This window comes from Apodemus sylvaticus, chromosome 10, assembly GCF_947179515.1.
Source record: "Apodemus sylvaticus chromosome 10, mApoSyl1.1, whole genome shotgun sequence".
Classification (NCBI taxonomy): Eukaryota; Metazoa; Chordata; class Mammalia; order Rodentia; family Muridae; genus Apodemus; species Apodemus sylvaticus.
Genome location: NC_067481.1, coordinates 51,791,169 through 52,076,296, shown reverse-complemented (window position 1 = coordinate 52,076,296; position 285,128 = coordinate 51,791,169). Strand labels below are relative to the sequence as shown.

Here is a 285,128-nt window from a genome sequence, read left to right as displayed (position 1 = left end):
GCTCTTACAGAGCACTTTCTACCTCCAAGGTGTATTCCCAGGATCAGCGCATTTAAGTTTCCCAGAATTAGGAGAAAGGAATTACTATTCCTATTGTCAGACTAGACGCTGAGGCACAAAAAAATATTACTAAGATTACAGTAGCAATTGACGGGCCACTAAGTTCCACTGCCTCCTGTCAATGAAGGGCCATTCTCATTTATTTGGAAGATCCTTGAAAAAAGAAAACATACACACACATACACACACACACACGCGCGCGCGCGCAAAACCCCCTCAAACTCAGGGAGAAAAGGCTCAAAGGGGTAAAGCACTTGCCATGGAGGTAAAGGACATGAGTTTGAGTCCCCTGGATCTATATAAAGTTGTAGCTGTAATCCTGGCTATCCTACAAGAGAGGAAGTATAAACAGAAGAGAGCTCTTGCACTAATGGCAAATGAGATCCTGTCTCAAACAAGGTAGAAGGTAAAGACCTATCTCTCTCTCTCACACACACACACACACACACACACACTCCGCTCTGGGAAGCATCCCATGTCCAGTTTGTACAGTGCTGGGGATTAAACCCAAAGCTTAGGGTGTGCTGGACAATCACTCTATTCCCAAGCTATGTCCCAGCTCTTGATTTGGCTTTTCAATTGTTTTCATTTTTCCAGATTAACTTGCCTCCCTATCCATGCTATCCCCAGTAGAGGCTCATAACCTTGGACAGTCTGTCTACATACAAAGTTTGTTGGTGGGGGGAGGGTTAGTTTGGTTTGTTAAACAGAGTTTACAAGTTCAAGATGTGCAAGCACTTATTACCCCATCAGTGTGAGCACATCACATGAATTCACACTTCTGGGCTTTGTACATGCCGTCCCCACCACCTGTAACAGAATCAGCTTTTCCTCCATCATTAGGTCAGCCTGGTGTGCCTTGCAGATCCTACTCATCCTTCAAAACTTAGCTCAGACATCACCTCCCCTGGGAAGCCCTTGTCACTTTCCCCTTACATGGAAATGAGTCGCTTATTTGTGCTATCCCCACAGCGTCGTGAGCATGCCTGGACCTCCACACTTCTCTCACTCTGCTAACACTCCTTGGTGTTTTGTTGGAGACAGGATCTTGCTCCATAGTCCAGGATGACTGGGAGTCACTGTGTAGCCTAGGCTAGCTTTGAGCTTAGCATTTATTTAGTTTTAGCTTTTGAGGCTGCCTCAGCCCCCTGAGACCTGGGATTACAGAAATATGCCACTACAGATGGCTTTTCACTGTGCAGAAATTGGGTACTGTTCTGTGACCCTAGATGATGTCATCTTCACAGGTGTGGGGTGTGTCCTGGGTTCACCAGCGAACAACTTACATCTGCCGAAGTACCTGATACGGTACAGTAAAAGCAACGAAAGTTTGTTGAATTGAGTTTGATTTCTACCTGGCAGGTAACAAGTCTTCCTTTCTAACCCCTCACAGAGAACACGTGATTGTATTATTTCCCCACTTTGGGAAGCCCTGCTCACCACACCACAACGCTGTACATCTGGGTCCTTTGATGGATGAAGACGGTGAAGTGACCCAGCCCCAAGAACAGAGCTGCTGGGCCACTCTGCCAGATGTGTGCCTGCGACGTGTTTTCTGGTGGCTGGGAGACAGGGACAGGTCCAGAGCTGCCCTGGTCTGCAGAAAGTGGAACCAGATCATGTACTCAGCTGACCTCTGGCGATACAGGACCATCACGTTCAGTGGAAGGCCATCCAGGGTACACGCATCTGAATTTGAGTCAGCACTCTGGTACGTGAAGAAATTTGGCCGATACCTGGAACACCTGGAAATCAAGTTCCTGAACCCTTACAATGCGGTCTTGACCAAGAAGTTCCAGGTCACCATGCGAGGCCTCCTGTCGTGCCTGGGCAAGAGTAACAACCGCCTGCGATCGCTCTCCATCCAGCACCTGGAGCTGGATCGGCTGGTCTGGAGAAACAGCATTAGGGGTTCACTCATCAAGAGCCTGAGTTTTTTCTTAAAGAAAATGGGCAAACACCTGGACCATCTCAGCCTGAAAGGAGCCCGGCTGACGGTGGAACAAGGCTGCCACATCCTCAACTCCCTGAGCTACATGCGGAATGAGAACGTGGCCTCAGAGCTCAACATTGAAGACTTCTTCAGCCATCACCTGGCTGTCTACGGCAGCTCCCAGTTCAACAAGGCCATGGCCACATTCCACAACTTGACATTCCTAACACTCAACTACAACTGTATCTCCGACGAGCTGCTGGAGACCTTGTGCGAGAACAACGCCGGCACACTCCGGACCATGAACATTAAGTGCCATGTTCATGACCCTCACGGTCAGGTAGTCTGGGGTATGTCCTGGGCCAAGCTGGCCAGGCAGGCCAGCAACCTGAAGGTGAACTTCTTCTTTGAGCGGGTGATGAAATATGAACGCCTGGCCCGGATCTTGCTGCAGGAGATTCCAGTCAGGAGCATTAGCCTGAGGAGCTGCTATTTCAGTGACCCAGACTGGTCCATGAGGCCTACTCTGACAGACCTCCTTCCGACCTTCCGGAACACTCTGCAGGTGAGTGGCAAGTCTGACCCCCAGGAGACTATGAGGAGCTCTTGTCACCGGAAAGCCTGTCTGGGCTGGGCTTCTATGTTCTCCCTTCATTCTTTGTCAAAGTTCTAGATGTTACTAAGTGTAGTGGCTGTTCCTGGTTGTCAACTTGAATATGTCAAGTTTCTGACCTGAATCTTGGCATGGAGATCTTGAAGCATAGTGGCTATGAATCCCAGAAGATTAAGACAGGGAGAGCTCTGAGTTTAAGGTCATCTGGGATTAAAGGAATAGTAGTACATGCCTTTGATCTGGATCACAACTTCTGCTGGAGACCTACAGAAGGACATTGGAAGAAGGAAGATTGACTCTCTTCTTCACCTGCTTCCTTGTGGCACTGAGCAACTGCTAGATCCTTGGACTTCCATCCACAGCTGCTGCTGACCATTGTTGGGGAGTTGGACTACAGACTGTAAGCCATCGACAAATTCCCTTACTATATAGAGACTACCCATAAGAGTCATACTGTGACTCTAGAGAACCCGGACTAATACTGGGTTGGTACTGGGAATGGTTGTAGAGGAGCAGAAGTATAAGGATGAATCTTAAAAAATCTGGTGTGGGTTTGATAATTCACCAGCACCTTCAACTACTGAAACCTCTCCAGTCTCCCTCCTGGGAGCTCTGAAAATATTGAAGACTCGTGGATGAAACTATATTTCAAGCTTAAAGAAGCTAATGCCTTTGATTATCTTGATGAATTAGGTGATTCAGGTGTACAAAACTTTCTAGAAGATGGGGGAAAAATCAGAGAATGATTTTGCTAGCTGGTTGCTCTTAGCATCTCAGGGGATAAAAGCGGTGAAGAGAATTGTATAATAAAATCGAACAGCTCCAGATGCAAGTAAACAATCTAAAAGTTGCTAAGTGTGTCCTTGAAGAAAATCTTCTCTCCAGACTTCTGTAAATAGTAGGGGGATTTGTCGATGACTTACAGTCTTTAGTTCAAGTCCCCAACAATGGTAGCAGCAGTTGTGGATGGAAGTCCAAGGATCTAGCAGCAGTTGCTCAGTCCCACAAGACAAGCAGGTGAAGAAGAGAGTCAAAGGCATGTACCACCATGCCTTTAATCCCAGATGACCTTGAACTCAGAGCTCTCCCTGTCTTAATCTTCTGGGATTCATAGCCACTCTGCCTCAAGATCTCCATGCCAAGATCCAGGTCAGAAACTTGTATCTCTTAGCTTCCAGATTAGGATCACAGGTGAGCCTTCCAATTCTGGATTGTGGTTCATTCCAGACATAGTCAAGTTGACCACCAAGAATAGCCACTACACTAAGCAAGTTCTCAAGCCTTCCACACACTGTCAAGACCACAGCAGATGAGAAAACCATGGTACGCTGGCTGCCTGTCAACCAACAAAAGTTCCCTTATCCTTAGTGTAGATCTTTGACACCTGAGCCAGGAGAAGCCTTGCTGGGGACAAATGGCTCCCCACCTTCCCACTGGCTCACAGCAGTACACAGGTGGCCTGTAGTTCCTGTGATCAGTACATAGCACAGGACGGGAAGAAATGTCCCCTGGGCTGTCCCAGCACCTCTGTCCCCTATCCCCAACCTCCTGTGCTCTTCTAGAAGTTAACATTCGAGTTCAACAATAATCACGAGTCTCTAGATGAGCAGCTGCACCTCCTCATCCTGGCCTGTCGGAAGCTGTTTTACTTCAAAATCTGGGCTTTCCTGGACGTTAAGTTTGTGGAGCGGATCCTGAAGAGCCAGGAGGAAGGGCAGTGCTCCCTGCGCACACTGAAGGTAAGGACTCTCAGCTGTTGGCATTGGGTGATGCAGAGACATCTAGACCTGGCACTTTTGCTCTGATGCCCATTGCAAAGTGGGACAGGCACTGCCCCTGGATTTGTCCATGGGAGATGACCAGTCCCCCACACAGGATCTGGCAGTCTCTTCTGCTCTGTCTCCTCTGAGTTTTACATCATTAATCTAGCCAACCCTACATCTTTACTGAAGATGTATAGGGTTTTTGTTGTTGTTATTCTCTAAACATAACATCTGCATTATAGCTAGCATTATAAGCAATCGAGAGATAATCTGCAGACACTGTTCCATTTTACGTACAGGACTCAAACATCCATGCATGCATGCATGCATCTTGGTATCCAAAGGGGGCCCTGGCATCAATCCCTTGCAGATGCCAAGGGAAATTTGCTTGGGGTTTTTCTGATTTTGTATGTATAGATGCATGTGGACAGTTGTCAGATTCTAAGTGATGTAGTCACTGTGTGTGTGTGTGTGTGTGTGTGTGTGTGTGTGTGTGCATGCATGTGTGTTTCTTTATTGGCACAGGTGAGAATTTATACAAACCGATACGAGACAAATGAAGAGGACAGGACCCTACGGGAAATTTACAGGAAATACAGAAAGCTGATCGATTCAGAACTTAACTATTTTGTCATCGCCTACCCCATGATGTAAAGAGTGCTCTCCAGAGGAAGACATCTAGATGCACTTTGAACCTGAAAACCTGGTTCTCAGTGAATTACCTTTGGGGCTCCCATGCCCTCATCCCCTTTTCTTCTCTCTCCTTTAACCAGTTCTACACTATCATAACCAGCCTTGCAAAGGCTGGACTGGTGGTGATGGTGAGGCCCCGAGCATCTTTAAAGTGCTATCTTTACCAACATACCGGTTGGCTTCTTTTTGTCATTTGGTGTAGTTTTTTTGTTGGTGGTAGTTTGGGTTTTTGTTTTGTTTTGTTCTTTTGTTTGTTTGTTTAAATTGGGCATCCCACTCAGTTACAGAGCAAACTCAAAGTTTGCTAAGGGAGTCTGACCTCTGCTCACCTGGACAGGTGTGACCAGCCAGTGAGCAAACCTTCTACCAACCAACTTTACCCATTTAGAAATGGTTTGTACTGAGGTGGTGATAACACACACCTTTAATCCCAGCACATGGAAGGCAGAGGAAAGTGGATCTCTGAGTTTGAGGTCAGCCTGGTCTATGGAGCAAGTTCCAGGACAGCCAGGGCTACACAGAGAAACACTGTCTTGAAAAGCAAAATAATGACACAAAAATGCTTTGTATCCTGACTGACCTTCACGTCAGAACCCCTGACCTTGAGGTTGCCTGGGTCTGATCACACATAATCAAACCCATCAGTATTTCCTTGGATGAAGTGGGACCCTTCCCATTCTCAGAAGGAGCCACTCAGGGATGGATCTGCCCACAGAGGGAACTCGGGTGCTGGGTTATCAGCCCTGTGAAAGACTCCTGCCCCAATCTGGCCAGAACCTCCTTTAAGTTTTCTGTCCAGGTGACAATCGTGTCCAGCCTGCTGTGAACACTCAGTCCTCAGACTTGAGGACAGATTAGAGGTAGCCATTTTACATTCATGTTTCTAAAAAATCTGTAATGTAGTATGACCTAATGCTATGTAAATAGGAGAAAACCACAAAACTATATTTAGAATTATATCTATCATATAAAACACATCTAAAGACAAGTTTAAAGCTTGAAAGATATAACAGAAATTGATTGGGGGAGAATTTTGGTGGGTATTTTTGTCTTTATGTTTTCCTTTATTTTTCTACTTTTTTACAGTGACCTGACCATGTCATTTTTAGTAATTAAGAACACAATCTAGTATGTCTCTGATCATGAGTGACCACTGGATTCTTCTGGTCCTTTGATTTCTTTGCTTCTTCTTTTTTAAGATCAACTCTAAAGCGTTTGATAATTCTCCTTCTTCCTCTCCCTTCCCTGCTCACCATCCCCTTGTAAGTCCCTCCAGTCTCCTTTCTTTAACATCATGTGTCCTTTGATCCCAACCTACCCTTCATCCCCGTGCTCACACATCCTCCCTTAGCTGTCTTAACTCTCTCTTCGTCTCCTTTCTAGTACCTTAAGTTTACCCACATTTATCTAATTTGCATATACTCATGTATACATTACAGGCACATGAGAGCATGTGGCTTCAGTCTTTCAGAATTTGAGTGACCTTGGTTAATATTATACTTTCCAGATTAATTTCCTGCAAATGTCATAGCTTTGGTTTTCATTACAGTACTGGCTAGTTTTATGTCAATCTAACAAAAAGCTAGAACCATCAGAGAGGAAGGAGCCTCAGTTGAGAAAATGCCTCCATAAAATCTGGCTGTAAGGCGGTTTCTTAATTGGTGATTGATGGGGGAGAACCTAGCATATTGTGGGTGGTTTCATCCTGGGCTGGTGGTGGTCCTAGGTTCTACAAGAAAGCAGGCTGAGCAAGCCATGAGGAGCAAGCCAGTAAGCAATACCCCTCCATGACCTCTTCATTGGCTCCTGCCTCCGGGTTCCCAGCCTGTTTGAGTTCCTGTCCTGACTTCCTTTGATGATGGACTGGTATGTGGAATTGTGAGCAAAATAAATCCTTTCCTAAGTTGTTTTTGATCATGTGTTTTATCACAGTAGTAGTAACCCTAACTAAGACAGCCACATTTTCATCATCCATTCATCTGCTGATGGGCATAGAAATGGGCTCTGTCGCCCGGATATCATGAGTAACGCAGCAATGAGCACTGGACATACGAGTGTCTCTGTGGAAGGACGTTGAGTCATCTGGACTTATGCCCAGAAGCAGTACAGCTGGGTCACATGGTAGTTTTATTTTTGATTTTTTGAGAAACCTCCATACTAATTTCCATAATGGCAAACTAGTTTGTATTCCCCACCAGTATTGAGTAAGGGTTCCCCTGTCCCCAGCATCTTGCCAGCATCTGTTGTCGGATTTCTTGATGACAGACAGTCTGGCTGGGATGAGGCGTTATCCCAAAGTAGTTTTAATTTGCATCTCCCTAATTGCTAGAGGTATTGAACACTTAAAAAAAAATACTTATTGTCCATTTGCATTTCTTCTTTTGGAAACTTTTTCATTGGCCCATTTGTCTATCCCTTTGAGACTTTTGTGCACAAAGTTGTGTTCTGCTCTCCTTTCCCGCAGCTATGGGTGGCTACAGTACGCAATTTCCTCATTGGGAGGCTCATTTGAGTCCATGTTTTCCCCTCGTCTTTCTTTTGGTAAGACATATTTATGCTTGTCAGATCTTTGTTGAAGTTTACAGCTAACTTTTTCCCAAAGCACTTTCAAAGCACAACCATACTGTATAGGACTATCCTTAGAAGATGCTGACTGGTAGACACAGTTAATGTTTACCTGCCATTCAGAAAAATAAAAAATCGTACTGGTGAAGGCAGAGGGGCTCCAACCTGTAGGAGGCTCTGACGGGAAATGACACTTTGTGGCGTCATAACATGATAACGTTGGAATGGGTTGGAGAGCAAGCCAGCCCTGGTGGCTCTGGGCTCAGAGAAGACCTCACCTAGAATCCTGACCACCTGGCAGACAGGCCTAACAGTTACTTGTAATGTGAACCAGTTACTTTCCTCCCAAACACCATCTAAGCCAGTGGTCCTCAACCTTCCCAGTGTTGTGACCCTTTAATAGTTCCTCATGCTGTGATATTCCCAAGTGCATATGTTATGGCTGTGGTGGCCTCTGGCCATAAAATTATTTCTTTGCTACTCATAACTACAATTTTTCTCATGTTATGAATCATAATTTAAATATCTGATAGGCAGGTGGTCTTAGGTGATTCCTTTAAAAGAGTCATTAGAGCCCCAGAGGGGTCACCACCCACTGGTTGAGAAGCACTAATATAAGCATAAATGACTTCAGCATTACACAGTGTGTAGGCATGAATACATTCTTATGAACATGTTTTATACAAAAGATTATATTCATCTTACAGGTCTGTTCACTCAGTCACATCTGGCTGGATAGTAGATACTCTAACTTCCATGCCTGCTTCTACATTGTCCTGGTACCACATCTCAAACCATATCACCCCCAAAGGCCTCCAGAGTCAATGAAAGTGAGAAATATATGCAACAATGTGTTGTAATTGCTAAAAAACAATTCTCAATTCATGGGCCCCTTGAAAAAATGGTCTCACCAGATCCCTCAACCACAAAGAGAGCTACTGCAAAAACATTCTGGCCCCCCTGAAAATGGAAACAGACTCAAGATCAGGAGAACCATGGGAAAATGCAGAGCCAGACATATTCCCAAGTGCATGTTTTTAAGTGAGTATCTTTTTTTCTTTTGGGGGAGGGGGGCTTGGGGGGGAGTTGGGTTTTTTTGAGATAAGAGTTTCTCTGTGTAGCCCTGGCTGTCCTGGAACTCACTCTGTAGACCAGGCTGGCCTCAAACTCAGAAATCCCGCCTCTGCCTCCCCAAGTGCTGGGATTAAAGGTGTGTACCACCACTGCCTGGTTTGTGAGTATTTTGTTTTTTGGTTTTTTTGAGACAGGGTTTCTCTGTATAACCCTGGCTATCCTGGAAACTCAGTCTGTAGACCAGGCTGCTCTGGAACTTAGAAATCTGCCTGCCTCTGCCTCCCAAGTACTGGGATTAAAGGAGTGCGCCACCACTGCCCGGCATGGATATTTTTTTTTCTACAAACTTTAATAAGCATCTATTAAAACACTACAAAAATAATTATTATCACAATAGCAGAGATTGCTTTTGAAAATACTGACCTCTCACATACCTGAGCATAAGCACCCACAAGAGGCCTGAGGAGGAGCAAAGCTGTTTATCCTGTCTTACGGACGACTGAAGATTGCTAACAGGCACAAAGACCACAGTCACCCTCTAGTTACTCTGGTGGTGTGGGACAGGCTTCAGGAGATTGCTTCAGGAGAAAAGTGAGAAATCACAGAACACAAAAACCATCGGAAAGGGTTTTTTCCCCATTAAAAAATATAAAGTGAGACAACTATTCTAAAAGAGACCTCATATCAATTTTTTTTCTGTTTAAACAGACTTCTCAGGTTAAACAAATATAATACATGAACCTAGCTCATAGATTTTTCAGTAAACACTCACTTTTGCATTTAATCAATGAGGAAATAGACTCATATAAAGAAAGGTGTCCTGAGGCCCAGAGTCACCAGTTTGTTGGTGACAGACTCAAGACCATAGTTTTCAGATTTAAAGCCCAGATCTCTGTCTTCCAGTTAAGCAATAAAATAGGAAGGATCCATCCCTGTCCCTTCCCCCAACACAGCTCATGATGGCCAGACAACAGAGTGCATCTGTGAAGAGTGAATTCACACGGTTCCACACCACACACACACACACACACACACACACCCCACAACTCCAGAAAGGAGAGAATGACTAAGTCACTTAGAAAATGCTGGAAGGGTCAAATCTAGTCCACCTCCACACCAATGCTCTTCCACACTAATGCTCTCCCACACCAGTGCTCTCCCACACCAGTGCTCTCCCACACCAGTGCTCTCCCACACCAGTGCTCTCCCACACCAGTGCTCTCCCACAGAATTCCCCTCCCAGAGCAATGCTCTTTCATAGCAATGAAAGATTTGAAAACCATTATTCTGTCATTTAACTAATGAAATCAATGGAAACTTCTGTGGTGCTTGGTATAGCTTAGAAATGCTGCATAAGATATAAAACACTGTTGAGCAATCGTTGGAATATCAGGGCTGGAGAGATGCCTCAGCAGTTGAGAGCACTGTTTTTTCCAGAGAACCTGGGTTTAATTCCCAGAGCCTAACATTGCAGCCCTGACCCATGCATGGTTCCTACATGGTAACTTCAGTTCCAGAGCATCTGGTGCCATCTTCTGGCCTCCTTAAGTGCCAGGCACACATGTGGTACACAGATGTGCATTCAAGCAAAACATCCACCTGCATTTAAAAAAAAATAGAACATATTTATTACAGGGGCTGAAGATTGGGAGAGGGGAGTTAGGGACACTTATTCCATGAGCAGCCGTGGTCTAAACCAGTAGAGACAGTTTTACATGCTGGAATGTACGTTAAAGGCTTGACATTAAAACCCTGTCCAGTGGTGCCTGGAGAACAGTGCTTCTCCCTATAACCTGCCTCCCTATCCCAAGCCTGCCTCTCTTCAGGTTATCCTGTCCCTCATATCTCTAGCCAGTGGAGTCCCAGTGTGAGCAATTCATGCTCTTCTCCAAAGTTTTGTGATTAGAATGTTCTTAGCTTGGACTGGAATGTAGTTCAGTGCTAAAGCGCTTGCTTAGTTTGCATGAGATCCTGGGAAACCAAACCAAACCATTAACCCAGGAATGGCAGTGAACTGTTATCCCAGCATTCAAGAGGCTGGAACAGGATGGCTTCATGAGTTCAAGGCCACACTTGAGTTATAGTTTCCAAAACAAACACAAAAAAGTTCTTAGCACCAAGTCCAGTGGGCTTTTTTTCCAGCTGCATTTTAGCCCTGATGCCAGCAGCTGCAGGAACGTGCCCCAGAATCTGTTCCTTCACCTGTGGCATCTGTAACTGCCCAACAGTCTCAAAGACCTTTGGTTTAAGCAATGAAACACAGGTCCAATACTCTGAGTAAGATCAAAGATACAACTGTATCTTTATATTTTGCTGCTTTGTTACATTCTTTTCTTCTTTAGCTGACTCCTGACCCCCAGCGTTCATGGAGCAGAGTCCGTATGCACAGTATGTGACAGCCGTAGGACACAGAGTACTGCCCTGTCCCTATTTCTCGTTCTTCAAACAAATATCCAATCAGTTGCTACAGTCCACCAGCATCTCACCATCTCCCTTTATCCTAGAAGATCATACAATACTTATCTATCTTCTTTAACCATATTTCAGGACCCACTGCTCAACCTCCATTTTCCCCCACCTCTCCCAGCCTCTCAAAATTTCTATTACACTCCCTTTTTCTTTAAGACCAGCTTTTCTGGCTTTCATATTTAAATGAGAACATGCAATATTTATCTTTCTCTGGTTTCTTTCATGTGGTGGCTTGAATATGCTGGCCCATGAGAAGTGGCACTATGAGGAGGTGTGGCCTTGGAGTGGGTGTGGCCTTGTTGGAGGAAGTACTTCACTGTGGGGGTGGGTTTTAAGGTGTTATAATTAAGCTCCACCCAGGACAGAAGAGCAGGTCTCCTTTTTGCCTTCGGAACAAGATGTAGAACTCTCAGCTCCTCCAGTGCTATGTCTGCCTGGACACTGCCATGCTTCCCGCCATGATGATGACAATGGACTGAACCTCAGAAACCTGCAAGCCGGCCCCAATTAAATGTCCTTTATAAGAGCTGCCTTGATCGTGGTGTCTCTTCACAGCAATGGAAACCCAATTTTTGCCAATAATTATGATGCTTTTAGAATGATGAATGTTGCTGTTTCAGGGGGGAAAGGTCACCAACAATAACTCAAAAGAAGCAAGACTACATAAATCATATGCAAATATGCAGATATATGGTATACATAGATGACATGACAGAAGGAGTGGTTAGAGGGGAAAGGGGCCAGCAGGAGCAGGGAGGGACAGGAGGACAGTGAGGGATGAAAGAACAAAATATAATGAGATGTGTGCATGGAAAAAATGTGATCAGGAACCCATTGTTTTGTATACCAACAACAACAGAAAACTTTAAAACCAAATTTTCCCCAAACCATCTGCCCTGTGCAACTTCCTGGGGGTAGTGCCTAAAAAAAAAACCAATATAATCAAGCTGACGTGTGTTTTTCTACATTTACAAAAGCACATATTTTGAAAGCTTAATCTCTCTCTCTTTCTGTCTCTCTCTCTCTCTCTCTCTCTCTCTCTCACACACACACACACACACACACACACACAGCCCTAAATGTTCAGGGGATATAAAGTTCTTGAGAATGTGAGTATTTGCTCATTGTGAATCCCCAGTGCCAAGCTAGAATCAGAAGCAACCCTAACTGTTCCTGAATGAATAAAATAAGGTCTGAATTGGAGATTATTCCGGCTTAGTTTACAGTAAACAACTGTATTCACGGTGCTTTGTTCTGAGCTACCTTCCTGGGCATTTAGACAAATGCACCATTTAAAGCAGCTGTTCCAAGCACAGAGCTCATGAGCTGATATGACACCGGATTTAATTTAGACGAGTGTTCTGTAGGATTCCAGCAAGGGCTGGTAATATAAGAAAGGCAAGAAGACACCTCACATATCTCCTCGGCAGTCTGTCACACGGACTCAGCGTCCCGTTTCGTACACGAGAGAAGTAAAGCCAGATGCACAGGAGACCCGCCTCCCACCCCATGAGAAGTTACTGGGCAGTCAAGATGATGAAAACCAGAGGTGACCCCAAGGCTGCATGCTCTGTCAGCCAGCACCATCCCTAGGGAATGTATCCAATCCCTCCTCTCCCTCTGTCCACATCAGAACTTGCAGGGTGCCCACAAGCCTGTCAATGGCTGCCTGTGGCTGAAAAATAAAAACCACTGCATAGAAATTCAGACTCAGAAAAGCAGACCAATGCTGAATACTCAAGAGGCTCCTGTGGAAAGAAAATTCTCTCCAAGTAAATGTCCATCATCTGGATAATGAAGTGACATCAGTAGTAGTAATCCCTAGTTACGCTGACCATTGAATGACTAAGAAAAAGCTTCATGTCTTGCTTTGAACATCCTTGAAGACCCTAAGTGTGAAAAGCAAGCTTCCAGCCAAAGCTTCTTCAGTGAGTCTATTTTTTTTGGACACTCTCTGCAGCACTGTGTGTCTAGGGTCTTGCTAAACCAAGGTTCCAGAGATCAGCCTCCCCTGAGCTAGCTAAATCCCTCAGTAGTCCCGATTATTCATTATTTTTTCATTATTATTACTATTGTTATTGTCATTTTATTGTTGTTCAGAGTTATGTTCAATGCTTGACCCTCCCAGCACGATCAGGCAGCCAGGGCTCCTTCCGCTCCAGCTCTCGCTGGCTTGCTGCTCTCTGCTGTGACCTCCCTCCTCCTGGCCATCTCTGCAACCCACCTCCCAGATACCACAAGAGAATGTGATCTGAGCAGAAGATAAACAAACAGTATTGCACTCTTAGTGGCCACTTCTCCCTTTCCCTAGAAACAAGGGGTGAACCAGAAAGACAAGTCTCCATTTTTGGCTGTTGAGGACACTAAAACTAAATTCCCCCAGTTCCATACCTCTACCTTCCATAGCAGGTAGTAGATGGCATAGAAAGAAATAAGAGGCCAGAGAGGCAGAGAAGCTGGCCTGGCCTCTAGACCCACCCACAACCTCTGATTGGCTTAAGCTCATCACTCCAGGGAGAGCAAGCTGGAGACCCCACTTATCTCTCTACCTACCTTCCAAAACCCCCACCCCTGGTCAACCCTGCCCAGACCATGACTCTCACCAGGACCTGGCTTGAACTTTACTGTGGCCTACACAATTTGACCCTAGTCCTTCTAGATCTTGGTTTATATCCCATTGCCCCTTTCTCTAGATGTTTGTTTACTAGGAAATCTAGAGACTTCCCTCAGGCACTCACAAAATGCCAAATTCATAATTGCCTTTCCCAGTTCCATAGTCAGCCCATCTGAAAGCCTTTCTCTGACCAACCAACTGTATCTCCTCTTCCATCACAGCACTTTCCCCTGCCTGAAATGGCCTTTTTAGATACTGTCTGCCTCGGGGTTGAGTTGCAAAGGACAAGGTGCTTCATCTTGTTCATCTCTGATATCAGCACTCAGCATAGAGTCTGAGTTTGAAATAGCCCAGCTAATGTTTTTTTGTGGGAATGAATAAGCAAGTGACCCCACCCACAATCCTTTTGTTAGCTTTCTGTTACAATAATACCTGACTTTATCAACTTACACAAAGAAAAGGGTTGTGTTGGCTTGCCAAACAGTCCATGAGTCGACTGTCTTCTACTGGATGAGACAGCATATGGGGTCAGACAGCATATGGGATTGTTTGTCTCAAGATCAGGAAACAAAAGAGAGCCAGGCAGGAGCAGAGCACACCTTTAATCCCAGCACTTGGGAGACAGAGGCAGAAGAATCTCTGAGTTCAAAGCCAGCCTGGTCTACAGAGTGATTTCCAGTATAGTCAGGGCTACACATAGAATCCCTATCTCAAAGAAAAAAATTTAAAAATTAAAAAATAAAAAGCAATGAAGGAAGGAAGGAAGGAAGGAAGGAAGGAAGGAAGGAAGGAAGGAAGGAAGGAAGGAAAAAGCAGGGGAAATCTGGGTCACACAATCCTTTCCAGGGCCCACCCCCCCCCCCCCAGTGACTTAAAGACCTCCCACTAAACTCTACCTCTGTAGAGTATTTCTAACACTTCCCAATAGTGGGATCAAGCCCTTTAACTCATGAGTCTTTGAGAAATAATCAAGATACAACCTATATTTCCTGCTGGCTAGCCTTCATGGTACCAGAAAGTACTATGAAGGTGGATAGAGGAAAATTATCTCCAACAGTCTGGTTTTTTTTAAATACAATTTTTAAAGATTGTTTATTTGTTTGTTTGTTTGTTTGTTTGTTTGTTTGAGAAAGGGTTTCTCTGTGTAATCCTGGCTGTCCTGGAACTCACTCTGTAGACCAGGCTGGCCTCAAACTCAGAAATACACCTGCCTCTGTTTCCCAAGTGTTGGGATTACAGGCGTGTGCCACCATTGCCCGGCTTGTTTATTTATTTCATGTATGTGAGTACACTGTCGCTGTCTTCAGACACACCAGAAGACATTGGGTTCCCATTACAGACGGTTGTGAGCCACCATGTGGTTGCTGGGAAGAGCAGTCAGTGCTCTTAACCACCGAGCCATCTCTCTAGCCCTCCAACAGTCTTAATCGGCTATGTTCCTATATGTTACACTGCCAGAGAGACAGACAACATGTGCCCGCTGGTACGAGAGGGGTAAGTCTGTTATGGAGCTAACCAATTGTTCTCTGATTGTATTAGTGGCCTGTTCCACTGGTGGAAGTCACAGCTAGTGCTATAAAACTGGTCAAAATTCTGTGGCTTAGATGTCACAGGCCCTATTAGGGAAACTATCTTGGTTATTTTTCTGAGTGATGTGCCCATCAAATTGCCTTCTGGATAATTATGTTCATGTCTGTAGATGAGTGCTACTGTTAGCTTTGGTCAGAGAAACTTCTCTTTGGAAATGCAACAGTACAGAGACTCAGAACTAGTCAAACTGCTAAGAATAAATGACTCAAAACCTGAGCCCTACATGAGATCTCTGAATCTCCCCCTCCAAGGCTCAGGAATGTCATGGAAGAGGAACTGAGAAGAATGTAAGAGCCTGTGGATGGGCTGGATGTTGTGGCGCACTCTTCTGGGCATGAGGTGGCTATTGCACCCTGAAACTCAGGGCAGCTTTGATTACACACGATGCAAGTTTATTGTTACCTTGTAACAGAAGAGGAGAGGAGCTCATTAGCCCCGCCCACTCTGAGGACCCATGGAAAGCAGCATTTTCTTCAGTAGTTTAGCCACTACTAAATTTAAAAACCCGTCATGTTTCTGTAAGCCACACTAATAAAACTCACTGAGTCACCAGAGGAGGGAGGAGGGGACAGTTGGGAAGGTGTACTGGCTGATTTTATGTGTCAACTTGACACAGACTGGAGGTATCACACAAAAAAGGAGCTTCAGTGGGGAAGTGCCTCCATGAGATCCAGCTGTGGGGCATTTTATCAGTTGTTGATCAAGGGGGGAGGGCCCCTTGTAGGTGGTGCCATCCCTGGGCTGGTGCTCTTGGGTTCTATAAGAGAGCAAGCCGAGCAAGCCAGGGGGAGCAAGCCAGTAAGAAACATCCCTCCATGGCCTCTGCATCAGCTCCTGCTTCCTGACCTGCTTCAGTTCCAGTCCTGACTTCCTTTGGTGATGAACAGCAGTATGGAAGTGTAAGCTGAATAAACCCTTTCCTCCTCAACTTGCTTCTTGGTCATGTTTGTGCAGGAATGGAAACCCTAAGACAGGAAGAGAAACAAGATCAGTGGGAGAAGGAAGAGAGGTGGGACAAGTGTGTTCTAAATACATTATCAAGGGGCCGGCGGGATTGTTCAGATGGTAAAGGTGCTTACCACACAAGCCTGATAGCCTGAGTTCAGTCCCTTGAATCTATGAAAAGATAGAAGAAGAAAAATGAGTCTATAAAGTTGTCCTGTGTATAAATCTCTCACACACACCACATATCAAACATACACACACATACACATACACATACACATATACACACATACATCACACTCACCACATATCAAACATGCATATATATACACATACACATCACACACACCACACACACACAATATATCAAACATATACACATATATACACATACATGTCACACACATCACACACCACATATCAAACATATACACACATATACACATACACATCACATACACATCACACACACAACACATTTCAAACAGACACACATTTATACACATACATGTCACACACACATCACACACCACATATCAAACATATACACATACACATCACACATATCAAACATATACACACATACATATTACACACAACACATATCAAACATACACACATATACACATACATATCACACACATCACACACACACGCACAACACATCAAACATTCACACACATATACACATACACATATACACACACAACACATGTACATACTGCCCATACATACATAAATTTAAATGTTGTTTGGTTTTGTTTTTTGCATTCTAATCCTACATTTATTCAACACAGTCCTTTCATGCTACACAAGTAGAAACATAACCTTATTGAAAATGCTACAAAGTTATAAAATTCAAAACAAATTTTATTATAGTACTGACTGTACAATAAAAGCAAAAAGAGGCAATGTCCGTGAATGAAGAACCGAAGAAAGCACTGGGCCAGCATGAGCTTCCTCTCAAGGAGCCTTCAGACCCAACTACAGATGGATGGACAAACAGCTCCCTCCCCTGGGCTTCAAGACTGTCAAGGAGAGTTCTCCTAATCTTTAATTTAAAAAAACAAAACAAAGCAAAACAATGCATGCCAACATTTATAAAGGAATTTTGATTGAAAAATTGGGGCTAGGGACACTGATTTCAGGATCTGATGGCCCAAGACCCGACCTGCCACCAACAATCCTGCAGGCTTGTTGCAGGCTGCAGGACCTCGGGCAGGTAGTGGTGCTCCTGTTGCAGGCTCCTCCGCATTTGTGGTGTTTAGAAAGTGCATCCTGAAGAGTAAGGAGCTCTCCAGAGGAAATGACCCTGCCTCCCTTCTTGGCACCCACACTTCCATCCTGTGCCAAGCCTGGGGATTCCCATCTGGACAGCGGGGAAGTTGAATGAGCCCTCTGGTGGCCTCTCTCACCAGACAGTCTGCCTCAGCCCCAGGAATCTCCCTCCAAACTTGACCAATATGGCTTCAGCACTATTGCCCCATACTCTTTAGCTTCTCAAATATTTCTGGGTTGGTTTTAGGATCCACGCTTCACATCTGAGATGGGGTGATCAGAGTAGCCGCACCCCCAGCTAAGGACGAACAGACTCAGCTGTGCTCTAAGCACCGAGGCTGAAGCTGGTTGGCTGCTGGCTTGCTTTAGAGCTCCCATTAGTACGCCTGTGCTTCTTCTGACCTTTCCTTATGGCTTCTGGAGGCTACGGCAGCCTTGTACATAGATACTGCCAATGTCAAGGCAGGGGAGGGGGTGTGAAGAGAAGGCTTTTCCAGAATCCCCAGCCAGCTTCTTCTGTTGCCCCCTGGGTCAGAACTGAGTCTCACAGAGCCACGGCCTACAAGAGGGAAAACCCGTTTTGTTCACAGATCAAGGGAAACCTGTGAGTAAACATGACCGCTGCATTAGTCAGCCAACAATGGGATCTGTCTCCTCCATCTCAGCGCTCTGTGTGCGGCTGATCATCCAGAGCCGGGAGGTATTGCGTACGGTGGAGTGAGTGTGCCAAGCTGCAGTCAAGTGCAACAAGATTTGAAGTGATTAGAAAGCCCACAAACCAACCAGCGCACAGAATGGCGTTTGTAATTAATTCCCTTAACAGTTTCCCTCTGCGTCAGAAAAGTTAAGTCACTGATTGTAGCTCCTCCGTACAAAAGACCTGGTCTTCCCTCACCTGGGGCCTGTGGTTACTCCTTTCCAAACTTCAGGCAAATTTAAACGTAGCGAGTTTTGGGAAACAGACTCGGCAGGATTAAGATATTAAGGCCTCAGGCCACTCCCCATGATTAAGGTATTAAAGTCTCAGGTTGGATCTGGAAACTTTAAACTCAGACTCTAACTCTGAGACCTGAGTCACAAAGAGCCAATGACCAACCATGCCACACTGTGTCCACACAGCGTCACTCCTTGCTGCGAAATTCTGCTACGGTTGTGAAGGGCCAGCAGCCTGAGTTTGAATCCTATGTTAGTGCCCTCCCCGGTCTCAGTTTTCCCACCTATAAAATGGAAATCACAGACTGCACTACCATACACATCAAGTATGTCTCAGTGTTAGGGGCCACATTTGCAACACTATACGTATAAGCCTATCATACACCCCACTTGGTTTGGATTTGAGATTGTAAAATTCTTCCTAAGGACCTCAAAACGCCCGACTCTTCGATAGTCTAGTAATAGATTCAGCCCTTCCCAACCCTTTGACTTTGTGTATGTTTTACCACTGTGTGGAATGTCCCCTCCATTTCCACCAAGTTACATCTATTTATCAAGATCACACCCGAGTGGCCTTACCACCAAGCCAGCCACCCTCCCCCCACCACCCCCAGTCAGGCAGCCATGAAAACTCACTAGGAGTCAATGATAGGGGGACAGGGTCAGCATGAGGGGACTGAGAGTCTCTCAGAACCCAGGGACTTCAGAAAATGCCTGGAGCTGAGGACAAGGAGCCGTAGCGGTGGGGGCATGGCCTGATCTCGTCACTTTTCTTGGTGCACTGCCTGCCACTTTTCTCTCTCATCATTAACTGGCTTTCTGTTTCCAGTTCACATAACAGACAACAGCTGTCATCCACGCTCCAGAACCTCTACCCAAAAGAGCAGCCAGATGGAACGGAGGCTTTCTTTCCCAAGTCCAAATTCCTCAGGAGAGGGGCTTCTTGACCCAGCCTTCATTAGCAGCCACTCACAGCCCAGTCAACTGTGGTGGGAAGAAAAGAGGAGAGAGGCCGGGGGGCTGCTGGGTCAGGTGGAGGAGGAAGAGACTCCCTGCAGCGGGGAACAGAGTGAGATGATCCACTGCTGTTTCCACGGAGCCTGCTTCAGATAAGCAGCAATGCCCCATACTGTGTGATCTCAGCAGGCCGTTCACCGTGGTCCCTTCAACACATATTGGTTAATGTCTTAAACGGAAAAAAAAAAAAAAGATAGAAATTTCTAGAAGCTTCAACTAAGAAAGAGCATTTACAGAAAAGGCTGGTGTTGAACTCTGTATAAGAGGGTCGGAGCAGCTCGCTTCCCTCCAGAGTTCTTTGGGTGCTCCCCACCTCGATGTGTTTCCGTTTCACACTCCCGATTCCTAAGATACAGGCGATGAACAGCTTAGCTCTGGGGAGGGCAGACTTTACCACACGGATGTGACTGAGCCAGCCGCCTTCTGTGCGCACTGCATGGTTCTGGGAGCTGGAAAGTGACCTCAGGGGCAGTTGTCTGGAGACTTGGGGGCCAGGGAGGGGAGAGACATGAGTTATGAAGCTCTCTTCTCCTGCTCCTCTCTAAACCTCTATGTTTAAGAATAAACATTTAGAGCCGAGTGGTGGATGCACTCGGGAGGCAGAGACAGGTGAATCTCTGAGTTCAAATCCAGCCTAGTCTACAGAGCAAGTTCCAGGATGGCCAGGACTACACAGAGAAACCCTGCCCCAAAACAAAACAACAAAAACTAGATACATGAAATGTTAAGGCCTGGTAACTGCCGCCTGTCTAGCCCACCATTTTATGCTGTTGCTAAGAACATGCCCCAGTTGTCTGCATATTCTGTTAGGTTCTGTGCTCTGGTGAAAGCAATCACATTGCCGATCAGTTAGAACTTCTTTGTAGAGTTAGTCACAATAAGCTTGGACCCAAACACAGCACTCAGCAGCACTTCCTGCACCTGTGTATGACTTTTATGATTTTTTTTCTTTTATAAGCTGCCCCTGGGATGGACCCCAACATAAGAGAGACACCTGCACCAATATAAGAAGACATTTGGAATAAGATTTCCCTTTTGAGTAGGTGTCAAGTACAGTTTTAAGTTCCCAAGACCTCCTTGGAGACTGATGTCCTACTTGGCAGAAAGAGTCGTGCACATGAGTGATTGACATCCTGGATGGTAAATGAACGTTAGACAAGGCAAGTTCCTGTCACAGTTGAATACCCCAATCAATGGGAACAGGATAAATGTACAACAAAGACATGTTCCTAAGGAAATGTCTTATCCCTAAATCCTGATTGGTGGAATAACTTGGCACAGAAGTTTGTGGATTTCAGGTTTAAAACTCTATCAATCCCTGTCAGCTCTCAAGTCTGGTCTGCAGCCCTGATCGATCACTCCTGGGACAAATGCTCGATAAACCATCCCTGTGGGACTGAGATTGAAGTTCCTGTGGTTTGTGGAGTGATGCCTGGATCCCAACATGAAAGTTGAGTGTGAATTTCAAATAGATCTTTCTGGATGTGAGCGAGATCTGGCTGCAACATCTGTCACGCCAGTGATTGCGAGGGTTGATTCGGCTGAGCCAGGCAAGTGTCCCCTCCCTTCCTCCCTCACAACTTCATGCTCATCACAACCTTCCCTGAATACTGAAGGGCCAGTCTTCAGGTAGCTATACTTCCCTGCTAGAACCCCCAAACAAGCTGTCAAACAGGCCTTTCAGATGTGTGTGCTCAGCTTACGGGTCTTTCTCTGGATGCTGAAGTGACAGGCATGAGACAGCACACAGCTCGCCACTGCTTTTACATTGATTTAATTGACATTAAGTTTCATGTCCTTGTTTTCACCATATTCACCTTCGAGGTTGCTTCCTAGCACACAGACAGCTCTAATTGCCCATTTCCAGTAGTAGTGCAAAGTAAATGCACTGCCTGTAAAATGAACGTGTATGAAAATGTTCCATGGCTGGGTTAAAACTCAAGACCTTGGCACCGAATGCCTCTTGGACTGAAAGGGTCAGCCATTTGGTGAGTTCCAGGACAGCCAAGGTCACACAGAGGAGCACAGTCTCCAAAAATAACAACAAACAAAAAAGTTAAGAGCAAACATTTATTTCTCACACTTTGGGAAAATTTGAACTGCAAGGTGAAGGAGCCTGTGGCGTGTGTGCAGATGATGAAAGCCCATTTTGAATTCATGGGGCGTGTCTAAAGAAGCAGCAAGCTCTTCGTGCACTTCTAAAGCCGCTAATCCCGTACAGGAAATCTCTGCCCCTGTGTTCAGCTCAACCTGTCACCTCCCAAAGCACCCACTTCCTACCCTGTTCCACTCCCTGCTGTGCTAACTGAACCATAAAAAGGTGAAACTTTAATACTCTGTTTCCTTCGTATTAATTATGGACAAGTTCAATTTTAGTTCTATTTAACAAAAGTTCAAGTTTAAATGACACCTGACTTAAAGGATAGCATCTAAAATTTTTATTGCCTACAAATAATGTTTATTTTTTTTATGTAGTACCTCACTATGTAGCCCAGGCTGGCCTTAGACTCACTATGTAGCCCAGGCTGGCTGTGGACTCCTGAACTTCCTGCCTCTACCTCACAAGATACATCCCACTGTCCCTGTCAAGAATAAGGCTTATGTTATTATGAAAAGATGTCTGGTTTGAATGGGTAGCGAGGACTGCAGCAGGTGAACTTGGTACTTACCAAGATTTTGACAGCCGTGGGCTAATGCAGTTGCCCTCTGTAAAATGGACCAGAACAACTTTCTTGGTGAAATGTCCTCATTCCAGGTGAGTGCCACCAAGTAGGTGAACAAAGACAAATTTGCCCTCCTGAAATTGTGGTGACCTGGATTTCATATTTATATATGGAGAAATGGTCTCTGCCACAGTGGAAATAATGTTCCCCACAATGCCTTCCCAGAATTGCATTGAGTGACCTTTTTTATCAGATGGCCTGGGTTTTATCTCTCTTTACAGATGAGGAAACTGAGGCTCAGGAAGCTGTGGGATGTGTTCTGGGTCTCCACAGGCTGATGGATAGATCTGCTCTGAGCTGTATCTAATGCAGCACCTGGCACTAAACAAATTCAGAGCCTGGGATGATTTTTCTAGATTGTTGCTGCCCATTTCCTAAAATGTTGTTGTAGGGCCCCACCCCTGTGTTGAGTTGGCAGAAGTTCTGAGGTCTGCCCTCGCTTGGAAAAGAAGATAGTTTTGCCCTTCCAGACCAGAGCAGCAGAGCGCCCACAGACTGTCCAGTGGGTCCTGGGGCAGGGAGTTCCCACCTTACTCAGGGTGTGAGAAGGCATCCATGGGGGTGGTGTTCTGACCCTGAGTGGTTGAGTCCCAGAACACAAATACGCATCAGGGCTCTGAAAGGGTCCTTCCATTTCAACTTAGCCACGTGCTGGTACCAGAGAATAAACACCCAGCTCCTAAACTCCTGGGAGTTGGGTCTGTATCCTGAGACAGCTTCATGCCCCCAGGAAGTGCCCCAGATCTGGGAAGTGTCACAGATGGAAAGGTTTCTAGGCTCTCTACTCAATCCTCTCAGTCTACGGTGGCCCTAAGAGGGAGAGACAGACACATTCCTGGCAGGGTCAGGACTAGAATCCAGGTCTCCTGGTTTTCTGGCTGGTACGGGATGCTCACCACCTATTGTCCACTAGGTGTCAGGATTCCAAAGGTTAACATGGAGAGCAGAGGCAGCTGCTGTGACTACAGACAGCCAAAGCTGAGAGAAATGGCGGCCATGTGGAAAGTTGCTTGATCAGACCTCTCAGGAGTGTAATCGTTACAGTAATGGTGTAGCAATGTGGAGCGTGGGTGAAACACACAATTGGAGGAAAACAATTATTTTAAAAACTGAGACTATTTCTGTGCAGTTGGAATTGTGGCAATATGGGGGTTGTGTTCCAAGTGGCTTGTAGTTATTGAAAATTTACTTCCTTTTGAGACAGGCTGAGCATGGGGCCCTAAACACAAGCTGTGTGTGTGTGTGTGTGTGTGTGTGTGTGTGTGTGTGTGTGTGTGAGAGAGAGAGAGAGAGACAGAGAGAGAGAGAGAGAGAGAGAGAAAGAGAGAGAGAGAGAGAGAGAGAGCCCATGCAGGCATATAGAGGTCAACATCAGAGTTCTTCCTCTATTGCTGTCTACCTTGTTTTGTTTTGTTTTGTTTTTTAAGATTTATTTTATGTATGTGAGTACACTGTCACTGTCTTCAGACACACCAGAAGAGGGCATCAGATCTCATTATAGACAGTTGTGAGCCACCATGTGGTTGCTGGGATTTGAACTCAGGACCTCTGAAAGAACAGTCAGTGCTCTTAACCTCTGAGCCATCTCTCCAGTCTCCACCTTGGTTTTTTTGTTTTGTTTTGTTTTGTTTGTTGTTGTTGTTGTTGTTTGTTTAGTTTGGTTTGGTTTTTTGGTTTTGTTTTTGTTTTGTTTTTGTTTTTGTTTTGTTTGTTTGTTTTTTGGATTTGGTTTTTTTTTTTTTTTCCGAGACAGGGTTTCTCTGTAAAGCCCTGGCTGTCCTGCAACCCACTCTGTAGACCAGGCTGGCCTTGAACTCAGAAATCCGCCTGCCTCTTTCTCCCAGAGTGCTGGGATTACAGGCATGCACCACCACTGCCCAGCTGTTTTTTGTTTTGTTTTTTTTTTGTTTTGTTTTTTTTAAGATGGAGTCTCTGGCTGAATCTGGAGCTCACTGGTATGGCTAGACAGACTGTCCAGTGTCAGAATCCTCCTGTCTCTGTCTCCCAGCACTGGGATTACACATGCCACTGTGTAAAGATTTTTCATATGGGTGTTTGGGATCCAAATTCAAGTCCTTATACCCACACTGTACCCACTGAGCTGTCTTCCCAACCCCTCCCAATACCTAGTCTCTATAAAGAATTATTTTGTATTACATGCACACACACCAGTTGTGTGTTTGGGGCAGGGATGGGGAGGGAGAAGTGGCCATGGAGCAAGGGCAGAAGTAGAATACAACTTGTGGGAGTCAAACTCAGGTCTTCAAGCTTGGCTGCGAGTGCCTGTACCCCTTGAGCCATCTTGCCTACCCCTAGACCCCTTTATTTATTCAAATCTGTACCATGAATTTGAATCTATAGCATGAATTAAATTTTTTATTACTGCTAATTGTTTTTAAAATAAAAATGCAACAAAATAGAAACATGCAGTGACTACTAAATAGTCTAGAATCAAACACAAAACTATTTTGAGTTTTCAGAAAGGAAAAATTTAAAGAGTAAGACTTGCTGCCACCACATGGGGGAGCTGAAGGATGCAGGCTGGGCAGAGACCTGCCTTCCTAACCCAGGCCGGGCTGCTGTCTTTCCCAGCTGTCAATCAGAAACTGCAGCTTAGTGTAGAATCCTACAGCAAACACATGTGACCGCTGCTTTCAGAACCTTCTCCTGGCCTTTGAGCCAGGGGCATTTCCTTTCTGACTTCACAGACACAAGCAATTCTGCTTTCTGCTGCTCCTCCCTGCCCACTAGATATAACTTTAAACAAGTGAGAGTCCCCTTGGCCCTATCCTATCTTCTAGCAACCTTCTCTTTCATCTGATTCTGTGACACTTGCATGGACTTGCGATGACCTGCCAGGAGGTGGGAGGGGGCATCTAAGCTTCCTAGGGTAAATGGATTGCATCCTATTCTGTGAGAAAGAAATCCCAGCCCCAACTTGCAAGTGGAATGGCTCTCTAAAAGCTCCATCCCCTGGCCCCAAGACCTCTGTGATCCCTATGGCTGGTGCTGACCCACAGCATTAAATTGTGAAATATCTACCTCATCAACAACCACGGTAGAACAGAACCTTGTCCCCAAGTCACAGACCCTAACAGGCCTGAGATGTCCTGCCAAGAGGCTGCGGCAGGCTGCCCAAAGTTCCGCCCACCTGAAATGAGAGTCCTGTGCCACTCTTGTCTTATGACTTGCAGTTTAATAAGACTCTGAATGGCGCCTGTCAGCAGATGGCCTCTGCGCGGATGCCCCCCTCCCAGGACCCATGGTCATCGCCGTCTCGGGGCGGGATGGACTTCCTCATCTCCATACACAGCACCTGGTCGATATAGATGGTGTTCTCCTTAACCTGGATTTCCTCCTGCAGCGCCAGCTGCCTGCGGTACAGAGCCTTCAGCTGCGTCTGAGCCTGGGCCAAGGTTTCCTTTAATCTGGGAGAAGAAGAGCATGACGGATAATCATGAGCTCTGCATCCTTTGTTTCGGGGAGAGGGGTGCCCTGGAGGCGGGGGACTCGCTTGGACATTCAGTCAAACTGATGGTCTCATTTCCCTTGCTTCCCTAGGCAGTGCCTTCTGGCTGCTGGCTGCAGCCAGGCTTATGAGACACATTGGTAGGAGTAGCGGTATACACCTGTCATACTAGCACTCAAGGGATGGGTGGTGATAGAAAAGCCAGCCTGGGCTCATAGCAAGTTCAAGGTCACCCCCAAGCTATTTAGCAAGAACTGGTCTCAAAGCAAGAGTTGGGGGGATCTTGCTCAGTGGCTGAGCTCTTGCATAGCAGAGCCCATGCCCTGGGCTTTATTTTTCAGCACTGAAAAAGAAAAGCCAACATTTAAAAAGGCAGATAGTCTGTACTGGCTGGCTTTGTGTGTCAACTTGACACAGGCTGGAGTTATCACAGAGAGAGGAGCTTCAGTTGGGGAAGTGCCTCTATGAGATCCAACTGTGGGGCATTTTCATTTAGTGATCAGGAGGGGAGGGCCCCTTGTGGGTGGTGCCATCCCTGGGCTGGTAGTCTTGGGTTCTATAAGAGAGCAGGCTGAGCAAGCCAGAGGAAGCAAGCCAGTAAGAAACATCCCTCCATGGCCTCTGCATCAGCTCCTGCTTCCTGACCTGCTTGAGTTCCAGTCCTGACTTCCTTTAGTGATGAACAGCAGCGTGGAAGTGTAAGCTGAATAAACCCTTTCCTCCCCAACTTGCTTCTTGGTCGTGATGTTTGTGCAGGAATAGAAACCCTGACTAAGACATAGTCCCTAAACATCTGGATTTGGACATTGTAACAAAATGTCTTGGCATTGAGCTCTGCTTCATGAATGCCAGCTGCTTTGGTCAGAGTCAGCAGACCTGGCATCTAGGAAGGCATCCTTCCCACGTTACAGGGCCAGCAGCACCTTCGCTGTGCCCCCACACTGCAATTTACGCTGCAGGCTGAAGTCACGCCCCGGTGGGGGCCGGCCCACCTGGCTACGTTGTGGTGGATCTCCTGAAGCTCCTTGATCAGCCGATACTGCGCGACATCTCGACACAGCTCCACGTTCGGCCGGTGCGTCCTGGTCTCCAGGCGCGTGTGTGCTACCTTAGCCGGCCCTTCTTGCTGTGTGATGGCATTTTCAAGAACCACAATGTTTTTTTCCTGGGAAGAGATTTCTTCCATAACCTGACGGAAAGAATTGGAGTAGGTGAGGCTTCGCTGTGCTATTTGGAAATCCAACGGCACGGACAGAGCCATCTTGGGGAGCAAGTTTCAATACAAACTTTGTAAGGGACACAAATGCTCAAACCAAAGCACAGTGTTCACATCCTATTAAAACAAGAAACTGGACTTGGGTGTTGCATGCTGAGGGCCCAGTGGAGCTTTCTGTGTTTGCGGATTAGAGACTGTTGTGCAGTGACACGGAAGACACTGAATATCAACACTCTGCACTGGCATCGTTAGACCGAGTGCCAACCACAGCACGCTCGGCCCCCAGGAGAGCCATGATGGAACCGTGAGGAGGGGCTCGGCACTGCGGGGTCTCCAAGTGAAAGCGAGGCTGCGGGCAAGCCATTCACTGAGCGGCCAAGCCAGAAGCCATTCCCTGCTAATTGCATTATGAAGATGGTGGCAGCTAACGAACAGAAGCCCGGTCAAGATTACTCAGTATGCAAAACAGTTGCTCTAAAATAGTCCAAGGACTGGAGTTAAACCAATCATCGCTTTTTTAAGAAACAAATTACCAATTTGGTGTGGTTTTCTTTCTTTGAGTGATTGGGCATTCTGATACTGTTCAGTATTGTTTATTAGAGAAGTCTGTGCTGAGTTATAAGTGACTGAGCAGTTAACTTCTATGGAGACATCAGTGGTTCTCAACCTTCTTTCTACAGCTGCAACCTTTTAATATAGGTCCTGCTATGGTGACACCCCCAACCATAAATTATATTCTTGCAACTCCATAACTATAATTTTGCTACTGGAATTTTTGGAGATAGAGGTTTGCTAAAGGGGTCATGACACCGGGCATGGTGGCACACGCCTATAATCCCAGCACTTGGGAGGCAGAGGCAGGAGGATTTCTGAGTTGGAGGCCAGCCTGGTCTACAGAGTGAGTTCCGGGACAGCCAGGACTACACAGAGAAACTCTGTATCAAAGAAAAAGAAAAAGAAAAAAGAAAAACAAAAAAAAAAACAAAAAACAAAGGGGTCATGACCCCCACAGGTTGGGAACCACTGTTCTACATGAAATGACTGTTTTCAAAAAATTGAGAAATAGGCTGAGGTTCATTGGGAAAGCACTTGCTAGCCAGCATGAGGACCTAAAGTCAGATCCAAAGCACCCCCATAAAAGCTGGGCGCAGTGTTGTACTTCTATAACCCCAAGAATGTGACATGGTCTCAGAGATAGAGGGTTCCCTGGAGCTCACTGGCCGGCCAGCCAGGCTGACCAAACTGGCAAGCTCAGAGAGAGACCCTGCCTCAAAAACATAAGGGAAAGAGCAATAGAGGAAGGTATCTCTCATTAACTTCTGGACACACATACACACACACACACACTGCTAAAGTGTTGTAGCACAAATACATGTTGAGCAAAAATGGGCTGGGCTGAAAAAATTTACGGAGCCTATGAAAATGCAGGTTATTTAAAGTCTAAAGTTAGACACTCTACTATTCATTAACAAGTACTGGGTAGAGCGGAGACGCTAGCTCCGTTGAAGTGCCCACATACAAGTACAAGGAACTGAGTTCGAATGCCCCGTCACCCACCTGTGTAAAAGCCAGGTGTGGCAGGGCACATGAGTGACCCCAGTGCTAGGGTGAGAGGTCATAGAGAAGAGGACCCATGCCCAGAGCTTGCTAGTCAGTGGTTCACTGAGAGACTTTTGTCTCAAAAAGTAAGGTGGGAAGGAGACACTCAAAGTCAACCTCTGGCCCCTGCATGTGCACACACATACATACATACACAGTAATTTTTAAGTATACTTTGCCAAACGCGTTTGGTGTGGTGCTGGACTGACTTCATGACCCCCACCCCACCCCTCCATCCCGTGCACGTCATTAGCTCTCAGACCCGACACCATGCTGTGTCATAGGAACAGCAGCTCATTGGGTCTGGGTGCTCCACAGTTCACCAGTTCGGTGGCTCCGCCATGCTTATCTTTTCTTGTGGTTTGTGTTTAGCCCAGGGCTAGGACTGGAATTGTTTTGCCTAAGAAGCAGCAGCCTCAACTGTTGCCAACAAGTGCTGTATGTCTTTTGGAAATTAGTTTTCGATGCAGACTGAAAAATCTTCCTCCTTGAACCTGGCCTAAAATTTTGAGTCAAGACAGCCTGAGGCACACAGCTTAGGATGCAGCCACCTGGCTTGGAGCTGGTGACAAGCTGCTCCCCACACCTCAGCGCTGCAGCAGTTAGTCCAGAAGGACGACTTCCTTCCTGCACAGATTTGCAAACGTCATTGTTAACCTCCCAGCAGTGGGTTCTGTCCTCAAAGCAAGCCAAAAGAAACATCCAGATTTCAGAATTCACTCACAGCAGTGAAGGAAGGAGCGTCTACCTCACCCTCAGCTAGAAGGGATTTACATGCGAAGAGGCAAATATCAGGGAATCATCTGACAGCTGTCCACCAGTGCTTCCCGAAAAACGAGAACAGCCAATTAAAATCACTTGCTTCGACATTTTGTCATCAGCGGGCAGTACAACTCTGAGTGAAATTATATTTTTAAATGAATTATGTAATAGTTCGCTATGAATTGGCATTGGCATATGAATTTATAGGAAACCCTAAGTTTGCACCAGAACAAAGCAAGATCCTACCTCCTCACAACAGAATTCCTCTCTTCTTGTAAGTAGAGACCACTGTTTAAAAACTTTATTGTTGTGATTATTTTTATTATTGCTGAATTTTTCCAAAAATGAAGACTTTTTGGAAATGTGATGTCTTCCTTGTTGCAGAAATACTGACATAATACCACTGCCTGGTGCCTCTTGGCCTGTAATGCCTACAATATTCACTATTTGATTCTCTTATAGGAGAGTATTTGCTGATCTGTGCATGTGACTATTTTCACCGCTGTATTACTTCATCACAAAGCTTTCAGAGCAAAGACCACTGAGACAACAGTGGTCTCGTCGCAGACAGATGGAGAGCTGGGGGTCACCCTTCCCACTTGCCGAGTCTCCTCCTGACGAGGGAGCCCTCTGTCAGATGAAAGCCAGCTGGGTGCCTTCCTCAGGGGGCCTAAGTCCAAAGCTGCCAAATGGGCTGTGGGGCCCCAGAGTCACTTGAAGTCCACGCTCACTTATTCGTCTGTCCACAGAACTTTACCCACGCTCAGCTGGCTGTGTCTGTATTAGAACCCAAAGTTTGAGACTCTAGAAACAGAAACATGGTTTCCCACAACTCTCAATGCCTCTGACCTTGAGCCACGCATCTATAGAATACTAAGAGACTGCATATGTTGAGAGTTTTGTTTCGTAACCCAGGGTCTCACTATGTATCCAAGGCTGGCCGGGATCCTGCTGTGAAGACTAAGCTGCCCTCAAACTCACAGATCTCTCTGTCTGTCTCTACCTCCCAAGTACTATGACTAATGGCATATGCTACCACACAGGGTCCTGTATGCATTAGATTATTAGATTTTTAAAGGTGTGTGGGGCTTGCAGGGCATGTGTGTATGTGTGGGCTCACATGAGCGTGCGTGGGGGGGGGTATGTGAGTATGCATGAGTGTGCATGTGTATGCCTATGGGGGTATGTGTTTATGTATGCACGTGTGTGAGCACAAATGTTGGTGTGCCTGTGCATGTGTGTTGGGCATGTGTATACAGGTGCACATACCCATGTGCACATGTGTGGAGGCCAGAGGTCAGTGCTGAGCACCCTCCCCTATTGTTCCCCACCTTCTTTTTTAAAGCAGGGGTCTCTTGGTGAATCTCACTACCTCGGCTAGACTAGCTGGCCGGAAGCCCTCTGGAGCCACCTGTCTCCAACCCCACACCCCAACTGCCCCGCCAGCAGCATCCATCGTAGTGTGTGCCTCCACGCCCCGCCTTTAACACGGATGCTGGGATCCAAGCTCAGGATCCCCCTTACGCTTGCCCCTCAAGCACACTTCACCCACATAGTCACTTCCCCAGCCCCACAAACATAAAACATAAAATACAAAGTACATGCTAAGAATATGAAAAACGTGTTAAAATAATTTTATATTGAAAGTAAATTAAAATGTTATAAAGCCAATTTCACATACTTCTTTTAACTGTCTTAGAAGATGCTACTAGATGTAGGTGAAGCCAGTGGCAGCAGTGGCGCACACCTGTAATCCCAGCACTCAGTAGACAGAGGCAGGTGGATCTCTGAGTCTGAGGCCAGCCAGGTCTACAGACAAGTTCCAAGTCAGCCGTGGCTTCACAGAAAATCCCTATCCTAAAAGGAGGAGGAGGAGCCGGGCGGTGGTGGCGCACGCCTGTAATCCCAGCACTCTGGGAGGCAGATGCAGGAGGATTTCTGAGTTCGAGACCAGCCTGGTCTACAGAGTGAGTTCCAGGACAGCCAGGGCTACACAGAGAAACCCTGTCACAAAAAAACCAAATCCCAAAATCCACACAAAAAAAAAAAAAAAAAGGAGGAGGAAGAGGAGGAGGAAGGAGAGGAGGAGGAAGAAGAAGAGGAGGAGGAGGACCATTATAGGTTACAGACAAGACTGGCACTTTATTCCCATACCCACCCCCAGCCATGGCTGCTTTGAAGCCTCAGAGTCTCTCAGTCACAGAAGCTCTGTCATGAGCCCCATGTTACAGCTGGGGCAAGGGGTGCAGAGAGCTTGAGGGACGCATTTAAGCCCTTCAGCTCAGTGCTACAAGATTGGAATATGGGTCTCCATCTTCCAAGTTCAAAATGCAGCCCTCTCCCCTCAGACTCTACTCTTCCACGTCTCTGAGCCTGGGCCATGGTGCTCCAGGCCCAAGTCCTGAAGTAAGGAGAGTGTGTGAGGTTCGGCTCCTGTGGGTGTGTAGGGTTCGGCTCCTGTGGGTGTGTGGGGTTCGGCTCCTGTGGGCTCTGATGGTTACATTGTCTATGACTCTACCAGCTCTTTGTTAAACAGGGAGTCTGAGACTGAACCGACCACAGAAGGAATACTTATACCATGGGAATCTGCAAGTTCTACATCTCAGAGATTTTTTATTTTTGACTTCCAGAAGCCATTTGCCAGTGTACCACTATGAAGCCATCAGGGACAGTTGACCAGAGAGCCAGAGGTAGATTTGGACACACTGGGTGCTTCCTCATGTATGAGTTCAGGGCCCTTCTCTTCATGTCACATGAGGAAGATCTAAGGCCGTGACCAGATCCCAGCCTCCATTCTCCCACCCCTGGGCTCTGTCTCCTTGCAGATGGGTTTTCTGCAGAGTGTGTGTAAACAGAGGCCCGGCACACACAGACATTTATGCTTCCACAGTAAGACCTCATGAATACAGTGTGTCCCCTGGGACCTCACCTTGGCCAGATGGTCAGCCAGCTTGTTCCTAGCATCCTTGGTCTCCTTCAGCCCATTTACGAATGCCGTGTCTACCACTTCGCACTGTCTGCGCAGGTCATTGGCTGTCTGGGACAGGATTTGGTCCACCAGGGTCTTCAGAGCCATTGAATTGTTCAGCTGCTTGTCTGCCTTCTCCACATTGGCATTGGAGAAGTCGAGCCAGTCCTCCAGACTCACTGAGCTGAAACACAAGTTTCTCACTCATTCATCGGGGCTGGGGTGGCCAAGGAAACTCCTGAGAATTACTGGAAACTAAGCTACTCCACCCCACAAGTACCTGGGATGTTTTTCCACCACCGACCAGAAACAACATAGGGGTAGTATCTTTGGAAACCTCCCATGTCTAAGCTAGACATTGGGCCGTTAAAGACATAACCTCATTTCATCCCCAGGAAGCCTCCTAAGCTACTTTTATGATCCCAACTTCACAGAGAAAACTGATCTCACAGAAATAAATGAACTTAGTCACAGATCACACAGCTGGAGACAATCAGCGGCAACCCAACACAAGCACATAACAATAGATGTAGCCTAGCTCACCGAGTAAGAGGAAGCCAGGAGCTAAACAGGATTGCTGGTTTGATGAGGAAATGCTAACTGTGGTGGTTTCACAGGAATAGACTCCTGTGTTTGAATGCTTGGCCCATAGGGAGTGGCACTACTAGGAGGTGTGGCCTTACTGGAGTGGGTGTGGCCTTGTTGGAGGAAGTGTGTCATTGTGGAGGAGGGCTTTGAGGTTTTATATATGCTCAAGCCACACCAGTGTGGCACATAGTCCCCTTCTGCTGCCTGGGGACCAAGATGTAGAACTCTCGGATCCTTCTCCTGCCCCGTGTCTGCGTGGACGCTGCCATGCTTCCCACCAAGATGATAAGGGACTGAACCTTAATTACATCAAAGCTTTGTCCCAAAGAAAAGGAGGGGGAGGAGGAGGGGTCAGAACAGTTCTATGGTAGCTGGTAGAGGGTGTTAGGGTGGTTTTTGTTTGTTTGTTTGGTTTGGTTTTGGTTTTGGTTTGTTTTTTGTTTGTTTGTTTTTGAGACAGGGTTTCTCTGTGTAGCCCTGGCTGTCCTGGAACTCACTCTGTAGACCAGGCTGGCCTCGAACTCAGAAACCCGCCTGCTTCTACTTCCCAAATGCTGGGATTACAGGCGTGCGCCACCACCGCCCGGCATATTAGTGTCTTTTCCCCTCCATGCCTGGGGACTCTCCACTTGGTGACTAGAGGCAGCTTCTGTCCCCAGAGCTCCACGTCTCTCCCTTGCCTAGAGGATGAAAACAAACTTGCCAACTTGTTTCTCACAAGTCCTGAGATGCCAGTTCTGAGACAGGAATATTAAAGTGCACTGTAGCTTCTCTTAGATTCCCCCCCCCCTCCCGCCACCCTTCTCCCTCTTTCTCTTCCGTCACTTGGGATGAGAGAAGCCAGCTTCCATGTCATGAAACTGTCCTTGGAGAAGTTCACTGAGCTGGGAACTGAGGCCTGCATCATCACATGGGTTATTCTGGAAGCCAGCCCCTCCTCCCCACACCAAGCCTTCAGATGGCTGCAGCCCAGCCTCGGTTTGTCTTCTACCCGAGGACACCTTGAGCCAGGTCCCCAGCCAAACACTGCCTGGCCTCTCAACACACCCAAGATCATGAGATATCCTTGATCATTACTATTCTGAGAGGCTAAGTTTGGGGTACATTATCTTTCTACTTTGTTATACTTTAAAAAGGTACTAATATAAGAGATGGCTCAGTGGTTAAGAGCACGGGCTGTTCTTCCAAAGCCCCAGGGTTCAATTCCATCACCCACATGGCTGCTCACAACTGTCTGTAACTCCAGTTCCAGGGATTCCAACACCCTCTCACAGACATACATGTAAGCAAAACACCAATACACATAAAATAAAATTTTAAAAAGTATAAAAAATGATACTAATACAATAATGATCATTGAAGTATGTATTTAATATTTGCTGTATGTATTTTATGTATGTGTTTAATTTTTAAAAATCAAGTATGAATAAGTTAGCTCTGTGATATAAAACTAGCTGAAAATGCAAGCTAAGAGTCCAGTGGGATAACTTCGGCAGGTAAAACTGCCTGCCACCCAGCCTGCCCACCTGAGTGTGTCCCCAGGGCCCACATGGAAGAAGGAAAGAGCCAACTCCCACCAGGTGTCCTCTGACACAAGTTTATCCACCCATCCACACACAAACATAAATGAATGTTTTTTTTTAATTAAAAAATACAAATCAGTGTGTGGAGAGAGATGGCTCAGTGGTGAAGAGTACTGACTGCTCTTCCAGAGGTCCTGAATTCAATTCCCAGCAACCACATGGTGGCTCACAACCACCTGTAATGAGATCTGATGCCCTCTTCCTTCTAACAAGCAGGTGTACATGCAGACAGAGAGCACGCATACATAAAAATAAATAAAATGAGAACAAGTGATTATTTTTTTAAAAAAAATACAAACTAGATGTTACACAAAAGGTACATACATATTTTTGCAAACTAAACAAAATAGACCTGAGTGTTGGATGTGCATGTGTTTGCGTGGGCCATGAGTTAACTAATTATCTTGGGAAAGGACAGATGTGGGCCTTATTAACTCACTGGTCACTATAGTTCTGATAACCTTCCACTTATTAAACTATAAATAGATGAAGGAATGCACTGCAAGTCTTTGGACATATTGTGCCAGTCTTTCTTAAAAGTGCGAGAAGGCTCTGGACTGCTCAGCAGACGTCTTGCCCCAAGCCTCCTGGCTCTGAGGGGTTCTAGGCTGCTTCCCCTGGCCCTGTCAGACTGATAGGACCCGGGATCTTCCCAGCGGCAGGACCCGACTTACTTGGGCTCGATTCTCACCACATTCTCAGAATATTTGATATCTGGTGAGTTATTGTTGAGTGAGAAGCAGACGTCGTCGATAGTTATGGCCGTGAACTTATCCTTCAAATCCTTTTCCAGATTGTACTTGGCAGAGCGGTTCAGCCTGAAGGAAGAGGGCAAAGCGGGTTTCTCCCTCGGAAAGCCCCGGTGACACCACAGGATCATGGGAGACCCTGGAAAACGCAGCTGAAACTCCGCCCTTTTCAGCTCCCACTTCCACGTTGCCAGTTGATGCTTAGAGACCAAGCCGCGATTGAAATGCTCTCTGCAAAACTAGACTGAGCAATCAGAGTGGCCGCAAAGGGTCCCAGTGAGTCACCTTGGTGAGATGGTACCACTATCCTCCCGCCACCAGTGGGTACCCGCGGAGGAGGCAGGAATCCGGCCTCCACACACCGGTGTTCCACCAGGGGGCGCAGAGCGTCTGTGGGATGCGATGAACAGGTTTCCCCTGTCTCGGGTGGGGTCTGCCCGTACCTGATCTGTTCTGTTGACTCCTCCACAGTGCGCTTAAGCAGGTTCATGACTCCGTGGATGATATCGGCCTCCTTCTGCAGCTCCTGCTCCACCACATCGTGCACCAGATCGATGCCCACGCGCTTCTCCCTGGCAGGGAGGGGCAGGCGCGGAGCACACTACTTGGTGCCTGTGCCTCTTCGAAATATCCAGAGGTGTGCAGAAACCTGGCCTGAAAATCCCCACATGAACATCCCCGCCCTTTAATTTGTTTGTATCGCCGGCTGATCTCCTGCCTCAGCCTCAGCCTCAACCTCCGCCTCAGCCCCTGAGCGCTGGGACTTCAAAGCACGTCCCACTTGCTGCCTCCTGCTCAGTTCGGCCATTGCTCTGAAGCCTTCTTTCTCCCTTCACTCTTACTCATTAGAAACAACTGTCTTTTGACCTAGAATTTCAAAGACAGGTATTTCTTTCCTTAGTCTTAGTCATGTTTTTAGACAAGAAATTGAATCCAGAAGGGAAAAAAAAGTTCTGTTACTAATAATACTGCTATTCCAATATTGATATTACTCACACTACTGATCCCCCGCCCTGTGACAGGCACTGTGCTATTTTGTCTTGTTTTTAATGTAAATATTCCCTTGGGGGATGGAATCCAGCCCCTGGATCATACTAGCCAACTGCTCTACCACCGAATCCCAGCCCCTCCAACCCAACTTTTAAAATGCATATGGGAGAACTAAGTCTCACTCTATGTCTGTCACACACTGAGCGTACACAGCCTTCGCACCAGCACACTTCACCATCCCCAGAACCACCTCACAGCCAGGTATTTTGTTATTTCCACTCTACTTGCTAGTACTAGGGTTCGGGGGTGGGGGAATCCCCTAGCCACTTGCTGTGGGGCCTGAGATGCATTATGTACATCTGTCTTGATGGGCCCTTCTGTAAATTGGGATAGCTATTAGTACTAGCTATAGTGTGCCAAGTGAGCAGTGCTACACGCGCGCGCACACACACACACACACACGCACACATGCACACACGCACACACCCTCTGCATTATGGTTAGCCTCAAGCTTAGAAGCACCCTGAGGAGTTGGGGAGGAGGGCTGTCACTGCCCTTACCTTCAAGTGCTCTCCAAATCTATCTGGGGATCAGTACCTGCTGCACAGGGTCAGGGCTAAGGTTGTGGGAACCGGGCTTTCTACTGAGAAACAGTACCATGTACTTGAGAACCTTCAGAGGACTCAGCCTCCTCCCTTTCATGGGCATGAGATAAAAGCCTGGAGAGTTCATTCAGTTATGACAAACTCTGCTAAGCTAAGGACCTCAAACTTTACCTTGAGCTGTTCAGATACAAGGTTGTAATTACAAGTTTTAAGTTCGGGGTGACCTGTGAAACTCAAGATTTGGACACGTTCACTCCAGAGCCAGTGTGGGACTGGGAATACAGCTCAGCCCAATGCTTGCCTAGCGCTCTTGAAGCTCTGGGCCTGATCCCTCAGGGTTCCATGTAAACCAGACATGCAGATACACGCCAGTCTCACCAACACTGGGAAGGTGCAGGCAAAGTCATCCTCAGCTAGTGAATGTGAGGCCAGCCTGGGCTACAAAAGCCTCTATCTCAAAAATTAAAAAGGTCAGTACGGACAATATGCTGTACTGGAAAGGGCTCTGCCGGAGCAAGAGTACCCACCAGAGACGAGCACAGAGAGATGGCACTGAGTGGGAGGTTGAGGCAGGGAGGCAGGGGGGCAGGGAGATTTGGAGTTCTAGACTTTCTTAGTTGCATGTTAAGTTGTTCTAGGCCAGCCTGGGCTACATAGTGAGACTTCCAAAACAAAAGAACAAAAAAGTCAGACTTATCAGTTTATCATGACTCTCCAAGTAGACTAAGAAATGGGTCTGGAAATTGGCATTCTCTTGCCAGACAAGAGAACAGTAGAGGAGAAGAGAGAAAGGAAAGGGGAAGGGGAAGGGGAAGGGGAAGGGGAAGGGGAGGAGAAGAATCCTAATCCTGGGTTTACAGAGGGTGCCCATCCTCTCCCTAGACAGCAGGGTGCTCTGTGCGGCTAAACAGGCTTCTGCCTCCCTGTAGCTATCATATCCATCTCACCATCTCCCCTGGAAATGGAACCCCTGACACTTTAGCTGAGCATGTGGGTGCTGTCAACTAAAGACAACCATTTCCTAGCTTCTACTGGTATAGTCACGTGACTGTGTTCTAGCCAATGGGATGCAAGTACAAAGAAATGACAATGCCAAACCCTACCCACTATTACTTGCTGGGGACAGACTGCCTAGAGCTTAGGCCGCCGTCTCAAATCACGAGGTAGCCTAGAGATCAACACCTGTGTTCTGTGAGGCGACAAAACAAAAAGCCTAACACACTAATACAAAAAAACACTGATACTACAGCGCTCCATGCCAATAGGACCTGGCCGTTTCTAGACTACTTCAAAGTGATGGGGAAGGGACTGGAGGGAGAGCTCAGCAGTGAAAAGCACAGCTGCTTCTCCAGAAACCCTGGGTTCAATTCCCAGCACCCACATGATGGTTAAAAAATGTCTGTAACTCCAGTTCTAAGGGGATCTAGCGCCTCCTTCTGGACTCCCCTGGCACTCCACACACCTGATACATAATGCATGTGCATACAATAAAAATAAATCTCAAAACACCAAGTGACCAGAAAAGAAACTATTTTAAGATTAATGTAATTTTGTAATTCTTTGACACAGAACACTGAGCCCTAACATATTTTTAGTTAAAGGACAGCGGAGTTTAGACAGACACCACAGATAAGCAAGGTCTCCCTCAGCTCGGCCCCACCTGCTAGGTGCCCAGGCACAGTCGCCTGCAGCAGGCCAGTTACCTGTAGGCCAGGCACTTCTCTGTGATGTGCAGGGGCTCCTTGAAACTCTCCAAGGATCTCTCCAGGCGAATCTTGTATGTGAGCAGATCATCTGTCTGGTAGACGAGTTGTTCAAGCTTGTCATCTAATTCCTTCTTCCAGAACTTGACCTCCTCGAGTCTCTGCTCTGAGGCACACAGAGAAGTCACATCAGGGTTTGTCTGCTCCCTAGAGGAGGCGACTGTGTGTGTGTGTGTGTGTGTGTGTGTGGTAGTGGTGGTGGTGCCGGGGATTGAACTCAGGTCCCTAGCTTGCTCATAGCTGAGCCCCACTACAAGCCTAGATAACTTTTCAAGACCTTTGTGACACTACCTGAGATTTTCTCTTTCCTTGGCACTGTGCACCACCACCGCCACCATCTTTTGGATACAGAGTCTCACTGTATAGCCCTGGAACTGGCTATGTAGACCAGTGTGGCCTAGAACTCACAGACATCCACCTGCCTCTGCCTCCTGTGCGTTCGGATTAAAGACATACTTCACCACAACCAGCCTTTGTGACATTTTTATACATGCTGATCAGGAAGGGTGAGCAATGCAGCTCAGGCGGGAAAGAACTTGTGTCAGGTGCAGGCGGCCTCCTCAGTTCAACTTCCAGCACCCAACAAACTGAGAACGCTGGCACAAGGCTGTGGTCCCAAGCACTCGGGAGGTAGAGGCAGAAGAACCAGAAATTCAAGGTTCTCTCTCTCTCCCCCTCCCCCCTCTCTCCTACATAGTAAGTACAAACCAGCCTGGGCTACTTTGAGACCCTGTCTCAAAAAAAATGTGTGTGTGTGTGTGTGAGTGTGTGTGTGTAAAAAATGTTTATTAGCAAAAGGGAAGGGAGATTTTTTTTTCTTACACTCAAAATAGTATTAATAACTCTAAATTTTAGTTCTTCAACTACCCTCTATTTTAAATAACTTATTCATTCATTCACTCATTCACTCATTCTTTCATTCATTCATGATGCGGTTTTGCTCTGTAGCCCAGGCTGACTTTGAACTTTCCTTCCTCTTGTCTCAGCCTGAGTGCTAGAATTCCAGGAGTTCACCACCTGGCTGATAACTCCTTTATTTTTTTAAGATTTATTATAATGTTTTAATTGTGGTTGTGTGTGTGCTTATCTGTGTGTCTGTAAGTCTGTATGTCTGTGTGTATGTATGTCTGTTTGTCTGTGTCTGTTTCTTTGTACATGAGTTCTGGTGTCTGCAGAGGCCAGAGGGAGTCTGACCACCCCTGAGCTGGAGTCCTAAGTGGTTGGGCAGCACCTGACACGGTTCTAGGAACTGAACTTGGGTCCTCGGCAAGAGCGTTGTGTACTCTTAACTATGGGCTGTTGCTGTAATCCTGTAACCTTTAAAGTGTACTGAAGATATAAATGTGTTGTTTGGAAAGTCAAACAGCATGACCAGCCGGTGAGTCTCCGATCCCTCCTTCCTGGCCTCTTGGCTTAGAGCATTGACTTCAGCACTCCCACTCTCTCGTGCTTGCTTTGTTTGTTTGTGTTTGTTTTTGGTTTTGTGCTTCAGGGCTGAGTCTTGAACCTAGGCTCTGTAGCATGCTAGGCAGGCTCTGCAAGGCTGAGCTGTGCTCTTCACCCTGGATTGCTTTTAACCAGCTCAAAAGAGCAACCTCCTGGTCCTTCCGTCTCTCAGTGTATGTGCATCAACATTTTATGAAATACCAACGACAGTCTACTTACATTAAATGAATATATAACATTTTTTACACGAGTCCAACAGCATGTTTTAGTAAATTTCTCAAATAAGTTTCCTTTTTGACATGATTATAATTGCATCATTGCTTCATTTTTATTTTTTTTTTGATTAAGCCAAAATTGTAAGTTTGTTTCTTTGTTTACGCAGTATCTCACTCTAATTTGGGCTGATCTTAATCTCTTCTTTCTTTCTTTCTCTCTCTCTCTCTCTCTCTCTCTTTCTCTCTTTCTTGCTTTCTTTCTTTCTTTTTGGTTTTCCAAGACAGGGTTTCTCTTTGTAGTTCTGGCTGCCCTGGAACTCATTCTGCAGACCAAGCTGGTCTCGAACTCACGGAGATGTGCGTCTGCCTCTGCCTCCTGGGTGCTGGGATAACGTGCATCACCAACTCCTGGCTCATGGCCTTGAATTTTTAATCCTCAGCTTCTCTGGCACTGGGATTATGAGGTACGCCACCACACCTGACTAAAGGCAAATTTATTTAAGCAGTACAAATAAATACAAGATAGCTGATTATAAAAGCAAGCTGCATACAAGCTAATGAATCAGAATGAGTAGCTTCACATTTGAATCTTAAACTAATGAGGTACTGATTGTGTAATTATCAATTTTCTCTCCCTAAAATCACATTAGCATGTGTATTTGTGTGTGTTGTATCATGCTGTGTATATGAGTGTGAGAGACAGACAGACAGAGACACAGAAACTGGCTCTCTTACTAAAATTGGTGGCCAGCAAGCCCTAATGATTCTCCTTTCTCTACCCCTCCCCCCCACACACACAGTGCTGGCTTTATAAGCACTGCTTGGCATTTTATGTGGGTTCTGGGGATCTGAACCCATGTCCTGTGTTTGCACAGCAAGCAATCTTACACAATGAATCATCTCCCCAGGCCAAATGACATCTTTTTTGGAGATTAGATTGTGCATATCTGAGTTATAGGAAACATACAGATAGTAAAATGGTTACTATAGCAACCACTGCATGGGCAGAGAAATGACTGGGGGGTGGGGGTGCGGGTGGGGTAGGAGCACTTGCTACTCTTGTAAAGAACCAGAGTTCAGATCCCAGACTCTCGGAACCGCCTGGCACTCCAGCTCTGAGGATCTGATGCCTCCCTCTGGACTCCACAGGCATCTGCACTCACATGTGCGTGCACAGGCACAAGTAACACATAAAAGAACAAATTTCTAAAAGTAACCTCTTCACTTTATCTATATTAATTACTAATGCTTCTTCAAACTTTCTGATAGAATAGCCCACATCCTGTCAATCAATCCCAAGAGGTCAAGTGACCTACTGATTGATAATGGTTCTCTTCTAGGAATCTCTCTCTCTCTCTCTCTCTCTCTCTCTCTCTCTCTCTCTCTCTCTCTCTCTCTCTCTCTCTCTCTCTCTCTCGGCTTCTTTGCCTCCTGCTGTGACCAGGTGACCTGCTCTGTACCACTGCCTCAGTCTATCACCCTTTGGTCTTGCTTACAGGGGACCCGCTGTGCATTTCTCAGGTGCTGGAGTCCCAGTTCCTGAGTCATGTGTTTTCCTCCTCCCAGATTCATCCCTTCAACGCACAGGCACACACCCTGCAGGAACATGCTGAGACACGCATGCATAGGAGCTGAAACCTTGGAAAAGCTGCACGCCTGTGCACGGCTTTCTTCAACCCCAGCCACTGGTGCTGTGTGGTACTCAGCTGTGTACTGGTTTGTAGCCTGTAAATGCCTTTCCATTCTGGTTTCTGATGCCTCTCTGCTTCCTTCTGGCTTTCAGAGTTTGTGTGGACAAGAATGAGATGATTCTGGTCCCCTATTCTTCATATGTGAACTCCCTGCTGCTTCTCTGGGGGCTCATGAATTCCTCCATTTTCCTTGTACTCTGAAACCTCACACTTGAGGTTAATCTTGTCACTGTGCCAGATGACAGCATCACCTTGCTCCATAGGGGAAAAGCATTCTTTTTTCTCCTCTTCTCTATTGTTGATCTTGAATCCCCAGCAGTCCCTGAACTTCCCAGACTGAGCCTTTGGTGGTTTGTCTATCTTTTCTCTTCTCTCTCTCTCTCCCTCTCTCTCTCTCTCTCTCTCTCTCTCTTCAATTTTAACTTCAATGCTTCTTCTTTTGATGTTTAACTTTTTCCTGCTTTCCTAGTTTTCATTCCCAAGGCTCTTTGCCCCCACCCCCACCCCAGTCTCTTTCTCAAGGCTACAGCGTCTTCCTGCAGTCTGGAGGATCTGCTCATTGCCAGATGTACTGTCTCCTCGGTTTCCATGTTCGTTTGTGTGTTCTATGCTGGAAATCTCCTTCAGGTGTTAGCAGATATCACGTTGAAATGCTGCTTGGAAGCTCTGTCTGTGGGGACAGCTCTGTCTGTGGGGACAGCTTTGTCCGTGGGGATAGTGCTTCCCCAATGGAATGTTCTTTGAATGGAGCAAGGGAGCAGGGCCTGGGCGTTTATTTCCCTGGAGATTCCCAAACATGCATATATGCAGGTCCTTCTTTTTAAGACAGTTAATTCCTCCATAGAAAGATTTTCTAATACCTCATCAGGTGGGGAACATGTCAAAGCCAAGGCACCAATGTCCTGTAACCTCTGTTCCGAGTCATTTGACCTCAGGCATTCTGCTAGCAGTGAGGGCGAGCTGGAATGGAGATGGGGCTCTTTGTAAAGATTTTTCCACACATCTTGCTTCCAGCTCATCTTGAATCTCCAGCTTTAGCAATAGCTGGATGCACACCACCTTTGTGTATTTCAAGTTTTCTGTAGCATGAGTCCATTTGCCCAGCGTCCTCGGTCCACGCCTACTGTCCATAGTCCCCGTGTGTGGCTGCTTTTGACTTTCCAGTATGTCATGTCCATCACTTGGCTACTGCTGCTCCATCCCTACCCATCTTTTTCCTTGGGAGAAAGCTTTTAAGAATCTCTTGCTGCTGTTTGGCTGGAATTTTGTAAGAATGCCCGGCATCCAGGGCACACATCTGTTACATAAAGCGGAGTCTCCCTGCTCCGAAACTGGCCTCCAACCCACCCACCACGCATCTTTTACTGCCCTTCTAGGCCTGTTATCTCAGAAGCCAACATTTCAAGCACATTTTCCATTCTCCTTTCAAGCCTCCTCTGGGCTTAGACAAGCGCCATACAATAGAAGCCACCCTCACCTGCAAAGCCCTCACTTCCTGATTTCAGGACCTTGACACCTTCCCTCAGCACAGCTGCCTTCCATCAGTACACAAGCGCATGACTCCCGACTCGCTTCCTCCCAACCTCTCATCGGCAAAGTACTGGACCATCCAACTCAAAGGTCTCCCTCAGGCGTGGCACGGCTGTGTCCCACTCGCCTCCCACACTCACCTGGCATCACTGCCCCTGGTTCTACTCTGCGTCAACTCCTGCATCCTGCCTTTGTCGCCTTATCCTTGGCTTCTGTTGTGAAGATTCATGTGCAAATTATTGCTGTACACCTTCTCTTCATTCTTACTTCCATTAATTACCTCAGCCCAGAATAACGTTAGTGGTCTTTGGAGATTTTATCCCTCTCTTATACTAGAATATGTATGTCTTCGTCAGCTTTATCTTGGAACCATCCTGCACAATACTGGGCGTAGTCAAGGATCGCAGTCAATGGAAGGGCAGATCCTGGATGCACTCGCCGAGCTAAGGAGCCATACAGGCAAGTTTTGAGGAACACAGATGTATTACTCTCGGGATATATTTATTTTGGGGTGCTTAAAGCAATATAGGTGAAAACATATGGCACTCAGGGTGGCTTCCATGAAAGAATTCAGATGAGACCATTTCTATCTGGAAAACAGAGGATCGTGATGCAATTTCTCATCAGAGGAGAAAGCACAGAAAGGACTGGGGCTGGCAAGATAGCTCATCGATCGAGAGCTCTGGCTGCTCCTGCAAAGGACCTGGGCCTGGTTCCCAGCACCCACATGGTATCTCACAGATGCCAGTTACCCCAGATCCCGGGCACCTAATACCCTCTTCTGACTTCTGAGGCTTCTTGCACACACTTGATATACATAAACTCACTCAAATGCACATAACAATAAAAAATAAATCTTTTAAAAGAAAGAGGACCAAGAACATAAGGAATCCCAGTAAGAGATGAATGGAAAGAGAAGGATCAACAATCATGAAGAAACAGCCAGAAAGAAAGCAAAAGAACGAGGTGAGATGCACACCCTGACTTCCTGTCCTGGAGAACGGCCAAAAGGAATGAAAACTAAGTGCTCCGTGGACAGGAAAGTCGGATGTCATTGAATAAGAACTAAGTGCTTTGTGCCTGGCGTCTGACCGTGGTTTATGGCTCAGACCCAGCCCAGGCCTCTATGTGTTAGATTCGTCTCTAATTTCAGAGGGAAATTCTGCAAGGGAAGACATCAGTCTGGTGTGTACATATAGCATCAACACCAGCACAGGAGCTTTTAAGTTATCTTACTTTGTCATTGAAAATGCATCTTTAGTAAAGTATACATATTACAAAGTGTAAGAAGCAATGGTAAGGACCAGGTACTTGACTCAAGAGACAACATCAGCAGCATCCAGAAGGTCCCACCTGACCTCTCATTCCCTGGCACATTTCCTCATTCGCCATTGTTGAGTTCTCATGGTCTAAAAATGAAATAAGTGGCATGTGCCCACTTGTGGGTGTCGTTGTTATTGTCATTTGCTGTTTGTTTTTCTGAACACCTTCCTAGGTTCCCGAGAATCCTCTGTGGTGCTGCATCCAGCTGCAGACCCGCCTGGCTCCTTGCTGCAGTGGGGAGGTACTGTAGATTTTTGTCTTTTTTTCTTTTTAAGCTACATGTGTGGGTTCTTCGTGGGTTCCTCTTTTTTACCTGTCTCCTAACAGTGCCTTCTCTGGCTCAGCTCAGCATCCCTGGATCATCTGTCACTGTCTTCTCTTCTCAGTCCGCTAGCCCAGGTCACTTCCAACTGTCTCCTCTTGTCTCTGCTCAATCCCTCTCTTCTCTGGCCCCCACTCAATCTTCTCTCCTCCACAACCAACTGGCTTCTCTGACCCTACTCCCCTGTTCCCAGGACCTCTCCCACTCTCCCCTCTCTCAGCCTCTGCGGGCTTTTTATACCCCTCCTGTTTCTGGAAGACCAAGAGGCAACTGACACTGAAGGTCATAGAGTCAAGCAAGTCAACAGAACTAAGCAGAGTCAATGCTTAGTCAATGCAGGTAGAACTTACCTGCTAAGCATTCCCCAGGAGTTGGTTGATTAGCTATTGGGGGTCCTTTAAAGGGCCAGGCACACAAAATAAATCATACTGCAAGGTACTGTTTACCCACTCTGCTATTGGTGAAGCCTGCAGCATAGATCCTTAGTTAAACAGACGCTAGGTTTTATAAGTTGCATGATGTGCACTCGTAAAAGCAATTGTATCACTCTGTCCTCCCACCAGCATGAGATCTGCTTCCTCCCCAATACCTGGCACTCTTCCTTTATTCTTCCCCTCTTTCTTACTAGCCATCCTGGTGGGTGTATGATGTCCTTTTGGTCATCGTTCCTTCCTATAATCCCAGGACTCAGAAGGCTGAGGCAGGAGGATTGCTGTGAGTTCAAGGGTAGCCCAGTCTACAGAGTGAAAAATTGTCTAAAAAAATGAAAAGTCAGCCAGGCAGTGGTGGCACACTCCTGTAATCCCAGCACTCTGGGAGGAAGAGGCAGGCGGATTTCTGAGTTCAAGGCCAGCCTGGTCTACAGAGTGAGTTCCAGGACAGCCAGGGCTACACAGAGAAACCCTGTCTCGAAAAAACCAAATCCAAAAAAACAAAAAAAAAAAACCAAAACAAAAAAACAAAACAAAAAAATGAAAAGCCCTCCTCTGAAAGTGTAAAGGTTTTACCTTTCCCATCTAGATGCCCATCTTGCCTAGATTTGCTTTTGTGGGTGTGTGATGAGGTAGAGGCTGGGGTGGAGCTATTCCTTCAAGCCAGCCAGCCCTCCTCCTTTTTAGAAGCAGCTTTGCCAGTTTCACAAGGAAGCCTGGTGAGGCTTTTTATTGATACTGTATTGAATCTATAAATCAATTTTAGCATTAAAAATCCGGTTAACAGTCACGCCATGGGTTGATTGAAATACTGGACTCTTCTATCTGCTGACTTCCACACCTTGCTTTTATTTAAGACCTCTTTGACTGTAGCAGTAACGGCCGTAGTTTTCAGTGGAGAACTTGTACAGTCTTCTGTTAGCTTTGCCCCGAGGTACTCTGTGCGCTTTGCTCTGCATGTATCAGTGCTGGCATAGATGTAGAGCCTAACAAGCATGCACTCCATCACTGGTCTGCACCCCGACCCTTGCGTTTATTGTTTATTGTTGTTACTGGTGTTGTTTGCATGCATACACGGTGCGTGCAGGCGGAGGTCAGAGGACAGGGTTATAAGGTTGGTTCTTTCCTTCCACTTTTGCCTGAGTTCTGGGGATCAAGCTCAGCCCCTTGATGCTTTTTATTTGTTTATTTGTTGTTGTTGTTGTTTTGTTCTGTGTTTTGAGACAAAGTCTTTCAATATGGCCCTGGTTATCCTAGAACTCACTGTTTAGAACAGGCTGGTCTTGAACTTAACTTTTTTTTTAATGCCATTGTAAACACCTAGCTTTTAATTACTCAGTGAATCCATGACATTAAGATTCCTATTTTGAAGACCAGTCCTCATTGCCCCCTCTTGTCTCACCCTCACCCCTTTGTCACCTCCCTGCCCATTAGACATCCAAGTTCATGCCTCTGGCTTGTACATTTTAAGTGTTTGGCTGATCACCGTCCGTTTAATTTTACATTTATTGTTTTAATGTGTTTCTTTTAGATCCCCATGCTTTATATGCTGTTTCTCAGCATGAAATTGTTAAGACTTAATTGTTCCTCCTGTGACACCCAGCTCGAGTGTTTATGCTAAGAAGCTTGTCCAGTTCTCCAGCGCCTGCCCCACCCCCAGCTGAGCTCTCTCCACTCAGCACACATCTGACTCTATGTTGGTAAGTGACCATTGTATCTTTCTCCTTTCAAGGGGGGGACCCATGAAAGTGCATTCTCTGCTCGTCCCCTGTAGTGGTTCCAATGTGTGGTCCATATATGCTATCAATGATTGGGAATCAAGTGGATAAATGAATGATAGAAGGCTGGAAATCAGATGTGTTATTCTATCTGCCTTGTGGGGTTGGTCTTAGACACAGAACCTGCAGAATGAACATTGTCTGCCCACGCCCATTACTTCATAAATGACACATTGCCGCAGTGAACAGAACGTTATAGCTAGCCCCCCAATAGCTTCATCAGGATTAGGTCATGTCCATACTAAGTAAGCATGTTGTCTTACCAAGTTTCTTGTTCACATCACTCTGAGACTTCCTGGTGGTCTTCTCAATTTCTTCCACAAGCCTCTGGCTCTCTGCCACCAGGCGTTCAGATCGGGACCTTTGGGCCTCTGCTCTGTGGTACTGGTTTTTGTTAGCAATATACCACTCCGCGGGGAGGAACTTGGGTGGAGATTGCAGTAGTTTGGCCATTTAGGATTTCCAAAGTCCTGATCAAATACAGACCATTTCCCATTAGATGAAGGCGACAGTTTCTGCCATCATTGCTGTCATCAATTTGTGACACTCATACTGAAGCTTGCACAAATCGTCATCTGGAGCAAGCTCCCAGCCGCAAGCATAGCCAGCTCCCAGATCAAGAAGCAGTGTTACCAGCATGCCAACCCCTTTTCTAGTCTCTAGTTGCCACTCCCAGCCACACAAGGTGGCCACCAACCCCATCTTTAGTGCTACATGTACTTTCCTTTGCTTTTTAACCATACATAGTATATTCTTTAGCACCTGGTAGCTTTTGCTTAACATTGCGCTCATAACAGTGGTCTTACTGCTTATAATGTGGCTTATCCATTCTCATTGCTACGTAATGTACCAGGTGACTATATAAAAATCATTCTTGTTCTATTGTTTATGAATATGTGGACTATTCTCATTTAGGGCTATCACAAGAATACTATTAATATTCTCCTGTGCATCTTTTGGAGATGTGGAGTTCTCATTGCACTCAGTGAATCATAGAAGAGTGCTCGGACTAGTCTTATGCAAACTTGACATGAGCTAGAGTTATCTGAAAGGAGGGAACCTTGCTTTAGAAAATGGTTCCATGAGACATGGCTGTGTGACAGTTTCTTTACTAGTGATGGATAGGGATGGCCCAGCCCATTGTGGGTGGTGCTAATCCTGAGCTGATGGTCCTGGGTTCTGCAAGAAAGCAGATTGATCTGGGCAGTGGTGGTGGTATGCCTTTAATCCCAGCACTAGGAAGGCAGAGGCAAGTGGATCTCTGTGAGTTTGAGACCAGCCTGATCTACACAGTGAGTTCCAGAACAGCTAGGGCTACACAGAGAAACCCTGCTTGGAGAAAGAAGAAAGGAAGGAAGGAAGGAAGGAAGGAAGGAAGGAAGGAAGGAAGGAAGGAAGGAAGGAAGGGCAAGAAAGAGAGAAAGAGAGAGAAAGAAAGAAAGAGAAATAAAGAAAGAGAAAGAAAGAGAGGGAAAGAAAGAAAAAGAGAGAGAAAGAGAGAAAGGGAAGAAAGAGAAAGAAAAAGAAAAAAGAAAGAGAAAAGGAAGAAAGAAAGAGAGAAAGGGAAGAAAGAGAAAGAAAGAAAGAAAGAAAGAAAGAAAGAAAAAGAAAAAAGAGAAAGGGAAGAAAGAGAAAGAAAAAGAAAAAAGAGAAAAAAGGAAGAAAGAGAAAGAGAGAAAGGGAAGAAAGAAAGAAAGAAAGAAAGAAAGAGAAAAAAGAAAGAAAGGAAAGAAAGAAAGAGAAAGAAAGAACAAAAGAAAGAAGAGAAGGAAAGAAGGGAAGAAAGGAAGGAAGGAAGGAAGGAAGAACAAAAGAAAGAAAGAAGAGAAGGAAGGAAAGAAGGGAAGGAAGGAAGGAAGGAAGGAAGGAAGAGGGGGAGGAAGGAAAGGAAGGAAGGGAAGAAAGGAAGGAAAGAAAGAAAAAGAAAGAAGGGAAGAAAGGAAGGAAAGAAAAGGAAGGGAAGAGAGAAAGAGAGGGGAGGGAAGGAAGCGGAGCAAGCCATGATGAGCAAACCGGTAAGCGCGCCCTTCCCCTTCGTGCCCTCTGCATTAGCTCCTGCCTCTAGATCCCTGCCCTGTTTAGTTCCTATCCTGACTCCCTTCAGTGATGAACAAGCAATATGAAAGTGTAAGCCAAATAAGCCCTTTCCTCTCCAACTTGCTTTTTGATCATGGTGTCTTGTCTCAGCAATGGAAACCCTAAGACAAATACATGAACCCAGACATGTTGTGTAAGAAACGAACAGGTGTGTAAGCCAGCATCTGGGCATTGTGACTAGGGATAAAGAAGAGGAACGTGGGACAAGGCAGCCTCCGGAGACAGACACGGAAAATAAAATATGATCCCCTGGCTCTGAATGACCATCACATCTGCCGTCCATAGGCAAAGCTGAACTCTGGGAGACTTCCGCTCTGGACCCTACAACCCTAGCCCTCACCCTAGGGGCCTCTGAAGCTGTCACAACCAAGGATGGATTCAATCTTGACTAGGCTGAGCCCCAGGCCCCATGTAACCCCCTCAGCCACTCCTGAGCTCCCCAGTTCATTCCCTTCTATGGTGTCTCCCGAGTCTGTCTCAGCGTGACTCCCTGAGGTGTGACTTTGGACAAGCGTGAATAGTCTCGGATAAGGGACGGGACCTATATCAGGGCTAAGGGCTGATACAAAAGACACACCGCTGTGGGCAGGGAGAAGGGATAGGTGAGGTGGATCGGGGCTCACTTACCTCAGTACAACGAAGAACACAAGCTTCTGTAGGGCACTCCTGACCCCAACTGGAGCTCCTGGTTCTGGGAGAACCAGGAGGAAAAACTGCGGTCTCTATGGCAACCGGACCCAACGCTGCCCTAGTTAGAAGACTGCGCAAGCGCAAGCACGAAAGTGCGAGCATGGCGCTAAAGGTTGACCGGAGCAAACGAAGAAAGTGGGTGGTCCGAGGTCTGATCCAGCCCGGGGGCGGAAAAAAACCCGACAAAACACGGAGCAGGAGATTGGGTCACTCAGGGTTCCCGGCCCCAGAGTCTCTGATTCTACAGTTGTACTGCGGGTCGGTCTCAGCGCTGTCCTGAGCTATAGATGGCCCGGGACCATCGAGCTACAAACACTGTGTTCCGCGTGTGGTTGCTGCTCCAAACCTGGCGAGAAGGATCTGCAAACCCAGCGATACACAAGGTGCATGAGTAGCTCCAAACAGGGGTAGTAGGCAGGAACGGGTTTTCAGCCAGGATCTTCTCCCAAGGCGTAAAACCCACCAAGCAATGAACTTTTCCTCAGTTAAGATCGCACTGCTAAGTAATTTTGAAACTGTTGTGGATTGGGCTAAAATTATGCTTTCGGGACTCCAGCCATTCGGTGCCAAGGTCATAGGTTTAACATAGCCATACACCATCTTCAAACATGTTCATTTTACAGGCAGAAGGTTTATTTAAAAAAAACAAAAACAAAAACAAAACAAACAAATAAACAAAACTTTGCATTACTACTGGAAATAGGAAATTAGAGCTATCTGTGTGGTAGAAAGCTATCATAAAGGTGAATACAATGAAACAAAGGCATAAAATTTAAAACAATGTAAAGGCAGCATAAGGGACTGGAGAGATGGCTCAGTGGTTAAGAGCACTGACTGCTCTTCCAGAGGTCCTGAGTTCAATTCCCAGCAACCACATGGTGGCTCACAACCATCTGTAATGGGATCCGATGCCTTCATCTGGTGTGCATGAAAACAGAGCAATCCTAGCCATAAAATAAATGCATAAACAAATCTCAGAAAGAAAGAGAAAGAAAGAAAGAAAGGAAGGAAGGAAGGAAGGAAGGAAGGAAGGAAGGAAGAAAGAGAGAGAGAGAGAGAGAGAGAGAGAGAGAGAGAGAGAGAGAGAGAGAGAGAAAGAAAGAAAGAAAGAAAGAAAGAAAGAAAGAAAGAAAGAAAGAAAGAAAGAGAGAAAGAAAGAAAGAGAGAAAGAAAGAAGCAAGCAGTGCTGAGCTGGGTGTATCATCAGCTTATCCCTGTCACCTCAGCATGCCAGAAAAAGGCCCGTAAGCTGAGGACTCAAATCTGAAAGACCTATTAGAAATCAGTGCTCACGCTCATGTATATATATATTCTTAATTCTGGTAGTAATATTAATTAATATCTAAGCAGGCAAGGTGGCTCAGCAAGTAAAAGTGTTTCTCCAGAAGGAAAGAACTAACTGCTACAAGTTATCCTCTGACCTACACACACACACACACACACACACACACACACACACACATACACACACACAGACATAGACACACAGACACACAGAGAGAGACACCTCACACACATACAGGGGAGAAGAAAGGGTGGAAGACAGAGGAAGACATCAATAATAATAATAATATTAATAATGTAAAACTGAAAAGGTTTCTTTGCTAAAATGATAGTAACAAAAACAGGGTTGTGGGGAGCAGAACATTGATTTGATATCCAGATTTCCTGCTATCTCTAATTCCAAGACACCATCATTCCTTTCTCTCCGGGTGAGTGAGCTGAGATGCGCGCCTGTATCTGTGAGTATTCAAACCCTCCACCACTAGCAACTTGGCACTCCCTGCCCCCACCCCCACGACTTGTTGGAAATGCATATTCCTGAGCCCTGCCCAGGCCTACTGTATCTGAAAGCTTCTGTTAGCCCTACCTTGTGAAGTTAGCAAGCTCCCCTCCCCACCCCAAGGTGTGTCTGAGGCCCAAGTTCTGGGAGGGAATCTCCAGGGCTCAGAATGTTGGAGTCCCCCATGGTCTTGTTCAAAGCCTATACTGCTAACAAGGGGACATTGTTTTTCTGTTAGAAAAAGTTCTGCCAGGCGGTGGTGGCGCACGCCTTTAATCCCAGCACTTGGGAGGCAGAGGCAGGTGGATTTCTGAGTTCGAGGCCAGCCTGGTCTACAGAGTGAGTCCAGGACAGCCAGGTCTACACAGAGAAACCCTGTCTCAAAAAAAAAAAAAAAAAGAAAGAAAAAAGAAAGGAAGAAAGAAAAAGTTCTTTTCAGTCCTGGGAGCAGCCATATTGAATTCTGTCAGAAATAAAAACGAGGGAAGAAAATTAAGGCTTAAAAAGTCATCATTTTACTCTGCCAACTTACTGAGAAGAGAAAGCTGTCAGTCCCGTGTCCACAGTCTCACAGGCACGTTGGCACTGGGCCAGGAGCAGACCTCTCGTCTCCTCATGTTCAAGGAAAACTTCAAAACAGTCGACTGCATCAGTCTAGTGGGAAACACTGGCGTGGCTTTTGAGCAGCCTTTAAATAATGTAAGTCTATCGAGTGACTGCACCAGAGCCACCGGGGTCTGCTGCTCAGCGATTGCCTAGCCCTGCATCTGGATGAAGATGAGGAAACATTCCTGAGCTAAGGAGATGGCTTCATGGATAAAGTACTTACCATACAAGCATGAATGAGGACCTCAGTTCAGATCCCTGAGCCCACGTAAGTCCAAGGAAGGCATAGACGTAGGCCTGCAATTCCAACTCTTCAAAAGAAAAGATGGAGGAGGATCTCCAGAGCAAGCTGTGTGGCTAGACTAGCTCAGTCAGCAAGTTCTGAGTTCAGCTGAGCCTCTGCCTCCACGAAGGAAGAGACCAGATATCAACTTCAGGTCTGCACGTGCATACATGCACACACTCTATCACACATGAACACACACACACACAGAGGCAATGGCAAGAGTGTGCTCCTAGTTTTCTTTCCTTTCACTCTGTACCCCTGAATTCCTAAATAATCCTCTCAATCCAAAAGGAAAATAAGAAATCAGAATGGTTTTCCTTGTATGCTAAGGCAGCTGAGGTGGTTCCGAGTGTCCACTAGAGTCTATGACGATGTGAAACACTTGCTTCCCAAACACTAGGCTAAGTATTTCTCAACTCTTGGTTCTTCACACATTTTATAACTTGAGTCAGTGCTGGAAAGTGGAGGGGGCCTTTTCAAATTTGCTCAATAGACCAGTATTAGACCTGACCGTTCGCCCTCCTTCGAAGAGAGGTGATTTGCCTTTGACTCCAAGAGTAGTCATGGTTATTTATTGTTCTTACTTGAGCTTTGTTTCTGAAAAATCTTGAGTAAGAGACTTCAAAGTGACATCAGCCTGAAGCAGCAGCAGACAGACTGGAACAGGACCATGCACAGTTAAGGTGACTAAGCGACTTGCTGGTAGAGGGATGGTGCTAGCAAGAATGGTGGCAGTTAGAGGGAGGGGCTTATCTCATGGTCAGGGCAAAGCGGCTTTCATCCAAGCTGCAGCATACATGATTTAAACTAACATCAAAACGTCTAAGCAGGTTCTTGTTGACAGGGTCAGCCACAGAGCGTTCCACGCCATGCTATCTCAGAGTACTGAACAGCTAGGTAGGAAAACGGGCCAGGGATGCTCTGGGACAATGACCAAAGGACAATCACTCTCAGGCTGCATCCCTAAACTTACAAGGAATAAGAAAGAGTCTTATTTGCTTGGTTTACTTTATGGTCAGCTATAGTTTTTCAAGTATTTCAGTGTACAAATGGAATTTGAATGTGATAGAGTTGGGGGTATATGTAGTTCAGAAAACAGTTCCCTGATCTGGAAGCTTGGGGTCCCTGTCACAAACTACATTTTCTCCCTGAGTAGAGTATTAATTGTGAGAGCAACCATACTATGCAAATGTTGTGCTAACATTTGCAATAGCGTTGTAATAACGTCAGCCCCTCCAATAACTGCTAGAGGAAAAACAAACAAGGATATGTTTTATGCTCAGATTTTAACTAATAAAGTTAAGAATGGGGGGGAAAAGAGTGAGGAAGAAGTGTGAAGGATCAGACCAGATTTTAAAAGCAAAGAACTGAAGAGATAATGTAGCCGGGAGGGAATGTTGGGATACTGTTATGGTCCACAGATTTTCGAGATTATTAAACCTATGCAATTATTAATTGAGAAGGCAAACTATGAGGATGTATGGATGAGAGAAAGAAAAGACACAGTAATAAGAAGCAGGTAGTGAACCTGGAAAGTGCCTCAGCAGTTAAGAGCACTGGCTGTTCATTTAGAAGATCCAGGTTCTATTCCCAGCACCCACACAGTGACTCACAACTGTCTGCAACTCCAGTACTAGGGGATCTGAAACTCTCTTCAGGCCTCCACAGGCACCGCACACATGTGGTGCTCAGACATACATACGGGCCAAATACCCATACACATAAAAAAAAAAACAAACTTTAAAAATCAAATAAGATAAGGAAGGCAGTGTGTGAGATGGGGTTGAGTAGAGAGAGGAATGTGACACAGTAAACTGAGTAAAGAAAAGCAGTGACAGACTGCTGAGCCACACACAAAGAAGAGCAAACCCAGCAGGACACAGGCATGCAGAGCGAAAGTCAATAGGAAATAAAGATAATACTTGGGAGGGATGGCCTCCTCGGCTGGGCTGAGGCAAGGCCACGTTCCTCTGCCTCCGGCCGGCTTCGCAGGGTGCTGCTGAGAGTCTCACCTTATTTCCTGAGACAGGTCTGTCACTGAACCTGGAGCTCTTAACCGCTGAGCCAGCTCTCCAGCCCAAGGCAAAGAACTTTCCTTTCTACAGAGGAGGAGGAAAGAAAAGAAAGGCAAAGTGTTCCTTCTAAGGCCCATGGTAGTGGTGACGGTGCAAGCTGTGCTGTTAATCCCAGCACTTGGGAAGCAGAGGCAGGCAGATCTGTGAGTCTGAGGCCAGCCTGGTCTACAGAGCAAGTTCCAGGACAGCCAGGGCTATACAGAGAAACCCTGTCTTGGGGGTAGGGGGAGATTTCTTCTGAAATGAATCCACCTTTTATTAGTCATAGGGAACTATATCACATACAGTCAATATATTATTATTTTATATAATCCTATAAATCTAATTATTAGATTAAATATATTGATTAATAAATCAATAAAATTAATGTGTTGAATCTAATAATTGATAAATAAATTAGTAAATCATTATACTCACTGAACATTGCCTTAGAGAAGGTAGTTAGGCCAACATTGACAAGAGTAGCTGGCATAAATTAGACAACTTGTAATGTTTTGAAATTAATGAACCAATTTCAACACACATGCACACACACACACACACACACACACACACACACGCCCACACACAAAAACCGTTAAGCAACTCTATTTGGGGACTTTTAAAGACTTTTTTTTTTTTTTGAGACAAAGTTTCTCTGTGTAGCCCTGGCTGTCCAGTAACTGGATCTGTAAACCAGGCTGGCCTTGAACTTAGAGATCTGCCTGCCTCTGCCTTCTGAGTGCTGGTATTGAAAACATGGCCACCACCTCCAGGCATGTGTAATGTGTGTGTGTGTGCCTGCATGACCTTACATGCACGATGATTGGGAAGGTACCCTTGGAGGCCAAAAGAGAACATCAGAGATCCTGTAGAACTGGAGTTACAAGCAATTCTGAACTGCTTAATGTGGGTCCTGGAAATGGACCCCAAGACCTCTGCAAAAGTAGTAAGTGATCTTAAGCACTGAACCGTCTCTCCAACCCATTTTTTTGTTTTGTCGTTTTTTGAAATAAAGTCTTGTTATGCTTCCTTGACTGGCCTGGAGCTTTCGATGTATATCAGGGTGGTCTTGAACTCAGGGAGATCCACCTGCTTCTACCTTCAAGTACTAGGTTTTCAGGTATGTGCTACCACACCAGCATCTGGGCTGTATTTTTTAATGCAGATACCTGAATCTTCCAGAAAAAGAAAACTTGAGAGCTTTTACACCCCCCTTGAAGAATTTTTCTTCACATAAAGATGTTTGTGTCTAATGATTCTTTAAAAAAAATTCCACATGAAAAAGTGTGTCTGGAGATAGAACTGTCCTCATTCTTTATGAAGAAATTCTCTCTGGCACATCGACAAGATCCAAAGACTGGGTTTCTAACAGATCAAGGTAGTAGTGAATTCTAGTGTGAATCAGCCTCTCCTGCAGAGGGTGAACCACAGCATGGTCTTTAGAGTTGTGAAAGGTATTTTTAAATCAGAATTTAATAGTAAAGATTACATACTAATTACTGCCAGTCATCTTAAACTATAATTACAGAAGCACTAGCTGAGTAAATCAGGACTGTTTGTGATGTTCTATTTTAAAGTACTGCTCGGGATGTTGAACACATGCTCTTAGTAAATACTTGTCTCCTGGCACTCACGTGGGACAGGCAGTCTGTGGTCCAGACCATGGAAAATACAAATATGCATCTTCTTGTGCTATTTGGCACTGTCTCGTGTCTCCTGACAGCACTGAAGGACCTGCTGCTGAACCTTGGCAGCATCTCTCTGAAAGGAAGCTGGAGATCTGCATCCCAGCCCCAGACCCCACTGCACACCTGCCCAGTCAAGCCCGGAACACGGGGCCTTGCTCTCTCCCTTCCTGTGGCCTCTCTTCCCTTGGGTTTCCCTTTGCAGCAGGGAGCAGAACATGAGTCTAAGGTTGTCTTTGCACTTAGACCCATTTCCTTCGCTGATGGGATTCAAGAATGGTGTTTTGTGCTGTGACTGAGTGCCTGGTGAATAGATCCCTTGTGTTCTAGAAGAATCACAGTGCCTGGTTGCTCATCGACACTGTTGGCCCTGGCAGCCCTGAGGGGAAACCAGCTTGGGTTTCAGCCTCAGGGATTAACATCTCAGAGGCACATAAAGCTGCCTGAAAGTCAGGATGAAGCAGGGTAGCGGTGCATTGGGCCGTTTGTATGGTTAGCTTGTTTTTTGCCATTTATGGGGCACAGCAGCCGAAGCTGATAAAGTACAAACAGCCAGAAAGCAGAGCCCACTGAGAGAGGCTTCCCTGGAGAGTGGAAGCCTCTGCCCCTCCCAGAGTCCCCTCCACATGTGGGATCCTGGAGAAGGAAGTTTATCTCCTTCCCTCGGTGACTGGGGAACCTGGAGATTATTTCAGTAAAAGGAGAAACCATATAATTTGTTGGTATTAATGTTAATGTGATGTTAGCATGTCTGGAAGCTTCACACATGCAAAGTCAAAGCCAGACATGAATCCTAGCACTTAAGAGGCTAAATAAAGCAGGAGAATCCCAAGTTCAAGACCTGCCTGGACTACATAGCAAGGTCCCATCCAGTCTAAACTACATAGTGATACTTGTCTTAAAAAATAAATCAGTGAATCAAGACCTTTGCACACACTCTCTCTCTCACTCGCTCGCTCTTGCTTTCCCCCACCTCTCTCTCTCTCTCTCTCTCTCTCTCTCACACACACACACACACACACACACACACACACACACACACACTTTAGCAAATAGCACTTAGACTCAAGCCAGGGGAAGTTTTTATATCTTTTTCACAGAAGGCATTGTTACAAAGTAACTAGTCATAGGGAAAGGGATAGAAACCATAGGCATACTGGGGGAAAACATGGAAGACAAGAGATCTGTCATTTGGTTTTGTTTATGCAGACACATCTCAGGATGGCTTACTTCCCTGCACCAGCAGGAAGAGTTCTGACTGGCTGGTCAGGAGAAATCCTCCTGTTATCCAGCAGAGAAGAGAGCCTTAGAAGTTAGCTGTACTACCGCTCCTCCCCAGTTTGTGGCTCGAACGGCGAGGGTGGACCCTGATTGTCTTCTGAAACTTCAGTGCATCCAGCTTGAGAAGGCAGGACTTGCCCAAAGGGATGTTCAGGGGACATTTTTGTTGGTGCTAACAGTAACTCTTAGAGAGGCTGCTCTCTTCACTCCTACACTACTGGGGAAATGTGTGACCTTGCAGGAAACAGACCAGGCACCCACCAGATGGAAGAGCTACTTCTGAAAGAACAGAACATTAGTGACATTCAGACCTCATAGTTCAAGAGGCTGAAAATGAAATCATTTTTTGAAATTTATTTATTATTATATGTTAAGTATGTTGTAGCTGCCTTTAGACACACCAGAAAAGGGCGTCAGATCTCATTACAGATGGTTGTGAGCCACCATGTGGTTGCTGGGTCTTGAACTCAGGACCTTTGAAAGAGCAGTCAGTGCTCTTAACCACAGAGCCACCTCTCATTTTTAAATCAAGATCATTTTTAAAGAGTCGATATGTAGCAAAGCTGTGTCTCCCAACGAGCCTGATAATATGAATAACAAATAATGAATAGAATCCTAGTCATTCACACACTCCCTCATTATACTTCCTCATTCGTCTCCAGCAGTCAAATGTGAAGAGAGCAGCCCCTCCAAGGGTTACTGTAAGCACCAACAAAAATGCCCCCAAACCATCCTCTTGGGCCAAGCTAGCTTCTTTCCAGCTGGATGTGCTAATTAACATCCAGAAGAGAATGAGGGGACATGACACCTCTTCCAAATGCAAAGAAATCCCTATGATTCACTAGAGGGCAGTATGGTGACTAGTTTCTATTCCCCTTTCAGGAGCACGGAGGAAGGAAATTTGTAATCAGTATTTTTGTGATGAGAGCCACTCTGAGAAAAACAAGCATCAAATACCATCCTAACTACAACAGGTGTCTCGATGTGATCTGAAACTAGACGGTTCAGGAATGGTTTCTACGTCTCTACGATGGGTTTTTAAAAAGCAAGCTGCCAGCCTCTGAAGGCAGGCCAGCTGTATTTGCTTGTTGCTCTGTTGCTATGCAGTGTAGTAGAAGCTATAAACAAAATGAAGATCATATTTCCTTTGCCTCAGCCGTTGGAAGAGCTTCCCACACGTAGGGTGCATCACCTCCTGGGGTGCCTGGAGCTCCAAGGTTTGCAGGGGGGGTAAAGTGGGAAAGAGGGCGGCGGTGGTCAGCTTTCTTGAACTCTGCACAGGACCAGTTACTTCGTCAATCCTCAGGACAGCTCAGTGGGTTTAATTGTTATTAGTCTTCATTTGACAGATGAGGAAACTGAGCCCCTAGAGGACTGACTGCTGGCCCACTGGACACAGAGATCTTTGGTGGCAGGGTTAAGATTTTAAACTGGTCTGTTGGGAGCTGAAGAAATGACTCAGCAGTGAAGAGCACATACTATTCTTACAAAATACCAGAATTTAATTTCAGTATTCCATATCAAGAGTTACCAGTCTCCTGAAACTCCAACTCCTAGAGGATCCAGTGACCCCTCTGGTCTCCGTGGACACCTGCACTCGTGTGCACATGCCCCGCCCCCTGCACACACACACACAATGTTTAATAATTTTTTTTTAAACCAGCAGGATGAAGCCAGGTGTGGTGGCTCATGCCTTTGATCATAGCACTCAGGAGGCAGAGGCAGGCAGATGTCTTGAGTTTGAAGCCAGCATAGTCTATATAGTGAGTTCCAGGGCAGCCAGAGAGCTACATGGAAAAACCCTGTCTGGAGGGGGAGGGGAAGAATGGGGAGCCTGGCTGGATAAACTGTAGATATTTTTAGGCAATTAATAACAAAGACAGAATAGCCCAGTTAACTTTGTTACAAGTTATAGAGGATTTACCCTTGTAAAAAGATGCGCTGAGATGACTAGGAGAAAAATTTAAGGGGGGAAATTTTGAAAGGACACTAACTAATGAATTAAAAAGAGACAGGTTCCAGTCGAGCAGTGGGAACATTACAGGTGAAGCTTAAGCCAATTAGCAAGTGAAACAATGTAATAGAGGCCAACACCCTGTGAGGACAGACTTCCTCCTTCACTACAGAATCCTCAGAGCCCTGAGCTCACCTGGACTCCCAAAAACAAACAACAAAAGCAAAGCAAACAAACAGAAAACAGCTCTGCAAAAGGCTGCTTCTGGCCTCAGGGCTGAGTCTAGGATACACAGAATTTTGCCCAAGTTCCCAGAGTTCTTATGTTCATCCCAGGATTTTAAGAAGCATTACAATTACTGTCACTAGAAGAATCAGATGCCAGGTGCTATGCAAAGTAATTCATTTGGATTAGTTCGAGACAATTCTATGTAGTGGGTGCAGTGTCTATCCCTGGGAGTGTCATGGGTTGACCCATCTCCTGTGGGCTTTGCCATGGAAGGCATGTGCAGACTTGAGTGGGAAGGTATATCTTGCCCATCCTTCTTTGAGCAACACAGTCTGTTTTTAAAATGCAACTCTGCCGGAGTTAGCCTGGTGGGCTACTCACTGTCTGGTATCCTCCTAGAACCCTGACAAGTGGCAAATAAAGGCGTGAAGGAAATATGAGCCCATGAGAGAACAAATGAGGGATGAGTCTGGCCTGACACTCCAGTTCACGCTGCTTGGTTATCAGTACCCAGTGAACATCCCTGAAAGTATATATACAAGTACGCATTGTGTGAACTGAGATGGCTGTTTTTATTTATTTGGGAATACACATACACACACACACACATACACACACACACACATTTGTAAAAAACAAAAAGAGGCCATGAATTTGAGATGGGAAAGGTTGGAGGGGAGAAATGAAACAGGTAAATGATGTAATGATATTGTCATCTCAAAAAGTGTTTAAAAAAAGAAAAAGAAAAAGAAAAAGAGAAAAGAAAAGCCAATTTTCAACCCTGGGTTTGGTTCTTAATGTTCCCCCACAAAGACTGATTTATGGCACTGATGAGAAGCACGAGACCCGTAGAAGGTGGGATTTAATGGAAGAAAATAAAATAGGTCACTGGAAACAAGCTGCTTGCAGGTGATATTAAAACCCTAGCCCCTCTTCCCCCCCTCCCCCTCTCTCCCCCTCCCTCTCCCTCTCCTTCCCCCCCCCTCTCCTCTCTCTCCCCCTGCCATCACTTCACTCTCCCATGCACCTTTACCAGGCATCCCCATCATAGAACACTGTATCACCCTTCCCCCCATGCACTGCTGTCAGAACACACTGTATTGCTCCAGATCCAAAGTAGCAAGGCCCAATGGCCACAGACTGAAACCTTTGATACAGTGAACCAAAATAAACCTTTGCTCATTATAAGTGATTGTCTCCAGTACTTTGTCACAATAACAGAGATTAACACAGTGGCAACATTTCCCAGTGGAGATGTTACTATTGGAAATGAGTGAGTGTTTCAGGATGGGGGCTCTCCTATTTTGGAATATTTTCCTTGACTTGTTAACTAAAAATCCCTAATCTGAATTTCTAAATTATGAAATGCTCCAATGTCAGAATCACTTTAAGTGTCACAGGGGCTCTAATGCCAGATTTAAGACTTCCAGGTTAGGGATATTCGACTTGTTACAACTGAAGAAAGATGAAAATAAGGAACTACCCCCCCAAAAAATCCAGTTTCCAAATAAAAATATTTTTATAAAGAGCAGAGGAAAAAACAAAGGAAATTATAATAAAAACACCATTATTATATAGTAATTCCACCAGAGAACACACATAGACACTCTTAAAGGTAAGTAGAAAGTCTGTGCTGCCAGCCAGTGAATTCGCACAGGCTGGCACTTGTCCAAATCACATAGCCCGGATCCTCACTGCCCTGTGTATTTCATGCACAAAACCACATCTTGATTGATACACTTGATTAGTAAGAATACTTAGTGAGAAGCAGAACTACAGAAGGCAAAGGTGAAGATGGTATATTTAGGGACTTCCTTGGATCCTGGAACGATGGACTAGGTCTGGACTAGGTCTTTGATGGATTAGGTCCTTGTTCCCATTTTGATAGCTGCGGGGTCTGTGTGCTGGGGGTGGGGGGTGTCTGATCAGAATGGGACCTCCAACAAGGCATCCCTTGTGCTGAGGCCTAAAGGCCTGTTAAAGTGTCATTCATTTCCCCAAACCTAAAAAAACAAAAACCCCAAACACCTACAGATTGAAAGGCCCCACTATGTGTCTGGCATATCTAAATGGAGACTCAAATAAAGGCCAAGAGGCATCAGCAGAAACGTCAGAGTACTCAGAATGAAGAAAGGATTTTAAAGCACCCAGAGAAACTGAGGATACAAACAACCGAGTGGCACTGCACTTTTCCGTGGACACACAGGAGTTAGAAATGTATCCTTTCAAGAAACTCAAGTGTGAAAATGATTTCAAGCTTAGAATCCTTTTAGCCAAATGATCAGTGTAACGAAGGTGAAGTGCCCACCTGTGGCAGAGTGCCAAGCACAGGTGTCTTCTAACATAGTATGAAGAAGGAAGGTATGTTCAGGAAGCTGGGAAGCTGGCTCAGTGGTTAATGGAAATTGCTGAAGACCTAGGTTGTTTCCCAGCACCAAGGTCAGGCAGCTCACCAGTGCTGGAAACTCTGTTTCCAGGGGGATCTGGTGCCTCTCTCTGGCCTCACAGGTACTGCATGCCCATGGTACACATACAAATAAGCACATACACATAATAATAAATAAAAATTAATGAACAAAAATGTTAACTGGGGGATTGGTGGCACATGCCTGTAATCCCAGCACTCTAGGAGGCAGAAACAAGCTGATTTTTGAGTTCGAGGCCAGCCCGGTCTACAGAGTGAGCTCCAGGACAGCCAGGGCTACACAAAGAAACCCTGTCTCGAAGAAACCAAATAAAAACAAAAACCAAAATAAATAAATAAATAAACAAAAATGTTCTCACGGACGGGCACCAACAGAAGGAGAACGTAAACTAAGAAAGATTCGATGGATTGAGGATTTCTGAGCTATCACACCAAAGAGCACTGAACTCCTAGGATGACAGCCAAGTAACCAACCAGTCCAGAGGGGCTAGAAGATAGCAAATGCCAGGAGGGAAGCACCCAAGGGATACAAGAAAATGACCTGTTTGAGATATAGAAAGTCGTATCAAGAGATGTTTCAATATCCTGGGGATAGAATGAGCAACTGACAATAGATTTCTAGGTAATTTGTTAAGGCAATAAATAATGCGGGAAGTACAGGCTGAGATTTACTCATACATAGGACCTAATGAAACAAGCCTAATGCATTGAAAGACTGTCAAGGGGGAGAGGCTGGGATAACTGGGGAGGGGAGATGAGGCAGTAAAGACAGAGATCTGACAGGCCAGATGTGGAGGCCTTGCAGACATTTTCTCTGAGACAGGCGTTGCTGCAGTTGTGTGCAGAGACTAATGTATCTAACTCACCTGTTAGCAGACTGGCCATTCCTGGTGTGTTTAGAATGAACTCTGAGAGAGGCTGAGATGCAGCAGGCTGCTAATGCAATTAGATGAAAGGCGGTAACGTTACCTCCATTGGTGATGGCCGCCATGGACTAGCCAGCATCAGAGGGAGTGCTAGCATTAGAACGAGTGAAAACAGTCGACTGTCGATTGACCTTAAAGCCAAACCAGAGTTCTTCTTAACAAATCGAATGAGGGAAGAGTATGAATGAAATGGAGACATGAGGGAGGGTATGAAAGAAAGAAACCACAGATGGTATGAGCAAAAAGAACGGTGCCACCCCAGTCAAGTGCAATGGAAAGCCTTGGCTAGACCTGCTGCTCCTGTTAGCTGTGGATGAACCAGTCAAAACTGGCTGGCATGTAATGGAATAAGTGATGGCGGCTGGTGCCAGTGGTCATGCCGGATGATGGAGTTCAGCTAGGCACGTGTCAGAGGAAGTGGGGCTGGGTCCCCTCAGAGCCTTTCTCAATCCCATGCATGCCTGGTGCCTCCACCAGGGAGTCGAGAGCCAAAGGAAGGCCAGGCTCCTGGAGCATCTCTGTGTCTTTGTGTGATTTCCACTATCACATGTCCAGTGTGATGGCTTCCAGAGAACCAGACTTCTTCCCATTGGCTGGGAACTCCACACCTTTTTTGATCTGGTGCCCATCAGAACAGCACTACTTCAGTGAGATTCTGTCCCTCAGAATCCAGTGGCTCTGTTGAACAGAGGGGACCAGATTCCCCCTCCAGATGGAGAGCAGGCACAGAATATGTGCATGTGTTTTTAAACCAGCAGCAGCAGGTTTGGGGACGAAGATAAGAGTTCAGTCATAGGACATTTTGCAAACTCAGGATAAAGCAAACACTATGGAGTGAACCAGTGATAGGACCACACTGTGGAGAGCTGAAGGGAAGGAAGTGATGGGGTTACAGTGTAGCAGAGCCAAGTTCTCATCTCCTCCCACAGCAGGAAACCAATGGGTGATTACAAAGGAAAAACTGAAAAACACCAATAAAACAACATCAGCTGGACACACGATTAACTACAAAGGGAAACACATAGAAAAGGCCCGTCTAAGACCAAGATGGAGAAGGTGAAGTAAAGAGAATAAATTGATATTGTTTGGTGTCTTCTGATACTATTTGACTTCATCTATGCTCATTGTAACTTTGATAAAAGAACCGTTTACTTTGTTTTATGTGTACGGGTGTTTTACCTACATGTACATATGTATGCCTGGTGCCCAAGGGAGGTCAGAAAGGGGTCGGAAGGAGTTACAGGTGGTTGAGAACCACTGTATGGGTGCTGGGAATTGAACCCCGGGCCTCTGGAAAAGCAGCCAGTGCTCTTAACCCCTGAGACTTCTCTCCAGCACCCAAATAATTAGTTTTTGAAAGGATGTAAATTTTGTCCATGCATTGATGCTGTAGTAAGGTGAGAGTTTTAGGGACTGAGCACAAGGCATGTGTGAGGCCTTGGACTTCATTCCCAGCACTAGGGGGAAAAGTATAAGGGGAAAAGGTGCCCAGCCCATTGGACCGGTGTAATTTTTGGAGACAGCCTAGCTTGGCCTCCTTTCACTCTGTACTTGCTTTGGCATCTCTGGCCTGGAAGAGGTCTCAGAACACAGGAGGCCACCCTGCACACACCAGGCACCCAATAACCTTGTGTTCTCCCAGTGAGGATCACTGCCTTTCCAAGCCCCTGAGCAACACCTCCAGCCAGTCCTGGAGGCTGGCCAGCAGGACTGAGGCTTAGCCTGGTTAGGCAGGCTGAGGCTCATCATAAAGAGGAAGGAACATTGTCTCCATGAGTTTACACCCCCATTAGAAGCTGAGGAAGAGATCAGAAGCCTGGTCTCCTGGTTTAGGGTTTTATGGTTCTTCTACAACCAAAATGGTGGCTGTCATCACCAGCGGGACAGGCCAGGAGGGCTGGCGAGGGTGATGTTTGGGAAGGGAAATATAGCCTTCTAATTTCAGTGTTCTGTTTTTCCTGAATAAAAACACACCTGTCCTGAAATCCAGAGCACCAAAAAGACACTTGATCCTGCAGGGATGATGGCCGCTGGCTGAAAATACCCCCGTTTCCCTGAGTCACCCTCTCCAAGCAGCACAAGCCTGCTGGATAAAGTAACAGACAGAGCCAGCAGATGTCCTGGCGGAATGAAAGGCCTTGGCTGAGGGGGCAAGTGGGCGGGGCTAAGGGAGCAAGTGGGTGGGATCGGAGCAGAGCCTAGAGTTTTTCTCTGGCCCCTGCCTAGAGAACCAGATGCTAGTGGGGGGGGGGGGTAGCCTGGGAGGGCAGACGTGATTATCCCATTAACCCTTTACAGACCAGGAACCACACCACCGAGCCAACTCACTCTCTGATTTGTAGTTAGCTGTACCCCAAATCCTGTTCTAGTTCTGACAACGCCCATTTAAAGTGACTTGACAAAGCCCATTTAAAGTGACTTCGGTGGCCTAGCAAATGGTGTTTCACTGTTGCCAGGTCTTATCAGACGATAGTGCAGGCCGCGGGATCCACTAAGCAGACTCGGAACAAACTGCTTTTTCAAGGCCCCAGTGGGCAGACATGAGCAAAGTCCATGCCCTCTCCACACACTGTGGACTCTACAGAATGAGGCGCCATCCACGGGGCAGGGGTTCCAGGTGTGCTCTGAGTCTGTCATGTGACCCAGCTTGTTTACTGAGCGAGGCAATGTTCTGTTCATAAGAAATTACTGGAGCTAACGAGATGGCTCAGGGGTGGAAAGCAGGACCTTGGTTCAATTCCCAGCACCCACACAACAGCTCACGATCATCTGTAACTCCAGTCTCTGGGGTCTGATGCCATTTTCTGGTCTCCTCAGACACTACAGGCAAGTGCTGCATGGGCATACAGTCAGGCAAACACTCAAAAAATTTAAGAAAAAGAAAAAAGGAAAGAAAAGGAAAGGAAAGGAAAGAAAGAAAGAAAGGAAGGAAGGAAGGAAGGAAGGAAGGAAGGAAGGAAGGAAGAAAGAAAGAAAGAAAGAAAGAAAGAAAGAAAGAAAGAAAGAAAGAAAGAAAGAAAGAAAGAAAGAAAGAAAGAAAGAAAGAAAGAAAGAGGAAGGAAGGAACGGAAGTCCATTCTATGGTTCCCTAAGGCGTGTGGGGTCTGTTTTCTGGCAGGCTGTAGTGGCTTTCAGAAAGGTCTCTTACCAGGCTTCTGTTCTAAACTGAATTTTGATTCTCATTCCCTCATCCAACCTCATAATTATGATTGATGGGAGCAGTTCTATGGTGACACTAATTGTGCCTCCTGTCCACAGCGGTGATGCTGCACTTTGGAGCTGAAATCTGAACCACTTAGCCAGCGGGGCTTGTGCTCAAGCACTCAGCAGCTAAGTCACAGCTACTCAGCTTCAACTCCACTCACGGACATTTGCCACAATCACTCTGATCCCAGGAACATCTCAAAACCCTCCGGCGGTTGGGAAGGAAGCAATATTGAACAAGACGGTCACACAGAAAAGAAACTAGGTGGCACCTGATCAGTTCTGAAAATGAGCATTTAACTTTCAGAAATACCAGCTGGGTTCTGAGATGGTCAAAACACCTCATTCATTCACCCTTCCTCCTGCTCTTGCCTGGCGCCCCACAATCAGCAGAGGGGAAAAAATGGCCGAGGGGAAACACTGGCCATCTGTTACCCTCGGGTTAGAGAACTAAGAAAGGACAGGTCTTGACACCAAGCCTGATGACATAAATTAGATCCCCAGGACCCACACTGGAGGAGGAAAGAACATCTCCTACAAGCCGTCCTCTGACCTCCAGATGAGCTCAGTCACACATGTGAACACACAGAGAGAGAGAGAGAGAGAGAGAGAGAGAGAGAGAGAGAGAGAGAGAGAGAAAGAGAGAGAGGAATGAATGAATGAATGAATGAGTGAGTGAGTGAGTGAGTGAGTGAATGAATGAATGAAAAGTACTTAAGAGGCCAGCAAGATTGCCCAGTGGGTAAAGGCAGCTACTGAGGCTTGATGACCTTGAATTCCCAGTACCCACAAGGTAGAAGACTGACTCCTTTGGGCTGTCCTCTGGCCTCCACATCTACACTGTAGTACATACACAGACACACATGTTCAAACACAAATAAATGTCTTTTTACATTTTTATTGTTTTACATAAATGAGTGTAAAAAGTGTCAGATCTCCTTGAGTCATGATGTGGGTTCTGGGAAATAAACCTGAATCCTCTAGAATAGGGCTAGTGATCTTGACTACTGAGCCATTTCTCCAGCCTCTTGTGTTTTGTTTTAAGACATGATCTCTCTATGTAGTCCTGCCTGTTCTGGAACTCACTACATAGACCAGACTGGCCTCAAACTCACAGAGATCCTTCTGTCTCTGCCTCCAAAGTGTTAGGATTAAAGGGGAATACCACCATACCTTGCCTAACTATAATTTTTTAAAATAAGTGTAATTTTTAAAATTTGAGGAAAAAAAACCTTAGATACCCTTGTTAGACTTTTTGGAAAACTGGCCACATTGTGCCCTAGAGAAGCTTCAAGTCCTGGAATAAAACAAAGCCCATGGCACCTAGAAACAAGTGAGAGAGATATCAACGAAGACCTTCCCTAGGATAAGATGTTTAGACAGCCCTGAAGTGGGAGGGTTGAAGAGAGGGGGTGGGTGGGAGTTGGGGATTGGAGACTTCTGGCTTAGTGAAAGGACTTTCAACACCCTGCTAAAGAATTCCTTACCTCCAGGACAATGGACATCTTATCTAGTGGAGATGATGCACAGATTAGCATCTTGAGATCATTTTTGATGATATTGATACGGATGAGCAGGTAATGGCGCTAACAACCTAAATTCAATCCCAAGGACCCACCTGGTGGAAAGACACAAGGGACTCCCACAAGCTGACCTCTAACCTTCTCCATATACGAGTTGAAGTGTGAGTGCCCCATCCCAAATATAGGTTAAAATAAATAAACAGATAGATAAAAGATAGATGATAGATAGATAGATAGATAGATAGATAGATAGATAGACAGGCAGGCAGACAGACAGACAGACAGACAGACAGATAAGATCACTCACTGTAACCCTAACACAAACCAGGGGTCAAGGTCAAAGAGCAGGAGACCAAGTGGAGATAATTGTTCTCCAGTCTGAGGGGTGGTATGGGGTCAGATCAGGTGACAAGCAGTGTCTTATTTGGCTTTCTGTTGCTGTGATAAAACACTAACCAAAAGCAGGTTGAGTGAGGAGAGGATTATTTATTTGGCTTACAGTTTACATTGTATCACTCAAGAAAGGCAAGGCAAGAACTCAAGGTGGGAATGTGGGGGCTGCAACCAGAGCAGAGATCAGGGAGGAATGCCTGCTTCCACACTCACACTTTCTAAGGTAGCCCAGACCGACCTGCCTGGGACTGGAACACCCAGAGTGGGCAGGGGGCAGGGCCTTCCCTCATCTACCAGCAATCAGAAAAATGCTCCCCAAGACATGCCCACAGGCCAATGGGGTAATCCCTCAGTTGAACTCCTTCCCAGGTGACTCCAGGTTTGTATCAAGCTAACCAAAGCTAACTAGGCTAGGGCAGGCAGCATAGAGGGGAGGAGCTGAGCTCAAGAAGTATAGAACTTTCCAAATACAGAAGAGCCTTGAATATCAAAACTTTGGACAAAAGTAAATGCTTCATTTAAAAAACAAACAAACCCCTCAAATATCGCATATACATGAATGCTGTGTTTCAGATGGGAAACAAGGATCTAAGGTGCATATTTTACATACCAAAGCAGACAGGGCCACCAGGTTTTCCCAGCGCTCCTCAGTCTCTCTAGTTGGCATGCCCTGACCCTAACCCTGAACTTTTCAGGGGCTACCCTTCTCCCAGATGCTCTTCCCTATATAATTCAGGCATTTGGTCTGTCTGTTCCCCCCCCCCCATCACTCTATACACCTTCTCTTTTTCTCTTTTCCCTCCCTTCTGTTTCTCTCCCCATGGCTACTTCCCTGTCCTCATTCATAGGACCAGCAAACTCGCCCAATAAACCTGCACATATACGTGTGTGTGTGTGTGTGTGTGTGTGTGTGTGCTGGAGAGATGGCTCAGTGGTTAAGAGCACTGGCTCTTCCAGAAGAAGACCTGGGTTCAATTCCAAGCACCCACATGGCAGCTCACACACACACACACACACACACACACACACACACACACACACACTTACTTAGTCTGGCTTCGACTGGCTCACTTTTACCAGCAGAGAAATAACAATAAAAACACACAGAGAGAAATACAAATGACTATGCTGAACCACCCATTAGCAGCAGGCCTGGAAGCAGCCACCACAGAAGGGAACAGACTCTACACTACTGGTGAGTTACTGTCAAAACAGTCCAACCCCTGTGGAAAGGAATTTGACGACGTCTAACAAACTGCTCAATTTTAGAAGCTAACCTGAAGGCTTCTCCCACCAACACAAATCAACAAATGCAGGAGGCTGCTCAGCTCAGAACTGTGTCTGCTAGAGCACTGGAGGCAGGGGCTGGAGAAATGACTCAGTGGTTTCAGTGGTTAAGAGCACATGCTGCTCTTCCAGAGGACCCGGGCTCGTGTACCCAGCACCCACATGATGGCTTGCAACTGTAACTCCAGTTCCTGGAGGTCTGGTGCCTTCTTCTTGTCTCTGTAAACATGCATGTGGTACACAGACATAACGCCATACCAAAAAACCAGGAATCTCTGAGACGAAGGGCTCTTTTCTCCTCCAAGCCATCCCTGCTGTGATATGCTGTCTCCCTATAGACCCACAAACAATAGTGGGCCACCAGCTGTGAGCATTAGCCATGGGCTAAAACCTCCAAAACCATGAGCAAAGCAATCCCTTTCACTTTATAAGTTGATTTCTCTCTGACAAATACAACTATAGGAATTCAGTTGTCGGAGCTGGAGATGGCTCTGTGTTTAAGAGCACGTTCCCAACACCCATGTCAGCAAGCTCACAACTGCCTATAACTCAGGCTCCATGGGATCCAGTGACCTGACCTGGTTGGCTAGGCAGCCACTCTAATGAGCATATGCTCACATGCAGATACATGCTTATACACACAATTAAAAATAAAACAGACCAGTCATACCTCAGTGATCTTGGGGGGTTGAATCTGTTCTCTTTGGATCCTCAAAACCCACAGAACCGTAATTCCTTACATAAAATGGGGTAGTATATGCCTATGACCTAAGTACACCCCATATACTTTATCTCTAGATTCCTCAAACTACCTATATCATGTTAAGCCTATGCAATAGTTATATCATATTGTTCAGCAAACAGCAAGGAAAAAAAAGCTCAAATGTGTCTGATACAGATGGAATTTGAAAAACTATTTTCCACTCATGTTTGTTTAAATACATGGATGTCGGTTTCACCGGTGTGGCCAACTGTATGTACTGTGCTGCTTCTTAATAAAGTGAAAGAAAGCAAGGAAGAAAGCAAGGAAGGGAGGGAGGGAGGGAAGGAGGGAGGGAGGGAGGGAGAAGAAGAGAGAACAGAAAGACCCAGAAAGAATAAGCCAGAGAACAGGCGAGGGTGGAAACAGAGGGAGGAATGTGAACACAGTACTCCTGATAGACTTAGACCTTGAAGGGAGTAAAGAACTTACACAAACACAAAATAAATGATAGAGGCAATCTATCAGCAGAATAAATAAACACAAATGAACTTAACTGCACACCAAGCTCATGACTTCCAAGAGAAAGAAAAGTAAGTTTTGAATCCCTATCCAGGAACCTTAAGTAAATAGTCTAAGGGAGTCCAGAGGCTGCAAAGAAGCCTCAGACTTCACACAGTAGGTGTGTTGTCAGCAGTCTATCTGTTTAAAAGTTCTGACACTAAACCAGGTGTGTTGGTGCAGACCTATACATGGGAGACTAGGGTAGGAAGACCGTGAGTTCAAGTCTTGCCTGGGCTACCAAACAAGTTGAAAACCAGCCTGGGTCATTTATCAAGACCCTATCTCAAAGTTTAAAACAATTTCAAACCACTGAGAAGGTTCAGAGGGTAAGGGTGCCTGCCACCACACCTGGTGACCCGAATTCGATCCCTAAAACAGTGGAAGGAGAGCCAAGCCTTGCAAGTCGTCCTCTGACCCTCCACATGTGTGCTGTGGCTGGTTGCAGGCACATGTGCATGAGCACATACACACATACATAAACTTAAATGTAAAATATAAAGACATTTTTAAAGGGCTTAGTAAGAGAGTATTTATCTAAGAAGTATAGGCCTGCCCTAGGCCCCATACTCCACTACCACTAAGTAAAAATTCTGATACCATTGTTGCATATTATAACAAATTCATAAATATATTAAAACTTGGGGGAATTCAATCTAGAAATAAAACAGTAAACAGAATAAAATACAGATGAAGTCCGCGGTATTGGGTGCTGCTGCCAGTGGTTCACAACGCTTGAAGCTTCTTCATGTACGAAGTCCTAGCTCTATTCTCCCTCCCAAAAGCATGAAACCCAGCAGGAACCATTGCACCTAAGTGCAATCACTAGTACAATCACCCAGCACAAGACACTAGGACTACTTGATGAAGTGGCTGGTCCCAGGGAGGGGACAAGGACAGAGGCAGCCTGAAACACCTTAGAATAGCTCATAGAGTCGAGAGGGCATGGCGAGAGCACAAGAGCTGTCTTCTCTCACTGGACAAACTTCGGACATGTTTAAGCTTCCAAAAAATTGACTATAAAAGAATACAACACAGTGAATGAAAAATAAACCCACATGACCAGCAGCATGGCTCTCCTGCAAAGGAAGGCTCTTTCTGTGTGAGCCTGATGGCCTGAACCCTGGAACTCACATAAAGACGGGAGAGAGCCAACGCTACAAAGTTGACCTCTGACCTCCACATGTATGTCACAACTCACATGCAAACACCCTCATACTAATAAAAATAAGCACATTAGAAAAAGTGCAGAATTTTTAAATCATAATTTTCAACCCCAAGTATTAACTATAGACTCAGGCAAATAATCAAAACTAAAGGTTCAGGGTGAAAGGTTTTGGAGAGATGGTACAAGGTCTCAGACCCACAGGGTCAGAGCTCTAGTCAGAGTAGAAAGGGTGCAGCAAGGCATGGCACATCCAAGAGAACAGGCAGCAGACAAATCCACCAGGGCTGTGCCTCATGTGCTGCCACAGAAATACCCGAGGTCTGTATAGTACTGGTGTCCAACATGGTCACCTAAATCCATTTGATCTGGAGGAAACAGACAAATACAGTGTGGACAGTCTGCAGGGCAACAGTCTGGAGCTGTACAAAAGAGTCCAATGAACCCCCTCATGGTGTCACATAACTTTAATCCCAGCACTCTGAGTTCTAAACTAGCCAGGGTTACATAATGAGAATGTATGGGGGCGGGGAGGGGGAAAGGATATAATCCAGATTAAAAGTAACTACACACTTACCACCAATGCATTGTGTACCCTCTATATGGATCCTGGAAATTCAGACACCCATAGGTGCATGTGGGCATAGGAATAACTGGAGAAGTTGTCACATTCAAAGACAGAGTGTTGGGCTGTAGAGATGGCTCAGTGGTTAAGAGCATTATTTTTTTTTTCTTAAATCATGTCTGAGAGGAAGGGTAGTCAGAGGAAAGCGATGGGAATCAGTTCTCTCCTTCCACCATGTGAGTCTCAGGAACCAAAGGCAGGCTGTCAGGCTTGGCAGCGCACCTCTACCCACTGAGCTAAGACGGCGTACATGAAGAGGCTTCAAGCGTTGTGACTGTGGCAGACACACCCAATACCATGGGCTCCATCTGTATTTTATTCTGTTTACTGCTCCTTCTCCAGGATCCAAGTATTTGTAACTCCAGTCCCATAGACGGCAACACTCCATGCATATGTGAGAACACACACACACACACACACACACACACACACACACACACACACACACACACGAAGGTAAAAACACCCTTCTACATAAAATAGAAAAATTAAAAAAATAAAGTTGGGATGCTTGAGATTGGAGAGATGGCCCAGCATTAAGAATGCTTACTAGAGGGGCTAGGAAAGGGGAAATCATTTGAAATGTAAATAAAAAATATATCGAATAAAAAAATGCAAAAAAAAAAGGATTAAAAAATAAAAAAATTGAAAAAAAAAAAGAAACCTGGATCCAGGAAAAAAAAAAAAAAAGAATGCTTACTAGAGCTGGGCGGTGGTGGTGCACACCTTTAATCCCAGCACAGAGGCAGAGGCAGATGGATTTCTGAGTTCAAGGCCAGCCTGGTCTACAGAGTGAGTTCCAGGACAGCCAGGTCGATACAGAGAAACCTTGTCTCGAGAAAACAAAACAAAAAACCAAAAATAAAACAAAACAAGAATGCTTACTAGTCTACCAGAAGACCTGAGTTCAAATCCCTGGACCCATACCATGTGGCTTACAACCAAGGGATCCTATCCTCTTCTGGCCTCCAGAGACCATCATACACATGCATGTAAACATAACTAAAAATAAGATTTCTTAAATTAAAAGGAAACCTTTGTTTTTTGTTTTTTTAAGATTTATTTATTTATTATATGTAAGTACACTGTAGCTATCTTCAGATACACCAGAAGAGGGCATCAGATCTCATTACAGATGGTTGTGAGCCACCATGTGGTTGCTGCGATTTGAACTCAGGACCTTCAGAAGAGCAGCCAGTGCTCTTAACCACTGAGACATCCCTCCATCCCGAAACCGTTTTTTGTTTTATTTTATTTCTTTTTAAAAAAGTAAAAATGCAATAAAAGAAATTCTGGGGGTATCAGTATCCCTGACCTCAAGCAATACTACAGAGCAATAGTGTTAAAAACTGCATGGTATTGGTACAAAGTGACAGGCAGGTGGATCAATGGAACAGGATTGAAGATCCAGAAATGAACCCACTCACCTATGGCCATTTGATCCTCGACAAAGGGACTTGAAACATCCAATGGAAAAAAGATAGCCTTTTCAACAAATGGTGCTGGTTCAACTGGAGGTCAGCATGCAGAAGAATGGGAATTGATCCATCCTTGTTTCCTTGTACTAAGCTCAACTCCAAATGGATCAAGGACCTCCACATAAAGCCAGACACTCTGAAGCTAATAGAAAAGAAACTGGGGAAGACCCTTGAGGACATCGGTACAGGGGGAAAGTTTCTGAACAGATCACCAATAGCATATGCTCTAAGATCAAGAATTGACAAATGGGACCTCATAAAATTACAAAGTTTCTGTAAGGCAAAGGACACCATCAAAAGGACAAATCAGCAACCAACAAATTGGGAAAAGATCTTCACCAACCCTACATCAGATAGAGGGCTAATATATCCAATATATATAAAGAACTCAAGAAGTTAAGACTTCAGAAAACTAAAAAACCCTATTAAAAAATGGAGTACAGAGTTAAACAAAGAATTTTCACCTGAAGAACTTCGTATGGCGGAGAAGCATCTTAAAAAATGCTCAACTTCATTAGTCATTAAGGAAATGCAAATCAAAACAACCCTGAGATTTCACTTCACACCAGTCAGAATGGCTAAGATTAAAAATTCAGGAGACAGCAGATGTTGGCGAGGAGGTAGAGAAAGAGGAACACTCCTCCACTGCTGGTGGGGTTGCAAATTGGTACAACCACTCTGGAAATCAGTCTGGCGGTTCCTCCGAAAACTAGGCACCTCACTTCCAGAAGATCCTGCTATACCACTCCTGGGCATATACCCAGAAGATTCCCCAGCATGTAATAAGGATACATGTTCCACTATGTTCATAGCAGCCCTATTTATAATTGCCAGAAGCTGGAAAGAACCCAGGTATCCCTCAACAGAAGAGTGGATGCAAAAAATGTGGTATATATACACAAAGGAGTACTATTTAGCCATTAGAAACAATGAATTCATGAAATTCTTAGGCAAATGGATGGAGCTAGAGAACATCATACTAAGTGAGGTAACCCAGACTCAAAAGATGAATCATGATATGCACTCACTAATAAGTGGATATTAACCTAGAAAACTGGAATACCCAAAGCATAATCCACACATCAAATGAGGTACAAGAAGAACGGAGGAGTGGCCCCTTGTTCTGGAAAGACTCAGTGAAGCAGTATAGGGCAAAACCAGAACAGGGAAGTGAGAAGGGTTGGGTGGGAAAACAAGGGGAGGGAAGGGGGCTGATGGGACTTTTGCGGAGTGGGGGTCTAGAAAAGGGGAAATCATTTGAAATGTAAATAAAAAATATATCAAATTAAAAAAAAAAAAGTAAAAATGCACCGGGCGGTGGTGGTGCACGCCTGTAATCCCAGCACTTGGGAGGCAGAGGCAGGCAGATTTCTGAGTTCGAGGCCAGCCTGGTTTAGGGAGTGAGTTCCTGGACAGCCAGGGTTACACAGAGAAACCCTGTCTCGAAAAAACCAAATCCAAAAAAAAAAAGTAAAAACGCTCAGTTTCTTAAATATGAGGATAGACTGCTGGCATAAGGGGGGTCTGTGTGTGTGTGTGTGTGTGTGTGTGTGTGACTAGAGATTAAAGCCAAGGCCTTGTACACGTAAGGCAAACACTGGACTACTGAGCTGTATCCCCATCCCTGAGAATTCAGATTATCTTGGCCAACATCCAGAGGTAGATTCCTCCAAATAGCTCAGATTTAAACCAAAAACAAACAAACAAACAAACAAAAAGATAAACCAAGAGAGAAATGTAAGAACACTTGGGGTTTGTGAGAACTGTAGATTTTACCTCTACCTATACAACAATGCAGAGCTGGGTCGCCTTAGGGGAGGGAAGAGAGATAAGTGACCTGCTCCCGGAACAGAACCAAAAGGCCACTCCTCCCACCAGCCCTGGGGAGCACAGAAGGGAACACTCTTGATTTCCTTCTTCCCTGGTGCTTTTCCCCGACCTGGAGCTTTCCAGAAAGAAGGCAGTATTTTTAAAACTATGATTTATTTATTTTCTGTGCATTAGTGTTTTGTCTGCATGTCTGTGTAAGGGGGGTCAGACCTTGGAGTTACAGACAACGGGGAACTACCACACGGGTGCTGAGAACTGAACGCAGGCCCTCTACAAGAGCAGTAGTGCTCCCAACCGCTGAGCCATCTCTCTTCAGCTCAGCCTTAGGATTTTTAACATGCTCTTTCAAAGAAGGCAGAAGGGCCATTTGGTGTCCAAATAGCAAGAGATAAGAAATCAAAGACTCGGGCAAGTCCGAACCAAACATTAAAAAAGAGAAAGATCAGAAAGGACCACATCAGAGACATCCGTTACCAGGCAGAAGCCGATCTCAAAGATATGAGTGGAGAACTAGGAGTGCACAGGTGGGAATCAAATGGCTATGACGTCACCGGGATGAAGCCCCCACTGTCACCGACTGGAGAAAGCCATCTGCAGAAGCAGCACCCTGAACAGGCAGGACAACTCAGCATTTTCACCCTTCTCTCAAGTTGCTTGCAGTCACATCAACAGATCATAATGGCAGAAATAAAGTGTTCTCTCACTCCGGCCTCCTCCAGTTACGGCGTCTGACCACCGCCAATGGGAAAGCTGAGAACCTTTCATCATGGAACACATTTGTGAAACGCATTGGCTTTAACAAACTGTTCCCCCACACACCTGGCCTGCACGGTCTCCTCTGACCAGCGCACGCTATATCATATTCAGAAAGTGCTTATAGGCTCCCGCTCGCATGGAAAAACACCAGCAGCTGACAGAAAAATGAAACCCCATCTTGGCTCTGGAGAAATGGTCCCGTCAGGGAAACACATGAGACTATTTGATGAGATTTAATAAGCTTTAACGAAATCCAGGTGAGGGGCTCTATCTGGAAAAACCCAGAAGATTCTTATGAACAGCTCCAGGAAATCACTCAGGAAAGGAGAAAGGAAGGAAAACCTTGCACCACCACAGTCAAAAAGCAACCAGGATTCAAACTCCCGCAAACGGAGAACTCTCACATACTCTGGTCAGAAGACGTCTGGCTCCAGTATCCTGTTTTCCCTCATTTGTGCTTCTGAGTTTTACATAGTCACAGAAAACCATTTATCTACATGTTAGAATGGAAGTAGAAGAGAGACTCTATGTGATGGGGAGGAAGGGAAGAAAAGGAAATAGAATATATGTGTATACATATATATGTATGCATTCAACATACAATATAGAAACATATTCTATAGAAAAATAATCTCAAAATGTCTCCAGGTTGAAAGGCTCTTTCCATTCCCCTCCATTCCCTGACAATTGGTCTTAGATGTAATCAACTTTAAACTGCCTCATCCCTTCTTTGAGACATGTTCTTACGATGTAGCCCAAGCTGGATTGAAGCTAGAATCTTTCTCCATCTCCCAACTGCTAGATTACAAATGTGTAATTCACCACACCTAGGTCAAAATATTACTTTTAATTCTACATCACACACACACACACACACACACACACACAAAACTGTAAAGAAGAACATCATGGAGTCAACCCTAAACACATGTAGTCTTCTGAAGGCGGGACACAAGGGACACTGTTTCTGCAGTTTAAGAAAAGCAAGTCCTCGTCCCAGTAAGACCTGCTGTACTTTAAGGCACTGCCTGCCCCGCACGAGAGCATGGTCTGCCATGTGTGACCACTCACTGACATATAGGCATGCTGTTTATAGAGCCCTAGTGTGCCCTTGTTGGCTTTAAGTTTGAAACCCTAAGCCCCAGAATGTGTCTCTGCTAAGAATAGGGCTCTCCAATCCTACAAATGCCGAGAGAGCCAGGAAGGGAATGGTTCCCACTGTGGGAAAACCCGAAAAGATGGACCAAGGCCACAGCCTGAGCAAACGGAGCCACTGAAAATGTTCAAACCACCTGCAAGCTCTGTCACAGAGCCCAGGGTCCCCGAGGACATTCTGTCCTAAGCACCCAACACCTCGGACTCGTGGGTGACCCCACTCAGGGGGGGTTGCATGAAATGAAGACCCCACATTAGGTCCTTCAAGGGAGGTTTTAAAAGTCTCTGGCTAACATCCAACTCAATTATAAAATGAATCTTCAGTCTTGGGGAAGAATAAGCTAAGAGCTGCAGCTTTATGGAATCTAATGGTTTTTCTGTTCAAATTCTACTGCCAAACATCTGTGAAATAAAACCAACACTCCTTGATGGGCTTCCATGAAAGGGACCACCCCAGGGGCAGAGGCAGAAGGCGGGGCTCAGTGGTGAGAGCTTGCTTGCATATTAGAGGACATATTCTACACCCCAACGCGCGCGCGCACATACACACACACACACACACACACACCAATGATCACTCAAAGCCATCAACTTTGGGCCACTTTTTATCATAATATATTTGCCAATATCTAAGGGATAGATCGGCAGGGGGTGAATTTCCTGTTCACAATCCTTCAACGACATAAGAGGGTTGAGGGACAAGCACATTGGGAGACAGCAAATGTCGTTTTCAGCCTCCCAGGCGAGTGGTTTTAAATACATAAACAAGGTATGATTTCAGTAGATCTCTGTTTAAATCTATTCGGTCTCTTACTGCCCAACCCTCCTCCCGTCCCCCAAACAAATGACAAACCCAAGCGAAGAGTGACAGATCTTTCGTGCACAAACAGGTCAGTGGTACAGACGCAATCCTTTTTTATAAATACCTGGAGCAAATGGGAACTCTCTCATCCCCAAGGACCGATCCTTCCTCCCTGGTACTACCCAGGTATCCTTAACTGAACACTTGTGCGGTCTCCTGTGAGTACCAGAAGCCCCTAGGGGTCTAGGTAGAAACCTTGCCACCTCCCCACAGAGAGGAGATGATAGGAAGATAGGACCTGGGGCAGACTAAACTGTTTCATCCCAAGAACTAGCATCTGTTTCCTGGCAATGGCCCTGAGGGAGAGGAGCAAGGGACCAAGGAGAGTGTGAGGAAGTTAAAAAAAACAAAAACAAAAACAAAAAACCTCTGGGTACTTTGATAGAAAAAAAAATGAAAGAAAGAAAACTTGATAATCAGTGGAACCCTGTCAAGCCAATATATCAATTTCACCAGAGGGGAAGCCATGAGCACTCCCCATAGGAAGATCATTACTTAGCACCAATTTCTTTGACTCTTGAGTTTTTCCTTCTCCTTCCAGCCTGTGGAGGGGCTGTGGGGCTCAGCTTAGCCTCATCAATACTTTTAATCAGTAACAGAGTGTGAGGGGTACATGGCCACACACCGGAGAACAAATAGCAGCTCACACCACAGAGGCAGCTCCCCTCCTGTGGGTCATGCTGCTGTGGGGGAACTTGAGGGACCTCAGAGTCTCTTCCCGGCCACTCCAGGCCGCCGGCTTTACTCGAAGCGACGCAGGTGGTTGTAGAGCGACTGCACGTAGGTGAAGACACACATGGGGTCCGGCTTGCGGCCCATCACCATCATATCCTCCACTTCAATGAGGCGCTCACAGTTGGCCAGATTCCTGAAACACAGAAACCCCATCAACGCAAGGTCCTCGTGAACAGCCACAACTGAGCTACTATTATCACTGTCCCCAAACAGAATTTGCCTTGAGCCTGAGGTACTCAAGTGTACAACAGAAAGGAATTCAAGGTCTCCAAGAGAACCCTGGGAGTTGCTGAGTCTGTTGGGGGCATTTCCCAGACCCCCAGGGACACAAACCACCTATGCAGTTCATATAGAAGTAAGGAAATGACATATGTCAATATCATGTGACAAACTGGCAAGAACTGTGGAAGCAATGGAAAACTGAGGCAAAATGATAAATCCACCCATCTGCTTCCTCAAACAGTATGCTTGCTTTATTTTATTTAGTTGTTCATTCTCTGTGTGAAGCCTTGTCTGTCCTGGTACTCACTCTGTAGACCAGCCTGGCCTCAAACTCACAGAGATCTGCCTGCCTCTGCTTCCCAGTTCTGGGATTAAAGGCATCACCACAGCCCAGCTATTTTGGGGTTTTTGAGATGGGAGCTTGCTATGTAGCCCAGCATGATTCTCCTGACTCGGCCTCATAAATGCCGGGGTTATGATCATGTACTTTCATGCCCAGCTCTACAATAGTTTTTAAACTTAAAAAACAAAAACACAATCCAGGGGATGGAGAGATGGTTCAGCAGTTCTGAGCATTTACTGCTCTCCAGAGGACCCGAGCTTAGCTCCCAGGGCCCACATCAAATGATCCACAGTCATATGGAACTCCAGGGTATCTCACTAGTTCTGGGGCCCTGGAACTCACGGGCACATGTGTAAGACATGTAGACAGACCCATCTACATGTAATAAAACAAAGAAACAAATAAGCAAGAACCATGATCCAGCCAGGCACTGTGGCCCATGACTTTAATCCTAGCATTTGGGAGGCAGACCCAAGTGGATCTCTAAGTTTGAGGCAGGCCTAGTCTACCTAGTAAGTTCTAGGCCATCCAGAGTTACACAATGAAATCCTGTCTTTAAAAAATAAAAAAATAAAACCATGACTCACAGGGCTAGAGATGTAGTTCATTCAGTGCTTGCTTTGCAAACACAAAGACCTGGTAAAATCCCCCAAAATTAAAAACAAAAAAAGCCAGGCATGGTATCCCAGCACTGTGGGGGAGGGGAGCAGTCTGAGACCAGCAAATCCCTGGGGCTCGCTGACCAGTTGGCCTAGCCTGCTTGCAGAGCTCCAGGCACCTGAGTTGTCCTTTGACCTACACACATGCGCAGACACACATGACCCACAGTAAAGAGGGTGAGTTTAAGCATGACTCAGCAAACACATACATGCTACTGACTCTCTGCTTTCAGGGACTCAACAAACCTTATATCCAGAATACTAAAGACCTGCTGCCCTCTTCAGTCCTCTGGAAAAAAGTGTATCAGACCTAAAAGCATAAACCTGGGGAGATGGCTCAGTGGGTAACCGTGTTTGCTATGAGGATCTGAGTTCAAATCCCCAGCACCTACATGAAAAGCTGAGCATGGCCAGGAGTGAGAGTGCTGGGAGTGCTTTAATCCCAGCACTGGGGAGGCAGAGGCAGGAAGATTTCTGTGAGTGTGAAGCCAGCCTGGTCTATAAAACAAGTTCTAGGATAGCCAGGGCTACACAGAGAAACTCTGTCTCAAAAATCAAAACAAACAAAAGCCACAACAAAAAAGCTGAGCCTGGATACACTCGCCTTTAACCCCAGCACCACAGGAGCACAGGCAGGCAGATCCCAGGAGCACGATGGCTCACCAGCCCTGCTGAAATGGTGAGAGCCTGTCTCAAGTCACTGAGTCAGAAAGCAATAAAAGAAGTCACCCATTATCTTCCTCTGGCATCTGCATGCACATACATGGGTATCCACACCCATACACTCATGTGCATGCATGTGTGCAATACACACACACACACACACACACACACACTGCAGGGCAGATAATGGGAAAAAAGAACAGAAGAACCTGGATATGAAATATGAACTGCTAGCTCAGATGCTAACACTGACAGTCCTGTCACCAGTCAGTACCCATTTCCTGGGCAGTCAGTCAGAGTCCACCTCTGCTCACCCCTGACTCCCAGCAGACCTGTTGAAAGGCTCTGCCTCCATACTGTCTTTCTACATCTTGCTTTATTCCCCAGAGCCCAGCCAGATGGGAGACCCCAACAGGCAAGCCAGTGATCCCCTATCCCATCCCAGAGTTTACAGCCAGCTCAGCACAATTCATGCAACACATTCACAGAGCAGCTCCCTGGGCTGCCTGCTCCCCAGACAAAGACTGTAACATTAGCACCAGCTGGGCTCTGCTCTGGAGAGCTGGCCAGAAACCAAATGTCAAGGCGAAATGGAGACATCTGTCCCAGATCCCATTCCCGCCTCCCGTCTCCCCCTGGGGCTGCAGAGGGTGACCTGTAAGGGAACCCAGAGGTTACATGATGGTGACAAGTGGGTTTGGCACCCCTTTCCCCCCAAAAAAAAGACCAAGGCAGTGCTTGGTGTCAGAGATGTCAGCATACAAAGGTTCCCTGTAGCCAAGACTTGAAAATTCTTAAGTCCTTCGGAGGCTGGGGACCTGAGTTCACCTTGAGAAGCCGTCACTTGTCATGTGGTACCCCACCCTGACCCTTAGCTCCCACATCCTCTTTCTCTCCGGCCTGCTATTCAAAAGCCCCCAGGTGCAGGCAAACCAGCTGCATGAGCCTATGGGGTCATCGCTGACAGTGGTAGCTTCCATGGTCCCTTTGATGGCCTCTCACCTGGGAACAGCACTAGACGAATTTAAGCATCATGAGACCAGTGCTAGAAGCCTGGGACCTCAGCTTTGGAAGAGAACTCAGACGCCACCTTATCCCCACGAAGGCTCTCTCCCTCCACTTGTTCTCCCTCCCCCAGGTCCAGGACTATTCTGACCCTATACAGGAGCCTCTGGCCACCAGGAAACTGTTTCTCAGGTCGCAGATGTTCCTTGGCTTCCTGGTACAGTTCACCTCTCGCTCCCAAGATTGTTCTTGGCTAACTTCCCTCGACAAGAAAGCTCTTCTCCTGTTGGACTAAATCTTTGCATCTGTGTCTCTCCCTAAATTGAAATCTGCTTTTTTTAACTATCCTCTCTAAGGATAGGGAGGATACGCTCCCCTGAGTTCATCCTGACTTCTCTCTAGGCCACTCCATGGTTAATCAGAATTGCTGGCTTGTCCCAGATGTCCCTGACCTGTGCAGAAGACATCAAGCGAACCCCTCCCCCCTCCTAGAGACTTCAGAAATGCTCCAGAACACTCCCCCAGGCCCTGCCCAGAAAATAAGTCTTCCAGATAAGGGTAGCCACAAACACGGTCGTAAAGACCTCACCCTGATGTCACCCTCCACTGCCCTGGCAGCAAGTCACGGACAAGGTGCTGGTGTTCCCTGCAGGTGGACAGAGAATTGGTCCCCAGCCTACCCCAGTGTTGTTCCTAAGTTGTGAGTGCAGTTTCTAAAACAGAGAATCACTGCACAGCATGCAGCCAACCTCTCTGAGCACTCTCTTTCCTGGACCGCCTCAGCCCTTCACTCCTCCCTTCTCTAAGGAGCTCCAAATTCTCCAGTCTACAGGACCAACAGTATCCCTGCCTTTGATGCCACTGTCTGGCCCATAGCTGACTCTTAGGGATACTTTCCTTTCACCCCAGCTTGTCCCTGAAGATGGATTATGCTCCTTCAGAGACACGGTGATGCCAGCTACAACGACAAGATTCCTCGAACTGCCAAACAGGAAAGCGCAGAGATGCTGGGCGGTGGTGGTGCGCGCCTTTGATCCCAGCACTTGGGAGGCAGAGGCGGGCGAATTTCTGAGTTTGAGGCCAGCCTGGTCTACAGAGTGAGTTCCAGGACAGCCAGGGCTGTACAGAGAAATCCCATCTCGAAAAACAAAAGGCAAATAAATAAATAAATAAATAAATAAATAAGAAAGCACAGGGACACTTGCATAAGTGTTTCTCTGCCAGCCAGCCATTTCCCAGGAGACAGAATATAAGACAGTGACAGCTACTATTGACTTTTATTAAGATATATAAGTCTCAAGGCCCCAATTGGCCTTTACATTTAATAAATATGCTTTTGTTACAATGATCTAAGTTTGTTTTAAATAATCGAAACTACATGGAAAAGTCCACAAAGCTCAGGCAATTTCAAGTGTCACCCACAGTCTGAAGCAGGGGTGACACTGGCTTACCACTACACACCTTTTCCTCTTTATTGTATCTTCAGCTACCCCAGGCCATGGAGGAGGGGCTGGGGGTAAGTTTTAAGACTGTCCTAAAAGCAGACCAGGGGTGGGACTGCTGCCTCCCGTCTGGTTTTAGACAGAGACACATGGGCACTAGAAATAGCGCTCAAGCCCCTTCTGCTGAGTGTAACTGGAGAGCAGGCGCATTCCACGCAGGGCAAGTAGAAAGCCTCGGGCTGCAGTTCCCTGTGCTGTGGGCTGGGGTGGGAAGGAAAGGTGCAGAAGGGTCAGGCACCCACCCTACATCGCCCCTTCCATAAAAGGAGCTGGTCTGCCCTTGTTCCAGGCCCTAAACACCTGTCAGGCGAGGGACGCTTTCACTGTCAGCAGGACATCATTCACACAGATTAGGAGACAAGGAACCTCTGAGCCCAGAAATTACAGAGTAGGGGCAGCATACACATTTACTCCCAAGGTTCCTGCTGCATTTTATGCCCTGAAGATATTTGCTCATAGAAAGTTCTGGAAGCATTCCTTTCCTGGATAGTTTGAGAGCACAATCAGTGTGTACTTTTCTTTCCAAAGGTCATGCCTTGGTTGGACACCAGGCTTGGGCTGTCTGTTCCCAAACCTGTCTTTTTGAGACACCTTCTGATTGGTGGCTCCCAGTGACCTTCAAGGGCACCATGTACTAACCTAAGATGCTGACATTGTCTCCAATATCCTCAGGCAAGTGTAGGACGCAGCTTTTCTAGCCAGTTACTGTCCAAGAAACCAGAGATCTAAGTGCACTGCCTTCCCAGAAGGCCCTGGGAAGCAAGCCCATCTCCACAGCCCTCTCTTCCTTGTACCTGAGAGATAATCCCACAGAGGACTCATAAGGGGAGGTGCCTTCCCAGGCTCTGAGTAAGCTTCCCACACAGACCTGCCTCTGAAGGCCCTCCCTACCCTTCACAGTCAGCGGAAAAGCCAGAAGTCATCTCAGAGGCCCCATCATATCCTGCTCCCCTCCCCAGCTGGGAGCAGACTCAGGCCACAGGGAGGTGGGGCTGGCCAAGCTCCTATCCTGCCGTTTGCTTGAGGAGAGAAGGGAGCCAAAGCCAGGCCCAGCCACCACATTCCCCCCAGGTTGAGAATAGAAGAAACATCTGTGTGGAGTCTGGAAGCCCCTGCTGGGAAGGCACCGTCCTGGAGTAACTCTGTCCCTCATTGCCTAGGGAATCCATGTTCCTCAGAGCATGAGGCACAGGGCCACCACTACATTGCCTAAAACTGTCTCTCTCCCTGCTACAACCCAGTTGGATCGTTAGCTATGGAGACCAAGGTGGCCAGGGCATAAACTGGAACTGCGTAGCCCTCTAGGCTTCATGACCAAGAATTCTGTAAGCCAAACCTAGCCTCTTTGACTCGGGTGAGTATGGGGGTACCTAAGTGGGAACCCTGATCCCACACATCCTTGCCTAATTTTTGACAGCCGTCATTCCTGAGTTTCAAACAGCTGGGCCTCTTCTTACGAACCACCCCTCCCGACATCATGCCGCGACACTTGGCCCGAGTCCACCATCGTCTGGATCTGGTTGCATAACACACTCATCCAAGCTGTTTCTGCTATTAGGATGACAGCTAATCCCAAGCAGCCAAGAAAGGGAAGGCTTTGAAAGTACACAAGACGTTCCTCTGACCCCAAAGGGACCTAGAATCCAAATCAACACAGCGGCCTTGGACCACTATCCCCAAGTCTCAGGTTGAGGAGCTGCAAGCCAGAGCTTCCATTCTGCCCTTAGGAAGGACTTCTGCCTTAGAGAAGGACAGCGGCTATGGCTCCAGCCAGGCTTCCAACACTGAGGAGAGGTTATGAGACCCTTTGTCACCATCCCCTCAGTCCAGGCTTAGGTCCCAGTGTGGAGGACATAGAATGAAGGTAGCAAGGAAAACCTGGGGTTGCACCTCCCCCAGCCCAGTTGCTGAGGTCTAATGACGATGCAGGACCTGAGGGCACAACCAGGACAAACACAGTCCTCAGAGGCCACAGAGGAGGCAGAAAGGCACAATGGATAGAAACTCTGGAGCCTGCCTTCCTTCTCTCTACTCGTCAGGAAGCACCGGGAAGCCCTGTCCATGTCCTGCTCTCTTCTTCAGGAGCTGTGATATGCCACCCTGCGGTGATGCCCTGACCTCTGACTGGGGTGAACCAACAAGAGGCCATAGGGCATGAACAAGAGAGGCAATGAAGTCAGAGCATGTATGTGGGCAGGCCCCTCCCTGCTAGGTCACAGTGAGCTGGCTGCATCCTCGAGTCCAGGCCTTAGCTCCTCGCAGGCAGACCCAGCTCCAACTCCAGCAGGCGCAAGGCTGATAGCACTCTCCATCAGTGCATCCCCCAGGAGTAATACAAAGAGGGCCGGGCCAGGGTTTGAATATGACTTGATTGTACCCAAACTGACCCACACTGTGCTGAGGCGCAGTTCTTAACAGAACGGCACTGAGAGGCAGTGCAGCTGTCCCGCCGGGGGTGCCTGCTCCTCACGTTCCTGCCCAAACCCTCCAAAAGAGGCTTCATAAGAAACACACCCCATGACTGTTCTCTGTCCTTAACTTGACTGGATTTAGAATCAGCATGGAAGCACACCTCTGGGTGTGTCTGTGAGAATGTTTCCAGAGAGGTTTAATTGAGAAGAGAAGACCCATCCTGAATGGATTGTACTAAATGCAAAGGAGAACGTGTTGGAGTATCAGCATCTACCCGCCTTCTCTCTCCATCCATCTGCCTACCTCTGCTTCCTGCCTGTGGTACAACATAACCAGCCACCTGATACTCTGTTGCCCTGCTTTCCTCAGTGAGACACACCACACACACACACACACACACACAGAATCCCTTTAAAACCGTCCTTCCTTGGTTGCTTTTATCAGATATTTTGTCATAGCAATAAAAAAAAAAGGAATTAATACACACCCTGCCCACCTGGAATACACACCCTGCCCATCTGGAATACACACACCTGTGACCCGCAGGGTCCTGACAACTTTCATGATCTGAGGGTTGCTCTTAGCCAAAAAACCAGATCCCAAACGGGTTTCCCAAGCATAGCCTGATCCCAGAACTGCGCTCCCCTCCCCCAGATCCTCTCCCTATGAGTGGGACATACAAGACAAGTGTCATGGTTTGAATATGGCTTGCCCCCACCCAGACACATGTTGAGGCCTGATCCCTGCTATGATAGTGTTGAAAGGTAGTGGGGCTTTTAAGAGTCACTTAGATCATCAGGAATCCACCCTTATGAAGGGATTAATGTGCTTCTCACAAGAGTGGGTGAGTTATCCCAAGAAGAGGTTGTTATAAAGCACCAAGGTCCCTCTGCCCCATCCCCACCCCCCCACCCCCCACCCCCGACTCGCTGACACAGGTGACACAGGTGACACTTGCTCCACAACTTTCTATCACAAACACTTCATACATGCAATCCTCATGAGAAGCCAAGCAGACCCCAACACCTGGGTCCTGAATGTCCAGCCTCCAGAACTGGGAGCCAGGCTAACCCTCCTTCTGAACCAGCTAACCTCTAATGCACTGTTACAATAATAGAAAACAAGCCTACAGTCAGAGGTAACTCCACAGCCCATGCTATGACAGTATTTAGGGAAACATAATCTACATTTAAGATACACCAGGCAATCAGAGCTTCCTGCAGAGGACCCCGACACAGCCTGAGAGGATGTCCACAGTGCCCCTGCCCCACTGTCCCTTTGGGATCTGTCCGTGGCTACTTTTCCAGACTGTACAGCAAAGGCTGAGCACCCAGCGAGGAGGCAGGAAGAGCAGAAACAGCTCCATTACTGAGCTATCTGGGTGTGACTCCAGGCACATCCTTCATCAGCCTCAGTCTTCCCATTCAGATAAGACAAAGGCAGACTGGATGGCCTCAAGCTGTCTGTGTGTCCTGATCTTAACCAGGGCAGCAGTTGTATTCAGGGTCTTGGCTGGGACCCGCCATACTTACTCAGCCATGGTGAAGGCCAGTTCAAAGTTCTTCTGCCTTTGTGTGGGACTCAGGGCATTGTAGTCAAAGGCATCTGGGAAGAAGGAGTGCACCAGGGCACAGAAGGCCATTCCATCACTCCAGCTGGAGGAGAAATTCTGCAGGTCCACATGCTGAGAGTGGAGAAAGCCGAGGTCAGCAGGAACCCCACTCCTGACACCTAATTCAACTCTCTGCGCAGACTCTCCAGTCCCAACCCACCGAAGAGTGAACCATGCTGCAGCACTGCACCAGTCTGCACAGGTGGAATTTCTAAGCATGTGCTGTGGGTAGCCTGGGTACTGCTCAGAAGACATAAGCTCCCTGGCTCCCATCTCTCCCCAGCCTGGCGGGATCTTTCCCTGCCAGCAAGTCAAGGGCAAGCAACATACCCAGCTTGTCTCAGCCCACTGACCTGATAGCCCACGGTCTTGCTGCGGCACCACTCGAGCAGGATCTGCTTGATGCTGCTGGCACTGGCCACACCGAAACTCTGTGACCTCTTTAGTTTGGCCCTGGTCTCACCTTTGCCCCTGTGGAGAGAGGGCAAGCCTGCTGTGGGAGCCAGTGAAGAGAATGTTCCTAGACCTCCTGGCCAGTACTCAACCCTCATGCTACAGCTGTGGTCACAGCACAGTGGCACCCATCAGCCATCCAGCCTCCTATCCACACCCAGCTTTCTAGCACCCCTGTGAGTATCTCTACAGGAAGGAGAGATCACTGGGTAATCCTGAGACAGAGGACCTGGGTGGCATGGGCTCCTAACCTACTTCTTGAACCCCCATTCCGTTCTTTTCATCCCGCCTTCCTTCTTGGCTTCGGTAGTCCCGGAGGGCTAGTTACTGGGGCAGTGGGAGCTTCCTGGATCTGATTCTTTCACTAGGGCTGAATACCATCCCAGACGCATGAGCAGTACCCTGCACTCAGCAGGCATCAATACCATGCACTGACGAGAGCCTTGGATAAATCTGCAAAAGAGGCTGCCATCTACGGGCCTCTTCTCTAACAGGGAGTGACTTGGGTTGGAGGGGGTCCCTGGGTCCCACTGTGTCATTTCTTCCATCCTCAAGCAAGACCAGGCCCGCTGCTGGGCCTCGCCTCTCAGACTCCCAGATCATGCCCAGAAAATGAAGAAGCAGTTATTCAGATGCAAGAATGGCCTGGGAACACTGAGGGAGCAGAAGACCGGGGAGGGTGGGGGTGGGTGGGGGGTGAGGGGGGGTACCTGCAAATGGAGGGGAGCATCTCAGTAGCCTGGCCCCACAGCCCTCTTCTCCCTACAAAGGAACTCCTCAATCTCAATCAGCTCTGTAAAACAGCCCTGACTCTGCCCTCTGCCTGAGAGATCTGATCTTGGGGACATCCCACTGGGAAACAGTCAGGGCCCGGCCTCTATGCTATGCCCGAATGGCCGTGGCCATGTTGAGCCTGCTGGGGAGCTCACTGGGCCAGCTCAGGGGGAGCAGCTGCTCAGGGTGGAGTAGCCAGCTCAGGGTGGAGTAGCCAGCTCAGGGTAGAGCAGCCTGCTCAGGGTGGAGCAGCCTGCTCAGGGTGGAGTAGCCAGCTCAGGGTGGAGTAGCCGTACTTGCTTGCTGTATCCTGCTCCCACTTCTCAAACAGCGCCTTCCGAGCCTGGGCCCCTGAAGTGCGAGGCAGTGTCTGCGACCTCACCAATTCCCTGCGTCGTTCTCCCTGGCGAGGGGCCTGAGTCACAGCTGGAGGCTGCGAGGATGGGGGTGACTGCGGTGGGGTCACCAGCGGAGGGCTGAGGAGAAAATCATGATGTCAGGAACACAGAACCAACGGGCCCTCGCTAGGCGCTCCCCTGGGTCTGAGGTAGACACGTATCCTGAGCGTGTATGCATGAGACAGTGAGGCAGACAGCTTATACCTAATGGGGACCCCTAGACCTTGGAGGAGCAGTGGGGAAGCAAGTCCCACCTGCTCAGGTCCCAACTGGTTTTGCAGGTTTTCTGCACTAAACTACAGTTGGTAGCATACCTGGCCAGTGTGCCCAACTAGGGAGGGAGAGTGGCCCCTCTCTCAAGGAACAACTGCCACCCCTTGCTAAGTGCTAATGCCTGGAAAGGGCAAGGGGTATACGCAGAGCCAGACCAGGCCCCCTCCTCTGCCACTTCTAGATAGGACCCTCTTTGTTCTCCCCCTGGAACAATCTGCCAGGAAGTCACAATTCCCCTTTTATTATTTAAAAAAAAAAATCCATCTTGCTACCCCTCCCCCATCCTCACATCTACTTAGTCAGCCAAAGTTAGCTTTTAACCCTGAGCCTCTCTAGGCACCTGCTCTGCTGTGGCAGCAAGTACCTGACTCGGAGGTCCCCCAGCCAGAGTGGAAAACATAAGTCAAATGTCATCCTGCCCACCTTCCTCCCAGAGAAGCTGAGACTCCCCGCCACCCCACGCCACCCCATCCCTGCCCAACACACACTAGCAACCTTTTAATAGGCTTGCTTTGAAGGTCAAAGGAGCCAAGCGGCAACCACGCCTCCACATACCAACCTTGGCCACCTCCCTCGCGACTGCCTCCCTCGGCCTGCCAGCCACGGCTCCTTCTACAGTGTCTCCCTAGACAGTCAGCCCAGAGAGCCGCCTGCAGCTCGGGTCCCAGGCAGAGCAGCCTCAGGAGCCACAGACTCACCTGTCCTTGCGTTTGCCAGCCATCGCTGCTCCATAGCCAGAGCCAGACAAAGAGCGTGTGAAAGAGGAACTTTTCTCTGTAAGACCAAGGAGAGACAGAAACAACAGATGTGACCGTACTCAGCATCACTCTATAGGCACTATCTCAGGACGGGGGCATGCAGCCATGAAGTCTTTCCAACTGTTCCCTCCCTGCTCTTGAGGGCACAAAGCCCAGGGTCTCCAACACTGTGTGACCAAGTATTGTCCCAATCCCTCCTTGGGAAGCCAGGTCAGCGCCAGCCCCGTCATACACTAGGATAAGACACGGGCCCAACAAAGACCTGCTAGCGCTGAGGGGACTATATCAAATATACAAGGTAACCATGGTCTCAACCTGCCATTAACTCCCACTGAATGGCATCTCTGGAAAGGACTGTGGTAAGGACAGGTCCCCTAGGACAGGGAATACAGTGGGCTGGGGTCTGACCTGGGTGCCCTGCTTCTCCTGACAACCCCCTCCCAAACCCTTTCCTCTCTCACCCACCCAGAGGTGGGATCAGCCCCCATACCACCACCTTGTCATACCAATGGGACTAGGAGTCCAAGGGCTGATGGCCTCACTAGGGCTTGGGGTGAAGCTCCCCACAATGGCAGCAGATGTGGGTGACAGAGCTGAAGCTGAGGTCTCTCCAGAGAATTTCTCTGAGACTCGGGTGACAGCTGTAACAGGCTGGTGGGGCAGTCGCAAGGAGAGGCTCACAGGGCGTGGCCTAGGGGACTCCTGAGCTGATGAGGTTTGGACCTCAGAGGATCCGTTGGCTGGACCTGTAACACATGACCAACCAGGGTGTGTCGGCTATGGCAGCCACGAGCCCCTCACATTCCCCCGCATGCAGTCTAAGAGGACTCCTGTGAACCTGAGCTTTGCTCCCAGCTCCTTCAGGAAGCCTTCTGACCACTCCAGCCTCCCTTAGCTCCATTGCCACGTATATCTTACTGCACCACTCAGACCCGACTCTCCTCAACTTGCGCTGTCACCAGCTCAGGCCACTGTCTTCCCACTTCTATGAACGGACAATTTCTCAGCCTCTGGTTGCTTTCTTCCAGAGACAGGGCAGATCATTTTGTTGGACTCCCATTTCTTTGTGTATTTTATTTGTTTTGTTTTGTTTTGTTTTGTTTTCTCAAGGCAGGCAGGGTCTCATCATGTACCTCTGGCTGTCCTGGAACTCACTATGTAGACCAGGCTGGCCTCCGAACTCACAGAGATCCACCTGCCTCTGCCTCCTGAGTGCTGAGACTAAAAGTGTGTGCTACTGTACCAGGCTCTCGGTGTTTTAAGAGGTCTACTACATACTAATGAGGATGTTTTCCCTGCAGTGTCTCTTCCTGGTGGAGTTTGGCCTCAAGCACCTGCCCCCCAAAGCCAAGAGATGGCTGGCACAGGTGCCTGGATGAGGCCCTGAACCTCAGATCTACCCAGCACCCCCCTTCTGCCATAGGCTCCCACCTGCATCCAGCTGATGTCCATTCTCCATGATGCATGAGTTTGAAGTTCGTGTCACCTCGAGGTCACCGGTTTCATCGTGTTCCACGCTCTGTGGAGGCACCAATACTATTGAACCCTATGGGTGGGAGCCAGATGCCCATCCCAAAGCCCCATCAGCTGCCCACCCTAACAGCACTTCCCCAAATCCCTGCTGGTTCTGGTGGCAGAAACTTCACTCATTTGGAAGAAAGGATCACACAGAAGGTACAATGGTGAGCAATGGTCCAGAAAAAACACATGTACCTGCCTAACTCCAGGGACTCCCTAACCTGGCAGGCTTGTCCCAGAGCCCAAGAAGGCTGAGGATAAAGAGCAAGTTTGAGAGTTCTGAAGAACACACACACACACACACACACCAGATGATGATGTATGGGAGGGCTCGGCCTCTGTCCCCCACAGCTAGGGCTGTCCACATGGAAGAAGCAGATAGGGTGAGGTGCAAGGTCTTTGGGGATAAAAGTAGACATGAAGACAAGTTACCCTGAGGCTTTTCTGCTAGCTATAGCAATACAAGAGTTCCCCATACATATAGTGTGTACAGATCTGTCTGGCTCTGCACACCCGCCAAGACTACAGTAAATCTGGGGCACAGGAGCAAATACCAAGAGGAGGGTATCAGGGGAAATCCTGGGATCTTGGCTGAGCTGCCAACCCACCCAGCAGCCTGGAACATAGCCCATCTCCTCTGGATCTCAGATCAAGAGCAGAGGCAAGCTATGTAAATGGAACTGGGTCATCAAACAAACATTGGACCCATTTTACAGATGCTATCCTCAAGGCTCAAAGAAGGTACCCACTGCCTATGCACGTGATTGGGGGAAGGGGAGGGCAGACAGAACATGTAGCCAGAGGAGAATGAACCCTCCCCCTTCCCAGCAAAGGTGTGACAGGCTTAGAATGTCTATAATGCTAAGGTTGGGACAATCAGCCTAGCAAAGGGAGACAGGGATGTCCCTAACCTGGAGTTCTGCTAAAATTCATCCTGGGTAGCTTGAGTGGTTGGTTAGCTGTGCTTGTCCCAGACCATTCCAGGATGCTCCTCTGATCTACAAGCTTCCCAGATGACAGTTTGTCCCTGACTCCAGGTGAATGAGGTCCTCCTATAGCAAGGTCTGGAGGCGCCTGTCCACCCATCCAAGGTGGGAATTGGGCAAGCAGGTACACAGATGGTACTGAGTCAGTTTGTGATACCTCGGGCAGTCTGCCCTCAGGGGCAAAGAGTTCTCCAAGCATTGCACCCAAATCAGGTCCTCGGGGTGCCAGGTACCCAATGGCAGAAGCTATTCCCAGGAGAACAACTAGTGACAACAAGAGCAGAGAGGCATGAAGGCCCCAGTATTGTGATCCCACACGATACTGCAGCTCAAGCTGCCTGCCTGTCTGGACTTAAACAAGGAACCTGCAGCATGATCTAGAACATACTTCAGAAGCCAGCAAAGGTGGCATTAAAGGAGACAGATAACAAGTCAAGCCCACAGTCCCTGAAGGAGGACTAGGGAGGAATTAAGGGGGGAAAAGATGGGAGAAAGCCAAAGGCAAGAGTTCTGTACTCTGAAGAAAAAGGAAAATGGCTGGCAAGAGTGAACAGAGATGGAGGGAGGGAGGAAGGGAGGGAAGGAGAGAGGGAGGGAGGGAGGGAGGGAGGGAGGGAGGGAGGGAGGGAGGGAGGGAGGGAGGGAGGGAGGGAAGATGCCAAACCTCTTCTAAACCCAGGCCTGAGAAACAAGAAAGTCTGCTGAGGAATAGTGGGGAGGGGTGGGCCAAGTTTTCAATTTTGGGAAGATGGTGTAAAAGGCACCCAAGACATCAGGTGGCATATCTGAGACCTAGTGTAAAACAAGGAAAGAAACAATGATGGCCGCCACCACCTCCAGGGAACCTTGCAGATAAGCACCTGCACCTCAGGGAGCTGGGAAGGCTATCAGCCAGGAGAGCAGAGCAGCCAGGGAGGTGGGAAGAAACCCAGCAGGAGGCTGAGAGAGAGCCAGGGGAGGAAGCACATCCAAAGGGAGCCTGAGGTCAAGGAAAAGAAAAGTCAAGATGAGAAAATGTGTCCTTTGTGTTTAGCCAAGGAGAGGTCACTGGTGATGGTGGCAGAAACTGGATCAGAGGCATGGAGGGCAGGGCAGGGGACAAGCTGGGGAGGGAATCTATGAGCCTCTCATGCAGAGGCTCCTCCAACTGGCAAGTCCTGATCATGTGAGGAGCCAGGGAAGGGGACCCCGTTCTCCCAGGGTGAAGAGGCAGGACCACACCAACAGACTAAGAGACTCTGGGGGAGTGGGGCAACCATCTGTACCCTAGGATCCTGGGGAAGCAACAGAGGACAGAACCCCTGGGGGGTTGGACAGGAGACCCCCTCAATTTCTGTTTAGAGGGGAGATGGAAGAGGCAAGCCCAGCCTTAGGATCACAAGATATTTGATGCCTCTTGCACTCCAGAACTCGCAAGGAGGGACACCTCTAGCAGCCTTAAGGCTAAGTCAGCAGCAGAAAGAAACCAGCCTTTCCAGCTAGAAGCCCATCCTCCACGGTCACAGAAGTCAAGCAGCAGCTCTGGGGTCTCTGTATCCCCCCTCCCACCCCTGGCCCACCCCACTCTTGTCCAACAGGTTCCACAGGTCTAGACAAGGGCCTCAAAGGGCAAACTGATGGTGAAATCATTTCCCCAGGAATGTAAGTATCTACAATGACACCGCCACCCATAGACACCTGTCGCTGCACATTACAAGTCTCTACTCCCCACCCCAACAGTACCCCAAGGAGCCAGACCAGAGTAGCTCCTACATCTCAGGATTGGCCAGATTCCTGCTAAGGGGTCTCTACAAAGAGGAGGGTCAGTATAGAGCTGAGCCAGGACCCCCAGGTTCCCCTGCCTCTGACTCCTCCAGCCCCAAACTGCAACCACTTCTGGCCTGGAAAAGGGGCTCGGCTATATTTCAGGCCAAGAGGCTATTCTAAAACAACCTCTAACCCACCACTAAACGGAGCCTGGTGTAGAAGAAGGGGGTTCTCAGATGTAAACAATGGCTGAGGACAGTGATCAGGTTAGCATTTGAGGCCAGGGGTCTCTTCCTGCCATTCAGGGCCCCGCCCACAACGTGCCTTGTCCCTGCAGAGGATAACTCACAGCAAGTGTTTGTTATATCCAGGGGATAAGCCCCACTGGACGCATCTCAGCCAGATGGCAGGAAGGAAAAGGCATAAAACCTGAGATGAACACCCAGTGGGACCCTCACAGATGGCAAAGCCCCAAAGGAAAGGGCTGAGCCCAACTGGGCTGGAGAAAGATCTTGTCCTAAGCCCTTGGCCACCCTGAGGCTGCTGATCTGTTCCCCAGGTAGCCACTGCCTTGCTCATTGTGGTTGGGGAAGCCCACTCCAGTATAGCCCCAGGGCTGGGACCAGGTCCTGTGGAGCTGGCCTCCTCCTCCCACAGTCTCCTGTCTCAGCTCTGTTTTAGAGAAGGGGGGGTGCCTTGTGAGGGAGCCGGGGTCTGGGAATTCGGAAGGGGAGGCAGGGGATGAGATAAAAGTGGCTTTGGGGACTGAGAGATGAGACCCTCTTATTGGAAAACGTTTTTCTTTCTTCTGAGGGAAAGAATAACATTGCAAGACTGATCCACAGGGCCTCAAGAGCTCAAACGTGGGCTCTGCACAACCCACGCAGGGCAGAACCCAGCCTTAGGGGTTAAAATTGCTGCCCCAGCCCATCTCCACTCACACCACAGCTTTTGAGTACTCAATCCAAACTTCTCCCCAAAGCATTAAGCCCCCTTATCACACTGGCTCTGGGAAAGGCAAGCAGATAAGGCGAGTCTGCTTTCTCTCACCATGGGGCCTCTGACACTCTGGGCTCTTGGCAGTTATTACTGAGGGACTGTATTGCTTTGACCATGGGGAGCCAGCCGGTCCAGCTTAGCTGAGGATGACATCTCCAGGGAGCAATGCGCTGCCAGCCTCCCGGGCCCAGGTCTGACCTCAGGCTGCAATCAGCAGCCACCCCAGGACCCCAGCCTCCTGGTCCCCTTCTCTGGGACAAACAACAGCAGTGGTTCTTGGAAGGTTTTGTTAACCACATCAGCTGGGCACTAATTGCTTAGCCTGCTCACTGCACTGGGCCCAAAGGGGCTGGGGCAATCTCCCTTGGTTTATTATTTTACTTTTAATTATATGCATGGGGTGAGGTGCAGGTGCCTGCAGAGGACAGAGGGGTTGGATCCCCCCTGAGCTAGAGTTACAGGCAATTGTGAGTTGGAAATGGAAATCAGGTCCTTTGCATGAGCAGCATACACTCTCAACCACTGAGCAATCTCTCCACCTCTATCCCACCCCCACCATCGCCCCAGTCTCTTCCCACCTTGGTTTAAAAACAGGGAAACTGAGGCCCAGCTCTGAGCAGATGTCTCAAAGTATCTCCTGCCAGCTCTAAGCTAAGTACTTGTCTCTCAAGCCTCCTGCAGAGTCTTCCCTAGTTATTTCACCAGACTGATCTATCTGTCCTCTTCCTCCTCCAAGGCTTCCGGGACCCTCTCACCACCTCCTAGGCACATGCTTTTAAAGTCTGTGCGTTCAAAAGTGAGTGAACTAGTCAACCCCTTCCGAACATTTATATGCTGCGTACAACCCACCTCTAGTCCCCATATAGGGGGTGGTGGTAAAATACCTATCTCCCCAAGATCTGGCTACAAACAGAGGGACAGCCACCCCTGGCTTGTAGTCACAGGATGGGACGCTCACACTCAGGCCCCTGCCACAGACACAGAATATGAGAAACCAGACAGCCATCCTGCAAGCACCCATCCGGGACTCTGTCCATCATCATCCTTGTTAGTAGGAAAACAGTACTCACCACCACAAAGTAGCTCAGAGCCTGTGTGGGTGCTCTGGTGAGGAGTACATCTGGGGGTCAGGCAAGGGTAATTAACTAGCCCTGGGCCCTCTGGTCCAACTGGAGAAGAGCCAGTCTCCACCCATAAGTTCAGCTACAGTTGCTGCTACTCATTGCCCCAGGACGTTTCTCAGGTCCTCGGACTACTGTGCAGCTCCTGAGCCTTTGTCCTCAGTCCCAAGAGGCTGGAGCATCCTTGCTGACCCCAGACTCTTCCACAAGTCTCCCCTAAGTCTTGTGGAAGTCTCTACCCCTGTTTCATGTCCAAAGAGCACCCTGTGTGCTTCTGACTCCCACTCTGGAGCTCCTGTCCCAGGCAGCTCACCTGACTCATCCCTCTGCTCGGACCATCACAGCTAAGTTGCCTATGGGGCTTAATTCCTTAGAATTGAGACATTCCCTCTTAGAGGGAAGGGGAGGGCTCATAAAACTCGCTGAACACAGGGGGCTTGGAACTCGGAAAGTTACGAGACTCGCCAGGTCCTTCCCTAAGGTTAGATGAACAGTACACAGTGCATGGAGAGGGAAGACTGGGAGAGCTGCCTGCAAATGGTGCAGCTTTTAGGAAGCGCCACCCTTGCTAGTGTGGGCTTTTGATGTTACGGAGGCCTTTGAGTTACCCATGCTCCTGTAAATAACCCCAATAAACTAATTGGCTCGCAGAGCCAGTCTTGGGCACGGTGTTTGGAGTGAAGAGATGTTTGTTCGCATCTCCCAGGGAAGAGTCACAAACTCATCTCCAGTCACCCTCTAATCCACCATCCATCCCTGAGGAAGGGTAGGTACTAGGGTCAAGGAGGTCCCTGCTCCATCCCACAGAGCCCCCCAACTGCTCTACCTGGTGAATAATGACAAATTCCCACTTAAAAAAAGCCACGGCTGGAGAAGCACACGCACATACACACACCCACATCACACACTCACATGCATGTACATACACATACACATGCACGCACACACACATGCACACACGTGTGTGCATGTATATGCATACACACACCCACACATACACACGCACAAACACACAGTCATGCACGCACAAATAAACACACATACATGCACACACGTGCATGCATGTACATACATACACACACATGCACGCACACATACACAAACAAACACACACACAGTCATGCATGCACAAATGAACACACATGCACGAACAAATCCCCACGAGACCCAGATTGTTTTCCTTAAAACTTGAACAGCTGCCTCCACAAGTCACAAATAGATATTAAAACTTCAGCAGCAAATGATGGCACAGTGTATTAGGCACATGTGACACGCCCAGTAACAGTTTTAGACTACGGACCTGCAGACTCATAGGACAGATTCAAGTGTTTCCATATTTCTAGACACTTGGTGTGGAACACGGGAACACCAGGATTCTGCCCCCTTCCCAAAGCCCAGTTCCTCTGCCTGACTAGGAGGGCCTTCACAACTCCTGCCTCCCTTGTACACCCGAAGGCTGCCCTCCTGCTTGTGAGCACGCTCGGCCACTCTGAGGCAGCATGCATAGTGCTCCCATTTGCAACAGACACAGCAAGAGCAGAGCCTCCACCACCACACCATCCTCAAATACCCAGTGCAAAAGGACCAGAGTCTGGAGCAGGGCATCTTGGCTCACTCTACTGCCACTGCTCAGTCCGGAGCCACCACCACCCAGGCTAAGAGCTCCAGGGGTAAGGACTTATCTGATGTTCTCCTGTGAGGCCCACAGTAGATCTAAGGGCCTTGGGAATGCACCAAGGCAGGGGGCAGGTGCAGTGTACTCAGACCCTGTCCCTTGAAACTGCACTTCCCACCCCTCCCCTCCGACCCCTCCCACCCCTCCCCCTCCTCCCAAGCAAATTCCGGGTCAGGATGGAAAAATCCCACCTAAGGGCCACTGCACACACCATGGAAACATTCTAACCAGGCTCTGCCACTCCAGGAGGTCTTGACCAGTGTAGTAAAACTGGTCCACACCAGCCTCTGCCCAGTCACTGACCCCAAAAATCTAGACACCGCTAAAGGCCAGTTTCCCCTCTCTGTTTCCAGTAAAGGATCTGCCCTCTGCAACGTGAGTTCCCAAACAGTTGCTGAGCAGCCCCGGACCAGAGTGCACGCGTGCGCGCGCGCGCGCGCGCGCACACACGCGAACACACACACACACACACACACACACACACACACACACACGGGCAATTCAATTGGGGTTAATCTACAACCGGAACGGTCAGGCCTCAGTGAAGCAGCAACACAGGACGTGTGAACAAAATCAGTGTAGGGGGCAGGTAGAGGACGCTGACCATTCCAACTTGCAGATGAGGCCCCAGGCAACAGTGAACTATCAAAAACTGACCATTGGTCCAAACTCTTAAAAGTCATGGGACAGACGGGAGAGGGCAGATCTCAAGGCAAAAACACCACCGGGATCCAAAGAAAGGAGAGGTGCAAGACAGGTGCAGTGGGCCTACTAAAACAATGTTTCTCCTATCCTTTCCAAAGTGTAATCCCGGTTACCAAGTCCCAGCGGCAGGTGGAGGTATAGCTCTCTGACTAGTGGACGCTCGCCAGCGCACGCACTCGGAGCTGATGGGCGGCACCAACTTCCCAACCCTACACCCCCCGGCACGCTCCTAGTCGCTCACACCCCTCGCGCCGCACCCCCGGGGCTCACCGGGCTTCGACCGGACAGCGAGAAAGTGGCATGACTGGAGAAGCGTGCGGTGCCCAGTCGCGGGGCGCGGTCTGTAACTGTGGCCGCAGGAGGGGGACTGGGCGTGCCGGGTGCAGGGGACACACCAGTCGCCAAGCCCAGCGCCTCCACCTGGCGCGTCAAGCGTTCGAGCTGCGCCTGCAGCCGCTGGTTGTCCCGCTGCAACTCGGCCACAGTGCGAGCCAAGGGGCCGGCCAGGCGCAGCGCCTCTGCCACGCGCCGCTCCACGCCGCGCTGCAGCCCTTGCATGTCCTCGTGCAGTGCACGCACCGCACCCTCCAGCGCCGCCTCGTAGCGGCCCAGCGCCTCGCGCACCGTGTGCGCCTCCTCGGCGTCGGGGGTCGGCTCCATGGCGGAGCGCAGCGCACGGATCGGACAGCGAGCAGAAAGCGGGAGAGAAGAGAGATCTGCAGCTCCGTGCGACGACTGGCGGGTCGGGGCTGGCTGAGCCTGAGGGGCGGCCGGAGGGGCGGGAGCAGGGCGGGGCAGACCCCTAGAGCCCCAGGACTGGGCGCCGCGTGGGGAGGCGGGGCCAAGGGGGCGGGACAGCCCGCTCCAGGACACCCCACCCCTGGGGACTGGACCGGCCCGTGCGGGATGCCTGGCCCCCGGAGGCACTAGTGAAGAGCTCGCCCTCTCAGCTTTGTAGGGATTTGGATCCCTGGGGAGTAAGGAGTCCCATATCCCCTTGACCCGAGAGGAGCAGTGTGCGTCCTGGGGAAAGATCTGGGAAAAAGACCCTCTAAAGGACATTACTCTAGGAACAACAACCAGGAGAGTTATACATTGCCTGTAGGTCCACTTTGGTTGGAACTCGCCCTCTGTTCAGGGAACCGCAGCAACGGCACACATATGCGCACGCGCACACCCCTACACACACACACACACACACACACACACACACCATACCGCTCTGACTCACCTTTGTATGCATCTCCAGTAACCACCAGTACCATCCAGTTCACAAATACTCACTTGTGAGACTTTTTTTAAAAAAAAAAATTATCTGATTTTATATGTATGAGTGTTTTTGCCTGCTTGTCTGCATCTACACAGCATGTGTGGTGCCCACAAAACTCACAAAGTGGTATCAGGATCCTCTAGAACTGGAGTTTCCAACAGTTGCGAGCCAGCATGTGTGTGCTGGGAGCCGGGCTCTGGGGCTTCTCTGAAAGAGCGGAAAGGCTCTAAACTGCTGAGCCTGCACTTCAGCCCCCCACCCCCACCCGTGACACTTCTGCCTGGGATTTCTTGCAGTTCTGAGATCAGGAAGAGTGATGTAGATGGTAAATGCCCCTCCTATCTTCCCAGGCCTAATCTGTGTGTGTGTGTGTGTGTGTGTGTGTGTGTGTGTATGTCTGTGTGTATGATTGTGTGTCTGTGTTTTCCCCATCAGTGGCCAACGAAAAACTCAGGATGACAAAGGCATTCTGTTCAGAAATCTAGAAGAGGCCGAGGATGAACAGGAAGGTCGGGGTCCAATTTCCAAAATCTTGCTATGAGGAGCTTTAGGATCCAAAACTAAGTTGTACGCTGCCACCCCTTGTCCCCAAGTTTAGTCAAGAGCTTCTATCCACCTGCTAACCTTCAAGCCTCTTTTTCTCCAGCACTCCACTTATTCCAGAAAGTCCCCTTTTCAAGCCTAGAAACCCCAAACACCACCAAAGAAGGAAGGATGGAGGCAAGTGTTGCTTAGGATAACAGTATGATAAATGTTGTAAATATTTAAAATAGAGATGAAAACATCTCATTCTTTGTGTGGAAAGGCTTTCCAAATTAGCCTTCTCTGGGTCTGGGCTATGGAAAGTGTCTCAAAGACTTGTCAGGCTTAGTAAGGTGGTGCATAGTGCAGGCTCAAAGGTTTGTTCCCATCAGAGTGTTCTGCTTCCAAGGATGTCCTGGAGCCCCCAGACCCTCCTGGACGGGCCTTTCCTTCCCCAGGAGCTGGGTTAGCTTAGCAGATGCTAAGGGCTGATCCCCTCCCCCGAGGAGGGACAGGAAGGAACACTGGGTTACCTAATCCAAGGAGCTTTCCAGCAATTATTTCATGGGAAAGTCAAGTGCCAAAAGGCGTGCATGTTGCATGTCTGTGTGTGTGTTCCAAGCAGCCGTCTGGACAGGGTGAGCCAAACCACTCCTTGCATTCTTTCTCCGGGTGGAATCTTTGATAGAGCCCTGGAGAGGGGCCACTGCAAGGGCTTATGTCCCAGGCAGTGCTGCCCACCCTACAGGTTCCCCCTGGAGTCAGAGAAGTCCAACCTTTCCTTTGCAGAAGGAACGTAGGGAAGCCGAGGATAGCTGAGAAGGATGCAGACAGGTTAGCCCTGCCCTCCTGGGCAGCAGCATATTTGGGGAGGGGTGAGAGTAGAAAAGGATCAGGGGTCCAGCTTTCTCTCTGGTCATCCAGGAGAAAGTGGGTAGGTGGGTCGCTAAGGTGGGAATCCCAAGGAGTAGTAGGTCAAAGATGTGGAGATCTGCCAAGGACCCAGACATACTCTCCAACCTTAGCTAAGTTGTCTGGTCCTTCCTGAGACATTATGAGAAGACCTAAGAGTTGCTTTTGTGGGAGGTTGGAGCAGGACTTCTTCTGAGGCCAGAAGGTTAGAGGGAACAGGACCCAAACCACCCTCCAACTGCCCCCTCTCCCCCAGTCTTGTCCCTCAGCAGTCAAATCACCTCTAAATTAGAGATAAGCCTGGGATGGTGGTAAGGTGGAGAAGGTGAGGAGGAAGTGGAAAACAGAAGTGAGGGAGACGGGCATCTTGAGTCTGAACTGAGGACCAACATCACCCTAACCCTGACTCCCACACAGATTAGGAGGGGGGCAAAGTTCTGCTCCCAGCCCTGGACTCCTTTCAACCCCTCCTTAGAAACCCCTCTCTCACCCTCCCCTGGACAGCTCCTGGCCTGTACCAGGCTGTGAGGGAGATGAGGGCAGACCAACCAAGCTGCACTCCTCTGCATTCATCAGCCCTGATGTCAGAGCAAGCGAGTGGAGGCCGACCTCCCACGGAGCGTTCTGGCACCTGCCCTCCCTCCGGCTCCCCTCCTCAGCCTGCTGCTCCCTCCTTCCGCTCAGGTTCTAGTCTGCTCCAAGTTCCTCCATCAGCCACCTCACAAAATCAAATCCAGGCCAGGCCCAAACACAAAGTTAGAGAAGTTAGCGGCACGAATCTGACATGGAGAAACTGAGGCCGGGAGAGGAGCAGGGCATGGCTCAAAACTGTTCGGCAAGACATTTGAAGACACAAGGAGAACTGAGAAGGGCCCTGTGCTAATTGGAGAACTTTCCTCCCACCTCTCGGGGCACGATCAGATTCAGCCAGTTCTAAGCAATACTTCTCTCTAGGTTGCTAAAAGCCCAAATCCCCTGTAGTCGCTCCTCATGTGCTTCCTAGGCTCTGCCCACCCACCTGGTGGCACTCCACCCCAGCGTCCCTATGCATGGGGTACATGGGACACAGGTCTTCCTCTGCCTCCACACCTGGAATGGCAACTGCCACAAAGAAGTGCTTTCAAAGCATCGATGACAGGTTGTCTGGGAAGAGGGGACCCAACAGGACTGGTGGGTGGGGGTGATGGTGGGGGGAGAGAGGGGACAGAAAAGCAAGGGCATTTTTCAAATTCTGGCCTTAGGGACATAGGGGCACCAGTCACTAAAATGAGTTCCAGAGAAAGTGCCTTCCAGGGAATCGTGGAGGCTCATAAGCCAATCTTCAGGTCACAGTCAGACCCACATCAGGCTGGGTCAGAGGCTGTCCTACATCTCACTGGCATTCTCCCAAGCCCCTCTGCTAGGGAAGACTCCGAACGGAAGGCAGGCCATGGGCCACTGGGCCAGGCTAGACGTGTTATGTCCCATGTCACAGCTAACAGCCTGGCAAACAGGCATCCCCCTCTGAGAGGTGCATGCAGTCGGCCGGATCCCACTCCTCACGGCCTGCAGCTATATATACATAAGCCCAACGCAGGAAAGCCGCCAACTTCAGGACCAAGTCTATCACTCCTGTCAAATATACAACCCCCACTCCTCCTGGATCCCCAAATCCACCCTCTGTCGCTGGAAACTGTGACTTGTTATGTGATCCATACTGATGGGGAGGCGGGGCTTCCATTTATCTTTTCCTGCCAGGCTGCTGGGTTCAGGAGCCAAGTGGAGTGAGATAAGGAGGGGTAGAGATGTGGTTGGACTCAAGTAGCAGAGGCGTCAGCATGGGAAAATCTTGGAGTCTCCAGGTCTTCTCACCCTCAGGGGAACCCAGGCAGGACCCTGGAGAGAGAGACTCCGGTGTCTCTGCACTCTTGGCTCTGCTTACCTAACACAGAGCCCTGGAGACTGAGGCTGGAACCCATAGACCTCTAGCAGAGTGGGAAAAGATCCTCCCACCCCAGCAAACCCCACCCCTTCCACCAAACACTGCTTAAACTTTACTTCTCTCCAGAGGAACACTCTACCACACACTAATGGGAATTTTTTTAATTTTAATTTTTAATTGTGTGTGTGTGTGTGTGTGTGTGTGTGTGTATGTACGTGCGTGTGCTAGAGCTCACTCCGACTGGTTTGTGCATTATGAGTATGTGCCCCCAGAGGTCCAAAGAGGCCATCCAATCTCCTGGAGCTGAAGTTTCAGGCAGTTCTGAGCTACCTGTTGAGAGCGCAGGGAACTGACCTCAGGACCTCTGGAAGAGCAGGATGCACCCAAACCCTGAGCCATCTCTCTAGCTCCTAATGAATATTTAATGTTCATCTTTTTTCCATATATCTGAGGGTGTGTCTGTCTGTGCATGTATCATGATAAGGAAAGATGAGGGAACTATTGAGTCTATTTACATACATCTGCTCATATTTGTGGTGGGTGCACATTTGTAAGGATACATGTTTGTAGGAAGAATTTCTTTTCTATTTTCCCTTTTTCTTTTCTTTTGGGATAGGGTCTCATGTAGCCCAAGCTGACCTCCAATGCTCTCCACAACTGAAGAAAACCTTGAATTCCTGGTCTTTGCTTCCTAAGTGCTAGGATTCCAAGCATGTTCCAAGAGAGATTGGAAGAGAGATTTGTTCATAGGCAGTCAAGCTAGGTTGATACACACACATGTGTAGGTAGACCTGCAGTACATAGAGCAGCATAAACATCAGATGTGAGGGTACATGTGGCCTGTATTGCCATGTCCTTCGATATGTATATCTGTGTGTGTGTTTATATGCATAGGTTTGTGTTAATTACATGTTCTCATGTATATCATTGGTTGAGCCTGAGTTTGCACATACTTACCACATATCCTATTTTTGGCTGAGATCTAGAAGTCTCTCTGAAAGACACAGTTTCTAAGTTCTATGAGATCTTCTTTAAAGAGATTCTGGTATATCAAATTCTGAAGGAAAACCTGGTTTGTGAAGGGGGAAAATTAGATTTGAGCTTCTCTGCCCTTCTGGACCAACACTGGCTTCTTGCCCCAGAGCAGGAAGAATTTCCTATCAGCCTCTGCTGAGGCCTGGGTTACACTGAGGACAAACACCGCCCGTTTCATCCTGAAGTATAAGGATTGCAGTATTGTGTCACCCCACATACACCACACCCAAAACACACACACCTACATACACACACACACACACACACACACACACACAGAGGAAGGGGTTACGCAGGGTGTGGAGACAGCTGCTTCCAGCCTAGATAAGGCTGTTGGGCTCACATTTTCCAAGATCCTCCACTTTGTCCCAGAGCCTGGCCCCCTGGCCCCCTGGCCCCCTGGCCCCCTGGCCTGGGGAGGTCCCTGTACTGACTTCATCTCACTCCCTCACCCCAGCACCCTGAGAACACCAGAGAAAGCTAAGAGCAGAATCTGATGTGCAAAGATAGCAAGTCTCAGGCTAAGACCCCAGCAAACAGGAGAGGCAAGCACCTGCTCTAAGTCACACTGAGCCTCTGACTGGGAATGGGGTCTCTAGAACAGGCCAGACCTAGTCTAAGTGAACCCATAGCTCATATCTGTACTCCAGAGCTTCTGCAAGCCTGTCCAGAGATGGGATGAGACTCGACCCTCTTCTTATCCCAACAATCTCTGAATATATACATGGCCTGCCAGCCCAGACTACATGCCTTAGCCAAGAGGCCCCCCAAAACCCAAGGGCCAACTGGCCATTAGGCGAGATCAGACTGAGCCTCAAACTCTAGGCTCCAATTTTCTCCTCAGCCTTGTCCTACACATACACACTGTCCTACAAAGAAGCCTGGTCCCTCTAGCCCTGCATTAGCCTGCTTCCCCTCCCCCGTCCCTTCCTTGGGACGGGACGGGGGAGGGGTTATTTATAGGGCCTGGCTCAGTGGCCTCCAAGACAAGAGGAGCCAGGCTGCAGGGCTCCAGCTCACCGGGCCTTCCCTAGGGGCCCAGCAGGATGGCCAGTGTCTGCTTTCAGCCCAGCAAAAGGCCATGTCAGTCAGAATGGGGTAGTGGGGGTGGGGAAACCAAAGCTGGGGGCTGGGCCTCAGCCTGGCAGGGTCCTTAGGAGCCCTTTATAGAGGGCAGATGTGCTTGGAAGCATTTGGGGAGCTCAGTGGAGCTGAAGGGGGGATTAGGAAGGAAAGTCTTAGAGGACGCAGACCCCCTCCTCAGGAAAGCCTAGAAGTGCCACCATACAGTCAGCCACCTCCCCCACCAGTCATTTAAAGACCCCTCCCCCCTGGCCCACAATTCTTTCTGGCTACAGGGGCCTTCCTTAGGAAGCCATTTAAGGCCCTTTTCAAGCAGCCCCAAGTGCCCCTCTCTCAGCTGCCCACGTGGGACAGTCATAGTGTCTCTGAGACAGTCCCTGCAGAAGCATCCCTTCTGCTTGTCAAACTGGGTGACAGGTTGCTTGCTGCCGTCTCCCAGGGCCCCAGGGCCCCACTTAACCTGCACCCCCACTATTCTCCTGTCTCCCTAGCCTCCTTGTGTTTCTCTCTAGCAGTGAGTCTGCTCGGGAGGTTGTCCGCTCAGGAGGTTGTGTGCCTCCACACTAGGATGTCCCTAAAGATCACGACCCTGCCTCACTTGTCCTAGCCCTGTCAGCCAGTGCTTGTTGGATGAGTGAATGAAGGAAAAGAACAGAAGGAGGGAGGGAATGAATGAGGCAAACGGTGACAAATGAGTGCAGGGAGATTAGGAAAGCAAGAAAGCTGCCCTGCTAGGCCCCTAACCCATGGCAACGGCTTGCTGTCCCATGGTCCCAAAGGTAACAGGGGCAGCCCAGGCCAGGTCTCCGTGACACAGCTAGGCCTTGGGCAGCAGCCAGATCGGTCACTCTCATTCTTTCCAGATCAAAGTTCCCCCAGGGAACTGCCCGGAACCTGACACTGGCATGGTGGTGGGGGGAGGGAGGAGAGCAGCTGGCCCCACACAGGGGAGGGCAGAGAGAGACTGGGCACCTGTCCTCTGCCTGCCATAGGGCTATCGTAGGGGTATCAGTAGAGATGTTTATGTTCTCAGTCAACCCAGCACCGGAAAGGAGCTACACAATGGGTACGAGATTCTCCTCTCGAGACCTGAACCAGACTCCAAGACCCCCCCCCCCCAGTATACACAGCAGGGTGGGGTGGGGGGTGGGGGAATGGGGAGTGGGGTGTGTGGAGGTGAGCACTCAGTGCTGCACCAGAGCCCTCTTGTGTGAGCCTTGATACCTCCTGCCAAGTGTCCCAGCAGCGATTTTACTACTAAGTCACCCTCTAGGCCCTGTAAGAGCTTTATTGGAAAGGAGGGGTGGCTTCTGTGATTGGGGGGGCGGAGGGGGAGGCTTGTGCATACAGACTAGGCAAATAGTCGACCTCAGAGCTACGCCCAGCACAGGAGTGTGTTTCTCTCAGGAAGGAGCTCTGTGCACACTCCCTCCTCTTTCCAGCCCTGGCAACCTTGTGTGTGCAGCGCAAGGATTTTTTTTTTTCCAGATGGTAGGGTGTGTACAAGACAGGATGGAGGGCAGAACCCAGGGCCCCCATCATACCCTCAGGTAGACAGAGAGGATGCAGACAAAGCTGGGGACAGGAAGTGGGCGCTATTAGATGGGTTCCCCGATTTTGCCTCCCCCAGCCCCCCTCCCCCCCATCCTTCATCAGTTCTGTTCTGGCTATAGAACAACACCCCTCAGTCAGAGCCTGATTCCTTCCTGTTAGTTCTTGTTTTGGTTTGGGTTCCCCCTTCCCACCCACCCCCCACGTTTTGTTTTGTTCTGTTTTTGAAACAGGGTCTCACTATGCAGCCCTAGCTGCCCTGAACTCACTATGTAGACCAGGCTGGCCTCAAACTCACCAAGATCCACCTGTCACTGACTCCCAGGTGCTGGGATTAAAGACATGAACGACCATGCCTGGCTCAGAGCTTGATTCCACTGCTGTCCCCACATGCCAGCTGTCACATGTGCAGGCACACAGAGACACACACCACTCAGAGAAGTAGAGGTCTTTGTGCTCTGATCCCAAGTCATGACTCACTAACCTTTGTAAACTGGAGAGCATGACAACAGCATTTGATCCTCAGACTGGAAGGACTCCATGCTGTGAGTCCCTTACAAACAAAGGCCCCAATTCGGCCCCCTCATCCATGGTTTCAATTTCCAAGGTTTCAGCTACCAATGGTCAAGAAGAAGGTAGAGCTGGGTGTGGTCACACTCAACTGTAATTCTAGCACCAAGAAGCTGAGGCAGGATGCTCGTGAGTTCAAGGCTAGCCTGAGCTCTGTAAGTGAGGCACCATCTCTAAGAAGGGTTATCTGTCCAGAGATCTTTATGGGGCTCATCTCCTCTGCCAACTAAAGAATTAAAAGGTAGGAAACAGCTTAAGCACAACAGATAGCAGCAGAGGGAATCTCGCTCACAACAGATAGCATCAGCCGGTAAAGAAAGACTTTCAGGTGGGGGGAGAAACACACACAGCAAGGTACACAGAAAAGGAAGAAAGGCCCTGGAAGGAGGGGCGGGGACAGTGCTCAGACGGGATGAGGAAAAGGAAGAAATAAACGAAAAGAGCAGGAACAACATCATAAGATATTTTGAGAGGCTATATTCAAATGTATTTTATTGCTTTGCTGCTGTTCTATTTTATGATTAGACATTTTTAGTAATCTGTCACTGTGTCCAACACAAATGATATTTCATTATAGAAAAATAGGACTGGGGAGATGCTCAGTGTGGGTGAAGTCCTCACCATGCAAACTCCTCCAGGACCTGCTCCTGGATCGCTAGCATCCATGAAAAGCTAGTGCTTAGGAGAGGCAGGCAGAGGCGGCAGATCCTGGGGTTTTGCTGGCCAGTCAAGCTCGCCACAATGACTCAGTGAAAGACTCTGTCTATAAAATAATAGAGAGTGACAGAAAACCCAGGAGAACACAGTCCAGGTGTGGACGCTCATACCTGTAATGCTAACACCGAGGAGGCCGAGGAGGCCGAGGTAGGATGAATGCTGTGAGTTCAAGGCCAGTTTATGCTACTTGGTAAAACCCTAACTTGAAAAGCAGTCAATCTAGAATTCAGTAAGAGCCTTATTTTTAAGCACCCACTGACCACATTCATTACAGATAAAAGGGGACTTCATATACATATGCAATGGAGACAAGATGTAACTCAACTGTACAACTTTCCTAACGTGCCTGAAGCCAGGATCTAGCCCCACACACCACCAAAAGCAAAATCCCATTGCCTGGGGCTAAGCAGGACCCCAGACCACAAGTCCAAACAGGCTTGAGGTGAGTAGTTGCACTGACAAAATGTTGCAGGGGTGACTTCAGCTCTGGGATTAGCAGAAGCTGAATCACATGTAGAAAAGTCACATCGATTCCGGTCAAAGACTACTGAAGCCACCCACCTTCCGGCTACAACACCTAGACATGGCTGTGTAAGAATTAAGAATGACAGGAATGGGATAGAGAGAGGGACACATTTGCACTTATATGCATATAAATAAACAGGCGGAAGAGTGAATGAATAAATGAATGAATGAATGAATGAATGCACTAACGTCTGAAAAGGGCTGATAAGAAGGCTCAACAAGTAAAGATTGCCACCAAGCCTGATACAACTCAGTCCCCAGGGTCCATGGTGGAAGGATAGAATCAAATTCTACAAGTTGTCCTCTGACCTTTGTACATATCACTGGCACACACACACACACACACACACACACATACATGCAAAACACAAATGAACGTATTAGTTCAATAATAATAATAATAAAAAGGTTTCTGTTTTGTTTTTGTTTCAGCCCAGATTGACCTCAGACTTGAAGCACTCCTCCTATGTCTACTTCCCAAGTGGTGGGATCAAAGAAGGTTGCTACCACACCTGGCAGAAGCTTTTCTTAAAAGTGGCAGAAGCTTTCAGCGGACAGAAGAGAAAAGACAGGCAACCCCAAGGGCTGGGACTAGAACAAGGCTGAAAACACAGGGTATGGGCTGTGGTACAAACAGGAAGCAGGCTGAGGCCTGGGCCTGCCTAGCACTGGGACCCGTGCTGTCACTTGGGGAACATAAAAACCAGAGTAGCCCTCAAACTCACCACAAAAACAAAGCTACATGCCTGTGGTTGAATCCTCAGCTAAGCCACCAACCTCACTGGGACTGTCTCAGAATTGAATCACTCACAGGAGGTTGAGGCCACAGTAGACACTCTGAGGAAACCCTAGTCTGGAGTCCAGGCCAATAGAGACCAAGCTAAGGCCTTTAGCAGACAGCCTTAAGTTTTATGCACTTTATAGATAACTTGAAAATGAGGAACCAGGGACTGCAAAATGACTCTGCAGGTAATGGTGATTGCTACCAAGATCTATGATCTGAGTTCAATCCCATTGAACCTACAAGTTGAAGGTGAAAACTGACTGCCACAATTTGTCCTCTGACCTCCACATGTGCATTGTGATATGACACATCTATACAATGCCTTCATTTGGGCACACACAAATCAACTGAAAGTTTAGAGGTTAGGGGCTGGGGCTATCTAAAGGTAAAAAGCAAGACTCTAACTAGCATCAGAGTCTTCATCAGCAATATTGAAAGAAAAAATGGAAAATAGAGATAAAGGAAAATAAACTCACACTTAGAATTGTATACACGCCGAGCGGTGGTAGCACATGCCTTTAATCCCAGCACTTGGGAGGCAGAGACAGGTGGATTTCTGAGTTCAAGGCCAGCCTGGTCTACAGAGTGAGTTCCAGGACAGTCAGGGTTATACATGTCTGAGAAACCATGTCTCAGAAACAAACAAACAAATAAACAAACAAAGACTTGTATACACAACTATATCTTTCAAGAGCAAATGACAGATTTAAAACGTTCTTGGCCATCACCAAGAAAATGAATCTAGAAGGAAGCAACAATAATGGAGTACATCCTCCAAACAGAGAGGCTCGGTACCTGCCAGCTGTGAGGACTGGTTTTGGGTTTTTGGCTGCTGCAACTAAAACCACAGCATGTGGGGTTGGCAAGACAGTCTGATCCCTATGTGGCAGATGCTGCCTGAGTCCTATCTCGCACTGTCTCAGCCTTACCTCTGGCTTCAGCCAAGATCCTAGAAGATCACACTCTCCCTTTCTGCTGCAGGATTTCTGGTAAGGCTTGATGGAGGGACGTTACTACTCCAGGTGCCCCACTTGAGGGAATCAGTAGTATTTGTGGTTTTGTAGTTGGCTTACTCAGAATAAAATAACCCCAGCATTCACCCATGTTGCATCAATGGCTTTCCTATTTAAACCAGAATGACATTCCACACAGTTTATCTATTATCAACCAGTGGGCATTTAGGTCACACCTGACCTTTGGCTGTTGTAAAAGCATCCCTGTAACCATGGGTATGTTTGAATGTATTGATTAAGTTAGTTGCCAATCATTCACAGAATTCTACTGTCTTCTAGGGACTGTGGCAAGATCTGGAAAAACAACACCAAACAAAAGAAACACCTTGGCTTCAAGGAGCTTGTATTCCATTGCAGATAGGCTGTGTTCACACAAATCACTGTTCTCCAATTGCAGGTGCCAGTTAGTGGCATGCCAAGGTGGTGTCGGGGTCTGTCGTAATGACAGGAGAGGTGAGGCCTGCTTTATCCAGCATGGCCTAAGAAGGGATGTCTGTGGATAGATGTAACTAGAAGAAACAATGGAAGAGATAAAAAATTTGTTTTGGCTTGTGGTTTTATGGGATTGCAGTCCTCCCTCCACAGCAGAGAAGGCATAACTGTGTTCACAAAGCAAGAGGTGCACCGGACCGTAGTTAACCGTGGGAGTATGACCTCCAAAGGCCTGACCTGATAAGCTACTTCTGCCATATAGACCCATCTTCTAAAGGCTCACAACCTCCAAAACCAGTACCATCAGCTGGGGAACAAGTGTTCAAAATATGAATCTGTTGGGGACATTTCACATTCAAATCATATAGCACAGGATATTTTCCTACTTCCCAAATGCTCTGTTACATTGAGAGAGACCTTTGCTTGGCCAGATATGTGTACTACACAGACAGGGTTTCAGATGGTCTCTACCACCTCCAGACCTGGGGTGAAGGAATGGTGTAGTTATCCAGTCCCTCCCACCTCCTACACTGTTGACTGTAGAGTCAAGGAGATCCCATCTGACAACCACTGAGTCTAAGCAGTTGTAACTCAGCTAGAATGCATATGGGGCCAGCTGCCTCAGGAGTCTACCAGAGAGGGTCTCACATTCTTAGAGGGATTGTGGCTTTGTAAATGGACTAGCCTTGTTTCCCCCTTTCCCATCCATCCCATCAATACCCAGTGCCCTAGATTCTTTTCATTACAGACAGATCCCCCAGTGTTACAGAATATGTGATCACACTGTGAACCCCAAGATTGTAATATTACTGGAAAAACCTGTTTCTAGTTGTGGTGTGGCTCAGCTGCAGCACACACCCTTAGTTTAAGAACATTTGGTTTATTGTAAAGAGGACTAAATTAGGTCAAGAGGCAGAGTTGACAGCGAGTGAACTTGGAACAAAACCATAGAGAGTAAAAGGAAGTCAAGAGGATGGATAGAAAGACACACAGGAAGTAGGTGGGCAGGACATTCAGTTTGAGGGGTTTTGAGACAGCTTGGAGAGCAGAGTTTACTGTTGAGACATTGGCTGAGGAGGAAGGTCAGCTGGGTGCTTTCTCTGCCCCTCTGAGTTAGCTGACTTTCACCCTAGCATCTGGCTCCTGAGTCTTTATTGGTAAAATTGAATGTGTTTGTTAAACAATGATAGCCCAGTTCCTCCAAATCCTACCCACGCTCTCAGCAGGGCTACTCAGCTTCTCCTCCACCCCAGCACCCCTCCTTCCTTCCCTTATACACCCTCACAAGACAAGGACACTATGCTTTAAACTTTCTTCTACACAAGAAGAAACATAAAATAGAGGTGACTGGGGACTTAACGGGCAAGAGAGAATTATTATTTAATGCTTACAGAACTCATTATGCTGGTCTCCAATTTCTGTCTCAAAAACCTATTAAGTGACTTCCATGTCTGGTTTTGAAGAAATAACTGCCTTAGAAATCTTTCCAAGGGAAAGAAATTAGAAATCTAGAAAAATGGCTAACAATGAACAGAAAGGGAAAGAAATATGGAGAAAATATTCAAGCCATGATTTTAGACATTAAACAACAGATCCCTGAGAAGAGAGAAATTAATTGTGCTCCTAGCCTCACAGCTGCAGGGAATGTCTGGTCACAATACAATGAGGAAGATCTCAAATGGAGCATAGAGTCTCACTGAGCTGGGGAGGAAAGGACTAGAGTTCTAAATGGAAAGCAATTTGTAAGACAAAGTACTGAGAAAGTACAAAGTTAAAAAAACAAAGCCAAACCTCCAGAAGAGTTTGCTGGAGGGTTAACCAAGCACTGATGATGCCCTCCTGTGTGAGAAGAAAATACCCAAGGCCAGGAAAGGGGTTGCCACAAAGTTCCAGGCCAAAAAATGTCTGGAATTCACACAAGACTAGAAATAGTCTAATGAAAAGCTCTTGTCACCCATCAATCACTGGACTGAGTCCTCAGAAAGATCACGCATTAGTAGCAGAATTAATTAATCTCAAAATAAAGTCTTCCTACCACAATAAGGCTTCAAAGGAAGTCTGAATGGATCAAGAGCATTCACAAGTGTTTTACAACATGCCAGAATGAAACCCAACACTCTACAACGGAATATCTCAAGATACAGCACTCAGCAAAATAAAGTTTAGAGCATTTAGTGCCCATTTAAAAGTCACCAGGTATGCTGGGGACGTAGCTCAGTTGGTAGAATACTCCATCAGTGTGCGCAAAGCCCTGCATTGTGGGCTTGAGAGACAGAGAACAGCTAAGAATACTGGTTGCTCTCCCAGAAGACCCATATTTACTTCCCCGCATCCATCCACATGTCCGTCTGTGCCTCCAGTTGCAAGAGATCTGATGCCTATTTACAGCCTCTCTAGGCATTAGCTACATACAGGGTGCATAGACATGCCTGCAGGCAAAAGCACATATACATTAAATAAACTTTAAAGCCATGCATTAATTTAATCTCCACCCCATCAACTGAGTGTAGGGGCATGTGTCTGTAATCCTAGGAAATGGAAGCAAAAGGATTAGAAATCCAAGGTCATGTCTGGCTACATTGTGAGTTTGATACCATCCTAGGATGAAGAAGACCCTGGAGAGATGGCTCAGTGGTTAAGAGCACTGTCTGCTCTTCCAGAGGTCCTGAGTTCAATTTTCAGCAACCATTTGATGGCTCATCTATAATGGGATTTGATGCCCTCTTCTGGCATGAAGGTGTACATGCAGATAGAGCATTCATATACATAAAATAAATTTTAAAAAACAAGCAAAAAACCCAACAAACAAACAAAAAACCCAAAGACAAAATTATTCTTTAAAAAGCCGGGGAGAGGGAGGCTGGAGAGATGGATTAGCGGTTAAGAGCACTGACTGCTCTTCTAGAAGTCCTGAGTTCAATTCCCAGCAACTACATGGTGGCTCACAACCATCTGCAATGAAATCCAACGCCCTCTTCTGGTATGTCTGAAGACAGCTACAGTATACTTATACATAATAAATAAATAAATCTTTAAAAACAAAAAACAAACAAACAAACAAAAAAACAGGTTTCAGCTGGACAGTGGTGGCTGGCGCATGCCTCTAATCCCAGCACTTGGGAGGCAGAGACAGGTGGATTTCTGAGTGACCTTCTGAGTGACTTTAAGGCCAGACTGGTCTACAGAGTGAGTTCCAGGACAGTCAGGGCTACACAGAGCCCCCCCCCCCAAAAAAAACCCCAAGTTTCAAGTCAACCAGAGCTACTACCAAGACCCTGTTTCATTAAAAACAAACAAAAACCCTTTGACTATGAATGAAGGAGCCTATCTCTGTACTATTACACTCTACCATTATCTGTCTATAGTATACAGCAAACATAGCATATTGATTAATGAAACTTTGTAACAAGTCTTAAAAGTGGATAGCTTTTGTCTTTTCACATATTTCTTTTTCAAAAACATCTGGGACTGGATTTTATTTTAATTTTTTAAGATTTATTTATTTATTATATGTAAGTACACTGTAGTTGTCTTCAGACACCAGAAAAGGGAATCAGATCTCTTTACGGATGGTTGTGAGCCACCATGTGGTTGCTGGGATTTGAACTCATGACCTTTGGAAGAGCAGTCAGTGCTCTTACTTCTGAGCCATCTCTCCAGCCCCAGGACTGGATTTTAGAATTAGCTTTTTTTTTTCCAGTTTTTTTTTTTTTTTTTCAAGACAGGGTTTCTCTGTGTAGCCCTGGCTGTCCTGGAACTCACTCTGTAGACCGGGCTGGCCTTAAACTCAGAAATCCGCTTGCCTCTGCCTCCCAAGTGCTGGGATTAAAGGTGTGTGCCACCACCACCTGGCTTAGAATTAGCTTTTAAGAACAACAGTTTACTCAGATGACTGTTTATTAGGATGATGATACCTAACTGACAATATTGAGGTTCAAGGTCTATGAACAGGGTATGTCTCTCCATTCATTTAGAACTCTTATTTGTTTATTTTTAACTATCCAGGATTGACCCTAGGGCCTCATTCACGATAGGTCAGCAGTCTATTAATTATATATATATATATATATATATATATCCTTAACTGTAGCTCTTTTAAAAATGTATCTCAATTTCTTAAAGACTACTATACTAATTGGAAGAAGCTAGATATACATAAGTACACACTGTATGGCTTGTATAATATTTAAGTCCTCAAAAACATGATTTCTATAAGATCAGCAGTTTCTGAAGGTTGGAAATATTAATAAAAGGCAAGCAAAAGAGTGTGAGTAACTTTGTGGTTCTTGAAAATCGCTGTGGCCGGGCAGTGGTGACGCACGCCTTTAATCCAAGCACTTGGGAGGCAGAGGCAGGTGGATTTCTGAGTTCGAGGCCAGCCTGGTCTACAGAGTGAGTTCCAGGACAGCCAGGGCTACACAGAGAAATCCTGTCTTGAAAAAACAAAAACAAAACCAAAAAACCCAAACAAGCAAAAACAAAAACAAGGGGGCTGGAGAGATGGCTCAACGGTTAAGAGCACTGGCTGTTCTTCCAGAGGTCCTGAGTTCAAATCCCAGCAACCACGTGGTGGCTCACAACCATCTGTGATGAGATCCGATGTCCTCTTCTGGGGTGAAGACAGCTACAGTGTACTTACATATAACAAAAATAAATAAATCTAAAAAACAAACAAACAAACAAACCACCAGGGCGTGACACACACCTTTAACTCCAGCACAGGGGCAGGGGCAGAGGCAGGCAGATCTCTATGAATTTGAGGATCAACCTGGTCTACAGAATGAGTTCCAAAGGCTACACGGTAAGACTATCTGAAAAAAACAAACAAAAACTCCAGTGTGTAAAAGACTTGTTAACTAGTAATGGTTTTGATAATAAAGTGAAGAACGTTGCCTGGCTGAAAACTAGCACCTCTAAACTCTGTCAAGGGCTGGAAATGTGACTGTATCCCATAAAACAAATGAGAGCCAGACTCATTTAATAGAGCCCTAATAAAGGTTTCCCAAGAGCGCCACCTGGAGGCAAAGTTAGGCCTTCACAGCAGCCACTTAACCCCGGAGGCTCCTGCGTACCAAACCCACGTGACTCACAAAGCTCGAGAAGCCACTGTGCAGTTCTAGGGGCGCTTTGCTGCCGCTTCCTCCTCCAGACGGTTTCAGTTCTGGGGGAAACAAAAGCCACCAAGTAGGGAGTGAAAAGAACGCAAGAACAGATGCATAAATCTCGTCTTTGTTTCTGCCAGTCTCTCCGGCTCTCTGTATCTGTCTCTCTTTGTCTCTCACTGTCCCCCCACCCCCTTCACACACAATTTTCATTACTTGCCTGTTCAAACAGAACAAGGAGTTGCAAGGAATACTTTATAAAAAAAAACTTTAAATAATTACGATTTTGAGTGAATTTGGGAAATTTCTTGGCTTTTTTTTTTTTTTTGCACGTTTTATTGTGGTAAATACACACCGCGCAAAATGTATTGTTGTTCTAACCACACAACGATTCTAGAGAGCCCAGGGCACTGTTGCCCTTGAGTTCTTTGTCCTCTTCTCCCAGACCTATAAATCCCCCTTCTGGTCTCTCTCTTTTCCCCTTCTGGATGGTGGCCCTGAAGTACTTTCTCTAGGTTGCCTGTAGGAGGCACATCCTCTTGACAGGCAGGTCCAAGCTCCACCCAAACCAAGCCTCGCTGTGTGCCACTGCCATCTTGTGGTCAATTTTCATATGATTTCGCTTCCCAATTTCTAGACATTTCTCCCCTCACCAGGATAAAAGAGAAATAACAACCCCTGTAGAAAGGTCTTGTTGCTGTCAGGGAGGAGACCATAGAGGAAGTAGCCAAAACCCAACAAACATTTACTTCCATATTTCAGATCTAAAAATAAGAAGATTTAAGCCAGACGTGGTAGTGCACAGCTGTGAACTCAGCCCTTAGGAAGCTGAGGCAAGAGGGTCACAGGTTCAAGGCCAGCCTATGCTAACACAGTGAGATCCTTCCTCAAAAGAATCGAGGATGTGAAAGATGGCGCAGTGGTTGAAAGACAAAAACTCATACTCCTCTTAAAGAAGACCTACGTTCAGTCATCTATGATTCAAAGTGCAGGACAATCTGACTCTTCCTCAGGCACCTGTGCTTATATGTGAAAACACACACACACACAGAGATACACACATACACACAAAACAAAAAAATAAAAACAAATCTTAAATACATGAATGAATACTTGGATAAGAAGGCTCAGTTGGTGTATACCTGGAGACGTAAATACAATCCCCAGAACCCGAGTAAATATGAAAGAACAGATCTGATCAATCGCCTCTGACTGCCCCCACATGCTGTGATGTGCACCACCCACAAACACACGATAGTAAATACATAAGTTAAAAAGAAAAGGCTGGTGCCCAAAGGCAACTAAGAAGCTTACCCCACCCTTACCCCCAGTCTAACCCCCATTCCTCCACTGCCTTCGACAGAGTTTCGCTCCGTTATCCCTGGCTGTCCTGGAACTCTGTAGACCAGACTGTCCTGGAAGTCATAGAGATCCTCCTACCTCTGCCTCCCAAGAGCTGGGATTAAAGGCATGGACCACTGCTCCCAGCATATGGGTTCAAGTGGGTGGTGCATGTATCCTCAGAGGCCCAAAGGAAAGGGGAGGGGAAGGGAGGGGAGGGGAGAGGAGGGGAGGGGGAAAGAGAGGAGAGGAGAGGACAGGACAGGGTGTTGACCCTAAAGCTGGAGTTGCAGGCAGTTATGAGATGCCTAATGTGGGTGCTGGGAACTGAACTTGGGTTCTCTGCCAGAGCAGTGTATGTTTTTGGCTGCTCTTAACTGCTGAGCCCCTTGTTTTGCTTCTTAAGAGTCTCACTGAGCAGTCAGAGCTAACCTTGATCTTGTAATTCTCTTGCCAGGAGCTTCTGAGTGCCCTGATTGCAGGCATGTGGGACTGGACCCAGCATCTCTTTTATTTTATTATTTTTTAATTAATTTATTTATTATATCTAAGTACCCTGTGGCTGTGTTCAGACACACCAGAAGAGAGCGTCAGATCTCATTACGGATGGTTGTGAGCCCCATGTAGTTGCTGGGATTTGAACTCATGACCTTCAGAAGAGCAGTCAGTGCTCTTAACCTCTAAGCCATCTCTCCAGCCCCCCAGCATCTCTTTTAAAAGAAAATTTTAATGTATATCAGTATTTTGCCTGCATGTATGTATGTGTACCACATGCAGTACATGCCTGGTGTCCACTGAGGCCAGAAGAAGGTATAAGATTCCCTGGAAATGAAGTTATGGACAGTTGTGAGTCACCATTTAGGTGCTGGAAATCAAAACCATATTATCAACAGCAGCCAGTGCTCCTAACTGCTAAACCATCGCTCCAGCCCCTGTACCTACTATTTAAGAAAATTGACGTATGCTTGGCCAGATGTGGAGTTGCAAGCCTTTAATCCCAGCACTCTGGAAGCAGAGGCAGGAGGATCTCTGTGTGCATATCAGCCTGGTCTACACAGTGAGTTCCAGTACAGCCAAAATTACACAGAAAAAACCTGTATTAGAAAAAAAATTCTTAGCCGGGCAGTGGTGGTAGACACCTTTAATCCTAGCACTTGGGAGGCAGAAGCAGGTGGATTTCTGAGTTTGAGGCCAGCCCAGAGTAAGTTCTAGGACAGCCAGGGCTATACAGAGAAACCCTGTCTTGAAAAAGCCAAAAAAGAAAAAAGAAAAAAAAGAAAGAAGGAAAGAAAGAAAGAAAGAAAGAAAGAAAGAAAGAAAAGAACAGAAAAGAAAAGAAAAGAAAAGAAAAGAAAAGAAAAAGAAAAAATGTCTTTATTATTTCCAGGCATGGTGTCACACCTTTAGTCCCAGCACTTGGGAAGCAGAGGCAGTCTGGAAATCTCTTGAATTTGAGGCCAGCCTGATTTACAGAGCAAGTTCCAGGACAGCCATGGCTACCCTGTCTACAAAAAAAAAAAAAAAAAAAAAAAAAAAAAAGACAACAACAAAAATAATTACTTTTATCGATAAGATACACACAGACTATATAAGTGGGGTATCATATAATGTTTTAGATATATGTTTGCATTATACGATGTTTAAATGAGGGTAAAGACCATTCTTTCCACAAACATTTACCACCTCTTTGTCACGAAAACATTCAAATCCTTCTAGTTTTGAAATGAAGTCATGCACATCTGTAATCCTAGCACTCACGCTGAGGCTGGATGATCTCAAGTTAGAGAGCAGGCTGGGTTACATAAAAAAACTGTCTGAATAAAATATATGATTCATACATACATAATTAGTGCTATAGTATACGATTGTTACCTACAGTTATCCTGCTGTGCAGTAGCACAGAGGAGTTTTTTGGCCCTTTTTAGTTGTAAGATCCCCTATTGACTATTCTATTCTAGTCTCAACTTCTGTGAGATATGGCTGATGTTAGTGTAGAAAATGAGGTTTTCATAAAACACAAAGTACATGCAGAGAAACATACATAAATGTGCCACTTGATTAGTGTTCACAGTGGGCACACCCATGAAACAGCACCCTCACTAACAGACATCAGCCAGAGCCCACCAAGCTGACAACCAGGATGAAAGACTCTCAAGGTGAAACTGTGGCAAGAAGCTGTCAAGGTCAGCACACGGCCAACCCCTGCCTACGATCCCAGCACTCAGAAAGAAGAGAGGAAGGCAGATCTGAGTTTGAGACTGGCGTGTTCTACAGAGTGAGTTTAAGGCTAGCCAGGACTACTACAGAGAAACTCTGTCTCAAACAACAAAAAAAGGAAGACAGAAACCACTGTAACAAACACAAGTAATGTCTGTTTACTAGAAAAGTCCAGGCCCCTTCTCTAAGGGACCTGCTTTCTTTTTTTTTTCTGTTTTATTGTTGTTGTTGTTTGTTTGTTTGAGACAGAGTTTATCTGTATAGCCCTGGCTGTCCTGGAACTCTGTAGACCAGGCTGGCCTCGAACTCAGAAATCCACCTTCCTCTTCCTCCCAGAGTGCTGGGATTACAGGCGTGTGCCACCACTGCCTGCTTTCTTATGACATTTTGATATTAATTTTCCATTTGTCAGCTGGGGGGGGGGGGAGAGAGTGGGGGTGGTGGTTCACGCCTGTAATCCCAGCACTCTGGGAGGCAGAGGCAGGTGGATTTCTGAGTTCGAGGCCAGCCTGGTCTACAGAGTGAGCTCCAGAACAGTCAGGGCCACACAGAGAAACCCTGTCTCGAAAAAACCAAATCCCCCCCCACAAAAAAACTTTCCATTTGTCATTCATATTTTGAGATTAAACTTTTAATTAAGCCAGGCATGGTGATGCTTGCTTATAATCACAGCACTGAGGAGGTGAAGGCAGGAGAATTAGAAGTTCAAGGCCATACTCCCTCAGCTCCACGAGGAGTCTGAGAGCAGCCTGGGCTACATAAAACCCTGTCTCCAAACAAACAAGCCAAGGGCCGCTGAGATGGCTCAGGGGATAGACTTGCTCACGGCCAAGCCTGACCAAGCTTCAGCCCCTGGATCTGGATGACAGGAGAAAGCCAACTGCCACAAGCTGTCATGATTTCCACAAGCATGCCATGACACTCGTGTGCCACACACTACACACATACAAACACTCACAAAAGAAAGAAATGTAATAAAAAATTAAAGGCAGGCATAATGGCACACACCTTTAATCCCAGGAACTCAGAAGGCAAAGGCAGACAGATTTCTGAGTTCAAGGCCAACAATTTAGTATACATAGTGAGACCCTGTCTCAAATAAACAAACAAAAACTAAAAAAAAAAAAACAAAAAAACAAAAACAAAAACAAAAACAAAAACCTTTTAATTTAATGAAAATTAGTAATACTTAAAAAAACAAAAACAAAACAAAGATAAGACAGCCAGGTGTGGTGGCCCACAGCTTTAATGCCAGCTCTGGGAGGCAGAGGCAAGCAGATTTCTGTAAGTTCAAGGCCAGCCTGGTCTACATAGTGAGTTCCAGGACAGCCAGCTCTATAGAGACCCATCTCAAAAAAAAAAAAAAAAAAAAAGAAAAAAGAAAAAGAAAAAGAAAAAGAAAAAAGAAAGAAGAAAGAAAGAAAAGAAAGGTAGGAAGGAAGGAAGGAAAAAAGAAGAAAAGAAAAAAGAAAAGAAGGAAAGGAAGGAAGGAAGAAACAAAGAAACAGAGAAAGAAACAAAGAAACAAAGATACATAAGACTTCTCCGGCTTCTTCCCAGACTCCTGGTCTCTGTTCCGTACTCCAGCTGCTACAATGACTCTAAAAGCTAACTGGTTTTACCTTGTTCTGAGCCTTGCTTCAGACACACAATGGGTGCCCTTTCCTGTCTGGCCTCTTTCACTCACCGTGTTCCCCCTCTGATTCACGAACAATATTACACATAATTGTAGCTTGCTCATTCTTTCTGGGGCAGATACCCCATTGACTGAATAGTGGCTTGTGCAGTTTTCCAGACAATGGTGTTTGTGTAGTTTCCAATGTGGGACTGTTGTAAATAGTACCGCTTTGCACAGGAACAGGTCCCAGATGTGAATTCCAGGGAGAAGGTTGGAATCGTGTTTTCCAGACTGTTTCCCCACAAAGGTCTCTGATGGCGCCTTCTGGACAAAAGCCACATGACACATCCAGGAGTGGCTCTCACCACTCAAGTAGTAGCCTAGGATTGGACCATGACCTGGAAGCCACACCCTGACAATAGAACCTGGTTGGTGGTGCTAAGCCACCACCCAGGCTACCCTTTGTAACCATAGCTCTCATTCATACCCATGGTCCCTAGAGACCTGAGTAGGTTAGGGATCTCAAAGGTAAAGAGAGGCTCCACCCACCCCACTCCTTAGTCTATAGCTATAGTGTTGGGCTCCTCCTAGACCTGTATAAATTGTGACCCCTGTATGGCAGCTGCTTGGGGAACCTTTATGAGAGCCCAGTGTCCTAATGAGGCAGGTTCATAGCAGCTTCCCTGGCCCCGCCCTGCCCAGACCTGTTCTCTGTTTCACCACCTCCGTTCCCCAAGGCCACCTGCACCAGCCACAGCTTGCTTGCCTGCCTACCTGGCAGTCTCAACTGTCAGGACTCTCGGCAAAGATCTGGGGCAGCACGGGCCATGGATGCCATCACAGGGGCTGTGCACTACCACAAGTTGCAAGTCTGGGAGCCTGGCATGGAGTCAGAGGAGGAGGAAGAAGATGAAGAAATAGCAGAGCCACTGGTCCTCTCCCTAAGGAGACTCCAAAATACCCCCCGGTGAGTCAGCAAGGGCCTGGGAACCCCATAACTCAGGCTGGACGGCTGGCAAGGTCCTCCCTCTGGAACCCCTAAGCTGAGTCGGGCAATCCCACACTTGGCTGAGCCCCAGGGACTTTCTAGATGAGTGGGGGGCTGGGGGCTGGGGGGAGGGGAGCTCTAGGCTGCAGACCCAACTTGGAACTAAGCCAGTCAGTCGGAGAAAGGTCTGTGTATCTGAAGAGACATTTGTATCAAGGTCCCTATCCTGTCCCAGCTTTCCCAGACCCATGCCATAGCACCTGCTGGACAGGTTGGGACCTGGCTACACCTGGATGACCCCTGCTCCTCAACCTCCTCTCTCCATGTGCCAAGCCCCTTCCAGGTGTCCCTCTGACTGACTGGCCCCTGCCTCCTCCAGCTCTCCTGTAGACACTCCCTCCAAGCCAGCCTCAGTTTCTCCTACTTCTGTGTCTTTGCCAATGCAGTGCCCTGGGCCTCTCCCGCCCCACTCTGTCCCTCTGTCTCTCTGTCTCTGTCTGTCTCTCTCTCTGTCTCTCTCTCTCTCTGGCCAATTTATACTCTTGCAAAATCAAACCTTTGGGGAAAACATTCCTTGGGTCCCCTTGGGATTCCTGGGTACCCCTTTACCACATCCCTGGCTCAGGACTCCCCTTTCTGCAGGAACAAGGTTGGCGGGTTGCCAGGTGCCTGGGCCCGCCTGCTGGCAGGCCTGCTGCTGCTGGCTGTTAGCAGCTCCCTGGCTCTGAGGCAGCTGCAGAGTAGGAACAGCCCAAAAGGAACTGTGGGCTCTGTGGCCCCTCCAGCCAGCAGACACTCCCATCATCCTGGTGTGTACCACCACAGCGCCATTATCAGCCCTGCAGGTCAGTGTTTGGGAAGGGGCTAGGGGTCAGTGATCCAGAGCACCTGCCCATCACACACAGACCTTTCCTTACTACAGCCACATGTTCCCAACTGGGCCAGGAGCTGCTTATCGCTGGGGGCAATGTCGTGGATGCTGGAGTTGGAGCAGCTCTGTGTCTGGCGGTGGTACATCCTCATGCAACAGGGTTAGGTCAGTGTGAGCTGTGGGCCCTGAACCTCAGAGCTTCTAACCTGGGGCCTAGTTAGTCACCTGGGACTCATTCGGGCAGTCAATGGCCGTTACCTCAAGACTAACTAATGAGCAGGACATAGGATCTGAGCACCAGGCCTAGTCTTGAGTAACCTTTGACCCTGGTCAGCAACTCTTGATTTTAGGCTTAGTCAGTGACCTCTATTGCAAAGCAAGACAGTGATTCTTCACCTGGGACCACTGGAGGATCCTGACCCCAAGTCTGGCCAGTGCCGCTGATCCCTGTGTAATATGTCTCCCAACAGGTGCCACGTTCTGGGGTCTCTTCTACAATAGCTCCTCGGGAAACTCAACTGCCCTGACAGCAGGCCCAACCCAAATCCTGGCCCCTGGCCTGGGGCTGCCCACAGCTCTGCCTGCCCTGAATTTGCTCCATGCCCACTTCGGCCACCTGCCCTGGCCACACCTGCTGGCCAAGCCTGCCATGCTGGCTGAAAAGGGCTTTGAGGTAGATGCACCCCTGGCACGCTCACTAGCAGTCCAGGGCACAAAGGGGCTCTGTCCACTGCTCTGCCATACCGATGGAACCCCACTGGGTCTCGGGGCTCGAGTCACCAACCCCAACCTGGCAGCTGTATTACGCAGTGCAGCCCTGGCCTCCAGCCCAGATTTTGCTGGGGATGCCTTGCTGAACCTGCTGGTCAGAGACCTGGGGTTAGAGTTGCCCTCTGCTCGGCCCATGCCTTCCTTAGAGCCTGCGCTGCAGCTTCTTCTGCCTCAGGGTGTCCTGTTCTCTACTCCTGCTCCCTCAGCGGGCCCAGAGCTTCTGCAACTGCTGGAGTCTACTCTTCACTCCAGAACATCCAGCTCTGCTTCCTGCTCACCATTCCTGCAAACTGCTGGAGGCCCAGTGAGCAGTGCCCTGGCCACCGTGGACAGCAATGGCTCCATGCTCCTTCTAATCTCCTCAATCAACAGCTCCTTTGGTTCTGGACATCTGTCCCCAAGCACTGGTGTTCTGCTCAGCAACCTGGAAGCCAGCTCTGCGCCTAGTGCCTGGGCCTGTCCACTCATCCTCCGTGGCAACTTGGATGACACAGAAGCCGATATGTTGGGGTTGGTGGCTTCAGGGTTCCCCAGAGGGGCCGAAGCCATGACTTGCACCTTGCTCAATCATCTGGCAACACCTCAAATCCAACAGCATCCCCAACATCAAGCCCAACAAAGACCCACAGAGAGCCCTGGCATATGTAGCCAAGGGGCCCTACTGCAGGCAGAAGTTCATGCAGAACATGCCCATGTCTCCAGTGTCCCCAGCGGCTGCTGCCCCTTTCAGGGGTATTAACAGAGGGGCTGAGGTGTCTGGAACCTGACAGCCAGGCAGAGAAGGCCTAGCAGCAGTGAACTGTGAAGAGAGTGTCTCTGTGAGGTGCTCGCTGCTCCAACAACCTTCCGTCCTGTTCTGTTACCTGGTTCTAGCTCTGGCATCCAGGGCTGGTTCAACCACATTTCCTGGTACCCACAGTGATGGAATTTCTGGATGTTCTAACAAATAAATATCTAGAGGGTGATGAAAAAGAGTCTGAGTGCAACTCACCTTCGGGAAAGTCCAGTGGAAGGTCACCAGCCCCTATCTAATCTTTGGGCAGGGTGGGCAGCTCCATCTTCCACTGGACCATTCCCTGCTGATCTTTATCAATAAAGTTCAAATCTCCCAGGGACAAAGTGACATCTGTGCTCTTTGGTTAACTTTCCTCCGGTTAACCGCTGGGCGGTGGAGGTGCACACCTTTAATCTTTAATCCCAGCACTTGGGAAGCATAGGCAGGTGGATTTCTGAGTTCGAGGCCAGCCTGGTCTACAGAGTGAGTTCCAGGGCAGCCAGGGCTATACAGAGAAACCCTGTCTCGAAAAACACCAAAAAAAAAAAAAAACCCAAACAAACAAACAAACAAACCTTTCCTGTTAACCTTTGCAGCACAGATGATGAACTCCAGACATGGGGAGGAGCCTGGGCTGGAATCTTTCAGCTTCCCCTGCTCCAGCCACCTTCTGCTTTCTGGGATTCCATCTGTGCAAGGTAAATCTATTAGTTCACATGTAGAACAGATGGCAGAGCAGAGAAGGGTTGGGAAAATGAGTGGGAGGTGCCCCTGGGTACAGATAGGCTGGAATTGGATCACCTCACCTTCCCTGAGATCTCTTGACTACAACCCTTTAGAAATAGTTCCTCGGGTCATGGGCAAGAACATCCAGTAGCACTTCCCCTACCTGACAGAGAAAAAGGCAATTCTGATTTAAGGTTTTGAAGGTTTTTTTTTTTTTTAATTAAAAAGATGCCTTTATCGTTGTTTTAAACCAATGCACCATATCTCTCTTCTCTATAATTTTGGTTTTTAAAGCAGAGTCTCCCTATTTCTTTTTCTTTCTTTCTTTCTTTCTTTCTTTCTTTCTTTCTTTCTTTCTTTCTTTTTTTGTTTGTTTTTTGGATTTGGTTTTTTCGAGACAGGGTTTCTCTGTGTAGCCCTGGCTGTCCTGGAATTCACTCTGTAGACCAGGCTGGCCTGGAACTTAGAGATCTGCCTGCCTCTACCTCCCAGAGTGCTGGGATTACAGGTGTGAGCCACCACCGCCCGGCAAGTCTCCCTATTTAATCCAGTCTGGCCCAGGCACTGGTATTACAGAACCACCAACACACAGAGATAATTGTTTTATTGGCCCGGGGATCAAATTTAGAGCATCGATGTGCTTAGCTGGTGTTCTACTACCATACCATATCCCCAAGCCCAAGCTAGCAGAACTCGGAACTCCATTTCCACTTCTCTCTCAAACAAAACATTCCTAGGAGCAATAATTCCACCATCTATTCAACACCAGCTTTTAGCCTGGTGTCCTTTCTAGTAAATCATCTCCTTTGACCCAGGTCATAGCCCATCTTGACCAACTCTAGATTTAGCCCAAGTCTTACTCCAGCATAATTCACTGTCTCTGTATTTACAGCCACAGGCTATGCCTGCTTTCAGCCAACAGCTGACCTTTTAAAAATGTAAATCAGATGTAAATCCTTCCCTGCACATTCAGAAGAAATTCTGAACTCAAGAGCCTGGCCCCAGGTTCTATACAACCTTGCTTCCCAGCACCTGTGTCCTGCTCCTCTTACTGACCTCACTCCCTCAAGAGATGAGGGGCCTTTGTAGAAGAAATGTCCTTGGCCTGTTCTTATGCCTGCTCTTAGATTTTTGCCCTGGGGGACAATAGAGCCCATCTTGTCCCTCAGCTGTCAGCTCACATGTCAGTCTTGTCCTGACAAAACTCTTAAATAGTATCTTAGGATGTTGAATTTTCTCTTTAATTTTTAACAGGCAATGCTTTCACGTATTTTAACATTTAAAGGGCTCCCTCTGCTCCCTACATTCCTTATTTTCCTCATAACTATCGTTTAAAAATGTATTTGGCTACTTGTTCATCAACCATCTCTTCCCACTAGAGAAGGAAGTCCACAGAAGCAGCAGTGGCTTTGTTCCGATGCACACGGTAGAAGCGGAATAGCTGCTACACGGTGTCTCGGAATGGATCGCGAGTAGACCCGGGTCTGGGAAGAGATCATACTACGGCTTTTTCGTGGATTTGTTTGTACTGCCGGTCGTCAGAAACTCTACAGGCTTAAAGGTGAGGACTAAAGCAGCAGGTTCTACGCTCTTGTGTGAGCAGAACTCATTGCTCCACCCACTGCCACACCCGTAAGCAATTCACTCCCAACCTCGTAGGCCCCGCCCCTAATCGGATGTCCCAGTGCGCAGGCGCCGAGACCTGACCTGGAAGTGACTGAATTCCGAGCCCACGTGTTTGGTTCAGCATGGCGGAGATGAAGAGCCCCACGAAAGCTGAGCCTGCGACTCCCGCAGAGGCGCCGCAAGGCGACCGCCGCAACCTGTTGGAGCACAGCCGCGAGTTCTTGGATTTCTTCTGGGACATCGCGAAGCCGGAGCAGGAAACGCGGCTCCAGGCCACGGAGAAGTTGTTGGAGTACTTGCGCACAAGGCCGAGTGTATGATGGGGGGGGCCCGGGTTCAGTCGCGGCTCTGGATGCAAGGGGGCATGGTGGGCAAGGGCGGGCCCCGCAGATCACTGTTGAACACGAGGGATGTTCTTGGTTCCCTAGGATTCGGAGATGAAATATGCCCTGAAGCGCCTAATCACTGGGCTTGGAGTGGGCCGAGAAGCTGCTAGGCCCTGCTACAGCCTGGCGCTGGCACAGGTGAGGCGGTGCGTCTGGCAAGAGCACAATCTCTCCGGGCAAAAAGTAGAGTCTAAGGATAAGGGGCACCGCAGCTGCTGGGTAAAGAAAAATCCAACAGGCTTCAGAGTGGGAGGGAGTCCCGAAACATGGCTTATGTACAACAAAGTCCAAGCAGGTGGGAGAGTTGAACACGTTTCCTTTCTGATACACGTTTATCAACTACACGTGTATTAGTTACAGTTACTGGAAGTAGTGAGCTTTGAAGTTGGCTTCTGCAAGGTTTGGGGAGCCGCCTCCAGGTTAGGAAGGCAGCTGATGTCAGACCACATAGAAATTTGTACAGCAAAAAACAACGAAGCCCATAGAGTCAGCCTCAGGGCAACTCAGAACAGGATCTGTGGATCTGGGTTTTTCCAAGAGGTACAGAGCAGTCTAGGCCTTCTGAAGGTTTGATGGAGGTGAGGCTTAGCTATGTAAAATTTGGTCTTTTGAAAGCAGTCTCTTAGCGCTTGTGAGGGGTGGGAGGAGGGACCAAGATTATATCTACTGGGGAAAGTCAGCAGGGAAATTGAGTTGGTCTGGTTTGATGTTCCTGGGCCACTCCTGAGCTCTTTTTGGTCTTGCTGGCAGCTGTTGCAGTCTTTTGAAGACATTCCTTTGTGTGACATCCTGAGTCAGATACAAGAAAAATACAGTCTACAAGCAGTGAGCAAGGCCATGATGAGACCCACTCTCTTTGCAAACCTGTTTGGAGTGCTAGCCCTCTTTCAGTCAGGCCGCCTAGTGAAGGTAAGAGCTTTGGGCACATGGATGGTTTAGGGGTGGCGTGCCCTGTAGCATGCCCTGGTCTTCACCCTCTGCTCTCTGTGGATACTAGGACAAAGAGGCCCTGATGGAGTCCGTGAGATTGCTGAAGATCCTGTCCCATTACCACAACCACTTACAGGGGCAGCCAATAAAGGCTCTGGTGGACATCCTCTCCGAGGTAAGAAAATCACAGATCATGCTGTTGGAGACATTGAGAAGCTTTGGGTAGGAACATGAAGGCAGATGATTTGACCATGCAACTGATGTAAGGAGCTGGTTTGGTTTTTTGGTGATTTTTTTTTTTTTTTTTTTTTTTTTTTGTTTGTTTGCGTCTTTTTCTTCGTTTCACCAAATGTCTTAAATCTGCCATGTCTTCCACGGTCACAACACATCTCCAGTTAGGCACTTCAGATACTCCATAACCCTCTTTGGTGGCTTTTCTGTGTGGATAATGTGGGTCTGGAACAGTGCTTGTCAATGCCTGAATGTGGAGCCGGCAATCTGAGTGCATTTGCCGTAGTTAGTTTGGTCAGGCCTGGGTCTGTACTATCCTACTTGAGAGACCAAGGCAGGTTTGTATCTAGAATCATTTGCCACTAGCCCATCCCTGATTTGTCCTTTTGGCACAGATGGAGACAGACCAGAATTCAAGTTGCAGCTCTCCACAAGGGCCTCTGTGTTTTTAAGGCCTCTTAAAAAACAAAAAGAGGAATAATTCTAAATGTAGTCCTCAGGCCAGTTAGCCATCACTAGGATGCCGGGATCTGCGGCTTGACAGTTGGCTGACTGGTGGCATGGCAGACGCCCGTGGGTGGAACAAGACCCCGAGGGAGAAACAAAATCGAGGAGAGCTACCCTTCCCACCTGTGCCCCCACCCCAGGTCTCGGAGTCCATGTTCCAGGAGATCCTGCCCAAGGTCCTCAAGGGCAACATGAGCGTGATCCTCAGTTCTCCCCAGTACTTGGAGCTCTTCCTCTTGGCTCAGCAGAGGGTGCCAACAACGCTCGAGTCGCTGGTTGGCTCGGTTGACCTATTCTCAGAGGATAATATTCCCAGGTTTGAGGAGATTGTGAGTGGGAGCTCACTGGGGGTGTCCTAAACTTAGTCCTCTGGGTAATGTTTACTGAGTGCCCTCTGCCTTCTAGTCTGGTGAACATACTGAAGGTGGCAGCCAACTCTGTGAAGAAGGAGCACAAGCTGCCTGCTGTGGCTCTGGACCTGCTCCGCCTGGCACTTAAGGAGAACAAATTTGAACTGTTCTGGAAGGTGGTTTTGGAGGAGAGGCTGCTGAAGAATCCATACCGGACATCCAGGTGTGTGTGACAGACACGCTGGTCTCCCCTCTCCTCCAGCCTGGGTGGGACCTGTTCTGAAACCTGGCTAAAAGAACAGGGCCCCCTCTGACCAGGCTCTGCCCCGACTCTCCTTAGCTACATGTGTTTCCGCCTACTGGGTGCATCTCTGCCGCTTCTGTCAGAAGAGCAGTTGCAGTTGGTGATGCGAGGAGACTTGATCCGCCATTTTGGGGAGAACATCGTCACCTCTAAGGTAAGCGTATTCTTCCTCTGTGGTTTCGTGCTGCCCACAGGGCCAGGCCAGTGCTTCTTCTGAAGATAAGATATGTCAGGACTTGACAAGAGTTTGGCCAATGATCAGGCCTTTTTGTCCCGAGGCCCACTCACCAGGAGGCCCAGCCAGCCATCTATTTGGAACATTGCTTGGGGGGAGGGGGTGGCACATTGAGAGGGGTAGTTATTGACCCCAGTGTGTTCTGAGTTTTGTGTCTAGCACCTGTAAGATAGTGATAGTGGGGGCCTTATACAGAGGGTTGTCAGAAAGCAGGTGGATTTTAAGCCACAGGATAGCACAGGTAGGCACCGGTCTATCAGGACTTGAACCCCTAGGTTCCTTTCATCCCATTCAAACCAGGAGAACATCTTGTCCTCGGTCTTTGAGGGAGAATGAGAATCTTCTGGTGCTGGGGGTGAATTAAGGAGTCAAGGATAGGCCTTAAAGGAGCTGTGGCAAAGTTAGGTTCAGCCCTGCTGTGAAGCTGGAGTGGGGGAGGCCCTGGGCTTAATCTCTAGAGAGAAGTAGGAAAGTGGTAGTGTCTGCCTCTTCGCTCTGCTAACCCAAACTCATACTCATCTTTTGCAGCCCCCAAACCTAATCAAGCTCATCCCAGAGATAAGTACATATGTGGGCACCTTCCTAGAGGGGTGCCAGGATGACCCTAAGCGCCAGTTCACTATGATGGTGGCCTTTACGACCATCACCAATCAAGGTCTCCCTGTCATGCCTACCTTCTGGCATGTCACACGGTTTTTGAATACTGAAGCCCTGCAGAGCTACGTGGCCTGGTTGCGGGACATGTTCCTGCAGCCTGACCTGGACTCCTTAGTTGACTTCAGCACTGCCAACCAGAAGAGAGATCAGGACGCCTCTTTGAATGTGTGAGTAGCAGGTGTCAGGAGCTTTGAGGAGCACAGAGCCTTGAGTGGCATGGCTTCAAACTAGAGGCAGCAGGAGGAAGGTTAGCTTCTGGGGGTGGCCCTGGTGCCTCCTGACTAGAGTTTGGGGCAGGATATGGGTGGTCCCAGGGCAAAGGAACACCCTGTTTCTATTGTCACTTAACGTGGCCTCTGCTTGTGGCCTCTGCTTCCAGGCCTGAGCGAATTGTATTCCGGCTCCGGAAGTGGATCATCCACCGCCTGGTCAGCCTTGTGGATCACCTGCACCTGGAGAAGGATGACTCTGTGGTTGAGCTAATAGCCAGGTGTGTGAGGGACTCTCTGTGGGCGCCATGACAGTGATAGTAGGCCACTTGCCTGGGCCTTGTTTGGGTTCCCTCGGAGTCAGAAGCCTTCAGGTTAAGTTAGTACAGAATAGTCACGAGGATCTATGGGGTACCTTATCCCATGAAGGAAAGAGACCAGAAAAGTGTACCACTGTGGGGCTCTAAGGTTCAGACTTGATCTGTGGATTCTGTAGCAAGCCTTTGCCCATAGTAGCCAGCATCTGTTGGCTCCAGAGGAGCAGCTCTGGCTCTGCCACTTGATCTCAGGCGGCCTACTTGTGTTCAAAGGGTCAAACTAGAGAAGTTGCCCTTAGATGAGGGCATCTAGCCATGCCGCTGCTGGTTTGCTTGCAGGTTTTGCTTGTTCCACGCCTTCTTTAAGACAAAGAAGGCTACTCCCCAGATCCCAGAGACCAAGCAGCACTTCTCCTTCCCTTTGGACGACGGCAACCGTGGAGTCATTATCAGTGCCTTCTTCAGGTAGGAGGTGGTCCTTTCTGAGCTATGAACAAGGTCAGCAGGCCTTGGGGGCGGGCAGGGCTGAACCTCAGAAAATTGGAGAGGGCTGGGTATGCTACTGCTGTCTCCTGAATCCTACCTCCCTCTTACCCAGCCTACTGCAGACTCTCAGTGTGAAGTTCAGGAAGACTCCAGACCTGGCTGAAAATGGGAAGCCCTGGACTTACCGCCTGGCACAGTTTGCAAACATGCTGTTGAACCATAACCGCAACGTAACCAGTGTGACACCGTTGACGACACAGCAGCGTCAAGCCTGGGACCAGTGAGGGCATGGGATTTTTGGGTGTGGAGGAGGGTGCCCTGTCTGTCTGCCAGTGGAGCCTGCAAATGTGCCCGTCCTCCCTCCAGGATGATGAGTACTCTGAAGGAACTAGAGACCCTCTCCACAGAGGCCAGGGCCATTGCCTTCCAGCACCTGCTGCTTCTGGTGGGCCTGCACATCTTCAAGGTACTGTGTACAAGGGTGCTTGTAGGGAGCGGCATGGAGCCACTGTAGGGCTCCCCACACTCTGGCTTTGGGGGCAGTGGGACATGGAGGTTGAAGTTGGATTTCCTGAGCCACCCCAGTCCTGCATGAAAGTTACAGCTCAAAGGGAAAAACCCCACTCCGTCAATGCGAGCACCAGCCAGCATCCCAGGCTTTCCCTGGGGAGCTGTCCTGTGTTTCTGTGCCCAGAAACCTTGCTTTGGGCCGCACCTCCAGTGGCTGAGATTGCTAAGTCCTACAGTCCCTTCTAGATGCGATTTACTGATTGGAAGTTATGGGTATGAGAGAAAGTGCTGCCCCCTGCAGGAGGGAGGCCAGTTTGACACACAGGACACTTGTCATTTAGTAGTCATTTAGAAATGGGGCCCAGGTGCTTTATATATATATAACTCCAGGGTTCCCCAACCCCAAGCAAGGGACAGTCAGGCCTGAATCTAGTAATGTTCCCCAGCAAAGACTCTGTAGCCTGTCAGCTTCCCGAACCACACTATCTACCTCTCTGTTTTTTCAACTTTATTTTGTTTGTTTGTTTTTGTTTTTTGTTTTTTTCAAGACAGGGTTTCCCTGTGTAACCCTGGCTGTCCTGGAACTCACTCTGTAGACCAGGCTTGCCTCGAACTCAGAAATCCGCCTGCTTCTGCCTCCCAAGTGCTGGGATTAAAGGCGTGGGCCACCACTGCCCGCCTTCAACTAACATTTTAAAATTTATTTTGTGGATGGGTTTAAGGTTAGCTCAACATTGGAGTTGGGATTTGCTAGTCCTGTGGCCTTGGGTATCCTTTTCAGCCATGACTGTGCTTGTTGAATGGGAACTTAGGCTCTGTGATCTTGTTACAGGTTGTAAAAAGGCTCTTGGGGTACACATTTTGGATGGTAAGGGTGACCTGCCAGGTGTACCTGGCTTCAGTCCCTCTCTGATGTCTGCTTTGTCCTGCCCATAGTCCCCTGCAGAAAGCTGTGATGTCCTAGGAGACATTCAGACTTGCATCAAGAAAAGCATGGAGCAGAATCCTCGCCGATCACGCTCTAAAGCCAAAGGTGTGTCATTGCTCCTGGGTATGCTGGGTAACCAGGCTGTCTGCACCCTGCTCAGCCTGAACCTGCTTTCCCTCTTGTAGCCTCCCAGGAGCCAGTGTGGGTGGAGGTGATGGTGGAAATCTTGCTGTCCTTGCTGGCTCAACCCAGCAACTTGATGCGCCAGGTGGTCCGGAGTGTATTTGGTCATATCTGTTCCCACCTTACTCCACGTGGTCTGCAGCTGATCCTGGCAGTGAGTTGGGGCCTTTGGAGAAATAGATTATAAGATGGGTCTACTGAGATGTGGGAGTGTGTGATGTCTTCCATTTCTATACCTCTACATTCCACCCTCCCTAGGCCACTCCTGCAGGCTATTCAAAGGACACTCACTCCTCTTTTCCTCCCTGGGGTGGGGGCCTTTGGCCAACATAGAAGAGACTTGCAGGGTGACCTAAGGAGAGTCTGAAGTCAGAGCAGCAAGTGCAATGGTGGTCTGGGACTTATCCTCAGGTGATCAACCCTGACACAAATGAGGATGAGGATGACAGCGTGGTGGTCACTGATGATCCTGACAAGAAGCAGCTGAAGCATGGAGAGGTACTTACCAGCGGGTGCCAGCTAGGGCGGGTGTCTGGAGATAATCTCATAGTGGCGGCAAAAAGGTGTCTGACCTCCTCCCACCCTTAGGATGAAGACTCAGATAGTGAGGACAATAAGAACTCAGAGAGTGACATGGATAGTGAGGATGGGGAAGAAAGTGAAGAGGAGGACCGTGATAAGGATGTGGACCCAGGCTTCCGTCAACAGCTGATGGAAGTGTTACAGGCCGGGAATGCACTGGTGAGCAGGACCCAGGGGGGAGAGAGGGTTTGTCCACCCACTTAAGGGTGGGCTGATGGCTTGCTTCTGTGCCTCAGGGTGGAATGGACGACGACGACGAGGAGGAAGAGCTTGGGGATGAGGCCATGATGGCCCTGGACCAGAACCTGGCCAGCCTGTTTGCAGAGCAGAAGATGCGCATCAAGGCCCGGCACAAGGAGAAGAACAAGCTGCAGAAGGAGAAGCAGCTCCGGCGGGACTTCCAGATCAGGGTGAGCAGCACAAGTAGTTGCCGGGCACCGGAGATGCGCCTGCCTCTCCCGTGCCTCTGCCTGGGCTGACTCTCGACCTTTTGACCACAGGCACTAGACCTGATCGAGGTGCTGGTGACCAAGCAGCCAGAGCACCCCCTGATCCTGGAGCTCCTAGAGCCCCTGCTGAGCATCATCCGGCACAGCATGCGCAGCCGAGGCTCCAGCAAGCAGGAGCAGGACCTCCTGCACAAGACCGCCCGCATCTTCATGCACCACCTGTGTCGCGCCCGTCACTACTGCCACGCAGTGGGGCCCTGTGCAGAGGCTCTGCATGCCCAGGTGGAGAGGCTTGTGCAGCAGGCTGGCAGCCAGGCTGATTCCTCTGTCGCCCTTTACTACTTCAATGCCTCTCTGTACCTGCTGCGAGTCCTCAAGGGCAACACCGCTAAGAGGTACCAAGATGGTCAGAAGTTTGAAGGAGCTGACACCGACCCTGAGCCCAAGGACTCAGAGGTGAGCCAGGATCAGCCCTTGCCCAGGACTCTCCCTCAGCCTTCTCCTTGTTCCCAGTCTCACCCCAACTCTCTCATCAGGACCAGACTGCTAGTTGTTTAGACTTGGACTTTGTGACCAGGGTGTATTTAGCGTCATTGGAATCTCTTCTGACCAAGCGTAACAGCCCACTCAGAATCCCCATGTTCCTCAACCTTTTTTCCCGATACCCGGTAAGTACAGGAGTCAGCCTGACTATTAGGAATTCTGCCTAGCCCAGTTCCTAGCTAATGGCCTTTTGTCTTTCCCCAATCCCTAGATGATCTGTAAGAACCTGCTCCCCATCCTGGTCCAGCATGTGGCTGGCCCATCTCGGCCCCGTCATCAGGTAAGGGTCTGACTGAAACACCTGTACAATCTTCTCACTTAAGCCTAAGAGGCCTGCTTTACTGACCTTAGCTTGTGTTCATGCTCTAACTCATGATAGGCAACTGAAGGAACCTTGCTCTCTCTAGCCCAAGGCCTTGAGCTTGCTGAGACTTTATCTCTGGCCTGCATAAGAGGGCATCCCTTGTGGGTTTAGATGCCAGGGCTATCAGGCAGGCTAGAGGGAGCTCAGCATGAGGTTGATGTTGCTTTTATCCAGTTGGGTCCACTGCCTCTCCAGGCATCGGCAGCCCTTTTCCCACATACGAAGAGAGAAATTGATGATTGTAAGGACTTAGAGGTAGTCTCCTCTAAGTTTGTGTGGGTTCCTGAGCCTTGGCCTGACATATTGGGGTTCCTACTGATTACATTCTCCTTGATGCAGGCCCAGGCGTGCCTGCTGCTCCAGAAGACCCTGTCTGCACGGGAGCTGAGAGTATGTTTTGAGGATCCTGAGTGGGAGCAGCTGATTACCCAACTCTTGGGAAAAGCCACCCAGGTAATAGCTGCGAAGCCCCCACCATGAACCTGTACCAGGTTTCTGGGAACCAGCTTGCTTGGAAGACATTTCCTCCCCCTGGGCCACTGTTACATATGGGATGTAGAAAGGCCATGGGCAGTCCTCAGGGGTGCCTCAATGTTGCCCTTCCTCTGTAGATCCTACAGACTCTTGGGGAGGCACAGAGCAAGGGGGAGCACCAGAGGGAGCTATCCATGTTGGAGCTGCTGAACACTCTTTTGAGGACAGTCAATCACGAGGTAAGGTGGCTGCCCAGGAATCAGTGCCCTAGGTGGAATGGACAGCATATCAGGGTTCTGACAGTAGTCCTCCCGGGGGAGAGATCAGAGGTGTGTGGCCTACAAGCCACATGGAGATTCCAAGGGGAGGAATCTGGCCCTTTAAAAAATGCTATTGGACCTGGTAGATCCAGAGGGTGGTCTGTGCCACTGTGTGCCTGAAAGAAAACTGAGATGAGCTGGAGATGAGGCCAGGTTTCTAGGCTCAGAATAGAGGGGCAAGAGTTACTGATGAGCCATCAGGATAGAAGGTCAGGAGGCCACTGGGGATGGCGGCAGCTGGGTTCCCTAGTCTAGAACTACCCCTGAGAAACTACAAAAGCAGAGACCCAGACCCTGGCTATGGAAAGGGAAACAGTGCTAGGGGCCCTTGTTTCCCTCCACAGTTGAGGGACTAGTGACTTAAGGACAGGAGCCAGTGGGAAGACCCATGTCACCACCACTGCTGCTCCAGCTTGCCTTTCCCTGCAGAAGCTGTCTGTGGACCTCACTGCTCTCTTGGGCGTGCTTCAGAGCAAGCAACAGAAGCTGCAGCAAAGCCTGCAGCAGGGGAATCACTCGTCTGGCTCCAATCGCCTCTACGATCTCTACTGGCAGGCCATGAAGATGCTAGGAGTCCAGTATGTTCTGGGAGAGGAACCAGCATTGGGGAATGTGGCTACAAGGACCCTCCCTCCGATCAATACTGCACACTCACACACATTCTCTCTATTCTTCTTCCTTACAGGCGTCCAAAGTCAGAAAAGAAGAATGCCAAGGATATTCCTAGTGACAACCAGAGCCCCATTAGCACAAAGCGGAAGAAAAAGGGATTCTTGCCAGAGACCAAGAAGAGAAAGAAACTTAAATCTGAGGGTACCACACCAGAAAAGAATGCTGCATCACAGCAGGATGCAGTGACAGAGGGTGCTATGCCTGCTGCCACTGGTAAAGACCAGCCCCCCAGCACAGGCAAGAAGAAAAGGAAGCGGGCGAAGGCCAGCACCCCATCCCAGATGAATGGGATAACTGTGGCCAAGAGTCCGGCTCCCAATAACCCCACCCTAAGCCCCAGCACCCCTGCCAAGACCCTAAAACTGCAGAAGAAAAAAGAGAAGCTGTCACAGGTGAATGGAGCCACTCCTGTGTCCCCTATAGAGCCTGAAAGCAAAAAGCCTCCTCAGAAGGCTCTCAGCACAAAGGTCATAAGAAAGTCCCCCCACTCTGCCCTGCCAAAGAGAAGAGCAAGGCTGTCTCTGTTGAGCAGGAGCCCCAGCCTGTTACAGAGTGGAGTCAAGAGAAGGAAAGTGGTCAGGAGGAGAGCACAGACCCCCTGAGTGTACGTGCTCCGTTTCCCTGCCGTCAGCAGCTCTAGAGACTCCTATTTTTTCACCAATATTTTAATAAACAAGCCATGATATATGACACTAGTCTCTGATTTAACCTTCCAGGGGTAGGGCCCATGTGCTACAGTCCTGCCCCTCCCTAGGTTGTTGCACTGGAGAGCCACCAAAACATTTAAATAGGTTTATTTATTCATTTACAAGAGGAATATATATATGGATTCTCTCTTAAGACTGAAATTCACGATGAGCAGCTCTAAAAAATAAAGGAGCAGTTCTGCTTCCGGAAGGAAGAGGAGGCAACACTTGGACCTGGTTCTTGTACAACAAGAAAACATTGCTAGAGCCCCTGCTGGGGTTGGGGGGGCCAGGCTGGTCTTTATGGAGAGCACCCTCTGCACACTCATGTCCAAACCTCCAGGGTGCCCCAGAGTTTGGTGGAGTGGGTACCACTGAAGCCACAGCAAGTGGGATACAGCCACAGGGACTGTTGTCCAAGCTGATTCTGGAACTTTCCCGAAAGTTACGATGCCCCAGGACCAGAGCCACCTTGGTTACAGTGTGCAAGGAGTGTAAAGCTGGGGACAAGTGCCCAAAGGTGACTACAGTGGCTGCAGGGGAGTGACGGGTTGTGTGTGTGGGAGTAGTGTGATCAAAGGCTGGGGTGAAGGCCTGGCCCCGAGAGAGAGTTGGGTTGTGGTACCTACAGGCACTGGTGGGCAATCTCCAGCAGTTTCAGACCCTAGGCCAAGAAGTAGCATCCTGATTCCTCATTGGAAAGGGCTCTCAGGTCTTCCTGTGGGAGGAGGTGGCTTCTGGGGGACTGCAGGAGTTGGGGGGCCAGTGTGAAGAAAGGTCAGATTCTCAGCCTACCACCAGGGCCTTCACCCCCTAGTGTTGCAGCTTCCTCTAAGGGGGTGCTCCCACCTGAGAAAAACTTCCAGGCAAAGAACTAGCTGAAGCAAGAGTATTGGGAGACTGTCCCAGCCAACAAACACTCAGAAGTGGGTACCCAGCTACATGTGCCAGGCTGAATTTGCTGTTCCCAAGGTTAGAGCCTAAGAGTGGGGAAGTGGTCCCCATACACCAGAGCCTTTGGCAGACCTCAGAACCGGAACTGAGGTCCTGAGACCTGAGCCATGTCTTCTGTGTATAGCCCAGGACCTGTTTCTTCAAAGCTGTGGAGGGTGCCTTGCATGGCACACAACGGAGGAAACTCCAGCTCCTTGGTTCCTCTGTCTAGGGAGGATAGTGGTTCCCTCAAGATCACATGAGGTAAGGGCAGGCCAGAATCTCTCCAAATACCCACTGCAGGGTGGCTTCTATCTCGGCCCTTCAGCCCCCAGCCAGGGCTGGAGCTGTGTCCAGCTGAGTGATTCCAGCACACACAGCCTTCCAGGTTAACTGAGGATGCAGCTTCTTCTTGAAGATAGGGCCACTCAGTCCTGGCAGTCCTAGGCCAAAGAGGGTGGGTACCCAACTGTGAGTCACACAGGAAGCTTTGGGACCATCCTACGGGTCCAGGATGCTGGAGAACCTCTCCCAACCTAAACTGCAGTTCATTGCTGTCCCAGCGGCACCTGTGGGAAGGGTGTCTGGTCAGAGGTGGAGCTTTGGAAATTGTTCCAAAGCAGGCTAGCTCAGCTTTCACCACTCCTATGAACTTGGGACTCTGACCCTTGTTGCCAGGAAGCTAAAGCTTCCAAGGACTAGGCCACTGAGAAGGTAAGAGTGAGCTGCACCCTGACACATCTAGGAGGATCTAGGAGGACAGCAGGACCTGGCAAGTCACAGTGCTGACCTACGCTCCTGGCCTTTCCAGTGAGGGCACTGATTTACTGGAAGAAGCAGCTCCCACAAATCCAGATTCCGTGTCAACATTTCAGAGGAAGAGGTCAGACCAGGGCAGAGGGGATGTGCTAGGGAGGAGATAGTTTAGATGTTTTGTTCCCTGTTCTGTCAGGGCCACTCCTCCCACAGGAGTTTCCTGCCTGCACTCACCACCTCAGACTTTCACGGATGCAGGCGGCATCACCAGCTGGTTCACCCTGAGGGAGAGACGGGCGGGGGTCAGGGTGGCACATCAGCGGGGACTGGGCCCAGGCACGGCTCTGGCACATCGAATCACTGGGGCCGGTAGACCGGAGGCGCTGGGCAGGGACCTCGTCAGCCCCAGGGGGAGGTGGGAAAGCCCAGGGGTGGGGAGAAGAGAGAGAGAGGAATAGAGAAAAGAGGAGAAAGAAGTCAGAAAGTGAGAGAAGGGGATGGGTCTCCCAGCTCTAAAACCCTGAGAGGAACTCCACAGAAAAACCCATGTCTAGAGCTACCATGAAAGGGCCTGGCATCTGCTAGCCTGGGCCACAGTGGGCTGGGCCTACAACATACTAGCTGGAACATGGGCCTGGGAAGACCTGGAGCCAAGTGTTACAGAGCTGGCCCTGGCCTCCAGCAGGTCATCGAGCCCTAGAGGTACAAAGCAACTCACTCTCCCCTCCACACGAGAGTAAAAGCTGCCCCAGTCCTGCTTCACAATGTGCCCACCCCAACCCTACTCACTGTTGCTCGGCCTTGGCACGGTCGCTGAGGAAGAAGAGAGCAGTGGCAAGGAAGAACATGCCACCCAGGACCACGACAAAAGGGCACAGCATGAGTGCATAGCCCAGGCTCAGAAACTCCCAGAGAGAGGAGTCCTTGGTGCTCTGTCGGATTAGGTCCGAGATCTGTGGAGATTGGGGTATGGGTGTCAGGACAGGATTTTCTTCTGTGCCCCACCCCAGGCAAGCCCCACCCCAGCCACTCACAAAGCCAATGAGGTAGGGGCTCCCAGCATCCCCCAGCAGATGGGACGTGAAGCTCTGCAAGGCCACAGCAGTGGCTCTTCGAGTGGGGATGACCACATACTGCAGGAGAGAGGGCTGGTCAGTACTAGGTGGTCCATGTGCGAGGCTCACCTCTATGGCTATGACACTTTCCAAACCCCCAGGGCCCCAGCTTCCTGTGTAGTCACTCCTCCACCCACCCCTGAACTTCCCTGCCTACCGGGTAGGATTGGCTGCTCGTCCCCAGTGATGGGAATCTGCACCTCCCTCCCTACCACATTCAGCCGGGAAGCACATCTTGGGTATCAGTTGGCATAGATCTTCAGGCCAGAGCTCTTGGATCATGGAGCTGCTGAGTTACAAAGCCTGAAGATGCTTTTATATCTTTCCTGTTTAAAGATAGGGCTTCCTGCTTAACCCAGGCGGAGCTCAGGGTGCTCTCCTCCTGCAGAGAACATTTCTGAGGATTACATGTGGAGTTGTGCAACTTCTAGACACAGAGGTCCAGCTTCTAGGATTCCTGCCCTTCCTTTCTATAAGCTAATCACCTGTGTTGGTTCCCTTCCACGAGGACTCAGCAAGGATGAGGCTGGCTGAGGTGGAGAGGATATGAACTAGAATTCTACCCCAAAGAGTCTCGACTTGAACTCAAGCACCCTGACACCGGAGGCTAAGAACCACTGGACCCCAGGTCATCCTGAGCGCCACAGAGCAGGCCCTGACCCTGTCTGATCGGAGATTGGATAGAGTAGGACACGCAGTACCAGGTGTCCCCTGCCCTGAGCCCCAGCTACTCTCTCACTGTCCATGACAATGACCATTGTGTACAGCGGCCAGCACCCTCAGAGTACTCTGCTGGTGGTGATGAGACAGGGAGGGATCTGGATCTAAGGATATTGCATGGCCCCATTTCCACCAGTAATTAGTCACTTAGCTGGGACACTTGGTAAAACTGGGACATGATTTCCCTGGGACCCAGACCCTGCCAACAGTTCTCAGGGGACTGTCAGGGGGTTGTCAGGAGAGGGTGTGCTGCCCAGTACCAAGGACACTGATTCAGTCTTGCCGCCTTTTTCTCTCTCGGTGGGGGGGGGGAGGGCTATGAGGTGACCATCCCTGCCCTCATTCTTGCCCAGCCCCTTGGTGAGACACTTAGCTGAGTCCTTCCCCCCCCCCCACCTCCACATGGCATACAAATGGGTAGGAAGCAGAGGCATTGGTGGGGGCATAGGTATGTGGGAAAGCGCAGAGCAGAGAGCACAGCAGGCTCCCTGAAAGAGAGGGACTACAAGGGCCCCAGACCCTGGCCTCCAGGCCTGAGCACCAGCTCCTAAGTACGCGGCCGGCCGAGGGTGTTTATTCCCCTGCCCCACACCTCTCCCACTCCCTCTCCAGGCCTTTGTAGTTTCCTGACCCGCATCTAGAGATTCCCCAAAGGACCAAGGGCAGGAGTCATGCTCTCTCCTGACAACCCCACCCCCCATTTCACCCAGAGCTACAAGTCACTCGGCCCACAGCCCCTCCCCTGTTCCTCCTGTCTCCACCCAGGAACACAAGCCTGAGCAGGCTGCTCAGACAGCCCTTTGTTCCTGGCCTGCTGGTCTGGAGGCCATTGTTGGACCCGTAAAGACAGCCTCTGTCTGTCCAGCCAGCCGCAGGCACTCGGCAGGCACGCCTGGGACCCAGCCTAGGACCCAGCCTGGGCTGGCAAAGCAGAATGCGAGGACACTCAACTGCCGGGGAGGGAGGAGGAGTCCTGGCAGGCAGCACCACCTCAGTGCCAGCCTGGCACTACCAGCCTCCTAGCCACAAACCTAAGGCTGGAGGCAACCCTGCCCCTGCACCCCTACATCTACCTGCTCAATGCTGTTTCCAGGCTTCTCCCAGATCCGACCCCCTGTATATCTCTGGTCCCCTCTCCCTGCCCCTGGGTTCACCTCTCCTGGTAGCAAATGCTGCGTACTCTTTGCCCGCCCGAGCTACCCCAATGGCTTACCATGAGGATGTCTGCAGTGATGGCCCAGTTAGAAAACAGCAGTGTCTCTCCAACGAAAATGCAGATCTGTTCACAGAGAAGAAAGCAACCATGAAGGGCATGGGGCAGGGACACAGGACCCTCCCTATGGGGACAGAGGGTCCAGCAAGTCACCTCTAGCACCTCTAGCCCATCTCCCCAACCCCCGGTGGACTCACATAAGCCCCCACAATGCTGGTCTTGGCAGCCACAAAGATGAGGCAGATGAAGATGGCAGATCCCAGCATGCCCACGGCACACACCAATGGGTCGGCGCGTTGCGTCCGCAGGCGGCACCAACGAGTGGCTCCCGCGCCTGTGACTACACCCAGGAAGCCAGTAAAGCAGGTAATGGCCCCAAAGATGAGGCTGTGGGGACAAAAGACAGTAGAGTGTGATTTGAGCAAGGCCAAGGTTGAGACAGAGGTGTCCGTCCCTTGGGTCCAGGCTTTACCTGTCTTTGGCTCCACAGGGTGGGCTATTGCAAGTCTCTGCTGTCTTCTGTACAACTTGAGCACGGTGAAGATAAAGGGGAATCCACATGCCCAGGGCCCCTGTGGCGAAGGACACAGCCGATGTGGCCAGGGAGGAGAAGACGTAACTGCGGCTGGGGAGAATCCAGGGAGGGAAACTGAGCTGGAGCAGCAGGCAGCCCTTACACCAGGACCCAGGAGGCACCCCACTCTGTCCCCTACAGCCAGCTACCTGTTCCCTCCCCAGACAGAAATGCTCTTTCTCAGGACCAGCCAAGGGTTCAGGATACAGGAACAATAAGCTCTCGGGCCAAAATGTCATTGAGCACTACAGGCAGTGTAGACAGCAGGCGAGTGTGGGTGGACAGGCTCCCAGCCATGCCTCCTCCCACCACACCCTGCATGGTAGCACTCACTTTCGGATCAGGGCCTTCATGTCTCGGAGCCAGGAGGTTCGTGCTTTGAGCTGCCCCCCAAGTTGATCAGCATGGCCTCTCTTAGTGGCTGGGACCAAGATGAGGATGAGTGTTCCCGTGATCATGCCCAGGACAGGGGAAACCTGGCAGGACCAGAAATGTGAAGTGTGGATGCTGTCTATGCTGCATAGGAGGGCCCAGGCAACTTCCCTGGACTCCAGGCCCTTCCCTAGGCCAATAGTATCTGCCCTGCCGAGTAACAGAAAGACTGGGCAAAGTCCCGGGGGACGAGGCCAGGGAAAGGGCTCAAAGTAGACAATCCAGACCAAGGGCAGGGCAGGAAGACAAGTTCAACAAAGACTGACAGACTTCAGGGATGGAGGAAAAAAGAGAAGAGGAGGAGGAGGAGGAAGGAAGGAGGTAGGTGAGAGAGAGGTGGCTAAACAGATGGATGAAGAAGAGATGGGAGAACAAACAGATGGATAGATACACTCATATAAGGATGAATGGACAAGTCCGGCGGTGGTGGTGCATGCCTTTAATCCCAGCACTTGGGAGGCAGAGGCAGGCGGATTTCTGAGTTCGAGGTCAGCCTGTCTAAAGTGAGTTCCAGGACAGCCAGGGCTACACAGAGAAACCCTGTCTTGGGGGGGGGGGGAGGGGAAGGAAAAGCCTAGGGAATGGAGTTCCCTCTTCTAGTGGAAGAGTTCATCTGTTGGGGTAGAGCGCCATCTGCCTTGTCCCTGGGTAGGAATGTCCAAGGTGTGTCCCTCAAAGGGCTGATCGGACAGGTGGCCTGGCCCACAGGGCCTTATGGTCTTCCCTGTGTCCGGCCTCATGTTAAGAATGGAATCCCCAAGCCTCTCTTCACAGCCCAGGAGAAAAGAGAAGCTGGATTCCCTGTGGGCAGGGAACTCTTCTCCGGGTAATCCCGCCTCCATTCTATGGCTAACCCCTCTCCCCATTATGAAATTCCACGGTGGCTGCTTCCTTCCTGCTTTTGAGGAAAAAACACTTTGTCTTGAGCTTCCGCTCCTCTGAGAGACGGGGGATCTCTGTTTCCTCTGATTGCACTGTCCTGGGGCCTTGGTGACTTGCCCCAACCCTCCAACAGAACAGGAAGTGGCTCAAGACCCTAAGGGCCCCCACACAGAGGTCCTGTCCCGACCTCGCCGGAGAACAGAGCCAGCACTGGAAGCAGGAAGCTGTGCTGTGGACCTGGAATTTCCTGACATGGTGAGAGAATCCTCATCCTCTCCAGCTCCCGGGGGCTGGGGGAAGGGTTCCAACCCTGGACTGGGGCCCTCTGGATGGCAGAACTAACTCTCCTGATAGCTCAGCCTGAACTGACCTAAGGAGACACGACCTAGAGCCCAGGCTAGTGAGGGAGGAAGCCTGAAGGTCAAAGCCTGGCCTCTGGGCGGGCTGTTCTCTGGGGGGTGGGGAAGATGGGAGTAGGGAGCTAAACAGGAGGGGACCCAGGCCTTACCCGCAGGGCCCAATGCCAGTCTCCGGCTGCCTGCTTCACGCTGGAACCTGTGATATAGCCCAGGCCACTGCAGATAAGACAGACACACGTCAGACCCAGCAGCTAGGCTGAGTGGGAAGTTCTTGCTTTCCTCCCACCCACTCAGCCTGTGGAAGAGCTGGTCCAGGAGTCCGCCACAGCTGCCAGTTTCCATGTCTGCTTAGTGCAGGGTTAGTGAACTCTAGGGGACCTTGGTGCTCTTCCCACTAACTGTGGCAGTCCATGCTTACCTGCCCAGGGGGATGGCAAAATAGAAGACTGATAGCATCAGTGTGCGTGTGTTCTTGGTAAACAAGTCGCCAATGATGGTGGGTGCTATGGTGGAGTAGCTGGCTTCACCAATACCTACTAGCCCTCGGGACAGGACTAGCAGCCAGAAGTGCTGTGGAGGAGAACAGAGAATTCTGAAGGACCGGCCATTCCCAGGCATGTTCATCCCATTATATCCCAGCCCTGGCAGGGTTCAAGAACCAGGAGAGAGGCTGAGACCAGGACTAGCCTTGGCAGTGACCATAGCCACAGGCTACCCGGGGCCCTGGAATACCCCTCAAAATGATGGATCTGACTGGGATGGATTAGTCCTAGGTTGGAAGAAGACAGGGCTCTGGGTTCCCAGAAGCACTGGGGACTGTGTCCACTTGGGGCATCTTAGCCTCTCTGGCCTCACTTCAGGATTCAAAAATCACCTTTGCTCTGTGCCCCTCCCCCAAGCAGGGAGACTAGACCAAACCTGACCACACTGAAGACCCCATGGGCGTGGGGGTGGGCATAGTGGACTCAGAGCCCCTCTCTGGTACACACCTCAAAGGCCAGCAGTGAGGGAAGGGTGTGGCCATGGCAGCTGTCAGTGTCCATCCTTTTGGTGTGGACCTGGTCCCCAGCTGCCCAGGGCCTGAGAACCCAGACTGGCCGTGGTTTCCCTGCCCTATCCTTACCACCCACCCAGCCAGCACTGCCCACATGCAGCTCTCCCTGCTGTCCCTGTTGTCCCTCTCCAGCCATCTCCTGCCTCCTCTCTGGCTCTGCTTGGGGCTGCTGACCCTCCACCTTGACCCCATTTCAGTCTTCCTGGTTCCTGGTGTTCTTTTCCCTGTAGTTCAACCCCCTCACAGCCTTTGCCTATTTCTCTATTGAGTCATCTTGTCTTTTTGTATAGATTGATATTAGCTTCTACATCGCAGAGTGAGATCCTTTGTCATCTGTCACCACTGTTCTCAGCTTCCTTTCCTCTTTGTTTATCCAGTTTCACTATTCACAGCATTCTTGAAATCTAATTTGATGCTGTCAAATCTTGATTTTTCTTCCCCTCCATGTCTTGTTCAAGAAAGCCTACTCTAGCCCCAAAGTACAAAACATCCTCTTCTATTTCATGCTTGAAACACGCCTGAGAGAGACGTAGGTCTTCTCAGCTTTTAGTGTGCTAAGGCAACTCTGTCCCCGCCCCACACAAGGGCCTCCCAGACCGATGCTGTCTCTGCCCTGGGCTGCACAGCTATGTTCCAAGAAGCAGCACTCAGTGTCCCCTGTGCTTCCAATGGACAGGAAGGGGGTTGTCCCATGCTTTTGTGTGGAGTTTTTCCTCCGTATTTATGTAGCTCTGACCATCCTGGAACTCTGTAGACCAGGCTGGCCTTGAACTCACAGAGACTGCTCAGCCTCCTGAGTGCTGGGATTAAAGGCGTGTGCCATCACCGCCCAGCATGCTCCACCATGTGCTTCATTGTTTTTTGAGATGTAAGAATGGTGTTTGGCATTGACAAGCCCGTTCTTCCACTAGTCACTCCGTATGAATACATACACTCCGTATGAATACATCTTGAGTATCTTCTCAGGCCCAGTGCTGGGTGGGCATTTTTTTTAAATGTATTTAATGTATGTGAATGTACACCTGCATGCAGAAGAGGGCATCAGATCCCATTACAGACAGCTGTGAGCCAGCCACCATGCAGTTGCTGGGAACTAAATTCAGGTCCTCTGGAAGAGCCTTCAGTGCTCTCAACTCCTAAGTCTCCCCTCGCACCCCAGTGGTGGGCATTTGAGTGATTTTCTTCTGTCCTGTCCTGTCCTGTCCTTTCCGTTCCCTTCCCTTCCCTTTCCTTTCCTTCCCTCCTTTCTCTTCTCTGTGTGTATGCACACACTTCTTGTGTGCATAAGTGTGTGCAGGTATACATAGAGGTCAATGTTAGATGTATCTTCTATTATTGCTCTCCATGGTATTTTTTTTTTAATAGGATGTCTCACTGATCCTGGAGCCCACAAATTCAGCTAGACTTGTTGGTCAGTGAGCCCTCAGGCTGGCTGTCCCCACTCCCTCAGCCCTGGGGTTACAGGAGCACACCACCACACTTGGCTTTTACACAGACTGCTGGGGATCTAACTCAGAGCCTCGCCCTTGCACAGCAAGCACTCCTATCCAATGAGCCATCATCTCTCTCTTTTTTTTAATTTTAAAATTAGATGTATGCAAGTGTGTTTATGTGCCGTGTGTGTGTGTGTGTGTGTGAAGTGCCAGAGGCCAGAGCAGAAGTTAGATCCCCTGGAGTTGGACACACAGGTGGTTAAGAGCTACCCTGTATGGAGAGCAGGAAATTGAAATTGGGTTTTCTGGAAGAGAACAGTAAGCACCCCTAACCATTGAACCATCTTTCCATCTTTTTTTTTTCTCCCTAGGAGGATCCTCGCACTTGCTTGTCCACACGCTCGAGTTTTTCTTGGCGGTGTCCCTCCAGACAGAAGCTGGGCCATGTAGGGACACAGCAGGAATTTACAGTATCTTGCCATTCTGATCTCCAAAGAGTCTCGGCCAATTTACACTCCCACCAACAGCTATGTGGCTGGGCTTCCCCACAGCTGTACTAACACTCGGTATTGTCAGCCTTTTTAATTGTTGCCAATCTGATGGGTGTGAAACGGTATCTCATTGTTGTTTTGCTTTGCATTTCTCTGATTCCTGCACAGGCTGAGGTATTCCTTCGTCCATTCGTTGGCCATTGGGCCTCTTCTGGCATGTTCTGGAATGCCTTGACAACGCTTTGTTTCTGTTCCTATCAGCTATTGTCTTGTTCTTGTTGGTTCCTCAGTCTTGCTTTGGCTTCCACTTCTCCATTTGAAGCTCACTCTGCACCGTGGCTGACATAGTACTGTAATTGATTTCTCAGTACGGAGGTCATCCCTCCTCCCTGGAGCACTGGTGAGAGATGTGCTCCCAGCCAGCACTGGCTCCCCGCTCCCCAGGGCCTTGCTTCATGGGTCAATCATTACTCAGTCTGCCCCTTGGCTGATTTAGCCAGAATGGCCATTGTTTGACAACTGATAGGGCAAACCCCACTCGCTGCCACTTTCATTCTTTTTGGCTGCTTGAAGCAGTTTCTCTGCCAAATTAACTTTAAAATCACATTGCCAAAGCCCCTGTGGTGCTCGAATGGTTATCACGAGTTTACAAAGCAAGTGATCTGTTAGTTTCTGTCTTTGCCTCTGCTTATCTCTTCTCCCTACACAGAGGGCATCAAGACCTAGACTCATTCATCAGTCTCAGAAGCAGGCCCAGGGGTCCAGCCAGGGGCAGGGCAATGCTCTGAGGGCTCTGAAGGCTCCTGACTTGGTCTTTTGTTTCTATGGTGACCGGGCTCTGGGCCTGGAATTGTCTTGGACCTGACCCACCTCCCTGAAGCAAAGATAGCTCTGCAGATCCACTTGTGAGCATCTGGCTCCTTGTCCTTTGGACTCTCCCGGGGCTCAGTGCTGCCTCAGGAGGAGGGACTGGGCTTCAGGCCTGGCACTCAGGTTCCTCACTGACCTGGTCCCTGCCTTTCTTTCCAGTCATGATACTCTTCTCTTTCTCTTAACACAATCCACTGTCCCTATCTCTTTGGGTTTGGCCCCTGCCTGGGCCCTCTTCAATATAAGTACTGGCTTCCCAGTCATGTCTGCTAAATTCATGTTACCCACTTCCAGGAAGCCTTCCTTGAACCCATAGATGGCAAGGGGACAGTTCCTCTTCAGTGTTTGGCACTTAGCGCATCTCGAAGTGATGTGAGCATGAAGCATCTATATGTTACATCTATCTGCCCCTGTCTCTCAAGGGCAGAGATGGACAGAAAGCTCCTGAGGAAGGACACTGGTTCTTCCTCCTCCGTCGCTCTCCACAGACACTGTCACATGGCGGGCTACTCCTAGCCATGAGAACCTCACTACCCTCATGATACTATGCAGGCCTTCTTGAACCAACAGAAAGGAGGGTTTCCTGGATGCTGGCCACACCCCATGCTCATCAGCTCAGTTGCTTCCCACGGATGACCAGCCTGAGTAGGATTATTCCCATTTTAACCACGAGAAGACTGAGGCTCAGAGCGGCGAAGTACATCTCCAAGTCACAAAGCTCAACGGCCAGCAAATTAGGATATTTGCCGGGCAGCGCTGGCACGCACCTTTAATCCCAGCACTTGGGAGGCAGAGGCAGGTGGATTTCTGAGTTCGAGGCCAGCCTGGTCTACAGAGTGAGTTCCAGGACAGTCAGGGCTACACAGAGAGACCCTGTCTCCAAAAAGTAAAGAAAGGAAAAGAAAAGAAAAGAAAAGAAAAGAAAAGAAAAGAAAAGAAAAGAAAAGAAAAGAAAGGAAAAGAAAAAAGAAGAGAGTTCCAGGACAGCCAGGGCTACACAGAGAAACCCTGTCTCCAAAAACAAACGAACAAACAACAACAAAAAACAAATTGGGGGGCTGGAGAGATGGCTCAGTGGTTAAGAGCACCGACTGTTCTTCCAGAGGTCCTGAGTTCAATTCCCAGCAACCACATGGTGGCTCACAACCAGCCGTAATGGGATCTGACGCCCTCTTCTGCTGTGTCTGAAGACAGCAACAGTGTACTCATATACATTAAATAAATAAGTAAATATATATTTAAAAAAAAAACAAAAACAAAAACAAATTGGGATGTTCAAACCCAGGACTGTGAAAGCCAACAGTATCTTAAACAACCTCAATGTTGAGTTGACGTTTGCCTAAAGAGCAAACTGAGCCAGAAACAGAGAGTCAGAGACTCGCCTAGATTTGCACAGCAAGAGAACTGAGGGGAGCCAGGACTGGAAGACAAGGTTCTTATTCCTAGGTTATATTTATTCACTCTGTTTCTGGCATCCTGTCAAGCTAGAGCCTGCTCAGAAAGTCGGGTTGCCAGGCAGGGCTGCAGGCCTCTTAGTTCAGGTCATCACAGAGAAGTCCTTGTCTGTGGGGCTGCCTTATAACTGAATGCAAGGATACCTGCCGTGGCTTTTCCTTGGAGCTCAGGAGCAGCCCTCAGTCTCCAGAGCACGGACCAACACTCCCTGAAGACATGCACACTGGACATGGGGTTAGGGAGCAGCTAAGCGGGGGTGCCCGGGGTGGGAGGAACCTCACCTGCTGAGGGATGAAAGAACTAGAGAAGGTGACGGCAGACCAGAAGAAGATACCGCAGCTCAGGATCACCTTTCTATTGAAGCGATCGCCCAGGTAGCCAAAGATGGGGGCAGCCACCATGAAGCTGCAGATGAACACTGTGGAAAGAAGAGAGAAGCTGGAGTGTGTGTGGTCTTGGCTAAGGCCAAGAGCAGTGAGACACAGCTGAGCCTGGATCCAGATGGAGGAGGTGGCCCTGGAGGGACAACTTCAGTGCGTGGCACACAGAGCAGGCAGGGGGAACGCGCGGGATTAGGGGACATGGGGACTCCAACTCTTCTGTCACCCCTAGTTTATTCCATGTCCTGTGAGCTTTGGAGTACTCCACCAGAGTGCTAGCCCAAGGCTTACCACATCACCTCCGGGAGCTTCCCACCTCATAGATGAGGACAAGACTCAGAGAAGCTGACTTGCCAAGGTCCCGCTGGCAATAAATGTCCTCACAGAAATGGAACCTTTGTCTGCCTAGCCCCAGAGCCTGGGTTCTTTAGATTTTGCCATTTGTTTTGCTTGTTCGCTTTTTGAGACAAGGTTTCCTATTGCCCAAGCTGGCCTTAACTTTGCTATGCAGCTAAGGATGGTTTTGAGCTTTGGATCCTTCTACCCTCTCTCAAGTTCTAGGGTTACAGGTGTGCATTGCCATACCTAGTTTATGTGCTTCTAAGGATCAGACCCAGGGCCCCATGCACTCTAGGTAAACATTCTATCAGCTGGGGAGCTACATCCCCAGCCCACATTGTTTTGACACAGGTCTCACCATGTAGCCCTGGCTGGCACAGAGCATGCTATGTAAACCAGGTTAGACTCAAACTCCCCAGAGTTCCTCCTGCCTCTGCCTCCCTGCTAGGATTAAAAGTGTACATCAGCATGTGTGGCCTGCCTTACTTCCTGTATTAAGCTTGAGAGAGGGGCTGGAGAGATGGCTCAGAGGTTAAAAAAATTGTTGTTCTTGAAGAGGACTCAGGTTCGGTTCCGTGCACCCACATGGTGGCTCACAACTGTCTACTCCAATCCCTGGGGATCCGATGTCCCCTTCTAACCTCTGTTAACCAAGCACTCACTCACGCAGTGCTCACATGGAGTTGGGGGAATATTCATGCACATAAAATTCTGAATCTTTACAGATACTTGAAAGAAAGAAAGACTCAGAGAGGGTGAGGGATCTATCTACCTAAGGTCACACAGCAAATCAGGGCAAACTTGGGCCTGGAACTCCAGGTCTTACCATCATGCAGGTCACTTGGTCACCCTCACTCACACCCAGCAGGCTGCAGAAGCTATCCTCAATATTGGAAACTCTGCCATTCACTTGGTCACTCATGCATGTACTGATTCATCCCACAATTAGGGGGAGGGGCATGCTTAGTTACTGTCCTAGTGTGAGGAGACACTGTGACAAAGGCAATTTATAAAAGAAAGCATTGAATTGGGGACTTCCTTATGGTTTAGAGGCTGAGGTCCACGACTGGCGTGGTAGGAAGGGTGGCAGCAGGCAGGCAAGCACGATGCTGGAGTGGTAGCTGAGTGCTTCCATCTGTAAGAAAGAAACTAAGGGATGGTGTAGACTTTTGAAACCTCAAGGCCCATCCCCATGATACACCTTCTCCAACAAAGCCATACCTCGGAGTCCTTCCCCTCTGGCACCTGGGAACCAAGCATTTAAATCTATGAGCCTGGGGAGGCCATCCTCATTGAAACCATCACACATTTATAAGTTGCCTTGGCTGTGATGTTTCTTCACAGCAACAGAAAAGTAACTAAAACAGGGCATCTACAACATACTAACATTAGGTGTTTGGGATTCATAGGTAGATGAACACAAGATTCCTGCATTCCTGGAACTTACTATTCTAAGGAAGAAAAGCACACAAATAACACAATGGTAATAATAATTAGCAAGCTGGATAAGATGGTGAGGAATATTAAGCAGGGACAGGAGAGGCATATGAAATGTATACAAAGAGATGTGTGTACGAAGGACCACGGCCTGGAGGAAGGGGTGCCAAGAAGCAGCTGCTGACAGATGCATGGGGAAGACAAGGCTTTCTGCAGAAACTCAGGAGCTGAGTGCACAGGGAAGATCCTGCAGCCACGGGAGGAATTAAGGAATCTGACAAAAACCAAGTCATTCCTTGCGACTGAGGTAAGGACGGAAGCAGTGGCCATTCCTGCTCAAACATCCCTGCCAAACATCTTTTGCTGCATTGCTGCTGTGTTCAGCCAGAATCTAGCATTGCCTTAGAGTATGATAGGTATTATAATACATTTTTATTTCAAATAGATGTGTGAGAGAGAAGACAGACCATACAGTACTGAACAGAAGAGGCTGAGAAGTTTTACCTCAGCAAATACCTGCAGGAAGCAAGGAAACATTCATAGACGTACTGGGGAAGGAGGGACAGAGTTGCCCTTAGTGTGTCTCAGGGACGAGAAAGAGGCCAGAGTGTCCGCAGCAAAACAATAGAGGGGGAGGGGTGGGAGACAAGGCTAAGAGGCCAGATGGAGTGGGATCCTCATGGGTAAGACTGGAGATGCTGAACAGAGAACTGATGACCTGGTTTTGCTCTGCTGGGACAAGGGCACAGTAACGTTCAGGGACTCAGAGAGAATGCCACTGTTAATAATGGGAGTGGTTGGTATTCCAGGTGAGTTACAGAGATTCGGGTAGGAAAGGCCAACCACAGACAGGGAGCCCCCTCTGTTTCATGGAAGGGAGTCCCACTGCCTGTAGGCAGATGGACAGACAACACTGACCCCTGTTCACTGGGTCCATGTGTACATGGCTAGCAGCCTCTGGGAAGACAGTATTTAGGGGGAGGAGCAACAAAGAGAGGAAGGACATGAGCAGGGTGAGGTAGGCTGTGCAGAGGGCGAGGTGGGCTGTGTAGAGGGCGAGGTGGGCTGTGCAGAGGGTGAGGTGGGCTGTGCAGAGTAGCATGAAGGGTCCTTTTCTCAGCTGGACTTGAAAACACTGGAGAGGGGACTTGGTAATTCAGGTCTGTGACTTAGGCCTTGGGCAGAATCAGTCCATGGGTCTCAGAGATACCCTACCCAGGGTTCATCCCCAGCTCTGTGCTGTCTTAGGCTCACTTGCCAGGTCACAACATCTTTGTCATTGTCAACTTAATTGGTGTGCTGGTAAATGTGTAGAAACAGCTTCTCTACAAAGGGACAGAAGAGGGGCCCCACCGTGCCTGGGAGTCGTGCATCTCCATAATATAAACTCCCACCCAGTTGAGGCCAAAGAGATGTGAAGCTCAGAGCTCAGTACCTTGTCCAGTCAGAGGAGTTTCCACCATTCAAACAAAAGGAGCTTACCTTAAGCACACCTTAATAGGTTGATGTAGGAAAGTAATTAGAAAGTGATGACTTTTGAGAATTTATCAGCTTCTTTTAATACAAATCACTCAGTTGTAAGTTTATATAATTTAGTTCTGAACAAAGGCTGTGTCTAACAATCAGCTCACACAATTCCTAAAAATTGAACAATCGGCTCTCACGAGCTACTCTGAGCCAGCTCCCTACGCCAGCTTCCTCATCTGTAAAATGAAGATAAAAATAGCTGCTGCTCTGGGTGGCTTGAGTATTGGATGAGACAGTGCGGGGGAAGGTGCTTCACGCCCTGCCCTCCGAGACGAAGGCTGGGTCAACAAGGCTCATGTTTACATTAGCCAGGGCCAATATTATTTCCTTACATCTACAGAAAGAATGCTTTCTTGTCAGCCCTGCCTCCTAAGACCTGCCCAAGATCAGATCAGGATGTGGACAAGGAAAAGCTTAGTCTCAAGGGCTTACACATGGAAGAGGAACAGCTGCCTTCTGGATGCCAGTCTGCGCTGGGTGGGGAGTGGTGAGAGAAAATCAGATAGGCAATGCCCTTTGTCCAGCCAAAGTGTAGGACCATCCAGGAATTGCACAGCTCCATGTACTTAAAGCCTGTGAACCAGTAAGGATCCCCAAATCCTGCTGACGTTGAAGTGGGTAATGAAACATGCCTAGTAGTTCACCATGATGACCACACACACACACACACACACACACACACACACATTATATAAATTTCAATTCTTCTAATCATATTGTATGATGGTTAATGAAGCACAATGCATTGTTAATAACGCCTGCAGTTGTCATTAGTGGGTCGGTTATGACTGATCAGGCCCTGGACACACACTTGGCATATGCATTCATTATCTCTGTCGCTTCTCGCTCTTAACTTCATCTTACAGAGAAGATGACCCAGCTGGAAGAAGTGATGTCCACAAGGCAACCGTATGTCTGGGCCAGAATTGAACCTTAGTTTAGCTGACTCTGAAGCCCTTGCTTTAAATCATGTCACTCGATGCTAGACTGGGAAAGGGAAGGTCCCCACAGCTGCCCCTGGCATCAGAGAATACTCATGGTGTACAGGGAACAGCAGTAGATGGGTCAGGCTGCAGCGTGAGAAAGCCACGGAGGGACACAAGTCCCTAGAGACCAGGAATGGACTAACATTCTGAGGCGTAGCTCGTCCCATCCCACCCCTGTGAGGAATGCTTGCAAAAGCCCTCGCTGTGTGACTGAAGGAACTTGAGGCAGGCCTTGGCCACATCACACTGGTTTCAGCTGGGCTGTCTGCCTCTCCCACCCAGGTTTTTCCTCCTGTGGTAGGCAGGAACACCGCAGCTGGGTAGGCTCCAGTACAGCAGTGCGCCTATTTCCACCTGCCAGCCTGGCCTGCCATGCTCCCAAGCTCCTCCAGCCTGGCCTGCTGTGCTCCTGAGCTCCTCCACTCCATCAGAAAACCTGAGCCTTATTTTTCTGTACCCACATAACAGCTGGGGCCACTGAGGCCCCAGCAGGTAGAGGAACTCACCCTGGATGATTTAGCTAGCCTGCTAGGGACCTTATGACTTCCTTTAAGAACAAAGGAATTCAGGGTCAGGAATGTGCCAGGTCGCCTTTGCAGATCCTCCTAGCCCTTAGGGGCATCACTGGCCAGCGGCAGTTCCTGTACACTGTCTAGATAGGTACAGGAGGAACAACCCAAGCAGAGGACAGTGAACTATATGTCCCTTGGGAACAATGGGCACTGAGAGGCTTACAAAGCCAGTAGGCAGCTCTGCTGGAAATAAAGACCAGCAACAGCTAGAAGCTTCCTGTGTTGTCCACCCCAGCCCATGGTCTTTGTGGGAGGACAGCTTTCAGACCAGATTGGCTGCCCCGCCCCACCCTCAGTGTAGGCAGAGTGGATTTCCCGGCAGTTCCCGCATACACGAGGACATCCTGTGGCCAGGGTGTGGGGAAGACCTCACTCAGCTCACGCTTGCTGAGCCCACAGGTCTCAGACAATGGAGCTGTAGGGCAAGGAGCCAAGCAGAGGGGGCAGGGTGCCCAGGCTACCGCTGATGGGAGGAGTATGGCTTAGCATTAGAGCTCAGGCACCAAGCCTCTCTCCTTCACAGGGTTGGACGGAGGCCATCAGAAAATGGAAAGGAGCCTGGGCGAGGGTGTGTGTGTGTGTGTGTGTGTGTGTGTTATCATGGTAATGTAATCCTAGAGCTCAAGAGACTGAAGCAGGAGGATTGCAAGTTTGAGCTACCAAGCAGGTTCCAGGCTAGACTGGGATACATGGCAAGATTTTGCCTCAAAGTAAAATGAAAAGTGCTTAGGACCTGGCTCAGTGGCAGAGCACTTACCTAGCAAGTCCAGGGCCCTAGGTTTTATCCACAGTAACACCAAAGAAAAATGAGACAGGTGACAGGTTGAATGACATTCCTGAGGTGTCATTTACCTCCTATGACTGACAGAAGGCAGAAGCGGGCCTCACAGGGGCTCTGCATGCTGGCAAGCAACCATGCTGTGGCTCTATCCATGGTAGGAGATGTCACTCTCACCACACGTGGGACCTGATGACCCCAGAAAGAGGCATCAGCGCACGAGATGGCAAGGCAGTCGCTAGAGAAGCCACTGTGGCCATGGAGCCTACCTCCTGCCCTTGCCTGGCCTGTTTTCCAAGTTCAGCTCCAGCTGGCTGCTATTTTGAGAAGACGCACCACCCTCCACATCCTGTGGGTAGGGAGGATGCTCAGACAGACGTGGGCAGCCTCTGCCATCCAGGTCTAACCCGGGCCACGCTAACCGATGGGGAGGACACAGGACATACATCGCCCCACTGGTGGCATCTGGGGTCCGTGTACACTCAGCCCTCATGCAGAAGAACAGCACCATTGCTTGCCCCATGCTCTACTTTAGAAGGACAGCCGTGCTGGCCTCTCGGGCCATAGGTGGCTTCTTGGGTCTCCTGGGAGGATGGCTGTGGCCAGGTCTGCTGAAGCACAGAGCATGCTGCTGGGCTCATCAAATGAAGCCGAGCAAGGCCTGACCACACTGTCTGGTTTCATTCTGAGCCAGCTCTTCCTCCATCCCTACCCCATCCTGGCACTTCCTGTAGCCCCACACTCTCAAGCCCTGCACAGCCTCCACCCTCCTCGGCCTTCTGCTCCTGCACGGGGCAACTGTGTGAACATGCGGATGCATACGACCACGTGGACACGCCCTGCTCACAAGCCTTCTCTGCCTCTAAGACAAAAGCCCAGGAACCTCAGCTTAGCTTTCAGGCCCTTCACAAAAATGTCTTCCTGATTCTTCTGCCTTCTCTTCCTCCATTCTCCCTATACGGAAGGTCGTTGCTGGCCAATCACAGGTCACAAAGACCAGGTACTATCACAAACAACATCACACCCACTGCTGCTTCTCTGTGTTGCATTGATGCTGACTCCTTCAGACTTATCTTCTAATGTAGTTTCTTTTCTACTGAGTCTGGTTTACTCATTATCTCATGTTTTTTATACAGAGTCTCATTTTAGCTTAGGCTATCCTGGAATTCATTCTGTAGTCCAGGCTAGCCCAAAATTCATAGTAATTCTCTTGCCCCAGCCTTCTAAAATGCTTGGGATTTCAGATAGGAGCTGCCATGCCTGGCTAGTTATACCTACTTTTAAAATCTTTTAAAAAATAAGACTATCGTCTGTAGTTCTTCAGGCTTCTTCCAGGACTAGCTGCCAGTCTCTCACAAAGATGAGTTGCTGTGGCATCTGTATTTTTCCCCTGCTGCTGGGAATGGACCGAAGGCCTTGTGCCTGTGGGGCAAGCACTCTACCACTGCATCATACATTCTTCACATACTCTGTCCTCTGTGCACTATTCCCTGCAAATGAGTTTGTCTTCAGGGAAAGCTGTCACCTGTGTCCATGCCAGCTTTGGATCATGAAGGCTTCCCTAAAGATCCATTTGGATTTGCCTTTGCTGGGGTCCCTGGAAACAGATGGGTTCTGTGGAAAAAGGAGTGTGTAGCAGGCCTGAGGCCACTGGGACTGGTACCAGGCTCTCTGCAGAAAGTTGGAGGCAGGCCGGCAGGCAACATCTGCTTGGAGTGGGACCTCTACCAGCTGAGCCGTCAGCCAGCCTGGACAAGCTTGGGATCTGGGAGCTTGCTTGAGTCCGGCAGGAAACTGAGTCAGACTTGAGACCCTAGAAGTCTAAGCTAGCACTGGTCGGAGCCCCCAACCTGGAAGATGACGCAATGCACTGGGAGCTATAGAACCAGCATTCGGGGAAAGCCTGCTCTGATATTCTGTGTAGTGTGTGTTTGAGATTTTGTGAAAATGTCATTATGAACGCTGCCAAGTGCCCAGCAGATACAGCTGCCCTCCGAGTTCTGAAACATGACCTCAGCTCCATCTCCCACACCAGCTTTTGACTTCAGCTCTTTGCTTCTGGCACCTGGGAATTCCCTGTTAGCTTTAGCTTTCAAGTGCAGCTATGTAATTTAAACAGGTTTTCTCTTCATAGTTTTTTGAGCTTGGAGAGCAAAGTGTGGGTGGGTGGGGGCGGGACTCTGACATCTACTGATGAACGGACCAGATGTCCTTTCCCATGCATGAAGAAGCCCCACTGAAATGTTCCCTCTTCGGGGAAGGCTTTCTCACCTGCCACCAGCGACAGTTAGGTACACACTCTGCTCTCTATCCAGCCTCCCATGCTGGACCCTGCACCTGAGAGGTAACTGAATAGCATTGTCTACTCCAGCTTGCCAGCAGGGTCTAAGCATGAATAGCCCCCAGCCCAGGGCATGCTAAGCAATGGTTTGTATGACTGCTCCCCCTTTCAATGTGGGCTATGGGAGCCCCCCTCCCCATGACTAGAGTTTACTGTGGGCTGCTTCGGGGACAGAGCTGAGCCAGGAGCAGTGTGCAAGGGGATGCTGACAATGGACACCTTCCCAGGGGTAAGAGAAAGGGCAAGCCCAAGCTAACGCCTCTATCTCCTCACATGCCTCCCAGCCCCAAAGCCCCTGGAGCCCACAAATAAGCCAGTTGCCTTTGATCCGGGCAAGCAGCAACACCGAGCTGGCGCCCTTTACCAGCTCTGACCTTATCGGGCTCAGGGGAGAGACAGGTGCCTGGGGCACAGGCCAATTAGGTGCCTTGCTCTGGTACCCACTGACTCACGTCCTGGTTGAGCTTGTCCAGCTTCTTAGCTCAAATGGCCAACAGGGTGAGGACACTTCAGGGAGCACCCTGGCCTTGTCACAGTAAACAGCAGGTAAAGACCATGAGGCAAGGACTCACGAGACTCTGAGAAGGCTGGGAATTCTCATCTTGGCTCAGAGGTACCCAGTGTGGCACAGCCTCCTCCAGTTCATCAGCAAGGCGAGGACCAGATGGATGGGGTTCACCCAGGTTCCTGGGAACTCCCGGACCATGTGGAGTAGGTGTCAGGGTCTAAGAAAGCTGTGTAGTCCATTCTTCCCATATTACCACTGGCCAGGACCCCTTCCTCTGGGTGATCACTGTGTACAGAGTCTAATGCCCGGAAGGACCTGCAGCGGGGGCTCAACCAGGGGGGCAGGAAGAGCTCACGGCTTGGACAGAGGCCACAGCTGCTGGGGTAGGGTCCCTACCACTGTGGGGAAGTGAGACCACACAGCCTTGCCCCTGCTTAGTTCAGTGTTTAGAGCCAGTCAATAGGTCTCTCTCTCTAAGCCATAGACCCTATCCAGGATTTTTGCCCAGGGACAAGGGTCCGGGTGCCCACTGAGGAGCCAGGCTGTGTGCTGTGTGCCATGTCATTCGTGAGCTCTAGGGGCCACTGTGCTTACGGAATGCCACCCAGACAGGTCAGGCAGGTTCCAAGCAGCTTCTCTCCACCCCCACCTTCCTAGAACAGCCAGGCTGGGGAAGGGTTCATGGGCTGGAATGTAAACCAGAGCTCTCCCACACACCAGCCTGCCTAGGGCTCAAAGCCAGATGAACTCCAGAACCAAGGGCCCAGAGACAGGCTGGAGTCACACAGCAAGGTTGGGGCCCAGTCAGGACCAGACAGCCTGGGATCCCATACTGGACTGAGTCTCCAACAGGCTCTCAAGAGCCAGCTTAGCTCATGGTGGTATAGCCAAAGCCAGCGAGGAGGCCCAGGAGACAAGAGTACAGAGCCGACGAGAGGGCAAGGGGAAGGGAGACATCGGTTCTATCTCCAGAAAGGGAGCTGACAGGCTGGGACAGCTGCACTGTGGGTTTTCTCTGTGGCCTCTGCTATATTTGCAATAGTGTAGAAGACCTCAGGTCCTGCCTCTGACAGCCCTTGGGAGGCCGGGATCCCAGGAAGGAGGAACAGCAATCCTTTGGCAGAACCTAGACTCAGGACCTCAGGTTCCTCAGAAGCTGACAGGTGGAGGCATTCCTTGTCATTCAAGTGTTGATTCCTAAGTGGGTCAGAGTGAAGGCATGGAGGGAGGGGCAGTGACAAGAGTAGGCCACTGAGGCTGAGGCTGGCATCGCCCAGATCAGCAGCTCACTTTAGCAACTGATCCCGGGTACCGACGACGTCTGGGAACCCAAAGGAACCCTTAGGCCCAGGCCTGTGCTCTCTGTTGTCTTACACCTACTTGGGCAGACGTACATGTTTTATTTTATAAGAAAAGAAGCTGAGGCTTAGGAGGACAGAGCCAGTGTGGGTGGCAAGAGGGGAACTGCGCTGCTGATGCAAGGACAGAATAGACCAAGAGCATGAAGGCTGAGCAGGGTTGTTACCCCTAGGCAGGTCGTGAGGTAGGAACAGGCCTCACCTGACTGCAGCAAGCCGGCGCCCCGGTCCTTGACCCCAAAGTGCTGCTGGATGTCCAGAAGAACCCCTGCAGGGGAGACAGAGGGTGTTCACTGCAAAGTCTAATGCAAGCGCATTCCCATTCCCACTAGCTACCTCATCCTCACACCAGCTGGGCTCACCTCTGCATCCCCACCCTCTGTGACCTCCGCTTTGCGCAGGCTAGCCAGCCACCAGAAAGCTTGGGGTTCCAGCCTCCCTTCCTATCCCTACCGGAGGCCTCCTAGGCTCAGGCTGGACATGATGCCTGCTCCTCAGCCATGAAAGGAGCCTAAAGAATGAAGCAGAGCAAGGCGCCTCTGTGGTAACTCAGTAAGGTTGACCTTTGGCTTGCCTATGGCTCAACCCTGGGTAAGAGATCAGGGCCTGCTCCCAAGGTCCTCAGGTAAGGAGCAGAGTGCAGTCACAGCCAGTTATGGAGAAGACCAGTAGCTACGACAGGGTGGCTTAAGGCAACATTTACACAAGCGTTCTCTCTCTCTCTCCCTCCCTCCTTCCCCCTCTCTCCCTCCCTCCTTCCCCCCCCCTCTCTCACACGCACATACACACACACACACACACACACACACACACATACGTATATACCCCTCATGCCAGCTGCTCTCATGACCAGGACTCTAGCTTCCAGACACAGGACACAGGCCTCAGGGACACTCCAGGCTGGGGAAGGTCCTAGAGGATGTGGCTGTCCCCCAGTTTACCACCTTTGCTCTCCACTGTGGCTCTGTCAACAGAAGCTAAAGAAAACCTACAAGCCTCACTGCTGACAGACAGAGCCATGACTAGGTGGGGGCGTCTGTAGCTCTTAGCCAAGCACTCAGTTAGCACACACCCCAGAAGCCTAGCCCCAGGTCCCACCGGGCTTATCTCTGTGGACATACGGACCACTGGGCCACAGTCCTTTACCACAGAGAGGGGGTTAGGGAGAGAAGAGGAAGAGACAACGCCCTCCCTTCAATAGCTACCCTCACAGGAGCAGAGGCCCTTGGGGACTCTGGAGCTTTGTCTGACAATAACAGCATTACCAGTGACGGGCGGTTTGTGTTTCTGGGTTACTCATCTAACCTTGCAAGACTTGCACTGTTATTCCACTGGACAGGTAAGGAAACTGAGGTACAGGAGATTGGACCATATGCTCAAAGTTACCAACACGAAAGGGGGAGACAGGGATTGCTGAGCACTGTGTCTGGTTCTGGTATAGTAGATAGGATGGGGGCACCAAATGTCATTGTCCCTCTTTAGATCCCGCTGGGAAGCTGAGGGATCCCCATGGCTGTAGGACCAGGCCTAGCTGGTGACAGGCAGCCTGACAGCCAAGAGAAAGCAGCCTCCTCTCTAATTCCCTGAGTGGATTCTCCATAATTACTGTAATGAAGAGGCAGTGTGAGGCCCAGCTAATGACTTAATAACCAAGGTCTAATGGGGCAATGCCCTTGCCACAACGACGGGTAGGAGCTGGGCCTGAAGATGGCCGTAGTCACTACATGGGACCAGAGGTGCCCTGACCAGCCTCAGAGGCCAAGAGGCAGCACCAACCTTGGGGAATCACCCAGACTCACCTCCCAGCCCCCAGCCCACTCTCTCTCTCATGAGCCAGGCCTCACTCTCTGTCACTGTCACCTGTGCCTTCTCAGTGTGCAAACCCTTCCTCAGGTCACAGACCACAAACAGGTCCACAGTTCTGCCAACCCTGCCCTCCTGCCCCACTTCTTGGAGGACAGCTCCACTTTCCAACTTACCCAGTGCCTGCTTCCCTCCACACACCTCTCTGTCCTGGCTCAAGGCTTACTCACTGTAGCGATCCCTGCCACCCCTTCAGGACCGGTGTCCACGTCTCCTCTTCTCAGCACACTTTCCTTATTTCTCTTCCGCCTGCCACCTCTCGGTTCATCAATGCTCAGCACTTGCTGGTCCATTGCAATACTAGCACCCATCCCAAAGATGGGTCAGGATGAGTTAGTTCAATAGGGGAAGACACACATAGTCATGGGGGTGAGCTCGTGGGACCCACTGTGACTGGGAGCTAATGTATTAGTAATTGTTTCCTGGTAAATGATGGTACTGAGAGGCTCTCATGGCAAATCTGACCCTGCCACTTGCCTGGCATTTGAGTTGCCACCTCTGTTCTGCACGCACATAACCTGAAGCGGAGAGGAAGGAAGCCCCTGTGACATAGCACCTCGGGCTGGACACGGGCTTTGAAACCAGGTCTTGCAATTCTGAAGGGAAGAAATGAGCTTTACTTCCGTCAATGCGCTCTCATAACAGGTGGTCTCTGTGAGCACAGGTCAAGGTAGGGGGAGCCCGCACTACACACAAGCCACCTTGTCTGAAGCAGACACAGTGGGGAAACACTTCAGCTCTGACAGTATCCACCTAAGGAGTTATCTGACCCCCTCAGGGCGAAGACTTAGTCCTAACACTATTCCCCTTTGCAGGTGCTTATCATAACCCCCAGGCTGCCCTGGGAGATTTCCACAATCCCAAATTCAGTTCATCAGCTAGCACAGCTCACAGAACTCAGGGGAATACACACACACACACACACACACACACACACACACACGCCCCATCTGTGACAAAGATTCAGAGAACACAGAGAACAATGCCTGCATTGAGATACACGAGAGAGCCACAGGGCCTCCTCACCTCCTAAAACATCACCTACAGGAACACCCATAGGAACCTCCCAGCAGCCCAACCTCCGGTCCTTTGGGAATTTGGCTTTGTTACCATGAGGGTCTTTGACTCATGACCCTCGCCAGTGGTCATCGACACAGTGCTCAGCTCCCCTGCTGCCCCAGGCTTCCAACCCTGCCTGGGCCCTCAGTGACAGTCCCTAGACTGAGGCTCCCTGGAGCCATTACCACCAGTCAACATTAGCATGCCAAATATGCTAATTATTTTGAAAATTCCAATGACTTTTGGGGCTCTGTCAGGAGGCAGGAGAAAAACCAAACGCAGATTCCATCACAGCCTCTAGGTTTATGGTGAAAAACAAAGCGACCCCCTCGCCACCCTGCCTCTTACCGCTTTGTATCCATCCCCTCGCTCAGGGCCCAGCACGGCGCTGGTCCCCAGGGACAGCAGGGGTGGGGTGGATGCACAGATTGATGGGTGGCCATGGGTAGGGCACGGGCCACAGTGAGGCTCTGGATCTCACAACAAGGGCAGTCACAGCTTCAGTGTTAGGTAGCCCAAAGGATGGGGTAATCAGGAGGGAGTGGGAGGATGATCCACACCCCACACCCCCAGGCTGTGGCTGTCTACCCACTGCCACAGGTCTGAAGTAAAGAGACCCTCTTTCAGGGAAGGACATTGCATCAATGTCCTTCTGTAGTGCCTTCTAGCTGGTCAGTCCCGATCCAGGGCTTTCCAGATTGGCATTTGCTTCTGCCTCCAAGAGGTTTTCCCATTTCCCCTCAGGCAGACAGGCATCCAAGGACCCCAGGGACTCCCGGGGAGTCTAGAAGCCAGGGCACAGGAGGCTTGGTCCCCTCTGCCACATGTCCTAAAGCTGTGGGTGCAAGGCCAGTGTAACCTTCTGGAGGAGCAGGGGCTGCATCAAGAGACCCCTCTGAGCCTTTCTAGGTCATGTGCTCTTTCTGGTCTGGAGGGAGACAGGGTGACCTGGGATCAGGATCTCGATGGCCACTGGCATGGGAAGCATGTGTCACGGCAGCTCACAGCTGGTTCACATTTTCCTCTGGGCTCCAGCCTGGCGCAGGCACACATATCCTCCCTATTTTACCACAGCCTTACATTTAGCCTTTCCTGGAGGCTGAGGTTTGCTGGGTCACAGAATGGGCCTCACGCCCAGGAGCAGCTTCCCACAGCTCAATCCAAGCCCAGCCTCCTGGCCCACCAGTTCCAGTCAGGCAACAGCAAGGTGAGAGTGCCACCCCAGCAGGGGCCCCCACCTATTCCAGCCATAGGCTACCCTCTCCAGGAAGCCACCCCACCCACATTCACAAGGGCTCTCTGGACACGGGGTCTCCATTCCCAAGGACACATATTCTGGAATAGCAGAACCCCTGCATTCTCTAATCCATTCACAGCTATCACACCCCTCTGGGGGAGGCTCTCCTCTCCTCATTTGGATCCTGCATCTGTCAGCCTCTATCTGGTACCTCAGCTTTCAGTCTCCTCTTGGTATCTGCCTGCACTCAACATTCCGTGCCATATGTATTCTGGTTGTGGGTATACCCCAACATGTCCACTTGGCCAGCACCCCTCCCTCCTTCACAGAAACAGCTCTTGACGTTGCCCATCCCCCATGAGTCTGGGGGTGTGGCTTAGTTGCTAGGCTGCCTGCCTAGCACAAAGCCTTGAATTTCATTCCCAGCACTTCATATACTAAGTGTGGTGGTGCATGATGCCTCTAATCCCATCACTCAAGAGGAAGAGAGACAGGAGGATATCCTTGGCTATATGTCAAGTTCAAAGCAGGCCTGGGCTACATAAGACCCTCCAAACAAAACAAGACAAAAATAGAATTCTGACCTCCAAATTGTGTCCTCAACTAGGATGGACAAGGCCCCCATGCCCACCCCCGGTGGTTTACCAACTCTCCACTCATCCTTTAGTTTCTCAGCCTCTCATTCCACAGCCTCCAGCTGGCTCCACCCGCTAAGCAGCACCCCTCAACACCCAGGCTACCCTAGGAGTCCCCTGTGGGCCCCCTGAAAGTCCTTAGCCCCACAAACAAGCCCGGTTTCTTCTTGTCTTCAGTGCCTAGCCTAGCTGGCAGTTTTCCTGCTTCTAGCCCTTGCTTGCCCCTGCTCAACCCTTCTGCAGCCAGACCTCACAAACAGTTAGCAATCACTAACTGGGTTCCAGGTCCTAGGCTGAACCTCTAGAATCCTCAAGGTTATTCCTGGCCCCAAGGGGCTAATGCTGCAGCCGGCCTGGTGGGTGTCAGCTCTGGCCTTGCTTCAGAATCACCCACAACTTCCTCAAGATCTGCTGACTCAGCCTCTGGCTTAGTGATACTGCCACGGACCAGAACAAGGTGAAGAGTAGTGCTTGCCGTGTGTCAGGCTCAGCTCAGAGAGTGTTAACCACTGACCATGGCTGCCCAGAGCCTTCTATGGTCCTCTATTGCTGATGTGACCTGACTCGTCATGCACACGCATGTGCACACATGCACAGAGCACCAAGCTCCAGCTGTGACTACTCACTTTCATGAACCCACATTTTTTTCCTGAATAAATGGACAGAATGGAGAAACTAGGTTGGTCGAAAACCTGCCCAGGACTTTCAGTCACTCTTTTGTTGTTTATTTGTTTGTTTGTATTTTGTTTTTTTTGTTTTTTGTTTTTTGTTTTTTGTTTTTTTTGAGACAGGATTTCTCTGTGTAGCCCTGGCTGTCCTGGAACTCACTCTGTAGACCAGGCTGGCCTCGAACTCAGAAATCTGCCTGTCTCTTCCTCCCAAGTGCTGGGATTAGAGGCGTGTGCCACCACTGCCCATCCCAGGTCAAACCTGGTGCTACCTACCTGTAAGCCCAGTTACTTGGGAGGCTAGGGCAAGCAGGTGAAGGTTTAAAGCCATCTCAGGAAACTTAGTGTCTTAAGAAGTAAAGAGAGCAGGCATGGCAGTGCACACCAGGCCTTTAATCCCCCGACTCTGGCGGCGGAGACAGACCGATCTCTGAGTTGGAGGCAAGCCTGGTTTATGTAGTAAGTTCCCAGACAGCCAGGGCTACCTAGGGAAACCCTGTCTAAAGATAAGAATTTTTTTTTAAGTAAAAAGAGGGCGTGGCTCAGCAGTAGAACATGTGCCCAAGCTCCAGGTGGATTCCTAGCACCAAAAGTCTATAAACACAATGGCCAAAAGCCACTGGCCAGGCGAATCAGTAGCCCACGGGACTGGCCCTTCACAGTCCCAACAATGGCTACGCCCCTTCCTGGTATGTCCAGTGCTACTTATTAAGATCCACTTCATCCTCCAAGGTTATACCCACCAGGGTATCCTCTAGGCCTCCGACGCTCTTGCTGAGGTGTAGCCTTAGAGAACCCTAGAGCTGCGCACTCTTTGTCCCTACTCACATTCCAGCTGTCCCAGAGGATCCTGGTGAGTCCCCATCATGACCAGTAGCCCCAAGAGACCAACCCTGATTCAGGATGCCGGGTCTTCCCCAGCCCAGCCCATCCTGTTGACACTAGAGTCTTCAAAAGGCTGAATGTAAGAAAATTCTTGCTGGGTAACACATTTCTGGGTATGGTGGTATATCCCTTTAATCCCAGCCTGCTCTGCATACACCCTCATCCCCCGCCAAAAGAAAATAAAAAAAGCTGCACTGCCCTCGGAAGCCCTGCCTTAGGCAGCCTCAGATCCAAGGTCAAGACAGAATGATTTCGAGGGCTCTACCTGCTTGACTAGTCAGAACAGTCTGTGCAGCACTCACACCTGTCCCCCAAGCCACATTCACCTGCCTCAGCCTTCCCAGAGCAGCAGTCGGCTCAGCTGAGTTCTCAGAGCCAGATGATCTGGGTTTAAATCCTACCTTTCCTACCTTCCCTGCTGTGTGACTATAGGAAAGCTACTTAACCTCTCTGAGCTAGTTTTCATCTTTACGACTTAATTTTGCTTCCCATGATTGCTAGGAGGCTTGAGAAGGCTAATCCACATGGAATGTTCACACTGGTGCCTGGCACATGGTAGGTATTCCATACATGTCATGTGGCTATCTTTGATCCTTAAGTAGTGGGGCAGGAAACAGCTCCAGCGAGGACAACTGTCCTTTCAGTTTTCCTTTCTCTGAAATGAGGTAGATATCTGGAAAAGCGGGTCCTAGGGATATGAAGGGATGCACCGCCCTGCCTTCCGTCAGTCCCCCTCAGAAACCTGGTCCTTGTGTGGTGGCCTCGGCACTGGCTCCCTGTGGGAGTATTTCCCATCCAGTGCTTGGCAGTTTCTCCCCTGGTAATTACAGAGGCTCAAGAGCCTGGCTCTGGGTGGCTAAGGCCAGGCAGGAAGCCACAGCCTGGGGACCCAACCCAGGCACACGCACTCTCATACCAGCCTCTGCCTGTCCTTTAGGAGCAAGCTGACCAACTCCTCTGCCCCGTTCTCAGAGCTTCAGCTGCTGATTTAAAAAGTGGCCTGGCATCCTGACACAACCTCGCTGGGTATGTTCTAGACTCACATATGGTGAGCCTGCTTCTCCAATACCACCCTGCAAAGCTAAAGCCATTAATATCTGGGCAGTCTAGGGCGACTTTGGCTGGGGACATGTTGTTAGGAGCCCTAGCCTGGATGCAGTCTCGGACCCTAGGAAAAGCCCTCCCTGCTCCACAGACCTGCCACAGACCTCCAACAGCCACGGAGAAGCCCCTCCTCATCTAACTCCTGCCAGGGTGGGTGGGGCCAGCCTGGTCTGTGGCTCTACTCTATCATTTGGGGCTGCCTTTCCTGGAACCAGACTCAGCCTTAGCAATTTGGGGGCACTGCACGCCACTCCTTCCCAGTTTAGCCACACAGCCCTGGCCTGGACCGGCAAATCCTCAGATCACCAGGGGCCAGGGACAAGGTGGCCACAGCTTTATCTTGTCCCTCAGAGGTGTGGCAGTATGACCATCAAGGTGATAAGAGGCCGAGGCATGGGGCAGAGAGCAGAGGGAAGAGATACGAGGTCTGAGGTGGGTTGGCTCAAGCCTTCTGTGTCCTTCACTAGTAACCACAGAGCCTGGGGGACTCTTGCCTTCATGTCTCTGAGGTACATGAGGCCACAGCCAGGGACCAAGCAGGGGCTCGGCTGAGCTGGATGCTCACCTCTGGGGCTTTGCCTGGACTCACACTGTCAATCCAAGTCTCCCCTCAACACCCACACCAGTTGTCCTTACATCTTCGACAGAAGCTACCCCTCTGCCCAGGCCTGGCCTCTCATAGTCTACTCAGTCGAATCCTGATGCTGGCCTGAAAGTCTCATTCAACAGTGGCACAGAGACAGACCCCAGCTGTGTGCTGGGAGACTGGAGCAAGTCCTGCAGCGGATGGAGGGCAGAGGAGAGACAGAGACCAAGACTGTGTTCCCTGACCCAGCTCTGGCTGTGCACTATCTTTGTCTGCTCATCCCTCCTAGGAACAGGAGAGCACCAGACTTGGAGCAGACCAGCTCTGCTTCACAGGATCTCACTGCAGGGCTAGGCCCAGCCTTATCCACAGGAGAGACAGGGAAAGCCACTACAGTACCCTCCCGAATGTCCCCCTGTGGAATGCCCAGAAGTGGCTCCACCTGGCATGAGGAGGCCCCCATTGTCCAGGCTGAAGACTGGGCAGACAAGGACAGCCCTATCCCACTTGGTCTCATTTCCTTCCAGGAAATGCCAGCTCAGAGGCTCATTGTGCACCCTGGCCAAGATAAAAGGGCAGAATCCACGAACCAGCTATGGCCACAGAGGCTCAGCCTCTACACAGGGGCCTGATCCTCTACTTGTCCAGCTAACCAGTGCTCTGCCCATCCCAAGAAAGTTCTGAGGTTGGCAGGGCTGGATCATCTAACTGCTACCCAAGTCTGTGCCAGCCTCCCATGCACACTGAGATCACAGACATGTCGGCCTCTTGAGGTTGGAGGGAGATAGTGACCCTATCGTGGGGATATGTGCCGTGATGGAAACAAAAAACAAAAACAGGCAATTTAAAACTAGCAGGTATGGCTCGTCAGGTAAAGGTACTGACGCCCAGCCTGGTGACCAGAGTTCAATTCCTGGCGTCCACATCGTGGAAGGAAAGAAACAACTCCTGTAAGTTGTCCTTTGACTCCCACAAGTGCTTTGCATGGTACATGTGCATGCATGATAAATAAATGAAAAACTTTTAAAGTTAAATTAAATAAATAAAACTTGGAGCTGGGGTGAGGGTTTAGCTCAGTGGGTAGAGCACTTGCCTGGCATGGGTTTGAATCCTAACACGACACAAACTAGAAATGGCCGCACTTATCTATAGTCCCAGCATTTGGGAGATAAAGGCAAGAGGATCAGGAGTTCGAAGTCATCCTCAGCTGTATAGCAGGTTCAAGGCCAGCCTACGCTGCGTGAGATTCTGTCTCAAAGAGAGAGGAGGGGGTGCTGGAGAGATTGCTCAGTGGTTGAGAGTGCTTGCTGCCCTTGCATTGCACAGGACCCAGGTTCAGTTCCCAGCACCCACACGGTGACCCACAAGCATCTCTGGCTCCTGTTCCGGGGTATCTGATCTCTTCTTCTCACCCCACCCCCTCCCCGGGCATGAGGCAAGCACGTGACAGGCAAAGCACACAAAAAATAACTACATCTACATTTTTTAAAAAATAGAGTGTCAGACACCTGGCTCAGACCAGAGAGGAGAGGAAAACTTTCTAGAACAAGGGCACACACTGACAAGATCCACAGGGGAACAGAAGTCAGTGATTGCAGCTTCTGGGGACCACGGCTGATGGTTCTGGGAGAGGGAGATCTGAGGAGAGGCAGGGACAACAGAAAGGTTTGTCTGAGACCAAGGGCCCACCACACCCTTGGAGTGACACAGGAAAAAAAAGAATAAAATCACTGAATATAGATTTGGGGATAGGAGACATCTTGAATCACACAGCAAAGATGGTTTAATCTGGCAAAGCCAATAAGTAGTGGGACATTTAGCACAGAAGCCACTCAGAGTTCGGGGAAGAGTCCAGTATTCTGTTTGCCTCCTTTGTTATCTCAGTCTGTCCTCAAGATTTCAGGCCCCCATGCCCGAGAGCAGAAACAAAAGCCACTTCCTACAGTCAAAGGATCTGAGGAAGGGCTGAGGGTGTCCCCTCTCCAAACAGACCCAACTGTCCACAGTACTATATCAGACCAGGCTCCATATCAGACTAGACTGTGACCCACAGACCTTGCAGCCTTCCTGTTCCAACCACAAAATGGGACACTGAGGACTAGCCAGGCTGTAACCTCAGGGAGGTCAACGGTAGAGGTGCCGGTAGGAACAACAGGAAGAGAGAGCCTGAGGAAGCAGCAGAGGCATGGGGCTGGCCAGCCGGCCTGGCATTCCAGGACTCTGAAGTTTACCTGGGCACAGCTGATCTGGATACCACATCCAGAGCCCCAGTAGGGATTTTCCCACAGTGCAGCATGCAGCAGCCAGGATAGGGCCACCCAAGGTGGTAAGAACCACATTTTTATCCTTAGGGTGACCGGCTCTATTCAGAGTGGCAATCAGAGAACCTCAAGACCCCGAAGTGTGACTTGACACCCTGGGCCTCAGTTTCCCCATATGTCCACCCTAAACAGACTCAACTAGATGGGAAAACAAAGAGCTAGGAAAAGAGTGGACCCCAGCCTGGCACCACAGCTCAGGATCCAGCCCTGAGACTCCAGGGAAGCCCCACGCCTCCCAGGCCTGTGTTCCTGGCAGGGTCCCTGCGCTCATCATTCCTTCTGGGCTTGTGTTAGTGAGTGGTTGCCATGGATACTGGTCTCAGCTTCTTTGGCAGAAAAGGACTCCCCCAGGGCAAGGCTCTGCTCTCCTCGCCAGCCCCCACAATGATGCCCAACTCCAGGTGCCACAGGCTGGATTAGAGGGATAGGAAATAGGTCTTGGGAAGGGCACAGGTGCTCTGAAGATGTTGGGGAAGGATATTGGTTATCAAATAGTCACTCATCAACCACAGTTAATCCAAGCCAGTGCTCTCTGGCTGGGCCTGCTTCCAGGAGCCAAATATGACCTCCCTTGGAAGATGAGAGCCCATCAGGAGAGGCCACTCTAGCCCCAGGAAGCAAAGCCAGACAGGGAACTTTCCTCCTGGCCTGGAAGCCACAGGTGTCTTTGTCCTTTTCTCCATCTGGACAAGAAGGAGGTGGAAAGGTGGTCGACCAGGTTGCTGGGCTAACTCAGTGTTATCCAAGTGAGACTGGCGACCCAGTCCTCCTTCCCAAGTCTGAGGCTGGCTGCCCTAAGGGGGTTCCCACGGGGAGGAGAGCCCATAATTACCTGGATCACGGGGTGGCGCTGGGAATGCTAGCATAGAGGCAGAAGCCACTAGGGTTCCCAGGACAGAGACCAGCCCTGGTGCAGAAGGGAGGGGCTCTCACAAAGGTATCCCGAAGGACAGCCTGAAAAGGACTGTCATATACAGAGAGAATGAGGAAGGACATGCTGGTTAGGAACACAGCTTGGGCCTCTGCATGAAAGAGCAGACAGCTGACATTTTGTGAAGGCCTCCCAGGTATCTGGCCTCCGCCCAGGTGCTGCGGGTACATTCTCATTCATTCCATACCACCCAAGGTGGAGGGAGAACTCGGCCCACGGAAGGCTCAGGTGATGGCTACAAGGCCACACAACTGGCAAACTGGTGAACTGATGCAGCTGCATACAAACTCTGGTGACAAAGACTCTAACTTGCACTGTTTTCTCCTGTGACCCAGTCACTGTGAGTCTGACCCGGGCTGTTTTAGTAAATCCAAATCATCCAAAGATTTGGAAGACAGTATGAAAGGAAATGTAAAATATCCCAGAATAACAACAAATTTGTTGGCTATGTCCTGTTAAATAAAATGTATTATTTAGGGCAGAGGAGATAGCTTGGTCTACTAAAATGCTTGATACAGGAAGGCCTGAGTTTTAACTTTAGAACCCACGGGGTGGGGTGGGAGAGAATGATTGGAGAATAAGGGGTTTTGCTATCAAGACTAGCGACTTGCGTCTAATTCCCAGAATTCTCCATGGAAGGAGAAAACCAATTCCTGTTAGTTGTGCTCTGACCTCCACACCCACCCACATGTAAACTAAAGGCAATAGTTTTTAAAACACCAGGCTCAAGAACATGCAATTGTGCTCATGTGTGTTTATAATCAGCACTGGGAAGAACAGACAGGTGTCTTCAGAGCATGCACTAGCCAGCTAGTCTAGCCCAATGTGAGACCCCGACCCAAATAACAGAGTGGGCCATGGCTGAGGAATCACACCTGAGGCTGATTTCCGGCCTCCATACCCACTCACCCACCCTCCCACATATATACATACATACATACATACATACATACATACATACACCCATAGGAACTTGTGCCCACATACAAATAAAATATATTAATTGCACCTGCTCTCTTCCTGTCTGAAAACCAGACATTTTGGCATTCGCGTGTAGCTTGCATTGTGTTCCTCTGGACAGGACTGACTATGCTTTGAGCAAACAGAACTGTACAGGAGGGATATAAAGAAAAGCAGAAACTCCCCATGCTTTGATGAGGCTGCTGAGGCCAGACTGTGAGGTCCGTAGGGGTCGGGTGGGCACAAACATCAAAAGTGCCCACACAGCAGAGTGTCTATAGGCCCGCCTCTGTTCCAGCAGAGCCAGCAGGCAACAGGTGGACTCAGACCCTGGCACAAGACCCTAAAAGCCATGGTAGTCACCATAGAGATTGTAAATATTCCTAAAAACTGAACTCAGGGGCAGGGGGAGGGAAGGCCATCATAAAGAAAGGGAGGCAGGCTTATCCGGAGAGGAAATGATGCCTGTTGTGTTGGGGATGGGGGGGGGGGCGGTAGTGCAGAAGCTTACACCCTGGGCAGGACAGCGAAAGATACAAAGCTCAAACAGTGTATGTCCAGAGCCTTCCAGGCCTCCCTCCCCCACTGCACTGCCCCCCCAATCAGTTCAACAGAAATCTGCTATCTCGTTCTCCCCACTCTGACCCAAGCATTGGTAAAGGTAGATAAAACCCCACTCCTTGATCCCACTTCCCTCTCTCTGCCCCTGGCCATGGGTTCCTGGGGCCAAAATAAAGCAAGCATGACAGAACTAAAAGCCACAGCAATAATTCCTACCTAAGCGAGAGAAGAGACTCAGGCCAGGCCAGGCTGAGGGGGTGGGGGGTGGGGGAGGCAGAAGGGAGGTCTAACACCTGCTTTGCTGATCACCCCACTGGGCAGTCTTGGATAGGGCTAACCAAGGGTCTGACTTCCCCCAGCTGTAAAGAGCCTGGTTTGCAATGTGAGGGCCCCCCATGGTCTCTGGCTTGTCCTCACAGAGTGGGCACCTTAGATCCTGAGCTCTAGGCAGCACGCCACATGCGTGGTAGGTTGGCACACTTGAGGGTACACCATGCTCTTGCTCACCAGAGCAGGAGAACAGTCTCTTGGGACAACCTGATCCGAAAATTGATGCCGCTGGCATCTACTTCAAGTTCACCCCCAGGAAGGGACAGAGAGCAGGTGGGTGGGTGTACATGCAAGATGGGGGAAGGGCAGTTTCTGCTCTATCCCATTGGAGTTCTTTCCTTCCACTTGACACAAAACCATTCAAGACAGGAACAGACTAAGGCCCAAAAAGAGCACCCGAGTACCCAGGTGGTATGTGGTTGTGTAGTTTATTTTATGTCAGGGCTCTCTTTCTCCAAACATCCCTGAGTTTTCTTTAGTGTCACGCAAAATATCCAAATCATCTCTCTTCTCCTTTCCTCTCATTTCTCATTAGGATGTAGGCTAGAATGTTGGATCCCGCACAACCCCCCCCCCCAACTGCTCTCCTCCACAAGGAACCCCGGAGACCAAACTAGCCAGCATTTCCTTTCAAGGCTGCATTCTCCTCAAGCAGGGCCAGCTCTAGGACAAGTGCCTACGTCTTGACCCCTGGGAAGACAGGGAGAAACGCCAACAGAATAGAATCCCAGAGCCAAATCCATACTAAGAGGCCCGGGATCAATCAATTCACGAACGGAAACAGACCTAAACACAAGCTGAAACTGGCCCAAGGTCACACACACATCAAGCACATCCAGGATAGAAACCCAGTTGTATCCATTTCAGTCTCAAACCTGGGGTTCATTCGCAGAGATGCGCAATGAACATGAGGCTGCCTCTCTTTAGACCCCCCTCCCCGCCCCCAGGCCTATGCCCTGTTCCAGGCTCCAAGCGCCATGGAGCAGAAGGAGGCGTCTTCAGGCCTCAAGCCAGGGCCAGCTGCAAACCGCATCCTAGGTCCCCAGCCGGCGCGGACCCGCCCCGCCCCTCCCTTGGCTCCCCGCAGGCCCGAGCCTTTGTCAGCCACGCGCTTACAAGCTCACACACGCGCGCGCACACACTCGAGCTGCCTGGCGCACACCCGCAAGAGACACACACACACTGGCTGCACGCATGCAGGGGGGTGGCCGAGGCCGAGGAAAGAAGGAACAGACGGGCCATGCACGCACAGACGGTCTGGGCTAGGGGAAAAGGAGGAGAGGCGGGGGAACCTGCGACTGTGGAGGAAGGGGACGCACAGGCAAGAAGGCGAGAGGGACGTAGAGGAGACTTCGGGAGGACAACGGATGAGCCGTCAAGGGCTGGTGAGGGCTCCCTGGCTGCTCCAGGGGTGGAAACTCCACCAACCCCTGACATGGGGAGCTTGAGGGTGCTTTGGATTGGACCCATGGAACACGAGAGCATCGCTTGAACAGCGGGTCCATAGGGACTCTCCAGAAGGCTTGGATCTAGGGGGCTGGCAACCAAAAGCTCCCTAGGGCATCTGGGATGGAAGGGCCCCTGTTCCAGAGCTGGATGGGGCATTTGCTCACCTGCCACAGTGTACCTGTCCAGGTAGTTGAGCACGTTGCCCAAGCTCAGGATGGCAGCGGCTGCCCCCCGCCCTCGGCCCAAGCTGGCGGGTTTGGGCTGCGGCGCGCCGGGGCCCTTGGCAGCGGCTGCGCAGCCAGGGGTGCTGGGGATGCTGGGGAGTCCGGACGGGACCCGCCTCACGCTGCCGGACAACGTCTGCACCTCTTCGTCGGCGGACACGACTCCAGCGCCCCCAACACCCCGCGCCCCACAGCAAGCGCTACCTCCAGCCCCTGGCTGCGCCCCCCGGCGCCGGCGCCGCCGCTCGGCGTCCGCCTCCTCCTCCTCCGCGCCGCCCGCCGCCGCCGAGGCGCATTCCAGGCACATCATGCCGGCCCGGGCCGGGGCGGCGGGGGGCGCGGGGGGATCGGGGGACGCGAGGCCCAGCCCGGGCCCGCTCAGTGCGCGCGCGCGCCGCGGAGCCGCCGCTGCACCATCCCGGCCCGGCCCGTCGGCTTCTGCGATCGGGCTCCAGCCCTAGCTGCGCTGCTGCTACTGTTCAGTCAGTGAGACGCGCGGCCCCGCCGGCTCTGACAGCTGCGGCCCGCCCCGCCCATCAGGCTCGTGCCCAATCACCTCCGGGCTCCAGCCACAGCCCCGCCCCGCACGTGCTGCCCCGGGGGGTGCGGGGGATCCTGGCCGCAGAGCCCCACCCGCCTGATGGGGGCGCAAGTCACGCAGGAGCGCTATGGCCACGGAACCCTCGGGGATCAGGAAGCGATTGCGGGGGCCTGGGGCGGGGGAGAGCGGAAGCATTGATTAAGATATAGGTGAGGGAAGGATGACCCAGACCCTACTCAACTTCCACCCTGTCCCTGTGGTGGGAGAGACCCCTGCCTGAGGCTAAGGAAGGCCCACGGCTTAAGCTACGCATTTGAAAAATGTCTCAGATGGTCAGATCAGGGGAACCTGTTGGAGAGCTGGTGGCTCTAACAGTTACCTTGATTCAGTCCATTTAGGCAGCGCTGCCTAAGAATCATGATTGGTGGACCCAGGACACAGACCTTGTGAAGGTACATTGCTCTGCTCTCTAGAGAAGCACCCCCAGGCCACGCCTTACCCTGGGCTCCTGTGTGTGCACCCTGACCATATCTCTACCCCCACAGAGTGGAGCTTGTGAGAACCAGGGCTCGGATTTGAGCCCAAGAGAACCGGGAGGGCCTCCTCAAAGCCAGGCAGGATGTCCTACACCTGTAACCCCAGCATTTGGGAGGCAGAGGCAGGTGGATCTCTGTGAGTGTAAAGCCGGCTCTGATGTTCCAGGCCAGTGAGTCCAGGCCAACATGTTTCTAAATAAATAAATATTTAAAAAAGAAAGAAGTTAAAATCCAGTATAGCATGTTCTTCCTAGTGTATGCCAAGCCCGTGGTTCAAATCAGAGAGTCGGGGAGACTTGATTCAGCCCCAGATAGCCAATGGTTTCTGTCTGTTTCACAGACAGACTTTGGGTCACCAAAGTGACCCATCATAAACAGACAACTAGTCAATGGTCGGGTTGGTACTAAGCCAGGGCTCTGAAATCATCTTGCTATTGCAGGCTGCTCCAGGGCCCACGTCCACAACAGGAACATCTTGTGAAGGTGTCAACCGCAGTGAGTCATGGCATAGCCAATGGATGACAAAGCATGAGGCACGCACGCGCGAGCGCACATACACACACATACACACACACACACACACACACATACTCTGCCGTCTTAGTGAGCAAAGTTAATCCCCAAGCTGGTGTTTCTTGGCGCCTTCAAGGTGTCTTTTAAATTCTGTGAACTGACTAAAAATATGCTTCTGCGTGTTGAGTATGAATGATTGTGACGGAAGGTTAGGGAAACAGATTTCATTCTGAGAGTCGCCTGCTGCCTCTTTCCAGCTGGCTGGATTCTGGCCTGTAAAGTCAGTCGTGGGTGAGGAGGAGGGGGGGTATTTCAATGGGTGGCCAGGGATAACAGGTGATTAGCAGACAAGTGCAGACCTAGAAGCTCCACGGGGCCAGACCTGTGTGGCTGTGCCAGCTAGAGGACCGTGTCTGCTCTGGATGCTGCCCAGCTGTGTATCTGTGAGGGAGGCTCAACCATGGCTTTGCACTCTACCCAGGTCTCATCTCCACTTCCCACCCCGGAACCCTCACCCTTTCACAGCTCTGCCCAGCAAGGCAAGTTTTGATTTTTGATCCACTGCTGTTCATCTCCATCCCTGGTTGAATTCTAGAGCATGGAAAAGAGGGCAGACTTTTGAGTCCTTCATACATGGGATGGGGAGAGAAGCCTGGTTTGCTACCACGCAAGTCATCCATTCCTATTATGAGACTTCTAACTTAAAGGCAGTTTCTGGAGTTGATCCTGTGTAAGATAAAAAAAGGCTCCTATTCATGGGCAGGGTGGTAGAAACAACACGCCCTTTCTGGCTGTGTGGCTGTGCATAGATGAGGGTTTTGTGAGGACTCCTGACAGCATCCTAGGACTATAGGATGGTCAGGGGGCCTCTGGGTGTTGTCTGTTTGTTTTGGAGGGGGGTTGAGGTAGATTCCTGGCTGTCCTGGAACTCAATGTGTAAGCCACACTGACCTCGAAACTCATAGAGGCCTGCCTGTTTCTGCCTCCCAAGTGCTGGGATTAAAGGCGTGAGCCACCCTGTCCATCAGATCTGTGTGTCATTATTTCTCTCTGTGGTGAGGAAACTGAGAGGCTCTAGAGAAAGAAGTAGTCTTAGAGGTATGGCTACCTCCAAAGTCAGGACTTTGATGGTTACCCATCACTCTGCCCCACATCTTCTACAGAACTCTTTTTCTGAACATGATGAGAATCTGAACGCAGCAAAGGCGTCAGGACCTTCTGATGTTCATTCATTAGCTATAGACTGTAACTGCCACATAAGAGCTAACACATACCAGTAATCCCAGAACCCAAGAAACTGAGGCTGGAGGATTGCAAGTTCCAGGCCAGAGTGATCTACACAGTGAGACCTTTTCTCAACAACAAATTCCAAAACAAGTGAGGCCAGAACATTAGGTTCCATTACTCCAAGGATAGCCATATTTGGGAAATGGTAGGGTCAACAGAGATATTTCCTTATTGAGCGGCTTCTCGGATTCTTTGCTATGATTGTGCTGACTAAATTTGTGTCAATTTAGCACAACCTACAGACATTTTGGAACAAGAAACCCCACTCAATCGGTATGTGGGCAAGCCTGTGGTGCATTTTCTTGATTAATGATTGATGTGGGAGAGCCCAGCCCACCATGGTGGTATCATCCCTGGGTAGGTAGTCCTGGGTGTAATAAGAAAGCAGGCTGATCAAATTATAAAGGACTTGCCAGTAGGAAGTGTTCCTCCATGATCTCTGCTTCAGTTCCTGACTTCAGGTTTCTGCCTTGAGTTCATGCCCTGACTTCCTTCAGTGATAGATTGTGATATGTAAGTGTAAGTAAAATAAATTCTTTCTTTCCCAAGTTGTCTTTGGTCATGGTGTTTTGTCACAGTAATAGAAACTAGTCTGGACAATGAGTATGCACATTGCAAATCTCCCAGAGATATGGAGAAGCTACCATATGTCCACATATGGTAGTTTGTAAGACCATTCCGTGAGACCACAGACCAGTTCTCGACAGAGCATTCTGTAAGAGCACGGCGGGCTCTAGCGAGGCTGATGATCTGGAGAGCTATTCCTCTCACCTCTGGCATCCCCACATGGCAACGACTCCCTGGCTCAGGCTATGGTAGCTTCTCTTGTCACTTGCATACCCTTGGGCATCCTTCACTTACACACGGGGTCTCAGTGATCACACATCTGTTTATGATACCCTGACTCCACCTCTAGACAGTGCTCACTACCAAGTCCCAGTTTCACACACAATCTCCCAGTTATCCTCCCAGCAATCCCACATACACCTTAAGCTAATCCCCACTGGAACCCACCATTCTTCCCACTAATCTGTTTCTCATCATGATGTCATTTATCTTCTGACCCACAGTGACACCAAGGAGAAATCCTGTGGGCCATCTGTGACTGTCTTACTTGTACCCCTTATTTACATATAGCTTGTCGAGTCTTGCTTTCAGTGTTCCCCATTGCCCATTGGTATATCTCAGACCCCTCATATGCCTCACTTAGACTGTCTGCCCCATATCAACCTCCAGGGTATTCTCCCACAGTGATAGTAATTTTCCAAACCATACTTGTGATTCCATCACTGCCTGGCACAAAACCTCTTCATGGCTTTACAACTCTTCCTAACCCATTGTTGTTTCTGGCCTCAGAGCCTCCTACATATCTCCAGCACATTATCTCATGGTAGAGGATCTAAGACACGGAGATCTTTGGATTGACAGTGATATACTTTCTGGAGCCTGGGCAAGTGGAAAAATTGGCTCATTTATTTGTAGTTCGGGTTCACCCTTCACCAGAAACACTGTTTGCTAACTTAGTGGTTCAGGACCACGGAGAGCGTCACACAAACAACCCACTCCCCTGACTTTTTAGTTGGGTTCTCCCTGTATTACAAGACCTTCCAGGCTAGCTCCTGTAGCTGGTTCTTAACAAATCCAGTACAGGCTTGGCTTCCTCATAGAAGCCTTCCCTGATCCACCTGGATGACCAATCATTTCCTCCTTGGGGCTATGTCGTAATGCATATTCCTCCATCACTCCAAACTCATTATTCTGATTATATTTGTATGATTCCACCACAGCTCCACCCCCAAAAGACACGAGCCTCAAGGTCTCATCCCCTGTCTGATTCATCTTTACCATCCAGTGCAGAGGAGGTGCTTAGAGAATGTTTGTTGATTGAATGAGCAAATGACATTTAGCAGGTGCAGAAAATATGTGTTGATTTGTATTGTGTATCTGTCGCTCTGGGTGATTCAGAAGCCAGCCAGATTTCAATCCTGGTATCTCTAGAAAAGGCATTTTATCCCCAGTGACTCCTCCCTGGATCCTTGAAACATCTTTCTTGCAGGTCACCACCCCATCTGGGAGAAGGCATCTGTATTCTGCTCCTGCTCTTGCAACACTGACAACTCACTAGAGTCTTTTTCCCTCAGCCTGGGACCTGCCACATGAATTTTACTCTGAACACTTCATCTTGGTCTCTCCCCTGCTCAGAACAGATGGCTCTGAATCCCCACTTATACAGAAGCTTGTGTTCCATTATTTTAATGTTTTTTCCGAGACAGGGTTTCTCTGTGTAGCCCTGACTGTCCTGGAACTCAGTCTATAGAGCAGGCTGACCTTGAAACACAGAGATCCACCTGCCTCTGCCTCTCCAGTGCTGGGATTAAAGGTCTGCATCAGTATGAATGGTTCACTTGAGCATTCTTAACACTTCCTAAATTAGACTTTCAGAGACAAATATTCTCTGGAAGGAAATTGAGAGGAGCCTCTCCCTCACCTCACCTGGTAGAGAATCTAGCAGCCCACCTCAAATCATTACAGGAGATGCTGTCATTGAGGAAAGTGTGTGTGTGTGTGTGTGTGTGTGTGTGTGTGTGTTGTGTTAATGTTCATTGTTTGGCATTGGCACTCAAACTCGCCCTTCTAGCAAAGCACTCATCACTAAGTCACACCCCTGGCCTTTTGGTTTGGATGATCAGAATTAATTCATTCCTCTTCCTAGCAGCTCTCATGGCTTCCTGGTCTTAATGGAGCTATGAATCAAGGCACAGGCAGAGGCTCCAACCTAACCCAACTGGACTCTTGTGTCTAGGGCATTAAATCTTGACTAAGTGGGGAAAGAATGCCTGGAGCTCTGAAAAAATTAAAAGATGAGGTAAAAACTCTGTTCCACCTTGCCATCACCTCTATGAGCTCTTCCTACATTTTGAAGGGGTCCTTTGCCTCCTTAAGGAAATCAGTCCATCTCTGTTGCCTGTGGCTCCATACCAGAAATGGGTAAGGCCACCCAGGGGAGCCACCTCAAGCCCGTCCTCTTGGCACTGGGGTAAATCATGGCTTCAACAAGCATCAGTGCTTCTTGTTGGACTCTGAAAGAACCTTTGTAAACTCAGCTACCTCACAAGCCCACCCAGATACAGTAGGAAGTCACCCAGTTCAGGGGGAGGGACAGGCAGGTCAATGGCTAGCAGCAGGAGAACAAGCAAGGGCAGAGGTGCAGGAACCTAGATGTGTGCTCAACCCTCCGAGCTGTCAAGACAGAGCGGAAGGAAAGCTTTCCTCACCTCTGCCATGGTCATATACCGACCTAGAGAGCAAGGTGGCCTCATGGGCACAGGCACAGGCACAGGCAAACGCATCTTCCTGCTAAGATGTCTCCTGGAAGCTGAGTCATTAACGCAGGGAGTGAGCAGGGTTGGGCTTGGGGACTGCTTGCTGAATAGCATTTCACTCCTGTTGACATTCTCAACAGACAAGCCCAGAGTGTCAGAAACCAGGATTACCCAACAAGCGCCCTTCAGGTGATAAAGATACATTGTTTACTTCACTCGTCTACTCTTTGAAGTGAGGCACTGAGGGCCTCTCACAGACTTGCACCTGTGACCTCATCTACTGGGACTGGTCCCCAACAGGCAGGAAGTAGGACCTGAGGGAATCTAGGGCCTGGTTTGGCTGTAGATGAGGTGTGGCCTTGTCTTCCCAGGGTCCCTCAGTCCCAGAACTCTGGCACACCCCCAGACTCATTTAGAAAACAATATTCTGTAAGCCCCTGGCTGGGCATTAAGTCTCGTTGAGTTCTAGAAACCCAAACTTCAGAGTGCACTAAAAGAAAGGCCCCAGAGTAGGGATGAAAGCTACAGTACTATGGCAGGCAACCGAGGCCCTCTGTTCCCAGGCAGTCGTGCCACCTCTTCCTATCGGTGGCATGCACACCTCCTCCCTGGCCACACTCCTCATGAGTCCCTATGTGCCTCCTGCCCCATCCCCTCTACCCTAATTCTGTTCCTCCTGCCTAGGGTTTTCTTCCTCCACATCTCTTGTCCCAAAGCCACCTCTAGAAGGTTTCTGAGCCATGTGACCCCTTTTCCTCTGTCCTGCCTTGGACTGTGAGGTCCAAGGACAGGCTAGAGTCTGGTTTACTGCCCCACACCTTGATGGGACCTACTGATATCAATCAATGTTTGCAGACTTAGCACAAATGATGTTTGTGACCTTCCTCCCCAGCCGCTGGACTCTGCCCATTGTCTGGAAGCTGAGCTGTATGGATGGATACTAGGTTCTGACCGACATCTGCATTTGATGCCTCTCAAACAGAGCTGTGGAATCTGCAGCTAAGATCAAGGGAGGAGGAAGCCCTGGTCCTCAGTATACCGAGAGCAGTATGGCTGCCTTCTCAGAGACTCATGCTCTCCACGCCAACCTTCTTCCTTGGAGTTTCAAGGTGGTTGTTTCATGATCTCCAGATGCCAACTTGTGAATTGGGGTTCTTGTCCTGGAGATGCCTGCCCCTGAGGAGAGCCTCGGGGCAGGCGTAGGCTGAGCTAGTGAACCCAGCCCCAGGAGTCTGCCACAGCCAACTAACTAGAGACAAAAAGAGAAGCCTTAAGAGGCAGGAGAAGAATGTAAGGAACAGGAGCCGTGTTGAATGCTGGACCACTGCTCTGCCCACAGATGCTGGGAGGCAGGCACAGCCTGGCACAGCAGAGGTGGCAATGAGTGAGTGAGTGATTGCCCGATTGGGCTCTGGGGGAGGGGACAGAGCTGGGGTCATAGGCAGAAAGAACATGCCTTCCTGCTGCTGCCCGCCTGGAAGCTGTTGATCTCCTGCAGGGCCCGCTGAGCCCAGCTGCTCAGAATCCAGTGCCAAGCGTGAGACCCATAGAGCTACCCCCCTCAGCAAACCCGCCCCCGTGGAGATGCTGAGGTCAAAGCTTAGGCTGGAGAGAGGGAGGGCTGCTTCAAGAGTATGTGTGAACAGTCATGTGAGCCACTCTGCGTGTGGCTAGGAGGCAGTTGCCTCTGTAATTGGCACAGGCTGCACCAGCAGCCGCAGGGAACCCACCTCCAAGACCACCTCTCACTCACATGATGAATTCTCCCAGAGGGGTATTGTGTGTCCCCTGTGCCTTTGCAAATAGGAGAAGCTAAGTCTGAGTGAGAAGGTAATGGTGGAGACGCCCAGACACCAAAGCTGGGCAACTCCCTCAGGATCCCCACGGTAAAGGCCACCATGAATCTTTGGCTTGGCCTGCCCATCTCTTCTCTCCTCCTCCTTCCTGCAGAGGCTTCACAAGGCTAAAAATAACAAGATGGTCTAAGAAACCCTGAAATCTGAGGGCTTTGCACTGGTCGTGCTTTAATAAGGGCCCAGCCTCCCTGGAGGACGGTGACAGCTCAATCCAGCCAACTCCTGGGCCCTGGCAGCTCTCTAGCAGGGACTGAAACAGTGGCAAGCGTGGCTTAGCTGGGGTCCTTGAGTCACAGCCAAGAGGGGTGGGGCCCCCAGGAGGATGTAGGTAGGATGGAGCCTGCTCACTGCAAGACAGGGGCTCGGGGCTACTCTGTTGGGGAGCTGGTGCCAGATAGCAGCCCTTGGCTCTCCGTGATCCTGCTGGCTACGTCCTTGTCGTCCAGAGTTCCTGCGGGAGGCAAAAGATGATCAGTCAGGCAAAGGGAAGCAGAAGAGGCTTGGAGACCTGCCTGGGGACGGGTCTTGAGGTTCTGTTTGCAAAATAAAACTGAAATCAATCCCCCTTTCAGTGCCACTGCTGTGGATTTAGCTCCAGTGTCCAGAGCATTTCTGAGACATCTCTGCCCCAAGTCTGGCACTCTGAGTTCTGCTCTCAATAGAGCATTCCTGGGGATGGTTTTCACAAAGCTTTCAGGACCCCTCCTCTGGAAAGCTCACGGGGGCTCCCATCTCACTGTCAGTGAAATCCATCCAAGGATTTCCCTATCCTCTGCTTTCCTCACCACCACCACCCCATCCCCCTCATCCCTGGTTCAGTCTCACTGGCCAGCTTGTCAGGCCCCAACACATCAGGCACATTCCTACCACAGGACCTTTGCACAAGCTGTTCTCAGTTCCTGGAGCCCCTTCCAGTCAATAGCTGCTTGGCTCACCCCTTTTCCTCTTTGCTCTTCCACTCCAGTGTCACCAGTTCACTGGAGACCACATCATCTGTCCTTGTCAACCCTTTTCCCAGACTTTTTTTCAATCTCTCTAGCTCTTATGTCAAACATTTTCCCTTTTGTTTTTCTGTTTTGGGTCCGTCTCTAGGCATTAAACCATCTGCTCTGTGAGGGCTCTGACTTGCCTAATTCCATCTCTCTCTCCGGCAATCAGCTATCTTGCCTGGCACATGGCAGAGGCATAATAAACGCTCTGGAATGAACCATCCATACAGTCACCAGATGTGTCCACATCCCAGTCCAGATGTGTCCAGCCTGGAGCCGAGCAGAGGGAGCAAGGGGTGGGAGTACCTTTGCCAGATTGCCTGGCCTGGGCCTGGTCTCTTTCCAGGTGCAGTGCAGTCAGCAGGAAGCAGCCACCACCCAGCACGATGGCGAAGGCACAACACAGGAAGCTGTGCTGCAGGCTGAGAAAGTGTTGCAGGTAGGAGTTGGGGCGCTGAGCCTGCAGGACACTGGAGATCTGCCATGCAGAGAAGGGTGTTTGCCAGGCCCACCAGGTGGTCCCAGGACCTTTTCAAGAACAGCACCTCCCAAGTTCCTCCCCTACACACACTTAGACAGTCCTTACAAGTCCAGTGAGGTAGGGGCTGCCAGCGTCTCCCAGGACATGGGCCACTGTGATCTGAAGCGCCTCTGCCGTGCCCCGGCACCTGGGCACCACCACCGACTGCAAAACACAGAAGCCCTGGGGCTAAGTCTGAGGGGAGCCAGGGCGCCATTACCTTCTCCTCCTGCTCCCATCTGCCCAGAGCGGGTAGACTGCTTGGACAGATCAGAGACCGGACAGGAAGAGTAACTGATTTTCGAGACCTAACCAAGACTCTAAGGCTCAGGCCCCTTGAGGCTCCAGAGGCCTCCCAGGTCAGGGATAGTGGGAAAGGAGCGTAGCACTGAACACTTGAGAATTTATGAGAGTTTATAGTTGAGCAGGGAGAGCCTGTGTGGCTAAGAACACAGCGGTAGGCAGCATCTCAGTTCAGGAGGGCACCACAGATCAGCACAGGGCAGCTGTGCCAGGGAGGCTCACACAGCTCCATGCAAGAAGGTAAGGGTATCAAGAATGTGGCTTCTGGAGTCAGACAGTCTGGGGTCCACTCCAGATCCCTACCCATTAGCTGTGCATCTTTGGGCAAGTCGCTTCAGCCTTTCCTGTCTCCTCTCTAAATGGGATAATGATAGTACCCACCTTGAGGGCATGCTCAGTGTCGTTCAGTCATACTCAGAAGCTTCACATGAATATCTATCTGTCCTGCTGGCAGAAGGCTCTGGGCATGTGTGCTCCCTGCCTGACAGGCATCCCCTCACTAGGCTGACTGCGGCAGCACTATATATCACTTATGACTTACCCTTATACCACCTCCTCTGTGAAGCCCTCTCAGGTTTAGGGGGCCTGCCTTCACACACACACACACACACACACACACACACACACACAGAGGGGGGATGGGAAGGGGGAGAGGGGAAAAGAGAGGGGGCGGGAGAGGGAGAGAGACACACCACGATTAAATGAGGGTATGCCCCTGGAACTGGGAGGGGTTTTGGTCCATTTCCTTACCTCTCACACTGTATCAATAGTAGAGCCCCTAATTCTCCTGTGTCCCTGGAGGACTGTAACTCATGAGGAACAGGAGGTCTAGTGAAAATCTGCCAACCAAGTAAGTCAAATAGAACCTTCTGAAAAACTAGTCTCAGGAGAAAACCTGCCAGCTCAGAGCTATTCCCTACTATGGCAGCCACAGAGGAGATTGCCGCTCTAGAGTCTTGTCCCCAAAACTTCAGTGTCCATTATCTGAACCCATCTGCAAATAACAATAATAATAACAATAACAACAACAATAATAATAATAGCACTTAATGACTACTTCCTGCATGTGTTTTTATGCATCAGCTCCAACAAGTCATGAAGGAGATATGATTATTTCCTGTGTTTTATAGATGGGAAAATCTTCACAGAGCAGGTAATTAAATTGCCCAGAGCAGCCCAGCCAGGAAGTAACAGGGTCCAGGCTGGATGACAGGCTTCCTTCTTCCAGGGCTGGCCTCCTGACCCTCGGCTGTTAGGGACGAGGGAAGCTGACATGTTCAGCCGTGTCGATGTAGTCATTGCACAGCATTTAAAAGGTGGACAGTAAGGCTAAGAAGACAGAAGCAGGCCGTGGGGGGTTCACACCTTTAATCCCAACAGGCAGGGGGCCCAGGCAGGTGGAGCTTTATGAGCTAGAGGCCAGGCTGGTCCATACAGAGTTCCAGACCAATGGGTGCTGTATAGTGAGACCCTGTCAGAAAAAAAAATTAAAAAGACAGGTCCCTTAGTGGTCCTGCCTGCGGGCAGGAGAATCAATGTCTTACCGAGAGAGGTCAAAGGGGACACAGGAAGGCAGGAACTCAAAAATTTGACTCTGGATTCCAGAACCATACCAGACAGACACAGGAGGTCTGCTGGAGGGGGGTGTGTAGGTGGGCAGGGCTGAGGGGCAGAGCCACTGGGGGCCATCAGCTGCACGGTGGCCACTGGGGCCACAGTTCTCTCCCCACTCCACCTAGTAAGAGAAGCTGGGCCTCCTCCCATCCTCAGGACCTGCCTGCGCTGGAGGAGGAACCGACCACAGCTCTGCACCTTCTCAGGACTTCCTTCTCACCCCATAATTATGTGATTAGTCATGGGTGGCTCTGCGGAGACAGGGCTCAGCCTTGGCTTCCTACACAGAGGCCTCAAGCATCCACATAGATCCACATGGGGCTGGGGGCTGCTCCGACGCCCAGAGTAAGGTCTCCGCGAGCTACCTCCATGTCTTCCCAATACTGGGAAACATCATTCCTGCCTCCCTGCTTCCTCTGGGTGCCTGGGCCTAGCAGCACCTGGCAAACTAGGGGTGAGGGGTAATTTTGAAAATGAGTGGCTTTTGGGTTTCCAGCATTCCAGATTCACCAGCTTCTGAGACAAAAACACCTGTGTTTTGGCTCGCCCTCCTCAGAAAAGCAGTTCCCTTTATAGCCTGGGGCAAGAGTGGTGCAGGCAACCCCCACCTTACAGAAAGTTGGGGAGACAATCACTAAGGACACGTTCCCTGGCAGCTTGCTTTCTGCACCCCCGACTTAACCCCTGTGGCCAGACATCCCTGAATGGTAACCAATCCCTCCTCAAGTATCCTGCTCAGGACTGGGAGGAAAAGTGAGCCGGGAGGAGCAGCCGGAAGCTCCTGGAGCAGAGTTAGGGATAGAGAGAGACACCTTCTTTGTCTTTCCAGGAGAAAAGATTGTCTCAGGCACAGCCAAGCCAGGAGGAGATGTGTAGGGAGGGCGCAGGGAAGGAGCTCCTCGTGAGGATGGGTGAACGAGGAGATAAATAAGGAGAAATTTGCAAGGGACCTGCAGACTGGAGAGATAACTATGAAAACCCAGAAGCTGTGCTGAAGACTACTGGGTCAGGCCTCTGTGGGGCGTCTGCTAGCAATGCAGTTCCTGTACGGACTCTCCACCCACCCAATCAGGTGATGAGGACAAAGAGCCAGAAGTCAGTGACAGGCTCCTCCAGGCCTGACTCCAGAAGGACAGAGCGTGAGAACCTCTGGATCGGGCAGCCCTTGGAGGCCTCTCAGAGGAGCCTAGATTCTCCCCTGGGGAGAGAGCAGTGTCCCGAGGCAGGACTGGTGGGCATTAGATGCCACCTCCTCAGGAACACACAGGGTCCGAGTTTTAGCTCGCTGCACGCTTTTGGCCTGAAGCGCACTGGTAGGAGCTACTTGTTCTTCTGTCTATTGCGCATTTGATCTGAGGTTCTCACAGAGGTCAAGTGATGGTCACAAACTGTCTCTCACCTTAAGGAGTGGGGACAGGCATGAAAGGCAGATTGCTAGATGGCTCCTGACTGAGCTCTGCTGTCCATCCTCTCCTCTCTCCCCTCCCCCTGACCCCCCTCTCAGGCTCCAGCTCCCAGGAACCCACAGTCAATACCTCATTTTCCTGTCAGGCCCTCTTTGATCTCTACCAAGACCTGTCCATCTGAATGTCCTGCTGCAATACCCTCACAGCAACCAAAAGAGAAGTTCACCTGCCGCTTAGGAGCAAGGGCAGGTAGGAACAGAGGCCTTCCCTCCACTTCCTGTACAATCTGTCCCCACATACGTCCTTCCCATAACCTGCTTTCTCCATGGGACATCAGTCTCCACATGTGTCCGCTCCGTTTCCTGCACTTGAGTTTCTACCATATATGTCTGCATAGTATTCTCTCTCTTGTGAACTTGTGCCCCTCTAAAACGTGGGAACTGAAAGGGCTGCACTCCCTGCCACCCCCACCCCATCCAGTACAGGAAGATCACTGTGGGCCGCAGGGCTTAGAGCGGCGAGGAGGCAGGGGAAAGAGCATGGAGCGGGCTGGAGAAGGGCATGAAGGGCTCGGAGAGCGGTAGGCTGGGCTACTTGTGGTCAGCCAGCTCCCCCACAGTCCAGATTCTAGCTGGCCCCCAGAACCACCCTCTCCCTCCTTGGCAGCTGTGAGCACACTCCTCTTCAGCACTGCAATGCAACCGGCTCTGCCGGGTTAATGATTCCAGCAGAGACAGACATAGGGATGCCATGTAGCCCTCACATATCATTGGGGCTGTCATGTGGAAAAGGGATCACAGTAGGGGGTAAGCGGAGGAAGCTGTGGGGGGCAGGTTCAGTGTGGCCTGAACCGCCTGAGAGAGGATGAACTATGTGGAGAGTAGGTGTTCCCTCGGGCTGTTTCATTCACCCCACTGGGCAGGTAATGATTAGACCTTTTTATGAGCAAGGAAACTGAGGCTCAGGGCCATTTGCCAGGTCTGTGGCTGGGTCTGGCCTGGAGCCTAGGTCTCTGGGGCAGAGGGAGGGGCAGGGAAGGCTGGCTATATCCAGTGATATGTTCACTAGAACCAAAGACAGGGCTGAGCCCGAACCATGGCAGGCAGTGAACATCGGTCAACATATTGTTCAAGCAGACCTTGTTGTCCGATTAAATGGCATACATCCCCACGGTCCTTCCAAATCCAGATTCTAGGACCCCAAGACAACTTTAGGAGATAGAAGAGCCCTGGAAACCTCAGGGTCACAATAGGAATCCTATCCATTAACCCCTGTGCCTGATACTGGGCTAAACTTTCTACAGGCCGTCTCTTCCTCTGCTCTCACAACAATGGTCCTAACATCCCATCCCCATTCTCCTTATCAGGAAACCAAAGCTCAGAGATACAGAGCAGCGACTGGCCTAACGTCACATGACTTGTGAGTGACACAGGGCAGAAGCAAGCCGAGGCCCAGGGCTGTCTCTGGAGAGGACTCCAGCCTGAGTCTCTCTTCCAGACAGCTTTCTACCTGTGGTCAGGCCACCCAGAACCCTATACCCAGTGCTAGACTGTGCCAGTCTGCCAGGAGACAGCAGGAGGGCCCTCGGTGTTCCTAGGCTTAGGAGCCCCGTTATCAATCAGGGTTCAGACTTTTATAATGTTCAAAGTTCTCGTGCCTCCTCAGAGGCAGCTGAGAGGCTGAACAGAGGGCAGAGCCGGGGAAGGAGCGAGCTGGACTCCAAACCCACGCAGTGAGAACAGCATTAGGTCTCATCATAGCCCAGCCAGCCCTTGGAGTATTCCGTGAGGTGGGATGGGCTGGAACCAGTGGGCTTTAATGGCTAGTGCTCCAAGTCCAGCACTACCCATTACCTTCCTCCTGACTCTAAAGTGCAGGCCAAGGAGCCCACTTACTGAGAAGTAGAATGGCAAAGAAGGAAAGAAAACCTGTGTGCCAGTCTTTGCTCAGAGCTTTGCCACTGTGTGACCTTGGTCCAGGTGGTACCAGCCCTGTCTGGGCTCCCACGCTTATGTGCAGGGATGATAGAGGAAACACTTGGGAGTGTTTGAAAGGAGGTATTTTGTGTATAGAAACTGTGAAAAGTGACCTTAACCCTCACCCATGCCTCTCAAGTCCCTCCCAATCCCCAGGCTACTCAACAATGCCAGGTCCGACACATAACCCATACCTACCAACAGGATATCAGCAACTACTGCCCAGTTGCAAGACAGAAGGAGCTCCCCGAGGGCCAGGAACACCTGTGGACAGAGGATGGCCTGGATGACTGTCCCTGACTCAGGCACCCACCCCTCCCACAGTTCCGCCTCAATCGTGCAGAGGGGAAACTGAGGCTCCCCCAGACAGAGGAAGGCACTATGGAGACTGGTAGGTGGGAGGAGCCTGGAACTGCACAAGCCAAGATGAACAGGCAGGTTGCCACGGAGACCCCAAGCCGAGCAGTGGGTCTGAGAGCACTGGGTCACAGCCTCCATGACCCAGCCCTTGGGAGTTACCCATGGAGCCCCAGAAGGAGGAGACAACAGGGCTCCCAGAGCATTTCCAAACATGAAGAGTCGGGACAAGAAGGCTAAGGTCTCAGTTCTACCACCTTCTATTTGCTTTGTCTAGAGGATTACATATAACCTCCCTCCCCGAGGAAACTCTCAAAAGGCTTCTTCTCTCAGGCGCCTTTCTCAGACCCCACCTCCCCAGAACAAGCCTCAGCACAGCCATTGCGCAGACGCAGGTAATTCCCAGCTAAGGCCAGGGCTTTTCTCAGGTCATCGCTGGTCTAGGGCAAAGCCAACCAGAAACACAAGGCTTCGGGCCCCTGTCCAGTACCACCCTCGGCCTTGCTCCACTCTCCTCTGCTGCTGGCCTGTCTTACCCAGCTTTCTGTACTGTTTTACCTCGTGCCAGCGGATTAGGAAAATCCTCATTCCCCTCACTCAAGAAGAGCTTAATGAAGCAACCGAAGAAAGGGAGGAAAGGCTCACTTCTCCCAGCTCTGGAGAGCTTACTGCCAGGGTGGAATTAGTCATTCCTGGAGTCACGGGGCTATGCCCAAGGCAGCGCAGACTTGGGAACTCAGAGCCTTGATATCCCAAGGACAGAGCAATGAAAAACACCACCAGAAAGAACACCTACTGTGTGCCAGGCATCGCCACGCTGTTACCCATCTTGGGTTTGGTAATTTGACAAGGTTATCATCCTACCCAATGTCACAGATCAGATCACCAGGCCCAAGGGCCACTTTCCAGACATGCCCTCTCCTCTGTGTCTGGCTTGTACATGGTGAGATTGGGAAGGCCTTTGGCCTAAAGAACTCCCGGGGGCCTCCAATGGCGACTGTGCTTCAAAGGCTGGTGGGGGGAATCAGATGGGGAGGGAACCCTGGGCGGAAGTGACATAGGGACATAGGGACATTCAGAATGAGCTAGAAAGAGTTGCAGGAGGCCACTAGACAGAGGCCCTACAAACAATGCCTGGCAGACATCTCTTGTGAGCAGCAGCAGGAGCCTGGAATGTGCTGCCACACTGGGTGGGGCAGGAGAATGACCCAATCTGGTGAGAGAAAAGCAGAATAGAGGCTAAGCTAAGCGGCTCTTGTGAGCTCGCACCCAACCCAGCTGCCTGTGGCTGCTGCTTCTGGCCCTGGGTACCCTAGCTGGGAGGCCCTTGAGGTCAGGGTGGGTCTCCTTCTAGGCCTAGGACAAAGACTGGTCACCCACAGTAGTGGGAAGCAGGAAGTCACTGGTGGGCAGGACTTGGGTGAGGCCCAGGCGGGTCACAGCCCTGCATTCCATCTTGACAGGGCCTGTCTACCCAGATTCTGGACCACATGAGAGCCTAGCCCAGCACACCTCCCCTCCCCACGGTGTCCTGTCATCCGTCCCTCTGTCTGGGCCAGAAACCTCTCTTCTCCACACACTTCAGCCCACCTCTGAGTCCTCTCTTCCTCCACACAGGCTGGATACCCACTGCCACAGGAGCATACCCTCCTGTGTCGTGTTACCTCCTCACCCACAGGACATCCTGAAATGTGCCTTTTCCTTCTTCCAGCTGGACTAGGGTGGATCCTGGTCCCAAAATAGAGCCCCTCAGAGGGAGGCTGCAGCCACAATGGGGCCTTTCAAGATGAACAAGCTGCCTATGGCTGCCAGGTTTCCAGACATACCTGGAAACAGGCACCATGCCACCAAATCCATCACTCTACTTGCGGCTTTGAGGGGCAGAGGGCCGGTGGAGAGAGACTGCCTTCTAATCCCATAATTACAGAGGCTCTCCAGGCAGTGAAAGCCCAGCCTTCTGGGCTCAAGGAGTGGCATTGCCACAAAGGGTGGGACACCTGCTTGGGGACCTTGGGAAGGTCCCCCACACCCACCTCTGGGCCCTGGTTTCTCTTACTGCACAACCTGAACAGAAAATAACATACCATGCTTCTGCTGTTGGAAATCTGGTTCTACACATTTGTACACACATTGTCTCCATAGGCAGACTACAAGACAGTTCTCATTCAGTGACTTCCATGGTATAGTCTGACTTAGCTTCAAATATAAACCAAGCAAACAGAGGCAACCATGGTAGTACATGCCTGTGATCTCAGCACATGCCTATAACTTTGGCACATGCCTGTAATCTCAGCACATGCCTGTAACTTCAGCACATGTATGTAATCTCAGTGCAGGATGTCATTTTCAATTTCTATCCATTTGCCTGCAAATTGCATGATGGTTTTGTTTTTAATAGCTGGGTAGTATTCCATTGTGTAAATGTACCATGTTGTCCTTATCCATTCTTTGGTTGAGAGGCATCTAGGTTGTTTCCAATGGGGTGAAAAGAACAGGGGGTGTTAGGTGTGGGGAGGGCGTGAGAGGGCTGGGAGAAAGAAGGGAAATTGACATGGGGAATCTCTGGAAGGATACTTGTGACAGGGGAATGTTCCTGGTAGTCTGTGGGGGTAACCCTAGCTGAGACTTCTAGCATCAGGGATATAGAGGCTGATTCAGTCACCTCCTGTATCCAGGTGGGACTTCCAATGGAGGGAGGAAGATAGCAACCCACTCACAAACCTCCGATTCAGGATTTATCCTGCCTACAAGATGTGCAGGGGTAGAAATGGAGCAGAGATAGAGGGGATGGCCAACCAATGACTGCCCAAACTTGAGACCCATCCCATGGGAGAGAGTCAACCCCTGACACTATTAATGATACTCTGCTATGCTCGCAGACAGAAACCTAGCATAACTGTCCTCCGAGAGGCTTCATCCAGCAGCTGATAGAAACAGAGATAGAGACCCACAGTCAAACATTAGGCAGAGCTCAGAAGTCTTTTGGAAGAGCAGGCAGAAGGACTGAGGGAACCAGAGGGGTCAAGGACACCATAAGAAGACCTACAGAGTCAACTAAGCTGGGTCTATTGAGACTCATAGAGACTGAACCACCAACTAGAGAACATGCAAGAGCTGGACCTAGGCCCCCTACACATATGTGGCGGATGTGCAGCATGGACCCATGTGGGTCCCCCAACAACTGGAGCAGGGGCTGACTCTGACCATGTTGCCTCCCCTTGGCTCCCTTTCCCCTAGCTGGGCTGCCTTCTGTGGATTCAGCAGGATAGGATGCACCTACACCTGCTGCATCTTGATGTGTCAAGGCAGCTTGGTATCATGGGTAGGGGGGGTTACCTTCTCAAAGGAGAAGGGGAGAGGAGAACAGGGGAAGGGGGATGTGAGGGTAGGACCAGGAGGAGAAGAGGGAGGAAGGACTGCAATCAGGATGTGAAGTGAGTGAATAAAAAATAAACAAATAAATGGAAAAAAGAATAGAATTAACTCCTACAAGTTGTCCTGTGACCCCCACACTTGTATTGTGGCACACACACACACACTATTTTTTTTTTTTAATTAAAGGAAAGAAAGAAGCCAGGCATGGTATGGTGACTCATGCCTTGCCATCCCAGCACTTGAGAGGTTGAACCAACCTCAGCTACAGAGTGAAACAGCATACAAAAAAGAAAGAAAGACACAGAGAAAGAAATAAAAAACAAACAAGCAAATACACCAAGGGCTGTCCAAGGTGGTTCAGCTGTTCAGCAGGTAAAAGCACTTGCCGGCGAGCCTGAGAACCCCCAGTTTTATCTGGAGTTAGATACCAAAAGTGGAAGGAGGGGAACAATATCCCCAAGCTGCTCTTTGACCTGCATACATGTGCCATGGCATAAATACAACACATACATACAGTCATACACACACACACACACATCACATGTGTACTACACACCCATACACCACACATACACACACACCACATGCATAAACATATACCACACATACTTACATATATACCAACCACACAAACACCACACCCACAAACATCACACACACACACAGACACACACAGGTATAGATATAGATGTCCAGTTTTGAAGAATTTGGTCAAGTGCTTATCTCTCAGGCCCAAGTCCCTCTAGGACAGCCACCTACACCTCACACTGACATGTCCCCTAACTTGTTCTCCCTCATCCCCTCTCCACCACTGTTCCTGCCCAGTGTGGCTGAGCCAGCCAGGACACAGGCACAGATCAGCTGCCAGCAGCTGCCAAGATGCTTTCTCTCAGATTCGGGGAGGCTGGCCAATCCCAGTGCCTGCTGACCCTGCATGACTCCTTATTGTGCACCTTACATGCTCCTTCAAGCTGTCTCCTCCTGTCCATTGCTGATGGCTCAGTCCAGGCCTCTCTGCTTTCTCAGGCCCTATCCTTTCCCCAACACCCACCTAGAGGGGACTTCCAAAGGGGAAATCTGATTCTGCTTTGGGCTCTTCTTCGGGATCTGGTGGCTTCCCTGCACCCTGTCTTAGTTCCTGATGGGTAGGAGATCCTGGGAACACTGCCCGGGGCTTGAGAAATGGCCTGTGCTGGAGAGCCCCTGACCTGTGACATTTCATCCTTGAGCTGGGCCAGCAACAACCGATATGTCTGGCTTTAGTCATCGCATCCAGAGAAGCTTGCACACACACCACCATGTTTATGCTGCCAGTTATCCATCCATACATACCAAATGCACAAGCAGCAATATAAACATACACAAACTTCTGCACATACAGTTACATATATGTAATGCTCATACATGCATGTGTCAATACACATGCTCATACACTCCAAATTTGAGATACACATGCAACACTCACATATCACATGTATGTACATACGAAGGTAGCAGAGGAGATCTATAAAATATCAAAACATGTGTGGTGCTAGGTATGGAATTCTCTCTCTGTAAGGTCTAGCTGCTTGGGAGGCTAAGGCAGGTGACCACTTGAGCCCAAAAGTTTGAGCCAGGCTGGGCAACATGGCAAGACACTCTCAGAAACAAAAACCAAACTATACAATGAATGCACAAATTAGTACTGGTGTTAGTACAGTCACAGGCTGAGCACTAGCTGAAAAGCAACATACCACATACCCACACAACACCACTGTGGTTTTATAACAGGGCCAGCAAGTCACACACACACACACACACACACACACACACTCAATCTGTATATATCCTTGCAGAAAACATAGACACACTCATGCCTTCACACCTGCACAACTGTCATCACACATATACACAAAGGAAGGCACATACACACAGGTGGAAGATGACGGGTACAACCTGGGCAGGGTCAATCCCCAAGAACCTGCATCTTCAATCTGAGCCCACCTCGCCTTTCAAATGGACCACTGACTGATCCTTCTAAGACCACTGTGAAGGAAAAAGGCCACTGTTCCTTTTGGATTCATGGTATGTAGGAAAACCCAAGAGAACCTTTCCCACGTATGCAGCAATGCCACATTCAGCATGGTTGAGTCAGCCGGAATAGACCCAGAGTACAGCCTGGCCACCAGCAAGCAACTGTGTGGCTGCATGCTCTACCCACAGGCCAACCTGTAATGGCAGGGACTGGCCTGGGGGACAAGAGCACTGTCTGGTCTCCAGAGTCCATCAACCACCCAACAACCTGGTAAGCTGGCAGCTGGAAAGCAAAGTAGCTGGATTCCCCTCCTGGGAAATCCTGTCAGGGAGTGAACTTCCTTTATGGGCTGTGCTGCCATGCACAGAGAGACACCTGCTACATCCTAGCAAGATGGTGGGCTTCTTTAAGCCCCACTGAGACAGATCTGAGAGTGGAATGCTGGTTACTCAAGCCCGAAGAGCAGATGGCAAAGAGGCTTCTCCCAGAAGTCCTCCGTGGTGGTGTTGGGGAGTGTTAGGAGAATTCTGAAGATCTCAGGTACCACTGTCCTATCGACCCCCAGATGACCACAGCTCCAGTGGACATATCCTGGCTGACAGCCTTGGGAGTCCTCAAGGCTGAAAAGGATATCCACCTCAGGTGATCTTAACTGCCTCAGGGATGCCCACACTGGCTCTGCTCCATTCTACCTTGGGCAGGGAGCAAATTCCATGTCCTAATCAGGTTTGAGTTGGAAAGGGCCTTGGAGGTCATCTGCGGCAGCTCCCAGGTAAGCATGGTGGCTCCAGAAGCCAAAATCGGTAAGGCAGGAAAAACAGATTTTTTTTTTACCAAAGACAAAGAACAAAATCTAATGAAATAAACATTAAATACTGGCAGGCAAGCAGAAAGGCAGATGATTCTGCAGTGTATGCCGCTGTGTCCTCCTGAGAGCCACTCTACAAAACTTTCCTCACCGGAGGAGAACACAGCCTAGAGGTGTCCTTAACAGAGAGCCAGTGGGACAAGTGGCTGTACAAGTGGGGAAAGTGAACTTTGCTGCCCCGCCTCCACCAGCCAGAAGGCAAGCCCCCATTCCAGAAGGGGACACGCCCATCAATTACACAGAGGAGCTCTGCCGTACACTGCATTTACCTAAATCCTGACTAGGAGCAGAGCCCAGGTGCTCTCACAAAGACTCCCTACTACCTGGTTCTGTAATTTCCTCAGGCGACAGAAAAGTCTACAGAGCCAAATGTTCAACTCAAACTACAGCCCTGATGAGGAAGAGGTCAGCCACAGAGAAGCCTGGACCAGAGTCAAGAACTCTGAAAGCACAGCCAGAGCAGTGTCTGAGCAGAGCTGCCCACACAGGGTAGGGGGAAGTCAGGAGGGGAAGGAGGGAAGAAGAAGGGAATGGGGAGGGGGAAAGGAGGTAGAGAAGGAAACAGATAAGGAAAAGGAAAGAGAAAGAGAATACAGACTGAAAAAACATAGAGAAGTTAGGAAAACCTTGTCTACAGCCATACCGCCCTAATGCACCTAACCTCTAATAGGAAGGAAAGGGGAATAGAGAGATGGCTCGGTGCTTAAGGGTGCTCTGTTCTTCCAGCACCCATCAGATAGCTAATAAATGTCTGTGTCTCCATCTCTAAGGGATCTGACACATGCCCTCTTCTGGCTTGCTTGGGCACTGCACACATGTCTCACACACATGCACACAGGCACGCATGCATGCATACAGACACACACAGCATACACTCATAATAAACATAAAATAAAGATAACTTTTTTAAAAGAAGGAAAGAAAGGAGGAAAAGAACAGCAAACAAAGAAGAGAGGGGGGAGAGGAAGAGGGAAAGGAGGGAGGGAGATAAAGGAGGGAGGGGAGGAAGGAGGGAGGGAAAGAATCCAACCTAGAAGGCAGATGGTAAGAGAAGGGACTCAAACACCCTTATAATTGCTTCAAACTACAGTCATGTAAGAAGGATAGGAATCCAATATGGAAAGTGCTTACAGATAAAGTCAGCGCTCAGTAGGATAAGACACAAAAGATGACTTAGCTAAGGAAATATTACTAAACGGGGCAAGAAAACCACAAACAACATCAACACAGAGCTAATGCATTGAAAATAACCTCACTTCCTGATGGTTGCTAAGAGGACACAAAGAAAAGAATCATAGAAGCGAATGACATGGAGGGCGGTTGAAGATGAGGGAGGCGCAGAGCTGTGGCATTGAGGAGGGGCCCACCCTTAGGGCCAAATGTTTGGGAGCCTTCTCACATTTCTTCTCCATTGATGTCTTTTTGCCTCATCCAAGTACCAGTCCCAACCATCCAGCACAAGGAAAAGCAAACTGATAGGCCTAGGAAAAACTCAGAGAGAAAAAATGAGGAAAGACTGGCTCCTAACTCTGCAGAAGGGAAAGCAGTCATGACCAGCTCTGCAATGTTGTGGAGTGCCTACCTCGGGCATGCTTCCTGGCTGTGAGGAGTGGTCTCCTTAAGCCTTTGCCCTGCAGTCAGGTCCTCTTCCCCTAGAGTCAACTGTACCTGGCAACTTGCTTTGAATGAGTACATTGCAGCAAGGGGGTGAGGTAACCTTTCTGGGATTGGCTATAAAATGCTGTCTTTTCCATCGTTGTCCTCTGTGCTTTGATGGAGCAAAGCACTAAGTAAACAAAACCATTCATAGAGAGTGTAGCTCAATGGTGAAGACCATGCCTATTTTGATTAGGGAAAAAGGCAAACAAACAAACAAAGAAACTCCACATACCAAGAAACTGAGAGGCAGCAAATGGAAAGGGGGTCCGACACCCAAAGATCCAAATCCTGCCAATAACCATTAGTGATCCTGGCAGCCTTCCCCAGCTGAGCGTGCAGTAGAAACAACAAACTTTGAGCTAATATCTCAATTGTACCCTTGAGACAAAAACTCAAGTAACCCACATAGACTCAGAGACAACAGTGTGTGTTTTATACTGCTGTGTTCGGGAGTCATTTGTTACACAGCAATGGAGACTAATACACCGACTAAGCTACTGGATTTCAGAAGAAAAAAAAAAAAAGAAATCTCTGGGTACCCACAAGGGGAAAAAAGGATCAACGTTAAGGATGTTTTGTTTTGTTTTTACCAGCAGGGTTTCTCTGTGTAACAGGGCCCTGGTTGTCCCATATTCACCTTGTAGACCAGGCTGGCCTCAAACTCACAGTGCTGAGATTAGTAAGCCATCACACCCTGCCAACATTAAGGATTTTAAAGATCAAGGCTGGACATGGTAGCATACACCTTTGTTCCCAGCACTTGGGGAACAAAGTCAGGAGGATCTCTGTGAGTTCAAGGACAGCCTGGTATACATAGTGAGTTCCAGGCCAGCCAGAGTTACATAGTGAAATCCTTCTCAAAAAAGTCGGGGGTGGGGGGTGGGGGAGGAAGCGGGGAGCTGAGCACCAGGGCGCATGCTTGTAATCTTGTACTTGGGAGAGGGAAGCAGGAGGATCATTAGTGTGAGTTTGAGGCCTGCCTGGGATGTGTGGTGAAAAGACAGATTAGAGGAGCCCAAGCCTTCCTAAAAGCATTAGACCTGGGGTTACTCACAGTTAAGCATCCCAAGAAGACAATTCTGGTCAGCACTGTTAAGGTTGATAACTTGGGGGAGGGGCTGGAGAGAGGGCTCAGTGTTTAAGAGCACTTGCTGCTCTTTCAGAGGGCCCGGCTTGGTCAGCATCTACATGGTGCTTCACGACCGTCTATTCCTCCAGTTACAGGGAATCGAATGCTTTCTTCTGGCTTCCATGGGCACCAAGCATGTCGTATACAAAACATATGTTTAGGCAAAACACTCATACACAAAATTGTTTTGAAAAAGAATAAAAGAAAGAATTTTAGCTTTGGTATTTGGGCCACGGCTCAGCCTGGATTCAGATGCCCAGTATCCACGTGAAAAGGCGGGTGTAGGGGCTTCTGAGTGTAATCCCACCCCTCCAAAGGCAGAGCTGGGGAAAAGGACGGACCCTGGGCCTTGGCAGCAAGCCAGACTAGCTGAATCAGTGAAGTCTGGGTTCAGTGGGAGAGCCTGTCTCAGAGGGTGGAGGGCAATAGGGGAAGTCATTGGATACCCACCTCAGGCCTCGCATGCACATGAAAATTAATAAATAAGCAGTATATTTAGGGAATGCTAATTTTGTGATAATTCCTTGAGATATGCATCTTGATATTTTCTTTGAATAAATTCAACTACTGGCAGCAAGCCACTCACCCATTTGAGTGGCAGTTGTCAGGTCCCCTCCCATGCCTGGCTGCTCCCAGCAGGAAAATGTCAGCCAAGAGGCCCGTGAGCAAACAACAGGCCTCCAAGACAGCCCGGCCATATTGGAGTCTTGTTTTGTTTTTGTTGTTGGTTAGCCTGATTTGATTTACTGTTGTGGTTAGGGAGATGCAGTGGGTCTCCAAAAACCTTGGTATGTGTAGCCAAGAATGACCTCGAACTTGTGATTTTCCTGTCTCCACCTCCAAGTGCTGGAATACCCCTATATTCAGTTTATGTAGAGTTACAGATCAAGCTCTCATGTGTTTTAGGCAAACACTAAACTACCAACTGAGCTACATCCCCAGCCCTGGTTTTACTGTTTGCAGTTAAGGTCTCACTAGGTAGCTCTGACTGGCCTAGTTATTCTCTGATCAGGATGACCTTGAACTGACCCCTCGTGCCTCAGCAATTCTGAATGCTGAGATTAAAGGTATCTACAGCACCTGATTATTTTAAGTCTTCTCCTAGCACTCTGAGAACACTTTGTTTCAGTCATAATGACCACAGAAACTGAGGACCCCTGTTCCAGAAAGGCACGGTCTAGTTCCACACGTGGCAGCCCAGATCACAAGCCGGGAACTCCAGACGCCTCCGCTTACCCTGTAGTGCTTCTCTCAAGCCAGGACAGAAGCTCATGACCGTGTTGACTGGGCCTATAACTGATCCACACATAAGGCCTTTGGCTGGTGGAACTTGAGGGTGTGCTGTGATTGGAGTATATTATAAGGCCACATTTGTATCATACAGCTATACCATGATATAAGGCTGTTTGGCTCACTTTGGGAGACATTCTTCTTGGCTACCCAGTGAAGTTAGAGAGCACAGGCCCAGCAGAAGGAGTCTTACATGGTCTTTTCTTGCTTACTTGTCTCTGAGGTGGGCAGACTGAGTGGGTAGCGTAATGGCTACAGTGACAGCGGCAGCAAGCAGAGGCAGTGGCCAAAGCTGTATGGTGGCAGAAGAACTGCTGAACAGTTCCAGAAAATACCAAAGGCAGAAATGATAGTGACCACAGGTGGTGTGGACAGTGCAGGATGGTGGAAATACGGAGAAAGCAGACACCTTAAAGAGCCAAAGATTTCAGCTGTAGAGCCATAGATCCCTAAACAAGTCCCCGGGGGGCGGAGGGCTGCCGAGCTTGAAAGCCAATGGTCTTAGCACTCAAAGCTTAGGAGCTACACCACTAGCTGGCTGTTGCTGATTGCTGATCCTCACTGTCACTTAAACACCAAGCATTTTACTAGCTGGAAGTGTCCAGCCACTGGCAGAGGCCGGAGCAACGTCCCTCCACCCTGAGCATCTATAGTCATAGGCCTCCAGCTTCTTTGGCCTAAAGCTATAAGCTTCTGGGCTTTCCAGCTTGAGGTGGTTCTCAGCCTTCTTAATTCTGAGACCCTTTAATAGATTTCCTCATGCTGTGGTGGCCCCCAATCTTAGAATTATTTTCATTACTATTCTATGACTGTAATTTTGCTACTGCTATGAATCATTGTATACATCTGATATGTATGATATTTGATACGTGATCTCTGTGAAAGAGTCATTTTACCCCTAAAGAGGTCATGACACCCATTTTGAGAAACAATGGCTTAGAGCTATAAGCCTTTCTGTGAGCCCAGCCCCTAAGCCTGTAGCACCCAAGGGCCTGGGACTAGCAGTGCAGGAAGAGCTGGTTCTTATGTGGTTTCCATCTGAGTAGAGCAAAATTAATGAGACTCTGTCTCAGCAAAAGGGAAAAAGACTCAACTATTTCAACCCATTGAACCCAGAAATGGACGTACTTAGGCAGTGACACCAAATAAAAGACTCAGTGACCTAGCATCTATATACCCAGGCTGATAATGAGCACCAGCTTTATTTAAATATGGGACCACTGTCAAGCAGCTACTGGGATTATGCACAGAGAACAGATTGTGGATGTTATAACTCCAGAGAACATAAAAATAAAAAAAAAAAAAACTTGGGAGGTTAGGGAGAGAAGGAGGGGAGACATAGCTTCCTTCATCAGTAAATCTGAACTTTCACAACTAATTTGAGTTTAATGCTTTTGACTTCACCTCAGTTTCTTTCAGTCAGAGTCACATAAGCAACATAAACTCTGTGCTTCTGTTTCTGGGAAGTGTCTAGCATGAACAAGTTATAAAGACAGGAGGTCCACTGGTGGTTGCCTAGGGCTGGGGAGAAAAAGGATAGACTGTGTAGAGGTGGGGAGTATCTTGGTTAATTTTCTATTGTTATGATAAGACATCCTGTCCAAGAAACTTAAAAAAGAAAGAGTTTGTTTTGAAGCTTACAGTTTCACTGGGTTAGAGTCCATGACAATCCTGGTGGGAAGCATGGCAGCAGGCAGACAGGTACGGCATTGGAGCCTTAACTAAGACAAGTTGTCAAGACAACAACCATGACACAGTGACAGCTAACTGGGAACAGCATGGGCTTTTGAAATCTCAAAGCCACCTCCTTAAGGGGCCATGGAGTAGAATGTGGTGGTTTGAATGAGAATAGGTCCCTTAGAGTCATAGGTTTGAATACTTCCACCCAGTTGATGGAACTGTTTGGGAAAGACTAGGAGGTGTGGCCTTGTTGGAAGAGGTGTGTCACTGATATCTTATCACAGCAAAAGAAAAGTAACTAAGACAGCAAGAGACTGCCAGTGGATACAAAGCCTCTCTCCCAGGCAATGCAGAGTCAGTGCAGGGGCTGGGCACAGTTTTAGGCACCTGGTGTCCCAGCACCTGAGAGGCTGAGACAGGACAGTCATTTGAGCCTAGGAGTTTAAAGCCAGTCTGAGTGACATAGCAAGCCCTATCTCAAAAGGGAAAATTGATGTGTGAATAATCACACAGCTCTGAATACATAGAAAGCCATGGTGTTACACACTTTAAGTACACGAGTTGTGTGTTATGTAAATTATATCTAAACAGATATGTTCTAAAAATTACAAAGTGGACCTGTGAGATGCCTCACTGGGTAAGGGCCCTTGCTCCCAGGACTGGCAATCTGAGTTCAATTCCTCACTCACATAGTAGAAAGAGAGAACAGAATTCTGCAAATTGTTTCCTAGCATCCACATGCATATCATAGCACCTGCATACACAAGCACATTCATGCGTGCACATAACCCCTTCCCCAAAAAAAACCTGCTGGAGAGATGGCTCAGTGGTTAAGAGCACTGGATGAAAAACCAGTCATGCACATAAAATAAAATAATAAGAATTTGTAGAACATATTTTAAAAAAATCACATGACCCCAGTATCTGTGCACCGTGGCTCACACCTATAATCTCAGCATGTGGGAGACTGAAGTGAGAAATTTCCACAAGTTTGAGACCAGCCTGGGCTTCAAACTGAGTTCCAGGCCAGCCTGGGCTACAGAGTGAAGCTCTGTCTCAAAATGACAACAAAGGTATTTCTAATAAACATAAACCTGAGATCAGAAAGACAAATAGGAAGATGGCCATCTAATGAAACAACATACGTGGGTGTAAACAGACCAGTGTGCTGAGAGTAATTACTTCTCAGAGATGATTTCTGATTTACTTTACTTATTTATTTTTTGAGATAGAATCTCACTGTAGTTCTGGAACTCAGTATGAAGAGCAGGCTGGCCTTAAACTGACAAAGATCTGCCTGCCTCTGACCTCTCTCTCAGGTTCTACCACACCTAGCAACCACTAATAAAGTTTTCCCCAAGTAAAATATAGATGTGGGGATGAAAGGGTAGCTCGGTAGTGAAGAGCACTGGCTGCCCTTACGGAAGACCCAGGTTCAACTCTTCACACCCACACAGCTAACAACCATCTATAACTCCAGTTCAAGGGATCAAATGTTCTCCTCTGGCCTCTGCAAGCATGTGGTGCATATACATACATGCAGACCAAACACTCATACACATTATATAAATAATACATATTATATATAATATATAACGTATAATGATACATGATATATATTATATACACATACACATACACATATACATCATATACACATACACATACACATACACATACATATACATATAATTTGATACACTACAGTAGTCTAAAGTGTAGGTTGCAACCTTGTCTTCATAATGGCACCCTCAGCCCCTGGCCTGTGAGTGCCTGAAAGGTTATCCCTGTGTTATTTCTCTTCCCAAACTATGCTCACTTCAGTGACTTTATTCAGACTCCCAACTTCAAGTCAGCAGTCTAAACCTCCATCCCGAGCCCAGGCTGGCACATAGAAGCTTCCTCTTGGCATCTTGAGCTGTTTTTCCTGAGAGGCAACCTGGGATGGTTCATCTTGACTGACTTGCTGACTGGATTTGGAACCACTTAGAAGACAGCTCTAGCAGTGTCTGTGAGGATGTTTCTAGAGAGTTCTAACTGAAGTTGGAAGATCCATCCTGAATATGGGAACACCATCCTGTGTGCTGGGGTCCAGGACTGAATAAGAAAGAGAAGGGGAGGCCGGCTGGTGTCACAGCCACCACATCTAGAACTCGGAGTGCAGAGGCCGGCAGACCTCCATCACTTAGAGGCCAACTTGATCTACATAGTGAGTTCTAAGCTAGCCAAGGGTACACAGTGAGACCCTGTCCCAGTTTAAGGAGGAGGAGGAGGAGGAGAGAGCAGAACACCAGTGTTCATCTCTCTGCTTCCTTGCTGCAAATGCAGTGTGAGCTGGCTAGTTATTTCATCAACTTGACACCAGCTAGAGCTCTCTGGGAAGACGCACCTCAACTGAGGAAATCCCTTCATCAGAATGCCTACAGACAAGACTGTAGGGTATTTTCTAAATGAATGTGTGATGAGGGCGGGGTGTCTCACGGGTGACGCTACCCTGTGAAGGTGATCCTGACTTATATAACAGAGCAAGCTTACCAATCCGAGGAGCAAGCCTTAGTAAGCAGCACTCCTCCTTGGCCTCTGCTTTCATTCCTGCCTCCAGGTTACTGCCTTGAGTGTCTGCTATGATGTCCCTTTGTTCTGGACTGTCAACTCTAAAATGAAATTAACGCTTTCTTCCCCAGGTCGCTTTTGATCATGGTCTTTACTTCAGCAGTAGGAACACCAAGTGAGGCACAGGTTGTCCAGCTGCCTCGTGCTCCTGCTGCAATGCTTCCCGCCCCCAGGGAGTGAGTGTATCTTTAAACCAGGAAGCAAAAATAAACCCTTCCTGCCTTAAGTCGCTGTTGTTGGAGTGACAGAAAAAGCAGCTAATATACATCCCAAATTTAACATGCCTAAATTGGAACCCCACAGAACTTTGAACACAGCCACCCTTCCTCTCCCTCAGGTTGTCCCTTCAGGAAATAGTGTCTCCTTGACTCCAGCAGGTTAAGCCGCTCAACTCCTCTCTCTCTCTTTTGCTCTATACCCAGTCTGTCAGGAAATCCTGTTGCTCTACTTCCATAACACACCCAGAACCTAACCACTTCTCCACACTTCCTCACTAGCCAGCCTGACCCAAACCACCGCCCTCGCTGGCCTGTGTCATTGGAAAAACCTCTTCATCATTTTCCTCTTCCTGACTTCGGCACCACCCGTTCCATCCCAGCACAGAAGTCAGAGAATTCCCCCTGCCTTTTTTTATTTCAAGTTTCCCCCTTATCTATTTAATAGTTGTGTTTGTGCATGCACAGAGGAGGCTGAGAGACGTGTACAGACCACAAAGCCAGAGGACAACATGCAGAAATCAGTTTTCTCCTTCTGCCATGTTGGTCCTAGGAATCGAACTCAGGTTGTCAGGCTTGGCAGCAAGCCCCTTTACCTGCTGAGCCATCTCACTGGCTCCAGAGAGAGCTCTTCAATCTGTGTGATTGACAGTTTCAAAATGGCCCCAGTTAATCCTGCCACATCATATTTATGCCCTTATACTGTGCCCTTCTTCAGTGAACCTGGGTGGGTCCTACATCACCTTATCCAACAGAAGGCAGAAGTGATGTTCTTCTGGGGACTAAAAGGTTTTGCATCTTCTACTTTGGTCTCTTAGGTATTGTTCTAAATAGAAGCTGATCTACTCTAAGGAAGGATACAGAGCCCTACGGAGATGAGCCACAGGAGACCGGTCAGTGTGGGCATTACAGCCCATCCCAGGTCAGTGCAGCCACACGAGTGAACAAAGGCACACAAGGAGCAAAGAAACAGAAAGCCAGGAGAAGCCGTCCAGCCATGAGAAATCATTGAAGGCTAAGGATGTGACTCAGTTTGGCAGAGTGCTCGGCAGGCATGCACAGAGCCCCACTTTCGATGACCCACACTGTGTATGATGGTGCACACCTATAACCCCAGGCCCTGCGAAGCAGAGGTGGAGACAGGCGGATCAGAAATTCAAGGTTATGCTTGGCTACATAGGGAGCTCAGAGCTGTGCTAGTGAGGGTCACTATGGCTGTGATGAAATGCTATGACCAAAAGCAACTGGGGGAGGAAAAAGATGTCACCTCCACTTCCATATCAGCTCATCGTCAAAGGACGTCAGGACAGGAATTCTAACAGGGCAGGAACCTGGAGACGGGAGCTGATGCAGATGCCATGGAGGGGTGCTGCTTACTGATTTGCTCCTCATGGCTTGCTCAGCCTGCTTTCTTATAGCAACCAGGACCACTGGCCCAAGGGTGGTAACACCCACAATGGGCTGGTCCCTCCTTTATCAATCAGTAATTAAGAAAATGCCTGGCAGGCTTGCCTACTGCCTGATCTTGTGGAGTTATTTTCTTAGTTGAGGTTTCCTCCTCCCACATGACTCTAGCTTGTGTCACGTTGACATAAAACTAGCCATCGAAGAGGCCAATCTGGGCTCATGAGACTCTATCTCAAAATAACAATAATTATAATTACTGTAGTAGACTGTTTCAAGCCACTAAGTTTTGGGGTGATTTGTTAGGCAGCAAGAGATACCCACTATAAACCATCACTTAGATCATTTGGCTTGTATGCAGGACACATTCACTGGTCCTCAGTTCGCATCTGAAACCAAAGTCATTGTAGGTGCAAGATCCTACACACTCTGCACCCCCACTTCCTGTCGCATCACTCTGAACACATTGCCGCCACCCTGTCTTGGCTCACTCCACCCCAGGCACATTTCCTTCATTTCCACCAGTCACTTTCTCTTCCCTGGAGTCTCAGCATCTGCTGTTCTCCCTCCACAGACTGCTCTTTCCCACCACCACATGGTTCTGCCCTTCGATTGATTCTGGTCAAAACTAAAGCATTCATCATAGGGAGGGTCCTACATCCCCTGACCCCTGAACCCTCATCCTACGTCATTTTCTCTTCTGTTATCCCCACAGAATGCATCCTCCTCTGACATATGTTTATTTCACTCCATGTAGATTGTGTGCCATCTTGTTTAACACAATCCCCCCAGTGTTTAGAGTGGTATATGACACACAGGACAAACTGGGGTATTTGATGGGGACAGAGGTCCTTGCTGCTCCTCCTGACTTGGCCTCAGATCTACCTCTCCAGATCTCAGACACATCAGAAAATGCATTCCCTCAGCTCAGGAAGCCCAGCTTTGGCTGAAGGTACAACTTGAACCCTAGACTTCCTACCTGTGAGATGGTGGGAACAATGTGGAGCTAGAGCGGGCTTCCTGTCTGTATGCACAGACATGCTTCCCTTCAAGGTGAACCCTCAGAGGGAACCAGAGGGTGGGGGATAAGAAGACCTGAGCCACGGCAACCAGTTGTAATTTCCAAAAATGATAATATCTTGTCATCACATGTTCTTTCAGATCCTTGATCCTCTCATCAAAGGAGAGACTCTAGGGATCTGGAGAGGTAATTCAGAAGTCAAGAACACCAACTGCACTTTCAAAAGACCCAAGTTCGGATCTCCAAACCCACACTGGACAGCTCCCAAACACCTGTATCTGCAACTTCAGGGAAATTGACATCCTCTTCTGACCTCCCCAGGCACAGACACACACACACACACACACATACATACATACAAACACACACACACTCACACACACACAGAGTACACACACACACACATACATACACACACACATACACACACAGCACACACAGAGCACACACACACACACATAAATGGAAATAAGTCTGTTTTCCTCTGTTTCTCCAGCCTTCTATTTTGAACAACGAGTTAGAGTTTAAGAGAAAAATATCACTTTCAAAGTAGCTTCTCAGATCAGTCACAGGAGGCAAGATGGTTTCACCTTGCTAGCTCCTCCTGGCTGCTAGTGCTTGGTGTTTGACCACAATGTTGTGAGGGAGCCCAGGCTGCACAGGGAAGGCATGGGCAGGTACTCCAGCTATGTTCTCACCAACTGCCAGACAGCTTAACCTCTGGGATCCAGCCCTCCCCATCTGCCTACTTGACTTCAGATAGAAAACACGATGTTACCCCTCCTGCCTTCAACCTAGTCTGGCCTAACTGAAAAAATCTGAGCAAAACAAATGCTTTTGTTGTTTTGAGTGGCCAAGTCTCATTACATAACCATAGCAACTAGGACAGGCTCAAAAGTTCATGTACCTCCTCAGTGAGACCACAGGTAAGTAGCCTCCCATCTTACTGCTGAGAAGACTGAGGTTTACAAGGTCAGTACCTTGCTCTAGAACTACTAGGTCATACAATTAGAAAGCATGGAGGCAGAAACGACAGCCTGGTCTTTCGGATTCCCCAGTGAACACCCTTTGTCATGCTCAAACTCTGGCTGCTTCATCCTGAGCACAAAGTCCACCAAACGTGAGACTGTCAACATCCAACCATATCCTCCAGCCAACAGATTAGCAATGGCTGAGCCCCTCCATCGGGCTCAGTCCTCCTGTAAGGGACAAACACCTTCTCCTCTGAAGGGCAACAGCTCTGGGAAGAGGGCCAAGGAAGGGGTGTGAGCCAAGCCCTGCTGCGAGTGTGTCTGGATCCTAATTACCGGCCGGGAAGTCTACTTCCCTTGCCAAGAGGCCCTAAGGATAGAAGACGGAGCCCTCACCCCTGCAGGTGGGCCACAGGGCCCGAACAGAGGCCCAAATAGACTTTATATGCTCAGGAAGCTTCATTTCCATGGAACACAGGAAAACTTGGTCTCTACCAATTTGGGAACAGACACACTGTACTGCCAAAACCCCTTCTTCCCACGCAACGTAGTTACAGCAACTAAAGTAAGAGAAAAGCTATGTTCAGCCGTACACTCAGGCACACATACCCCACGCAATTATCTGCAATCCCTGATACTCAGGCATAAACAGGTAGACAAACAATACAGAAGGGCACATGGTACATATAAATGAACATAACTCAATATGTATGTTCAATGTATATTCAACTTGAATATGCATGTGTATAGCATTGTATACATGCAAGAGCATACATGCATACATATATACATACAACTTATTTACTAAAATATATCCACTTATGTGCATGGACACAGAAGTACACACACACACACACACACAAACGCTGGCATGCATGCCCATGTATACACACACATAAAACAAATGTTTTTTTTTAAAGGAAAGGAAAGAAAAAAGAAGCAAAACCAAAAAACCTTAAACTGACACAGAAAAAAGGAAAGAATGCTCAGCTTACCAAAATCAAGAGTGAAAGGGTACTGATAGCAACCTCACAGAAATCAAAAGGGTTATAAGGAAATACTATGGGCATTTATATACCAAGAATTAGATTAAGCTAGAAAAACACACAAAAAAAAATCCTAGAAAAAAATGAAAAGCACTTCTCTAAACAAAAGATGAAGACCATTACAAAAAACCACAACCAATCCAAATGCAGAGTTATGGAGCCCCCCCCCCCCCCAGTGATATACTCACAACACAACCCCTGTACCTAAGGCTCAGGGAGCATTGTGAAAAAGCAGGCAGACTGATTACAAGAACCAGAGGGAGTTTACTGTGAGACTATGCCTCCTAGGGAGTCAGAGTGTCAGAACGCCTCACAGGCACGGCTGCCTAAGCAGGGTCTGAACAAGGACAGCAACAGGCACACTGAGGTGCGTGGGGAAAGCTCGAAGGCCTCAGCCTGCACAAAGAGCTACAGACAGCCAAGGAGTGCTGAGAGCAGGAGAAAGACTCATTCCCAGGGAAGAGCTCACCAATTCCTTCTCCACATACCCATCCCAGAAAATGTGTGTGTGTGTGTGTGTGTGTGTGTGTGTGTCTGTGTGTTTTTTATACTGACTAAGCAGGTTATATATTTTACCATGTGCTTAAAAACATACACTTGGTAAAAGTAGAGATGATGTAATATTATAATCTCAAAAATAATTTCAAAATTAGTTAAGCTATAAAATTTAGTAAAAAAATTAGTAAAACTAGCAAAACTCAAAAAAAAAAAAAAAAACTCAAAGAAACAAAAAAATCTGAACTGACCTTCAACAAGTAAATATTGAGTCCATAATCAAAACCCTCCCTCCAACAAAAGCCCAGAACCAGATGGTGTCACTGATGAATTCTACCAAATGTTTAAAGACAAATTAACACAGATCCTTCGTACGCTGCAAAAAACACAGAAAAGGGAGAAACACTTGCTAGGTCATCCTGAGGCCATGGCCCTGTGCACCACAAAAACACAGATGCAAATACACATATCCCTAATACCCCAACACCCTGTCCATACAGGTACAGAAAGCCTCAACGGACTACCACCAAGTCACAGTCAGCAAGCGAGGAAATGAGTATACACTGTGACCATAGGAGGATGCACCCCAGGAATGCGAGGTGGGTAAACATGTGACTGTCTGTCAATGTCCAACTAGAGGAACAGACATAAAGGCACGGCTGCTTGATCATCTCCGTCCCTAAGATACAATCCCACCTGATGTCTGAAGGCCCCACCCGCCTCTCTGCGCACGCTTCCCACTCTTTGCTAACGAGGGTCGGCTCCTTGCCATTCCTCAGACCCTCCAGATAACCCCTGGCTCAGGCCCTTTAGAGCTGCTATTCCCTACTCCTAGAACTCTTTTCTTCCAAATAGCTGCATGATTCACTCCTGCATTCCTGGCAACTACAAGAAGGAAAAGAGGAGGAGGAGAAGTCGTCGCAGCACCTTCTCGGAACCTCCTTGACTCTATAAAATAGGAGCCTTCTCCCATCCGCAGTCACTCTCTCACTATCTCCCTTCCCCACTCTAGATTTTTCTGTGTATTTATCATCACCTGAAATAGTGTAAAGTTTTACTTGTGTATCTGTTTGTTTACTTGCTTGCTTTGAGATGGGGTTTTGGTATACAGCCCAGCCTGGCCTAGAACTCCTTCTGTCTCAGCTCCTGAGTGCTGTGATTTAAAGATGCCTGCACTATGCCTTGCTTCTCCTCGTGCATCTTGCTTATAGTCTGTTTCTCCCCACTAGAATGTAAATTTCCTTGGGACAGAGATATTGGAGCCCTTCTATCCATGGCTACAACTGTAGCATTTGAACTAGGAAGCCAATGGCCAACACTTAATAGGCTTGAATACTTAAATAGATACAAACAACTTACTTCAAAGTGCTCTTTCAGCAAGCAGGGAAGACTCCCATCTTACTCCCACATTCCTGAGAGTGTATTTGGGGCTGGAGTGCTGAGAAGGGGAGGAACCAGAGCCAGAATTCACAAGCTGAGGCTGTGAGAGTGTCAGAATCAAACTGGGTATGGTGGTACACACCTTCAATCCCAGAACTTGGGAGGTAGAAGCAGGCAGGTCTCTGAGTTCATGGCCAGCCTGGTCTACAAATGGAGACCCAAGACATCCAGAGCTACACAGAGAAATGATGTATCAAAGGAGATGGGGAAGAGGGAGAGGGAGAGGGAGAGGGAGAGGGAGAGGGAGAGGGAGGGGGAGGGGGAAGGGGGAGGGGAGGGGGAGGGGGGAGGGGGAGGGGGAGGGGGAGGAGAGGGAGAGGGAGAGGGAGAGGGAGAGGGAGAGGGAGAGGGAGAGGGAGAGGGAGAGGGAGAGGGAGAGGGAGAGGGAGAGGGAGAGGGAGAGGGAGAGGATATCAGAGCAGTAAGGCTGTGAGTTGAGGGGCCAGGCACCCTCTGGGACTGGAGAGATGGCTCAGTAGTAGAGAGCACTGACTGCTCTTCTAGGGGTCCTGAGTTCAATTCCCAGCAACCACATGGTGGTTCACAACCATCTGCAATGGGATCTGATGCCCTCTTCTGGTGTGTCTGGAGAGTGACAGTGTATATATATAAATATATATATCTTAAAAAAAAAAACCCACTCCAAGAAGACAGTGCTAAGCTAACTCTGCCCTGGAGGCCAAGAATGATTTGGACATTTGGACAAAGAGGGTTAGTGAACGGACTGAAAGGGCGTCCATTGGGCATGCTCTAGGAATCAGGAAGGGTAAAAGTACAGAGGAGGAGGTGCCGGCGAGGCTGTGGAGGCAGCGCGAGTGGAGCTTTAAGTGCCAGGGTGAGGAGCTGGGTCTTCTTTCAGAGAACCAGAGATCTATGCAAGGCTTTAAAGATGGCGAAGCTCATGGCATCCAGAAGCTCCCCAGACCAGATAAGACGAACAGATTACAGCAAGGAAGCAGCAAGACGAGGAAAGCAAGAATTGGCTATCGTGGAGGACAGTCCTGGGGAAAGCTGGTAGGCTGATAGGGCAGGGGAGAAGAAATGGGCAGGGTAGGTGGGACTGGGTAGAAAGGGCTTCATGAGTGAGGGCTGGGAGGGGAAGAGCCTCCTCAGCTTGTATGTTACATCAGAACTTCCAGGAGGCCCAGGGCAGCAAGCACAAGCTGTGGAGAATGAGGTTGAAATCTGACCATGGAGACTCGGTTCACAGAGCATCCTGACAGTCAAGATGCTCCAAGCACTGGAAGATGGATGTCTCCTTGCTTTGAGCACCTTCCTGCCCCTCCACACTCACCCAGGACAGGCCTGGAGACGAGTTAGAGTTCTCCCAGCCGGATTGATCAGCTGAGTCACAGAGTTACTTTTGGATAAAACATGCGACTCTGAAGTTTGCTAAAGGACAAATATAGAGAACATCTGTGTCCCCAAAACATAGCCAAGAAGCACCTGCCAAAGCTAAAGAAGACATTAGCATGAGCAAAGCTGGCTGATGCAGGAGCATGCCTCTAACAGGGCTCCCATTTACCCCGGACTCTGTCTCCTTGAAATCTTTAATCCCTGTGAGTCTCACCAGCTCTCACCAATGGAAGGGACAGTACCCAACACCCAACCCCACCTAGACAGTAAGCATGAACACACCTATTGGCACCCAGCATGTAACCAGTTGCTTCTCTCCCACAGAATAACAAGGACACCGACATGACATATTCAGGCGTGAGGCAAGCATTTGTCTGTTTTACTCTTTGTTGCTTTCTCTGGGCCTCAGTTTTCTGGTCTGTCAAGTGGGATGAGAAAAACCCTTCCCACAACTGTGATTATCACAGAGATGACTGAGCATCAGGTGCACCTCTGAGAGGGATGTCAGGTCTCTTCCAGACTCCAGGAAGTTCACAGAACATCCCCCTGTGCTGGCTAGTTTTACGTCACCTTGACACAAGCTAGAATCATCTGAGAGGAGGAAACCTCAACTGAGAAAATGCCTCCATAAGATCCAGCTGTAGGTAACCCTGTTGGGTATTTTCTTACTTAGTGATTGATGGGGAAGGTCCACTGTGTGGGTAAGGACACCCCTGGTCCTGGGCTCTATAAGAAAGAGGGCTGAACAAGGCATGAGAACAAGCCAGGGAACAGCATCCCTCCATGGCTTCTGCATCAGCTCCTGCTTCCAGGTTCCTCCTGTTTCAGTTCCTGCCCCGACTTCCTTCCATGATGAACTGTGATATGGATGTCTTATTGAAATAAAGCTTTTCTGAGTTCGAGGCCAGCCTGGTCTACAGAGTGAGTTCCAGGACAGCCAGGGCTATATAGAGAAACCCTGTCTCGAAAAACCAAAAAAAAAAAAAAAAAAAGAAAGAAAGAAAGAAGGAAGGAAGGAAGGAAGGAAGGAAGAAAGAAAGAAAGAAAGAAAGAAAGAAAGAAAGAAAGAAAGAAAGAAAGAAAGAAAGAAAGAAAGAAAGAAAGCTTTTCCTTCCAAGTTTTTGGTCATGTTGCTTCATCACAGAAATAGAAACCCTAAGACACCCCCTGAAGAGGGTCCAGGTGCACAGAAGGGCTTGGCAACAAAAAGGAGCATCTTTTTGCCAAGTGCTAGCCAGTGTGCCCAGGAGCAGGCTCCACAGCATACCTGGCATAGTTACTGTTGCGTTCTTTCTTTTAGAAACTGTGCATATTTTATGATAGGGGCGCTTTGTCTATATGTGTGTGCAGCATGTGCATGCTGGTGGCATAAGAGGCCAAATCCCCTGTGTGTAGATGACAGTTGATTATGAGCCACCATGTGGGAGCTGGGAATTGAACCCAGGTCCTCCAGAAGAATAGCCAATGCTCTTAATTGCTGAGCCTTCTCTCCAGATTTGTGTATGAGTGTGTGCATGTGTGTGTGTGTGCATGTCTGTGTGTGTGTGAGTGAGTGAGAGACAGACAGACAGACAGACAGACAAACAGACAGAGTTAGCACGGTGTACTAATGGCAGTGAGAACAACTTGAGGGAGTTAGTTACCTTTCTTCCAAGAAGTTTACAAAGATCAAACTCAGCAAGTACCTTTACCGGCTAAGCCATCTCACCAGCCTCCAGGGTGTTTCTTGAAAGAGACCCTTTCTTGACAGGCAGTGGAGGCACACATGCCTTTAAGCCCAGCACTTGGGAGGCAGAGGCAGGAAGAGCTCTATGAGTTCAAAGCCAGCCTGCTCTACAGAGAAAGTTCCAGGACAGCTGTGGGTACACAGAGAAACCCTGTGTCAAAATGTGAGAGTGAGAGACAGAGAGAGACAGACAGAAACAGAGACAGAGAGAGACAGAGAGACAGACAGAGGCAGAGAGAGACAGAGACAAAGAGACAGAGAGAGATAGAGACAAAGAGACAGACAGAGAGAGACAGAGAGAGACAGAGAAGACCCTTTCTTAAATGAGGACAGGAAGAAACCAGCCTTTCTCCCTGGCAGAAAACCTGCTAAGTTCAGACTCTCCTAGACTAAGGCCACCCTCAAGAGCCCCGCTGTCCTGCCCATGTTAGTTGGCATTAAGAAGTATGGGCTCTGAGGTCTAAATCCTCTTGGGGAAGTGTCAAGGTGGAGTGCTAGAGGGAGCAGAGTACAGTATGGGAAAGGGACAGATACCAGGTGGGTTCAAAGGACAGCATGCAGGGGAATCGTGAAGGTCATGAGGGTGTCCTGGCATGGCCTATAGGCTAGGCATATCCTGCCAGAGAGGTCACACTTGCCTCAAGTAAAGCAATGTCAGGGCCCACTTGAAAACCACAAAAGTGTCCCCAACCCTAGCACCTGGGCACCTATCACTCAGAAGACAATGACAGGAACCAACTCATTCCCAGGTGACCCTCGTCTGTGTCTGCCATCCTTCATCCACTCAGGCCTGTGGGGGTCAGAACAATGGGGAGAAGTGGTAACCATGACAAAGGACATGAAAGGTGACCAGGAGCTTCAGCACAGCATTGGTCTTCTCCTCAGGGCAAGCTTTTGGACCTAGATAACAGCTTTGTTCAGAGGCAGCGTGGAAGCTGTGTTTTAAGTAGAACCAGACTTTTTAGTCCTCAGATGTGACTGGCCACCAACAGTCACCAGCACTGGCTAGAGAACAGTAAAATCATCACCAACTTAATCTCTGAGTTTAGCCAGCTCAGTGACACTGAAGCCTGCGGACAAGGGTACTGTGACCATCACCCAGGGTCAAATCTGGTATTATCCTCCCAGAAATAGCAAGCCCCTCCCAATTGGCAGGATGGGGATGGGGTACGAGGGCAGGAACAGTGAATTGGGACAGGATGCTGGAGAGTCTGGAGTCACTTTGGAGGAGGTGAACTCTGACTGCAGGAAGAGAAAGACTTTAGACACATTGAAGAGGATCAGTGAACAGACACTAGCAAAGTCCCAGGCAGAATGTGGGACACAGGAGGGACTGGAATAGTGACCAAGACCTAGAAAGCTTATACTGGCCATAATTGTCTTTCAAGCAAGATCTGCACCAGTCATGACCAAACTTTCTCATCTGGTACTTTACCACACCCTAGGACAACTACCTCTATCTCTATCCAGACTGTCAGCCAGGAGTCCAGAGAAACTCAATCCAGAGCCAGAAAGAAGCCTGGGATCAAATCTAGTCCCTGCCTGTTTTCTAGGAAGCTCCCTGTGAGCCTCTGTACACTTACTGGGAAATGAGGCTAGAGAGATAGTCTGAAAGGAGTGGCCAGTGCATTCAACACAAAGACACAGGTAGTGTGCGCCTGTGTCCTCGAGGGCTTCCCACCCACTCCCAGGAGGGACCTCACTTACATAGGAGGCCAGGAGGGTCCGTGAGGCCAAGATGAGAGCCAGATAGAGGCAGGGAGCTGTAGCGAACAGACTAGAAGCACAGATGAGGGGCTCGGCCCTGGGGTTCACCTTCTTGTACCTTCTTGAGGCCTCTGCCCCCAGCATGACACCGATAATACCAGTTGCCACGGTCAGTGCCCCAAAAATCAGGCTGATAGGAAAGAGCAGAGAGGACTGAGTCAGACCTGCATCCCATCGCTGCCTCTGGGCCAAGTTACCTAACCCAGTTTCATGATCTGGTACCATGTAGCCAGAAACAAGCCCAGAACTATAGCTAGAAAGCTGAGGATCATTGACCTTATAGGAACCCCCACCCAAGAACATCCACAGTGACCTTCTCTCTCACACCACTCTAAAAGCCCCACTCAGAAATCTTAATTTTAGGGCCCCACCCATCCTCAATGCTTAGATGACTGGTATGTACTGATTCCCATGATTCATAGCTTCTGTGTGGGCATTACACACATTCGCTATTTTTGTTGTTAATTTGGGGGTTTGTTTGTTTGTTTGTTTGTTTGTTCGTTTGTTTTTTGAGATAGGTTCTTGATATGCCTTGGCTAACTTGACGTGGTAGACCAGGCTGGCCTCTAACTTACAGAGATCCACCTGCCTCTGCCTCCTGAATGCTGGGATCAAAGGCGTGCACCACCATGCCTGCACATTCTCCTGCTGAATCCCATTCATCTGCACCCTGACTCCACACCCCTTCCAAGCACCCCAACAGCATTGCCTTTCCCATCCACTCTTGTACCCACTTCAACATCATCTGGCTCTGGTGGAGACTCTCTGTCTACACAGGCCCTCAGAAAGACATGATGGACTGCGTTCCTAACCACACTCTGACCAGATTCTCCAGTCCTCTCAAACACTCAGCCCCCAGGTCCTGGCCCAGCCCAGCTTTCCTCCCTCCGCCTCCTACACTTGCACTTGCTTTCATGTGTGCGTCTGCAACACTCAGCAGTCCCTTTCTTGCTTCCTTGCTTGCTTTATTCTAAACTCTCCAAACTCCTACTCAATCCACTTGACTCTCACAAATACGCCCTCACTGGGGACTCCATCCCCTGTTCCCAGGCTGATTGCTTTATTTCCATCAGTCCCTGTAGCACTATCTACCACTCACACCCTACAGATTCCCCAAAAGCGATGACTGTGGGTTTGGTTTCCTTCCTGCTCTCTGTGCTGGGATCACAGAGTCGAGAACACACATAACACGTTAAGCAGATGAACTTGTTGACTTGCTCCCAGAATTCCCAGACACACAGACACAAGTCTGAGAAAGGAGAGGTCAGTGTCAGACAGCTACTAGATACAGAGCGAGCCGGGATCAGCACAGACACCATGCTTCTCCTACTCCATTCAAACTTTTTAAAAGGAGTTCCAAGGTCTCTCTGAGACAGTGACTGGTGTGGACTGATGGCTAGATCCAACCAGGCTCTCCCAGTTCTCAGTGGGTCTCTGCTGTCCTGTTTACAAGCCCATGGCCAACATGATGGCCCTATGGGGCTGGTCCTGCTGACCACTGTAGCCTCCTCTCTCAGTCCCTCATCCCCTTTGCACAGATGACAGAATTCTCTGAGCCAGTCTCATGATTTCTGGCCAGCCTCTCTGCCTTTCTCTGTACTGTTCTCTGGAGCTCTGCGGCCACAACACACAGCTGTCTCCCCCAGCCGTGTCCTTTCTCAGACACAAAAATTACAGAGTTATGTGAAATGGTCAGGGCCCAACCATTACCCCCATAGGGGCTGGGGAGGATGGCTCAGTCAGTTAAGTGCTTTGCTACTCAAACACAAAGACCGGAGTTCAATTCCCAGCATCAGCATACATGACAGACATGATGAAGCCATGCTTTTATAATTTCAGCACCGGGGGGGGGGGGGGGGGGGGGGCACAGATGGGCAGATCAGTGAGGCTTTCTGGCCAGCCAGCCCAGCCTAGAAATCTTGGAGGACAGCTGCTGAGCTGTGACACTGAGGTTAACTATTGTCTTCCATATACACACAAAAACCAACACTCCAGTAAAGAATGTGACACGTGGGCTGGCAAGATGGCCCAGCAGGTAAAGGGACTTGTTGCCAAGCCTAGTAATCTAAGTTTGATTCCCCAGGACTTAGAAGATGGAAGGAGAGAAATGGCTGCAGCAAGTTGTTCTCCTGTCTCCACACACATATGAAAACACATACATGCACGCACACATACACACACACACACACACACACACACGGAGTAACAGGTTTATTTTATTTTTATGTTATGGGTATGGGTGCTTTGCCTGCTGTTATGTCTGGGCATCACATGCATTCCTGGTGCCGGTGGAGGCCAGAGAGGACGTCCGAGCCCCAGGTACTGGAGTTACATACAGACCATTGTGAGCCACCATGGGAACCAAACTCAGGACCTCTGGAATAGCACCCAGTGCTCTTAACCACTGAGCCATCTCTCCAGCCCTTGTAACAATATTTAAAGTAAATAAAATTTGAAACGAATGTAGCCATGCAAGTCTGGGCATCAGTAAAATGAGGGCAGTAGCCCTGCCAATCAGCCTCATGAGCCGTCCATCAATCTTTCTTTTTTTCAAGTCAAGGTCTCACTATGTAGCTCTGGGTGTTTTAGAACAAGCTGGGAACTGATGAGCGTGCTCTCTCTATGCAGCAGGGGAGGTGGGAACCGAGGAAGTCAGAAACTTGCCTTGGATTGTCTGACTCAGCCTTTCAAGGACAGGGCCAGAGGCCCCCAGCCTCTCCCACCAAGCAGAAGCATTTCCCTGAGCAGTGCAATGCTCCCCACAAACCTCCCAGTCAAGTGATTCCCATCCCTGATTGTCACTCGGAGCCATCGGTGGTGGGCTCTGAAGACCTTTGAGAGACTTGGGTTGATTAATCTTCCTGCCTGTGCTGAACAACTCTTTGGTCGATTCGACACAAACTAGACAGAGTCCTATATGCTCGTGGGGGCTGGAGGACAACGCTCTGCAGCCTCAACTGAGAGGATTCCTCAGTCAGATCAGCCTACAGGCCAGTCTCTGGGGCGCAATCTTTCTTTTTTCCAAGTCAAGGTCTCACTATGTAGCTCTGGATGTTTTAGAACTGTATAGTCTAAGCTAGCTTCAAACTCACAGAACCCTAAACCTAACCCTAACCCCTAACCCCTTACCCTGCCTCTGCCTCTGCCTCCAAAGTGTTGGGATTAAAGGTGTGTACCACTTTGCCAGGCTCTTTTTTGTTTTTTAGTTTTGTTTTTGTTTATCTGTTGTTTGTTTGACACAGGGTAACTCACTGTGTAACTCTGGCTGTCCTGGAACTCACTATGTTGACCAGGTAGGTCTCAAATTCACACAAATCTGCCTTCTGAGTACTGGGGTTAAAAGCATGCACCACCATTCCTGACTTATGTGCGTGTGTGCGTGCGTGCGTGCGTGTGTGTGTGTGTGTGTGTGTGTGTGTGTGTGTGTGTGTTTGTGTGTGTGCACGCACACACATGTGTACCTGTGTATATATGTATGTGCACTGGTGTCCATGGAGGCCAGAAGAAGATACTGGATCCCTTGGGGCTTGAACTAAAGATAGTTGTGAGCTGCTAGGAGCCAAACCTAGATTCTCTGTAAGAGCAGCAAGTGTTCTTAAAACACTGAGCTGTTCCTCTGGCCTCTGGCATTTTCTTGATTAACGATTGCTGTAGGAAGAAACTGGACCACCCCAAGCAGGTGATCCTGGGTTATATAAGAAAGCAGGCTGAGCAAGTCATGGGGTGCAAGCCAGTAAACAGCATCCTTGTGACTCGGCTTCAGTTCCTGCCTCCCAATTTCTACTCCCATTCCGGCCCTGACTTCCCTCCATGATGGACTGTGACAAGAAGTAGAAGAGAAAATAAACACTTTCCCCAAGATGCTTTTGGACATGTGTTTCCACATCAATAGAGCAAGCTAGGACACGGCCTCTCCCTCACATGCATCTAGGGCTGATCCTAACCAAGGGAGTTGTAGTAACCCCAACACAAGGATTTCCTACCAGTCTTCCATGGGCTAAAATCATAACTTCACAAGATTTTCCAATCTCTGGAACCTTCTAGGGAAAAACATACTTTGCTAATAGTAGGACCTAACCTGGAATGACTATCTTCCCTTAGTCCAGTAAGTACCCAAAGTAGTCACTGGGGTGACCTTCATCCCAGAAAGAAGAGGACAGGATGTATCTTGTGCTCTTAAAAGCAGACATTAGAGAGCTGTGGCCAAGAAAAGCTACCATCTACAAGGGCCAAGCAGAGCCAGAGTTCCACAGAACTCTAAGAGAACATGACCCTGCAGATACCTTGATTTGGGCCCACTGGAAGTTCCACTTCTAGAATCACAACGGAACTAATTTCTGGACTTTTTTTTTTTTTTTTTTTTGAGACACAGTTTCTCTGTGTCTGTCTTAGAACTCTATAGACCAGGCTGGCCTCAAACTCAGAGATCTGCCTGCTTTTACCTCCCAAGTGCTGGATTGAAGGTGTGCACCACCACTGCCTAGCAATTTTTGTTTTGTTTTGTTTTGTTTTTTTTTGTTGGATTTGGTTTTTTCGAGACAGGGTTTCTCTGTATAGCCCAGGCTGTCCTGGAACCAGGCTGGCCTCGAACTCAGAAATCCGCCTGCCTCTGCCTCCCAGAGTGCTGGGATTACAGGCGTGTGCCACCACCGCCCGGCTGGTTTTTTTCTTTTTTAATTGGGCTTTTTTTTTTTTTTTAAGTACCAGGTCTGGAACCCAGAGCATGTGCTCTATCAATTCAAATGCCCTTTTCTTTCTTTTCTTTTCTTTTCTTTTTTCTTTCCTTTCTTTTTGTTTCTTTTTTTTTTTGTTTTGCCTCATGCTAGCCTCATACTCCCTATATCTCTGAATATGACTTTGAGCCTTATATATCTATCATAAGCATGTATGTATGTATATGTGTGCATGTATGTGTGTATATGTATGAATGTATGTGGTGCCATGGTGCACAGGTGAAGGAAGGTCAGGAAACAACTTGTGGGAGTCGGTTCTCTCCTTCCACTCTGTAGGTTTCCGGGTCATCAGTCGTGACAGCCTGTGCCTTTACCCACTGAGCCATCTTGCAGGCTTCACCCTTGAAATGCCGGATCCTCTTGCCTCCTCCTCCCAAGTGCCGGATTAAAGGCGCGAGCCACGGCGCTGACTTTGTGCAATTCTGGAACTGGATGAGGGCCTCACACACTCAAGCAAAGCTCTCCACTCCTGAGCCACATCACCGCCAGTCCCACATTTCTGTAGTTTTTAGACCATTAAGTGTGTGGCTGTTTACTGTATCGAGCACAAGAAACAAATTCATCCCACCAGTTCTCACACAGACGGTGTGAAGGAAGGGCCATCGAGCCAGAGAGTGGGAACAGAAGACAGAGACAATGGGTTCTATAAGGATCAATGCCTGGAGTTCAGTCATCTTTTGGGCTGCTTGGGAATCTGTCTTTGCCTCCAGAGAGGACACTGGCACAGGGGAGCAAAAGCAAACCTCGCATCTCCATGTGCTTACTCACAAGATTTCTCTGAGCACCTCCTAGATGCCAGACAGCCCTGCCAGCATGGGGGCTGAGGGAGGGGCAATGTACAAGTCACAGCACCAGGCAGTCTTCAATGGCAACAGGACACGGGGCTTCAGAGCAACAGCTGCAGGGTTAGACAGGTCCGAATCCTGGCTATTGCTTGTTAGCTGTGTGAACTTAGAAAGTCACTTAACCTGTATGATCGCCCGCCTCATTTGTAATTCAGAGACAGTATGAAAACCTTCCTCTGCAGGTTCTTTATGTAAAACATTTGGTATTAGACCTGAAGCAGACATTTTGAGCTGGAGGTGTGACTCAGTGACCCTTGACTGAAATCTGCCAATGAGAGGCTGGGAGTGTCCCTCAGTGGAGCATTTGCCTAGAATTCGCCACAAAGAACACTTGCCTAGAGCATGCAAGGCCTTGGGTTCAATCCTCAGGATGGCAAAATAAAGAAATGTAATAAGGGCTGGAGAGGTGGTTGAGCAGTTAAGAGCACTGACTGCTCTTCCAGAGGTTGTGAGTTCAATTCCCAGCAACCACATGGTAGCTTACAACTGTCTGTAACGGGATCTGTCACCCTCTTCTGATGTCTCTGAAGAGAGCAATAGTGTACTCACATAAAATAAATATATGTTTTAAAAAGGAAATTTAATAAATAATGATTAAGAAAAGGAAAGAAACTATGGGCAGACATCATACTGGGGCAGAAGTGCAGACATTCTAGAAACCACACAAGCTCCCTCTGGGCACCAGGGAATAAAACCAAGGCAAAAAAAAAAAAAAGGAGGCTGGAGAAGAGAAAGCAGGCACTGGTGTGACCAGAGGGGAGGATAGGGCTTCAGAAGTACAAGAAGGGCCAGCTTTTGCAGAGGACCAGATTCTCAGCACCCACATGACCAATCACAAACATCTGTAAAGCCAGTTCTGAGGATCTGGTGCCCTCTTCTGGCCTCCTCGGGCACTGCATACATGTGGTGTACAGACAAATGCCTCTAGAGCATTTTGTAAAGAGCAAAATGCCTCTATATAGAAATTTTAATTTAAAAGTCCAAGAAACCAGAAGAGCAAGATCAAAGACAACTTCCCATCTACCAACAACTCTCCTGGGTGTCTAGATGCACTGATGGGGAAGAGAAGAAATGAACACATCCCAAATATCCCTAAGCCAGATACATGAAAAATCTTCCCAGTACCTCAGTTTGCAATCTGCAAAATGGGGTGACCTCACAGAAGATACTTGTAACTCCTTGAAGGGCAAAGAGTAACTACCTAAGATTCCCATCATCCCCTGAAGCCCCACAGAAGCCTCGTATCCTTCTCCCTCTGATACCTTTGAACCCCCACAATAGCCACTAGAGTAGGAAGACAGAGATTCCAGCACCCAGAAAAGCCAAGGGAAATGTCTGTAGCCACATATAACAGCAGGTTCATTTAAACCTGGAACCTTAAGTCTGCCCTTGGGTCCAAAGCTCAGCCATCTTCACAGATTGTCTTCAAGGCTGAGCCTGGGCTCACAGCCTCCTGAGAACTGCCCCGTGAGCCAGGCCAGTGCCCCCCACCCCCAGCCCGTCCTCACCTGTCCTGGCTGTGGCACTGCCCCTGGAAGCAGGGAAGCTGCAGGCCATGGACCACTCGAGCTTCAAACAGAAACTTGGGTGCCCAGAAGCCCAGAGCTCCGGTCACAAAGGCTATGGCTGTCACTCCAAGGGTTGAAAACACAAAACTCCAGCTGCAAGAGAAAGATAGGTCCAGGACTGCAAGTGCCTGACCAGTGGCCCCGGCACGCAGAATCCAGCCTTCCAATGATCCGAGCTGCCCCCATGTTCCATGCTGCAGTGATTCATGAGGCCTGAGCACAGTGAGGCTGTTTGCGTAGAGCTTGAAGGGGTGGGTAACAAACTCCAGCAGCCTAGGGAAGCAGGAGGGGCTGAGAAACTAGATCCAGAGGATAAATGAACTCGGCACAAGGCTCACACAGCCTGCCCTGTTCTCAGCCACTCTTCTGCCCCATCCAGAGGGGACCAAGTCACAAAGGTAACAAAGGTGTATTTCAATTAGAGAGTGGAGCTCAGAGAAGGAAGAGGGCCATGGACAATGAGACAAGCCTAGCTAGAGTCAGAGGTGGAGGTTGGAGTCATTTGGGCCAGACAGGGGTTTCTTGGAACTTGCTGAAGAGTCAGGAACACTTACTTTCTCCCCAAATATCTGACATCCTCACACCAGCTGCTCCTTGGAGCCCTCACAGCCGCTTCTCCCTGTTTCTCAGCTGCTCCTCGGGGTATGTCTGGAACCAGCAAGATGAGCAGAGCCAAGGCCACGGCATCCAAGCAGGGCATGATCTAAGGAAGGAAGGCTGTGGCGCTCAGGACCAAAATCTAGCGCAGCTAGGAGACAGGAAATGACTGGCCACAGGGTTGGAACTCTAGTCTAGCCTTGGCTCCCAGGTGCTGGCTATACATAGAACCAGCCATAACGCTTGCCCTTGCCCTGACAGAGACAGCATAGCCTCTCTAACCAGTGTCATTTCCTTGGTACCCAATGACTGCCCTCCTGCCCAGTACAGTCTCCTCGACTGGGAGCAGGGAGCCTAAGATAATTGAAACTGGGAGCTCAGACTGCAAGCCCTTTCTTTGGCTCATTGTGTCCATTCGCCACCCCTGTTCCACCCTGCTGTCCTCTCCTGGTACCCCTACCCATATGTAGTGAGACACGGGTCTCGCTACATAATCTGGGGCAGCTTCAAACAGCTCTAAACATGGAAGGCTCCTGTTCAAGGGAAGTGAGGCCGGATTCCTTGAAACCTTTTCCTGCCTCAGGCTCCTATCTGCCCCTGCCTTCCATGACAGTTCAGCAGAGATCTGCGTGCAGGACCAAGCTCCACGCCCCGCTACCACCCAGTTCCTTCTTCTTCTGAGTGGTCCCTATCCCTGTTCTAACAAGAGTCACAAATCAAGGGCTGCACAGGTATCTTCCAAGTCATCCTGATTCCACTCCCAAGTCTCCCTAGGTGGCAGTCCTTAAGGCTATCCTGTGCCTGGCCTGGAACTTTCTCCTTCTTGCTCTAATAATCCTTAAGAGTCCATAGGTAGCTTTAACGTTTACAGTGAGGGAAGCTGAGGCCCCAAACAAGGAGGCAATTTGTTTGAGGCCACACATCCAACAAACTGAGCAGCTGGAATTTGACCTCAAGGTCACAATTTCCATAGCCCATGCTTCCCATGAGGCCTCAATCTGACAGCAACCAACAACCCCACCCCCCATGGCGCCAGGTACTATGCCAAGTGGCCAAGGCCACAGAAGACTGGAAAGTCCCATTCGGCCCAGGGGGGGATGAGTGTAGGGACAAAAAGGAAGTGAAACTCACTCGGAGGGCCCAACGCCAGTTCCCTGTCAGCTCTGCCACCGTTGATCCCAGCACATAGCCCAGACCACTGCAACAGCAAGAGAGACAGGAGTGAGGGGTGGAAGGCAGGGTCCAAAGCAGTTGGACTACAAGGAACTGGCTTCTCTTCCCAGGACCCTGAGCCCATTTCCTGAGAAAGGTTCAGTTTTATGTTACCCTAGGTCTGACCCCTAGTGACCTCTGGCTCCTATCCCAGGCTCTGTGCCATTCCCTCCATATAAGGATCTGCATATCCCATCACCAACCCCACCCCTAGTGTCCAAAGTCCAGCTCAGATTCAGTCAGGTTCAGGAAAAGAGGGTCAGAACTCAGGGGCCTCCCCGTAGGGCTGTAAAGCACACTGGTCTGCCAGAGCTGCCCTCCCCAGTGGGCCACACTGCCTCTTCTCACCACTTCCAGGAGTACTGAGACTCAGGAGCATAGTCACCATCGCTAACCTCCTCCTAGCCCACTTAGTGGCAGCATTGTCCCCATGTATACAGCCAAGCAAACAGGCTCAGAGACACAGTGATAGGGAAGGGAAAAGCGATGCTGGGATTCAGATCCAAGCCCTCCTGGTTTGATCTCTCCTATGCCCAGTGCAGTCCCTGTTCTGATTCCTTCAGCCTCAGTTTACCTCTTGGGGAAGTGGGTTCAGGAGTGATACCAACCTTCCAACAGGGATGAAGATGTAAAAGACAGCCAGTGCACAGGTCCGCTGGTCCTTCACGAAGAGGTCACCCAGGACAGTGGGTGCAATGGTGGAATAGCTGGCTGCACCGATACCCACAATCCCCCGGGACAGGAAGAAGAGCCAGGAATACTGGATAAGCCAGCACAAGACCATGGTAAGATCCAGAGATTTCCCATGGAATGAGGGGCCATGGGGCCTAAAAGGGACCTTGTAACAAAAGGCCATAGGGAAGAAGGCACAAACCAGGACTGCAAGTGTCCCGCCACTCCAAACTCCAGATTCCCTAAACCACATGGGTAACCCTACTGGTGTTTATAGCCATTGCTTGTTCAGACCATAGGGCAGCCCTTCCTCTGGGTCTCTTTGCTAGCCAGGACAGTTTTCTAAAACAGTGCCTATTACACAAACCATCCCCACACCCCCACAGAACCCACCAAAATGGGGAGTAAAATGGAGGGCCAAAAAGCCTCGGGTTAAGAAAGTCTAACAGGTTGGATGTAGTGGTGCATGCCTTTAATCACAAGCACTTAAGAGGCAGAGGCAGGCAGATGTCTGTGAGTTTAAGGCTAGCTTTACAAAGCAAGTTCCAGGACAGTCAGAGCTACACAGAGAAACTCTGCCTCAAAAAGAAAGAAAGAAAGAAAGAAAGAAAGAAAGAAAGAAAGAAAGAAAGAAAGAAAGAAAGAAAGAAAGAAAGAAAGAAAGAAAGAAAGAAAGAAAGAAAAAAGAAAGAAAAGAGAAAAAGAAAAGAAAAGAAAAGAAAAAAATCAGGGCAGTGGTGGTGTATGTCTTTAATCCCAGCACTTGGGAGGCAGAGGCAGGTGGATTTCTGAGTTCGAGGCCAGCCTGGTCTACAGAGTGAGTTCCATGACAGCCAGGGCTACACAGAGAGACCCTGTCTCCAAAAAGCAAAGAAAGGAAAAGAAGAGACGAGACGAGACGAGACGAGAAGAGAAGAGAAGAGAAGAGAAGAGAAGAGAAGAGAAGAGAAGAGAAGAGAAGAGAAGAGAAGAGAAGAGAAGAGAAGAGAAGAGAAGAGAAGAGAAAGAACAGGTGGACATGGTGGTACATGCCTCATGCCTTTGATTTCAGCACTTGTGAGGTAAAGACAGGTAGATTTCTGTTAGTTCAAGACCAGCTCCTTCTATTTGAAGATTCCAACCCAACCAGAGCTACACAGTGAGACGCTGTCTCAAAAACAACAGCTGGACATAGTGACACACACCCAGCACTCAGGAGGCTGAAGCAGGCAGATCTCTGTGAGTTCAAGACAGGCTTGGTGTACATAGTGCACTCCAGGACAGCCAGTGCTATAGAGAGACACCCTGTCTCAAAAAACTTAAAATGAAGACAACAACAAAGAATGTCTCATAGCCTCCCTACCCAGGCTTACAGGCTGCACCACAGCTCCCCTCCTGGCCCTGGCAGTACAGTCCCCGAGTTGGCTTGGGCCAGAAGGAAACTCTGAGACAGCTGGATCATGGGAAGCAGATGAGGACCATCCCAGGGACTGGGCAGGGATGTGGACCCTACCTGGTAGGAGATGAAGGAGCTGGAGAGGCCAGCCCCCGACCACAGCAGGATTCCCGAGCTCAGGATAGCCTTGCGACTGTATCGGTCACCCAGGTAGCCAAACACAGGTGCAGACACCAGCAGGCAGCTGATGAAGACTGAAGGAGACACACAAGAGGCAACCTGGAACCTCCAAGAGGGTGGCTGGGCAGACAGCCCTGCTGGCCCAAGGAAGAGGCCTGGCACAGATGCCACAAGCTGGCACCTTGGCAATGGGCCCAGAACAAAAGAAGGAAGAGATAAAAAGTTAAGTCTTATATTCCTGGTCCATTATTCAATCCACAGCCCAGAGTGTATGGCACTGGGCATGGACCAGATCTCAGCTCTGCCTTGTTTTGCTGTGTGGCCTCTGAGCACGTCTTGGGAAGCTGACATTCTCCCTCAGTCTGCATAAAAGGGATATAGAGCCACCAGCACAAAGTGAATGCCAACCTTCTGGATTTGCAAGAACACATGACTCCTGTGAGGCTGGGTATGGTAGCTGATCTGATTTGTGGTTCACATATCTACTGCTAGCTAAGAGGACGGGGATGCCAGCCTTTTGGACTAGCAGAGGGGACACCTGAAACAAGCACATGGACTACAAACCAGAGATGGTGCAGGAGGTTGGGGAAAAGCTGGTGTGCCTCGTACAAGCACCGGTCTCCACACCAGCACCTGTGTCTAAACCAAGATCTCCTGGACCTTAGGACGGCCTTGAACTTGCTATCTGGCCAAGGATAACCTTGAGTTTCTGATGCTCCCATCTCTACCTCCTGACTGCTGGTGCTACAGGTGTGTAACCACACCCTGATTTTAGGCAATGCTGGGGATAGAACCCAGGGCTCTGTATATCCTATGCAAGCACCCTACCAAGAGAACTACATCTCCAGCCCTTCTGTATCATATCAAGCCAGGTGTGGTGCACACTTGTAATTCCAGAACTCAGGAAGCTGAGACTAAAGGACCAAAAGTTCAAGGACAACCTGAATTATATTGTCTCAAAAACACAAAAACAAGGGGCCAGATGGGATGCCTAAAGATATGAGGTTGATCTCCAGGGCCCAGGGCCTGACTAGACAAAAGCAACTACAGACTGTGTTCTGACCCCACACACACTGTGTCTTATGCACACACACACACACACACACACACACTGATGCACTCATGCACACACTAAATGTAATAAAAATGTGTGATGGTTTGTATATGCTCAGCCCAGGGAGTGGCATTATTAGAAGGTGTGACCCTGTTGGAGTATGTGTGGCCCTGTTGGAATAGGTGTGGTCTGGTTGGAGTAGGTGTGTCGCTGTGGGTGTGGGTTTAAGACCCTCATCCTAGCTGCCTAGAGGCATGTATTCTGCTAGCACCCTAAAGATAAAGATGTAGAACTCTCAGCTCCTCCTGCACCGTGCTTTCCTGGATGTTGCCATGTTCCTGCCTTGATGATAATGGACGAAACCTCCGAACCTGTAAGCCAGTCCCAGTTAAATATTGTCCTTATAAGACTTGCCTTGGTCATGGTATCGGTTCACAGCAGTAAAACCCAAACTAAGACAAAATGTTTCTCTTAAATTTTTAAAACTTTTATTATTTTGTGTGTGTGTGTGGGGGGGGTGTTTCCCTTGCATGCATGCATGTGTACTTCATGTATGCAATGCCCTCGGAGTCCAAAAGAGGATGTGGGATCCCCTGGAACTGAAGTTACAGATGGCTGTGAGCTACCCATGCTGTGTTCTGGGAATACAACCTGTGTCCTCTGGAAGAGCAGCCAGTGCCTTTAACCGATGGATCATCACTCCAGCTATAACAGTATTTGTAAAGGCTAAAACTAAACAAGGCACTTATTATGCTGTGTTTGATCTTCTATGAGAATAAAGACCTGGTCCTGTTCTGCAGCATATAGATAAACTCAAGCATGACTTTTTTGTCTAAAATAAAATCTCTTCCTCCCTCAGAGGATGGTAGTGACTTCTGGCCTCCAGATTGGGAGAGCTAGCAGGTAGACAAATGGAGGCCTGAAACCCCACCCACCCTTCACCTTATCCACCATCAAAAGGCCAAGACTTTAGAGGACTCTGTCTAATACTGGGTCTCCATTCACCAATCATAGGTGATTGACATTTCCTGAGCCCAGTGAAGGCCCAGCTCAGGTCCTAATCCCTCCCACTCTCCCATGACCTGCTGTAGAACTTGGTTAAGCAATATGCAGTTGTGAAAATTAAGCCACTTTTGACCTGTAAAGCCAGAAATTTAATATGGTTCAACCTAATACTCCACACAGAGTGATCTCCAATGTCGATGGTGTTTAAAATTTTAATAGCTACTTCCAAAATAGGGCTCCAGAAAGGCCGTATCAATTTACACTTGCACAGAAGTGCATGCTAGAACTCTTGCCACCACTTGATATGAACAAGAATTTCATTTTTGTCGTCTAATAAAAACAAATGGTATCTCACTGATTTTCCTTTGAGACAGGGTCTGAGGCCCATGTAGCCTCTTTCTCCCTATGTAGCTGACCTTGATTCTTTCTCCTGATTCCAACTTTCAGGGATTGGAGTATACACCACTCCACATATGCCACCCCCATAGCCCCATAAACCCCCCCACATCACCACACACACACCAACCACTCCCATATACCACCCCAACAATACCCCATATACCACCCCCATATACCACCCCATACACCATCCCCCATACACCACCCCCATATACCACCCCCATATACCACCCCATACACCATCCCCCATACACCACCCCCCATATACCACCCCCATATACCACCCCATACACCACCCCCCATATACCACCCCCATATACCACCCCATACACCATCCCCCATACACCCCCCCATATACCACCCCCATATACCACCCCATACACCATCCCCCATATACCACCCCCCATATACCACCCCCATATACCACTGATTTTCCTGAGACAGGGTCTGAGGCCCATGTTGCCTCTTTCTCCCTATGTAACTGACCTTGATTCTTTCTCCTGATTCTAACTTTCAGGGATTGGAGTATACACCACTCTACATATGCCACCCCCACAGCACCATACACCCCCCCACATCACCACACACACCAACCACTCCCATACACCACCCCAATAACACCCCATATACCACCCCCATATACCACCCCCATACACCATCCCCCATACACCACCCCATACACCACCTCATACACTACCCCCATATACCACCCCCATACACCATCCCCCATACCCCACGCCATACACCACCCCATACACCACCCCCCACATACTACCCCCATATACCACCCCCATACACCCCCATATACCCACACCACCTCCACACCACCCCACACCACCCCCCTTACACCATCCCCAGTACTCCTGATGATGCTTTCTTTGTTTTCTTCTGTTATAGACAGAGTCTTCCTAGGCAGCCCTGTTTGGCTTGGAGCCCACTCTATAGCCAGGCTGCCCTCGAACTCAAGGAGGTCCATCTGCCTCTGCCTCCGCAAGTATGTGCCACCAGTTCCAATTCACTGATGTTAATATAAATCCGTGTTGTTTTCATTCCCTCTAGATCCACTTAATCCTTCATATACTTCAAGTTGACATTTAAAATATTTTTAGTTGTCAGGCATGAACACATCTGTAACTAGAAGCAGATGGATCAAGAAAGAGTTCAAGATATTTTGTTTTGTTTTGTTGAGACAGGGTTTCTCTGTGTAGCCCTGGCTGTCCTGGAACTTGCTCTGTAGATCAGGCTGATCTTGAACTCAGAGATCCACCTGCCTTTGCCTCCTGAGTGCTGAGATTAATAAAGGTATACGCCACCAGTTCAAGATCATTCTTGGCCGTATAGTGAGTTCAAGGTTGGTCTGAGTTACATGAGACCTTATAAATTAATAATTTTTTTGAAAGATGGATCAGAGTTACAAGCACTTGTTCTTGCAGAGGACCCAAGTTCAGTTCCAAGCACCCACATCAGGCAGCACATAACTGTCTGTAACTCCAGTTCCAGAAGATCCAGTGCCTTCTCCTGACCTCCAAGCACCAAGTATTCATGCACACGTGAGCAGAACATTCATACACATAAAATAATAACAAATCTTTAAAAGTAAATAAGGCAAGAAGGCAAGGTGTGGTGGTGCACACCACTAATCCCAGAACTCAGGAGGCAGAGGCCAGAGGAGCGCTGTGAGCTTCAGGCTAACCTGCTCTCTATAGAGAGTTTCAGGCCAGCCAATGCTACATAGTGAAGCTTTGTCTTGAAAAAAACAAAACAAAATAAATGTAAAAACATTTTTAATAAAAATAAATAAATAAGCCAGGCAGTGGTTGTGCATGCCTTTAATCCCACCACTTGGGAGGCAGAGGCAGGTAGATTTATGAGTTCAAGGCCAGCCTGGTCTACAGAGTAAGTCCCAGGACAGCCAGGGCTACACAGAGAAACCCTGTCTCAAAAAAACAAAAAGTAAAAATAAAAATAGATGAATAAATAAACATTTTTATCTGAAATTGAAGTAGTTAAAAAAAAAAAAAAACCAATTACATCCATGCTGGCCACGCACAGACCTCCCTCCTTTTTCTCAGTCCCTAAATGACGCTGTGACAATAGCTTATGTGGATTTGTATTAGGCATCCTGAGTCATCTGGAAATGACCTGAATTTAGAGGAAGATGTGTGAGGGGAACTGTAAACAGTATGCTTTTTTTTTTTTTTTTTTTTTTTTTTTTTTTTTTTTTTTAGACAAGGTCTCTGTATCCATATTCCTGGCTGTTCCAAAACTCACTCTGTAGACCAGGCTGATCACAAACTCACCTGCCTCTGGTTCCTGAGTGTCTGGATTAAACGTGTGAGCCACTGCACCCAGAATCTTTATCTTTTTATTTTAGGCAGGATCTGTCACACTGTGTAATACTGGCTGGCCTAGAACTCATTAAGTAGGCCAGCCGGGTCTGGACTCTTGCGCCCCCTCAGACTGAGCAGCAGTAGGGTCCTGGAACTGTCTCCAGAAGACAATGAGGGATGGCTTTGGTTTTGTAAACAGTTATTTCCATCAACCACGCTGAGGGGCAGATGGAGTTCAGCTTACAGGAAAAGACGGCTGTGAAACCCAAGTGGGAAAGTCAGCCCTGCTTTGCCAAACTAACCCGTCAAATAGACAGTGAGGAAACTGGTGGCTTGTCTTTTACAGTCAAGAGCAGGGTGTTACTACCTATCTCAGAGACCACGATCTCACTTCTGAAGTCCATTCATAGATAAGTAGCAGACAGACAGTCAGGAACAGAGCTGACTAGACGAGGCTTGGCTCCTTGCCAGGGGTGAGCGGCTTGGTGGGAAGATCATAGAATGTTCCTAGAGTGAGCTCTCTGCACCCCAGGCCTCCCTGCAGAAGCCTTAGCAACCGGCTCGCTCGCTCACTCGCTCGCTCACGTGGTACCCTGAGTTAACAGAGAGGAGCACCTGGATGAGGGTAGGGGAGTGGGGCAGGGGTAGGAGACAATGGCAAAGGGGAACCACCCTCCAGGCACAAGTTTGTTCCAGACTGATCATGTTAGGAAAATGACAGGCAGACTGAAGTAGGCTTCTCAGACTGTTCACACAGCCCATGGAAAGTCTTCCAGTGATCCCGGGGGCAGGGGTAGGTGTGGGGTCCCTGTAGGGGGACAGGTTACAGAGAAGATCACAGTACCCATGAGGTGTCGTGTGTTGTGACCCATGTGTGTCCCTGCGTGCATACACATAGGTCAGCACTCACCCAAGGTTTCATGGAAAGTTAGCCTATGTTTAATGATCCCATAAACCATCCATTTGAGCTCCCTGATGCTGTGTTAGTAGGTCCTCTGTGGCCTCACAGAATCAAGGTCTTTCTGTCTGCCCATCTATTAGTAACCTTTTAGTCAGATTTTTCAATTCTGTGAGGGAAAAGCGCACACTGGGATTTCCTGTTTCTCTGTGGAATGCTCAGCTGAGCTACAAGCTCAGGAGGAGGACCAAGAACACTCAGGAACCTTCCCCAGCCTGTCTCCTGCAGCTGACTCCAGTTCCAGGGCCTGTTCAACCCCCAGCTCTCTCCTGCCACAGAACCCACCAGACTATGACAAAAGGCTCTTGCCGTGGGGTCCAGGGCTGGTTCCTTACCTGTCTGCAGCAAACCAGCATGGCTGTCACTGATGTGAAAATACTTCTGGACATCCAGTAACACTCCTGGGGACAGATGGACAGCGTTATAGAGATGGGACGTAGCCCACCCAAACTGGCCTCCAAGGCTGCTTTCTTCTGAGAGTAGAACAGGCCCGAATGAGCAGGAACAGGGCCAAATGAGCAGCGCAGCACAGGACGTGGCTGCTGGGCCAATGTACAATCACACAGCAACAGTCAAAAACAAAGCCAAACAGAAACATGCCCATATTGAACACACACAAAAGCCAGGTGTGGTAGCGCATACCTGTAATCTCAGCAGTCAGGGGTGGAGACAAGGAGGATCAGGCGTTTGAGACCAGCATAGACTTCAAAGCCAGCCTAAGCTCCAAAACACACACACACACACACACACACACACACACTCACACACAAACCGCTGCCCGCCCTGGTTCAAAAAGTGGGGGAGGGGACCGCTACTGTCCCGATACACAGGCTGCAGCTCCAAGATTGTCCAGCTTGGATGGCAGTCACAGGACTGGAACTCTAACAGAGCCAGCTCCCACAGTGAGCATCACAGAAGGAGGAAAATGTCCACACATGGGACCCTTTGGACTGCCTCTCCCACAAGAAGCCCCATATCCATTCACTGATATCTAGCAGCAAGAGAAAGAAGACAGAAGAATGAAAGGCACTGAGTAGGAGCATTTATTCACTTCGTTTGAGCCCAATCACCAGAGCGTACAAACACACACATCTGTACATCTTTTTCACCTTAAAAAATTATTATCATCTTGAGGAGAGAGAGGAAAAAATAAAACCTCACCTAGCCCAAGCTGGCCTTAAACTCTCTATGTAGCCAAGGCTGTCCTTGAACTGCCGATCCCCCCAACTCTATCCCAAGTACTAGGATTACAGGTGTGTGCCACCAGGCTGGTTTTTGGGGTGCTGGGGATGGAACCCAAGGCTCCATGCATACCAAGCAAGCACTGAGTTATGCCGTCAGTTATTTTTCATCTTTTAATGACACCAGATGGTGTAGTCATTGGAGAAAAAGGAAAATATGCAACGTGAGTTAGCAGGAAAAACAGCTACCTCAAAGTCCTCTGAGCGGGCTCATTTCCCATTTTTAGAAAACAGTCCCCTTGACTTGCGTTCTATGACCTTGTCAACCTTGTGGGTAGCCCAAGGGCAAAGATGAATGAAGCCAGTCTTTTATCTCCCAGTCTCCACAACTCTGTTTCTACAGGAGAATCTTAGCTGCTGCATCACTGCCTGGTTCCAACAGTCGCCAAGAGTCCCCATACAGTTTCACTTCTCCACGTCTCCATTCCCCACAATGATCACAGCCAATGGAAGTCCCAAGGGGGAAGTGATGTGGGCAGGCAGGTCTCAGGGTCTGACAGCCCTGCTGGGGGCCCCAGGGCAGAAAAAAGAACTACAGGTGCATCTAAGTCTCTGAAGACTGCCCAGTAACACTTCCTAGCAGCCCTGTGCCTTTCTGCCCCCATTCCCCCAAGCCCCCCAGCCTATACTCAGGGTCTGGCCTCCTCGCCTTCAGCCTGATCCCCTTTGGTAGCCTCTGAACTGACCTCCCCAGCTCATCTTGCATCGTTCAAGGTCCCAAATCCCATTATGTTCTCCTACTTGAGGTTTTCTCCCATATGGCTTCCCATTGCCTGGACCAGAAATTATGAGCTCCCAGGATGGCATCCAGAAAGCCTGTGATCTTGCACTGAATGCTCTCTGGAGGATGGTTTGCTGCTTTCTCCCTGCATCAGTAAGTACACTTACCTGCCTTGATTGACATGTCTCTGATCTCTGCCCTTCCAGTCATCTCGGTCTCTAAGGCCCGGGCTGAATGCTTCCCATGTATGAATTCTGCAGTCATTCATCCTCAGGGCTGCCCTGATGGCACCTACCCCACTCTGTCTTACTTCAAACCAAGCTGAGCCCGTCTGAGTTGCTCAAAGATACAGCCCTGCACGAGTAATGTCTGCAGACCCCAGACTCCCATTCATTCCACAGAGGCTCCCAGCTACTCTAAATACATAACTGATGGCCCAATATCGGGGCTTAGGTCATGGCCAGTAGTGGCAGTGACTCCCCTGGGCTTCCCAGCCTGTCTGAGCCCCCTCATCTTCACCATCCCCTTCCTCTATGCCTTACATGGTTGTCATTGGTAAGCATCTCTCTGTGCCCTGTAAGTCAGTTGCCCCTGTAGTAGGGACCACACATCTGAGTTTCTTCTGGGTCCTACCAGAGGTGTATGCTCTCAGTACTCCTGCTCTCAGTGTTCCCACTCACAGTGCTCCGGTTCTCAGTACTCCTCTCAGAGCTCTGCTCACAGTGTTCCTGCTCTCAATGCTCTTGCTCTCAGTGCTCCCACTGAGTGCTCCCACTCACAGTGCTCTTGCTCTAAGTGCTCCCTCTCTCAGTGCTCAACCTGGAACAAGTGGATGATGAAAGGTCGGCTAGGCATGGTGTCATACCTATAATCTCAGCACTTAGGAGACAGAGGCAGGAGGATTGGGAGTTCAAGATCATTTCCAACTACACAGTGAATTCAAAACCAACCTGATCTTACTTAAGACCTTGTCGCAAAAACAAACAAATGAAGAAAAGAGGCTGGGGACATCCGTCAGTTAGTAGAGTGGTTACCCAGCATGCACAAAAATCTTGGGTTCAATCCCTAGAACTTCATAAACCATTGTGGTGGCAAGCCTGTAATCCTAGCCCTAAGAAGATGAAGGCGAGGCATATTGGTATTCAGGATTATCCTCAGTTACATAGTGAGTCTGAGTCTAGCCTGAGCTACATGAGGCCCTGCTTCGGAAAAGAAGTGAGGGCTGGCAAGACAGCTCAGCTTGTGAAGGTGCTTGCTGAGCAAGCTTGGAAGCCTCATTTCAGTCTCTGAAGCTCAAATAAAGGTGGAGGAGCATGCACGCACAGGCACACACATACACACACATGTGTGTGCACACACATGCATAAGCACTATGTTTTTTTTAAGAAAGAGCTGAGTACGAGCTGATGAAGGAACGAATGGGTGACTAGATGAGAAAAGGCAAGTGGAGCCCAGTCACAAAGAAGTGCCTGAGTGAGAGACAATGCAGAAGCAGGCTGTACCCTGCTTCCTACAAGAAGAAAGGCACACTGCGCAAGGTAGGCCAGCAGCCGGCTGCCCCAGAAACAGAGCAGGAAGAGCCACTCTCGCTTGGGAGCTTGCCCAAGCTGCTCTGACCTCCATAACCTTGCCTGCAGCTCCGTCCTCGACCCAGTGCCTTTGCTGCAGAACACCGCCCGTCTACTTCCTAGCACCCCACACGCATCGTGCCCCACTCTGGCTTGGGACCACTCAGGAGAAGCTAGAGACTACAGAGATGTGCTCCTGTAGAAGAAAGAGTGCTGTGTACCAAGGGTACACAGTCGTGGGCTTGCAGCACGGGGATAGCTGAAGATACTGCCACAGGCTCCCCCTCCCATCCTCACCTGGGATGATGAACCAGTTCATGTAGTTCAGAAGGTTGACATAACAGAGGACAGCCGCAGCCAAGTGCGCTCTCCAGCGGGGCAGGCTCCAGGAGGCAGTTATGGAGGGAGGCAAGCATGCTCCTGAAGCCAAGGCCCCATACTTCCCACCTGGGCTCAGGTTCTGGCTCTGTGGGCCTCCTGTGGGAGGCCTGATACACTCTGTGGACATCCCCAGCAGTGCCAGCTGCAACTTCTCTGTCAGAACGGGTGCCGGACAAAGCTACACCAGCTTGGCACCAAGTCACTTCCTGTGGGCTCCCAGTTCTCAACCTCAAAGACTGCCCCTTTAACTGTCAGACACCTTATCGCAGGTTCCTGCTGAGCACAGTGCAGTTACTGGTGGGATTTCATCACTCTCGGCCTCCTAGACCTGCTGGAGGAAGAGGGTCTGGCACTGGTGATTGGATGACTCTGTGGTACCTCAATCTAGCCTATGGCTGCAGCAGCTGCAGTGAGGAAGGGAACCTCCTGGGACAGGAAATGAGAGGAGTGTCCGCAAGCCCTGCTCACTACAAACTGCCCTGCCTGTGCAAGCAGGAGATGGACCGTGAGCACGGCCATGAACCAGGTCAGATACAGGAGGGTAGGTGCTGGCCAGGATGGTAAGGAAATTGCACAAACAAACAAGATAACAGAGGGAGCTGGAGACATAGAGACAGCTTATGTAAAACTAACCCATGGGGACTGGCAAGAAGGCTCAGCCTGTGGAAGTACCTGCCACCAAGCCTGCTGACATATGTTTGATCCCCAGAGCCCATATGGTGGGAGGGAGAACTCCACAAAGTTGTCTTCTGTCCTCCAAACATAACTTGCACCAAGGCACATAAGTTCAGGTACAGGTATAGGAGTGCTCTCTGTCTCTGTCTGTTTGTCTGACTCCTTTCTCTCTTTCTCTCTCTCTCTCTCTCTCACACACACACACACATGCATACACACACACTCACACACACACACTTTCACTCACACCCATACATACACAAAATAAGTAAATTTCATCAACAGGAAATAAGTCTAGGGAGATGTTCTCAAGGGAGCTTTAGAAATTGATCACCAGTAGCAAGGGTGGAAAAAGTAACCAAATACACAAAGCCATCAGTGATGGCCCGCACCTGTAATCCCGGCACTTGGGAGACGGAGGCTAGACTATCAGGCATTCAAGTTCACCATCCCTAGCTACATGGTGAGTTTAAGGCCAGCCTGGGCTACTTGAGATCTTATCTCAAAAGAACATTAAGAAAGAGTAACCATACAGTGAGATGTCAGCAGGTAAAGGCACTTGCTGTGTAAGGCTGACAACCTGAGTTCAAACCCAAGCCCAGGTAAAGATAGAAAGAGAACTACTCCACAAAGTTGTCCTCTGATCTCTATACATGTGCCATGGTACACGTCTCCACACACATGATACATGTGCAAACATGCACACACACACACACAAACACTATATATACATATATATGTTTCTAATAGCCAGGCATAATGGTCCATGCATTTAACTCCAGCACTTGGAAACATAGGCAGGCATCTGTCTGTGAAGGCCAGCCTGATCTGCATACACAGAGAGGTCCAAGTCAGTCAAGTCATAGTGAGAAGAGGAGAGAGAAAGAGAGAGAGAGAGAGAGAGAGAGAGAGAGAGAATATATTTCAAAGGGATTAGACAACAACTTGCTTCAGGTATCAAGACAGCCATTTGTGGACAGATGGCATTGGGTGTCTCCAAGTAAGAAATCTAGGACAGGTCACAGTGCAAGGTTCCAGGTAGATAGACATACCTTAAAGAGACCTGTCTGCTCTGCCTCTCTGGGGTACTAGAATTAAAGGCATGTGCCACCAGACCTAAAAAATTGTGTGTGTGTGGGGGGGGGGTGTTAAGGAGAGAGGCTTGTGACCATCACTACAAGTGGAGTTCACAGTGGAGGTTAGAGGATAACTTTCAGGAGTTGATGTTTTCCACCTTGGGATGCAGGGATCAAACTCGGGTTGTCAGGATTACACTGCAAACACCTTTACCTGCCGTGCTACCTCACCAGCCTGTACAACCTGAATTTAGTACTAAGAAAAAATTAGATAAACTCAAACTAAGAAAAAAAAAACTCCTTTTTTTTTTTTTTGCTTTGTTTTGATTTTTAAAACAGTCTCAAACTGAAAATATGGCTCAGTGGTTAGGAGCGCTTTCCTACCAAAGGACCTGGGTTCAATTCCTCGCACCCACGTGGAGGCTTACAACAATTTATAACTCCAGTTCCATGAGACCAGACACTCCCTTCTGACTTCTGGGTGCACCAAGCACACACATGGTGCACAGACATACATGTGAGTAAAGCAGTCATACACATCAACTAGAATAAATAAATCCAAAAGAAAAGTCTTTCTGTATATGAGGGCTAGCCTCGAACTCACGGCAGTTGTCCTGTCTGTCTCCCAAATGCTGGGATTGCAAGTGTGCACAGCACGGGCAGTTTGGTAACCTCCACTGTGAACTCCACGTGTGTAGTGGTGGTCACAAGCCTCCCTCCTTACCCAATGGCTTTTAGGAGATTTTATTATATCAAAGTGTCAGTGGCTGGCAGTGTAGTTCAGTGGTAGAGCAGATACATAGAAAGCCTAAGGACCTGGGTTCAACCTCTGGCATAAAAACAAGTCAAAGAAAGCTGGACCCGGTGGCACACACCTTTAATCCCAACACAAGCTACCCAGGCTGGTCTCCAATTGCTATATAGCCAAGGATAATTTTAAACTGCTGATCCCCCTGCTTCCACTGTGAGTGTGCTGGGGTCACAGGTGTGAGCCATCATGCCTACTTTAGGCAGTGCAAGGTATGGTTTTTGGTTTTTGGAGATAGAGTCTCACTCGGTGACCTGAGTTGAACTCAAGCTCACGACTGTTCTGCCTTAAGCTCTTCAGTGCTATGATTACAGGCCCAAGCTGCCACGCCCAGCCGAGATTCCCGGGAAGACAGAGGCAGTTGGATCTCTGTGGAGTTCAAGGCTAACCTGGTCTACATAAAGAGTTTCAGCACAACCAGGGCTCTGTAGAGAGACCCTATCTCTAATAAAATAAAGTAAGAACTGGACAGTGGTGGTGCCTGTTTTTAGTCCCAGCACTAGGGAGGCAGAGGTAGGCAGATCTCCCTCCATGGGCTTGAGGCCAGCCTGATCCACAGAGTGAGTCTCAGAGCAACCAGGGCTTCACAAAGAATTCCTGTCTCAAAAAAACAAAACAAACAAATTAATAATAATAGTAATTAATAAACATTAGAAGTGAAAATAAGCACTGGTGGGGGGGAATCTTGGCTGGGCGTGGCAGCTTGGGCCTGTAATCATAGCACTGAAGAGCCTAAGGCAGAACAGTCGTGAGCTTGAGTTCAACTCAGGTCACCGAGTGAGACTCTATCTCCAAAAACCAAAAACCAAGGGATGAGTATGTGGGTCAGTTAGTCAAGCATTTGGCTAACAGGCACGGAGCCCTTGGTACCATACCTTGCACTGCCTAAAGTAGGCATGATGGCTCACACCTGTGATCCCAGCACACTCACAGTAGAAGCAGGAGGATCAGCAGTTTAAAATTACCCTTGGCTATATAGCAATTGGAGACCAGCCTGGGTAGCTTGTGACATATACATACATATACATGCACATGCACATATAGAGAGACTGAAGATCAAAGTCATGAGACTAAAAAGGACAGAGGGACTATTTAAGATTAAAATAGATGAAGGAAGGCTGAGTGAGGTGCACATACCTTTACCTGGGAGGCAGAGGCCGGCAGATATCTGAGTTCAAGACCAGCTTGACCTACAGAACAAATTTCAGGATAGCCAGGGCTACGCAGAGAGATGAGAGAGAGAGAGAGAGAGATGACAATTATGTACAACCCACGGCTCCCGCCTGGCATCTGTACTGAAGGGGAAATGCACAGTGCCAGAGGAATGGATAAAATTAGAGTACAGAAAGTAGATCAGGAAGAAACTTCACATCTGTTCAATGCGCTCAGGTGCTGAGCATTAGTAGTTATGTAAACAAGTGTCCTTGATCTGAAGTGTCTAGCGGCTGCAGTGTCTACGACTTACTCTTTCAAGTGGTACTGGAAAACATTAATAGATCCTAGAGTTAGTAGGCAAATGGGAGGTGGGGAATGAGGCTCAGGAAGATGGCTGAGTGGTTAAGGGTGAGTGCCACCAAGGCTGACTACCTGAGTTCAATTCCTAGGAACAAGATAGAAGAAGAGAACTGACTCCCAAAAGTTGTCTTCTGACCTCCACATGTACACACAAAAATAATAAAATTAAATACAACCATGTAAAAATGTTAAGTAGAGCAAAACGTTAGTAATAGATGAACCTAGGGCAAAAGTTAGATGGGCTTTCTGGTATTGTATTGTAATTTTTCTATACATTAAAATGATTTCTAAGTAAAAGTTAAGTCAGAAAATGACAATCCTGCTTTAAAATGGACAAAGCAGGACTGGAGAAATAGCTCAGCAGTTAAGAGCACTGAGTCCTCTTCCAGAGGTCCTGAGTTCAATTCCAGGCAACTACATGGTGGCTCACAACCATCTGTATGGGATCTGATGCTCTCTTCTGGTGTGTCTATAAAGACAGTTACACTGTACTCATATAAATAAAATAAATATATCTTTAAAAAACTGGGCAAAGCACTTGAGTAGACGCTTCTCTAAAGATACACAAATTACCAACAAGCTTGTAAAAGGTTATGCAACATCGTTTAGGGAAACACAAGGCCAAACCACTAGGAGATACCACTTCACTCCCACTGAGCCACTGCAGTAAAGAGAGAGGAAATGACTGGCGGGGGCCAGGCTGCTGAAACACAGGCACTGTTGCTGATGCAGCCTTAGTGGAAAGGGTTAGTGGTCTGCAAAAGGCTGAGCCTAGAACTGCCACAGGATCCAGCAATGCCCCATCCTTGTCCATACTCCACAGAAGGAAAGCAGGGATTCAAAGAAAGAGCCTTACACCCAGCTTCACAGCAGCACACATAAGCATATAAACAAAAGTGAAATTACAAAGTAAGACTAGAGCTAAGGAAGCAGCTAGGAATGGAATATTAGCAGTAGTGTGTGCATGGCCCTGAATTCAATTACCAATATAAAAAGAAGGAACAGAGGGAGGGAGGGAAGGAAGGAGGGAGGAAGGGAGGGAGGGAGGGAGGGAGGGAGGGAAGGAGGGAAGACAGAGGACAGAGGACAGAGGGAGAAAGAAGAGAGGACTGGTGCTATATCTCGGTGGTACAGTGCTTGCCTAGCATGCAAGAGGCCAGAGGGCCTAGGTTCACTCCTCAACACTGCATTAGTACCACTAAAATAATAGTAAGTGGAAACAATGGAAATGCTAAACATCTGAGAAACAGGCAAGCTGTAGCATGCCCAAACAATGAGATATTATACAGTCATCAACAGGGATGATACAACTGCCCAAACAATGAGATATTATACAGTCATCAACAGGGATGATACAACTCGTCTCAGATGGTCCTTAAGAGCAAGGCCAAGAAGCCAATCCCAAACGGCCACAGCATCGTCTGACTCTGTTCCTTGGAAACACCTCAGAGACAGCAAATAGAGGTTGTCAGGAAGGGAGCGGAGGGGAAAAAGCTTAACAAATGTCAAGTCTGTTTTGGAGCTAGAAACAGGAGTGGCTCACAACACTGTCTAGTACTAATAGCACTGAGTTATGTATTTTACAAATATTTGCAATATTTTTCTGGTTCTCAAAATAGAACCCAGGACCTTACATATATTGGACATGGCTTTACCACTGTGCTATATGCCCAGCCCATAGTGTGTGTGTGTGTGTGTGTGTGTGTGTGTGTGTATACATACACATATAATATATACATGATATAAAGATTTATAATGTACATATATATGCTATAGTTAGAGATGCATATATATATATATCATATATACACCTATATACATCCCTATGCATACACATACATATTTATATACACGTATATATTATATGTATATACACAGACATATACATACAATATAGTCTTACTATATTGACCAGGCTAGCCCTGATCTCTGGGGTCAGGCAATCCTGTTGCCTCAGCCTTCCAAGTAACTGAGACCACAGATATGAACCATTACACTTAAGATTTTATGTTATAGGTGCTGGAGAGATGGCTCAGCAGTTAAGAGCACTGACTGCTCTACTAGAGGTCCTGAGTTCACATCCCAGCAACCATATGGTGGCTCACAACCATCTGTAATGTGATCCGGGGCCCTCTTCTGGTGTGTCTGAAGACAGCTACAGTGTACTCACATACATTAAATAAATTATATATTTTTTATAAAGGAAGACTTTATACAAGTTTCATGACCATTCTTGGAGTTGAGTTATTTTGTTTTGTTTTGTTTTGGACACAGGACTCAATATGTAGCCCAGGCTGGTTTGAACTCACAATTGGCCTTAGCCTTCTACACACTGATATTACAGGCGTGAACAACACCTGTTCAAGCAGACCAGGTATGGTGGCACAGGCCTGTGACCCTAGCTACTCCAGAGGCAGAGGTGTTTCTGGAGCTCAGGAGCCAGAGGCCACAGTGAATTCTGCTAATCAGGTGTCTACATCAATATGTCGTCCGTATCAATATGGTGACCTCTAGGAAACAGAGAGAGTCAGCCTGCTTGTGCTGGGCTTAGTAGGGACACCTAGTAGCAGCCACCACACTCTAGCCTGGGAACACATGAGACTTCATTTTCCTTTTGTGACTAAAATATTTCATTGAATAAACATTTTTTATATTTTTATTAGTCCTTTGAGAATTTTATGCAATAATTTTGTTTTTGCTTTTGAGACACAGTCTCACTGTGTAGCTCTGGTTGTCCTGTAACTTGTTATGTAGACCAAGCTGGCCTTGAATTCATAGCAATCCACCTACCTCTGCCTCTCAGGTCTAGGATTAAAACTATGACAATCACACTCAGTCTGCCTGTTCCCTGAGTTTTAAGTGCTGATTTGTGCTAATAAAATTTTAGCTGGGCAGAGGTGGTGTGTGCCTTTGATCCCAGCACTGGTGAGGCAGAGGCAGGCAGATCTGAGGCTAGCCTGGTCTACAGAGTTAGTTCCAGGACAGCCAAGGCTAAACAGAAAAATCTTGTCTCAAATAACCAAAAATAAAATAAAATAAATATAAATAGATGTAACTAAATAAATAAATAAATACTCACCATTATCTCAATTCTGGGAGTCCAACCAAGGTGTATGTTAGTTGGGAACACTTACCCCTCTGTTGAACTGTCTATTTTTTCTTCTTTGGTCCTAAGTGGAGGCATGAAGCTATAAATGCCTACAGATATTAACTTTTATCTTTGAATGTTCTTAAAACGAGTCCACTCTTCTATATGTGTTTATTAACTCCATGGGCATGGTAAGAAGTTTTCCCAAACTCTTAAAAGTGTAATTGGAGGCAATTTTAAAACAATAAAGTCTGGGGCGACTGGAGAAATGCAGCCAGCCGAGAGTGCTGACTGCTGCTCCTCCAGAGAGCGTGAGTCATGTCAGCACCCGCAGGAAAGTACGGTCTATGCACATAGTGAGGCCAAAGCCCTCACACACACAAACTTTAAAAAGTATTCTTAGCATTTTAAATATCTAAAAAATAAAAATTAAAAAATAATTTTAGGCAGCCATTCTGAGGAGTGGAATTAGCATCAAAATACAAGCCCAGGGCTATCCACAACAGATACAGGTTTGACCTGTGTCTCATGTTCAGCAATCACGGCAGGGTCAGAATGAGAAGGTTCTCGAAGCATCCCCTGCAGCAGCCATGCCCAGCCTCTGCAGTTGGATCCTTGCACACCCTTTTCCAATGACGTGGTTGGAATAGGAGCCCATGCCTCAGGGAGCTCTGGCCCTGCTGTTTCAAGTCTTGTTTGAAAAATAACCCAGTCAGCTGACTTCCAGTACTGTGAATCTGCCCCCGTCAGAAGTAGCTGACCCTGTCTCTCTTCAAATGACAACCACCACTCCTGAGGTCTTTTGTCCTCTCCTTGTCCCTTTACCACGGCTGGGCACAGTGTATGAATCCCCACATGGTCAAGTCTGAATCTGTAAAACTGTTCTAATAAATGGCAATACTTCAGGGCAGAGAGAAAAAATAATAATTTTAAAGCAATTTGAGGCTAGCCTGTCTTCAAAAACAAAACAAAACAAAACAAAACTCAGCACTTGAGAGGCAGAGGCAGCTGGGTATCTGTGAACTCAGGGACAGCCTGGTCTACATAGTGAGCTCTAGGGTAGCTTAGCTATATAATGACAGACTCTATCTCAAACAAACAAACAAAGCAGATCAGGGAACCCAGATGATGGTGATGTGCACCTTTAATCCCAGCACTCTGGATGCAGAGGCAGGTGAATCTGAGTTCAAGACCAGCCCAGTTTACAGTGCCAGCTCCAGGACCGGCAGGGCTACACAGAGAAACCTTGTCTTCAAAAATCAAAAATAGAATAAAACAAGTAAAATAAAACAAAATAAAGCATCTAGGGATGCAGCTCAGCGGCCAAGCATGTACTTAGGATGAGAGGCTCAGGTTCAACCCCACCGTCAAAAGATAAGTAAATAAGATAAACAAACTGAACTCCCTGGAGTGAGCTGTCTATGTGGCAGGCTGGGGTTCAAATTCCAGTTTTCTCACTTCCTAGGTGAGGCCTTTCTGAGCCTCCTGTGTGACAATAGTAAGATAGTAAGATGTACTTCCAAGGTTCATCGTGAAGATGATCGTGTCAAACACTAGGATCATTCCTAGCACCGAGCCTGACCATAGGAAGCACTGAAGAGCGCTGGATACAGCTGCTTGGGGTGGTGCTAACTGCAATGGTGGCAGCAGCAGTGGTGGGTTCTTGGCATCTGCCACTGAACCACATACCCGACGTGGTCTGGGACTCAAAGAAGTTCCAAGTCAGAGCCAGCAACTGCGACACCTGTAGACATCCTGGGTGAGACGCAGTCCCAGGCTCACTCTCATTATCTTGGCCTTGTGATTTTAGGCCAATCACTAATCTCTGAGGGTATCTCCTCATCTGTAAAATGGAGATAACACGGGATGTTTATCACAGGGCTTTTGTGGCTTAAATAAGATAATGCTCATGTCCAAAGCCTGTCCAGATCTTTTGTCACCATATTCTGTCTTTTTTTTTTTCTTAAAAAACAGGATCTCCTGGGCCAGCAAGATTATACAATAGCTAAAAGTACTCGCCGCACAAGCAAGGTGCTGGCTGTGTTCCATCAGCAGAACACGTGCAAAGGCAGAATGAAGGAACACCTTTACTAAGTTATCTCTGGTCTCCACGTGCTTGCTATGGTCTGTTCCGCACCCACGTACAAACACAGAGTACAAACAACAATAATACTTTTTTTTTAATTTTATTTTAAAGAAGAGTCTAGGGCTGGAGAGATGGCTCAGTGGATAAGAGCACTGACTGCTCTTCCAGAGGTCCTGAGTTCAAATCCCAGCAACCACATGGTGGCTCACAACTATCTGATCTGTAATGATATCTGATGCCCTCTTCTGGTGTGTCTGAAGACAGCTACAGTGTACTTATATATAAATAAATATAATAGATAAATTACTTTTTAAAAAAGAGTCTAGAAAAATGGCTCACTGGTTAAGAGCATTTGCTGCAGAGGACCTGAGTTAAGTTTCCAGCAACCACTTCAGGCAGCTAAAAAAAAGATAACTCTAATTCCAGGGGATCTGGTGCAATATTCAGGCTTCCTTGAACAATGGATGAACATGATGCATGTGCAGACATGCAGGCACACACACATACACATAAAAAAGAATAAAGTTAAAAAATATATATTTTTTAAAAAGTTGAGAGTGGATGGAACATACCTTTAATTCCATCACTTGGGAGGCAGAAGCAGGCAGATCTTTGTGTAGTCCTTGTCTACGTATTGAGCCAAGGGCACATAGTGAGACACTATCTTCAAATATATAAAGGAAAAACAACCCCAGGTGTGGTGGCATACACCTTTAATTCTAGCTCTTGTGAAGCAGAACAGTCAGGCCTACAGAGTGAGTCCCACCCAGAGATAAATAGTAAGAACTTGTCTCAAAAAAAAAAAAAAAAAAACAAGAAGAAAGGAAAGAAGACAGACAGACAGACAGACAGGCAAAACATGGCTTCAGCTAGATGTGGTTCATGCCTGTAGTCCAGCACTTGAGAGGTAAAGGGTAGAGAATCAATATTCAGTGTCACTTTTGACTACATAGGGTGGTCAGCTCAGGCTACAGGAGACCCTGTCTCAAAACAAAAACATCTCCAAAACAAAACAAAAACAATGAGAACAAACCCAGTGTCTTACAGCAGGATATGCTTATAATCCCAGCACTAGGGGGCTGAGGCAGGAGGATGGTTATACATTCAAGGCCAGACTGGGCTACCAGTTGGGATTCTGTCTCAACAAACAAAACAAAAAAAAAAGTAGGAAGGAAGGGAGGGAGGCAGGAATAGAGGGAGGGAGGGAGAGAGAGAGGGAGGGAGAGAAGGAGGGAGGGAGGCAGGGAGGGAGGGAGAGAGGGAGAGAGGGGTCTTCTCTGTTGCCCATAATGGAGTTTTGTGGCCAGTCACTGGTGTACACCCTATCACTGGCCAGACTGTGCTGTCCCTGCTTTCTGGGGGTTACCATAGTAACTGGCTGGAATGGAGAAAGAGCTGTGTTTTTGTTAAATAAAATGGGGTTTCCCCAGCACACATACTTTGATCTCAGGCTCTGTTATCAGTGCCAAGCAGTAACAGGTCACAGGCTGAGCTCCATCATGAGTATAAACACAGGAATACAAGGCACACGAGCAGCTGCCTACGCGTACACATGTGTGTAAGCCACGTAGCATAGCAACACGGCTTGCCGAGTGTCATCAGAGCAGAGCAGCCCTGTCATAGTGCTCTGCTCAGCCCTCACCTTTGGCCACTATGTTCCGAGGGACTAAAGTGGCCTCACGAAGACAAAGTCCCAGGAGTTAGTCAAATCAGGGAGGCTGGCTGCTGGCCAGGAGAATAGCCTTAGAAAATGACCTGCGGTCTTAGACCCTGGCCTCCTAACACCAGCCCTCCCAACACAAGGTCTCAGGGATTTGCCTCTAGTGAGGTCAGAGATGAAAGAGGCTTTGCCTAGAAGCATCTTGGAAATCCCCTAAAGAGTATCTCTAGCTCATGCACACACACACACTCACTCACTCACACACACACACTCACTCACACACACTCACTCACACACACACACACACACACACACACACACACACACACTCACACCCCGGGACTGAAGGATGGCATAGAGCCCTACTGTGAGGGGACATTGGACCATTGTCCTCAGCCAGGGCCTCAGTTTCCCTCTTTGATCCCTGAGGGGCATGTTGGTAGAGGGACTGTTTGGCCCTGGAAGTTCTACTCAGCTTCTTGGTCTATGTACATCTGAGGCTCCCAGAGGACAGACAGACATCCACAGCAGCTGGACAGACATCCACAGCAGCTCCCAGCAAGATATAGTCCATTGGTATCTCCCAGGGGGGAAGGAAAATAGCTATGGCTGCCTTTCAGCATTCCACACTGGAACTAAGACCAGGAAGTCCTGCTTTTCAGAGAACAGAACTTGTCCATTAAAAAAAAATAATGCATTTATTTAGTTTGAGGGGAGAGCCACGGGGCAACGACTTTCAAGATAGGTCCTAACCCCACCTTACTGGGCTTGGGTCTCTCTTGTTTCTGCTGTTACCTGTGACTCCACACTAGCTTCCAGCTTCATCCCCCTTCTCCCCGTGGGATCACAGAGTTGTGCCATGCGCCCAGTTTGCTTGCTTGACTGTGGGTTCCTTGGATAGAACTTGGGTGGTCAGGTTTCGGCAGCTCAGGCCTTTACCGACTGAGCCATGTCCTCAGCCCTGGAAATATTGCTTTAAGGAAGAAAGCATTGGCTTGAAAGACAACTTGTATAGGATCTGAAACTTCCAACACAGAGAAGGGACTGGGAAGGAGTGTCTCGTGCTGACTGCCAAGCCTTGTGGGATAGAGGCAGACTCACCAAGCGATGTGATACAAAGCCACTGTAGATTAGACACACTGAGATTTAAAAAAAAAAAAAGTGTTCAAAAATCACATTCCCTTAAAAGCACATGTGTGTTTCTGGTCTGTACCCACAAGAATGAAAGTGAAGCCAGGCGTGGTGGTTCATTCCTGTAATCGCAGCACTCAGCAGGCTGAGGCAGGAGGATGCAGAGTTCCAGGACAGCCTAGATATGTCCTGTTTCAAAAAAAACAAAAAATAAATAACCATTGATAAATTGATGTATAAATGTAAAGACAATGGAGCCAGGCAGTGGTGTGGTAGCGCACGCCTGTAATCCCAGCACTCTGGGAGGCAGAGGCAGGTGGATTCTGAGTGCGAGGTCAGTCTGGTCTGCAGAGTGAGTTACAGGACAGCCAGGGCTACACAAAGAAACCCTGTCTCGAAAAACATATATATATGTTGGAATAGTATTCAGCCTTGAAATGGAAAGATCCCAACACAGTGTAAATACACATTACTTCTTAAAATTCAGAAGGTTGGCACGGGAGGGTCATTTGTGTCTAGAAACTAACTGCCAGCCTGGGCACACTAAGAACTTGTCTCAGGAAGGAAGGAAGGAAGGAAGGAAGGAAGGAAGGAAGGAAGGAAGGAAGGAAGGAAAAAGAAAGAAAGAAAGGAAAGAAAGAAAGAAAGAAAGAAAGAAAGAAAGAAAGAAAGAAAGAAAGAAAGAAAGAAAGAAAGAAAGAAAGAAAGAAAGAAAAGAAAGAAGGGAGAGAGAGGAAGGAGAGAGGGAGGGAGCGAGAAAGAGAGAAAGAGGGGAGGGAGGGAGGGAGGGAGGGAGGGAGGGAGGGAGGGAGGAAGAGGGAGAGGCTGGAAAGATGGCTCAGCAGGTTACGAGCACTAACTAACTTCTAGAAGTCTTGAGTTCAATTCCCAGCAACCACGTGGTGGCTCACAACCATCTGAAATGAGATCAGAGTCTCTCTTCTGGTGTGTCTGAAGACAGGTAAAGTGTTCTGATATACACAAAATAGGTAAATAAATCTTTCCTTTTTTAAGAAGAAGAAAGAAAAAAAGAGAGAAAGGAAAAATGCAGACACATGCTATAGATAAGTTTAAAACTTGTGAGTTATCAGCTGACTGGTGGTGGCGCATACCTTTGATCCCAGAACTCAGAGACAGAGGTAGGCAAATCTCTGAATTTGAGGCCAGTCTGGTCTATAGAGTGAGTTCCAAGACAGCCAGGGATACATAGAGAAACCCTGTCTTGGGGAGAAAAAAAAAGATGTGAGTTACCTTGATTGATACAATCGGCTTCAGACACATCTCATAAAAGGAACCTTAAGAGCATTCTTATGCTAAGTAAAAAAATGTCCATCCCAGGAAGACAGCCCTTCTGAGATCACCTGGATTTCCTAGAATGGGCAAATTCAGAGAATGAAGCTAATCAGGGACTATCAGTTGAGGTAGTTACTGTTTAATTGGTTCAGAGTTTCAGTTCCAGGACAATGAAAAAAATCTAGACTAGAGACACTAGTATTGACTATTGCAGGCCACTGGCTGTGCTCTTGAAGCCGTCAGACTGAGCTGGGTGCGGTGGGAATTCTGTAGTTCCAGACACTTGGGAGGCTGCAGTAAGAGGACCCCTGAGCCCCAGGAACTTGAAACCAGTCTGCTTACACAACAAGTTAAAAAAAAATAGTTCCCAGGTGTGGTGGCACGCATGCTTTGATTCCAACACTTAGGAGGCAGAAGCAGGCAAATCTCTGTGAATTCGAGGACAGACTGGTTTACAGAGGGTGTTTCAGAACAGCCAGGGCTACACAGACACACTCTGTCTCCAAAAACAACCAAAACTATGAGTGCTGTCAGCAAGTTGAGTTTGACTCCTGAGACCCGCACAGCGGAAGGAGAGAACTGACTCCCACTGGTTCTTCTCTTACTTACTACACATGGACTGTGGCACTGTGCAACACACACACACACACGCATGCATGCACGCACGCGTGCACACGCACGCATATGCACATGCACAAAGTAAATGTAAATAAAGAAAAACAAGAGAGAGAGAGAGAGCCAGCAAGTCTCCTCATGGGGAAAAGCATTTGCCCAAAGCACAAGTCCAAGAATCTGACTGGATCCCTGAACACCACAGTGGAAGAGAACCAACTCCCAAAATATGTTCTCTGGCCTCCACATGTTCACATGCACAAGTGCACCCAACTCACACACAGGCACGTGCACACATTAATAACATACATACAATAATAATAACACCAAATTTAATGTTTTACAAATTTAGACAGGGTCTTACTGTGTTAGCCTGACTGACCTGGAACTCACTATGTAGACTAGGCCAGCCTTGAACTCACAAATATCCTCAGGCTTCTGCCTCCTGAGTGCTGGGATAAAAGGTGTGCACTACCGCTGCTGACTTTTTTTTTTTTTAAAGATTTATTATAAGTAAGTACACTGTAGCTGTCTTCAGACACACCAGCAGAGGGCGCCAGATTTCATTATGGATGGTTGTGAGCCACCATGTGGTTGCTGGGATTTGAACTCAGGACCTTTGGAAGAGCAGTCAGTGCTCTTAACCGCTGAGCCATCTCTCCAGCCCTTTTTTTTTTTTTTTTAATGAAAAAAGGGAAGAAAGAAATTTCCAGCCTCACAGGATAAAAAGTGACAGAAAATCACCAGGCAAGCCCTTTTTAGACATCCCCAAAGGGGCTTCTTTTTGGAAGTCAGGAATCTTGAGCTCCAAGTAGCAGCAGATGGGTCAGCAGTTGGGTCAGCAGCTGGACACGGACATGAACTCCTTTTCATGACAAGTGGAGAAGTCAGCTTCTTCGTGGTTCATTAGCTCAGGGGCATCACAAAGTCATCAGGCTCCACCGTCCTGTTTTTCTCTCTAAAGCCTTTTTTGAGAAAGAGACAAGAGAGAGACAGAGAAACAGAGAGAGGGTCATCATCATCATCATCTCCCTATATAGCCTTGGCTGGCTTGGAACTTGCTATGCAGACAAGGCTAGCTTCAAGCTCATAGAAAGCTCTCTGCCTCCTGCCTCTGCCTCTGTCTCTGCCTCTGCCTCTGCCTCTGCCTCTGCCCCTCTGCCCCTGTCCCCGCCCCTGCCCCTGCCCCCTGCCCCTGCCCCTGCCTCTGCCTCTGCCTCTGTCTCTCTGCCCCTGCCCCTGCTTCTGCCTCTTTGCCTCTCTGCCCCTGCCCCTGCCTCTCTGCCCCTGCCCCTGCCTTTCTGCCTCTGCCCCTGTCCCTGCCCCTGCCTCTCTGCCTCTGCCCCTGCCTTTCTGCCTCTGCCCCCGCCCCCCGCCCCTCTGCCTCTGCCCCTGCCCCCGCCCCTCTGCCCCTGCCCCTGCCCCTCTGCCCCTGCCCCTGCCCCTCTGTCCCTGCCCCTGCCCCTGCCTCTTTGCCTCTCTGCCCCTGCCCCTGCCCCTGCCCCTGCCTCTCTGCCTCTGCCTCTGCCCCTGCCCCTGCCCCCACCTGTCTCTGCCTCCCAAGTGTTGGGACTAAAGGCGCATACCTCCATGCCAGGCTTCTCTTGAAGTCTTACCAGCAAGCCTCTGGTGGCGTGTCTATTGTGCTTTAACAAATCCCCCCAAAGCTTCCAGTTTTAGACTCCAGCAGTCATGTATTCTGTCCCGTGGTTCACCCGGTAGGGAGTCAGGAGTAGGCTAATGGTGGCTGGGGGTGGGGATGTGTCACCACAGTGAGGGCTCCAGGCAGCAGAAAGCTCAAAAGCTCCATGGGGCTAGAGGTTGCTCACTCACGTGACTGAAAAGTGGGTGCTGCTGCTTCCCTCTCCACAGGGACCCTGCACGGGATTGCTTGAATATCCTCTCCATGTGGAAGCAACCAACAAAGGCCAAAACAGCTAGGATTCCAGTGACATTCCACTGTGCTCCATCAATCACAAAGACTGTCCTTGATCCACGGTGGTGGCCAGAGCCCAGTGACAAGAATGGCAGGGTTTTGAAGCTAGTTGGAGCTGGTTGCACAGTCACATCCTAAGGCTTTTCATCAAACAGGAGAGCAGAGTAACCTTGACACATGTGCGTGTATATTCATCAGGAAAAAAATATGCCCAAAATCTTACAGGAAATCCCTCCAGGTTGCTCGCTCTCAGACCCTCTGGAGCAGGATAAAAGCACAAGCCAGTGCTCTGGCAGCAAGAGAAGCTGGGAAGGTGGACACCACAGGAGGCTACCTCTGTCCATGAAGAAGAAAACGGTTATTGGATAAACCAGATGTGGGCACACATGCCAATGATCTCAATACTGGAGAGCTGGAGGTTGGAAGATCAGAAGTTCAAGGTCATCCTCACATACATAGCAAGTTCAAGGCTGGGCTACATGAGACCCTGTCTCAAAAAAGGGAAACTGAGGGCCGGGAGAGATGCTAAACTCAACACCTTTTCACAGACCAGGAGTTATATTCCAAGCCCCTCCATGAGGAGACTCACAGCATTCTGGTATCTCCAGCACCAGGGATCCAACACCCACTTTTGGTCTCTAGGGCACTGAACTTCCACAAGCCCACCCCCCAACACACACACACACACACACACACACACACACGTAGGGAGCTGGAGAGATGGTTCAGTGAGAGCACTGGTTGCTCTTTCAGAGGACCCAAGTTCTGCTCTCTGCTCACACACAGCGTCTCCAACCATCTGTAACTCCACTTCCAGGAGGACTGATGACTTCTTCTGGCCTCTTCAGCTACTGCATGTATGGTGCACAGACATATATACATGCAAAATACAATACACATAAAGTAAAAATATATAAATTTTAAATAAAATAGGACAGTGAGATGGCTTGATCAGTAATGCCACTTCCTGTGCAAGTCTGAGCTCAATGCTTGGAACCCATGTAAATGTGGGAGAAGGGAGATGACTCACAAACTCTCCTACTGGCCTTCATATGCACACCATGGCATTCTTGCACGCACATATCATGTGCACATACACAATAATAGTAAATAACTTTTAATAAATAACAAAAAATAAAAATAAAATCTTCCCAGATGGTGTTGATGCAAGCCTTTATTTTCTCAGCACTCAGAAGGCAGAGGCCAGCCTGGTCTACAAAGTGAGTTCCAGGACTACACAGAGAGACCTTACCTTGGGAAAAAAAAACAATAAAATCTCTAGGCAGATTCATATATACATATATATGCTAGATGTGGTGATACTTGTCTATAGCCCCATCACTTAGTAGAAAGATCAGGAGTTCAAGGCTAGACTCAGCTACATTATGAGTTCAAGAGTATCCTGGGCTTCTAGAGAAAAGAAGAGGGCGGAGAATGAGAAAGAATATATGTCTGTTAGGTGAGGAAACATCTTCCTCAGGTGGAGCCTACAGAAGGCTGAGAAAGTCAGTTGCCTACAAGGAATGAACAGCCATATTCCCCGGAAAAGGAGGTGTGCTCTCAACCTTCTAATGCCTTTAACCCAAGCACTTGGAAGGCAGAGGCCAGCCTGATCTACGTAGCAAGTTCTAGGCTAGTCAAACCCATGTAGTGAGACCCTGTCTCAGAAAACAAAACAAAAACAAAGCAAAAGCAAAAACAAAAGCAAAAACAAACAAAAAACAACAACCCCAAACCTTATGGTGTGGATTCTCAAGGAAGAAATCTGAGGTGGCAGAAACCAGTTGTGGTTTTAAGCAGGGGTCCTGAAACCAGGGTCCTAATCAGGGCTCCCGATGGCATAAAGGGTACAGCAGAAGCAGCTGTTGAACGTTGAGGGGCACATGATCTCATGCCCGGGACCCTCCTAGCTGACTGAGTACAGCAGGATTTCAGACAGTGTCTTTCACCAGAGTCCTGTAGACTGGTTAGTTCTAGGTTTCAACGGAGAGCGACATCATGTGGCCATTATAAGCAATGGCAGCCATGACATGGTAAACAGTGAGAAAGTTTCTTGGTAAATTCAGAGTGGTCTCAAGATGCTGAACCTCTTGCTAGGAAGGCCTATGTAAGAGTGATGTGTTAATTATGAAAATAAGAGCAGTAGCCATGTTGCTTGCCCAGTTGTGTATCTATCTGACCATATTTCTATAATGGATGTACATGAGAAAACGTGGAAAGATGTGTCCCTAAGTATTCACAGAACCTGAACACAAGGGATTAGGGATTTTTGTCTCTTCAGTTTTCATTTTTTCTTTCAACAACAAAAATAATAAGAATAACAACAACGACGACGACGACGACGATGACGACGACGACGACAACAACAACAACAACAGGTAAGGAAATGCTTGGCTTACCCTTCATCCCAGCACTCAGGAGGCAGAGACAGGTGAATTTCTGAGTTCAAGGCCAGCCTGTACATAGTGAGTTCCAGGACAGCCAGGGATACTACATCATAGGGCAACTCCATCTCAAAAAGGAAAGGAAAAGAAAGGAGAGGAAAAGAAAAGAAGAGAAAAGAAAAGAAAGTAAAGGAAAAAATTAAAAATCTAGCATTCTTTCCTGATAGCTGGAGAGATGTCAGTTAAGAGCACCCATTGCTCTTACACGGGACTTTCCGAGTTCCCGGCACCCCCATGATGATTCGCCAACCATCCACAGCATATGATAAACATGTACACACGCAGCTAAAACACTTACACATAAAATAAATTTTAAAGTCTAAAATTTAAAAAAAAAAAAAAAGATACACGGTTAATGGTGTCAGTAAGGCTTAGTACTACACAGTGAGACCCTGTCTCAAAATTGATGAGCTGAGTATTAGCGTGCAGACCTTTAATCCCAGCATTTTACAGGCTGAAGCTGGCAAGGGTCTGGGAGTCTGAGGCTAACCTGGTCTACATAGAAAGCTAATGAGATCCTATCTTAAAGAAAAAAGTAATAAGAAAGAAAGAAGGGAGGAAGGGAGGGAAGGAGGGAGGGAAGGAGGGAAGGACAAAGGAAGGAAGGAGGGAATGTGGGAGGGAGGAAGGCAGGCAGGCAGGCAGGCAGGAGGCAGAGGCAGAGAGAAGCACCACCGTTCCCAGCTTCTTTGCCCTTTAAAGCTCTAGACTCAGAGACACAGAGACACAAGGCTCCCACTCACCCCTCTCCAGCACAGCTCCTCCTGGAACCGCTATTTGAGAACTTCATCTTCCAGCTCAGTCGTATTAGCAGTTTACTCCATAAATCCATGCTGCTCTCAACCTTGGTTGGTGGGCAGTGGCTAAATCAGAGACTCATGACTGGTCCAAGTGCTGAGAGGTGACTGCGAGGCACTCAGCCCTAAGTGGGTTGTATCGACCCCTACCCTGTTTCCTAGGCTCCGAGAAAACTTCAGAAGAGAGGCTGTGAAGAATGTAAGAGCCAAAGGATGGGAGCGAGGCCGTGAAGCGCTGTCCTTCAGACACCACATGGCTGTTATGCTTATGGATTCACAGACAGGAGGTTTAGCCCATCAAATTCCAGCACACTGGGTTAAAGAGCTGTTGGCAGTAGATAGTTACTAAGAGAGAGTCATTTTTGGGGGGTAGTATGGTCGCTGAGAGATTATCAGTGTTCCAGTGAATGTCCCCAAACCAAGAACACACGGATACTCCATGAGTTTTTAAAAAGAGAAGACATGGGAGGAAGCTCAGGAAAACTGGCGGCAGGGAGCCAGGAGTGAATATAATCAATAAAAATACATAACTTTAGCCAGGTGGTGGTGTACACCTGTAATCCCAGCACTCTGGGAGGCAGAGGCAGGCAGATTTCTCAGTTCGAGGCCAGCCTGGTCTACAGAGTGAGTTCCAGGACAGCCAGGACTACACAAAGAAGAAACCCTGTCTTGAAAAAACCAAGTCATCCGCAATTCTCCCAGGATTTGGATAGTAGCTTAGTCTCTTTCTGTCTTCCCTGTTTCTGTCACCATTCAGGTGATATCACCAGCCACAGAGATGGCCCTTCCACCATCTGGACCTCTGGGCCCTCTTGTAATCAATCGTGTTTCCCTCGGAATCCCACGAGGATCACCCACATCAGCAGCACTAGCTTTAGACTCGTGACTTAAAGCACATCCCCCTCCCTTGGATCAAAACTCCCCCTCATTCTCAGCACCGTGACACTCTCTTCAGTCTCACTACAGTCCTTGGGAACCTCGAACCTCCTGAGTCCACGTTATGTTTCATAGCCATCAGGACCTGTGTTCTCACCCCCTCCCTCCTTTGCCAATTCATGAGCCTTCTGGTATCATCATCCATAGCTCCTCCCCCACATTTCTCTCTCCTCCTCCCTTGGCTGATCTACCACAGCCCCCTCCCCAAGCCTCCACTTCACACCTGCACCCACACAGCTAGATGGAACCAAAGAGGAAGAGGAGCAGACCGTGCTTGCAGGGAACACATTGTAAACCCATGCCGCGAAGCTCCAGCAGGTGCAAGGCAGTGCCCAGAAAACTCCCTGCGTCCCCCGAGGCTTGCCTTCCGGTCCACCAGCTCCACGGCACTCTCTGGAGAAGGAAGGAGGAAAAGGACACACAAAAACCTTCACCTTCCTCCACCTCATCTTAGCCCCCTCCTGTGTCCACCTCAACTCCCACCCTTCTCTCCTCAGCTACTTCCTTCCCACATCACTGCTCCATGGCTCCGCTCTGTGCTCTGTGGGTCTCCTTCCTCCCCCGCGTCATTCACTAAGCTCATGGCTCCGCTCTGTGGGTCTCCTTCCTCCCCCGCGTCATTCACTAAGCTCAGCGGAACACCATCAACCTTACCTTGCTCGAGTCTCCTAATCACCAGGCCTTGGCAGTCTCTCCTCTGAGGCATCGCCTTAAAATGCCCTTCTGTGGGGCTAGAGGACGTAGTTCAGTAGGTAGAATGTTTGCCTGGAGTACACTAAGGCCTGGGTTCAAAGGAGACTCCCACAGACAAATATTAGGCAGGGCTTGAAGAGTTCTGCAGGGCGGGACGGGGGAGGGGTCAAGGACACCAGGAGGACTCAGCTCACAGAACTGACTGACTGGGACTCGAGTGGGCTCACAGAGATCAGGGAGCCTGTATGGGTCTGACCTAGGTCCTCTGCATATATGTTATGGTTGTGTAGATTGGTGTTCTTGTGGGGTTTCAAACTGTGGGAGTGGAGGCTGTCTTTGACTCTTTTGCTTGCCTCTGGGACCCTTTTCCTCCTACTGGGTTGCCTCTTCCAGCCTTGATGTGAGAATATGTGCCTGGTCTTATTGGAATTTGTTCGGTTGATGCCCCTGGGAGGCCTGCTCTTTTCTGAGGGGTGATGTAGAGTGGATGTGAGGGAAAGGGGAGGGAGATGAGAAGGAGAAGAAACTGCAGTTGGAATATAATACCTGAGAGATAAAGAAAGAAACAAATAAACAAATAAACAAACAAACACTCTGTTCTTCCAAGAACCCAGCTCCAGCACCCACACAGTAGCTCACAATTGACTAATTCTAGTTCCAAAACAGCCACCGGTCTCCTTAGGTACTGCACGCATGGGAGCAAAAGGACCATAAAATAAAAGTAAAAACTAAATGTCATTCTTGGCTACATGGAAAGTTCAAAGCCAGCCTGGGCTTTATGAGACCTTATCCCTCCCCCCCCCTCAAAAAAAAATTAGGGCTGCAGAGATGGCTCAGCAGTTAAGAGTGCTGGCTGTTCTTCCAGAGTACAGTTCCCAGTAGCCATATGGTGGCTCACAACCATCTATAATAAGATCTGGTGCAAGGCAGTGGTGGCGCACACTTTTAATCCCAGCACTTGGGAGGCAGAGGCAGGGGGATTTTTGAGTTCGAGGACAGCCTGGTCTCCAGAGTGAGTTTCAGGACAGCCAAGGCTACACAGAGAAACCCTATCTCGAACACCCCCCCCCCAAAAAAAAAGATCTGGTGCCCTCTTCTGGCATTCAGGATGTACATGCAGATAGACCACTCATACATGAAATAAATAACAAGTCATTACAAAAATTAAAGGGGCTGGGGAGATGACTCAGCAGTTAAGAGCACTGACTGCTCTTCCAGAGGTCCTGAGTTCAATTTCCAGCAACTACATGGTGGCTCACAGCCATCTATAATGGGATATGATGCCTTCATCTGGTGTATCTGAAGACAGCTACAATGTGCTCACATACATTAAATAAGTCATTAAAAGAAAATTTAAAGGCTGCTGGTGGTGTTTCATCACAGCCATAGAAATGTGACTAATACACCTAGCATGCACAAGGCCCTAGGAATCAAACACTTAATAAAGTAATTTATTTTAGCACTTGGGAAACTGAGGAAAGAAAACTGTAGGTTCAAGGCCAGCCTGGCGGGCTATATAGCAAGAGCCTGTCTCAGATAGCAAAAATTTGTGAGCTGATACTCCTCCCTTAGAGTTCCTTACATACTTAGGAACTCAATTTCATAGCTAAATACATGTTCTTCTCTCTGATTTAAAAAAAAAAAAAAAACCTATGAGTTCTTCTCTGTCTTAGTCAGTATTCTATGACTGCAAAGAGACACCTTGACCAGCGCAAGGAAGGAAAATGTTTACCAGGGACTCGCTTACAGGTTCTGAGGTTTAGTCTGTTATCAGCATGGCGGGGAGCATGGCAGCATGGTAGCCGGTAGCCTGGTAGCCGGGAGAGTTCTACATCTGGCCACATCTGGCCACAGGGCAGCAGGAAGGAGAGAGATCCTGGTCTCGGCTTGAGGATCTGAAACCAGAAAGTCCATTACCAGGGACACGCTTCCTCCACCAAGGCCACACCTCCTAATCCCTTCAAATATTCCCGCTCCTTGATGAACCAACATTCAAATATATGGGCCTAGGGAGGCTATCTCTAGTCAAACCATGACATGTCTCCCCTTTCATATTGATTGCCTGTGAATGAGTATTTTGCCTGCATGTATTATCTACGTACCATGTGTTGTATGCCTGGTGCCAGAAAATGGCATCCCATCCCTGGAACCAGAGTTGCAGACAGTTGTGAGCTCTTGTGTGGGTGCCTGGAATCAACCCACATCCTCTCTGACAGACACCAGTGCTCTTAACAGCTGAGCCATCTTTCTGGCCCCCCGGAAGTCCCTCCTTCTTCCACCCACTTCACATCCTGCCTTTAAACACACCTGGAGTCTGATCTTCTCCCCTCCATCCCCACTAGCCTAGTCCACACCACCACCATCCCTCACCTGGACCACTACCACAGAATGCCGCCCGGTTCCTCTGCTTCCCCTGTCCACATGGAGGGACCCTACAAAGGGGGTGTTGGGTGGCTGCTTGCCTGTTTCACACACTTGCAAGAGGGCTTTCTATCAGAAAGAGAGTACAATTGAAATCCTTCCCCTAGTTTCAGCACCCAAAAATTGATCCTACATCCTAGCCCTGCTGCAACTCTGACCCCTCTCACCACTACCCCGGATTACTCTGTTTCCACTACTTCCAAACCGGAAGCTCGTCCCTATTTCAAGGATTTCGGTAATACCTTCTGCCTTGGAACACCACCTCCAAAAAAAACCTTCCCTGACCATTCAGTTAAGAGAAATAGAGAAATGAAAAAACTTTGCCAGTTGCCAGTTTTTCTTTTTTTTTTTTAAGATTTATTTATTTATTATATATAAGTACACTGTAGCTGTCTTCAGACACTCCAGAAGAGGGCATCAGATGTCCATTACAGATGCTTGTGAGCCACCATGTGGTTGCTGGGACTTGAACTCAGGACCTCTGGAAAAGCAGTCAGTGCTCTTAACCACTCAGCCATCTCTCCAGAGCCCTGTCCCAGGTTTATAGCTTCCTTCTTCACACTGTTACCATCACTGTTCAGTACTTTCCATATTTCCGGTTCTTCTCTTTTCCTTCTCCCTTATTCAATTGTCTCCATGCCTTGCTGTGTCACCAGCACCATGGTGTCTGTCACTCAGACGCTACTCGTTCACATTGTGAGAATGAAGGGAACGGGGGGGGGGGGGGGAGGGAAGGTGGGTGGACAGATGGCCTTGCAGCTAAGAGCACCAGCTTCTCTTTCAGAGGATCCAGGTTCAAGTCCCAGCACCCACTTGACAGTTCACAACTCCAGTTCCAAGCGATTCATCACTTTTTTCTAGTCTCTGCAGGCAAAGAGCATGTAGGTGGTCCACAGACACACACACAGGCAAAATAGCCACACACGTGGAATGAATAAGTGTGTTAAGTGTTTCTTTTTAGACTTAACTCATTTTTATATGTATGAATGCCTTGGCTGGTTGTGTGTATGTCACCTCCCATGTGCCTGGTGCCCACAAAGATACCCTAAGACTGGAGTTACAGATGGTTGTCAGCTGCCGTGTGGGTTCTCAGAATTGGACCTATGTCTTCTGCAAGAGCAACAAATATGCTTTGCTGATGAGCCATGTCTTCAGCCCCGGTTTTTTTTTTTTTAATAAAGGGGGTGATGCCATAGAAATAGCTCACTGGCTGCTCCTTCAAAAGGTAGAGGTTCTCAGCACCTACATTGGCTCACAACTTCCTGTAACTCCAAGATTACAAGAGATCCAACAACGTCTTTTAGTCTCTTCAGGTCTCAAGCACTGCATGAACATATATGGTTCATAGACATAAAAGCAGGCCAAATACCCATACACATAAAAATAATTTCTTCAAAGAATAAAGGCCCAGGCATGGGTGTGCACAGCTCTGCCACCAGCACTCACGAGGCAGAAGGCGGAAGCAGCAGAAATTCAAAGGCATCCTGCATAAAAAGGGAGCACAAGGCCAGTCTGGGCTCGGAGCCTCAGGCTTTTAAAAATTGAAAAAAGAAAAGGAATAGCTGGGCAAGGTAGCAAATGGCCTTTAATTCTGGCACTTGGGAGGTAGAGGCAGGAGGGCCTCTGTGAGTTCAAGGCCAGCATAGTCCATCTAGTGAGTTCAAGGACAGCCAGGATTATGAAGAGAGAACCTGTCTTAAAAAAAACAAAAACAGACAAAAGAACAAGGGCTAGTGAGAAAGGTAGAAGCCCCTGCTGCCAGCTTTCAACCCCAGGCTAGCCCCCAAGATGCTCAGGATGCCGATATGGAATCTATTCCTGACCCCTGCTGCCAAGCCTTATAACCCTAGCTCAGCCCCCATGACACTCTGGGTGTCAATAGAGAATCTATTCCTGAAAGATGTGACCTCTATGTGACATACTCCACCATCAGCACCCACCTCTTACCAAATAAGCTAAACAAACAAACAAAAGCATGAAAGGGAGTCAAAAAGATGGCACTTGTCTTACAAACCTAACAACCTGAGTTCCATCCCCAAACCTACATAAAGATGGAAGCAAGAGCCTAGAGAGATGGCTCAGAGGCTAAGAGCACGTGCTCTTGCGTAGTACTGAAGCTAGGTTCTCAGAGCCCGACTTGGACAGCTTACAGCTGGCTATAACTTCAGCTCCAGAGGATCCAGTGGCCTCTGTAGGCATCTTCATGCATGTCTTTACACACACACACACACAAACAAACAAACAAAAATAAAAATAAAATAAATCTTCTTTTAAGATGGAATGAAAACCAACTCCACAAAATTGTTTTTTGATAGCAAACTTTCACACACTCACTCACACACACACACATACACACACAATTTTAAAAGAAGAAAGGCTTCGGGGCTGGAGAGATAGCTCAGTGGTTAAGAGCACTGACTGCTCTTCCAAAGGTCCTGAATTCAAATCCCAGCAACCACATGGTGGCTCACAACCATCTGTAATGGGACCCATGCCCTCTTCTGGGGTGTCTGAAGATAGCTACAGTGTACTTACATATAAAGATAAATAAATCTTTAAAAAAAAAAAAGAAGAAGAAGAAGAAGAAGAAGAAGAAGAAGAAGAAGAAGAAGAAGAAGAAGAAGAAGAAAGGCTTCTCTTTGTTGCTGTGTTTTGTATATTTGGGTTTTATTTGGAAAAGGGTCTCTATATGATTCTAGATGGATGTCCTGGAATTTGACATATAGACCAGGCTAGCCTTGAACTCCCGGAAATTCTCCAGCCCCCAGAGTGTTGGATTTAAGGTGTGTTCCACAACTCCAGGTCCTTAAAGACTTTTTTTCTTTTTTGAGAGAAAGAGGGAGAGAGAGAGAGAAAATGAGAGGAATGAGTCAGGCAAGAACTCATGCAGCACTTTTTTTTGGGGGGGGGGGTGGAGACAGGGTTTCTTTGTGTAGCCTTGGCTGTCCTGGAACTCACTTTGTAGACTAAGCTGGCTTTGAACTCAGAAATCTGCCTGCCTCTGCCTCCCAAGTGCTGGGATTAAAGGCGTGCACAACCACAGCCCGGCTCATGCAGCACTTTTATTTAAAGCCATCAACCTGGAACTAGGGGAATAAATAAACTGTATTTTCTATAGTCTAACCAACTGCATGAAAAAAATGAGAGGACTTGAGCACTAATGTATGGAGAAAATTTTTTTATTGTAGATATAAATGGAAAAGGCAGAGGGAAGAGACCAGACTGAACGTGGTTGGCCGAGAGGAGAGAGAAGGAGGGAGAGCGAGAGAGGCCCTGCTGACAGACTAGAAGAGCCAAAATGGCTGTTCAGGCTAGGGGGAGGGAAGCTGAAGCCCAGCCCTTGGAAGGGAGAGGGTTGGGCAGGGGGCGGGGCGAAAAGTGCTGGGCGGAGCCACAGATACCTAGTGATGCTGAGAAGGCTGGCCGCTGCTGCTTTGGTAAGTTAAGAGGCATTTGTGTCAGCCATTTAACTTGAGTTCTGAGACCCGTTACTTTACATTTTCAAACCACATTTTTAAAAAAGATTTATTTATTATATGTAAGTAGACTGTAGCTGTCTTCAGACACTCCAGAAGAGGGAGTCAGATCTCATTATAGAGGGTTGTGAGCCACCATGTGGTTGCTGGGATTTGAACCCACAGCAGGACCTCCGGAAGAACAGTCAGTGCTCTTAACCTCCGAGCCATCTCTCCAGCCCCAAATCACATTTATTTATTGAGCGTACATATATGCATGCACGGGCATATTTGTGGAGGTCAGAGGACAACTTGTCAGTTCTCTACAGTGTGTGTCTCAGGTCATCGGACTTGGCGGCAAATGCCTTTATCAATTGATAGAAATAAGCTCATAGTTGCAGAGACCACCATTCCAGCGGACAAGGCAAAACTTTACTCTTGGTCAAGAGGGTGTGCTCGGAAGAGTGAGCACACAGAGACAGGAAGTGCCCTTGGCTTCTATTCTAAAGCTGGTTGTGACTCAGTCTTTCCCTCACCGGCTCTGTGCACACAGTCTTATTCATTTGGCTAGTTTGAAAAGAATTGGTGCCAGGCAGGGGTGGCACATTCCTGTAATCCCAGCACTCTGGGAGGCAGAGGCAGGCAGATTTCTGAGTTCAAAGCCAGCTTAGTCTACAGAGTGAGTTCCAGGACAGCCAGGATTACACAGAGAAACCCTGTCTCGAAAAACCAAACCAAAAAAAGAAAAAGAAAAGAAAGAAAGAAAAAGAAAAGAAAAAGAAAAAAGAAAAGAAAAAAAGAGAAAAAAATTGGCGTGCATACCAGAAATGAAGGAGGAACAGGAAAGAGGTCACGGCTCCTTGGGGAAAAGGGTCACTTTTCCAGGTCATCGCATCAACAGGGGGGCCCTCTAGGTTAACAAAGGTTTGACTGCCAGGGGTGGGGAGTAGAAGATGGCCGGTGGGGAGAGATATATAACCCCTGCTTAAAAGTCTTACAAAGTGAGGGAGGTAAAATGTTTTGACTTCTTTGTTCCAAACACAAGTTCAATAAAAAATGACTCATATTTGATATTTCTTACACACTAAACTACTTCACTAGCCCTCTATTTACATTTTATTTTATTTTATTTTATTTTATTTTATTTTATTTTGGGGATGCATTCCTCTGTGTGTGCGCACGCATGTGCACGTGCGGTGTGTGTGTGTGTGTGTGTGTGTATTTGCGTGCATGTGCACATGAAGATTCACAGGAGAGGGAGGGGAGGAAGAGGGAGAGAGATCATGTCGCAACAAACAAGAAAGAAAAAGAAAAAATAAGGCTGAAGTTGTACTGCGATGCGCTTGCCTAGCAAGTCCCATCTCAGCGCTAGATCCCGCTGACCGTAAGGAAGAGGGTGTGGCTTTAGGAAAGATAGTATAGACTTCTGAGCCTCCCAAACAAAATGAGACAACAAACAACATGACTGCCTAGGTGCATTGCTTGTCAGAAGCCTCGGAGGCAAATCAGAGCTATGATGAACCGCGGCCACCAGATGGCACCAAAAACTAAGCAGAAAACAGGAACAGCCCAGCGTCAGTGCACTTCGACGCGCTCCAGGAATTGGAAGACACAGTGCATGCTACAGGGTGGGGGTCTGCAAAGACCGCTCTCCCCAGGCGCTGAAGTAGAGTTGGGACCCAGGCTAGACTGTGAGCTCCAGTCTTCCATCTATCCGTTGGGCACAAGCAGACTCAGAACCAAAGCTCAGAACCCTCCTTTATATCAGGGTGAACTTGGGACTAAGGCTGCTGGAAAAAGGGAAGAGGCCTTCCCTTTCCTCAACCCGGCTTCCGGTAGTGAGGAGTGTGTCTTTTTCTGAGTCACCTACTGGCGATCACTCACATGAACCTCGTATCACAGGGCGCAGCATCAAAACTGTGAAGTCTATAATGAGGAAGAAGCAATCCTCATACGACTCACCTAGAAGAGGGAAATGTGTTTTTCTTCAACCCAAAAGCTACGATCAACTCAGATGCCAAGAGGCGGTGGGCTAGGCTGCAAACCGGCAGAGTTCACAGGCCCCAACCATGAAGGGAAAACCTATGATCAACCACGTGGGGTATGAGAGCAAGGCAAAGGACAACTTTCAGGAGCTGGTTCTGTAGTCCCTAAGCAATGTGCCACAAAAGTGGTAAAAGTAGCAGTCGCCCCCACCCACCCTTCTGCTCTAGCCTACAGCCACCATAGATGCTCCCACAGTAGCTGTCAAAATGGTAGCTCCTGTCAAAATGATGGCACCTAGACACCTCCTCAGTCTACAGCCATCACAGGAGCTGTCCACAGTGTCAACCCCTTCTCTCCAGCCTCCCCAAGCAGCTCCAGGGAATTGGTGCCTCAGCCAAAGTCACTCAAAGCTGGGAAGGTCTTCCCATCCTAATCCATTGGTCTATTGGGGGGGGGGAGGGGGAGCTACCAATCCCTGAGCAGGAAAACCCACCAATCTGAGCTTCCTTCCCACAAAAACCCACCAATCCCTGAGCTTCCCACACACACACACACACACACACACACACACACACACACACACACAAAATCCCACCAATCCCTAAACATGAAAATAGACCAAATCCCTGAGCTCCCCAAATGTGGGACTTGAAATCCCACCAAACCTCAATATGTAAGAGTCTGCCCCACAAAAGCTCTCTCTCTGTCTCTCTGTCTCTCTCTGTCTCTCTGTCTGTCTCTCTCTCTCTCATCTTATGCAGCCTAGGCTGGCCTAGAACTTGCCATCATCCTGACTCTGTGTCCTTACTACTGTGTAACAGGTATTGTGCCTTCATGCAAAGCTATGGAAGGGATCTTCTTTTATGTTTGTTTTTGTTTTGTTTTTCAAGATATGGTTTCTCTGTGTAGCCATAGCTGTCCAAAAACTTGCTCTGTAGACCAGGCTGGCCTCGAACTCACAATATGCCTCCTGATTGCTGGGATTTTTCTTTCTTTTTTTTAAGATAGGGTTTTTAAACCTGGTATGTAGGTCTGGTTGGCCTAGAACTTACTACATAAACAAGGTTGGCTTCAAGTTTGCAGAGATACACCTGCCTCTGCCTCTGCCTCTGCCTCTGAGTACTGGGACTAAGGACACTGGACAACAAAAAGATTTTTTTTAATTATTCAAGTAACTGCGAATTGAAAATAGGTAGGACAGCCGGGCAGTGATGACACATGCCTTTAATCCAATCACTAGGGAGGCAGAGGCAGGCTGATCTGTGTTCAAGCCACAGAGAGTTCTAGCGCAGCCATGGCTACACGGAGAAACCCTGTCTTGAATGGAAAAAAAAAATGGAAGGAAGGAAGGAAACAAACAAACAAAACAGGTAGAACTGGGCAGAGACAAATTTGTACTCCACCTTTAGCAGAATAGGGGGAGTGGAACCGATACCCTAAAAGCCACCGAATGCTGGCAAACACTCATACATAAAATAAAAACAAATATGTTGTTGTTGTTGTTGTTGTTTTCCCGAGACAGGGTTTCTCTGAATAGCCCTGGCTGTCCTGGAACTCACTCTGTACACCAAGCTGGCCTCGAACTCAGAAATCTGCCTGCCTCTGCCTCCCAAAGTGCTGGGATTACAGGTGTGCACCACCACCACCCAGCTCAAATATGTTTTAAAAAGATAGCAATGACCTCTTGCAAGTTGGTGTGGGTACAGCAGGCTCAAAATAAGGGCAAGGTGGTGCTGGCTAAGTCAATGTGATATAAGGTAAAGTCATCTGAGAGGAGGAAACTTCAGTGAAGAAAATGCCTCCACAAGATGGGGCTGTAGACCCAGATATTCTTGGCACATACATGGTATACACACACACACACACACACATAAAATTAGAGAAAAAAGAAAATATTTTGATTATTTTATGTGTATGCTTGTGTGAATGCACCCTATATATATGTTTTTTGTCTGCATGTATGTCTATACACTCCTAAGTATACCTAGTGCCTAAGAAAGCCAGAGAGGGCTTCTTCTTCTTCTTTTTTTTTTTTTTTTTTTTTTTTGGATTTGGTTTTTTCGAGACAGGGTTTCTCTGTGTAGCCCTGGCTGTCCTGGAACTCACTCTGTAGACCAGGCTGGCCTCGAACTCAGAAATCCGCCTGCCTCTGCCTCCCAGAGTGCTGGGATTACAGGCATACGCCACCACCGCCCACCCGGCCAAAGAGGGTTTCTGATCCCCTAGAACTAACTGATGGCTGGGAGCTGCCACGTGGGTGAGAGTTCTGAGCCCTGGTTTTGGAGAAGAACAGTCAGTGTTCCTAGATGCTAAGGTATCTCTTCAGTGCCAAGGGGAAAATATTTTAAAAGTAAAATAAAATTACATACACACACACACACACAGAGATTTAACAAAAATTCTAAAGTCTAACCTAGTGACATACACCTGTGATACCAGCACTTGGGATGCTAAGTTTTCTAACTTTATCTGCATTTATTTTATGCTAAATTTTTTCCCGTGCCATGAGTTTTTGTTTCTTTGGTTTCTTCTGGGATATCTTTTTCTTCTGCACAGCCTCCTCTTCGGGCTTTGGAATGATCTGTTCCTTCTCAGTGAGGATCATCTCAGTGTGGCAGGGGCAGCTCATGTGTGGGTTAATCCAGCCATGGGCTCTGTAGGTTCGTCGGCGCATCTTAGGTGCCTTGTTCACCTGGATGTGTTCAAAGACTAGAGAATCCGTGTCTAAACCCTTAAGTTCAGCATCAGTCTCTGCATTCTTAAGCATGTGCAGCAAAACTTTAGCACTCTCTTTTGGCCACCGTACCCTTGTCCAGCCCCTCTGTTTGGCCTGGGCGCACCTGAGTGACCGACTCCACCATTACACTGCTGGAATGGCACACACTGCTTCTTTAAAGTGACATCCTTCAGATACTTGGTGGCTTTGTGGATATGCATACCCTTGATGGCCTGGGCAGGTTCCCGGGTGTTGTTAAAGTGAACACAAAGGTTTGAACAACTTGATTTGCATGATTTTGTGGGGTTTTTTGGGTCAAGAGAGTAGCAAACCATCTAAGGCTGATGATAGATTGTGTGTTTTGGACCAACCTGGACTACTTAGCAAGACCTTTGTTTTCAAGTTTTTGTTTTGTTTCTTTAAAGTAATAAGTAAACTTTATTTTTGCATGTTTGAGGGGGAAGGGGTTCACACGTATCATGGATATGGAGGTCAAAAGACAATTTGCATTAATTATTGTAGTCTTTCACCATTTGAGTTCTGGGAATGGAACTCAAGGGCTCCGGTTCGGCAGCAAGTCCCTCTATCTGGTGAACCATTTCACCAGTCAGAACTAATTATGATTGTGTACATCACTACCACCCCCATCACCCCACACCACCACCAACCACCCCACACCGCCACTACAGAGGACTGAACCTATGGTGTCATGCGCGGGGGAGGCAAGGGAGTCCCCCAAGACCCTGATGTTAAGAGGGGTGGAGACAAGGGAATATTCATATCCTCGCCAATGCTGTTTTGTTACTTTAGTTTTTCTAAAAGATTCCCTAAAGTTCCTTTAAGAGCTTCAGCTTTGTGGCTGGCACTCCTTAAATTCTGAAGGCACAAGGACCACCCAGCTCCACACATGCCCCTACCCCATAGTACAAAAAGAGGAAGGAAAACTCTCAACCCACGTACTTGGGGCAGCCTTTGAGATGAGAACCTGAGAGAAGGGCCCGAAATGAAACATCTGGTGAAAATGATTCATATTGATCGTATTCTCTCCACCTTCTAGGCCCCTGGCAGGTATCCTGAGCCCCGCCCCTCCAGCTGCCCCGAAACCACCTCGCGGGCCTCAGCTCTCTTTCGCCTTTCACCAAAGCCTGACTCCTCGCCTTTCAGGCACTGCCTGAATGCAGACTGGTCCCACTTGGGGGAATTCCGTCTGGCAATACGTGCGTGGACTGAAAACCTGTCGCACCTGCGGACACACTAGGGTACATTCCAGGCATAGGTGGAACCAAGCTGTGTGCTTAGCGTAGATCCAGCGTCCAGCCAGTAGGTCGAGCTCGCCACCTATAGCTTCTTGGAAGTTGGCCCGGGCAGAGTCAGTCCAATATCCACTCAAGAAATGAGAAAGCTCTAGAAACTTCCCGGGTGCGCCCATCTGTTTTCCGTATCATTCTAATTAACTGCCCGGGACTCCCTTTGTCAATTGTGAAGTTATGCAAATGACTGAGGTTGGTATTGTTATTACTAAGAGTCACTTGGTTGCAAAACTGTTTTGACTATTCTAGTATCAAATCCTATCCAGTCTGCAAGGAGAGGGGAGCCTCTCTGCTCTTCGCCCTATCCACCCCATTTGAAAATCTTTTGGGGGAGGCTCTCCCAGCAGTTCTAGCGTGCAGAGGGAACTCAAATGAGCTAAGGCCGAGATTCTTCCCTGCACTCTGTTTTAGGCCTAACCTTCTGGATCTCCAGAAGGTTAGGCCTAAACTTCTGGAGTAACCTAGATTCTTCTAGGCTACTCGGTTTATCTAGCCAGGGAGAGGGGAAAGAGAGCACCGAACCTGGAGCCAATATAGGTAAAAATCCCTTAGTGCCCTAAGAAAATGAAGCCTGAGGCAGGTGCATCCCCAGTAGAAGGAAAGATGGAAGGGAGGGAGGGAGGTAGAAAAAGAGGAAGATGGGGGAGGAGGAGGAGCAGCTACAGCGGCAGAAGCAAAAGCATTATGAATCGTTAACTTGAATTTTGCAATAAGCAACTTTTGTGTTGTTGACTCTGGGACTTCCTGTGTACTTCGGGCTAAGCATGAGCTCTGCCGATGATTGTACCCTCAACCCCAGCAATTAGGTTGTTTTAGCATAAACATATATCACAAGTGGATTATCGTAAAAATTTATTATTCAAAATTCAAATTTACATAACTTTAAAAAGACTTTAATATCTTGAACATTTTTGTTGATGCTTATTTTGCGTGGTGCTGGGAAGATGTGGGTTTTTACGTGCAAGTCAGATGCTTTCGTCTAGGTATGCCCTCGCTCCAGTCTAGCAATCAGTGCTTTTGTGGGGAGGGGAGACAGAATCTCACTTTGTGGTCCTGGTATCCGGCCCTGGCCTGGAACTCACTACATAGATCAGGCTGGCCTGCAACACAAGAGATTTGCCTGCCACTGCCTCCAGAATGCTGGGATCAAAGGTGTTTGCCACCAAGATTGGCTACAACGACTGGTTTTTATATTTGGGCATACACAAGGGTTTGCCGGAGTGTGGGAGCACAAGTGGAAGCCACAGGTCAAGTTCTCTCAGCAGCATCATGCATTATCTTCTACCTTATTTTCTCAAAACAGGGTCTCTCACGGTACCTGGTGCTAGAGATTAGAACTCAAGCAGTCCCTTTGCTAGGTACTCAGCCCCACCATGGGTGTTCTTGATGACACGTTAAAAACAAATTTTTTGAGACTGGAAACTCTGGAAAAGACAAGGCAGTAAAAAGAACATGGGTAAGAAGAAAGGAGTCTAGAGCTCAGAAGCCTTAAGGGCAACAGCCCAGAGCCTTCCGCTCCCCAGATCTGTGCTCACTAGACCAACAGCCACTCCCCACCCGGCTCATCATGGTCAGGGGACATCAGGATATAGACGGGGACCAACATGGTAAGTCTAGAGGGACATCAGGATATATAGAATGGAAACAGCACGGTAAGTCCTGGTAAGTCAGGAGAGAATTAGCTCTGAATTAACCTTCCTAGGAGGCAGGTTGTGTCACTGTGAAAGCCAGGGGCATGACACACCCCAAAGGTGGTTTAATCTGATGTGGCCAGACCAGCAGTATTGACTACCCTCTTTTGAACATGTGACCACTCCAATCCAATGGCTGCTGGGAGAATAATAATCTAAAAACATTTCTCAGGGATCAATCCGGAAGGCAAGTTCCAACTCAGTTTCCATCTTTCCTCCTAATCTCTCTCCCCCTGTCCCAGGGTCACTCACTAGCCTGCCTGTCAGGGACATTTCTGAAGCACCTCACAGCCTCCTCTCCACCTCCAATTTACCCAGCTCTCCTTCTAATAAAAACAGGTCTCATCTTGCCACTCCCCAACTGCAGATCCTCCCATCTTTGCATTGGAGGTTTAGCTTTAGCCCTGAGAAGCAGAAAAGCAGGACAAACCAGGGCGGCTGAGTAAGACAAGCCTCTTCCAGTCTCTCAGGAGAAACTGCTACTCACCCCACAAGTAGGTGCGAGCTGAGGACCTCCTGAGTTGGGGGCTCTGGGACTCATCCTGGGGTAAGAACCAGACTTTACCCAGTTACAAACAGATCTTGGAGTTTCTATATAAAACAATGTGAATCAAAATTATGCAGGGGTAGCACATACCCTTAATCCCAGCACTCAGAAGGCAGAGGCAGGTGGATCTCTGAGTTCGAGGTCAGCCTGGTCTACAAAACAAGTTCCAGGACAGCCAGGGATACACAGAGAAACCCTGTCTCAAAACACAAAACAAAAAAACAAAACAAAAACTATGAGAGGCCGTTTTCATCTGTCATCAAAGGGCACAACAAATAATAAAAATGACCCAAGCAGGTCCCTGAAACAGACTCCGCCTTACATTGCTGGACAGAATGTGGTTATTAGAGACATTTACCAGAAATTTGAACAGACAAACTGCACACAGGTTCTGAAAGAGTTGAATTAATCGTGAGCATCTGGGTATTTGCTGCAGACCTGTTTTCACAGTTAAAAGTAGAATCTAAGGGAGGAGGAGTTTTTGCTACAACTGTCCCATGAAATGGTTTTCTTGTTTGTTTTGTTTATTATTGTACTTTTGTTTTGCAGCTCTGGGGATTATTACCCAGAGATCTGAGCATGTTAAGCACATTTTCTATCACTGGGCTGAGCTCCCAGCCCAACTATATATGATATTTTATTAAAAAGAATAGGAAGCTGGAGAGGGGACTCAGTAAAGTGCATGTTGGGTAAACATGAGGACCTGAGTTCAAATCCCCAGCACCCAGTGCTAGGATTAAAAGCATGTACCATCATGCCTGACTTTTTGGTATTTAAATTTTTTGCATATATATATAATATTTCATTTATAATTACATATACATGCATATATATACATACATAAGTATGTATGCATGTATTTTAAAACAACAACAACAACAAAAGCAGCTGTTTAGCCCTGTCTGGGCCAAGCCCTGTTCCCTGCCCAGTTTTCCATCTATACAAGAGGAGTTTGGAAGAAGAAGAATATTCTTTAAGTCTTCCAGGTAACCAACCAACCGGTTGCTTTAGTAACGGCCATGAGTTAGCATTTGATTGCATGGGGAAGGGGGCAAAAAAGGAAACGTCATAGATAAAATCAGGATGTAATTGGGGTCACTTGCCACCCGAGGAACAGAATCTCTTCTCTGGCTCTGAAGAGATAACTGTGAGCTAAACTGTACCTACCTGGACCGGAAGAACCAGGATTCTGACAGCTCACGAAGATGTCAGTTCTCCAGACTTCCCCTAGCCTCTGCCCATGGGAGTCCTTAGCAAGGAGCAGGGTTTGGGTACCTGAATGGGGGTTCTGGCTGACCTCTGACCTCCACATGTTCACCTTAGCTTAAGTATACCTTCCCCTAAAGTAAATAAACAGGCTGCTGATGACTCATACCCCCCAACCCCCTCCCCACAGGGGTTCTCTGTGTAGCCCAGAACTTGCTCTGTAGCCCAGGCTGGCCTGCAATTTGCTCTGTAGACTAGGCTGGCCCCCAACTCAGATATTCCTGCATCTTCCTCCCAAGTACTGAGATTGAAGGTGTGTCTACCTGATGACACACACTTTAATGTCAGCATCTGGCAAGCAGAGGCAGGAAGATCTCTGAGAATTTGAGCCTATAGGGCAAGTTCCCGGTCGTGAGACGCTGCCTAAAAACAACTAACAGAAACAAAGTGAATAATTATAGTTTTAAAAATACATATCTACTTTAAGTCCGGTGTGGTGGCATATACCTTTGATCCCAGAATTTGGGAGGCAGAGGCAAATGAATTTCTGAATTTGAAGCTAGCCTGTTCTACATAGTGAGTTCCAGGACAGCCAGGGCTATGCTAGAGAGACTGTTTCAAAAAAACAAATAAAACCCCTTTTTAAAAAATGTAATCATGGGTCTGAAGAGATGGCTCAGCAGTTACGAGTTAGTGGTTAATAGTTAAGTGCTGCTCGTCAGAGGACCCAAGCGAGTGCCTCAGTACTCTCGCCAAGCAGAGCTCCTGCTTCCCGCAACTGCCGCAGGCCTCTGGGTAATATGGGCACCCGCACTCGTGGGCACAAGCCCACCCACACATGTATTCATAATTTGAAAATAAAAATTAATCCTTAAAAGTAAACAAATGAAAATGTGGTTAAACCTTGTGTTCATGACTTCCTTGGGCAGGGGGTTGTAGGAGAAGAGTGAGGGTGAGGAGCCCGATGGCCTCACTGTGGCTTCTTCTCTCTTCTCCGCTGGGCTCTAACTTAGCTGCCTGCTGTACCACAGTGTATTCAAAGGAGGCAGCTCCCATGCTGTGCGAGAGTCATGATCCTACCCAGCAACTTCTGAGTCAGGTCTCCGTTAACAGAGGATGTCTATGTGGACATGTGGTTGTTAGCAGTCTTGAGATGCCAGCTCCCAAGTCTCACTGGGAAGTAAGAGACAGCAATGTTCACTCTCATAGAGGCCTGACCTCAGCAGGAGGCTGCTTCCTTACAAAGGTTTCTGACAGACTCAGTAATAGGCCTTTCTCTTAATATTGGAGCCAAGGAAAAGCATTCTTAAATCAGAAGCACAGAGGCACCTCGCTCCCTCAGCTTCTTACGTCTTAGAAGCAGAGGACTTAATTGATTTTATTTCATTTTCATGTCATGCTAAGCAACCACTCCACCAACTCCTGTGATAGAGGAGCCTTGGCTACCTGGCCAAGTCACTGCCCTGCCTGGGGCCCCATTGGCAGGAATAGAGGCTTGGCTCAGAAAGCTGCCTGTGATCAGGTGTCCCCAGGTGGCTCTTGTGCAAGAGGCAAGTCCACAGGCTTTAAGAGGTGGCCTTCTGCCACATCTGCAGAGAGAGGAGCTTGTTTTCCATTCTTCTTGCGAATTCCACAAGCTGAAGACTGAACCAAGCAAGCGGGAGCTTCTGGGAATGGGGTTCCTCTGGGTGGGCTTTCCCTCATAAAGCAGCCGCTGTTCAGCCTCTGTCTGAAGCTGAGAGAGAAGCCAACAGGAGAACAGGGCCAACAGGGACCAGAACTGCCAAGGCTGGGGACATCAGGAGCCTGGATTAAGTTAGACATGCCTGCCTTAGCCTGAGGTCAGGAAACCTAATACGTCTTCTCCTTGCTGTGACAGTGGGGTAAAATGCAGGGTGATGCTGTTTGCAACCAAAGATGTAATGGACACAAGGGTCTATTTATATTTTCAAAAATGTTTTTAAAATTACATTTACTTACGTATTTAGATATTCTGTTGTTATTAGTTTGGTCGAGTTTTCTTGCTTTCTTTATTTTTATTTTTATTTTTTTGAGATGGGGAGGGTCTCACTATGTAGCCTTGGCTGTCCTGGAAGCTCTGTATAGACCAGGCTGGCCTAAAATGCATAGAGAGTCCCTTGCCTCTGTCTCCCAAGTGAGGGCTGGGGTTTAAGACATGAACCACCATGCCCAGTATCTCTGTCTCTTTATCTTGGTGGGGTGGCTAAGGTGCACATGTGGAGGTCAGAGGACAATTTGTAGGAACTGAGTCTCTCTTTCCACTCTGTGGGTCCTCGAGATCACACTCAGGTCATCAGGCTTAGTAGTAAGTACCTTTACTTAGTAGTAAGTACCTTTACTTAGTAGTAAGTACCTTTACTCGCTGAGCCATCTTACCAGCCCTGTCATAATTTAATAAGGGGGTGACAGAACAGATTAATATCAGAGTAGAGAGAGTTCATCAATTCCTATCAGAATAACGTGGGCAGGGGCTGGAGAGATGGCTCAGTGCTAAGGAGCACTCTGCTCTTCCGGCACAGCTGGGTGGCATGCAAACACCTGAAACTTCAGCTCCAGGGAATCCAATGCCTTCTTCTGACCTCTGGGGCACCCGAATGCTGTTCATGTGTACACACACTCTTTAAAATAGATCTTAAGCAAGGAACAACAACCACGACCCCCAAAAGAGCACGGTTTGCTCAAGCCTGACCTTAGCTGCTGGGAGAAGAGGCAGGAGAAGAGGCAGAAGGGATGAAAGATTCAGGGTTAGCATGGGCTCACGGTTGAACCCAAGGCCAACTTGGAAATCTGTGTGAGACCTGGTCTCAAACTAAAGACAGCTGGATCTCAGGGGCTCACTTGCTAGTCCCTCTGTAAGCTCCAGGCTCTGTTTTTTGTTTTTAAAGTAAGGTGTAAAGCTGGGTGGTGATGATGCATGCCTTTAATCCCAGCACTCCTAAGGTGAATCCCTAAGAGAAGAGTTCGAGGTCTACAGAGTGAGTTCTAGGACAGCCAGGGCTACACAGAGAAACCCTGTCTCAGAAAAAAAGAAAAAAGGAAGGAAGGAAGGAAGGAAGGAAGGAAGGAAGGAAGGAAGGAAGGAGGGAAGAAGGGAGGAAGGAGGGAAGAAGGGAGGGAGAGAAGGAAGGAAGGAAGGAAGGAAGGAAGGAAGGAAGGAAGGAAGGAAGGAAGGAAGGAAGGAAGGAGTAAGGTATAGAGGGGCTGGAGAGATGGCGCAGGGGTTTAGAGTACTTGTTCTTACAGAGGATCTGGGTTCAATTCCCAGAACCCACAAAGAGACTCACAACCATTCATAATTCCAGCTCCATGGAATCTGACACTCTCTTATGACCTCCATGGGCATCAGGCACACACATGGTACACAGGCATACATGCAAACAAAACACCCACACACATAAAATAAATTAAAATAAATAAGATGTAGAGCTGGAGAGTTGACTCAGTGGTTAAGAGCACTTGGGACTCTTCAAGGAGATCCACATTCAGTCCCAGAACTTATGTCACGATACTCACAACTGCCTGTAATTCATCTCAGTGTTTGACACCTCTTTCTAACCTCCACAGGCACCCACACAGACACAGCATATAACCACAAAAAACGCACACAAATACACAAAAAATCATAGTGAATCTATTATGAAATTTAAAAATGTAAAGCAACAAATGACAACTGTTGTCAAACTCTAGATTCCTGGCTCACACACTCACATGTGCATGTGACTTTCCTAGATGTGAACACATACATACAAAGAAACTATATACTGCACGGAGTCTATATACTGCATATTTGCACTAACAAACATTAAAACATTAAATACACAGTGATTAGACTGGGCATAGTGGCATGTACTGTAACCACGGCCCTAAGGAAGCCAGGCAGGGTGATGAATTCTAGGCCAGCATAGGCTTCATAATGAGACACTGTCTAAAAATGGAGCAAATACTTCAAGGAAAAAATATATATATACCAAATACGTATTTGAAAGATATGGCCATGCTGTCGTGGTGCATGCCTGTAATCCCAGCACTCTGGGAGGCAGAGGCAGGCAGATTTCTGAGTTCAAGGCCAGCCTGGTCTACAGAGTGAGTTCCAGGATAGCCAGGGCTATACAGAGAAACCCTGTCTCGAAAAAAAACGAAATCCAAAAGAAGAGAAAAAAGAAAAGAAAAGAAAAAGAAAAAGAAAGAAAGATATGTTTGAAATTAATCAAAGAAAGGGGCATTAATATAAAGTCCAATTAAAATGCCTATCATTAGAATGGCTAAAATGTCTACATTTCTTTACAGGGTGTTGCCTTCTGGAGATACTACCTCCAGAGTGCTGGGATTATGTGCACACCCCCACACCCAATCCTCCCTAGTCTTAATGTTAATGGTAAGCACAGCCTTACCATTATTTTGTATTTTACACAAGAAAAAATAGATGTGTATATTAACACAAGGGTGGTATGTGAGTGCTCACACAAAGTTTATTATTAATAACCCCCAACCAGAAACAACATAGAAAATATCTACTAACTGATGACAGGATTTTTTAATCCTGTGACATACAATAGAGTAGCAGTCAGCAATCAAAAGAACAAACATTTCACAGAACAAAAAAGCTTAATATTCTAATTATGTTAAGTAAAAGACCAAAATCTAAATTCTTTTTTTTCCCTGACTTTCTGAGACATGGTCTCTCTGTGTATTGTTGGCTGTCCTGGTACTCTCAAACTCACAGAGATCCAACTGCCTCTGTCTCCACTGGGATTAAAGGTGTATACCACCACTGCCCTCCCCTCCCCCAAAGCCTACACTCTACTTTATTTCATTTATAAAAAAATTTATAAAGGATTAGTGATTTCCTGGTGCTGGTATGGAAGGAAAGAGGGAGAGATTATAAAAAACACACAAAAATATTTGAATGGAGGAATTCATGATCTTAACTGGGGTGGCATTTTCATGTATGTATATATGTCAAAATTCATGACATTAAACTTATACTTTAAATATATGTGCTTTCACTTGGGAGGCAGAGGCAGACGGATTTCTGAGTTTGAGGCCAGCCTGGTCTACAGAGTGAGTTCCAGAACAGCCAGGGCTACACAGGGAAACCCTGTCTCAAAAACAAAAAACAAACAAACAAACAAAATATATATATATGCTTTATTGTATGTTTTATGTTATCCGATTATAAATGTGATGTATTAAGCACATCCTTGGTGCATGCAGGCACTGAAAGTATATAAAGAAACTGGTTCTCACGCACTTAAGCATAGGGAGATGGAAGCTTCAGTAGGAACACCAGAAGCAATAAGGAAATGTATTATTTCATCTACTTGGAAGGCCGGAGGCTACAGGTGCAGTCTGACTGACCCCACTTCTAGTACTAGACACTGTATTTATCTATAATTATGGAAACTGTCAGGGAATTTAGCTCTAAATAACAGAATCTACTCTAACTGGTTTTTAAAGGCATAGGTGACTCCCATAGATTCTGACTGGGGGTGGGGGTGTTGGAGAACTGGATCTGGAAGCCATGTAGCCAGAAAAAATATATAAATTGTATCAGCAGAAAGCCTGTGTTTGTTTATTTTATTTATTTAAACTGATGAAGTAACTAATGTAGTGCTGTACTTGGGACCAAACCCAGGGTTCCGAATACTCTGCAGAAAGCCTGTGTTCTGCTCTCAGTCTGCACACTGCAGCTCACCCTGGAAAGCAGAGTTTCTGCTCCTAGGACACATTCCAGGCCATTGTTTCCCCAAATGCTTCTTGCCACGCTGGTCTTTACAGCATCCCTTCCCCCTGCAGCTGTCTCCTAAGGCGAAGACAGCCATGAGTGATTGAATGAGCCTTCACCACCTGCAGAGCTCTCAGCAGAGGCAAAGGCGGTAGAAAACTCTCCTGCCCCGAGAAGCACAATTGCTATAGAGGGAGTTTCTGTTTTGGGTGATCACACCCTCACAAAGACCCACACACTCCGAGAGAGATTATTTATTGCCATTTTACAGTTAAGGAAACTGACGCTCAAACCTGAAACTACTTACCCATGGTTACACAGTGGGGCCACCACCAGGGCTTCTAGGTAAGATGAATGGAGAAAATGTGACCCACCACTGGCTTCACTCTCATTAAGTTATGTCTCTTCCTTTGTTGCAATGATCTGCAATGCAGGCACAGAAGGCGGTCCACAGGAGAGCCTGGAAAATCAGCCACACAAATTGGAAAAGGCAATCCACCATTCTAACTGTCCCCAAACAGGGTAAAACCTACACCATTCTAACTGTCTCCAAACAGGGTAAAACCTACAGCTCAAGATAAAAACTAGGATACAAAGCTGGGCATGGTGACACACACAGTAATCCAGCACTTGGGAGGCAGCAGCAGGCGGATCTCTGAGTTCCAGGTCAGTCAGGGCTACGCAGAGGAACCCTGTCTCAAAAAACAAAAACCTATAATACAAAGAAAAAAATCCCTGAGACTCATCCAAGATGATTATTTTTCCTAGTAATAATTTCTCTTTATTCTTATGCATGTAAGTATTTTTTAATTTTTTAAAGATTTAGCTTATTAATTTATGTATGAGTGTTTTGCCTGCATGTATGAGTATGTATCACATGTGCCTAGTATTGTGGGCATCAGACCCCACTGCAACTGGAGTTACAGACAGTTGTGAGCCACCATCTGGGTGCTGGGAATTGAACCATGGTCCTCCTCTGCAAGAGCAGTGAGTGTTCTTAACTGCTGAGCTGACTCAAAAAAAAAAAAAAAGAAAAAAAAAAAAGAAAAAGAAAAAGAGAAAAAGAAACAGTCCTAAGCAGACAGTACACATCCTCAGGTGGTAGGCCTTCCCTTCATTCCCACTTAAGAGTCTCTGCCTCTGCCTCAAAGAGTTAAAAACTAAGTAGAAGTGATAAAGATAGCATGCAGCCAAGTTTGTTGAATGGTCTTGGTGGTTTTGTTTTGTTTTGTTTTGTTTTAACAGAGTCTCATTGCATTTGACTGACCTGGAACTCACTATGTAGACAAGGCTGGCCAGTAACTCACAGAGATCTGCTTGTCTGCTGACAGTTTTGTCAATTTGGCACAATCTAGAATCATCTTGGATGAGTCTCAGGGATTGTTTAGTTCAGGTTGGCCTGTGGTGTGGGCACATCTGTGGGGAGATTATCTTGATCATGTTAATGGAGGTGGGAAGATCATTCCCTAGGCAGGGGATCCCAGCCTGTAGACTGGGATCAAGCATACAAGTATTTATTCATTCTTCTCTGCCCTTTGACAGTGGAATGCTGTTTCAAGTTCCAGCTCACTTCCCCACCGTGATGGACTATGACCGGGAATTGTGAGTCAAACTCTTTCTCCTCTGGTTGTTTTTGCCAGGATGTCCTGTATGGCAATTGGAGGCTAAAAGAGAGTCTGGTCGAGTCTAGTTGCCTCTGAGAGGTAGGGGATGAGTGAGCAGGAGCCTCCTGAGTCAACCACAAAGCTAGAATTCCTGATGGGGAGAGAACACTGCTTGGGATAGAATAAAGATTAGCAGAGGCCTTTGTCTATGCTTTCTATTGCACCCCTAGTTTACCTTGGGTTGTCAGAGATATAGTTCCCGAAGACACAGATCTCAAGATGGATGCAAGAGGCTTCTTTAGAAGATGGTGCCAGGTACACTCGTGGAGGAATGGAAATTTTCCTACCTTAAGTACAGTGAGCCCAGGTAAGTGGTAAGCACACAGAACATCTGGTGGACAACAGGTTCATTCCCCTTTGATGTTGGCCGCTTGCTAGCAGAGTCCACTCCAGCCTGAGAAGGTTCTTTTCGGACAGTGTGGCAGTAGCAGTGTGTTACCTTGATATGCCCAGGGGCCTTACAGCACCTCCTGCAGCTGCTCCTTTAGGAAAGTTACTGGGAAAAAAAAAAAACTAAAGAAAAAGAAAAAGAAAAAAAGTTACTAAGATGGGCTGGGGGTGGGAAGATGGGTATTATCAGAGTTTCATCCTATTTTTCAGACTGGCCTAGAAGATACAAATGTAGCCCAGGCTGGCCTTAATAACATCACAATCCTGTTTCAGCCTCCTGAGTGCCGAGATTACAAACATGCGCTACTTACTGTACCTGGTCCTGTGTGATATTTTGTTTGTTTGTTTGAGACAAGGTCTCCTTACAGATTGCTGGCTGGTCTGGTACTCACTATGTAGCCCAGGATAGCTTCAAACTTCCAGCAACTCTTTAGCCTCAAATTACAATTATGACAGCACATTAGGCTGAAGTTCTTATTTGGACAGCAGGGTTATAGTATCTGTACCAGCTAACAGGGAAACAGGTGCAGCTGTAATGGCGGTAGTGGTGGGGGTTGCGTGGCATGTTTTGGAGACGCTTCGTTAAAGGGGGATGCAGATGGACCTGCTCTTTTGTGCAATTCCACATGTACCTTCCAGTCTGTGGTGCTGTGCTGGGGACGCCACTCTTCCAGGTGAGGCCTGCTGAAGAGCAGAGGTGCACATTCTTTATCATTCAGAACCTCTAAGGCACTGGATCCAATGCCTTTGATTTTCTACAGTAATAAAATCTATTTACAGCAAGCTTTATCTCTGAGTGTCGAAGTAGAAACTAGGTCCTGAATGTTTCAAGACTGCTGTTCACTCCCCACCTGGTTTCAAATGCACACACCTGCTGAACGAATATGTGAAATATGCACGTGTTGAAGGAATAAGGAAATGACTGAAGTTTCAACCTTCAGGAACATAACAGTCATCATATCTGAGCTGTCTTTGATCTCCCTGAAGGAAATGGGTCAAAGGAAACAGGATCTGTTGTTGAGAAATATTAGCTTCCACGGCCTGCTCTCAGGATTTGAGCCTCTAAGGAATCACACAACTTTTTTTTAGAGTCAACAGGTAATGAGTGTCTCTTGTTGGTGTGTTTGTGAGTGTGCATAGGCAGGTGCTATGGTTGAAGAGAAAACAGGCAGAGTAGGGTGTGGTGCTGCAAACCTGCATTTGAGAGGTAGGACCAGGAGGCCTGGAGGTATCAAGTTTGAAGCAAGACTGGTCTACATATTGAGTTCTAAGTCAGTGGAAGACCCAGGAATTAAAACAAAAAACAAACAAAAAAAAGCTGGCATATCCCTGTAATCTCGGCTCTCAAGCAGTGGAGGCAAAAGGATCAGGAGTTCAAAGTCAGCCTTGGCTACATGAGACTCGAAAGTCAAATGAAGAATGGGGGCTGGGGAGATGGCTCACTAAATGTTTGCTTGTTCAGACATGAGCACATAGGTTCAGATCCCTAGCAACCCCATAAAAAGGATGCTTAAGGATATGTATCTATAATCATAGAATCATGTTCTAGAGTGGCAAAACAGGTGGATTCTAGAACTTGCTAACCAGCCAGCCTAGCCAAACTAGCAAGCTCCAGGTCCAGTGAGAGCCTGTCTCAAAAAAAAAAAAAAAAAAAAAAAAAAAGATAGAAAACAAAACAATTGAGGAAGACAAACAACCAGAGAGTACCAGTCCATCCTGGACTCCACAGAAGCTCAGGAGAGCACAGTACACACACAGGGGCACACACACACAAGCACACACATAGAGACACACAGAGACACATACACACACAAACAGATTCGAAGTCACACCACACCCTAGCATTTACTTACATAAAATTAGCAGCAACTTGTTTTTTGGCTAAGACTGGCAAATATCTGTAAAGGAGTGAAGTGACCAGACCTTAGGAGATGAGGGGCACCTGGAATCAAACAAAACGCCACAAAAATCAAAACCCCAAACCTAAAACTGAAACAAATAAAACTGTGTTTAGATGGCAGAAACAAGGTCTCAAGGGACAAAGCTGCTAATAATCATGTAGGGTGACTATAGGCATCTGTGTACACAGTACTTTACCATGTTCCTAAAAGGATCCAGGCTTGGTGCCGTGGGCCTGTAGTTTCAGCTACTGGAAGGCAGAAAGAGAAGCAGAGTTCAAGGGCAACTTACAGAATCCTCCCTACCTGGAAAAACAGACCGGAGAAGGAGGAAGAGGAGGAGGAAGAGGAGGAGGAAGGGGATGACAGAAAGGAAAGACTAGTTTGCTCAGACCTGTGCTATTGCCCCCTTCATAGTCAAACTTACCTAAAGAGAAGAGAAACTCCTTACTAGACTCTACATGGCTTCATATACACCTAGGCTGAATCTACTCTTCACCATGCTGTAGAAAGCCTATTAGGTTCACTGTGGTCTAGAAACGACACTGGCCTTCATCTACTAATGCAGGAATTTGATTCTCTAGTGATAAACTAATCTTAGATTCGGGGACATATCCAACTCAGACACAATGAGTTCTTTTTTGCATACTGTTGGATTCAGTCACTTGTCTTTTTCTTTAGGATTTTGGGAACTGGGGGTTGGGGGGAGGCTGATATTGGGATGTGGAGTAAATAAATAAATAATTAATTAATTAAAAAAGACAAAAATTATCAGAAACAGAGACATGACTCAGTGGTTAAGAGCACTTCCATTCTTTTTTTTTTTTTTTTTTTTTTTTTTTGAGTCAGGGTTTCTCTGTGTAGTCCTGCCTGTCCTGGAACTCACTCTGTAGACCAGGCTGGCCTCGAACTCAGAAATCCGCCTGCCTCTCCCTCCCAAGTGCTGGGATTACAGGCATGCGCCACCATGCCCGGCTAGCACTTCCATTCTTATAGAAGATCTGATTTCAATTCTCAATTATGTGGCTCACAAGCACTGGTGAGTCTAGCTCAAGCAGCACACTAAGCCTCTGGCCTCTGTAGATATCTGCACTCCTGTACCATGTACATATACGCACATACACATTCTCTCTTTAAACTTATAAAAATTAAAATTTAAAAACTAATTCACTAATTAGTTTTTTAAAACTAATTTATTTTTTTATTCCTTAATTTTATTTACTTTAGATAGTGTCTACTCTGTAGCCAAGGCCAGCCTGGCTTAGAACTTGTTATGTAACCCAGTTCATTGTGGGTTTGTTGTTGTTGTTGGTGGTGGTGGTGGTGGTGGTACTGTGACAAAAAACCTGAACAAAGCAAAGTAGGAAGGCTTCAGTCAGACTCGTTACAGTTTGAGGAGTCAGGGTATCACTGTGGGAGAGCGCTAAGCAGCTCTATACATTTCATCTACAGTCAGGAAGCCGGGAGAGACGAAAGCTGTGTTTGATTTCTCCTTTTTTTTTTTTTTTTAAAGCAATTTAGCTGGGTGTGGTGGCACACATCTGTTTATTTAGAGTGTATGAGTATTTTGCCTGACTCTATGTCTGTGTACCATGTGTCTGCATGGTGCCTACAGAGGCCAGAAGAGGCCATTGGATCTCCTGACGTTGGAATTATAGATGCCGGGAACTGGTCCCTCCTGATCAGCACACTGTCCCATTTCTTCAACGGCAGCACACACTTAACCCTGGCACTTTTTTATTTAGCCCAGGAACCCAGGCTTTGGACAGTACTGCCCTCTTTTTTT

General features: G+C 48.5%; 7 protein-coding genes and 1 pseudogene across 12 annotated transcripts; 3 read left to right on the top strand and 5 right to left on the bottom strand.

The window, feature by feature from the left end:
• The first annotated feature begins 1,460 nt into the window (after positions 1–1,460).
• Positions 1,461–5,753, top strand: Fbxo39 (F-box protein 39). Its single transcript, XM_052196126.1, has 3 exons — positions 1,461–2,558; positions 4,169–4,345; positions 4,895–5,753. Exons 1-3 carry the CDS (start codon positions 1,533–1,535, stop codon positions 5,021–5,023), a joined length of 1,332 nt encoding a protein of 443 aa, XP_052052086.1. The 5' UTR covers positions 1,461–1,532; the 3' UTR covers positions 5,024–5,753.
• A 19,716-nt stretch (positions 5,754–25,469) lies between these two features.
• Tekt1 (tektin 1) lies at positions 25,470–47,751 on the bottom strand. Its single transcript, XM_052195876.1, has 7 exons — positions 47,562–47,751; positions 38,503–38,668; positions 35,648–35,776; positions 35,130–35,273; positions 32,246–32,468; positions 26,732–26,928; positions 25,470–25,698 (listed from the first exon to the last, which is right to left on the bottom strand). Exons 1-7 carry the CDS (start codon positions 47,749–47,751, stop codon positions 25,491–25,493), a joined length of 1,257 nt encoding a protein of 418 aa, XP_052051836.1. The 3' UTR covers positions 25,470–25,490.
• Positions 47,752–78,594: 30,843 nt separating this feature from the next.
• Smtnl2 (smoothelin like 2) lies at positions 78,595–100,142 on the bottom strand. The gene is made up of 8 exons (XM_052195030.1): positions 99,685–100,142; positions 92,096–92,183; positions 91,171–91,410; positions 90,605–90,680; positions 89,532–89,711; positions 88,362–88,479; positions 87,929–88,080; positions 78,595–79,723 (listed from the first exon to the last, which is right to left on the bottom strand). Exons 1-8 carry the CDS (start codon positions 100,072–100,074, stop codon positions 79,597–79,599), a joined length of 1,371 nt encoding a protein of 456 aa, XP_052050990.1. The 5' UTR covers positions 100,075–100,142; the 3' UTR covers positions 78,595–79,596.
• Positions 100,143–122,854: 22,712 nt separating this feature from the next.
• Ggt6 (gamma-glutamyltransferase 6) lies at positions 122,855–125,396 on the top strand. The gene is made up of 4 exons (XM_052197483.1): positions 122,855–122,994; positions 123,658–123,860; positions 123,938–124,051; positions 124,357–125,396. Exons 1-4 carry the CDS (start codon positions 122,855–122,857, stop codon positions 125,394–125,396), a joined length of 1,497 nt encoding a protein of 498 aa, XP_052053443.1.
• Positions 125,397–127,861: 2,465 nt separating this feature from the next.
• On the top strand, positions 127,862–138,111 carry Mybbp1a (MYB binding protein 1a). The gene is made up of 24 exons (XM_052194167.1): positions 127,862–128,098; positions 128,213–128,308; positions 128,921–129,079; positions 129,168–129,275; positions 129,979–130,154; positions 130,244–130,411; positions 130,529–130,646; positions 131,256–131,551; positions 131,764–131,874; positions 132,250–132,375; positions 132,509–132,676; positions 132,763–132,862; positions 133,843–133,939; positions 134,020–134,171; positions 134,429–134,515; positions 134,606–134,758; positions 134,836–135,009; positions 135,100–135,504; positions 135,585–135,716; positions 135,803–135,871; positions 136,295–136,408; positions 136,567–136,668; positions 137,179–137,327; positions 137,435–138,111. The coding sequence occupies exons 1-24, from the start codon at positions 127,907–127,909 to the stop codon at positions 138,021–138,023; spliced, it is 4,041 nt and encodes a 1,346-aa protein (XP_052050127.1). The 5' UTR covers positions 127,862–127,906; the 3' UTR covers positions 138,024–138,111.
• An 88-nt stretch (positions 138,112–138,199) lies between these two features.
• Spns2 (SPNS lysolipid transporter 2, sphingosine-1-phosphate) lies at positions 138,200–175,887 on the bottom strand. 3 transcript variants are annotated; one of them, XM_052194170.1, is made up of 13 exons: positions 175,374–175,887; positions 160,823–160,888; positions 150,676–150,812; positions 145,510–145,661; positions 145,241–145,307; positions 143,752–143,894; positions 143,317–143,469; positions 143,042–143,231; positions 142,845–142,910; positions 140,831–140,929; positions 140,586–140,749; positions 140,031–140,077; positions 139,511–139,609 (listed from the first exon to the last, which is right to left on the bottom strand). In XM_052194170.1, the coding sequence occupies exons 1-12, from the start codon at positions 175,741–175,743 to the stop codon at positions 140,035–140,037; spliced, it is 1,650 nt and encodes a 549-aa protein (XP_052050130.1). In that variant the 5' UTR covers positions 175,744–175,887; the 3' UTR covers positions 139,511–139,609; positions 140,031–140,034. The 3 variants fall into 3 exon arrangements, with proteins under 3 accessions (XP_052050129.1, XP_052050130.1, XP_052050128.1); XM_052194169.1 differs by lacking the exon at positions 140,031–140,077 and having other exon boundaries at positions 138,200–139,609; XM_052194168.1 differs by lacking the exons at positions 139,511–139,609; positions 140,031–140,077 and adding an exon at positions 140,084–140,191 and having other exon boundaries at positions 175,374–175,809.
• A 7,729-nt stretch (positions 175,888–183,616) lies between these two features.
• Spns3 (SPNS lysolipid transporter 3, sphingosine-1-phosphate (putative)) lies at positions 183,617–237,915 on the bottom strand. Of its 4 annotated transcripts, none has more exons than XM_052196279.1 (12): positions 237,479–237,910; positions 233,987–234,052; positions 227,843–227,979; positions 226,287–226,438; positions 225,598–225,664; positions 224,424–224,572; positions 223,810–223,962; positions 216,664–216,853; positions 190,496–190,561; positions 185,065–185,163; positions 184,785–184,956; positions 183,617–183,940 (listed from the first exon to the last, which is right to left on the bottom strand). In XM_052196279.1, the coding sequence occupies exons 1-12, from the start codon at positions 237,687–237,689 to the stop codon at positions 183,858–183,860; spliced, it is 1,545 nt and encodes a 514-aa protein (XP_052052239.1). In that variant the 5' UTR covers positions 237,690–237,910; the 3' UTR covers positions 183,617–183,857. The 4 variants fall into 4 exon arrangements, with proteins under 4 accessions (XP_052052239.1, XP_052052236.1, XP_052052237.1 ...); XM_052196276.1 differs by having other exon boundaries at positions 226,287–226,516; positions 237,479–237,909; XM_052196277.1 differs by lacking the exon at positions 190,496–190,561 and having other exon boundaries at positions 226,287–226,516.
• A 30,744-nt stretch (positions 237,916–268,659) lies between these two features.
• Positions 268,660–269,221, bottom strand: LOC127694392 (60S ribosomal protein L17-like; annotated as a pseudogene).
• Between the last annotated feature and the right edge of the window lie 15,907 nt (positions 269,222–285,128).

What these genes read in the sequence shown, in the direction of transcription:
- Fbxo39 (XM_052196126.1), top strand. Translation starts at nt 1,533, where the DNA reads ATGGATGAAGACGGTGAAGTGACCCAGCCCCAAGAACAGAGCTGCTGG. An exon ending in CCTTCCGGAACACTCTGCAG is followed by an intron (nt 2,559 to 4,168) that starts GTGAGTGGCAAG and finishes GTGCTCTTCTAG; the next exon opens with AAGTTAACATTCGAGTTCAA. An exon ending in GCTCCCTGCGCACACTGAAG is followed by an intron (nt 4,346 to 4,894) that starts GTAAGGACTCTC and finishes TTATTGGCACAG; the next exon opens with GTGAGAATTTATACAAACCG.
- Tekt1 (XM_052195876.1), bottom strand. Translation starts at nt 47,751, where the DNA reads ATGGCCAAACTACTGCAATCTCCACCCAAGTTCCTCCCCGCGGAGTGG. An exon ending in TGGCTGACCATCTGGCCAAG is followed by an intron (nt 26,929 to 32,245) that starts GTGAGGTCCCAG and finishes TCTTTCCGTCAG; the next exon opens with GTTATGGAAGAAATCTCTTC. An exon ending in ATCCACCACAACGTAGCCAG is followed by an intron (nt 25,699 to 26,731) that starts GTGGGCCGGCCC and finishes TTCTTCTCCCAG; the next exon opens with ATTAAAGGAAACCTTGGCCC.
- Smtnl2 (XM_052195030.1), bottom strand. Translation starts at nt 100,074, where the DNA reads ATGGAGCCGACCCCCGACGCCGAGGAGGCGCACACGGTGCGCGAGGCG. An exon ending in TGGACATCAGCTGGATGCAG is followed by an intron (nt 91,411 to 92,095) that starts GTGGGAGCCTAT and finishes CATGTGTTACAG; the next exon opens with GTCCAGCCAACGGATCCTCT. An exon ending in GCAAGACCGTGGGCTATCAG is followed by an intron (nt 88,081 to 88,361) that starts GTCAGTGGGCTG and finishes CTCCACTCTCAG; the next exon opens with CATGTGGACCTGCAGAATTT.
- Ggt6 (XM_052197483.1), top strand. Translation starts at nt 122,855, where the DNA reads ATGGATGCCATCACAGGGGCTGTGCACTACCACAAGTTGCAAGTCTGG. An exon ending in AGACTCCAAAATACCCCCCG is followed by an intron (nt 122,995 to 123,657) that starts GTGAGTCAGCAA and finishes CCCTTTCTGCAG; the next exon opens with GAACAAGGTTGGCGGGTTGC. An exon ending in CGCCATTATCAGCCCTGCAG is followed by an intron (nt 123,861 to 123,937) that starts GTCAGTGTTTGG and finishes TCCTTACTACAG; the next exon opens with CCACATGTTCCCAACTGGGC.
- Mybbp1a (XM_052194167.1), top strand. Translation starts at nt 127,907, where the DNA reads ATGGCGGAGATGAAGAGCCCCACGAAAGCTGAGCCTGCGACTCCCGCA. An exon ending in AGTCAGGCCGCCTAGTGAAG is followed by an intron (nt 129,080 to 129,167) that starts GTAAGAGCTTTG and finishes TGTGGATACTAG; the next exon opens with GACAAAGAGGCCCTGATGGA. An exon ending in ACCTTTTTTCCCGATACCCG is followed by an intron (nt 135,717 to 135,802) that starts GTAAGTACAGGA and finishes CCCAATCCCTAG; the next exon opens with ATGATCTGTAAGAACCTGCT.
- Spns2 (XM_052194169.1), bottom strand. Translation starts at nt 175,743, where the DNA reads ATGATGTGCCTGGAATGCGCCTCGGCGGCGGCGGGCGGCGCGGAGGAG. An exon ending in GTTCTTTCATCCCTCAGCAG is followed by an intron (nt 145,662 to 150,675) that starts GTGAGGTTCCTC and finishes TCTCCTCCACAG; the next exon opens with CACTTCTGGCTGCTAGTCCT. An exon ending in CGTGCCAAGGCCGAGCAACA is followed by an intron (nt 139,610 to 140,585) that starts GTGAGTAGGGTT and finishes CCCTTCCCACAG; the next exon opens with GTGCCGCTGGGACAGCAATG.
- Spns3 (XM_052196276.1), bottom strand. Translation starts at nt 237,689, where the DNA reads ATGTCCACAGAGTGTATCAGGCCTCCCACAGGAGGCCCACAGAGCCAG. An exon ending in GCCCCTACCTCACTGGACTT is followed by an intron (nt 184,957 to 185,064) that starts GTAAGGACTGTC and finishes TCTGCATGGCAG; the next exon opens with ATCTCCAGTGTCCTGCAGGC. An exon ending in GGCCAGGCAATCTGGCAAAG is followed by an intron (nt 183,941 to 184,784) that starts GTACTCCCACCC and finishes TGCCTCCCGCAG; the next exon opens with GAACTCTGGACGACAAGGAC.